We start from the raw sequence: 288,358 nt of genomic DNA, 5'->3' as shown, positions 1-288,358 counted from the left end.
CCGTGCTGTTAACCATGTGAGCTTGCACTTTCTCCCTTCCACAAGGGCTCGGACTTCATCCGGGCTCATGGGAAGCCATTAAAGGCTTTTAAACAAGGGAATAACCCGATAAAATGTGTGTATTAGAAAAATCCCCTCTGATGACTATGCAAGTTGGACAGAGTAAGACAAAACTGGTCTCTTCTGCAAGCCCACCTTTGACTGGCCTTTTCTGTGTGCCAACCTTCACCGAGACAACCTGCATCTCACCTCCAGGGTCCCTGAGCCCGTTCACTGGATGCGAAGCCAAGACAACTGCTTTGCTGTGTGACGTTAAACAGGACCTGACCCTCGCTGGGCCTCCAATTCCTTGCACAAAGGGACTGGCTCACAGGTCCTTAAGAATCTCTCCGTCTCCGACATTTTACTTCCCTCTGATGTTCTCTGAGACCAGCTAAATGTGCCACTTTTAGCCACTTAAAAAAGCCCGAGGAAAGTTGACATCTGCATTTTTTTTTCACACTACCGTGAAGTTCCAAAGCCTCTTCCTCCCAATACAAAAGAGTTATTTTTGGCCACTGTTCAATATAAAGCTTTGTTCTCCCGGCCCCCGGGTGTCATCGCCAGCTTGTCTCTACAGAATCCTCTTCAAGACACCTTTGCCTTCCACAGCCACACACTCCAAGAGGGAAGCTATTTATAAGCCTCTGACAGCGTATAATTGTTGATTGCATCTAGCTGAGGAGTTGTCAACAAGTAGCATTATGCCAGAGATTGGCTCCCGAAATGCCAGCAGAGGTGTCAACTGTCACTCAGTTGAAACAGAGAAAGGTTTGCATTCCACTTAAATGTAGTCTAGGATCTAAACTAGGGGCGAAGAGGGGAGGGTAGTTGTGAACCACATGGGCAACATGGCCGCTGGCCCACGCCCTGGAGTGCTCGGGCAGGACTGGCCCCTCGGTCTTGGTGGAAGGGCGGATACTGATGAGCAGTGGGCACTAGAGCACGGTGCTTACGGATGACGGCTCTAGAGCCAGACTGCCTGGGCTCACAGCCCAGCTCCAGTTCTTATGGGTGATACCACCTTGAGCAAGTCACCCAACATCACTGTATCTCAGTTTCCCCGTGTGGAAAATGGGGATATTGTGGGTTTAAGCGAGTCGTTGTGTGTGAAGTCATAAGAACAGCATCAAGCACATAGTATCTGCTCAACAAAATGTTGTATACTATTATTATTAGGATCTCAGGGGCAGTGAGAGGCCCCACTGGCCTGAAGAAGTAAGCTGACCGTAAGGCAGCGATCCTCAAGGTGTGGCCCCCAACTTTACCAGGGAACTTGTTGGAAATGCAAATTTTCAGACCCCACCCAGACCCACTGAATCAGACTCTGTCAGGGGGCCATAAATCTGGGTTTTACCAAACCTCTGGGTGACGTTGTTGCAGGGTGATGCCTGAGAACCACCGCCATAGGCATCCTTCTAGTCCTCCTAGAACCCTCCTAATTGGTTACTGTCCTACAGTGGATAAAAATGGCAGCTGTGTGACTTAGGCTAAGCCTTTTCCTTCGTCTGGGCCCCACTTTTCTCCACTGTGAAATGGGTGAAAATAAGAGTAGGTGTGAGGAGCCAATGAAATTAGGTATATGACAAGTCTGAATGGCCCATCCCTCCTCTGTTTTGTCTTCCCAGAAGACCTTAGGAAAAAGTCCCTGGGACAAAAGGCAGGCCCCAGCTGATTTGGTTCACTGGCTCCAGAAATATGCAGACCTTTACAGCGAAGAGAAAACCAACAGAGAGGTAAGTCCCTGGGTGCCTCTCAGAGGGCGGCTTCCTCTTCTCCAGACTCCAGTTTCTCGCTGCCACTTGTAAACCTGGGAGCAGAGGGCTTCCTGACCAGATGATGAGGGAAGAGGAGCGCTTCAGAACGACCAGGACTCAAATCCGGGCTCCAGCTGAGTGACATGGGCGATTATTGCACCTCTCTGAGCCTCCCTGGAAAATGAAAATAATCATACCCCCGTTCGAGGTTGTTGAAACAATTAAATGAGGTCTCTTCCCCAAGAGATCCTTCTGACGCACCTACTATGTGCAGGCTCTGCCTGTCCCTGCAGATCCAGCGGTGAGCAGGACAAATGTGTTCCTCCCCTTGTGGAGCCGATGTTCTAATGAAGGAGACAGATATTCAACTTCTAGTTAGAAAGTCAATCATCTTATTACAGTTGTGAGAGATACACGATGACATAAGAGGGACGCACTCTGACGTGTGCCGTTCAGGACAGGTGAGGAAGTAATGTTTGGTCTGAGAGTTCTGGAATTCGGTGGGCAAAACTGCAGAATTTTAAGGCCACCTTGAGAATTATGAGCAATAAGAAGCAATCAAAGATTTTCAGCAGGGGAGTGAAGGGGTCAAATATGAATTTTTAAAAAGAAGCCTTTTATTAAAAAAAAGAAATAGAGGGGCTGGCCCCGTGGCCAAGTGGTTAAGTTCGCGCGCTCCGCTGCAGGCGGCCCAGTGTTTCATTGGTTCGAATCCTGGGCGCGGACATGGCACTGCTCATCAAACCACACTGAGGCGGCGTCCCACATGCCACAACTGGAAGGACCCATAACTAGAATATACAGCTATGTACTTGGGGGATTTGGGGACAAAAAGCAGAAAAGGGAAAAGAAAAATAAAAGAAGATTGGCAACAGTTGTTAGCTCGCGTGCCAATCTTTAAAAAAAAGAGTATCTACTATGTTATTCTGTTTATATGATATTTCAGAAAAGTCAAAACTATGTGGAGAGACAACACATCAGTGGTTGCCAGGGAGTAGGGGGAAGGGGAGGGACACAAGGGAACACTTGAGGGTGACAGAACTGTTTGATATCTTGATTATGATGGTCGATGACGTGTTTGTCAAAATTCACAGAACTTTTTAGTGTTCAGTGAATTTTATTACATATAAATTATACCTTTAAAAAAAACAATACGTTTGCTACAGAGAGGAGACTAGATTGGGCCAGAGGACAATTAGAAGTCCTCTGCAGATAAGAGACAAGAGATGACCGCATCTGTGCCGGCGGGTGGCAGTGAGGATGGAGAAGCAGGCAGATTCGAGAGCTAGTTAGGAGGTGAGTATGGACACCAAGGGCCACACAGCATGAGGCTGACACCTTGCAGGCTCGCTCTCAGTTGCTCTCTCTGTGTCACTTATATGAGCCACAAGTATCCGTAGACAACTTGCAAATCTATGTCTGCAATTCCTGCCAATTAGAGCAGGCTGTGGCCTCGCAGGGTCGCAAGGGGATGGAGACAGGGACGGCCGTCAGGGGAGTGGGCAGAGGCATTACTGGGGACCCAGGGCATCAGAAATTCACAGGAGGACAGCAGGACGGGCTGGAATCAAGACACACCTCAGATATGAACGGGGTCCTGAGAGATGGCTGCAGAAGAACGACCAGCCCCCGTCCATGAATAAGGAGACCAATCTGAGGGTGACAAGCAAACCCGACAAGTCTGTCGTGGGCTGCCATGACCCCTCCCTGTACCTGCTTGTATTTCTCTTCTCATCTGTGCCTTTGAGCCTCGGAGGGGGGCCATGAGTCATGGGTTAAATGTCAGGTCTAATTATCTCCTGGGGTGACATTACCCTGCCTCTCAAACCCTGGACACAGAGAGCGAATCCTGTGCACCAAGACCTGGAATGGGAGTCCTAGCAACTGAGTCACCATCTCGCTTCTGACTCCGTGACTTTGGGTGACTTACTTTCACTCTCTGAGCTTTGATGCCTACATTTGGAAGATGAGCTGGATGATCTCTAAGGACTTATCCAGCTTTAAAAAATAAGTAAATTCTACTTACAAGGTCTAAAATAAAGATAAACCCATCCTAACTCCAAAATGTTTAAAAAGTTTACCAAAAGGAATAGAGCAAATACCAAAAAAAAAAATAGAGCAAATAGGATAAAACAAATAGATTAGGATATTGGGATGAAGGAGACCAGGGATAAGAATATGGGCCTGTACTTTGCTAGAGATTGACCTTATCCTTGACCCTGGAGACTGAATTTATCTCCAAGCTTTCTAGAGGCCAAAGCAAAGAGGCAGTCAGGATTCACAGGATCAGCCCTGTTTGATAGAAATTTCTGTGATGATGGAAATGTTCTGTATCTGCACCATTCTAATATAGTAGCCACTGGTCACATGCAGCTATTGAGGACTTGAAATGTGGCTAGTGTGACTGAGGACTGGAATTTTACATTTTTACTTAGCTTTAATTAATATAAACTGGAATAGCCACACGCAGCAAGTGGCTATTGTGTTGGACAGCGCGGCATTAAACAATTCACAGTTTTCCAGGTGTGTAAATTATAAATATACTGCTCCTCAGTTCCAAATTCACCCCTCATTGCCTGCTCTGTGATAATGAAGGGCCTTGTAAGTATTTCTCCTTTGCCAGCCGGCCCAATGTTAAGTTTTGTCAGTGGAGGCAAAGGAGAGACATTGAAGGAGGAAGGAGGTTTCTCTTCCTGTTTTCACTCCACTGCTCTGTGCAGGCTTCCACAGCTCTGCATAGTTTATGCATCACCAGGCGCTGGTAGTGCATGCAGCTTCTGCAGTTCCCAGCTCCAGCAGCACCCACGGCTGCTCCTGCAGTGCACGTGGCTTCTCCAGCACCTGGCTCCAGTTACACGAGCTGCTCTCCAACACTCAGCTCCTGAAGAGCAGCACCGCCTCCCGCAGTGTGCCGCAGCCATCAGTGCCCAGGGCGAGCACCTTTCCCCAGAATCTCTGCAGGTGGCTTCAGAGTGGAATGCTAGGGCTGGAGCACTTCCCTGCGACAGCCTCCTCTAGCACCCCCTTGGGCAGTTTGACGGCAAATTCTAAGGCATGGCATCTCCATGTGGATGGCTCTGCACTGGAACCTCAGAGGGCAGATTTCCAGTAAATCCTGCTGGTGCGGTACTGCAGAGACTTACCCACTGTCCAATGAACCACAACCACGCTCTCTCTGACAAGGTCTGACACGCCCTGGGGCTGGGGGCCCTTCCTTAGGCACTCTATCTCAGTCCTAAGGGAAAGACCACCCTCATAGCCTTATATCCACTATTCCTGTACTCTTTCGAGTTCTTTGCTTCTTACTAGCTGACACTTTGTAATGCCAATCCTCTCTATAATTACTGATTTTTAAGTTAAACTTTCTCTGTTCAAATTACAGTGTAGTTTTTAGCTCCTGACTGGACCCTGTCTGATACAGAGTAGGCTCAGGAGACAGACCTATAAAAATGGGATGTTGGCATTGGTTTAGTCATGCCCTTGGGCTTTAGTGCAGTAACGAGCTCCTTACTGATGGGAAATGGGATGCTAGTCATCCATGGCATGCAGTGCCAATTAAATAAGCTATCACCTGTGGTCGATTGTGATGAAGAGCCAAGTGAAACCAGTGGCTAGGGAGCCCAATTAGATGCTTCACTTGACTGTTACAGGAATGCAGGAATGATTACTTTAATGATCATAGTGTGGGATATATTGTTTTGAGCAGACTTGAATGCTAAGAGAGAGAAAATGCCAAACTCACTTCAAACCATGGTCTGAGAACCACAGAGGTTAAAAGACTCTTTTATTTGTTATACACACAAAGCTGATATTGCTAAAAATCTAACATAAAACTTAATTGTGTGAGTTGCTGAATTATGATGTCAATTGAATTCACAGCCTAATCAAGTTGTTCATGTGAAACTTGATTGGGAAAGAATGGGATCGTAAAAATTGAAATGTGGACATTGGATTGGACTCAGAGGAACCTGACAATCTTGAACCCCCAAGTCATTCTGAGCCTTCCTTATCAGTGGCAGTAGCTTGCCCTCTGTGGTAATAGGATATTAGCATTTCTTTGCTTGAAAACCCTGTGGTAACCTCATCTGAGGCTAATGCCTGAAAGGGTATGCTCATTCTCCTCAAGACTCACCACGACCACCCCTTGTTGCGACTAAATCCATAACTAGGATCAAATATCAGTATGCTCCATGGAGATAGGTACACATTATGACCTTGGAGGAAATAGCTGAAATACCAAAAGAAATATATCATCAGAAACCTGGGAATATGTGCGAGTGTGGATTTGAAGGGTATTAGACCAAGATGGTGTACTATAACACAAGAATGAACAAATTCATTGATATGGGTAAATTTACTAGGGACTCTAGATTTAATGTGTTCTCTCATGCCCCTGGAGGTGTCTCTAACTACTTACTTGGTGATTGAGTAAAGCTTGGACTGAACAATGACCTACATTTAATGGGATTGAGATGCCAAAGCCTGGATTTATGTGACTAGAATTTTATGGGGGAAGAAATTCAGAGGCCTAAGGAGATCAGAAAGTTTGACTGGATTTACCACATACAACCTGCACACCCATTCACCAACTGTGTTTCATGAGAAGGTCCAGAAGACACTCCCTTCGCTATGGCATGGAGAAATACATTAAGGAGGAGAGCACCCGCATCCTTGAAAGCTCTGTGGTTACTCTCTTTGAATGATAGGTTCAACTATAGGGAATGCCACCATTGATATGGGCTCCCTGATTTCAGTGAAAATGATGGGATCCTGAAGGAGCAGAGAACAAATGGCAGTACTTAACTGCCAAAGACCAAGTGGGCACATCTATCTCAAAGGGCAGCAGGGCTGTACCAGTAATTAGAATGTCTTGGTCCACAGAGATCTTTGGTAATGCTTAAGTGACCACGGAGTCATAAGAGTGAAATAGATGAGCAGCCTAGTAGAACACTGTTTCATTTCTGCAACAGGAAAAATTCTAGGTCCGGTAGCCCAAAATCTGACCTGAGTCTCCACAGTGAAGAGTCATGGCTGTCACCCAATCTCTAAGCCTAAGTCAATTCACACACCAAGAGCCCTTGATTGAAGGGGAAGCAGTGTATCCTTGAAGAATGGCCCTGCACCATTGCCTCAAGTACACACTAAATCTTCCTCTAGGAATTCCCCAAAGGGACCTGCAGCAGTTTGCTAGAGTGAGTATGTTAGGAGGAAAAAGAAATACCCAGGCCTTTCAGAGATTACTAGACACTGGTTCTAAACTGATGGGGACCCAGAATGCCACTGCAGCCCAAAGTAGGGCTTGTAATAGACAGGAGATAGAGTCTCAGTTGAAGTCAGACTCACAGTAGGCCCAGTTCATCCACAAATGCATGCTGTGGGTTATTTTCCCAGTTTCTAAATTTATGATTTAAATAGACATACTTGACAACTTGAACAATCCCCACTTTGGTTCTCTGACCAATAGGATTAGGACCATTATTGTAGGAGAAACTAAGTGGGAGCCCTTGGAATTTCCCCTCCTTACAAAGAAAGTAAGCCAGAAGCAATACGACATCACTGGGGAAATTGCAAAGATTAATGCCACTTTCAAAGACTTGAACAAAGTAGGGATAGTGATACTTATCATATTCGCCATTTAGCTCACTAGTTTCATCTATGCAAAAGTCAGATGAACTTAATCAGGTGGTAATTCCCATTAAAGTTGCTGTTCCAGATGTATTATCTTTACTGGAACAAACCAACATGGCCCCTGGCATTTAGCATGCAGCTATTGAACTTCCTAATGCCTTCCCCCTCTCCTCCATACCAATTCATAAGGACAGTTAGAAGCAGTTTGCTTTTACCGAGCAGGGATAACAGTCTACCTTCGAGTGTTGTCTCAAGAATACATCAATTCTTCTGTTCTCTGCCATAATACAGTCCACAGAGACCTTGGTTATATTGACGTTCCACAAAACAACACACTGGTCTACTACATCGATGACATTTTGCTGATTGGATCTAATGAGCAGGAAGTAGCAAGCACATGAGATGCCTTAGAAAGACATATGTGAACAAAAGATGGGAGATAAAGTGTAAGGGATTCAATGGTCTGGAGCATGTCAGGATAGCTCCTGCAAGGAGAAAGACAGGTTGATATACCGTGCACCACCTGCAATAAAAATAGGCACCATGTTTAGAAGGTCTTCTTTGGATTTTGGAGGCAATGTATATTACATTTAAGCATGCACTCTGATCCATCTAGACAGTTGTCTGTAAGTCGGTTTCAAGTGAAACCAGAGCAAGAGAAGGCTTTACAGCAAGTTTGAACTACAGTGCAAGCAGCCTTTGGTCTTATGGGCTGGCATGTTAAATGATACTTGAAGTGTCTGTGGCAAATAGGGAGGCTCTGAGGAGCCTCTGGAAAGCACCAATAGGAGAATCACAGTACAGACCACTAGGATTTTGGAGCAAATCTATAAGCTCTTCTGCAGATAACTATGCTCCTTTTTAGAAACAGCTTCTGACTTGCTACTGGGCCTGACTAGAGACTAAACACCTAATCATGGGACATGTAACCCTGAGCTTCTCATACATGAACTGGGTGTTGTCTGACTCATGTAAACACAAGGTGAGTGATGTACAATATAAATCTATCATAAAATGGAAATGGTCTTATAAGAGACCAAGCTTGGATGGATCCAGAAGGCACAAGTAAGGTGCATGAGCTGATAGCTCAGACTCCTTTGACATCAACTCCTATTGCATCACCTCCTCTCTCTTAATCAATGCCTTTGGCCTCCTAGGGTGTTCCTTACAGCCAGTTGACTGAGGAAGAAAAAACTTGAATCTGTTTTACATATGAGTATGCACAAAATTTTGTTACCATCTGAATGTGGACAGCTTCAGTACTACATACAGCCCTACTCAGAAGTGACCCTGAAGGGCAATAGTAAAAGAAAATCTGCCCATTGGACAAAACTGCGTTATACATTTGGTTGTCCACTATGTCTGGAGTGAGAGAAAGCCAGTGGTATAGATCTGTGTTGATCCAGGGGTAGCTGCTAATGGTTTGGCTAGATGGTCAGGGACCTGGAAGGAACACAATTGAAAGACTGGTGACAAAGAAGTCTGGAGAAGATGCATATGGACGGACCTTTCAGAATGGCACACACTATAAAGATATTTGTGCCCCATATGAATACCTCCGCAAAGGGTATCCACTGCAGAGGAAGTTCTTAATAATCAGGTAGACCAAATGATGCATTCAGTGAATGTCAGACATCCCCTTTCCCCAGCCACCCCAGTGCATGCTGAATGGGCCCAGGAACAAAGTTGCCATGGAGGTAGAGATGGAGGCTATGCCTGGGATCGACAACACAGATTTCTCGTTAAGGTCGACCTGGCTAAGGCTACTGTTGAGTGCCTAATCTGTCAAGAAAATAGATCAACACTGAGTTCCAAAGACGCCATTCCCGAGAGGAATTAGCCAGCCCCCTGGTAGCAGGTTGACTACACTGGACCTTTTCCATCACGGAGGGGGCAGAGATCCATCCTCACTGGAAAAGATACATATTCTGCATATGGATTTGCCTTTTCTGCCCGTAGTGCTTCTGCCAGAATCATCATCCGTGGGCTCACAGAATGCCTTATCCACCATCACGGTATTCCTTGTAGTACTAATTCTGATCAAGGAATTCATTTCACAGCAAAGGAAGTGCAGAAATGGAATCATGCCTATCGAATTAATTGTTCTTGCCACACACTCATCATCTGGAAGCTGGACTGGACTGACTGGAAGATGGAATAGCTTGCTGAAGACTTGGTTATCGCACCAGTGATGAGACAACATTCTGAAAGGACTAGGTTCTGCCTTACAGGATACAGTATGTACTTTGAATCAGAGACCACTGATTCTGGTTAGGAGAAACCACAGCCAGACTAAATACATGGGTCCAGGAATAAAGGGTAGAAGTGGAAGTGTTTCCTCCCACTATTATACCCAATAACCTACTCACAGAATTTTTGCTTCCCCTCTCAGGAAACTTGAACTCTGCTGAGTTGAAGTTTCTCCAGACTTGAACTTTGGAGGTCTTAGTCCCAAGTTGGGAATACTTCAACCAGAGGACACAAGAATGGTTCCATTGAATTGGAAGCTAAGACTGTCTTATAGATGTGGCTGTTTAAAGCTCCTTATGCCGCTGAACCAGGAAGCAGAAAAGGAGGTTATTCTATAGGATGGAATGATTGACTTTGATTACCAAGAGGAAATTGGATTGCCACTAGAAAATGAGGACAAGAAGAACTATGTCTGCAATGCAGTGGATTCTCTGTGTCACCTCTTAGTGTGTCCATGCCCAACAGTAAATGTTAAGGTAAAACTATAGAAACAAACAAACAAAAAAAGTAGAATAATTGAGGACTCAGATCCTTCGAGAAGGAAAGTTTGGGTCACTCCATCAAATAAAGAATCTTAATTAGCTGAGGTTCTGTCTGAGAGCAAGGGAAATACAGAATGAGTAGTGGAAGAAGGAAGCCACAGATAGCAGCTATGACCTCAGGACCAACTACAGAATCAAGGACTATAGCAGCTCTGCTTATGTTCTGTTTGCGTGTTCTATGTATGTGCTTATTTTTGATTGGAGAGTTCAATCCATTTACGTTTAGAGTGATTATTGAAACGTTGGGGCCTACTGTTGCCATTTTATCACTTGTTTTCCGGTTCTTTTGCATTTTGTCCTGATGGAGAGCTGTTACTTTGTGTTATGGTCCTTCTGCTTATCTCCTTTGTTCTGGATTTTGTAGCCCCTTTCCTTTTTTTGATTTTTCAGGAATGAGGTTCTTCCTGAGCATTTCTTGAAGAGGAGGTTTTGTGGCGATGAACTCCCTTAACTTTTGTTTATCTCGGAAAGTTTTTATTTCTCCATCGTATTTGAAGGATATTTTCGCTGGGTAGAGTATTCTTGCCTGCAGGTTTTTGTCCTTCAGAGTTTTGAATATTTCACTCCAATCTCTTCTAGCCTGTAAGGTCTCTCCTGAGAAATCTGGTGATAGCCTTATGGGGTTTCCTTTGTAAGTTATCTTCTTCTGCCTGGCTGCCCTTAGTATTTTCTCTTTGTCGTTGACTTTTGCTAGTTTCACTACTATATGCCTTGGGGTTGGTCTTCTTGCGTTAATAAAGTTTGGAGAGCTATTGGCTTCTGTCACATGAAGTTCCATCTCTCTTCCCAAGTTTGGAAAGTTCTCAGCTATTATTTCTTTGAACAGGCCTTCTGCTCCCTTCTCCTTCTCTTCTCCCTCTGATATACCTATAATCCTTATGTTGCATCTCCTAATTGAGTCGGATAATTCTCGGAGAGTTTCTTCATTTCTTTTTAGTCTTTGTTCTCTCTCCTCCTCTGTCTGCAGCATTTCTATATTCCTATCCTCCAAATTGCTAATTCTGTCCTCCATATTATCAACCCCACTGTTCAGAGAGTCCAGATTTTTCTTAATCTCCTCCATTGTGTTCTTCATCTCCAGTATTTCTAATTGGTTCTTCTTTATAGTGTCAAGCTCTTTTGTGACATAGCTCCTAACTCATTGAGTTGTCTATCTGAATTCTCTTTTAACTCGTTGAGTTTTTTAATAATGGCAGTTTTGAAATCATCGTGATTTAGGTTATAGATTTCATTGTCTTTGGGATTGTGTATGTGCTTATTTTTATATGCTATTTTCTTCTCCTTACTTTTGCTTTATATCCAAATTTGTGAAGCTTAATTTTACAATTTCATCTTTAGATAACAGAATATTCAGTGGGACTGTGACAAAATTGAAGAATAATTAACATAGCCGGCAGTGGATACAATGACTGTTGGGATGGTGCGTCTCCTCATCTTGAGGAAAAGGTGCAAAGTTCTTCACTTTTAGTAAGGATAGCCATATCTTATTAGATGGAAATTTTAATCTCACTGGGGATTTCTCGGAGACAGTGCAGAACCCATGCCCTGGGGTTATCCCCCTGAGGGTCAAAGGAGGCAGTGTATTTATGCACAAACCCCCGCGATTCAGTGGTGGAAAGCTGCTGGAGAGGGAGTTGTTGATGCTCCAGTACTTCCGGCTGCCAGGCCAACAGCAACAGGAAATCCTTGGACAGAGAAACACAGGTGCAGCTGTTGGAAGTCACTGAGGCCATACAGCAATGCGAGTGAGGCTCCAGAAGTGTCTGCTCCGCTGCGGTTTCCTTCTCTCTAAAATGGGCAGGAGAATTCCTACCTCACATGGCTGCCACTGTGCTGCTGAGACACAAACTCCAGGGGTTACTGTTCATAACGTGGAGGGCCCGAGTTGCTGTGGAAACTGGAGGAGATGATGTAAAGAAAGAACCTGACATATGGTAGGTCCTCAGTATGGGTCCATTCCCTTTCCCTTTTCATTTTAATAATTGCTCCATCATCTTGAGGACTTACTCTGGGCCAGGCACTGTACTTGGTGCTACCCACACCTGCGATCCAGGTATTACCATCTTATACAGAAGAGGAGGTAGAGGCAGAGGATTTAAGTCACTGCCTCCAGGTCACTGAGCACATGAGAACCGTGACTGACTCCAGAGCCCTTGCATAGAGCTGCCGAGGGCTGATTTCTGACATGCTGCCCAGTTGTGCTGAGTTCAGAGAGCAGTTGCCAGATGCTTCAATCAGCGTCTTCCCTTGTCAGACATGACCCAGATCAGCTCTGGGAGGAGCTGCTGCCAGGAACTGGCATGTCTTCTGCTGCTTCTCTTCCTTGTTAATTGGTGTCCCACCAAGACAGCTCAGGTGGGTAGGAGAAAGTCTTCTCTCTACCTGCCTCTGGCTTTAGCCTCTTCCGCCCACGCGTGTCCCAGAGGCACCACATAGCATCACCTTTTGAATGCCTCCTTGGGGGAATTATTTTTGAGCCTAGGCCTCTGGGCTTGCAGAAACAAGTGGCATGGGAAGGCTCTTTGTTCTGTCAGACTAGTTCCTCTAAGCACAAAAGAAACAGACATCCTGCCTACTTTCTATCTTTCTGCCTTGGAAGGCTCCAGCTGCAGCTGCTAAGCTTTTCCTCATCGGGTTCTTAGTCTAGTGGCAGCAGACTGAGCATACACTTAGGGGACCAGCAAAACAGGGCACCAAAAAGTGACAGTTGATAAGTGCAAACCAACACAATAAACAGGAAAAGTGGTTCCTATATTTGGGGCGTGTCTCTGACATCATGGCTTAGCTCACTCAACTCCCTCCCACCCTTTACTGCCTTCTAGAAGTTGGCAAACCCAAGTCTACAGACTGGGTCCTTGAGTTACCTATTTTCCAAAAAATGGATGCACTTCTTGGAAGCTAGAAGCGAGGCGGGGAAGGTATTCCCACTCTCAGCCCCAGCAAGCACGTTCTGGGAGCCTTTGTTTTTTCTTGCAGCTGTGACAGCAGAGATCCGGCGACTGGTGCCCAGCTTTGTTTTGCTGAGAGGAAGGTCGTGGGACATCTGTTTGTTGCCATCCATCGAGGCAGAGGCAGTGTGGCCCTGGAACCCACAGTGGCAGCACAGTTTCCTGATCTATGCATCTCGGCTGAGGTACCTAGTCCTAGAGCCAGCAGTTGGAACAAGGACTTCCTGCATCTGCATCTTCCTGATCCTGGGGGCTCTAGAAGCTCCCTGGGTGGGCCAATCCTGTTGATACATTTTGGGAGACATTCCTGGGAGTTCTACCTGGAACCTGCTCCTCCAGCACATCCAACAATCCTGCAAGCACCTAATCCCCTGTATTAAATCTCTTTCGACTTAACCTGGTCTGAGTGGTTTCTGTTATCTGCAACGGAACCTAATGTACACAGGGTGCTTACGTGCACCACGACTTGTGCTAAGTTCTTTATGTTTAATCTTCACAATGGCCTTCTGAATTCAATATTGTCAGGTACTTGGTAGCAAGCAACAGAACTGACCTTGACCAATTTAAGCAGAAAATGAACTTATTGAAAAGATAGTTAACCCAGTGAATCACTGGGAGGGGGAAGCCTGGAGAACCAGGCTTGGAAATTCTGCAACGGAAAACACAGCCTAAACTGTGCCACTGAACTAGTCTAAGGAGAACACTGCTTCCATGGAATACTGGACCCTGTGGCTTACACCACTGTCCCCAACAGAACTGGTCACAGGACACTACTGCAGGCTTGGTATGCACTCCTGCTCACCAGAAATAGAGTACCATAGTTATTGCTGCCTCTATGACCACAATAAGTTCTCCACCCCTCCATCATCTTTATGTTACTAGCCCCTGATTGGAGGGTAGGACACATCCTATTGGCTGAGCCAGGTGACTTGTTCAAACTTAGCTGACATAAAGCCTAAGATTCAGACACTGGACTTTTCAGCTTCCATTGAGTGAGGCAGTCTCTGCTTCCCTCAAGGTGGGCCCTGCTCCCCTCCCCTCTCTTCCGCTCAACCACACCTCTTCCACCTTCATCCAGTGAGGCCTGTTGGTCCCCATGTGGGTTAAGCATTGCCCTCGCCCATTGGTTCTTTAGAAATAAAATATGTTAGATTTCCTGTTAGCAACTCAGCACCATCCTCACCATCTCATGCTCCTCCCATAGCAAGGACCAGCAGCCTGGAAGACACATTCCTGAGAATTCCTTCCCAGGTTTCTAGGTTGGATCTGCCAATGAAAGGCACTCAGAGAAGATCTGGGAGGCAGAAGGCAGGATTTGCTCCTCTGCACTGGTGGACAGACACGTGGGCTTCAGCAGACAGCCACAAAGGCTTCTGCAGCAGCCTCTAGACATTCCCCACAACCATGGGAGCTCCAGGCCACTGTGGAGCTCCAGGCAACAAGTCCTACTCTAGGAAACACGTACATTGCCTCATTTAATCCTCACAACAACCCTATGAGGAAGAGGCTATTCATAAGCCCATTTTACAGATGAGTAAGTAGGATTCAGAGAAGTTAAAAATTTTTCCTAGGTCACAAGTCTGTGTGATGATGGAGCTCATGTTCACTTTCTCTCACCCCTGGCATCCTGCCCTGCTCACCGCCCCCCTCGTTTATAGAGCAGACAGGGCAGAGGTCAGGAGAGAGGAGAGACCATCAGGAAAGGCTCAAAGTACAAACTATCCTTGGAATGTCAGAAAGTTCTTTTGGAAAATCCTTCCGAGCCTGAGGCACATTCTTCTAAAGAACTTTCTTGATTGGAAAAAGCCCATGCTTTGAGAACAGCCAAAGGTCACTGGGTGCGCCAGCTGCAGAGGAAGGAAGCAGATCAGGTTAGGGGATGCCATCAGAGATCAAGAGCCAGCCGTGGCTCACACAGAGATGAGCCCAAGAGAGCAGTCAATGCTGTCAGGGCCATGGCAGCTTCAGTGGAGGAACCCAGAGGATAAGTGGTCCAAAGTCACTCATTAGCTATGCAACCTTGGGGAAGTCACTTCACCTCTCTGAGACTCAGTCTTCTCATCAACCCTCTCAGGCAGAAAATTATAGTGTGTAGGATTGCTGGCTTTGAAACTAGATACCTGAGTCCCTGGCTCTGCCAGTTTCTGCATGGTTTGGGGCAAGTTCTCCGATTTCTCCATGCCTGTCTCCACATTTGTAAAATGAGGATAGTAGTATCTTTGAATCAAGGTTGTTGGGTGTAGGGCCTGAGCCCTGCTTGCTAAGCAGAAACCCCCAGGCCCATTGCAACCATGTGTCCTTCTAGCTCCCTTCTGGGCAGGCAGCCCAGCTACCGGGATTTGTAGTGATCTGGGCCTGGCCAGCCCGGATCCTCCCTTATCCCACGAGAAGAACATTGCGTCTTACGGGTACACAGAGCCCCTCCATGTGAGCTACTTTTCCTGGGAATGCTGGTCATACCAAGGACAGCCCTTTGGCAAGCATGCAGCCTTCATTCCTCTGCCTACTTAAGCAAGCTTCTTTTAGGGGGCGGTTGCGGGTGTATGCATACTTCCATCCAGCTAGCCGCCACTGGACACTCTCCTGTAAGTAGGACCCAATAAACCCATATGTCTCGTTCGCAGTCTCCAGGTCATTTCTTTGCTCTCTCAGCACGATATCCCACCGCCATAGCCCAGCTGGGCTTGTGGCAGAACATTGGGACAATTAAATGAATTGGCACAGGAAAAGGATTTCAAACTGCACCGAGTATATAGAAAGCACTCAATAACCGTGAGCTACTGTTTTTCTTACCTTAGAGGGAAGAATGAGGATTAAAGGAGACAGTATGTGTGAAAGGATTCACATAAAATTTGCCTTAGATCAGCTCAGAAAATAGTGGTATTTTGGTTATCTAATAATGCATAACAAATCATTCCAAAACATAGCGGCTTAAAATAACAACAATCAATTACTTCCCTCACAAATCTGCAATTTGAGCAGGGCTTAGCAGGGTTGGCTCATCTCTGCTCCATGCAGCATCAGCTGGGGAGGTTTGAGTAGGGCTGGAGGATTCACATCCATGGGGCTCACTCCCATGGGTAGCAAGTTGGTGTTAGCTGATGGCTAAGAGTTCGGCCAGGGCTATGGACCAGTGGTCGCCATTATATCTACATGGCCTCTCCATAGGGCTGCTTGGGCTTCCTCACAGCCTGGTGCTGGGTTCTAAGAGCAAGTGTTCCAAGAGACAGAATGTGGAGCTTCAAGTCTCTTAAGGTCTCGGCTGACAATGGGCACAACTTCATTTCCACTGTATTCTATTAGTCAAGCAGTCACTGAGCCTGCCCAGACTCAAGGGGAGGAACACAGATCCCTCCTCTTGAATGGAAAGAATGTCAGGGATGTGCAACCATCTTTAATCTACTACAGGTAGTTTGCGTTTTCACTCCAGGTACTGGCTCCAGGTACACATACACAGACATAGATGGGTAAGCTCTTCTCCAAACCATGCCCCGACCAAGTAGTAGATGATCAAAGGAGGGAAAAGCGACCCCTTCCAAAATGGATAAATCTTACTCATTATTTAAGACTCAGTAGAAGACAATCTGTGACTCTCTCATCTCCCAAGATCTCTGGGTCAAGTGCCTACTCCACGTCCCCAGTATCTCTGCTCCCCTGTCCCCAGAGCTGGTCAGACAGCCAGAGTTGTCCTAGGGGCTGTAAGACAGAATGGTGACGTACGCAGGCTGTGGAAACTTACGGCGGCTTCCTGAGCTCCCTCAGCCTCAGGTCTCTCATCTGGAAAGTGGGCATGATAAGCTTACATCATAAAGTCATTCTGAGGATTAATTGAGGTCACAAGTGGGTCGGGTGGAAGCAAATTAACAAGCAACAAATCAGACTCATTTTTTTTTTAACATGGCATACTTTTCATCACAGATTTCCTCTTGCTCTCCAGCTCCCCACCCTGGTAAGTCGCGGTAAGTGGGCAGGGGTGAGGAGACTTTTAGTAACCAATTAGAAGGGTGCCTTTCTAAGACACGAAACTGTATATAGATATTATTATCTCAACTATGTAAAAAGATAGAGACTAGAAGGAAATACGCCAAATGTTAACAGTGGTTGATCCTGGAGGATGGGATTATACGTGATTTTTTTCCCCGCTGCTCTTTATAACTTTTGTTGTGGGTGTCCCCACGTCTTATCAGTTTACGTGTTACTTTTACAATAAAGAACTATATAAAATGAATAAATATGTGTTCGCACCCTTCCCGCCCACCCCATATACAGACTCCCACACAAGTGTGACTTTCTGTGGAGTAGGCTGTCCACAACACGATGCTGTGGGCGCTTTGGGCCAGACAATTCTTCCTTGAGCTGAAGGAAACCATGCATTTAGCATCCCTGCCCCTCGCCCACGTAACTGCCAGTAGCCCTCCCCAGTGTCAATGGAGAACGCCCCCGCATTATGCAGAAAAAACGTCATTTTTCAGAGATGCATTTGGGGTGAAGTGTCAGGATGTTTGTAATTTACTTTAAACTACATCAGAAAAAAATAGATAAAACAATTATGGCAAAAAAACATAACTGAGAGATCTAAGTGATGGATATATGTATATTTGTTCAATTATTCTTTTTATTTTTCTGTTTGAAAATTTTCATAATAAAAAAGTAAGGGGAAATGCCCCACTCATTTCCAAATACCCGCTATTGGGTGGTACTACCCCTGGCTGAAAACCTATGCTTTCATTTTGTATCAGCCTCTTTTTCATAAGTGTTGAGTCTGGTTAGCAATTAGAAACCCCTACAGGGGCTGCTTTTTTTTCTTCAAATATTTCCTCCTCAGCTTTCTTTTCCCCAAGATGACATGTGGATATAGGGGAAACGTCCTTCTGGAAACGGGGAGAGGTGGACCTTGTCCTCTTCTTGGGTCCTTGCTGGTTTCACAAGGTAGCCCATGCCTTGCCTGGTCAGTGGTGTCCTGACAGCATGAGCCGCTAAACTCCACAGCCACTGAAACTGGTGATCTGTTCTCACTGGCATTAACTCAATGCCACCACCTCTCTCCTGGGCACCTGAGCACCTCTGAGTCTCAGCTGCATCCCGCACCCAGCCCAGCCTCAGCTGGTTGCCCTACGGCTCCGCAGGCTTACTGTTTCATGCCTCTCAGCAACCTCCCCCATTCCTCACTGGGCACACTAGGGACTTGCGGATCTCCCGCACGCCATGTGCATCCTGAGATGATTTCTAATACAGGTGACAAAACTGAGGTGGCATAAGATGCAATAATGGGGCAGCCCAACCATTCACCCATACCTTACACGTACACGGCATTTTACAGACCTCAGGTTCTCTCCTTTCGATAACAAACCCCTTCTGAGTGCCTACTCTGTGCCAGACACTGTGCTGATGGTCTGGGCCCCCCACCCCACTACATACACACGCCAAGTGTCTGTTGATATGTGACAGGGCAAATATGCATGATGCATCTATACAAGTGAATATCAAACAGATGTTAAAAAGATAAAATGAATTGATGTGACTGATAAGGAAAGATATCCAAGCGTGTTGTTCAATGAAAAGGCAAGTTTCAGTATCACAGGTGAGGCAGGCTATGAGCCCTTTTCCACAAAAAAGATTTATAATAAGGAGAACTGAAAGCAACATACTTTTCTGTCCCTGTGTTAAATAATTACTGGGACCACGGAATAATTTAGCCGCTTGCTCCGGGAAACACCTGCTCTTGGAAGATAAGACAGAATCAACTAAACACTTTACTTATCAGAACAGAAAACTTGCTCGCTAGACTCTCTTCCAGGCCCTCGCCTCTCTGGGCCACCAATCCAAAGCTCTCATGTCATAAATTCTGCCCAGTCCCCACCAGTTACCTGACTTCTACGACTCACCTTAAAACCAGCCAGTGCAGCCTTTAACAGCCTCGAAGTATCCTTCCTCAATGTCTTCACTTTGAGATACTGCCACGTGTCGCTTAAGGATGGGATACGTTCTGAGAAATGTGTTGTTAGGCGATTTCGTCACGTGCAAACATCCTGGAGTGTACTGACACAAACCTAGATGGTATAGCCTGCTGCACACTGGGCTCCATGCTATGGCTTATTGCCCCTACGCTACACACCTGTACAGCATGTTACTGTACTGAATACGCAGACAACTGTAACACAATGGTAACTATTTGTGTATCTAAACATAGAAAAGGCACCGTAAAAATATAGAACAGATACAAAATGGCACACCTGTATGGGGCACTTACCATGAATAGAGTTTGCAGGACTGGAAGTTGCTCTGCGTGAGTCAGTGAGTGAGCGGTGAGTGAACATGAAGGCTAGGACATTAGTGGACGCCGCTGTAGACTTTATAGACGCTGTACGCTAGGCTACACTAAATATCTTTAAAAATATTTTTCTTCCTTCAATAATCAATTAACTTTAGCTTACTGTAACTTTTCTACTTCACAAACTCTTTAATCTTCTTTTAACTTTTTGACTCTTTCATAATAACATAGCTTAAAACACAGGTACATTGTACAGCTATACAAAAATAATTTCTTTCTTTATATCCTTATTCTATAAGCTTTTTTCTATTTTTAATTTTTTAAATTTTTGTTACTTTTTAAACTTTCTTATTAAAAACTAAGACACAAACACATACAGATTAGCCTAGGCCTCCACAGGGTCAGGACCATCAATGTCACTGTCTTCCACCTCCACATCTTGTCCCACTGGAAGGTCTTCAGGGCAATAACATACATGGAGCTGTCATCTCCTATGATAACACTGCCTTCTCCTGGAACACCCCCTAGGGACCTGAAGGTTTGTTACACCAGCATCACTACAAACACATGAGAAATGCATTGCACTGTGACATTATAACAGCTACCACGTCACTAGTTGACAGAAACTTTTCAGCTCCATAATAAACTTATGGGACCGCCATTGTATACACGGTCCCCTGTTGACTGAAATGTCATTATGTGGTGCATGACTATACTACTAAGGCTTTTTCAAGGTGTTTTCCCTTTCTGCAGCAAGTTTAATACACTTAGCTTTGTTTGACAAACAAACTTTCCTATAGGTCTTTTAGGGAATCAGTGATCAATAATTATGATCATTTAATATGTGCTGGGAACTGAGCTGATTGGTTTATACACTAAGCCTTCTCTGTGAGATTTTTAATATCAGTGTTCCCATTTTACAGATGAAGAAACTGAGGATTAGGATTTGAACAACTTGCCAAATATTACACAGGAAATGTGGCAGAGACCACATTCAAACCCAAGAAGTCTGGTTCCAGAGCCTGAGAGTATAACCCTCTAATATTGCCTCTGTTCTGGTTGTTATGACTATATAATAAATTACTCAAAATCCCAGTGGCTCAAAAAAAGCCACATTTATTTTGCTCACAAATCTTCACTGTGGGCAGGGCTTGGTGGACATAAGGGACTCTGCTCAGGGCAGCATCAGCTGAGGTGGCTCCAACTCTGGAAGCTGGAGTCATCCGGAGGCTCATGCTTTCACTTACCTGGCAATTAATGCTGACCGTCAGCTGGAACCTCAGCTGGCAATCAGCCAGAAGACATGCACGCGGCTCCTTCATGTGACCTGGGCTTCCTTATAACCTGGTGGCTGGGTTCCCAGGATAAATCCCAAGAAAAAGAGATTTCCAAGTGAAGCCGTAATGCCTTTTATGACCTAGCCTGGGAAGTCACGCAGCATCACTTCTGCCACGTTCTGTCTGTCAAGGCCATCACAAAGCCCTTCCCAGTTTCCAGAGAGGGGAAATACATTCACCTCATGATGGCGAGTGAAAACGTCAGGGAGATCATGGAAGACCAGTAACATTGCTGGGGTCATTTTCGGAAATACAATCTTCCACAGGTCCACATATTCAATGTGCATGTATATAAAATCTGAAATATTATATAACAAATAGCTATGGCTATTTTTCGGGGCCAATAGGGGTTAATCATATTTTCTATGATGTTTGGATTTTTGTAACAGGTGTGTAAAACACTATGGCAACATTCTTTTTCAAAGACTTAGTGTCCATTCTCAAGAAGTTTATGCTGAAGGTAAGTATGTGACCATTATCTATTTCTTCTCCTATATCCATTTTCTGTCTCTTGCTTCGCTACTTTGCGCTCCAGAAGGCTGACCTCTACAAACTGTATCACCTGGACTCCTTTGCCCTCCGACTTCTGGTAGGTTGATCCAATGGGAGCTGAAGGAAATTAGAGGGTGAGAGAAGAGAGAGGGTGGAGGATCTATTCTCCTCTCCCCATATACCCTTGGTTCTCATAATGGCTATGTTCCCTTATAACCCATTGCATCTGCTGGGCAGCCCCTCCTCCACAGCTACAGGTCTCACTGGGTTCCAGTAACACTTCCTTCATCTCAACTCTTCAGACCCAAGAGTGGTAATGGCTTGCCTCTGTGGCTAGTCCCTGGGGTGCCTCATCATCCCTTATGGGTTCCCTTAATCCCATCTATTCCTCTGTAATTGTCTCATCATTAAACTCTCTTCAATTAAGCCCTTCAAGTGTGCCTTCTGTTCCCTACCAAGTCCCTAACTGATCCTGCAAGGCACTGATGGAGACAAGCATGCAAATAATGACATTACAGTGTGCTGATCACTTTGAGAGGCAAGTATAGAAAAAGAATATCTAGATTTTACTGGAAGAGCCCCGAAGGCTTTCCAAAGAAAGTGAAACTTAAATTGAGACAAAAAAGATGAGTCAATGCTCACCAGTTTGTGAAAAAGAGAACTTTCTAAGCTTATGAGGTTTCCACGGTCAAGGAAATAGACCCAGAAAGGTTAGGTGACTTACCCATGGCCACACAGAGAGTAGCATAGATTTAAGCCTTCTGCTTAATCCATCACACTACAGGGCAAGTTCGTTATATCAGTTGAGATGTTTTTGGCTGCAGTTAACAAGAAAAAAATGACTTTAAGCAGTAAGGAAAGTGTATTATATGATACATTTTATAATCTTGTTATATAACAACAAAAAGACCAAGGTAAGGTAACTCCAGGGTTGCTTAAATTAATTCAGATGTTCCATAAAGTCATCAAGAAGGAGATCCAAATAAATGGAGAAATATACCATGGACTCAACATTGTTGTCAATCCTCTTCCAATTGACTTATAGATTTAATACAATCACAATCAAATTCACATGAAGTTTATGCATGGAAATTATCAAGCTAATTCGAAAATTTATATGGCAATACAAAGGATCTAGAGCAACCTGGGCAACCTTGAAGAAGAACTACACTACCAGATGTCAATGCTCAAAATATGGCTACAGTAATTAAGCCAGGGTGGTACTGATACAAGGATAGACAAATAGACTGATGGAACAGAATTGAGAGTCCAGAAATGAACTGAAACATGTATGTTCATTTGATTTACAAGGGTGCCACTGCAATTCATTGGGCTGGAAAAACTGGATATCGATACAGAAAATCATCTGTAGGAAAAAAATGAATCTTTGCCCCACAACATACATAAAAATTAGTGTGATGTGGATCACAGACCTAAGCGCAAAGTTTCAAAGAATCAGTCTTTCAAGGAAAACACAGGAAATATCTTCATGATCTTGGGGATAAGTAAATATCTCTGAAACTGAGTGCCAAAACCACCATAACAAAAGATTGATAATTTGGACTTCATTAACTATAAGAACTTATGCCCCTCAAAAGACATTATCAAGCAAGTGAAGAAACAATCTACAGACTCGGAGAAGATATTTGCATTTCATATATCTGACAAATGACCTATGTCCAGAACATAAACTTCAATAAATCAGTAAATAAAAGACAAAACTCACTTTTAAAAAGGGAAAAAGACTTGAACAGGCATCTCTTAGAAGAGGAAATGACCAAAAAGCACTTGAAAATGTCATCAGAGAAATGCAAACTAAAACTACCATAGGATACCACTACGCCTCTCACCAGAATGAACACAATTTAAAAGACTGACAATACCAAGTGTTGGTACGAATGTAGAACAGCTGAAAATCTCGCCCACTTTGGGTGGGAGTGAAAGTTGGTGCAACCACTTTAGAAAACCGTTTGGCAGAATCTACTAAAGCTAAATAAATATCTATTTATCCCATGATCTAGGAACTTCACTCCTAGGTACACACACAAGAGAAATGAGGACACATATCCACCCAAAGACAGGTACAAGAATGTCCATAGAAGGTTTTTTCCCATAATAGCCCAAAACTGGAAATAACCCAAATGTCCATCAATAGAAAATGGATAAATAAATTGTGGTACCAATGGGACACTACACAGTGATTTTTTTAAAAGATAAACTATTGATAGATATAAAAATATGAATGAATCTAAAAAAAATATATGCTCCTCAAAAGAAGCCAAACACAAAAGAGCGTGTACCATATGAATCCATTTATATGAAGTTCAAGAACACGTAAAACAATGTATGGAGATAGGAAGTAGAACAGTGGGTACTGGATACTGACTAGGAAGGGGCATGAGAGAGCCCTCTGGAGTGCTAGAAATGTGCTACATCTTGATCTAGTAGTGGCTACATGAGTGCATACATACATAAACATTTGTCAAGCTGTATACTTAAGATCTGTGCACTTTATTGTATGGAAGTTACACTTCCACTTTACAAATGTGCTACCAAGGGGGCCAGCCCTGTGGCCGAGTGGTTAAGATCGTGTGCTCCGCTGCAGGTGCCCCAGTGTTTCATCGGTTCGAATCCTGGGCACAGACACGGTACAGCTCATCAAGCCACGCTGAGGTGGCGTCCCATATGCCACAACTAGAAGGACCCACAACTAAGAATACACAACTAGGTACCAGGGGGCTTTGGGGAGAAAAAGGAAAAAAATAAAATCTTAAAAAAAAAAAGTGCTACCAAGGATTTTCATTCTGCCATCCTCAGTGTGTGGACTTTGCCACCTATAATCACAAGATGGTGGCTGCAATATCTAGGCATCACATATAGTCAAGAATGTGTCTAGGGCAAGAGGAGACTCTCTTTTCCTGCGCTTCTTCGAAAAGTAAAGAAACATTTCGCAGAAATACACACCACACCCCCAGCAGATGCCTCCTCACATCTTATTGGTCACAATTACATCGCATGTCCCAGGCTAAACCAATTACTGGCAAAGGAAATGGGGCTGTCCTGATCAGAGTTTACCTTTCTCCTGGTCATGTGGGAAAGAGAGGAACCCTTGCGGGATCAACAATAAATTCTAAGCTCACAGCAAGGCGTTCCGAACAATGAACTGGGCTCACCCCACAGAGGTTACCCCACAGGGATAAAGCAGCATTTCATCCCTTACAACTTCTTTTTTCTTTTTTTTAAATCTTTTTTTCCAAAATGTATGTGTCCTCATTGTTTTTCTGATTCTGTGATTCATGTTCATTGTAAAAGTTCAACTATCAACTGTGATAAGCACTAGTAAAAGTTTGATCTATAGTCTTCGGAATATATGTCATTTTATGTATTTATATATGTTTATATAGTTTTTTAACCTAAAGAAATAGGAGCACACCATATATGCCAAACACTATCATTTGCCTACACAACAAAACTTCCCATCATTTTCTCTTCGAATGGCCCTACCGTTCCTCAGGCCAAGAGCTTCAGAGAAAATTGCCCCTTCCTTAGCCCCAGGCGATGAGTTATGATTAGTGTGAAAGAGCAATTCCGACCCCTGCTACCCATCAAAAATACCTAGGAAATTAAAAATATACACACAGCCCCAGCCCGCCTCCCCGACAGAGATGCTGCACCAGAAACTGTTGGTGTGTTGTGGGCTCACGCATCGAGACTTTGCAGGTATTGCTTGTATGCAACTGGGGTTGAGACCTACTGATCTCAACTCTTGGTGATATTCTCATTTCCCCTGCCACTGATGCATATAACCAGTTCTTGCCATGAACAACGAAGGGAAAGCCAGAGGAGGTTCTGGGAAAGTTTTCCTCAGTCTCAATGAGGGACCTGCTTACGGTCTCTTCTGCCTCTATACATTGTCAGCAGTGTGCCACTCCTGGGACAATGGCAGTCATCTTGAGACCATGAGGGGAATGAGATCAAGAGCACGAGCCAATGACCTAGAGATGGCAGAGCAGAAATATGGAAAGATCTTGAGTCTTGATGATGTCATCATGCCATCGAATCAGCCAACTCAAAATACTCTATTTCTGAACTTCTTAAGTGAAATAATAAGATTTCATTAATATTTTCACCATTTTGAATTCAATACAGCCAAAGTCCTGCTAACCAGTACAGTATAAAAGTTGTTCATAACCTGCTTTTTTAACTCATTTCAGACATCTCCCACATAATGTCCCTAATCAGTTCCTATAAAACAGATGTTCTTAATGAAAATGCCAAAAGGAAACCTATTCCCATTATGTCAAATAGGAAAAACTGTGTATACATTAGCTCAAAACCCTCAACCAATTTCCTGAAATTTTACTAAAACTCAGTAAAATGTCTATATATAACAAGTTTTTTAAAACTACCATCTTAGGCATATCAGAGTACCATCAGCATCATGGTGGACTGAGCTGTTCCCTCAGTCTCTCCCCTTTAAGCTAGAACTAAAAGGACATTCATTAACCAGCAGAGGATTCCCTGCACAGCACAATAGGACATCTGAGAGATCCACACAACTATACATCTGAAGGAGGGTGGACTGGATCTCTGGGAAGCAGTGGAACTAAGTAAGTACACCCTTCCCCCTCCCTGGCAGCAGTAAGCCAGTTTGAAGATTCTCACACAGCCGCCTTGTGCAACTATAAGAAGAGGTGGGGACAGCCGGCCTGCACGAACACTTTCAGAGTTGCAGCCCAGCTGTGAGACCACCCAACATGCTGTGGTGGCCTTGCCCATGGGAACACCCTACACAGAGTGGCAGTGGCTCAGGTACTGCATAGGTGCCCCTCCTCCCTAGCACAGTGCAGATGAGAAGGCACCCTGCCCACTCAGAAGGTGCCCCTGCCTGCATCGCATAGCAGCCCATGAGACCCACCAAATGGTAGGTCAGCCTCTGGGTAGATGCCCTCCCACCTAGTGGGCAGCAGCTCAGCTGGTCCCCTGCTGAGCACAGAAGCTCCGCCTATGGTGCCTGACACACGGCCCACTGCAGAGGCCCTGCCCACACGAGCACAACCTGCAGAGTGGCTGTGGCCAGCCTGGGAAAACACAGAGTAGCCCTGCTCACACAACTTCCAGCAGACAGGGCAGGATCAGAAAACACAGCTCCTGCTCCCCACAGTGGTGGCATATGGACTCTGTGAACTGATACTACCAAAAATGCACCAGCAATGGATCACTTCATCAAACACCATGAAGACCTATATTAACACTTCAGAGCAGAGGGGAAATCACAAGTCTCTGGAAACCAATCCTGAAGTCACAGAAATTTACAATCTAAATGAGAGAGAATTCAAATTACTTATCATAAAGAAACTCAACAAGTTACAAGAAGACTCATAAAGACAGTTCAAAGAGCTGAGGAATAAAATTAGCAAGCAGAAGGAATGCTTCACCAGAAAAAAAACAACAAACAGAAATTCTGGATATGAAGAACACAATGAAATACAAAATAATCCAGAAACCATAAAAAATAGAGCTGACATTATGGAGGACAGAATTAGTGACTTGGAGGATAGAAATATAGAAATGCTTCAGGTGCAGGAGGAGAGAGAACTAAGATTTTTAAAAAGTGAAGAAATTCTTCAAGAAATATCCAACTCCATTAGGAAAAGCAACATAAGGATTATAGATATTCCAGAGGGAGAAGAGTGGGAGAAAGGAGCAGAGAGCTTGTTCAAAGAAATAATAGCTGAGAACTTCCCAAACCTGGGGAAGAAACTGGACTTAGAAGTACATGAAAGCAATAGAACTCCTAATTACATCAATGCAAAAAGACTTTCTCCCAGGCATATAACAGTAAAACTGGCAAAAGTCAATGACCAAGAAATAACATTAAATGCAGCAAGGCAGAAGACAATAACCTACAAAGGAATCCCCATCAGACTTTCAGTGGATTTCTTTGCAGAAACCTTACAGTCTAGGAGAGAATGGAATGATTTGATCAAAATACTGAAGGACAAAAACTTTCAGCCAAGAATACTCTATCCAGCAAAACTGTCTTTCAGATACAATGGAGAAATAAAAGCTTTCCCAGATTAACAAAAACTGAGGGAGTTCATTGCCACTAGGCCTGCCCTACAAGAACTGCTGAAAGGAGCCCTCGCATCTGAAACTAAAAAGCAAAGGTTTACAAAACCTTGAGCAAGGAGATAAATACACAAATGGAATCAGGAAAGTGCAGCTCTATACCAGAATAGGTCAGTAAACACTTAATTATAACATAAAAGACAAAGGGAAGGAAAGCATCAAAAATAACTATAAACACTTCAAATTAGTCACAAACTCACAACACAGAAAAGAACAATTTGTGAGAATAACTAAGAAGGTGAAGAGGAAGGATGGAACCTCCTTAGGCTAATAGAGATAACAGGCTATCAGAAAGTGGACTAACTCATCTATGAGATCTTTTTTTTTTTGAGGAAGATTAGTCCTGAGTTAACTGCTGCCAATCCTCCTCTTTTTCCTTAGGAAGACTGGCCCTGAGCTAACAACCATGCCCATCTTCCTCTACTTTACATGTGGGACACCTACCACAGTGTGGCTTGCCAAGCAGTGCCATGTCCACACCTGGGATCCGAACCGGCGAACCCCGGGCTGCTGAAGAGGAATGTGCACACTTTGCTGCACCACTGGGCTGGCCCCTATGAGATCTTTTATACAAACCCCATGGTAACCACAAAACAAAAAATCAGAGCAGAGACACAAATAATAAGTAAAGGGAAAACTTAGAAAACCATCACAAAAAACCACCAAACTGAAATGGCAGTCAGAAATACAAGGGAAAAGAAACAATGGAATGTAGAACTACTGGAAAACAGGAGATAAAATGGCAGCAGTAAGCCCTCATATATCAACAATCACTCCAAATGCAAATGGATAGAATTCTCCAATCAAAAGACACAGAGTGGCTGGATACATTAAAAAACAAGACCCAACAATATGCTGCCTCCAGGAAACACATCTCAGCTCTAAAGACAAACACAGGCTCAGAGTGAAGCGATGGAAGATGATAACTTCCAGCAAATGGCAAACAAAAGAAAGCAGATGTTACTGTACTTAGACAAAGCAGGCTTCAAGATAAAAAAGACAATGAGAGACAAAGAGGGGCAGTATACAATGATAAAAGGGACATTCCACCAGGAGGACATAACACTTAATATTTATGCAGCTAACAAAGAAGCTCCAAAGTATATACAGCAGACCTAAAGGGAGACTATTGACAGCAACACAGTAACAGTAGGGGACCTCAACACCCCACTTACATCAGCGGATAGATCATCCAGACAGAAACTCAACAAGGAAACGGTGGCCTTAAACAAAATACTAAACTAGATGGACTTAATAGGTATGTATAGAACATTCCATCCAAAAGCAGCAGAACACACATTCTTCTCAAGTGCACATGGACATTCTCAAAGAGAGACCATATGCTGGAAAACAAGGCAAGCCTCAATAAATTTAAGAAGATTAAAATCAAATCAAGCATCTTTTCTGCCCACAATGCTATGAAACTAGAAGTCAACTACAAGAAAAAGGCTAGGAAAGTCACAAATATGTGGTGACTAAAGAACATGCTACTGAACAACCATTGGATCAATGAAAAAATCAAAAGATACCTGGAGACAAATGAAAATGAAAACACAACATACCAACTCTTACGGGATGCAGAAAAATGCAGTTGTAAAAGGGAAATTTATAGCAATACAGGCCCACCTCAACAAAAAGGAAAAATCTCAGATAAGTAATCTTAAACTACACCTAATAGAACTAGAAAAAGAAGAAAAAACAAAGCCCAAAACCACCAGAAGGAGAGAAATAATAAAACTTAGAGCAGAAATAAATGAAATAGAGACTAAAAAACAATAGACAGGATCAGTGAAACTAAGAGCTGGTTCTTTGAGAAGATAAACAAAATGGGCAAACCCTTAGCCAGATTCACTAATTAAAAAAAGAGAGACGTCTCAAATAAAATAAAATTAGAAGTGGAAGAGGAGAAATTACAATGGATACCACAGAAATACAAAGGATTACAAGAGAATACTATGAAATACTATATGCCAATAAACTGGATAACCTAGAAGAAATGGATAAATTCTTAGAATCATACAACCTCCCAAAACTAAATCAAGAAGAAATAGAGAATCTGAATAGACCAATCATAAGCATAGAGATTGAAACAGTAATCAAAAACCTCCCAAACAACAAAAGTCCAGGACCAGATGGCTTCTATGGGAAATTCTACCAAACATTCAAAGATTTAATACCTATCCTTCTCAAACTATTCCAGAAACTTGAAGAAGATTGAACACTGGCTAACTCATTCTATGAGGCCAATATCACCCTGGTACCAAAACCAGACAAGGACAACACAAAGAAGGAAAATTACAGGCCAATATTGCTGATGAACATAGATGCAAAAACCCTCAATAAAATATTGGCAAATTCAATACAGCAATACATTAAAAGGTTCATATACCATGATCAAGTGGGATTCATACCAGGGACACAGGGATGGTTCAACATCTGCAAATCAATCAATGTGATACACCACATTAACAAAATGAGGACTAAAAATCACATGATCATCTCAATAGATGCAGATAAAACATTTGACAATATCCAGCATCGATTTATGAGAAAAACTCTCAATAAAATGGGTATAGAAGGAAAGTACCTCAACATAATAAAGGCCATATTTGATAAACCCACAGCCAACATCATGCTTAATGGTGAAAAACTGAAAGCCATCCCTCTGAGAACAGGAACAAGGATGCCCACTCTTTCCACTTCTATTCAACATAGTACTGGAGGTTTTGGCCAGAAGAATTAGGCAAGAAAAAGAAATAAAAGGCATCCAAACTGGAAAGGAAGAAACAAAACCCTTGCTGTTTGAAGGTGACAGGATTCTATATAGAAACCCTGAAGAATCCACCAGAAAGCTATTAGAAATAATCAACAGCTACAACAAAGTTGCAGAGTTACAAAATAAACTTACAAAAATCAGTTGCATTTCTATACACTAACAATGAACTAGAAGAAAGAGAAGTCAAGAATACAATCCCATTTATAATCACAACAAAAAGAATAAAAATCTAGGAACAAATTTAACCAAGGTGAAAGACCTATACACTGAAAACTATAAGACATTATTGAAAGAAACTGAAGAAGACATAAAGAAATGGAAAGATATTCCATGCTCATGGATTGGAAGAATAAAAATAGTTAAAATTTCCATATTACTTAAAGCAATCTACAGATTCAATGCAATCCCAATCAGAATCCCAATGACATTCTTCACAGAAATAGAACAAAGAATCCTAAAATTTCTATGGAACAATAAATGACTCCAAACAGTCAGAGCACTCCTGAGAAAAAGGAACAAAGCTGGAGGCATCACAATCCCTGACTTCAAAACATATTACAACATAGTAATCAAAACAGCATGGTCCTGGCTCAAAAGCAGACACTCAGATCAATGAAACAGAACTGAAAGCCCAGAAATCAAACCACACATCTATGGACAGCTAATCTGTAACAAAGGAGCCGTGAACATACAATGAATGAAGGAAAGTTTCTCCAATAAATAGTGTTGCGAAAACTGGACAGCCACATGCCAAAGAAAGAAAGCAGACCACTATCTTACACCATACACAAAAATGAACTGAAAACGGATTAAAGACTTGAATGTAAGACCTGAAACCATAAAACTCCTAGAAGAAAATATAGGCAGTACACTCTTTGACATGGGTCTCAGCAGCATGATTTTGAATACCATGTCTACCAGGCAAGGGAAACAAAAGAAAAAACAAACAAATGGGACTACACCAGACTAAAGAGCTTCTGCAAGGCAAAGGAAATAACAAACAAAGTGAAAAGACAACCCCACCAACTGGGAGAAAATATTTACAAGTCACATATCCAACAAGGGGTTAATCTCCAAAATATATAAAGAACTCACACAATTTAACAACAACCCAATCAAAAAATGGGCAGAGGATATGAACAGACATTTTTCCAAAGAAGATATACAGATGGCCAACAGGCACAAGAAAAGATGTTCAACATCACTAATTATTAGGGAAATGCAAATCAAAACCATAATGAGATATCACCTTACATCCATCAGAATGGCTATTATTAACAATAATACAAAACGATCTATGCACCGTTATGTCATTTCAGCTTTATTCACAATAACCAAGATGTGGAAGCAACTCAAGTGCCCATCAACTGATGAATGGATAAAGAAGACATGGTGTATATATACAATTCAGTATTAGCTGTGAAAAAAGACAAAATCGTCCCATTTGCAACAACGTGGATGGAGCTTGAGGATATCACGTTAAGTGAAATAAGCCAAATAGAGAAAGACAAACACCATATAATTTCATTCATATGTGGAAGATAAACACATGGATAAAGAGAACAGATTAGTGGTTACCAGAGGGGAAGGGGGGGTAGGCAAAAGGGGTAAAGGGGCACATATGTACGGTGATGGATGAAAACAACTATTAAAAATAAATAAATAAAATAAAACTACCATGTTAGGATGTAAGAGGCTTAGCATTACTTCCAGATCATCAACAATTAAATTGATTGTTATAGACATGCTTCGTGTACAAAACAGCCTCTCCTACTGCTCGCAACAGCCAATGTGTATAACCTCTTTGTTATCACTTAGTTGATTTTTTGGTATCTTCTTTTTATTTGATTCACCCAGGTATGCTTATCAGTACATGATATATTTTTATCATTTGGTTTTAGAAAGGGAAAATGAAAACACAACTGTATCAGGATTGTGTTTGGATGGAGTCTGCTCCTTCTGTGAAAGCTTTCCTGGAAGTCTCACCGAGTGACTTCTATCGCACTCATCGGCCAGAACCCCTTGGTACTGGAGGGTCTGGGTCACACGTTGATTTTTCAATGCTTCTACATGTAATTTTGCTCTATCCATTCTATTTTGGATAGAATGCGAAACTTTGTTCCCCCAAGTAATTTTGTTCCAAATGTTCTATTAAGTTTTAGGGATATAAATATAAATGTTTTCCTCTGTAAACATTTGCCCAAAAAGGCATTGCTACTGAGAGATACATATATCCTATCAAGTTTAGGTATTATAAACCAACAGTTAATATTTTCTACTGGGAAAATATTAACCAGAGCAACATTCTGCAGGATATGCCTGAATACTGTGGGGTTTTTCCTTCCATGCGGCTCTATCTCATCTTTGGTAACATTGCATAGTAAGAGTGGCATTGTGTGGATGTCCCATAATTGATGTAAACTGTCTCCTCTGTCAGACATTTAGAATGTTTCCAATTTTTCACAATTATAACCAAAGCTGCACTGAACATCTTTGTACAAACATCGTTACCCATTTGTTCTATTACTTCTTTGAGATAAATCCTTGAAATTAAATTGCTGGTCTGAAGGTTCTCCAAATTTAAAATTTTGATACATATTGCCAAATCGCCCTCCAGAAAGGTTGTACCAACTCCACTACTTCATCTCTGGAGCAATGAACATGCATCACCGTGGCATGCCGGCCCACCTAGACGGAGACGACGATGGATGGCTCCGTTAACGTAGCCTTTGGAAGCAGAGAGCTTCATAATTCAGGCACCAATTACATTTGGAAATGAGATTAGCACATAGAATCTTCCCATTCATCTCTCTGGGAGTTTCAAGGTTCCATGCCTGAGCAGATGAAACAATAAAACAAAACCGGTGAAATGAAGTCAATGCGGACCCAGGATACTTACCTTGATAAATGTTTCCACTTAGGACAAACTTTCAGGGGAGCTTGCTTAGCTCCGACTAGAAGGAGCTTCTACACCACATTCAGTCTCCAGTTTTTCCTCATTCATGACGCTTCTTCCCAGAAACACACACCTTGGTCCCATCAGCCTCCTTCTGAAAACATGTCACGATGCCCCACCCCAAACATGTTCTTGAGAATGATGCCCAACGTCTTAGTAGAACAGTTGCAGTTGTTCACTACGTAATAATAATGCAGCATCAACAATGATATAAAAGTTAGCAGCTACATCATGAGGAGTTATTGTTTAACGGGTACAGAGTTTCAGTTTGGGAATGATGAGAAAGTTCCGAAGATATGGTGGGGATGTTGCACAACAACGTGAATGTACTTACTGACACTGACTTGGACATCTAAGGATAGTTAAAATGATAAATTTTGAGCCAGTCCTGATGGCCTAATGGTTAAAGTTTAGCACGCTCTGCTTTGGTGGCCCGTGTTCAGTTCCCAGGGCTGAACCACACCACTGGTCTGTCAGTAGTCATCCTGTAGTGGCGGCTCACACAGAAGAACTAGAAGGACTTACAACTAGAATATGCAACTAACTTCTGGGGATTTGGGGAGGAAAGAAAAAAAAAGAGGAAGATGGGCAACAGATGTTAGCTCAGGGCAACTCTTTCTCAGCAAAAGCAAAAAGATAAATTATATGTTAGGTATATTTTACTACAATGAAAAAAAGATGTAAAAAAAAAATCAGCACCTTCTGATTTCCAGTCTGGCATGTCAGAAACTTGGAAGTTGTCACTCTTTCTTAACAACAAGTAAAAAGCTGAACAAACTGAAATATCAACAACTCTTCTTAGACCTGTCAGAGAAGTGAGGTCACGGCAAACAACTACCCCCAAAATTGAAGACAGGCAGATACAGAGAATCACAATTTATCGGAGCAGAAACCTCCACAGGAACCAATGTGGGGGTAGGAAAATCCGAACTGTAATGTATGAATGCTGGAGACTCAGTATGGAGAAGACTTAGAGATAAAAACTCTAAGGGAACCCACTCATCGGGAGCCCCCATACTTTGTGAGTTTCATGTCCAGGAGCTCAACCCGGTTCTCACAGTGAATACTGCAATTTCAGTGAATATGGGAGAAAAATCCCTTCATCCTGGGGGCAGAGGAAATATATCACATTTTGAAATATGCCAAAGCACTGCGTTCTTCTTAACGCGGCCTGCCCTCAGGTGAAACTGTTTAACCAGAACCTAACCTATTGGGGTTTTATCAGAGCCTAACTGACCTGCAGGAAGAGAAATATCCAACTCTAGCCCTCTCTAGCCATCCTGTCCCATCTAAGGGAGGGAAAAACTCAAAAGCACTTGTGAAGGTCGCAGTCCAGGGGCACAGGCTCACTGAAAGATTGAGACCCGATCACGAGACATAGAAAGCTTCCGCTCCCCCTACACCTCCCCACCACATCACTGACGGCCTCTTTACCAGAGAAACTTTCATCCAGTCTGACTTTTAACAAAAAATTACAGGGCACACTAAAAGGCAAAAACACTATTTGAAGAGACAGAGAAAACATCAGAACCAGACTCAGATAGAGCAGGGATGTTGGAATTATCAGACTGAGAATTTAAAATAACTATGATTCATATGCTAACAGCTCTAACGGAAAAAGTAGACAACATGCAAGAATAGATGGGTAATGCCAGCGAGAGACGGAAATTCTAAGAAGGAATGAAAAAGAAATATTCGAGTTTAAAAACCCCGTAACAGAAAGGAAATGGTCTCTGTCTCCCATGATGATTCATAACATGAAGAATTCTCCAAATATAGCAAAAGGGTTCAGATGCATGGTGCCCCCCAATAATAATGCCTATTAATGATAACAATTACGTCTATTCTACATATCATGTGTGTTAGGGTTGGACCGACTTAGGCACTTCACACCCTTGTCCTGACAGATGCTCTAGCATCTGGTGCTGAATCACGGGGTCAAGGTGTTGCCTTGACCTCAACTTCCCTTTACCAAGTTCAAATTCAAGTTGATAATATTCAGAGGAGCCTCAGTAAGTACAGCCCTACTAGGTAACCTAAGGACAGAGGCAGAGTCTTAATAATTGCCCTGTCTTTCCCTTTTTTTTCCCAGTCAGCTCACTCTGCCTTCTGCTGAGCTCTGAAGAATAATTCAAAGGCCTGGGCTGATTTACTCCCAAGCACCTATTCAGTCCAGCTCTCAGCCCAATTAACAAGCACTTTATCCTGAGACCGGGCAAGCAGGTGCTGCCGGGATGTTATTACTCAGCTCTCCAGCCAGGCTGTTGGGAGAAGAGGGGCTTTTGCATTGAGACGGCAGACATATCCCTCCAAAGGAGATGAGGAAGGTGTGCAGAGGTCTGGGGAAGCACCACGGGGTCACCCCACCCAGAGGGGAGGTTGGGACTGGGGGAAGACTTCCTGGAAAACCCGATATTTCAGATGAGTCTGGAAGGAAGAGTAGGAATGAACTCTACCGAAAAGGAAAAGGTGCTCCAGTCACAGCACCTGTGTGTGCAGAGTCCCAGAGGGGTGGGAAGGCAAAACATACTCAGGGAATAAGCCCAGGGAGAAAGCTTAGGAATCCAGTCAGTAAGTGGCTCGTCACTTAGTGCATCTCAGACTCCCCCTCCCCTGGAGACTCTGATGGGTTCTACCCCATACTTGAGCCCATATGGACACAGACACAGAAACTGGCACCCCACCACAGGGTGTAGGGATCCCAGGTTAGGAATCCTTTACATAAATCAATCCTTCATTTGCAGATGCCCAAAGAGGCCCAGAGAAGGCCAGAGTGGCCGTCACAGCAAAGCATTGCCTCCGCAGCAAATCTTCTTTGGTCTCTCTCGCTCAGGCTGGAAACTTACCTTGAGGGACTAATGATCTTTATTTCAAAGTGAGGCCAGTAAAGGGTGACTGACAGCTTTGCAAGCACGGAGAGGGCTTGATAAGTGATGTGTTTCACTGTAGGGCTACCGAGAGTCCAGCCAGATTTTTCACAAGAAGCCCAAATGTCATGATAGCGGGTCTTTTCTCTGGCGCAGTGGGTTTCTTCAAAAAGGAAACTCCAATCCACTGCTTGGGGCTGAAGTGTGGAGGTGGGCAGGAGACATTGCTTAATGAGCCTAGATGTTAATATTCGGAGCTCAGCTGGGAAGGAACTGGGGGTGTCATCATTCAGCATGCAGCTTTTTAGTCAACCCCTATGTCTAGTTCAGCCCCCCACCTCGCCCCACCTTTCCCCTGTGCTGGGATGGTGGTCACGAAATCTGCAACCTCCCTGGTCAATTTTTCCAGAGATTAGACCCCCATATCCTCTGAGGGCAGAAGGGCCTGACTTCGTGGGGTCAGAATGCCCAGTGACACAGACTTCCAGTCAATCCTCCTGTGTTGGGGACCCTCCTTCACCTCTACCTCCTGCAATATCGGCTTCTGCCAATTCCTGAGCCTTCTGGGATTCTGGGTAACTTAGCTGTTCCTCAATATAAGCCACTTCTCAGGCAGGATGGTTGACCCTCCTCCACTCTGCCAGATCTTTTGCCACTCCCCAACCCTGTTCCTGTCTTCATTTATTGTGTTCCTACTTAGAGATGTCTCCTGGGCTCATCAAAGGGGGACAGGGCATTCGTGTGTCCTCCTTATCATCTGGAGTAGATTTAATGAGAAGGCAACAGGATGGAACCAAAAGTCAGCCATCCTTGAATATACTTAACCCTCCTGAACTGTACACTTAAGAGGGTTCAGAGGGTAAATTTAACGTGATGTATTTTTTTACCGCAATTAAAAACAAAACTCAGCTATCTTAAAACCAGAAGTCTCCTCACTGAGTTTTCTGTGAATGTTGAAAACCAAACACAACAAGCCATTTCCTTGAAAATCGATTTGCATGTAGAACATGAATATTTTGATTCCTTCTGTACAATTTGTTGAGACAATTACCAGGACTATCTAGAGCGGTGCTTCTCAAAGTGTGGCCTCCAGTCCAGCAGCATCCCCTGGAAATTTGTTAGCAATGCAAATTCTTGAGTCCTGCCCCAGACCCACTGAACCAGAAGTTCTGTAATCTGTTTTAAGAAGCCCTCCAGGACTAAATATCGAGTATCAGCTTTGTGACGGTTGATGCAGAATTAGAGTTTGAGAACCACGCTTGCCTAGAGCACTGTGGGGACAAAAAGAATGAAATCAAGTCTAAGCTGAAAACCAGAGGGAGAGTCTAACTCTGCAACACGGAGAAAAGGTAAAGGAAATCACAAAAGGGGGAGAGAAGATAATTCACTGAGTGCCTACCACGTGCCAGGCACCACACTTACCAGTTTACACTTATTTAATCCTCACAGTGTCCTTGAAAAGAAAGAATATTCCCCCCATTTTACAGATAAGAAAAGTGAGGCTTAGGGAAGGAAAGCAATTCAGCTAGTTACTTACTAGCTAGTTATCCTGAAAGAAGAATTTCAACCAAGGTCCGCCTGACCCCTTATTCCTTCTCTTTATTTTCCACACCTCCCTCTTTTAAAATTATCCTCATCACTGAGACTATCGCTGGTGATGGAAGACAAAGAAAAGAAACCAAGATTTCTCCTCTGCTTGGTAAAATCCTAGTCATCCTCCAAAGCAGGACTCAAAAGTCATCTCTGGGAAGTCTTTCAGAACTGCCTTGCTCAAAGCAAACCTCCCCACAGCCCCTTGCACAGACCTTTCTTGGAGTTCCTCATACACCCTATTGTAGAAGTCCTCCGATCTTTGGCCCCATTATCCCTCAGAAATTACTGACATTCATAGGCAAATGAACAACATTCGTAGGCAAATGAACCTCGACCTAAACCTCAAAACTATGCAAAAATTAACTCAAAACGAATTAAGATTAGATGTAAAATGTGACACTATAAAACTTTTAGAAAAAAAATAGAAGAAAATTTTCAGGACCAGGGCTGGGCAAAGAGTACTTAGACTTGACACCAAACATATAATCCATAAAAGAAAAAAAAATGACAAATTAGATCATTCAAAATGAAAGACTTTTGCTCTGAGAAAGACCCTGTGAAGAGGACAAAAACACTAGGAGAAAATAATTGTAAACCACATATCTGACAAAGGACTGGTACCAACTGTATATAAAGAACCCTCAAAACTCAAGAGTGAAAACAAACAATCCAACTAGAAAATGGGCAAAAGAGATGAACAGACATCGCAGTGAAAAGGATACACAGTTGGAAATGTGGGGACCTGGAATTGGCCACCCCAAGATATGTCTCTTTGGTATCAGGATTATTTGAGGTTGATTGCTTTTGATAAACTGGGACAGGGAAGGAGGCTCTGAGGAATGGAACTTGCCCTTTCTTAGGACACATTTACGTTTGTAAGGTAAATCTCTATCTGTAAAAGGTGCCTCCCTCTCTGTACCAGGAAGAAGAAAGGAGATGACCTTCTGTCCAAAAACTCTTAATCAATACCAAAGGCAAGGACTAAATCTGCATTTTATTGTGCTAGTCTGGTAACCTCCTGTAACTGACTTCCCTCCCCCTCCCAACTTTGGCATTTCTTTAAGGATTAAGCATCTTTCTTTAGGCTAGGAACTGATTGCTGCGCTCACCTGTGACCGCCCAGCTCCAGACAATCGACTTGCTTCCGGCTATGCCCTCTGAGACAGCAGACCACTACCTGCTGTGTCCATCAAGCACTGTGCCGACAGGGCAGTCTTGTGACTATTGTGGGAGGGACATTCCAATCACATGTGAAACACCCCGTTTGGGGGTATATAACCACTCTGGCACCCCACTTCTTCGGTGCCCTTTCTTCCTTCGGGAAGAAAGGCCTCGGGCCATGGTTCCTCATAAAGCTTTGTTTGATTTTCTCTTGCTAGTCTGTCTCATGTGAATTTAATTCGTTCTCCGGCCAGACGAACCCCCATTTGGGGAGAGGAAATGTCTTTCTCCCCTACAGAAATAAGCACATGGAAATATTTTCAACATCATTAGCCATCAGGAAATGCAAATTAAAATCACAACAAGATATCACTATACAACTATCAGAATGGCTAAAATAAAAAACAATGATAACATCAAATGCTGGTGAGGATACTGAGAAACTAGATCACTCATAAATTGCTAGTAGGAATGTAAAATGGTACAGCCACTCAGGAAAAGATACGGTGACTTCCTACAAAATTAAACATGTGGTTACCAGATGACCCAGCAACTGTCCTTTGGGCATTTATCCCAGAGAAGTGAAAACTTCTGTTCACACAAGAACCTGCAGAGGAATGATCACAGCAACTTTATTCATAATAGCCAGAAACCAGAAACAATCCAAATGTCAGCTTCCCCAGGGCAACTGAGGGGAATCCATACCGTGGAACACTACCGGCCACAGAAAGGAACGCACTACTGAGACACAACAATACACAACTTGGATGGATCTCAAGGAATCATGCTGATGAGAAAGCCATCCTCAAAAGGTCGCATAATGTATTATTCCACTTATATAACATTTTTGAAATGACAAAATTATAGAGAGGGAGAACAGGCGTTAGGGAGGGGAGAGAGAAGGAGGTCGCTGTGGCTGTGAAAGGGTAGCATGAGGAATCCCTGGGATGGACTCGCTGTGTATCTTGACTGTGGTGGTAGCCACACAAATCTACACATGTGATAAAAGTTGCATAGAATTAAACATGCACGCACACACACAAGTGCATGTAAAACTGGTGAGATCTGGATAAGATGGGTGATCATATCATTGCCGATTTCCTGGTTGGGATACTGCACGAAAGTTATGCAAGATGTTACCACTGGGGGAAAATTGGGTGAAGGGTATACAGGACTTCTATTGCTTCTTACAACTGCATGTGAACTTACAATAATCTCAGGATGAACCGTTTAAAAAAAGCACTGAGGACCACAAAGAGATTTTGTTGATGTGGGCTATATCAGTGGGTATTTACTATATTTGAAATTAAAATGGAGACATTTTTAAAGTATTTATTTATTAACCTATCTTTAAAACAATAATAAACCCATTACATGTTCATATAAACAAAACATTTTTATGAAAAACAAGCATATTTTCCAAAAAGTAGTGAGAAGAGTGACAATGTCTTACAAGCTTACAAATCTCTTTAATGTCTGGCTTCACAGACAACCGGATGCTCATATCTGCTTCTGCATTAGAATATGCTGTGATATCACAAATCGTGCAGCTTCTGGATAATTCCACTGTACACACAAGAAAAATGGAGGATGAAAGAGGAAAATAATGTCTTGGTGTTAGTATGAAAATAATGCAGATTCCCTCAAATGGTCTCAGGGACCCCCAGGCGTCCCAGGACCCCCCTTTGGAAACTCCCACACTATTGTGATCATTTGTCCACACATCTGCTCTTACACTTAGTGAGGACAGGAGTATCTTTTTCATCTTTGTATTCCAAGCACCTTGTACAGTGCCTGACATAAAGCTGATGCCCAATAAATATTTGATGAACCACTGGAATATTAATGACTTGTTAGCCCTGAGAAACAGACAGAGACGGAGAGAGCGGTCACCCATCTGGCTGACAGTGTACTGCTTCAGACCTTTAGACTTTTAGTTCTGAGTCAGAATAAAGGTCAGAGTGTTCTGGGATAGCTCGGTGCCATGGAACAAACATTGTTCTGAGAGACCAGGAGGCTCCCAGGGCATGAAACATGGGTCTGCAATGACTGAGTGGCCTTTTGAGAAAGGTCTCGCTGTGTCACAATTTCTCACAAGTCTTGACCTTGAGGCCTCTCCACACCATTCAGACCAAGGCTGGGGAGAAAGGGGCTTAGTGGGTTGTGCCGAGACATAATAAATTCTTTTCTCCTGATTTATTATCCTTGTTCTCCTAACTCCCTATGTCATCCTCGAGGCACTCATTAGCTGCCTGCCTCAGTCCACTTGGTCCACAGCTGCTCTGAGAAAACAGTTTCTAGCCACCATTCCAGATTATGAATTGGTTCTCAGTTCTCATCCAAGATATTCATCAAAGCACAATTTAGTGGGGAGAATAGAAAAATGCAGAGACTGACTTAAAATTGCTACTGAAAAATGTTTGTCGGTATCCACTCTGTCTGACACTGAGCCAGACCTGTGGAATATTCCGAGAGGACGATGCTCAGTCCCCACCTAAGGAGCTCCTGGGCTAGTGAGAAAGCGACCTGACTCCGTGCTGGCCGACAAGGACTGTGAAGTGGAAGGAGTACCCTGTGAGGAGAAATCGTCTCTTCTAGGATCAGGGAGAGGAGATGCATTTGATTTTGTCCTTAAAGGAAGGAGACGGCCATTGCCAGGCAGGTGGAGGAACAACCCACCCGAAGGTATCATACTAGGGAAACTGAGAGTCCACTGCGTTCACACAGACCTCAGGTAACAGTGGGCTCAATAAAATGGAAGTTGCTTTCTGTTATCACAGTCCAGGCTTAAGTGGTCTATGGGTCCTATGGTGACTCCAGCATCGGGGACTAAGGCCTCTTCCCTCCTGATGCTCCACCACACCCGAGGCCTGACCCTCATCTGTTTGCATGGTCCAAACCATCACATCCGCATCCCAGCCAGTGGAACTGAGCGAGCAGAAGGGTCGGCACACGCCTTCCTTCTGAGAGCACACTTCAGAAGTTGCACATTTCACTTCTGCTCACGTCCTATTGGCCAGAACATAGTTGCAAGGGAAGCTGGGAAGTGCAATTTAAAAATGAGAGTTTCTATTGCTCTGTAAGAAACTGGGGGACAACTCAAGGTTTCTGCCCCAAGCACAGAGGTGAGAAGTGGAGGGAGGTTTGAGCGGAAGCCCGTAGCAAGGTTTGTCTAGAAGCGGTGGGAGGGCGAAGAACATAGCAGGAAAGGCGGGTTGGGGACACGTAGTGAAAAGGGACCCCTTCTCAAACTGGAGTGCACATCAGCATCACCGAAGGCTTGTCGAAGTCTGATTGCTGAGCCTCACCTCCATAGTGTTTGATTCAGGAGGTCTGGGAGGGGCCCCAAAATGCACATTTCCAACCAGTTCCAGGTGCTGCCGGTGCTGCTGGTCCAGGAACTTTGAGAAATGTGGAGCCACAGAAAGTTTTAAAGAGAAGAGTGAGATGACAAGGTCTGTACTTCAGGAAGCTGATTCTGTTACAGCGAGAGGGAACGAGCCGTACTGAAGCTTCCAGAGCAGCAGAGCTTCTCACCCTCTTGATTCTTAATGTTCCTGAGAAATTCCACTCAAGAAAAACAGGGATGATAAAGAGCTTACAGGGGCTGGCCCGGTGGCGCTGAGCTTAAGTTCGCACGTTCCACTTCAGCAGCCCGGGGTTTGCCGGTTCGGATCCCGGGTGCAGACATAGCACCACTTGGCAAGCCATGCTGTGGTAGGCATCCCACATATAAAAAGTAGAGGAAGATGGTCACGGATTTGAGCTCAGGGCCAGTCTTCCTCAGCAAAAAGAGGAGGATTGGCAGTAGTTAGTTCAGGGCTAATCTTCCTCAAAAAAAAAAAAAAAAGGGAGCCTGCAAAGCAGAGTTCATGGAAGTCCAGTGCTCAAGGGTCACTCCTCACTTCCTGACTGGGCTCACGGCGTCAATCTCAACCTGGACCCACCAGTTCTTTGCCTAGTGTACAGAAGCCTGGATATGGGTGGTGGTGGGCAAGTCCCCTTCCTCCCTGGACCTGGGTTCCTCCGTCAATTACAATAAAGATGACCATTTACCTATCAGGGGTGCCGAGGACTATCAGATGGCACAGACCAAAAAGTTGGACAATATCCCAAGGATCTGGGGACTCACGCACTCGCCTGCACCTCATGGAGAGAAAATTAGCAAAACCCCTGGAAGGCAATTTGACAATCAAACCAGAATTTAAAATGCCCATACCCTTCAACCTAATAGTTCCATTTCCAGATTTGAGCCTACAGACACACTCATGTTTATGTGCAAAAGACAGGTTATTCAGGGGCCGGCCTGGTGGCAGAGCAGTTAAGTGCACACGTTCCACTCTGGCTGCCCAGGGTTCACCGGTTCGGATCCCGGGTGTGGACATGGCACCGCTCAGCAAGCCATGCTGTGGCAGGCGTCCCACATATAAAGTAGAGGAAGATGGGCATGGATGTTAGCTCAGGGCCAGTCTTCCTCAGCAAAAAGAGGAGGATTCATAGCAGTTAGCTCAGGGTTAATCTTCCTAAAAAAAATAAAAATAAAAATAAAGACAGGTTATTCAATGTCCATTGCTTGTACTGGCAAAAGATGGGAAACATCCTAAATATCATGTACAGAAGGCTACTTAAAGAAACAATGATGCATCCAAAAATGGAATAATGGGAAGCCCTTAAAAATAACAAGTTAGGGGGCTGGCCCCGTGGCCAAGTGGTTAAGTTCGCACGCTCCGCTGCAGGTGGCCCAGTGTTTTATTGGTTCGAATCCTGGGCGAGGACATGGCACTGCTCTTCAAACCATGCTGAGGCAGCATCCCACATACCACAACTAGAAGGACCCACAACGAAGAATATACAACTAGGTACCGGGGGACTTTGGGGAGAAAAAGCAAAAAAATAAAATCTTAAAAAAAAAAAATAACAAGTTAGATCTATATGAACCAGCTCAGAATAATCATAGATAAATAGATAGTAGAGAGACAGATAGAGACAGAGAATGAAAGGCAAATGTATGTGTGTGTATCTCTCTCTCTCACATATATACATAGCAAGGGGTGGAACACTGTTGTGATACGCTGCCATTTAAAAAGTAGACATATGTATACATGTATACATGCTTATATATGCAGAGCACATCTCTGGAAGGAGTCAGAGAAACAGGCTGCCTTTCAGGACAGGAATTGGAATGGAGGTACAGGTTGAGAAGGCAGCTTACTTTTCACTGTAACATTTTTTGTTTGATTGATTTTTTCAACCCTGCATGTGCATTACTTATTTAAGTAAATAAACATAGAAGCAGAGCCATGTGCTTTATATGCTTTACTTCACTAAATCTTCAGAATAACCTAGAAGGGACGTACTCTTACTACTCACAAGGCACAGGGAGGTTAAGTCATTTCGGGGGAGGGCTTGGGGATGGAAGGTGCCGTCATTTGTAGGGTTTGCCGATTTCCACGGTGTAAATACTCCCACTACGGCTGGTTTCAAGTTACGGATGTGACGTCACTGAGCAGAGCTGGAGAGAGAGACGTACAATGAGCTCTCATGAGCTCGAGGAACCAGCTCCAGCACACCCCTGCAAGGGACCTCACTCCCAAGGAAGGCACCATTCACGCTTCCCACTTCACACCTGAAAAGGCTGCTTTTCAAGAACAAAACAAATGTAAGCAAACACAACCACTTTAGGACCTGAGAACAGCTTCCAGGGATCTTTACAGATAGATGCTGGGGAGTTTATGTTGTAAACAACCTGCCTTGTTTTACAACGGGTTTGAAACAGAAACCCAGAAATTAAAATTAAGCATCTGGGTTTTATATTTGCAAATTGCTTTGCCATTCTCTTTATGAAATATTACACACAGCTATACAAGCATAAGGCAATAAAAGGATAATAAATTAATCAGTGTTAGCATTCTGTCAACGCAGCCCTGCATTCTTCCCAGGGCCAGCAATCTAAATTAGGATTGTGGGCTAGAAACTTTCCAGTGCTTTAATGGGGTGGGGGTGGGGGTGGGTGTGGGGGGGGGCAAGAGGTTCAGACAGGCTTGGATTCTGGCTGTGTTCCAGCTCTGCCACTTGCTGGGGACCTTGGGCAAGTCACCTCCCCTTCTGAGTCTCAACTTACTTATGTATTAAGTGAGGATAGTGCCCACCACACAGATTTGTGCAGGCAGGCTTGCTGTGTTTAATAGAGGAGGTTAACGTGTGGTATATACCTGGATACAAGACAGGATGTTTTTCCCAAAAAATATCCCTCAGAAGAAAATGAGAGTTGCCTTATATTTCAGTTCTTACAAAGGCTTGCAAAATCTTTCTCAACTACTTCATTTTAAACAACAAAGCACTGTTTGCAGAAGGCCAATTTATAGAAGTCACCTGAAGGAAGTGGTTAAAAAAAGGCAAACAATTTTTGACACAGATGTAGTCACTATACTGGGGGTTGACTTCATACCCCTTATAAAGATGCAAGCCTTATAAAGAGGACTTTCAAAAGTATTACATGAAACATTAGGAGGTTGGGATTGCAAATACAAACCAATAGGACAAATGGAAAAACAATATGGTCCTAAAATTGAGTCAACTGGGACTTCGAGGATAAAATATTTTAGTGACAGCATCATATAAAGGCTCAAAAAGTGCAGGATCACAATTTAGACAGGAGTGAAATTTATGTGATCTAGAAAGTGAGTTGGGCGATTCAGAAATCATCTCCAGTGATGAAAAAGGTACTGAGGTCAAAGGTACACAGGAAGAGATGCAACAAAACCATTCTGTAAAATATGAGAGTGGAAAAAAACCCCCAATATTTCTAAATTAATATCTTATTTATTAATATATATGTTTAAATAACATTAATCTTGAAAGTATGTGATACCTAAAATAACAAATTAAATGTTATACATAGATATTTGATCATTTCATCTGCAGCCTTAAGAACTTATATATTCAAGTTGGTCCCCCAAATATTTTCCGTTTTGCAATCTTCTCATTGTGAAAAATGGGAGGGTCATTTTATATTTGGGACCGCCTAATATTGAGACAACAATGTGCTAGCACTTAAAACTCATAGAGCTCTGTGATTTGTGACGGGTATGGTTATGATTGTAATTCTATTTTTATTATGATTGTTCTACCCCAGGCTGGGCCTTTGATGGGGTTCTCCTAAGCACTTACCTGGATTGGAATTCCCTGATCTTTACAGTACAGAATTACAGTTCTTGGGCAAGTTGTCTAACTTCTCTGTGCCTCAGTTTTCTCATCTGTAAAATAGAGATAACTGTAGTATCTCCCAGGGTTAAGAATTCAATAAATTAGTATATGTAAGAAGTGTTTGGACCAGTGTCTGGGAAGGGCTTCTTAAATGTTAGTTATGATTTTCACCAACAGGAGAACTGTAACTATTTATAACCATGGCAGTTTTCCTCACGGTACCAGATTTTGCCAGCAGGGAACTTGTCTTATTCATCGGGGATCCTCAACTCACACATAGGGCCTAATGCCCAGTAAATATTGGTTGAACCAATAGTAGAGAAAGAAGGGCCATGTATAACGTTCAGGGCCCAGCCAAGCACGTGGTTCCCATTGGCTGAAAGAGGCAACACTTGGAGGGTTGATACCTACGGCACAGTCTCATTTCTCACTGGCCATCCAAAATCTAAAGTCAAATCAGAGTGCAATAGGGCCAGAAAAGACCGCAAACTGGATATTTCTTTCTCATGTCTTCATCAGACCATGAGTTCCTCCACAATAGGAACTGGGTTTTATTCATCTCTATCCCCAATCCAGCAAACAGGAGGAGCTTAATCACTACTCAGAGCAAATGAGCAATCAGGTGCAACCTACATTATTGCACATTATTTTTTAACCGAATTTTATTGTTTTTTCATATCTACAAAATAGCACTCAAAAATTAATACCAAAAATACATACATAAAGAGTTCAAACCTGGAGCCGGCCTTGTGGTGCAGCGGTTGAGTTCACACATTTTGCTTCGGCAACCCGGGGTTTGCTGGTTCGGATCCCGGGTGTGGACATGGCACCACTTGGCAAGCCATGCTGTGGCAGGCGTCCCACATATAAAGTAGAAGAAGATGGGCACAGATATTAGCTCAAGGCCAGTCTTCCTCAGCAAAAAAAGAGGAGGATTGGCAGCAGATGTTAGCTCACGGCTAATCTTCCTCAAAGAAATTTAAAAAATTAAAAAGTTCAAACCTTACAAAAATGTTGAGAGTGAAAGAATTCATCTTGGCATCTAGAGTATTACGTATTCAAAAGTTTCCTTTATGTATGCATAAACTGACACATAAGTACAGAGTATCATGCAATGATTAAAGACCACATGAGCTTTGGAATCAGTGATGTTTGAAACCAAACTCCACCTTCTTAGCGGCATGGCCTTGAGAAAGTCACATAAGCTCTCTGTGCCTCAGTTTCTATAGAAATCGGAGATAACAATGAAACCTATGCTCCAGGCTTATTGGAATAATAAATTAATTGGTGCGTACAGAGCACTTGGGACAGTCCCAAGTACAGAGAAACAACCGATGAAGCTTAGCAATTATGAATACAAATTTAAACAAAATATGAGGTCAGACTATGGATCCTAGTTTACACTTGCTTTTTTTATGTAACGATCTATGTAAGTATTTGTTCTGTACATACAGAGCTGATTCATTACCTTCCAGCGTGTGGCTGTATGTAACTAATGCCTTGCCTCTGGCGCTTGAGTAATTCTAATATTTCACTATTACAAATGACCGCAATAAAAATCTTTGTTGCACATATATTGTTCCACATGTGAATAAGTATTTCTACGGGATAAATCCTAGAAATGGAATTGCTGGTTTAAAGCATATGAATTTTTAAACATGTTAACAAACAATGAGTTATCAAATTACCTTCCTAAAAGGCTGGATCGCTTTACACTGATCAATGAGTGTATTTTGTTGCCTTGTGGTTGTGTACATTTAACCAGATTCCCCAACAATTTATTTTGAACGTCCCAGTAGTCACAGAATTAAAGGCTTTGCCCTGCCAGTTCTGCATTACAGTCCTTCATCTTTCCAAAAATCACAAACAATTCCTAAGAACCTAGCAACCAATTTTCTGCAGCAAATATTCAGATACGTAGCCTGACTAAGAATTTGTATACCATTCCCAGATGGGAGAGGGAGAAGCGTTGGAACTTCTGAGCCTTTTCAGGGGCCGACTGGAAGAACATTTAAAATCAGAACAATTCCTTACGTTTGGGAGACAGGGGGGCTGAACCTGCCTCCATCTTTGTTTTCTGTGGCTCAGACTTTCGTTAAATAGACAAGAGGCCCTCTCTGTGGAGTCTTACCGGGTGCGATGTCTCTTGTGCAGTGCCCCCGGGGTGTGATTTGGGTATTTATTACTTACAGCCCTCAGGTGCTTTTAGGTAATACAAGGACAACAGGTGAACATTAAGGCCGGAAGCTGAACAGCGCCACCAAGCTGATAGGCGCTTCACTGACAGCTAAAGACCACACCCACTTTCATTAATTTTAATTTTAATCGAAGTAACAAATATACATAACGTTTAAGAGTTAGTTATGGGGCTGGCCCGGTGGCGCAGCGGGTAAGATCGCATGTTCCGCCTCTCGGCCACCCGGGGTTCGCTGGTTCGGATCCTGGGTGTGGACATGGCACTGCTTGGCAAGCCATGCTGCGGTAGGCGTCCCACATATAAAGTAGAGGAAGATGGGCATGGATGTTATCTCAGGGCCAGGCTTCCTCAGCAAAAAGAGGAGGACTGGCAGTAGTTAGCTCAGGGCTAATCTTCCTCGGAAAAAAAAAAGTTAGTTACTACTACGAGCTATATACTACTACAAGACTGATAACAAAATCCCCTGTTCCACCCCCAAGTCCTCTCTCACGAGGCGGTAACTAATTTTGTGGTCACCTCGTCAGACCTGATTCCAGTGCCACCTCAAGATTTTTAAATGTTAGACCTTTTCTATTAACTTACAGATACGGAAGATAAGGATTTCGTTTTCCTCTTTTTCTGTCCTCTCTCTACATACACACACACATCCTCTCCAATTTTGCCAAAATAATTATATCATAATTTTTGGTTCAATCAATGTGCTGTTTTTACATTATAATGACAACGTAATATTACTTCCAGCTGAGCCTTGTAGTTTATGATAATTACAATGTTTTTCTTATAAATTGTTTTTGTTTTCTTGCCTTTAATAAACACTCCATGTCTCATTTGCTTAGTTTTCTATGTAATAGCTCCAATCCATCCCCAAATTTGTCGCCAGAACTTCAGTTCTCAACAATTGCCTGGGGTTTGTGTTCAGTCTAGTGGCAATATAGTGTCATGCAGTGGTTCTCAAAGTGTGGTCCCTGGACCAGCAACAGCAACATCAGCATCACCCGGGACCTTGTTAGAAATGCAAATTATCAAGCCCCACCCAAGACTTACTGATTAGCCACTTGGGGTGGGGGGGACAGTCCAACAGTGTGGGCTTTTACCAGCCCTCCAGGGGATGCTGATAGGCACTCAAGCCTGAGAACACTGGTTTGAAGGTTAAGAGCATGAGGACCAAAACCTGAGGCTGCCTAGATTCCAGTCCCAGTTATTCCACTTGTTTCTGATGTAACAGCTGAGTCTCACTGGGTACAATGTCTCTCGTGCAGTGTCTTCCCATTCACAAAATGGGGACAAACTGTCTCTCTCACAGTTACCGTGAGCTGCATGGTGGGAGTCAGCATGACAAGCTGCAGTTTTTCTTGGAGACAGAAATCCAGCTCCTTTATGGGAGGGGAGTTCAACCAGCTGCATAGCCTTCCCCCAGCCCTTCCCAGTGTCTCCCGCTCAGGGTAGCTGCCCCACTGAGACACCCACTTCAAGCTTTTGTCCTTCAGCACCTCCACAGCCCTCTGAAGTCCTCCTCCTACACCCATGTGTCAGCCTCTCTTCCCTTAACTCCCTCCCACCCTCAGCCCCCCACCCCCCAGCTACAACCATCGTCCCACGTGATTCTCTGCTATAGTCCCCAACGAACAGCCCGCACCCTCCCTCCTCATTCCCCACTGTCTCACGCAGCCCACTAGAACAGCCTCAGCCAGTCTCAGGACCCCCTCCCAGCTTCCATCCCTTCCACGCTCCTCCAGTCCACCCAGCCTTCCCCTCCAGGCCAGAATCCCGTTATCCCGTGGAATCAGCCCCAAAGCTGGCTGTCCCTTGGATATTCTCAGCCCCTGAAGTATGGGGACGGAAAGGAGATCACCATTCTGCCTTCTTGCTCTGGGGCAGCTCTTAGAATAGCAACCGACCTGAGGCTCAGCTCTCTCCAGCTACATCACTTACCATGGTGCTTGGTATATTGTACATGCTCAGTAAATCCGAAGTCCTCACCATGGCCCCACGGCATCTCTCTCCTCATTTCCCCTCTCTTCCCTCATTCACTTTGCTCCAGCCACAGTGGTCTCCTGGCATGCTCGCGTCTCAGAGCCTGTGCACCATTCTTCCCTCTGACATGGAACGTTCTTCCAATAGACAAGCATATGGCTGATTCTTTTTTACTTCAATCAGGTCTCTGCTAAATGGTCAACTCCTTAGTAAGGTCTTCCCAAACCACCCATTCTAAAATAGCACCTACCTATCCCTTGCTGTCTCTTTATCTGCTTTATTGTCCTTTGTAAGGACTAATGTTATTTGGAATCACAGAATTCCATTATGTCTCATTTTCTACGCCAGTCCCTCAAAGGCAGGCACCTACTGGAAGGCGCCTAACCCTAAAACCCCAATGCTGCCCTTCCCATTTCCCTTCATTTCTTCTGTCACTAAATATTGAGCTCCAGTCATGTGTCCAGCGCTGTCTGAAGCTGCATGGAAAGGAAGGTAGAGGTGTTTGTCATAAATGTTCACATAAATGCTTACCTTGGGAAGGGCTGAGGCGGTAAGCGGGGGTGAAGAGTCTGGGGTCTCAGTTCAAATGCCAGCTGTGCGACCTCCTCCCTCGGTCTCTTCATCTGTAAAATGGGGCTAATGATAGTACCTACCTCCCAGGATTGGCATGAGAACTCTTCATTAATTCCTGTGCCTGACAGATAGAAAACTTGAAAGAAAGTTTGCTATGACTCATCCTAATCAGAATAGGTTACTTCTGTAACTTAAGAAAAATCAAAATGAAGAAAAAAAATTAGTCAAGCCATCAATAATTTTTCAAGTAGCCTGGCCCTTCTCACAGCATAGAGAAGAGTTTGCACTTCTTGTGGCGCTCCTAGAACTTCAGATCCAATCTCTCTTAAGATTCGGGTGGGGAAACTAGCCGGAAGAGACGCCACTGGACTTGTTCAGCCTACGGGGCCAGGGGTTGCAGGAATGGGGCCAGCCCGGTGCATGCACAATGCAGCCCTGGGTCCTTAGAGGCTCTAAGTAAAGATACAGGTGTTCATGGCTGCAGGGTTTTGTTTTTCCACCTTTTAAATCAACTTGATTGCAGTCTAATTTACATACAATAGAATTCCACCCCCTAGAAAACTCTCTTGTACACCTTGTAGTCAATTCCCACCCCAAAGATAACCACTGATACCATTTCTGCCACCATAGATCAGGATTGCTTGACTTTCTATTAATGGAATCATATAGTATGTACCTTTTCCCTCTTTTTTTTTTTACAGCTTTATTGAGGTAAAGCTGTAAAATTGATATCCATAAACTGTACCTATTCAAGGTATACACTTTGAAGTGTTTTTAATGTATTGCCCCATTGAAACTATCACAAGATAATGTCAAGGTAATTGACATATCCATCACCTCAAAAAGTTTCCCTGTGTACCTTTGTCTTCCTCCCCTCCGTCCTCAGCCCAACTGCTAATGTGCTTTCTGTCACTAGAAATTAGTTTGTATTTTCAAGAATTCTATGTAGAATCATTCAGTATCTACTCTTTTGTGCCTGACTTTTTTCATTCAGCAGAATTATTTTGATTCATTCGTGTTATTGTATCAATACTTCATTGGTTTTTTTCCCCCCTAAGCAGCATTTCATAGTATATGAATACCACAATTTGGTTACCCATTCATTTATTGATGAACATCGGTGTATTTTCCAGCTTGGGACTCTTATGGAAAAAGCCACTTACACATTCTTACCCAAGTGTATTTGTGAACGTAAGTTTTCATTTATCTCAGATAAATACCTAGGCTTGAAATTGTTGGGACATAGGGTAGGTTTATATCTAACTTTATGAGAAACTGCCAGACTTTTTTTCAAAGTGGTTGTACCATTTTACACTCTCACAGACTGGCTGAAGTTTAACATCAATCCTGTTCTTGTCTCACGGCCTCTGTACTTCTTCCTTCTTCCTGAAATGTCTTTCCACTAGTTTCAGCATGGTTGGCTTCGGGTCTCAGCTCAAACGTCCTATTCCAAAGAGACTGTTATAGACTGAATTTTGTCCCTGCCCCCTCCCCCACCCCGACCAAATTCATATGTTGAATTCACAAGCCCCAGTACCTCAGAATGTAACATATTTGGAGATAACACTTTTAAAAAGGAGTTAAATTAAAATGAGGCCATTACGGTGGGGTCCTAATCCAAAATGACTATGCCCTTACAGGAAGAGAAAAAGGCACCCCCACACAGGAAAGGTCTTATGAGAACACAGCCATAACGTGGCCATCTGCAAGCCAAGGAGCGAGGTCTCAGGAGACACCAACCCTGCCGACACTCTGGTTCTGGACTTTTAGCCTCCAGAACCAGGAGAAAATAAATTTCTGTTAAGCCACCCAGCCTGTTATTTTGTTATGGCAGCCCTAGCAGACCAATACAGAGGTCTTCCAATCACCATTTTGCAAACATTACAATAACACTAGTCATAATTGATTCAGGTAAGAATTACCAATGAATGCTAAAACCAGTGAGTGAGTGGGTGAGTCTGGTGAAGAACAGGATAAATAGTCTCAAAATATCTTCCCAAGAGAAAACTTCACAGTTACAAAAGGAAAAACAGTAACTCTTCAGTGGAGTACCTTGGCGACACCACCTTGATCAAATGATCAAAGTGAACATCACAAATATTGAGTCAAACCAACGTTATGTGCCTCCCAGTGTGATACACTGAAAGGCGAGCTTCTTTCAGCAGTATTTCTGCCAAAAAATGCATAACCTGAATCTAATCATGAGAAAATATCAAACAAATTCAAAGTTAGGGACTTCTACGAAGTAACTCGCCAGTGCTCTTCAAAAATGTCAAGGTCATGAAAGACAAAGAAAGGCTGAATAACTGACTGCTTTTCCAGATTGAAGGAAACTAAAGAGACAAGACAACTAAATGCAGCGTGTGATCTCAAAGTGGATCCTTGGGAATAGCTATAAAGGACAATTCTGGGACAATTAGCAAAATTTAAATATGGAAGTCATGTTAAAAGAATCATATCATTGTGAAAAGTTCTGATTTTGAAAACTGTACTGAGTTATGCAAGAGAATGTGCTTAGGAAATATACACAGAAGTATATGGTGATAAAGGGGCATTATGTCTGAAACTTACTCTAAAATTATATAGGAAAAATGAACATCCACATATTATATATAATATATATTTTATATATACGTATGTGTATACACACACACATACACGAGGGAATATAATGCAAATGTAGCAAAATATAACAATTTGTTATACCGGTTGAAAATTATATGAGAATTCTTTACTATTTTTGCAATCTATATGTAAATTTGAAATTTTACACATAAAAAAATGTCTTTCAGTGACCACACTATCAGAAGTGGCCTGTCCCCAATTCCAGGAGCTATGCAGCTCATTACTTATTTCCATCACACTTATTGTCAAAAGTTGTCCTGTGTATTTGTTTATTTAATAATAATACCTAACGTTTATTGTGTGCAAGGCCCTGTTCTGTTCTCAGTGCTTTACTGTATAGCCTGCACCAATTAACCACTTTATACAAGTTTATATTTACATATTTCATTTGGTCCTATCAGCCTTGGGAGAAATGGCCCAGTCTACCCATTTTGGAGCAGAGGAAACTGAGGCTGTGACTGGGGCAACGATTTGCCGATTTGCGAGGAGCAAAGGGCTAACTGGGGGTAGGGTGTGGATTCCAGCCCAGTCCGGGCGGTGCCCAGGCACCAGCTCTGAATCAATCAAACCGACCAATCCCATCAACCAATCAGTATTTATTGGGCGCCTACTGAGTGCAGTTCCTCATCCCGCAGCGCGGGCCAGGAGAGAGGAGTTTGTGGTGCGCAGGAGGCTGCGGAGACCCGGAGGCCGCAGCGGATCGCGGGAATTTGGCGCCTATTTTTTGTGGGTTGGGTGTTCTCGCCAGTGATTGGGTCCCGGCTGCGGCTGCTCGGTCGACCTTGGCAGGACTCGGGCGGCTCGGTACTCGACCGGCCTCCCGGGGGATGGGCCACCAGGAGCCCCCGCTGGCCCAGGTGCCGGCGGGAGGCTCGGCTTATATAAAGACGTTATGTAAAGGGCTCAGCTGGCGCGAACACGTGGAGAGCCGCGGGAGCCTGGACGCCCGGTTCTCCCCCGCGAGCGCCGCTACCACCGCCCCTGAAGCTGCAGCGGGCTCCGTTGCACGCAGGGCCCAGGCCGCCGCCTCTCGCGCTACTCGGTGCGGGAGGCAGCCAAGGCCCGGAACGGACCAACCCCAGCCGAGGACCCCAAGGGGGAGACGGGCCGCCCGGAAGTGGAGGGGCGCCGGCCAGGTAAGCGCGCGGTACGCTGAGTAGAAGCCAGCGCCGAAACTGGGGCTGCCTGCGCCGCCTCGGGCGCTTGGGGAGGGCAGCTGGGCCCCGGCCTGGCGCTCTAGGGGACGCCAAACTTTTAAACCAACCCCCTCCACCCGCAGCCCTCGGGGACTTGGGTCGGTCCGCGGGGCTGCGCTCGGGCTTAATTCAATGGACTGTTTACACCCGGGAGAACACAAGGCGGGGCGCGGGGAGGGGGATCCCCAGGGAGGCCAGGCAGGGAAAAGATTTCCCCAGTCCGAATTGCCCCCGAAGGCGATTTTCATGAATCTCGAAGACTGCTGGTCCTGGTTTTTCATATCCCTACACGATAAATTAACCAAGAAGGCGGGGAGATTTTGCTTTTCTTTCCGGCTCCCCCTCTCAGCAGCGGCCCTTTGGTTTCGTCTTGTCCGCTTTCCCCTCCCCTCCCCTGTGCAGTCTGCAGCAGTGGCTTCCGTCTTAAAGGGGCCGCTGCGGCAGGAGGGGGGAGGTGGGACGCCCTGCGGCTGCGCTCCTGGCCTCCCCGCCTCGGCCTGGTCGTTTAACCGATTCTTTCGGCCGCAGGTCACCATCCAAGGTCCCGCTCCTCCGCGTCCCAGGGCCGGACGGAGGGATGAGGCAGGGGGGGCCCGGGCAGCGCCGTTGCTGCTCCCCCCGCCGCCCGCAGCCATGGAAACGGGGGAGGAGGACGGCGCCCGCAGAGGTACACAAAGCCCCGAGCGGAAAAGGCGAAGCCCAGTGCCGCGGGCGCCCAGCGCGAAGCTGAGGCCGGCGGCGGCCCAAGCTATGGATCCGGTGGCGGCCGAGGGCCCGGGCGAGGCCTGCCTGGCGCGGCGGCGGCCGGAGGGCGGCGGCGGGTCGGCGCGGCCGCGCTACAGCCTGTTGGCGGAGATCGGGCGCGGCAGCTACGGCGTGGTTTACGAGGCGGTTGCCGGGCGCAGTGGGGCCCGGGTGGCGGTCAAGAAGATCCGCTGCGACGCCCCCGAGAACGTGGAGCTGGCGCTGGCCGAATTCTGGGCCTTGACCAGCCTCAAGCGGCGCCACCAGAACGTCGTGCAGTTTGAGGAGTGCGTCCTGCAGCGCAACGGGCTGGCCCAGCGCATGAGCCACGGCAACAAGAGCTCACAGCTTTACCTACGGCTGGTGGAGACCTCGCTCAAAGGTAGGGGCGCCGCGGGCCGCGACCCCTGAGCTGGACCGCTCAGCCCAGACTGGCCCCGGGAGCCCTAGGCCCCGGTCCTGATCCTGTCACCCTGGGCCCAGACACACCCTCCTTCCCGGGGCCGGGCATTCGGGCCCTCCGCTCTTCCCGGGACCTGCATTCAGTCCCCGACGCCAGCGTTAGCTGGTGTTTTCATAACAAGCGCTCATTAAGTGCTAACCATTATCTTAGTAAGTACTTAATAAGTGTAAGCCATTATTATGAAATGTCTAGCACTTTCAAGACGGGTCGGCAGTGGAGGGGGTTGGCTTCAGCGTTGGTGGAAGAACTGCAGGGCCCCCTCACCTTCTAGGGCCTCTTCTGTTTCCCTCCCAAAGCACAGAAAAAGAGAAAACTTTGCTGGACCCACCCACACCCCCTCTCTGTGTGGTTCCAAATATCCTGACACCCTCCAGCTCCACCCTGCAAACTCTGGCTTCCTAGTCTTCCCTTTCCTCTGAGACCTCAGCCCTTCATCCCAGGCAGTCAAGCAAACTGGCAGTTTTCTGGCTAAGTCCTCTGGGGCCTGCAGAAAAATAACCCCCGCAGGTGGGCCTAGAGCTGTCACATAACGACGTCGAACATCTTTTTCTTCCATTTTACATTCTTAATCCTCTGAGGCTGGCTTGGAAGTTGTTTTGCTTTTAGGGAAGATGGGGCTCAAAGAGACAAGGGGACTTTGCAGTCCTGGGAGTTTTAAGTGCATTTAGAGAGAGTGTTCATCCTGAGTGCTCAGTACTCACGTGTCTTGTTGAGACTACAAGGAGCCAGGGATCTGTGGAGAGAAGAGAGGGCCAGTGGGCTGGAAAGGTCTGAGGAGGCTTCTCAGGGGAGAGGTTACTAATCTGAATCCCAGCTATATCCTAGGTGTCTTACAGAAGAGGATTTAGGTAATAACTTTAAAAGTAAATCGTCTTCTCTTCCTATAAATGGAGAAATTAAGGATTAGAGTTGAACAAACGAGTTGCATGTTCATCAGCTTGTAAGGGAAGTTCAGTTGTACTCCTGGTTTCCTTAGAATTTTTCGTAGCTTAAGTGGTATGAACCCAGATCTGTCTTGATCAAGGACTAGATCCTTTGAAACGTGTGGTGGTGTCCCTCCTACCCCATGGGTGGACTAGACCTGACCTTTAAGAATGGGTAGGATTTGGGGTGGGGTGGCACAGGGCATTGGGTTTGGAGCTTTTACCGAACTTCATGATCTCTACAAGCCCACCCCAGGAGAGCTCCCTGTCCCTTTCATGTCAGTTGTTTGACAGTGGGTTGAGGGACGTGATCAGTATCACCTGGGGTCCCTTTTCAAAACAGGCTTCCATTTGTTTTGTCCGTCCCTGCCTCATCCATTCTGAAAAGCCTCCCCTCCCCCAGGGTGAATATATTTGTCTCGAAAAGCCTTTCCAGGTGATTCTTTCAGCTTACCTGGATTCTGCAAGGTCTTCTCTTCCCTTCTCAGGCTGTCTTCTCCGCCGTGCTTAATGAGTGATCTGGACTTCCATATTACGTGACTGCCTTGAGATGTGGGAGTTAGCTTTGCCAGAGGATCCCCTTCTCCCCTCAGTTCATTGATGCCAGTCTTGAAACTTGGTCCTGGGTTTGAAGTCTTTCCTTCCTCACCCTCCTTATAAATACTCTTCAGATTCTCACATGTCGAGTTTGTCAGAACTCCACAGGAAACAGTGGCAGCATCGCATAGTGGTTAAGACCCTGGGCTTTGGGCTTAGACTGACTTTCAGTCATGGCTTGTCCAAACTGACTGCGTGAGACATGGGACAAGTTGTTTAAAACCTATAGGGAGCATTCCTTTATCCATAAGATAAGGGTACCTATGTCATAGGTTTGCTGTGTGGCCTGGGAATGTCACTAAGTGCTCCAGATAAGGAGGAATTCACTGCCTTAGTAAGTTCAGGCTACATTTTTAATTCTCTTCCACCTTCATCCCCTTTGAGAGTCACAGTGTTCTTGTTCAAGTTTCCCAAACTTGTTTGACCATAGAACATATCCTGTTGCGTGTGTTGTCAGCAACACCAGGTTGACAGAAACACTGGTATTTTCTTCCTCCCTTTGTGAACTAAAACTGAGGCCTAGAGAAATGAAATATTTTGCTTTAGGCTACATACTTAGTATGTCCCTTTCAGTTGTTTGGAGTCTTCAAAATATTTGAGCCTCTATTATGGGTTAGGTAATGTTCTGGGCTCTGCAGTAAAGAAAATGCGCATGGTCTTGGTTTATGAAACTGATGTTCACATTTACAAGTCAGGTGTAAATTTAGCAAGCAGTAAATAGGCATCTGTTTTTTGCTATTAATATTAAAGTGGAGAACAAAGACCCACTCCAAGTTAAGTTTTCCTTACTTCAGCTTCCAAAATTTAGCAGTCTTAATCTGCCCTGGGGCACTGGGTACAGCACGCTGATATCATTCAGAAATGTCAGAGCTGGAAGGAATCTTAGAGATAATCTCGTTCAGTTTTATCGTTAAACAGAAAGTCCTTTGCAATCACCTTTTGCATAGTCTCCTGCGATTTAGAATAATTTTGAAATAGACCAAAAATCGTTAATCTGCCTTAGTCTCATCTGAACCAAATTCACATACTTTCACCAAGACCCTATAGTGGTATTTGCATGGGGGTGGGGGTGCAGGACACTCTTTGCCCCAAAGGAACTTAATTTGAAAAGTTTGAAGACCTATAGAAGACCTCAATGCTAATTAAGGGCACGGGTGGAAAAGGCAACTTGGCTCATTAACAAGGGCTTTGTACAGAGTGTTGTAGAGAATTGACGGGAATAAGAATCAGGAGTCAGCCAGCAGTTAGCAGAGAAGGTGGGCTTGAAAGAAGGGGAGCCTTTGAAAGAAGGACCGTGTGCTTGGGTAGAGAAGAGAGACAGTGGAATTTATTTCACACTTGGGCCAAATAGAGAGTATGTGTTTTTTCCCCCTTCAGTATCAACTCTAGTGAATGCTACTCAGAGGGCATTTCTATAGTCTTAGAAGTTATTTGACATGTAAATAATCCAGTATCACAAAGATGAGGGGACTTAATGTAGTTCTTGGTCTCATCCAACTTTGTTTGGGAGACTTCCGTGTCTTCTGTCCTTCCTTTCTCTGAACAAAGACCAGACAGATCCCAGCCAGAGCCTTATGTGGAGAAGAAGCTTCAGAGTCAGTAGCTGTCTTAGGTGACTGATCTGGTCTTCTTTTTCACAGGAAAGGAAACTGAAGCCCAGGAAAGGGATGGCGTTTGCCCCAGATGAGTTAGTGGTAGCATTCAAACCAGCCTCTAGGCTTTTTAAAACCAGGTTAACAATCCTGTAAATTATTTGGTTAATGTCTTAACTTTTAAGTACTTTTCACAAAAAAAGAGGAGATAAGGCATCAACAGTTTGGTTTTATCCTCCTGTTTCCATTGCTGATGGACCCTTTCCTGAATACATCTCAGTTCAAGATTACTGCCACTTGGGAGGCGGCAGGCAAGCCTGAGCTCGTTGTCAAACTCAGAAATTCTGGTGTTCTCACTAATGCACACGGTGATCTTTCTGACAAATAGCAAGTCAGGACCAAAAAAATATCTAGAACAAACTCTCAAGACTCATAAACTGAATATTTAGAAATTTGGAAATGCTGGGAACTTAGCTTACCCCAGCTTGGTAAGACACTAGTTCTGCTTTACCAGTTATTTGATGTTTGCTGTACTCAAGATGCCTTTAATTGGCTTGACATGGGTGGGCATTTCGGCCCTTGGGGGGATATGCTTGTGTGTGTACCCATGCCCAGTGGTGACTGTGAGCCAGGCACTGTATTAGAAGAGGTCATGCCAAGTTTCCTCCATGAGGCATGCAGAAGACACAGCAAGGTCAAGGTCACTCCTGAGTGGTGGGTATCCTAGGAAACAGTAGAGGCTTTCTCTGGGAGTGTGGAGACATAGGGAAGCAAGGAAGGAAGTAGACTTGAGGTAGCTGAGGGGAGGACTTGAGGTAGTGTGGGAAGGGAGTCCAGGATCCTAGCAGTGGACTGGCTGGCCGCCTGCAAACTCCCGCCTGTCTGTTAAGTGCCTAGGGAAAGCTTAGGCTCAGAGCTGGGCCACCCCCTGCCCAGGCCCCTAGAAGGCAACTCTGAATTCTCTAGTGTAGCTTGGGACCTCAGAGTTTAGAGATCCCCTAGGTAAAGGCAGAGCTGGGTGATGATCTGTGGCTCCCCTCACGTAAATAGAAGGCCGCCTTATGGGCCCTGGAAGTTAACAGGATACGGTAGAATGCGGATACTGACCTGGAGTCAGAAGGTCTTAGTCCCACTTTCACCCTCTTAAAAGCTAAAACCTCCTGATTACTCTGTGCCGGCGCTGTTCAAAGGCTTTATACCTATTAACTGGTTCAGTCCTCACAACCGCCGTTTGAGGTCAGTACCGTAATACCCCTATTTTACAGGTGAGTCAACCAAGGCAGTTAGGTGAAGGAGATTACCCAGTGTGAAGCAGCTCAGCAAGAAGCCAAGCCAGGATCCCAGCCCAGGCACTCTCGGTTGAGGCGGCTTTCCTTGACAGCTCGGCTGCGCTCTGAGACAAGTGGCTTAAGTTTCGGCGACTTCTATTTTTCTTGGTTGTTAAATAGGCATAATCGTATTTTACTCAAACTGATGGCTACTCTTTATTTTTAGTTATGTATTAATCAGTACTGTGGCACTGGTGATTTGTTCTGGTGTCTTCTCTGTGTCTCAGCTGCTAGGGACCCTGTACCTCCTTTCTGGTCTGCTGTTGAACGTCTTGGGACAACCACGCAGCCTTCTCTTGCCTGCCTCCCTTCCTTCCGTGTGCATTGGGGGTTTTAGATACCAGCCCCAGGAGATAGAAATAACCCTTAATTGAGAGCTTTGGTTAATTGGGGTTGCATTGGTTAGGGCTTTTTATAGTGTAAACTCTCAGAGCTTAGCTTCCTAATAGAATGTCAGTTTACTTTCAACTCCTGTTTGGCCTTTGGTGGTATCCTTAGGGCTAGGAACCTTCCTTACTGACTTACAAATTTTGGAGGCTTACCTAGTTCTCTTTAATTTACATATTCTGTATGCCCTATGCTAGAACTTTCTCTGTTCTTTCTCTTTTTTAAGCCTCTCCAGCTCACAATTCTAATCTTGATTCATTTCACCCAGTTACTGAGCACCTACTATGTGTGAGGTGCGCTGTGGGGAGCCCAGAGACTTGGTCTCGTTCCACTGTGAGTGGCCAGTCTGTGGAGGAGATGAACACAGCACAACAGATGTTACTTCGCTGCAGCCCGTGAGAGATGCTCAAGGGGGAACAGCTGCCGGGAATGTAGACTAAGTTGGGGGAAGGATAAGAAGCAATCCTGGCAAGAAGTAGGGCCTAGGTATGTGGAGAGAGAAGCGAGCCAGGACAGCCGTGGGTTACTCCCCACTCTGGTTGGCTGGTGGAATCTGCATTTTAACAAGATCCCTGTAATGTTCAAGTACTAAATAGGTCGCCTTGCATAGTGTTTTCATATGCATTCTCTCATTTAATCCTCTCTACTTTAATTTTGTGTTTTTGTAACCTAGTTTTATACTGGAGAAAATCAAGGCAGATAAGGTCGAGTCACGTTCCTGGTGCTGGACCAGTGAGGGTCAAGGTCTAAATTTATGTCTGGGTCCTCTTTCCAATTCCATGTTCTTGACACGCTGCCTTATGACCATGTTGGAGGGCTGCCAGTGGTGTCCAGACAAGTGACACAATTAACATGCAGTAATTGTCTACTCTGGTGTCCAGACACCATGCACGATGCTTCGTATGTCACAATTAAGCCTTGTAACAGCCCAGTAAGATAGGTGTCTCTTCTCAGTTTATGGAAAATGGGGTCTTAAGAAGTTTTCCTCGGAGCACTTAGCCATGTAAGTGAGAGAGTGGAGGTGGTGTTGACCTCAGGTCTGGCTAGCACCACAGCCCTTGTCCTGGTGTTAGACCTGAGGGTTCATATTTGGCCTCTTGGCCTCTGTAGGGCACTGTATCTTGCCTTGGCAGCCACTCTAAGGGGATTCTGTAATGCACAGTGACATTTGACTAATCTTATGAAGTACTTTGAACACACCCTGTGGTGTTGACACTGGACCCAGCCTCTCTATAGTGACACAACACAGCCCAAGGTCATTGAGACTGGGACCTGGGGTTGGTCTATAAGCTCATCTTTCCTTGGGAAGACATTCTGGATGGAGTCTTCAGCTTCTCAGGACTGATCTTCAGCTGAGCCACTTCTTTAAATAAAATATATATGTATATTTTTTTTTTGGTGAGGAAGATTGCCTCTGAGCTAACATCCACCACCAATCCTCCTCTTTTTTGCTGAGGAAGATTCGCCCTGAACTAACATCTGTGCCCATCTTCCTCTGTTTTATGTGTGGGACCTCTGCCACAGCTTAGCTTGATAGGCAGTGCGTAGGTCTGCACCTGGAATCTGAGTCAACGAACCCTGGGCCACCGAAGCGGAGCGCACAAACTGAACCACCTCATAGAGGTCACATAACACATCATAAGTTTAACGTGAAGTGAAAATATAAAATTATATTTAAGAAAAAAAGATTAGGGCTACCAGGGTGGCCCCAAAATAAAATATTTTAGTGTACAACTCTTAACGAATCAAAAACAGGGATGGCTATAGTCATAGCAAATTCAAACTTCAGTTTTCTGGATTCCTTTCTATTTTTCTTAAACAAAAATCTATAATTTTATATTTTCACTTCACGTTAAACTCGTGCTGTATTATGTAATCTCTTTTAGCTTTCTGTTTAAGTAAGTTTTGTTGAAATATAACGTAGCCCTTTAAAGCATTCAAGTGGCAATACCATAATAGACCGTGAACTCTTCCCAGACAGTTGTTTCCAGTATTTCACTTTCACTGTACTGTATGGAATACCAGTTCTAGGTGTTTTTGGTGTTCGATGTTCCTTTTTGTTGCTGTTGGTGGTCGGTGTTTGTGTTTGTTTGGTCTTTTTGATACTCTTCTCATAGAATAAGTTCCTACAGTGGGCTTTTCCTGTCAAATAGATTGAGCATTTTTACGACTTGTGATACATATTGCCCAATTGCTATCATCTCAGCACATTTAAGTCAAAATTGCAATTAGTTCTCTACTGAAAAATTAATATGCACATTGTGTTTGGACTGTAACACTGGGGACTGGAACATTAAACCCCTTGGGGACACACATAAGAGGGTGCCTACAAGGAGCTTGTGTCGAAGTGGAAGGTGAGCATCTAGGTGGTAAGTTCTGCTCTGGGCTCAGCGGCAATAGTAGGGCATCATGATAGGAACCGTGGCTGTGGAGCTCTGAGTGCGGCCCTGACTAGCTGTGAGACCACAGGCAAGTTATTTAATCTTCTGAGCCTCAGTTTCCTCACCTGTGAAAGGGGATGTAATTATCACCTACGTAGACGGGTTTGGAGGAAGAAGATTGGCTAGAGTACTGTTGATTCTAGACCTCCGAGACCTTTCTCCACCGCCTTCTTACCGCCTCCCTGGCCAGTCCTCTCTTCTTGGGGTTTCACAAACTCCCGATGAGTCTCTGGGGCGCTGGTCTGTCTTCATTGCTAACTCCTCATGCCTCCAGTGGGCACTTGTTTCATCGATTCTAAGACTTGCTCTTCACGTGTTAACATCTCTGAAATCAGAACTGAACCTAGTCAGCGTTGTCAATAGCCTGTATGTCATTCTTAAATGTTGTGTCTTAAAATAGATGACTTCTTCGATTCAATAAACAGTATATCTTTCTAAAATATATCAAGAACTTCTAGTCACTTCCCATTTCTTTTTTTTTAAGATTTTATTTTTTCCCTTTTTCTCCCCAAAGCCCCCTGGTACATAGTTGTATATTCTTAGTTGTGGGTCCTTCTAGTTGTGGCATGTGGGGCGCCGCCTCAGTGAGGCTCGATGAATGGTGCCATGTCCGCGCCCAGGATTCGAACCAACGAAACCCTGGGCTGCCGGCAGCGGAGTGCGCGAACTTAACCACTCGGCCACAGAGCCGGCCCCCACTTCCCATTTCTTAGTCTGAGTTCAGATCCTTAGTCTGACAAACACCATTTCTTGTGACTTGACTCCAGCGTCTTCCTCTCTAGCCTCATTTCTGCTTATCTCCTACTACATCTCTTCTGCGATCACCCAGATTACTTGGGTCCCCGTCTGCGAGCTCAAACCCCCTGTGCTGTTGCCCACTCTCTTCGTTCTGGGAGACACAGCTCAGGGGCCACCACTCTGGCAGTGATTCTTAGCCTGCCTTTCTCTCATCCTGACCACCTGTCCCTGCTCCTCAGGCTGAACTGTGCCCTATTCTTGGTTCTCATAACTGTAGTCATTCTGCTTCTAATGACCAGAAACCTTCATAAGGGCAGAGACCACTTGGCATCTCATCTCTGGTGTGTGTCAAGCACTGTGCCCTCGGGAAATGCTTCAGTGGAAGTGAGGAGAGCATGGAGATCCAACTTCTGGAGGAGGCTTGGGATTGGGCCCATAAAATGCTGGGTATCTTGTATCCCTTTCCACGAGATGCCTGCCTTTCCTCTGCCCAGACTGACTTATCCTCGTGCCAGGCCTGCGGCCTCAAGTTTCTGAATAAAGCAGGCCCCACTTTGTCGGACAACTTCAACACTGCTTATTCCTGTGAGTAAGGAGATGCGGGGCACCTGCTTGATTTTTTTGTTTTTTCATTTTCTCTGTCTCCCTGTGAGTTGTGGCATAGAATATGTTTTGAAATACAGAGTTTATTTCATGGTCTCCTGGTTATCAGACTTGAGGGAAAGGTAATAAAACTGTCCTGGAGGTGGGCTTGCCTCTCTTGAATCGGAGTGCCATTTCTTAGCCCCCTGAGAGATCGCACTGTCTGGTGGGAGGACTTGGCCTGGAGGTTCGCATCTACCCAGCTGCTCATGGCAGTGGTCTTGGGCAAGTTACTTACTTTTCCCAGCCTTAGTCTCCTCACCTATAAAACAGTGTCCAGCGGGATGAGATAGCTCACATACTGCACCTTTAAAATAGTGCCTGGAACCCAGTGGGCTCTCTACGTTTATTTGCCTCAAATCCTTATCACCTCCAGATAACACACTCACTGTTTTCTCCCCCTCTGGGAAGCTAAATTTTTAATTCTTACTCATCTCATAGAACTGTCAGATTATACCAAACAAGGGGGTTACAAAACCTAAGTAAATTTTGTTTCTATTGGCCCAAAAAACTGTAAACTTCACGTGAGGATCCTTCTTGCTGCATGTGTCTACTCCAATGATACATCCTGAAACTGGGGAAGTAACCACAGGGTGGCTTCAGTGACCTGCTGGGCCCACTGTGGGGTGGACCTGAGCTAAAGCTCCACTGATCACCTGACCTCGATCACCATAAGGCCCTCCTCTGACAGGTGGACCACAGTGACATTTGGGTTTCCAGGAATTAGTGTCATTTTAGAACCAGTGTTTGGTAAGCCCTGAAAGTTTGACCGCTTTCCCTTCCCCAGTGCACAGTCACCTTGGTAAAGCATAAGATAGAGCCTTAGCTGGTCAGAAGAGGGCAGTTAGCTGGGAAATCAGGCAAGTGTCAGGTGGGTTGGTGTTCAAGCTGGTCCCTAAGGTGCACATTCAGACATGCCTGCAGGGATTGGGGGAGGAGGGTCTCTTTTTAGGTAGAGATCACTTCAAATAAAAGTGGCCCGATCTGGCTAGAACATGGGTTTTGGCTGTTACAGCCTGAGAAGTGTAATGTAATCATCCACGTTCATTTTCTGATTTCAATCTCATCTTTTGCCTAATATGTGAGACCTTTATCCTATGGCCCACAGCACTGGGATTATTGAAATCAGTGACTTCCTGGGATTCAACTGGGGTCCGGTGGGAATGGTGATGTTAGTGATGGGTCAGGATGTGGTTCCCCCAAGTATCTTACAGTCAGCAAAATGTATTTCATGCCTGTGACTTAACAAGACTGAGGCTCAGAGAGATTCGGGGACTTGCCCAAGGTTCTAGCCATCTTTCCATCATGCCTCAGTCTCCCCATGTTTTCCTTTGAACTAAGAAACTATGCAGTAAACCAGTGGGCAAGGCAGAGGTCTAAACCCAGACTCCTTGCCTCTGGTCTCTGCTCCTCCTGTTAACTTCATCCTGGCTTGCTTCTTGACAAGAATGCATTGAGTACCACCTCCTCTCCCTCCATCTTGCAAGGAAAGGACTGGAATTCTCACATGCCTCTTATGTTTTTTTAATGGGCAGCTGGGGATTCCTGTGGGAACATAGATGCTGCACCTTTTCCTGAAGCAATCCCAAGGCCCTGTGTGTGCAAAGAAGTCCTTTCTGTCTCTGGGATGAGTGGCCTCGTTCCCCAGTCAACCATTCTGTCGTGCTCACTGATGCTGTTTCTGACTCTGAGAATGCCTCTTCCTGTCCAGTGCTTTCCTCTCCACAAATAGCCCCTCCTTTCGCATCTCCTGAGCTTAGCTCACTCCCTTGAGCAAGCTCCTCCGGCCCGGGCCCCATCTGTCCCACCCACTCACTAACTCAGGGCACTTTTTCTTTTACCCTTTTTCTCTTTCCCTGGATTCTCATAACCTGGACTCGGATTGTCGTCTGTTTTGCAGACTTGTTTTCCTTTTACTTCAGTTGCCGTAGTTACCAACTTTGTGTATAAAATCATCACCATTCCCCACCCTTTATTTCCCCACTGTTTCAGTGAAAAAGTTTCAGTTTTCGGATGTGGCCTTTGCAGAAGGAATCTGATGGCTTGCGGATCGTTTCCTTTCTGGCTCTCCCACCAGCAAACATTTCTTGCCCTCCTTGTTGAGTCTTTACTCTGGAGTCTAGACTGGTGTGGGTTTCAGATCACCACTTCATTTTTGCAGTGTTTTTAGATAAAGGTTCTCAGCCCAATAGAGCCAGTGACCTAGAAAGAGGATTATGAGGTAGGAAACAACTGATTTTTAAAAAAAAAAAAAAAAACAAAACCCATTTGCCCTAAACTGGGTCTACCTGTATTAGTTTGATTGTGAGTAATAGAAACAAATTATATAATTACAGGGGAAGTGAGATCTGTCAGATCGTGGTCAAAAACCTAAAACTTTTGCCTCATCTGTCTAGACGTCTTCTCTCCTCAACCTAGAACTCCCAAACCATGGCCTTTGGTAGACTGTGTGCCTTGGTAATTTCAGGGCCATTTGGGTTAGCAGGGATCATCCAGGTCACCAGTTCTTCATAATGGAGTAGAGTGAATGACTGGTAAAAGTCAATTACTGGCAGAGGCTGTATGAGCAGCTGCACCCCTCTTTTTTGGTAGAATGGAGATACCATCATGGGGATCAGAGGACTTTTCTTCAAGCCCTGGCTCAGTCATGAGTGATTCACGTGACCACCCAGGGCAGGCCCATCCTCCTCATCAGCAGAATAAGGCATCTGCCTGCTTAGGCTTAGCTTTTGGGACACTTGTAGTCATCAAATGACTTCATGTAAGGGGTCAGTGTGCCATTAATTGTTTTATAAAGAATATTGGGATTTGTTTGGACATGCCAATCATCAGCTTTCCTGGTGATTTTCTGTGGTTCAAAAGGAAACACTTGGAAAGGCAGAGCTGGAATTTCAGGCCCCCACAACTTGGTTTCACCTTACATAGCACTTCAGACCCCAGGGTTCCCACCAGACTTCCTCTTCCTCTCTGGTCCATTTGTTCCTGAGTTGTTTTACCCCTTGCATCTCTCAGCCTGCTTTCTTCTCCCTTCTAATCTGCTGCCTGTCCTACAATTCCTGCCCTTCTGGCTTCTTTCGATCTGGCAAGTGCTACCCACCTTTCTCTGTTCATAAAACTTGACTTTGGTGCAGATGCACAGCTTATGATGCTTGCTGTTTCAGATACTGTTAGCTCCTTGAAACTAAGCTTCATAGAGACAGGCATGTTATGTTCCAAACTTGTGCTAGGCGTATGGTGGGCTAACAGAAAATACTGATGAGTTGGAATGTGCCTCTGGAATAAAATTGTAGTGCCGTTCTAGATGACAAGAACCATTATACCAGTCAGGAAGGAAGGGAGGGAAGGTCATTTACCTGGTGTGGAGTAGCAGCCATTTGACAGTCTTCTCCCATGCTTCCCCTTGTCCCATCAGCAGCCTGGGAGTTAGGGGTGGTGTGGTGCTGCCTATTTGGAGACAGTAGATAATGAAACACAGTGGCTCACCATCAGACAGATTTGAGTGCCTTAACTCTTAAGACTCTGTGAGCCTCAGCTTCTTCATTTTATAAGATGGCTCTATTTCCTCCTACTTCTAAGGTGGTAAATATTAAACTGAATGTCAAGTGCTCATGTGGACACTCCATAAGTGGTGACATGTGGCCGTTTACAGGTGAAGAAGCAGAAGTAGAAACTTGGAAAGGTGAACTAAGTTGCCTCCTGGGTATTCAATAGGTCAGCGGTAAACCAGAGTAACTACCCAGGTGCTTGCCACCAGCCCCTGCAGCCTGTGTCGTACCTTATTTGTTATACCTTGACTCATCCTGTGTGGGTAGAAATGGATGGACTTACTTGTGTAGAGTTGGCTCAGTGCCAGTGGTGCTGGTCCTCTTGGATTGGAGCAGTCATCACCACTGTCACTTACTTTAATACGCTGCATTCCTTTGGCCTAAAAGTGGCATGAGTGTGTCTGTCTCACTCGAGCTCATTCCTGTCTTCCTTTGCTGTAGGAGAAAGGATCCTGGGTTATGCCGAAGAGCCCTGCTATCTCTGGTTTGTCATGGAATTCTGTGAAGGTGGAGACCTGAATCAGTATGTCCTGTCCCGGAGGCCAGACCCAGCAACCAACAAAAGCTTCATGCTACAGCTCACGAGCGCCATTGCCTTCCTGCACAAAAACCACATTGTGCACAGGGACCTAAAGCCAGACAACATCCTCATCACGGAGCGCTCTGGCACCCCTGTCCTTAAGGTGGCAGACTTTGGACTAAGCAAGGTGTGTGCTGGGCTGGCCCCTCGAGGCAAAGAGGGCAATCAAGACAACAAAAATGTGAATGTGAATAAATACTGGCTGTCCTCAGCCTGCGGCTCAGACTTCTACATGGCCCCTGAAGTCTGGGAGGGACACTACACAGCCAAGGCTGACATCTTTGCCCTGGGCATTATCATCTGGGCAATGATAGAAAGAATCACTTTCATTGACTCTGAGACCAAGAAGGAGCTCCTGGGGACCTATATCAAACAAGGGACCGAAATCGTCCCTGTTGGTGAGGCGCTGCTAGAAAACCCAAAGATGGAGTTGCACATCCCCCAGAAACGCAGGACTTCCATGTCTGAGGGGATCAAGCAGCTCTTGAAAGATATGTTAGCTGCTAACCCGCAGGACCGGCCTGATGCCTTTGAACTTGAAACCAGAATGGACCAGGTCACATGTGCTGCTTAACATTCAGGGCAAAGCATCTTGGGTGTTTTTAAACTAGGTGAGTATACTCTTTTTGTTCTGCATACACACTTCCTGGACTGGATTCTTCGTCCCGGGCCCTGGCATGGGCCCTGTGGAGCTGGGGGGAATGCAGAGTTGGAGACAACTAAGTGCTTGTCTTTAAAGATCCCCCGAAGTCTCGATGAGCAGGCATGCGGGATGGCGTAAGTAGGAGTAGGAACAGTAGAGAAGTTTTGAGTGGACATTGCATTTGAGTCGAGTCAAAGTTTTTTAGAAATGCTTTTTCTCATCAATTAGTAAATGTTTACCATAGAAAATGTGCAAAGGAGGTATGGACAATTTTTTTCAGAGAATAAACGCTGTCCCTAATTGTCTCTCTCCTACTCAAACATCCAATTCTATATAGTTTAGGTTATGCTGTAGTTAGGCACAGTTTTGTTTCCTGTTCTTTCAACAGTGATCTGAGCATTTCTCCATGTCATACTTTGAGAGTATGGCTTTCAATAATTGACATTCCATTATATGTGCCATAATGTAACCATCCTCCTACTTTAGGCATCCAGTGGTTTCTCCATTTTAGATACCACAGACAATATGAGTGAATATTATATGGGAGTCTTTGCTTATTTAACAGATTTATTGTGGTCTTTCGTTTGTCAAGTACTGTGCTAGGCTCTGGGATAAGAATGGTAAGCAAAATCAGAAACCTGCCCATCCTCGTGAATTCTGCAGCTTCATCAGGGAGAGAAGCATTAATCAATATTTACCATGGTTGCTTTACAACGAAGGAGAAGAGATATTAAGGGAAATTGACGTTTCACGGGATGGTGCCCAGAGGCAAGAGTAGGGATTTGGGGGTAGTGCGGAACATTCCAGGTAAAGGGACCAGCCTGTGCAAAGGACCTGAAGCCAGAGGGAGCCTAGCACATTTGAGAGACTGCACCAATTTGGGTTAGTGAAGAATGTAGACACATGATCATCGGGGAGGACAGTGACCTGCCAGAGGAGTGGACAGAGCTGAAGTGGAGAATCCCAAAGTGTGGACCAGGAGCAGCAGCAGTAGCTGAGTTAGACCAGTCTGAAGTGTGCACAAAAGAAATAAGATCAGAAATAAGGTGAAACTTGGGGCCCTAGAATTTGACCTTAACTTCATAGGCATTTGGGAGCCGTCTGCAGACAGAGCACAACAAGCAGCGTTAAGAAGTTGAACGTGTGCATGTGCAAGTTAAATTGAACCAGAGCCTGCAGACTGGGAGACCAGTTGGCCCAGTTATTTTATTCACACCAGTAAGGGTTGTTGAACCTGTGAGTAGCGCTGAGGATAGAGGAGTGCCTAGATCTTCAGGACAGAGGATTGGCAAGACAACTGGCCACATGTGGAATCGGAAGAAAGAAAGTGATAGATAGTGGAGATTGATGGCAGTAGACACAAATGCTGGCTAGTCTGTTGGTCAGATTTGAATTCTTTTCCTTAGCAGAAATCCCCAGCCTTGTTTTGTGGGCAAGGGAAAGAAAAGAACATTGACTACCATATATGCTAGGTATTTCCTCATGTACCATTTTGTTTCACCTGCGCAACCCTGCAAGGGGTTAAGTCATTTGCGCAATACCCTAATAATTTAAGGGCAGGAATATCTTAGTCATAGGCCCCCTTCACCCTCCTTTTTTTTTTTTTTTTTTTTTGAGGAAGATTAGCCCTGAGCTAACTACTGCCAGTCCTCTTCTTTTTTCGCTGAGGAAGCCTGGCCTTGAGCTAACATCGTGCCCATCTTCCTCTACTTTATACATGGGATGCCTACCACAGCATGGCGTGCCAAGCGGTGCCATGTCCACACCTGGGATCCGAACTGTCAAACCCTGGGCCGCCATGAAGCGGAACGTGCGAACTTAACCACTGTGCTACCAGGCCAGCCCCCGCCCTCCTTTTTTTTCTTAATATCAATGTGGCAAGCTGGAAATAATGTTACTTGTATGTTTTACTGAAGCCTTGAGATAAGGTGGTGGGAGGTGGTGCTGATCCCAGTGATCACAAGGAAGGAGGCTCGGCAGGAGCGCACAGAGCCCTCCAGGACCTGTGGGGTTCTTAGTCCCGCCTTTTGCCTTCATTACCCTCAGGTTTCTATTCGGAGATGGTTACTACTGAGTTGAGCCTGGTTACATCTGTCGTGTTCTCTGTGAACTTACTTCTGGAATGAGTTACTAGGTTTAATTCTTCCATTCCACGAACATTTATTGAGTACATTCCAGGTGCCAAGCCAGTTTGTCCTACTGCCCAATGAGTAAGAGAATAGAGCTCCCTAAAGGTAGGTGTGGGGTAATACCATGTTAGAGCCCAAAAAGGGTTGGCCAGACAGTGGTTTTTTTTGGGGGAGGGGGGCAAGATTAGCCCTGAGCTAACATCTGCTGCCAATCCTCCTCTTTTTGCTGAGGAAGACTGGCCCTGAGCTAGCATCCATGCCCATCTTCCTCTACTTTATATATGGGACGCCTACCACAGCATGGCTTGCCGAGCGGTGCCATGTCCGCACCTGGGATCCGAACTGGCGAACCCCGGTCCGCAGAGAAGCAGAATGTGCAAACTTAACATCTGCGCCACCAGGCCAGCCTCCAGACAGTGTTTTAATTGTAGTTCATGCTGTCACTTCCCATTTCTGTCTCATCTTTTCCACTTTTAAAAAACATCTTAGAATTCATGTTTGCGCTGGAGTAGGAAGAAGGTTGTCATTGGAAGAGGGACCTGAATGTGGGTTAGGATTATGGGGTTGTCACAACCCGTTGAGATCAAGGCTCTCGTTTGAACATCCACACTTGGATTGGTGCTGTTTTGCAGGGAAAAGTTTCAGCTAAATAGGAGGGATTCCTTCAGGTAGGAGAAATAGGTGACCTTGAGACCAGAAAAGATTAGGAACATTGTCACTGCCAAGTGTCCCAGGCTCTGACAGCCAATAAGGACAGTACTTGGTCAGTTGGTGCCTATCTGACCGTAGCCTCCCCTGCCCTGTTGGAGCTGGGCACATAGGATTGTGGGCCTGGGCCAGGTCTCTGTGCTGGGCATTGTGGTGCCAAAAGCTTCACATGGGTTGTGGTACAAATGAGCTTTGGCTGGCTGGTTCGAGAATCAGAGGCTGGAGTTAGGAAGAACTGTGGGGTCCAAACTTCCCTCCCTCCCACTGAGTTGCATAGATGCAGAAGCAAATTCTATATATTCATTCAGTATGTTGATTAGGAAACTATTGCCAGGGACTATTTCAGGCACAGAAGATACATTCGTGAATAAAACATACAAAAGTTCTTGCAGTTGTGGAGCTTATGTTCTGTTGGAGAGACAGACATAAACAGAAGCAATGTGTTAGAAGTGCTCTAGGAATGTAGAGCAGGATAAGGGAGATCAGAAGGCTGGGAGGTGGGGGAAGAGATCAGGGTGGATCTCCTTGACACAGTGACATTTGAGCAAAGAGGAGTGGAGGGGGTAAGTCATGAGGATCTGGAGAAAGCGTCCCAGACAGAGGGGACAGCCAGTATAAAGGCTTGAAGGCGGGATAGAATGAGTGGGGAGAAGATTGTAGGGAAAGAGGCTGGAAGAGTAATTGACAGACACCTAGAGTAGGCCTTGCATGCCATTGGAAGCATTTTGGCTTTTATTCTTGGGTCAGATGGAAAGCCATTGGTGTGTTCTCAGCTGTGTAGTATCTGATCCTCTGAAAGGATCACTGTGACTGCTGTGTTAACTACAGGGGGGCAAGTGAGGGGATAAGGTGGGAGGCTACTGAACTAGTCCGAGGGAGAGAGAATGAGGGCTTTGAGCAATGGAGCAGGGCAGCTGGTGATTGGGTTTGGGGTTAATTTTGAAGTCAGGCAGCAGGATTTCCTGCTGGATTGAAAGTAAGTTATGAGAAGGGAATTAAGGATGGCTGTGAGGTTTTGGCCTTGGAAGCCATTGGAAGGGTAGAGTTCATCAAATGAGATGGGGAGGACGTTGAGAGGAACAGGTTTGACTGGAAAAAAAAGTTAGGTTTTAGTCATCTGAAAATTTGAAATGCCTGTTTAGAATCCAAGTCCAGAGGTGGAGTAGGTGATGGGAAGCGTGGAGTTCAGGGGCAAGATCTGGTCCCGAGCTACAAATTTAGAGACGGCCAAGGTGCTGGAGTGGGCACAGAGAAGATTTCAAAGGATGACGCAGCTCTGGGCCCTCCAGCATTGAGAATGGGGAGAAAGAGAGGAGCCAGAGAGATAGGGGACCTGGGTATGGTGTCCTGGAAGCCTGGTGACAAAAAGACACCTGGAGGGGGAAGTAATCAGCCACAGCACGTGAGCCAGTAGGTTGAGTGAGAGGAGCACTGAGAATTAACCATTGGAGTTAGCAGGTGGGAAGTCTTTAGTGCTCATAGCAATTTTGGTGGCACATAATGGGGGAAAGCCCTAACTAGAGTGTGTTGGAGAGGGAATGCAAGGAGAAGAATTGGAGACAGTGAGAGAACAGACCAATGATTCTCAAAGTTTTTGGTCTGAAGGCCCCGTTACACTCGTGAAATTGAGGACTCAGAGAGCTTTTGTTTGGGGTGTTATCTGTGGATATTTGTGGTATTAGAAATTGAAGCTGAGAAATGTTTTATATGTTTCTTTCAAGTGAAGAATAATAAATCGGTTGCATGTTAACATAAGTATCATAATTTATGAGAAATAACTTCAAAATAAAAAATATTTAGTGAGTGACATTGTTTTATATTTTTGCAAATCTCTCTAATATCTTCCGTAATAGCTGGACTCTTGTATTTGCTTCTGCTCTGTAACCTGGTGCCATGTCACTCGTCATGTATCTTCTGGAGAACTCCACTATACACTTAGGAGAAAATGAAAATGAAAAAGGCAAGTAATGTCCTAGTGTTATTATGAAGAGTTTAGGCTCCACCAACTCCTGAACTCCATACCACACTTTGAGCACCAATGGTATACATGACTCTTCCTGAGGAATTTTACTATGAAGGTTGCTGAGAAGCAGGGGTAGCTGAAGACCTAGAAAGGAGGGAATTATTCAGAGTTCCAAATGAAGACACAGAACTTGTGTGTCCTGATTCCCAGCCAGCTTTCCTATTAGACCTGAAGTTTGCTATGTTCCAGTTCAGCGGCCCGGGGTTCACAGGTTCAGATCCTGGGCACAGACCTATATACCACTCATCAAGCCATGCTGTGGTAGGAACCCATGTACAAAAAAGAGGAAGACTGGGGCAATGTTCCTCAGGCAAAAAGAGGAAGATTGGCAATGGCTGTTAGCTCAGGGCCAATCTGCCTCACCAAAAAATAAAAATAAATAGGGCTAAATGGTTTTAGTTTTTTGCAACAATAAATGGAAAGGTACTTTGGGTTGGAAATATGGGATTCCTCTGAAAGGAGTGTTGCCTAGTGGACTATCCGGGATTGAGTTCCATTTCTGTGATTTACTGGCTGTGTGACCTCAGGCAAGTTATTTTACCTCTTTGGGTTTTATCATCCATAAAATGGAGTAGTAGATCATAGTTGTCTTATTGAGGTTGTTAGGGGAATCACAAGAGATTGTGAAAGTACCCTATATAAACTGTCTAGATAAAATGTTAAGTGGTAAAATTTTAGATACTTGCTTTGGCTTGAGGTGTCTTGTCTTCCATTCCTCTCTGAAGACAGTGGTCTTTAACCTTGCAACTGAGGATTGCCAAATAATGTGGTTTTTTCCTTTTCAACAAAGCTGTACTCAAGGCAACTCAGTCCAGTTGCTTGTTCCAGAAAAATTATCTGTTTTTAAAGATTACTCGATAATGGAGCCTATCTCTCTTGTCACTTTTAGAAAATGTTTAATAATTCCTAATGGTTTCTACCAGCCAGCCACAAGTCTTACTCAAAGTGGGAAGCTAGCCAAACTGACGTTCCAGGTGCCCCCGCCCACATGTTACCAGGGAGGGTGTTATGAGGGAATCTGCATTCGTGGCCAAGTTTGCTGTCTAATATACAAACCTCGGTTACTAGGGCCTTTTGAAGCCAGGACCCTTGAATGAATGACGTTTATTTGGAGCTGGCAGCTCAAACCTGCTGAAGGAAATCAGATGTTGGTGTGACCTGAGGGGTTGTAGAAAATGTTCTTTGCCCTGTGTGCAATCTTGGTAGCCGCCTAACATCAGAGAAAGAAGTCAGGCCTAATTTTTCTTTTGACTTAATATGTTTATTCTTAGCCTGGAGACCAAAGACGTGGCTCTGGGCTAACGTGCTGGGCCACCTGGGTTGTCCCCTTGACCTGAGCTTCAGATTTTGCTTCTGCTTTATGTGATTTGAGGTTTTTTAACCTGGGGGTCCCCAGACCTCTAGTTGGGCCCCTAATGATCTTCTGGGGATTCACAAGCTTTTTCAGCTCATCTAACAGGTGACAGTGTGTTTGCTCACGTTGAAGCCAGCTCACATCATTTGCTTCCTTTTGGCTGGAATTGTACCCAAACTGTCTTATTATAGATATCAAGTTAATAAAAAATGATACTAAAAGCTAAAAAACAAAAAAGAAATAATTAATGTGGTTTGTTTTAAACAGTAAAGTCTTCAAAACAGAGTCCTTGGGAGGTAAATTAAAAAAGGGTTTTAGGTGAGAAATTGGGAATCCACGACCAGATAGGTCTCCAGGCTTTGAAGGAGAACAGTGCTGAAGGTGACCACAGGTGGTGGTGTTTAATGGTCGTTCCTGGGCTTAAGTGCTGTGTGACCATTATTTCGTTTACTTATTTTCAAGAAACTTCCCAAAGGTCACAGAGCTAATGAGGAGCAGAGGCTAGATTTGAACCCAGCTCTAAGTCCGTGGCTTTAACCAGTGTTGTGTATTGCCTCATTGAATCTTCTATAAAACTCACATGTTTCCATAATTGAGTTCAGACAAGTGAGCCTCAAGTAGATTGGCTTTCCTGCCCTCCTAGCACCGCACATCGAGATGAGTAACATGGACCCAAGGGGCCTGGCATGCTGGTTTCCAGTTGAGACAAAGTCCTGCACCGCATACGACGTTTTGGTCAGTGACAGACTACATGTATGACAGTGGTCCCATAAGATTAATACCATATAGCCTAGGTGTGTAGTAGGCTATACCATCTAGGTTTGTGTAAGTACACTCTATGGTCCCACAACAAAATCACCTAATGACGCATTTCTCAGAACATATGCCCATCGGTAAGCGGCGCACGACCATAGTTTCTTCTACTCTGAAAAAGGTCATTGTGCTGGTAACAGGTAAGTAGCCCCCAGGAAGGCTTCACAGAGGAGGTATAACTGCCAAAGGGACAGGAGGCAGAGGTTTGATGCCTACACCCAAGGCTCATCCCACTTAGTCTGTGGTGGAGCCTTGAACTGCCAAAACAGAGGATAGGAGGAAGGAGATGCCAACCTTACCCTGAAGTAGATGGTTACATCTACTAGAAAGAATGGCGGGTTTATTTATTTAAAGTAGGGATCATTGGGAGGGGAATGTGCCTAGCCGGTGATTAATTCTTTGGTCCAAGCAGATTTAGAACCTCTGGGCCTCTTTGGAGTCCCAGTCTGTAAAATGCAAGTCCCAGCCTTGCCTTACCCTGTCTCGCTAGCTCTTTACGGAGTTGTGCAAGAGTGGAGGGTTGTGAGGGAAGATCAGAGGGTTTGCTTCTCTTTTCCCCAGGAACTTAAAGCTCAGCTTTCACTGTGAAGACCTGGCAGCCCTAGGTACTGGTCTACAAGGAGACAGCCCTCGGGACTTGGTCTGTCTACTGGTGTGTTTGTTTTCTGGGAGTTCCCCCAGGTAGGGAGGGCTGGTGTTTGTAAAGCCAGGCAGCTCCCCGGGGCTGGCTTTTGCCCCGCTGTTGCCATCCCTTGACGACTCCTGCTGGATCAAGGGGAGGAAGCTGGAAGCTGAACTGTCCTTATGTAACGGAACTGGTGGCCCTCAGGGATAATCTGTCCCATGAAGCTCTGCAGGACATCAAAGCATCCATGAGGGGACAGGCCTGCCCCAGGGCTGTTGCTGCTCACACTCTGTTCCTCCCTGGCATCCTTGGCTCCTCCAGCCAGGCAGCATCCCTTTGGGCAAATCAAAATAGCTCTTGTAATCCTCCAGCTGTAAGCAAAGCTGCCTTATGGTTGGGGTCCTTCCAACTCCCATTTCCTCTTACCGCAGGGACACAGACACCCACCAACAATAACAGCCCCTGGTTATAAACACCTGCTTTGAGGGGCCCCCTGACTTATGCAGGGCAGAGGCCCTGCCCTTTTGTCTCCAGCCCTGAATTACCCACTTTACAAATATTATCACGCAGCATCCGCGCAACTGTTCTCTTATCTGCCGTCTTTCTGCAGATTAGGACGCTGACAATCACTTTCCTAAGGTTTTGAGAGTCAGGATTTGAAACAGGGTATCTGACTGGAAATTCCACCGTTCATTTCTGCCTCCTGCAGCCTCTTTAAAAGCAGCTCTGGATGGGTTCATGTTTTGAGGCAGATGGTGGGTCCCCCTCCGAATAGCACCACACAGGTGGCGCCTTAGGATCAGTGTACGGCGCTGCAGATGGGCATCTCAGATCTGAGCACAGGCACACTGCAGCAAGGCCACCATCCGCTCCTTAAGGTGAGATCACTCGTGTGTGGTTTGCTCTTGTGTCACGCTGATCCAGCCTTAAACGTGGGCAGGTGAGGCAAGGCTGGGACAGTGAGGCACCCACATAACCAAGGATCAAGCCACAGTAGGCATTAGCCTCGTAAGCAGGCAGAGGTCAAAATTACCAAAAGGTTGGAAAGTGGGAGCCACCATCGGCAGCCAGGAAAGCACCAGCCCTGAGGGAGTGCTGGCAGAACAGTCTGTGACACCAGTGCCACAACAGGGCTCTGATGTGACCCAAGGGTACCCTGTTGTCTGTGTTCCCCGGTACCCTGCAGAAGCCCATCCCAAGTGAACTTAGCTTGGGCATTTGAGGTTGATGAGAACCCAAAGCAAAATGGCAGGGGTTCCTGGGTTTCTCTCTGACAAGTCTTCCAGCTTGTTTATTTATTCAATCTCAACCACAGCAAAGGATCTCATCATTCGTGCCATCATTGATGTGGCTTCATGTAGCCCTGTGTTGACGAATTCTAGGGCCGAGTAAGATTTGGTGAGCAAGAGCCCTCCTGGCATATGGTGGGCACTTGCCCAGTGGTGGTGTTGATAGTGTAGGCCCCAATGTTGTCCTCTGGGAGCTCACACTTTAACAGTGTGGATGATAAGACAGGGATGCTTAGCTGTAGTGGGCGTGGCTTGGGAGAGATACAGAAAGCTTGCCAGGAGTAGAGGGAAGTTTCCTGGAGGCGGTGGTTCCTTGGGCTGGTTCTCGAAGGTAGGTGTAGGGGTACCTTGTAAGCCAAGTGATAAATGGAGGTCACAACTCAGGGTTTGTCAGGACCTCTCCTTGGCATACTGAGGCTTTGTTGGATACAGGAGACTCAGCTAGCAAGGAGAGGGAATCCTATTTTACTAACAAAATTCCCAACTGGATATGCCTTCTAGACCCAGGACCTTTGGAGAATGCCCAGGGCTCTGTCTTGATAAACTAGGGCAGCAGCCAACAAGCTCCCAGCCTCTTTTCATTTCCACTGGTGAGTCCTCTGTGGCATTACAGAATTAGAGGAAATGGAGACCTCCTCCAGCATTTCTAGCATTCAGAGCATGGCAGGCCTTAAAACTGCCAGCCAAGTTTAAAATAAATCAATACCGTAAAATACTGCAATGAATTTCCCAACTTTAAAGGAATTTCACTTTCAGTTAGAGGTGCCAGGGGAAAGCTATAACTCAGCCTGCATCGTACACAGGTCAGAATTCTGTATTTTGTTTCTTTGTAAAAGAAAGTGATGTCTAGGGACTCAGGAGGAATGGATTAGAGCCACCCAGGCACACTGTAGGGCATAGTGAGGAAGACAGAAATGCCCCTATCTTCTCAGGCTGCAGAAAGGAGCTGGACGTGGGGCCTGGGCAGATAATCTCATGAACGGCAGCCTCTGCTTTCCATGAGTCCAAGGCGAGGGACTGTGGCAGTGATGGGCAGTGGGTTGCCTTTGAGGTGCCATGGTGGATTGTAATATTGCCCATCTGTGCCAGTGGGAAAGTCAGAGATGATGTGAGCCTGTTGACTCATTGTGCATTGATTTCTAGCCTTTTGGAAAAAGGAAGGAAACCCTTAAATATCACTACAGCTCCTTTTGTTTTTTCTTTCTGCTTTTTTCAGACATGTCTAAGACATGTCCTCCCAGAAGGTTCCAGTCTAGGGCAAATCTAAGGCATGGACTGGAAGTGCCGTGCTGTCAGGTCTTGGCAGAACGCATGGGCCTTTCCAGCACAGCCCAGCCTTGTACCCAGCATAAGGAGAACTGGGAGTCACAAGTAAAGTCTCCTTTGTTGTTAGTAACCAGATTGTGTACTTGGATTGGATGACTGCTTGGAAGGAACCCTTGGTTTTTGTGGGGCAGCAGAAATGAGTGTGAGTGTACCACACCCCAGACGACAACAGGGTGACTTTTACCTTTTAAAAAAAAAAAATGGGGGTTTTAAGCCAGTTGCGTAAACTGAAATCCAGATGTCACCACTGCCGTGATCGAGAGATGCTCCTCCCTCTCCTGCTTGAGCATCTCAGGGCTCGGGCACCAACCAGGTGTAGCAACCAGAGCCTTTGGAGAGCACGTCACTCCAGCCTGGTGTTTTGGAAGCCCTGTGGCAGTGGGACAGCTCTCCCTAGGACTCCAGTTTCCCACCTACTCTTAGGATTTCATTGGGTTGGGCAAAAGCTGATGGTGCCATAGGCAGACCTGGATGTGAGTCTTCAGAATCAGCAGCCTAATTTCATGGCCTTGGTAAAGTTTAACCATAGTTAGGAAGATTGCTTTTATTTTATCAGCAGAAGGAACTGAGGATGTCATGAGTAAGAAGTTTTCTACTGAATGCATTGAGATTCTACCCTGTGAACTTGAAGATATTGACAAGCTATTGCCACACTCCTCCCTGCTCCTCCATATTACCTCCCACCTCCCGCCACACACTGTCAGTCACAAACCCTAGCACCATGCTTCTCAAAGTGTGGTCCCCAGACTGGCAGCATCACCTGGGAACTTGTTAGAAATGGATGTTTCTGGTCCCACCTCAGACCTACAGAGTTGGAAATAGGAGAGGGGTGTTCACCAAGCCCTCCGGGTGACGCTGATGCACACGCTGGTTTGAGAACTGCCTTAGTAAAAGGGGGTAACGGTGCAATCCACCACCTTACTGTCTGTCAGACATGCAGCCATCTGCCTTGCCTCTTACCCTTTTGCCCCCCAAAAGCTTGGCTCTAGGCCTGAGAGCTAGGAGGGTCTGCCAGGTTCTAGGCTCTGTCTTCTGTAATTACCTAGCCCCAATGCTAGACAAGACACTTCTCTGTGGGCTGTGGTTTCCTCACCCAGAAAACCGGGTACCTAAAGGACCACTCTCGGCCCCCTCCCCTACACCCTCAGCCCTGGCACGTTCAGTTTTACAGTGGTTGTGGTTCTAGGACCAGGGACTCCTGATTCTTGCTTAGTTTCTTTCTTAGTGCATGTGTCTTCAGGATAAGGTGAGGCCCTGTGCCCGCCTGCTCCTGGGAGGAGGAGGAAGAAAACAGTTGAACTTCTCCATGGGCTCCCCTGGCCCTAGGCAAGTGGACTTCTGAGCCATAATAACAGTGAACATCTTGGGCTGCTCCTGGGTGAGTGCCATCAGCAGAATAACAGGTCCCTGTAAGGTCGTGATGGTAGGAGAAGAGGTCACCCTTAGAGAAGGGGAGTTTGAGAGGCAGTAGGGCACGGGGATTGGGGTAGCTGTGGGTGCACAGGGAGAGCTTAGGACTCTAAGTAGATCTTACACATAGCTTTGAATCTGGACCAGAAAACTTGTTCATTCCACAGGCATGTATTGAGCATGTGCTGTGTGTCAGGCGTAGGCTGTGGTGATGAAGAAGAGCCCCGATCTCATTCCGTCTGAACCTTGGGCATCTGAGCCTGGGAGTCCTCATTTATAAAATGGGCTGCTAATACTTACCCCATAGGATTTTGATGTGGGTTAAATGTAAAATTACTGTAAAGCTAGCATAAGGATGCTAGGCATGCAGTAGGCCCCCACTGCTGTTGGGTTCTGCTGTCCTTTCATACCAGTTCTTGGCCGTGCTCGTAACAGAGCTAGAAGTAGTGTCTCAGGATGTGTGCAAGTTCTTGTGCTCCCCCCACCCCCATCACCACCAATAAAAAGGAAAACCCACCCTCTAGATGGGCCCATTAGTTATTTGATTGCTTGTGTGTGTTCTAGGTACTGGGGTAAGTACTTGCAGTATGTCAGTGAGAAACCAGACATGGTCCCACCCTTGAGGCACTTACACCTCAGTGTGATACGCGTCATAAGGGAAAACTACAGGTACAGTTTCAGGTGTGTATGGATGGAGGAAATAGAAAATAGGGGACCTGCCCAAGGTGATCAGAGAAAGTCTTTGTGAGGAGGTGACTTTGAAACTGAGACGTGAAGGATGAGGCATCTGCCAGGCAGATGGGCAAGGAACCGGCAGGTTTAAGGTGGAGACAGGAGCCCGTCATGCCAAGCTCCGTAGGTCACGGTGAATCACTGCACAGCAGCTTTAACCACCCGATTCACATGGTGACAAGAGAACTCTGGCTCTGTGGCCAGTGGAATTGGAGAGAGGCAGGCATGGAGGTTGGGAGCCCAGTTAGGAAGCTGTAATCTTCCAGGTTAGGGTGGATGGCACAGGGGATGGAGAAGAGTGAATTTGAGGTGAATTTTGGAGGGTGTTAAAGGCTTACAGGTGGACTGAATAAGGTGGGAGTGAAGGAAGGGGTGGCTCAAGGCTGACTATTATCTGTGGCTTGAGTCACTGGGCAGTGGGGCAGAGCCATTTAACAGAGAACGTTGCAGGAGAAGAGGGGTTTGGGGGATGCTGAATACACAGATGTATCTTGGATGTATGGACATAAACGCATCCTCTCTCGTCTATATGGGTGTCTGGTAAGTTGTGAGTGATTGGGTCTTTTGGAGGGTTGCTGAATCCTGAATTTGGGGCTGAACATAGGGCATCTTCAAGGGCATGGAGTGACCTCCTTAGACCTTGGGCTGCCTTTACAGCCTTCATTTGATGGCTGAGTCTTTCTGTGTTTTGTTCTTCCCTTTGTAATCAGCTTCTCATTAGGTGACTGATGAGTCTGGCTCTTCTGTGTCTTTATTTGCATATGCACTCTGCTATAATTATGTCACAACATAGCGTTTTGTTGTTTTGTATTTACTTTTGCTTTTTAGAGCTGAAAACCTGTGCAGTGTCCTGTCACATGGGCAGCCCGGTGGTTCTGCCAAAGAGCATCTTTCTAGCCTAGCATTTCACTCTTTGTTTTTTTAATAGTTATATAACAGCAGGACCATGATTGCTGGCTGTAAAATTGATGTTGAGAGCCACGTTAATTTGTAAGTTGGGAAATACTTTGTGTTTTGATTTAAGGAAAGGAATAGAGGGGAAGAAGGTTGGGGGAGAAGGTCTCTGGTCTCAGTTGCCTTCAGGTTTCTAAGTGTGATACCAGTAGCAAATGGTGGCTCTACTTCCTCAACTTGATGTTGAACTAGCAGGGAAGGGGCTTCACAGTCAGTCCTCAGTTGTCCTTTCACACCGGGGTTGGAACTATTTACAGGGTGTGGTGTGGAGGCTGGCCCCACCTGCGTGTTCACCACATCTCCTTCCCCGGAACCCAGGAAAGCCTGGGTCCTTTGTTGCACTCATTTAGTAGTTGCTTACTGAGCTTTTGCAGCTTGCTGGTGGTCTTGTATTCACTGTATTGTTTCTATATAGGAAAAAGCCTGGTGGAGCCTGGATTCTTTATCACCACAAGACGTGGAGTGGGGGGGCACTTTCTCTCTCTTATCTGAACTCACTGAGCCCGTGCTGTTTGCCAGACTTCATACTCTCCCCCTGCTTATCTTGTTAAATGCTCACGTGTGTCCTGGGTATGGTGTCCTCCCCACTCCACGTGGATGGCAGGTGCCAGCTCGAGGGCTAGAGCTCTGGTGCTCACGTTCTTTTCCATCAAGCTTCTGAAGCTAGGTCACATCAGCGAGTCTATAGTGGCACAGTACTGTCTCACTGCTCCCAGGAGCTCAGAGGAGGGAGTGCTGGCTTTTGTTGAAGAAGTAAGTAATGGTGACCTGTAGGACCTGTGACTTAAGATGGCCCTTGAAGAAAGGAAGGCAGATGAGAGTGTTCTAAGCAGGGGACACACTGTTCACAAAGGCAGAACACTGGGAATTTGTGGAAAGAGCAGATCTTTGGGTTGCTTCACACAGAGGCTAAAGTGGGAGAGCGAAATAGCACAGAGTTGCCAAGAGAGTGAACTTCATCCTGCAAAAAAGATGGGGGGGGTGGAGTGGTGGTGTACAAGGCTATATTTTTGGCAGGTGAGTTGGTCACAGTGAGGGGAGAACTGTCAGCCCCTCAGGAAAGAGGATGTGAGGCTCCTCCTGACGGTACCAGTCTGAGGAAGGTGTTTGCCTGCACAGGCACCTTCCCAAGCTTGCAAAGGGAGAGGGGGAAAATGATGAGGGCACTTAGAAACCCTGGGCCTCCAGTGGTCTCAGGACATTAAGAGACTTGCTTTTGAACTTGATTTGCTGATAAACATAGGTTTAAATCGCATCTCTACCACTTACTAACTCGGTGACTTTGGGGAAGTTGCCCAACTTCTCTGGGCCCCCATTATCCATTAAATGGTGTTCAATGAACGCTGATGCCCACTGTACGCTATTGTGAAGACTAAATGTACAGGAAATGGAAAGTATCCAGTGCAATTCCTAGCACACAGTGAGAGTGCAGTAAATAGTGGCTCTGTGTGTTGCCCTCGTCCTGTTTGTTTTTGCCAAATTCTCATAGGCTAATCATTCGTTTCCACTTCACGTCTCATGAACAATTTACAGTGTCCTCTTTTCCCTAAGAGAGCTCCAAACCCCTTAGCAAGTGCCCCCAGTGAGTTCCCCTCGGCGCACTGGGCTTTGGACTGGTTGCTGTAACCACAGGTCCAGATGGTCTCCTTTTGCCCAGACCACTCTGGGCATGACCTTGTTTGAGCCTTTCCTTTTATAACCACAAATTGTCCTGTCCCCATATGGAAGGGCGACCTCTCCCCTTTAGCTGTAACAGCACCATAGACATCTTCTTCCTGGCAAAGGGCCCATAGGGGGAACAATCTCAGGAGCCAGGCCCCTCCCCCGAGTCCTTTCTCTGTTAATCACAGCAGCCGCAGCTGAACCTCAGTCTCTTTGGGGGCCAATTGAGGTGTTGGCAGCTTGCATTTCAGCCCCACACTTAAAGAGTTGAGGAAGGGGCTTAGTTAGGGTATCCCCATAGCTGACTGCCAATTACCAGGGCTGTTTCTAGAGACAAAAAGTTCCCCTTAGTTTGTCTCGAATGAGTTCCACCAGTACCTGTTTACCAGCTAGGGTGCTTAGGGGAAAGCGCTGACCCCAGTGCCCTAAGGGCCTCCATATGTCACTTTCCAGGCTAGAAAGACCAGTTTTTCTCAGACCCAGGTGGGATGACTCAGGGTGTGGTCACAGGTCATTGCTGGTCACCAGGGAGACCTCGGGAGACCTCCAAATCTGAGTCTTAGGTCTTGCCCAGTGACATTTTTTTTTGTGCGTTTGGCAAACTTAAATACTAGCGGTTTTGGCAGCACCTCCAAGGAATCAGAAGGTTCAAAACAATACCAAGCAAGTCAGCAGAGGTGACAACATGCTCCCTGCTGTAATACAACCAAGGCTCTGTGTCTGAGCTTCCACAGGAGCTGCTCACTGCCGTTTGTAGAGAACTGTTCACCGCCCTGATCGAACTTCAGATTTCCTTGAGATGAAGCTGGCGTCTGGTTCCGTCCACACGCTGTCTTGGCTTTAAGCTCTGCTCATTCCCTTTGTCTCAGGAAGCCGTGCTCCAGGGTACATTGGGCCTGCCAGTCGTTGCTGCCAGAGCGTGTGTCCTCATGGTAAATGGGCAGCGGGTCGAGCTCAGCTGGCCCGGCATAGAGCCCACCTCCTCTCAGTGCCCTTCATCCACTTTAAGGGAGTCTCCGATTCTGCTTGAGAACTGGGGAGAGCGACCTCCACCTCCCATTGTGAGCGTGCACTCTGGTGTGGAGAGCTGAAGTCTGTCCCCACGGCACTCCCCTCACCGCCCGGCCCCAGCTGCGCAGCTCGTACTCCCCTTTGCTATGGGGAGCCCCGCTGAGCAGCCCTGTGCTGCCTTCTAGGTAAGGTTTTTGTCTCGACAGATAAGGGGCCGACACAGGCCCTCGTGGTTTTCAGTATCCCTTGTGTCGTAGACCCTTCTCAGAATCTGAATGTTGGGGATATTCCCCCAGAAAAATGCACATGACTTGCACACACTGTGACACTTCATACATCTTCGGGGGGTTTGTAGAACCTGTGTATCCTTGGAGTTAGAAGAACCCCAGGTTAAGACCCCCTGCCCTGGTCCCAAGCCCCTCGTTGGCACTTGAAGAAACGGTATCCCCAGAGCAGAGTAGGAAGAGCTAGATGAGACCAGAAGCCAGGTTTCCCACTCCTAGAGCCTTTATCGTTTCCCTGCATTTTACTTTAGGGTCTCCTAATAGATTACCAGCTGGCAGTGCGTTCCTACTGTTGAATTAGTGCTGTCACAGCCTGGGTGACAGACAGTGTACCTTTCAGAGAGTTCACAGGTGGTTCCCCTGGACATGCCTAAGTAAATGAAGAGGACATGGAAGATGGGAGGGGTGGCCTCTTAGGCAGAAGGTGGACCACCTGTCTGCACAGGGGCTGGTGCTCAGTTCCTCGTAGGGCAGCCCTGCCCCTGCCGCCTGTTTCCACGATCTGTGTATTTCCATTGTGGGATATGGGAGTCCTCCACCCTACCTAGCACCCCAGCCAGAACTCCACCACCACCTCACAAGCCACTTGTCAGCCAAGGAGAGTTCTTGGGCATTTTTGCCATTTTACAGATGGCTGGGCCTGGAAGGAGGCCACGGTGAGTCTTTAAGATCTGGGGAACTCCACGGAATTGAGGCCAAACCCAAATCTTCCAGTCCTAACTGTCCTTCTCAGTGATTTCTTACTGTGACTGACTTAGACTCGGGGACACACTCGGAAGCCAGGCCGGCTCCGAGTAGCCACACCCGGATTTCAAGCGCCCTCTCCAGATTAAACAGACTGTATTTGCAGCCAGTTGTCTGTCTTCTTCCCCATGAGGTTAGGGCCTGCTGATGGGAAGTTGGTAAGGGAAGGAGGAGTGGAGAGAACTGCCATCGAGACGGGAGCCTCCTGGTCCTGTAACTGATGGGCTGTGTCACGTCAGGAAAAGCCTTCATCCCTGTGGGGCTTATTTCTCCCGCTCCTCTCTAGGGGTAGGGTAGGGGTAGGGGTGGAGGTGGGGAGTGGCACGGTGTAGCTGGGAGAAAAATAGCGCAGGCAAAATCCCGGCTCCTGTCGCCCCAGCGCTGGAGCCTGGGGAAGCGGCCCGGCTTTCTGAGGGGAGAGTGAGCTGCCGTCTCTGCACCGGTCTGGTTGGGATGTTCAGTGGGAGCTCAAGCAAAGGCAGGGATTCTTGTAAACACATTTTTATGTTAAAATCCTCTTGTGTTGAATGAATGGTTCTCAGAAATGTATAAATTAATTTTTTCTTGCCACGTCCTAACTCCCAGTTTCTGTCAGTCACCCAGTATTTGAACTCCTTCTGTGCTTGGTAACCTGAGAGGCTTAAGAGAAGCAGGAGACTGTCCCTGTCCTTAAGAAAACTTGTGGTAGAGGGTAGTAAGAGCGGAGCACACAGCAGGGTTACTGGGGTCTGTGGTCATCCCGTGCCTGCTCCCTGGAGCTCAGAAGAGTCCCTGCAGAGCTGGGTCCTCTGGGAATGCTCCCTGGGAGGAGCGTGTGGAGGGGCCTCGAAGGGTGAGTGCCGTCTGACTGACAGTGAGGCGCAAGTTAGGGGGCCAGGGCAGGTGGCGTGTGCAACCCGACCAGCCGTTGCTGAGGCCCAAAGCAGAAAGGAGGCTGTCACTTGGAGAGAAGACTGACTTGAGGCCAAGTCGTCTTGTCTGGAATTTTCGCCTGAGCCAATGACTATTGTGAGGTTTTTGTGGCTGCTGTTTGTTTGTTGGATGTGATTTAAAGCTGCCATCATGGCTGACTAAGTGCCTCCTGTGTGCCTCGTTGTGCCTGTTACAAATACCGGTAGTCTCTGGACTTCACACCCTACAAGCAGACATTCCCACCTTTTAAGTTGATTAAACTGAGGCTTGGGGGGGCTTGACTTGGTAAAAGTCAGAGCTGCTGATTGGTGGAGCTGGGGTATAAATTTCAGATCTTCCTACTCCATCGCCCATGGCCTTGACAGAGCCCCGACTGTTTGCCATTCTGTAGCATGCACTCTGAGTGATCCTCCCCCTACATTCGAGAGCTGCTCCCGGACTCTACCTTCTTTTGGTCTCCTGGTCAGGGCTCAGAGACCATAAGGGCGGGTGCCCATGGCCTTCCAGATTGTCAGGGCTGCTGTAAAGTGCCTGTTGAGTGTGCTTCAATGATCTCTGGCCTCTTGTTCCCCTTTTCCCTAACACCATGTCCCCCTGTAGACCTGAAGAGTGAAAACATGAGTATCCCGTTTGTCGTCTCTACCCCCATCCTTTGGACCCTGACGACAGGCCCCCCCATATACTGTGCTCTGGGCTGCTCACAGCATGGTTGTCCCTGTTTTTGCCCTACTCTAAGCACCACTGTTGCTAGCTAAGCCTTAGAGCAATGAAGCATCAGAGAGCTTGGCTCCTGGCTGGCTTCAGTCCCTCTGACAGATTGGGATAGACAGTAGTGCTGGGGCCACTGAACACCCCAGAGCTGGCACGTTGTTATCTGAGTCTGAAAAGCCAGCTGCTTTGGTGTATTAAACAAGTGAAGAATGACTCATTTTGGAGCTAATCCTTCTTAGAAGGAGAGGCCTGCACTCTGTGACCCTGAGACTCCCTTCCCCGTGTGCCTCTGCAGCATGGCGTGCTCAAAGTCAGCACCCTGAGCCTTGGGTGGCCATTCTCTAAAACAGGGGTGATTCCTCCTGGTCCGGTGTCTGGACAGAGGAGGCATTGCGTGTCAGGCCTTGCATGGTGTCTGGCATATCAGAGGGATCATGAACTTCAGTGACAATACCACCAGACAGGGCTCCAGGGAGAGTTTAGGTAAGAGTGAGTTGTTGGCTGTCCACCCAATAATACCATGATTTGAATTTTTACTTTGCTTTAGTCTATGAGCATGCCAACAGTTGAGTTTCTTTTCTGTTAAATAGAGGAGAGGCAGAGACAAATTGAGAAACTGGACTTTAGGTTTGAATCCCAGTTAACAATTTACTAGCCATTTAACCTTTTACAACTTGCTGAGTAACCTCCGAGACTAAGACTCCTCATCTGCGGAGAGAACGGTCTTCATGGATAAATGTGTGTGCAGAGCAGAGAGAGTATATGCGAGGACTCGCACTCAGCATCTCGGATGCTTGAGGTTCCTGCTCCCCTTAGCGGTAGGTACAGGAACTCAGGTGCATCCCTGAAGCCTGCAGGCGGGTGCATGAGCCCTCCTCCTGACCAGTGCCAGTGGTCCCCCGGGGCACTGGCCCACCGTTGCAACAGTAACTGTGACACTTCTGTGCAATCCCACCAAAATGGATCCTAGCAGACAGCCAGGTAGTACTTCCAATTTCTAGGTCCCTGGGCTTCACAAACCCACCTTGAGGCCTGAGCAGATGAAAAGATGCTGAGGTTGCTTTTGCCAGGGGTCTCAATGGGGATCAGAGAGCTGCCCTCCCCCTCCACCGCCACCTCCACTGCCGTCATTCTTACATCTCCATGTTGAAAACATAGGACTGAAAGTTCCTGAATTAACTGTGACTCTAGACAAGTTATCTAGTTCAGTCTGTGATACCCTAAGAACCAAAATGACCCTTAACACAACTGACAACAAGCTAGATCGTACCGAGTGCCCCACTCTGTGCTGGGTGCTGGGCTGGGCAGTTTACTTGAATCCTCACTCCTCGCAGCAGACCCCAAAAGAGTGAATGTAGCAGCATCCCCATTTGCTAGTAAGGGAAAGGAGGCTCAGATAATGTAAGTGGATAGTAAGTGGCAGGGCTGGATTTGAACCCAGGACTGTCCACCATAGGCTGCACTGTCTCCTTGACAGAGCACTAGAGTGAAGATGCCAAGTTAAACATAGCTGTGGCTCCCAGACTCTTACATCCTGTGGTTGCCACACTTAACATTTTGAAGGACAGTATAATTTAAAGCAGGGGTGAGGGGGTAGGAGATGGAGATAGGTTTTTTAAAACCATTCCCATCATTTCATCAAAAAAATGAGATTTTGACACCCACAAGGGAGGAAGGCCATACTTTTAGAATAAAGGATAGTCTTTTACTCACCCAGACGTTCCGTGTCTGCAGGTTGAGGAATAGGGGAGTCGGTCCCCAAACCCATCATCGCTTGCTCCCGCTGCAACTCTGAACTCTGCTTAAGCTCTTCTCATCTCTGTAGGAAGGGAGTTTACATTACAGAGTTACACGTTCAAAGCAGGAGCATTGGCGTGAGACAGACCTAGGGTCAAATCCTTCTCTCTGCCACTTATCAGCCGTGCCGATCTTCGCCGAGCTTCAGTGTCCTCGTGTCTAAAGCTGGGGTGACAATAGCGCCCACCTCAGAGGGTTGTTGGGTGAAATGAGGCAGTGGATGTAAAACTTGGTCCATTTTGGGACACAGTGAATGGAAAGCAGTGTGGGAGGGTTGAAAGTGGCCTTACCGGATTGTTCTATATAGCATTCTACTCCATAGGACACGCCTGGCACATGGGAAATGCTTGGTAAGTGACTGCCATCACGATAATAAAGAAATGAGAGGGTCGGATGTGCGGAGGGAACTTGGTCCAAAGACAGAAATAGGAAAGGGAAGGAAGTGCCAGCACCCCTTCCCAGATCACTGACGCCTTTCCCTCCCGAGACCATCTCAAAGGCAGGCGATCAGAACCTCTGGCAGAGCCAGCTGTGACAGCAGCAAATGAAGACTGTCATAGTGGAAAGACTTGGGCCGGTGAAGCTGGAAAACTTTAAATTAAGTGCCGGTTCTACTGCTCAACAGCTCTGTGAGGTGGGGCAAGTTGCTCCGTCTCTCTGGGCCTGTTGTCTTGGTAAAACAAGACAAATCCATCCTCAGAAGAAGGTGACTGAGAAGGTGAAAGATGGCGTGTACTCCAGGCGTTGACTGCAGGTTTATCACACTACTGTTTTCCATTGTGTCCGGCAGCTATGGCTTCGCCCGGTAGGAGGGCTCTGGTCGGAGGTAGGGTTCCGCTGAAAGGGACAAGGCAAGCCCTGCTTGAAGCTGAGCTGGGCAGTCAGGCCGCAGCCTGAGCAGTCAGGGAGCTAAAGTGTGACATCTGCTGGGATGGAGTGCAAGGGCCTATACCACTTCCTGTTCCGGCAAGTGCCTGGGAGGGTCTGCTGCAACTTCAACCCAGAGCTCTGTGGTCCGAGCCATTCCTACTCATGGCTGTAGAAAGGACCCCTGCTCTCTTCCAGTGCAGTTACTGCCATTGCTCCTTGGGGGAGGTGTACCTTCTCTAGTGGGGACCCCTAGAGGAACCCAAAGCCAAGGTCCTCTCCATGGAAGAGAGAGCCCTCTGATTTTCATTGGCCCTGCCCACTAGGGAGAAGCAGACTGAGACCTGCAGGCTGTCCTGAGGCGTCCTACCAGGAGGGCCGCAGCCAGTGCCAAAGCTGGAGCCAGGGTGGAGGAGCCTGTGGGAAATGTCAGCCTCGCTTCCTGGCAAGGGACCCAGTGATTACAGCGGTCCTTAGACGCTGCTGTTTCAGGAGGTCTCGCAGAGTGCTGTGCTATGCTGTTTTTTTGACCTTCTGTAGTCAACACTCTGTTCCACTAGTTTATGATGTAAAAGGGACTTCTGGCTTCTGAATCTCTGCCTCCTTGCCAGCACTGCTCTCCAGTTGCCATGGGCCACCTTCCTGCTGATGGTCATCCTTTTGAGGAGGTTGTCCTCAGCTTGGGTCCCACCAAGGGAGGGAGGAAGGCAGTGTTAAAAAGGTCGTAACTGGTTCCAAAGATTGTCTTAGCAGATCATACATGACCATGCGATTTCCTGGGCTTTTCTTGTCATCTTTCACAAGGACTTAGAGTGTCTTGGATGGTGAGGTTCCCTCCAAACCTTCGCTCCCCCCATCTTCTGGTTGCTCTGCTTCATCTCTGGAAAGCACAGGGAGAAGAGAGTAGGCGTGTTGAATAAAGCTAGATTTGAGATGACTGCTGGATCATTACGGGGCGTGCTTATGATAAGTGGGTTTTTCCAAGGCAAAAACTGGGATACAAGACTCACTAGTGGATTTTTGCTAATTGAAGGCAGGGAAACAGAAGCAGCCAAGGAAAAGGTTGGGGCTGGGAAGTCCAGTATTTTCTTTCCAGATCAAATCCTTTTTTTCCCCAGCATCTTTATCATTCATCTCCACTTTACTCTACATGCGGACACTGGGTCACCCTCACCTGTGCGGTGGAGGAGGGAATCGCAGTCTGACGTCATCTGATGCGTGTGGGAAATTCTCCGTTGTCCGCTGTATGTGGAGCAGCATGCGTCTGGTCTTTTGGCTGCTACCTTTCTTTGGAGTTGCTAGCTTTTCTTATTCCCTAAAGGACACTGTTTTTCCCATTAAAAAGTAAAGCATGACAGTGTGATGGGTACTCAATACAGGCAACCCTTGTTTTATTGCACTTTGCAGATAGTGCGTTTTTTACAAGACCTTCCACCAGCAAAAGCATTACGACTCTCTGAAGGCTCGGATGATGGTTAGCATTTTTTAGCAAAGTATTTTTTAATTAAGGTATGTACATTGTACATTCAGATGTAGTGCTGTTGCACACTTAATAGACTATAGTAGAGTGTAAACATAGTTTTATATGCACTGGGAAACCGAAAAATTTGTGTGACTCACTTAATTGCAATATTTGCCTTATTGCGGTGGTCTGGAACTGAACCCGCAATGCCTCTGAGGTACGCCTGTGTGAAAATACGGTGGAAAAGCAGGGGAAGAAGAAGATGTGCTCACAAGTACAACATTTCGATATACTTCTTGCCAGATTTTCCTATACTTGGAGGTGTTTGTTTTACATAGCTTTGGTCATACTATATGCCACAGAACTTTGTAACCTACTTTTTTCCACTTAACCCAGGGAAGTGCTTCTGCCATAGTGCTGACAGTGCCACACAGCCTTCTCATCTCCTCTGTAATATGTCATTGAGTAGGTACAACATTTGCTTAAATCTCTTACTTTTGGATTTGTGGTTTCTTGCCTCATAATTTAAGTAATACTTCAGTGAGCATCCTTATTCATAAAGTCCTTTTCATATTTCGCATTGTTGGTTAAGCTACATTTCCAGAAGTGGAATTATAAGGTCTATGGGTCTAAACACATTGGAAGCTCTGAAAACACCTTGCCAGGTTGCTCTCCCGAAGGCTTGGTGACACTCGCCACATGGGGTGCGTCCTTGCCATGTACCCTGACCCAGGTAGAAGCAGCGTTGGTGGTGAAGTGGCCGAGGATCACAGCCTGTTTAAATTTGACACAGTTGTAATCTCTGGTTGGGGTCAATGGCCATCAGAGATGGGCTCATGGAGTGTGTCACTTCCTGCTGTGGCTGGCTGCTTTGTAGTCCCCTCAAACCTGAGAAAGGAGCCCCCCGTTTCTCAGAGGAGGAAACTGAGGCTGACAGGTAGCAAATCATCCAGTACTGCTGTACCCTGCTGCCTCTCATGGAGACTAGTGAGGCGTCTCTCCAGGACCTGAGGACAGCGGACCAGTATTGTCAGACTGCACAGGTGGCAAGTAATGGTGGGGAGGGCGCCGGGCTGGGAGGGTACACCTCTCGGGCTACAGAGCGCTCCCAGAGCATTGGAGCCCAGGGGGGATTTCAAGCGCACAGTGCTGGACGTGTTGGCGTCAGTGCTCAGAATGAGAGCCGGCACTTGGAAACTATCAGATGAGTCCGTGTGACAGAGCGTCGCTGCCCTGGGTGCCCGCCCTGCCCAGGGTAGGGCTATACTTAGCTCTGCTCAGACGGCTCAGACTGGGAAAGCCAGGCTGGGGGTGGGGGCTGGCCCAAGGCTAATCTCTGTAGGTTCTTGTATTCTCAACCTCCACTGAGAGGTCCTGAGGCCTGGGACCAAGGCGATTCCCAAATAATAGCTCATAATAATATGGCCAGGCACTGTTCTGAGTTTTACACGTGTTAGTTCACTTGGTACTCATAACAACCCGTGAATGGGTAGAGGTGATGAGACCAAGGAACCAAGGACCTAAATTTGGCCATGGTCAAGTGGCAGACCCTGTGAACTCAGCCACAGATTCTGGCTCCGTGTCTCGTTCCAGGAGAAATCCCAGAATTCTCCCTGGAGAGGCAGGCGTTCCCTGGGGAAGTGAGGTTTAAACGGTGCAGTGTACTGCAGTGTGGGGCCACGCGGGTGACTCTGAGTCTACACTGCCCCTGGCTGTGGGACTCTGGCCCCTCTTAAGGCTTGAGAACCTTGGTTCCCTCATGCAGGTTCCCAGAGGCCTGAGCCTCCCTTTTCTTGTCTCTAAAACGGGATAAATAAACTCAAGAGAGTTGCTGCGAAGTCTCAGTACAGCACGGTTAGTCAGAGAGGGTGGGCGGGAAGTAGGAGGGGACGGGGGCTGCCAGGGCCTGCGGGGATAGACAGCTAGGGTCCTGTGGCATTGTGTGCTCGTAATTCAGAGAAGCCATTAGAGGGATGGGGTTCATGATCGGATTTGTCGTTGGAGCCGTCATGCCTGGGTTCCCCATTATGAAGCTCTGCCCCTCAGTTGATGTGACCTTGGGCATGGCGCTTAACCTGTGGCTCAGTTTCCTTACCTGAAAAAGGAGAATACTGTGTCCACGGCAGGGTGGTTGTGGTAAAGCCTTCTCCCCTGCCCCCAGCACCTCATAGCTCCTGAGTTCGTCTGGGTTGGGTGCTGGCACCTCCTGGGGGTTCTGGAGCTTGGAGGCCCCAGGCCTGCTGACCCCCATGTCCATTCGTTCCCTGCCTTCTGTCTTCCAGGTTGATCCTCGGGACCCACAGTCTCATCATGTCTCGCACACAGGACGGCAGAGGGTACAGGTGGTGGCTTGGTCGGTTGGCGATCTCCCGACAGCTGGATCTCCGGCAATGTGAAGCTTTTGGGTTTTCCTCCTCCTTTTAGTTTCACTTAATTTTTTTAATTTTCTTTTCTTTTTTGTCTTTTTCTTTTCTTTTCTTTTTTTAATTTAAACGATTAAGACTTCAGAAGAGCAGGAAGCTATGCTGTGGACAGGCACCAATTTCTTTAAAGAAATTCAACATGGACAAAGCATACGTATAAGTTTCCTTTCTAATTTTTATAAGGGGTTTGGGAGCTATTTTGTTTTTGTCCTTTATATTTCCCTGTTGTCTTTCTTGTACCCATCTCTCAGCTCTGCGTATCACACCTCACTTCCCCAGAGAAGGCCTGCCTCTCCGGGGAGAATTTTGGGATTTCTCCTGGGATGGGGGCATTAAGACAGAAGGAGGCATTGGGCCACCTCCCCACCAGATGCAGGAACGGCCGGACTCTGGCGGCTGCTCCTGTCTAGCCCTGGGGCCTTGGAAATGATCAGAGGCAAAGAACACCTGGAAGAAGAAGGCCAGGGTTTGGCCAGGAGAACTTGAGAAAGAAGGTTTAACCTGTGGGCTTGTTTTCTTTGCGTCGTCGGAAGCCCCGGGCCACACCAGGCCTTATAGTGGGGGGACTCCATTCCCTCTTCTGCCCTTTCTGACCGGGAGCTCTGAGGAGGGACAGAAGGTGACCATCTCCCACTTCCTGGCAGTTGAGCGGCCAGCGCCCCAGTTCTGCAAGCCCACCTTTCCAGAGGAAGTTCCCCAGGAAAAAACTGTCGTGCCAAACCTCTGCCCGGGACACAGCGGGGTCTTCCTCGGGCATTTGTCACTCCTGTGAGGTCAGCACCCACCACCTACTGCCTCCTGGATTGCCTTCCTCCCAGATGTGTTCACCAAATGTCCAGGTTATCACAGAGACTGCCGATGTCCCTGAGATCCAGTTGTGACCATTGCCATAAGAACAGGGTGCCCTGAACTGGCCGCCACTGTCATCTCCTGGCAGTGAAGGGTGTGCCCTGTATGCTGGGCGCCATGGTGTCACATATGGTGACAGTGTCAGGCACCATCTCCCTCACTCCCAGGGACTTACTGTTAGGTGCCTACCCTCCATGTAAATGTGTCTGGTGGGAAAAGAGTGGACCTGCAGAGAGGTGACCAGGTGGACACCCCGCAGCCGCTAGGTGTCCATCTGGGGCCTGGCCACTTTAAAGCTTCCCCACGTGACTCCTTCGACCTCACCGCCAGTGTGGATCTAAGCACCTCTGTGTAACCGTGCTGACACTCCTTACTGATGCTCTTGCAGCCGCCGCCCTCGCAGGCTTCTGAACCTGTCTGTTCTGTCCCCTTGCAAGGAGGGTGGGAGGCGCTATTCCTGTGTTGTCCCTCTCACCAGGAAACAACTTTGGCTTCTCCAAAGGCTTTTCACCCGATTATGGCCGAGCAGGAAAGGGTCTTTGGGGAAGGAGAAAGGAATTCCTCTTTTGTGTTTAATTTTGTTTTTTGTTTTCTCTAAGCCAGCATAGGTTCAATAGGGGAGATAGTTGGGGGGCAGTTAAGTTGATGTGTGACCAAGGGGGACTTCCCCCTAAAAGCAGCAGTCCTTTGGCGCTGGCAGTTTGGGAGAGACCAGCACGGCATCAGACCAGACTCGGCAATATGTTCACTCACGTTGTTTTCCCAACCCCTCAAATACTAAGGCTACTCTTCCTCCTGGGCAGACGATTGGCTGTGGTTGGCAGATCCGGCAGGGCTGCAGGTGGTACCCAGGCCCCTCCCTTCCTTGGCTGAAATCCTTGGTGATCGCCTGTCTCTCGGCTCTTCTCTGACTTCCCAGGCGACCTCCTGAGTGTAGCCTGAGCCGCAGCTGGAGGCTTGGTTGAGCGGCATCCCCTCATTGCAGTGTGCCCTCCTTCTCGGCCCCACCACCCTGCTTCCCTGGGGGCGGCTGTCTCTGTACAGGAGCAGATGGGAAAAACAGTCCCCGGACTCGGCACCCCCAGCTCTCCCTGGCTCCAGCCCATGCTCTAAAGTCCCTAGTGAGGGCTCAAGCCTGACAAGTCATTCACCTTTTGCTTAATCTTTTTTCTGCCCTCCCTGGTCTCAGCTCTGTCTAAACAAGGTCTTGGAGCTGTAGTGCTCCCCTTTATTTTTCTTGGCACCAGAGTACCCCCTGTGGGTCACAGGATGCCCATACCTTTCGGGTGAACAGGCAACCAGCTTCCATGCACCCTTATCTGCAGGACTCCCAGCCATCCTTGCTTGTTGATGGGACCTCCTTCCCTAGGTCATGAGGGCCAGCTCGTTAGCCCCCAAGTGCCTCCTGTCCCTCTGCTGCTCTCTCCACTCAGTCCGCCTCAGGCACCCGGCCTGTTAGGTGGGAGTCAGCCTGGAGTGAGCGCTGCCTCTGTCCAGTCAGTGGCCCAGCCTTGGGGTCTGGCTCGGGGAGCTCCTGTCACCTTTCTTAGCCATTTTCCACCTCTTCCCACCGTGGGTCCCCTTCCTCACCTCTTCCTGCCGTTTCACCCTCTCCACCTGGGTCTTGGGCCTGGCAGCAACCCTGTGGTGCGTCATCTGAGTGCCACCAAGTTTGTTAGGCCTGTCCAAGTTCTAGGAGTTTCCAAACCTTAAAATAGCAGTCAGTTATTCTCTTCTCTCTGGATCTGTGAAAAGGATAGCCTCTTGGAGGGAGGTTCCGGGCCTCAGCCCCATGGGTCTGAGCTCGGTTTCCCTTCAGGGAGAAGAATCAGCAAGACAGATCTTAGTGCCTTACTCCATTGCCCTCCCCTCACCAGGCCACCTGGCTCAGTAGGAAGTACGCAGCTTTCTCCCTGTCTGGGTCCATCTGTCACTTAAACTCTGTTCCCACTCACAGATAGTCTATGGGCAGGATTACTCCCCCACATGACCTCCCGACCCCTTCCTGCGGGCTGTGTCCAGGCACATGTCTCCCCGCCCACCACCAGGGCACTCACTAGCAGCTTTAGCCGAGGACAGGAGAACTGTGCTTCAGACAGGTGCGCGTCTCTGCGTCTCACTACCCAGCAGGTCCCCTGCTTCTTACCTCTAGCCAGGAGGATGCCACAGTCTGTTCACTCAAGATGCTCCATCTGACCCCCTTCTGGGCACTGGGGACTAAGGTCTCAGGCCTTAGTCTCATCTCATCCCAGAGGCATTGGGACAGGAGAATAGGAACTCTTTCCTCCCACCCGGACATGGTTTGCCCACCTTGGCTGCCTTTCTGAGGGAGTGTATTCAATGTTTACTTAAGAAGTACCCTGTTTACAGCTGGAGGAGAAGTGTGCCCAACAGTGGGTGGAGCTCTGACTCTCTGGACATGTATGGCCTCATGTATGGCACGGCCAGTGGTGGTCCCAGAGCAAATGAAGGCAGAGACGCCAGGGGCAGGGGTGCGCGCCCTGGACTTCCCTGCCCCCTGGCCCTGCGGTGCTAAGACCACTCACCACCTTTCTCACAGCCCTCGTCCCCCTGGACGTTCCCACCTCTGTCATTCCCTTCCTCCAAGGTTCTCAGCTCCTGAACATATCACTTGTCTCCTAGAAAGCCAGCGTTTGGAGCAATAAGATGATTATTTTTGCTTGAGTCTTTTTCTAAGAAAAGGAAAAGAGCTGGCATTATGGGAATCTTCTTTCTTTTTATGCTGTTGGCTGTTTACCTTCTTAGAAGACAGATCTTAATAGGATGGATGCCTGGGTTTCAGCCTTGGGGTATCTTTTGGAAGCTTGGGAAAGCAAGAGTTGGGCTTTCACCCCCTAAGGAGGGGACCCTCTCTGCCCTCTCCTTGCTCCATGCCAAGGCTGCCTGAGCTCCCAGCCCTGCCTGCCAGGTACACCTCCCACCTTTGATCCTGCTCATGCACCCCACACACAGACATCTGGGGGCACCGGTGGCTCTGATTCTAAGTGGGGCTCTTGGGTTATTGCTCCCCAATGACTCTTTTCCCCTTCCTGGGCCTTATGGCAGCCCCCAGGCAGAGATGGCTACCAGAGTCTCCTAGGAACTGGCAACTTGACAACAGCCAAGCTTGCACTCAGCTCTTCAGGCCACCAGGCCCAGAGGGAGTGCCATGGCCATTCTCGCACACCAGGCTGAGGCACAGCGTTCGGGACAACACAAGCCCATCTCTGATCCTGCCTGCCTAGGTCTAGGGGCAGGGTCTCCTGTCTGGAGAGGCCCTCGGGGACACCAGGAGGTGTGCCAGGAAGGTGGGCTGATGTGAGCGTCTGCAGCCCTCACCAAGAGACGAATCCACTGCCGCGAGTTCCCCGGAGCTCCCCTAGGATTGCAGGGGTTGACAGAAAGGAGACCCCAGCTTCTTATTGCATGAGAGGCCACAGGACGAAAGGGGTTTATTTAGGGACACTTTAAAGAAATCTTTTGTGCCCCAGGGGCCTCTCTGCATCAGAGCAGGAGAGTATGTTGCAACGATTTAACATTCGTGTGGGGCCAACTTGGGTGTGAGGGAGGTTTTAACCGAGGCACAAAGTTAGTTTCAAATACTAGTTAATAAATCTATTTTTCTTTATTTTCTTTTTTTGCACAGAAGCTGGTAATCTAGGACCTACGTGTGAACAACTTTATATGAATATTTTTTGTACTTGGTTTACTTGGGTTGGTATGATACATTATATTTAAGTTCCTTGAACACTGTGGATCCCCCTAATGTGTATGGATGACTGAGGCTTTGTAAATTAAGGGACGTTTGTGTGAATAAAGTTATTTTATGGGGTCAAAGAAGCCATATGTGATTTGAAAACGAGTGCATTGTGATTTTGTTGCCACCATTGAGAGGTAGAAGCCAGCCTGGCCACAGCTCCGGTCCCAGTGGGTGAGCACAGGAGAGAAGAGGACAGGACACTCAGCTGGAGGAGAAAACTGCCTGGGGGCTTCGACTGAACCTCCCAGGCCGCACCTGGGAGCAGGCACTCGGGAAGCGAGGAGCCTGCCCTCCTGGAGCGGGAATCCACTCCAAGCCAGGTCTGCCCTTCACGGGGGCCAGGGCCTGGACCAACACACAGCCCCTCCTCCAGACATCAGACACAGCCTGTGCTTCTGCAAGTTCTGCCCTCAGGATTGTTAATGTAGAGATGAGAGGGGTCTCCAAACCAGAGCAGCGAGGGGAGGGGGACGTTCTTGAAAAGCCCAGCAGGGAGGTGGGTTCTCAAGAGCAGGGCAGAACAACTCTGGCTGAGGGGGTAGCAGCATGTCCAGAGAGCAGAGGGCTCTGATCAGGCCAGGCCATAGAGGGCGGGAGAAAGAGGCTACAGCCCTTCTCCCACTGCGTGGCCAGCAAAAGTCGCATCTGAGGACTGGCGTTTATTGAGGGCCAGGGACCCTGTTACCTCCACTGGCCTGCACAGTAGCTATGGTGCGTGCCCCTGTGCTGATGAGGAAACAAGTCCAGAGGAATGCAGCCTGCTGGGCGAGTGCTCGGTGCACAGAACAGGAACTTCAGCCCCTTGCTGAGGCAACGTCCCTTCCTACGTAAAATGGAGGTGATGATAGCTGCCTTCAGAGCGATTGAGGGTTAAGAAAAAGAACCTAGGATTGGGCCCAGTGCTTAGTAGGCTCTCAGCAAATGATTCTGTCGTTGCCCTTTCCCAAAGAGACAGTTTGGAGATGCTGTCCGAGGCTGTGGGACGCTGGGCGCTGGCTCTCCCGGCTCTGCGCAGCCTCGGGAAAGCCCACCCGCCTGCGAGGGTTGGTGTTTCTCATGGGACCCACCACTCTGGCTTTTCCTGAGGAGACCTGGTGCACCCAGGAGTAATAAAACGACAGGAGGACAGGGTCAGGACTTTGGAATGTGTATTAGAGGAGAAGATAAGACAGGCTTCCTGCCTGATGTGAGCAGAAGCGAGCTGCGTTCCAGGCCTGGCCTTTGGCATCCAGTGGCAGCTGGCGATGAAGCTTCTTGCAAAGGATGTTTCTGTACTTAGCCTGGAAAATAGCCTGGAGCTTGGAGAAGGGCAACCCACAAGTTTGTTTTTTTAATAACTTTGTTGAGATAATTCACTCTCTTGAAGTATACAAGTCAGTGGGTTTTATATTCAGAGTTGTGCAACCATCACCACTATGTAATTCCAGAACATTTTTATCACCTCAACAAAGAAACCAACACCCATTAGCAGTCACTTCTCATCTCTTCCCAAACATGTACTCCCAGCCCTCGGCAACCACTAATCTACCTTTTGTCTCCATGGATCTGCCTATTCTGGACCTTCCCTGTAAATGGCATCACACAGTGTGGGGCCCTTTGTCTGGCTTTCTTCCCTTCACGTTTTCAAGGCTCATCCGTGTCGTAGCATGAATCAGTGCTTCCTTCCTTCTTACTGCCGAATAGTACTCCATTGTATGGAATGCCACATTTTACTTCTCCATTCATCAGTTGATGGACATTTGGATTGTTTCCGTTTTTTGGCTATTATGAATAGTGCTACGTGAACCTTCATGTATACAAGTTTTTGCATGGACCTGTGTTTTTAATTCCCTTGAACACATATCTAGCAGTAGAGTTGCTGGGTCATATGGTAAGCAGAATTTTTTGAGGATCTGCCAAATTGTTTCCCAAAGAGGCTGTACCATTTTGCTTTGCCACCAGTGGTGTGTGAGGGTTCCACTCCCTCCACATCCTCACCAATACTTGCTAATATCTTCTTTATCACCGTCACCTTCACGGGCACTCCAGATGTCTACACCGTTGTATTATTAATGGCGGGTAAGGGGAGAACAGCAAACATACTCTAGATTCAGATTCAGTCCCTGATCCATCAAGTGTTAGGTGCCTGGGAGAGTTCAGAGAACAGACTGGCTCTCTTTACTGGCTCCTTGACCTTGTGGCAGATCACCTTTCTAACTTCATTTTCTCATCTGCAAAGTAATAAATGTCTATAGGGTGGTTGGCAGGACTACCGATGCTTCATGCAAAGTACATGGTGGGCCCTCCTTCAGAGCGTTTCCTTCTCTCCCTGGGTCCTGGGCACTGGAGTATTAGGGCAGGGTTCAGAGATGAAAGGGTTCCCAGGAGCTCAAGGTTTGGACTTGGCTGTGGGTGGTGAGGAACCTGGGACCTGTCACTGTAACTAACACAGGGTGTGTTGAGCGCCAGTCTACGCAGAGGAGAGAGGTGTGTCGCCCAAGCCTTGGGGGAAGGATCTGGCATGCCCAGAGTAGGCCCGGGTCCACTCCAGTGGAACGAAAAGTTAGACTTTGGGCGCTGCTGACCTTCCGGAACCTCCAGACCTGCTCGTGCCTGTCTTTCCAGTTGAGCGTCTGGCTTAGTCCGTTGGTAAGTCCCCACTCCCAGCTCGGTGCTGGTGGACCAGACAGGCCCTGCTGGCCAGGAGCCCCAGGTCCAGACAAGGAAGGACTCAGAGAAGACAGCTGCGTCATAGTGGCGTGCCGTGCCTGAGAGACGGAAGACTCAGGGGCTGTGGAGCGAGGACATAGGGACTTGCTGGAGGAGGTGAGGCTTGAGGGCAGCGCTCCTCCAACCTGCTGGCTGACCGGAGCCCCTGGCCCTCTCCAGCCGTGCTGCGGCCCCTCAGCCTGCCACACCCTGACCGACTGCAGCAGGCATGGCACCCTCACCCTTTGTTAGCCCTTCAACTTGGGGACTCAGCGTCTCCCTGCCTCCCAGGAGGTCTTTGCCTCATCATATCCCACCCTGAGGATTCAAAAGAGGGCCTGTGTCATTGAGACTCCCCCCCCCCCCCCGCCCCGATCTAGCCCCCACACAAGAGATTTCCTTTCAAATCGTCAGGTCATGGTGCAAAATCCTCTATCAGCTTCCTTTGCTCTTAGGGTATTACCCAGGCCCTCTCCTTGGTCTGTGAGGCCCTTCACCTTCCTGCTTACTCCTCAGACCCACTTGCTGCCCTGCACCCCTCCTCAGGCTCTGCTCTCTAGCCACCTTGGCCTTATTGCTGTCCTTCAAGCACACACAGGGCATTGCTATCTCAGGGCCTTTGCACTTAACGGTTCCCGCTGCCTGGAATGTATTATATATCATTGCTTCGTAGGGGTCTCTGCCATACAACTGAGAGATCTCTCCTGGCCCCCTTATTTAAAGAAACACCTCATCACCATCGCCATCTCTTTAACATGCTTCATTTTTCTTTATAGCACTTATTAGCAGAAAGTTTTATATATTACATACACATATATAATACCTATACATGTATGTAATACCATACATATATATAATACCTATATATATATATATACACACACACACACACACACAGAGAATCTTTCTATATCCTTAAACAATGCCTGACATGGCCCACAGTAGACATTCAATACATGTTTATTAAGTAGACAGATGTTATATCTGTCTACTTAATAAACACAAGAGGAACACAGCTCCAGTGGAATGAACATGCTCAGGAGCCCACAGAGTGGGAGGCAGCCCAGAACATGAACCCAGGGCTTCTCTGCCCACCCCCCACCCCGCCTGGCCTGCAACTGAGTTTTATTCACAGTCTACTTCATTCTCACCAACCCCTGAGAAATAGGAATGGAATCGGCCGCTTGAGAAGGAATCACCAGATGGGGATGATGGTGCTGTTGGGGTTTGATTTCTTTCGTCTGGAATAGGGATCAGCGAACTTTTTCTGTCAAGGGCCAAAAAGTAAATACTTTAAGCTTTACAGGCCATGGACCCCTATTGCAGCTGGTCAGCTCTGCCATTGTAACACACAAGCAGCCATAGACAATAAGTAAGCAAGTGAGTGTGGCTGTGTGCCGATAAAACTTTATTTATGGACACTGAAATTTGGATTTCATATAATTTGCAGCAGAGTGTCACAAAATATTATTTTTCTTCAACCATTTAAAAAAGTAAAAACCACACACCCGAAGTAGTATAGGGCTTGCTTCTATGAGCTGGGCCTGTGGTGGAGAGCACGGCCCACAACTGATGGGTCCCATTCAGGGTGTGTCCCTGTGTCACAGGTTAGGTATGTAAGGGTGAATGAGAGGTTATGTTGGTGGTGGGACAAGACCCAGGCCCAGAGGGTCTGCTGCGTCTCGAGCTGGGCTCTTGGCTGCAGCTCTGGGTTTGCAGTGTAGGGAGAGGGACATCGCCCACCATCTGACGTATGTTCATGGATCCAGAAGCAGCAGAGTATGAAAAAACACTTGGAACAGGAGTCAAGAAACCTGAATCCAGATCCAGCATGGCCTCCTACCAGCTATGTGGGATGTGGCCAATTCTGTCCTCTCTGGGCCGAATAGCATGGTGGATTCTGGAATCAGACGGAAAGGCCTGGATTACTGCTTACCACTTGCAGTCTTGTGACCATGGCATGTTACTCTCTCAGCCTGTTTTCTCACCTATAAAGTGGCAACAGTTCCAGCGCCGACTTCATGGATTTTTCTGAGAATTAATGAGATAGCGCATATATAATCCATAGCACCATGCCTGGCATGCAGACAATCATCTGAAAATGGTATCTGTTGAAAATACTTTTTAAAGGGGAAAAACAGCCTTCGAGATGCTCCTCAAAAAAAAGGGGCTCACATTCAAATACTGTGAAGGAAGGTTGTGTATTTCCTTCCCCTCCTGGAGTGTCCCGATGCGTGCTAAAGGCTCTGAGACGTCCTGTCATGAGTCCAGTTTCCCAAGCTTCTCGAATAGTCGATATGTCTACTTTGGATGCCTATTCACATCTCCTGATACTAATGTTCTGCTTTGGGAGATGCTAGACAAGATCGTCTTTGCAGCGATCAGATCCTAATTCCCTGTCAGGGGACTTTAGCCACCCCATCCTGTTTCGCAGGGGGCTGGAACCCCTTCGCTCTTGCAAAAGCCTCCAGTAATTGTCTCTGCTTAGTCTACTGGGTCCTTGAGGACGATCAGAATATGAGGAATTTAATAACCACGGTCTGGGTCCTCTGCCAAAATGCTGTAGGGCCCCAGCCCAGACAACTCGAGTGTGGTGAGAACGCAGAGAGCAGTTCCCCAGCCAGCAGGCGAAGCCACTGCCAAAACCCTCGCATTCCTGGTTCCCACGTTGGCAGAGCCCGGCCGCCCTCCAGCTAGTGTTTACCCAGCGCAGTGAGCAGTTAGCCTTCTCTGCTGGGAAGCACCTGTAGGTTGGTGGTCACGCACGCCCGCCCTGCCATGAGACAGCCAGGGTTCACATCAAGTGTCTCTACCTCTTTAGGACTCAGTTTCCTCGTGTGTAAAATGGGGATAATAACAGCAGCTCTGTCTGTGAGGATCCGGGGTGGCTGCCTAAACGAGACCCCAAAGAACAGCAGCTGGAACGAGAGAGGAGGTGGTTTCTCTCTCACAGAAAGGAGGCGTGAGGCGGCCACCCAGGGCTGTCGTGCTGGTTACAGGAAGTCATTGGATCCCATCTCCTTCTGTCCTTCTACTCCAACGTCTTCAGCGAGTGGCTTCCGTCTGCAAGGTCACCTCCCAGTCCAGGATGGCTGCTGGAGCTTCAGGCACGTTCTCCTCCCAGGCCACAACGGAGAGAGAGGAAGAGAGCCTGCCCCCCTTTTGTGGAACCGTCCCTGGCGTCCCACGCCACCCTTCCACTTACACGTCACCAGCTAGAGATTTTCGCACGGCCGCCTCTGGTGCCAAGGAAGCTGGGGAACAAAGGAGCCAGTGGACCTCTTCCTACGGTTGAGGGGAGCCTAGGTGTTGGGCAGGCCAGTAGCCACTCTGCCCCGTAAATGTGCCTCTAGCTCATTCTAACAAAGGTTAGGTATTAGTATTAATAACAGCTCTGCAGACATGGGTTCAAAAAGAAAAGAAATAACCAAATGAACCAGAGGGGATCCAGGGTGCCTTCTTCAGAGCTGGGACAATGGCCACCTGTGTGGTAACCAGGGGACCATCTGATGCTGGGAGAGTTGTAGGCTTGGGTTCCTGTCTGTGGTGTGTCATTTGTTCAATAAACATGTATTGAGTGCTGGCTGTGTGTCAGCACTCTTCTGGCTGGGGATGCAGACAAGATGGGTGCAGAAGCAGTTATTTTGTGGTGATTAAGAGAGTGGCATCTGAAATACAGTGCCCAGGTTAGAGTCCCAGGTCTGCCACTTCCTCTGTGATCCCGGGCAGTTTACTTAACCTCTCTGGGCTTCGTTGTCTTTGTCTCTAAGATGGAGAGGATGATAAACACCATCACAGAATTATTCTGAGGGTTAAATGAATTAATACAAATAAAGTGTTTAAACATTGAAAAAAAATCCCTCTGATCTTATCCATGGACCCATGGGGCTCCTCACTACCTACTTGCTTCTTCCTGCCCGCCTCGAGCATTCATTGAGCGCCTTCTCTGCTGGGTGCTGGAGATTCAAGGATGAAATACACCTGGACCTGATTCCCTCATCACGGGGATGCTTCCTGAGCCCCCGCTGTGTGCCCAGCTCCATGTCACGAGCTGACTGTGCTGAAGGAGACGAGGTCAAGGTGTGGAGTCAGGTGTGGGACACACAGAGGACATCTCCTGAGGACTTTGGTCCAGGCAAGATGGACCCAAGAGGCAAGAGACTTGGGGTCTGGTCTCAGCTCTGTTGGTGGGATGCAGCCTGTGGATGTCTCTATCTCCTAATTCTAGACAGGCAGCCGGGCCAGGCCTGTGGATGGGGCCTGGGGAGGAGGCCACCCAGTGCCAGCACAGAAGAGTCGTCCTTTATTTTCCTGAGTCATCAGATGAGCAGTAATCTGGGAACAAAAGACGATTAGCCGTGGATGCCTGCAGAGCCCAGACAGTTGCCCTCGCCCCAGCGCCCAGCCGGTTCTCTGCCTTCAGGGCCCCACACTCGCTTCCCAGGGCTGTCCCATTTGACTTCTTCCCCACCCTGCCCTGTTCTTGAGACCCTCACACCCCGTCCCCAGCCAGCTTGGAGAGTGGTTAAATAGTAAGTTCTGCCCACCCATTATTAATTGATTGCCCCTCAGTTCCCAGTGCTCCTTCAATCTGTGCTCTGTGAGGAGCAGCAGAATTCCTTTAAGCATGTCTCCTTTAAAGTGAGCATGATTTTAAGTTCTCAGGAGAGCACCGTGGAGGGACATTGCTGGAGGAAAAGGCTTCCTGCACTTTCTAGTTCAGGGTAGGGGCTCTGCGGTAGAGTTCTACCCCAGCCGCGGGCTCAGAACACAATCTGTCTGCGAGCCTGCAGCCTCAGCCCAGGGATAACCTTTCTACAGCCCTCTTGAAACCAAAGTCCCTCATGGCCTGCACACAGTCGCCTGTGGCCTGGAGAGGCTCACCTGCCCGGCAGTACTCCCTCTGCAAGCCCACATGTGGCCCGGGGAGTCTGAAGGTCCCCTGCCCCGCCGCGCCCAGACTCCCACTGCCCATGGCGCTCACCGTTTGCTGAAGGCCTGCTGCCCACACATGTACGCTCTGGAGGTTGCCTGGTGCTTTTGCCCAGAAGCGCCAGACCAGCCTGGCTAAACCGTCAAACTTCTCTGCCACCTGGTGCCTGAACTACACCTTTTCCAACAAGGTCTAAACCCCTTCCAAGCATGTCCCTCTTCGGGCATTTATGACAAGACTACGGCTCACATCGTACTTAATGATAAAGACTGAATTCTTTCCCCCTGAGATCAGGAACAAGAAAGAATGTCCACTCTTACCATTCAACACCGTACTGGAGTTTCTAGCCAGTACAAAGAGGCAAGAGATAAAACCAAAGAAATAAAAGGCATGAGATTAGAAAGAAGTAAAACTGACATGATTCTCTATATGGAAAGTCCAATGGAATCTACAAAAAAGCTACGAGAATTAATTGAGTTTCACAAGGTTCCAGGACACAAGATCAATATACAACAATCAATTGTATTTCTCGATGCTAGCAATGAATAATCAGGAATTGAAAAAGAAAAAAAAATACCATTTACAATATCATCAAAAAATATGAACTACTCAGGGATAAATCTGGCAAAAGCTGTGAAAGACTTGTATGGTGAAAACTACAAAGCGTTGCTGAGAGAAATTAAAGAAAACCCGAATAAATGAGGAGATACGTCAATCCTCGTTATCTGTGGACTCCGCATTTGTGAATTCACATACTCACTAAAATTTATTTGTAACCCCAAAATCAATAATGGCAGTGCCGCTGCAACTATTCGCAGACGTGCACAGGGCAGCAAAAACTTTGAGGAGCCCAATGCGTACATCCCTGGCTGAGGTCAAACCGGGCACCACGCTCTCTCCTTGTTTCAGCTCTTGTACTAGAGGCAGGTGTCCTTCTTGCAGTCTATTTAGTGCCACATTTTTTCACATCTGTATTTTTGTTGATTTTTACGTGGCTCTCAAACACAGTCCTGAAGTGCTGTGTGGAGTTCCTAAATGCAAGAAGTCTGTAGTGGGCCTTATGGAGAAAATACATGTGTTAGGTGAGCTTCATTCAGGCTTGAGTTATAATACTGTTGGCCAAGAGTTTAGTGTTAATGGATCAGTAATAGATATCACATAAGGTGACTTGAAATTGAAACACATAAAACAAGGTTACATATTGATCAGTTGGTGAAAGCGTTGGGCCTCGAGGCTCCTAGGAGCCCAGCCCTCTGTTTCCCCCAGAAACAGCGGTTCAGTGTTGGCTAATTCAGTGTTCTTGGAGCCCTTATAGACCATGACTGCCACGACTAATGAGAATCGACTGTGCTTTGTTCATGGGTCAGAAAACTCAATCTTGTTAAGATGGCGAGTCTCCCCAAAGACAACGCAGTGGAGACAGGATAGCCTTTTTAAAAATGGTGCTGGAACAACTCGGTAAACATATGAAAGAAAAAAAGAATTTCAATTTCTGCCTCACACTGTACACAAAATTAATTCAAAATGGATCATAAACCTAAATGTACAACCTAAAACAATAAAACTTCTAGAAGAAAACATAGGAGCAAACCTTCGTAGCCTAGGATTAGGCAACTATCTCTTAGACATGCCACCAAAAGCACAACCCATACAAGAACAAACGGATAGGTTGAACTACATCAAAATGTAAAAGGTCTGTGCTTCAAGGGACATTTAAGAGAACGAAAGATAAAACATAGACTGGGAGAAAACCTTTACAAAGCCTATGTTTAAATAAAGAACTTGTATCCAGAATATTTAAAGAACTCTCAAAACTGAATAATAAGAAAACAAAGAACCCAATAAAAAAAAATGGCTAGAGATTTGAACAGATATGTCACCAGAGAAGATAAACATATGGCAAATAGCACATGAAATGATGCTCAACATCATTTGTCATTAAGAAAAATTAAATGTGAAAAATATTCAATTTAAATTAAAAAATTAAATTAAAACCCCAGTGAGCTATTGCTATGCACCTAATAGAATGGCTAAAATTTAAAAGATTGACCATGACAATGAAGGCAAGTATGTGGAAGAAATGGAATTCGTATCTGCTGATGGAAGGAATGGAAAATGGCATAACCACCTTGGACACACTTTGACGGTTTCTTAAAAATCATGTGATTTTATACCTCCCTTGTGATCTAGCCATTCTACTCCTAGATGCTTACCCAAGAAATAAAGAGATGTATGTCCATTCAAAGACTTATGAATGCTCATAGCAGCTTTATTTGTAATAGCCCCAAACTGGAAACAACCCAAATGTCCATCAGCATATCAACACGTGGATAAGCAAATTGTGATATATCCGTCCAATAGAATGCTACTCAGCAACAAAGAGGGATGAACTCCTGGGGCAAACCCAGGGTGCAGTGGTCAAGTTCATACGCTCTGCTTCAGCAGCCCGAGGTTCACAGGTTCAGATCCCAGGAATGGACCTAGGACCGCTTGTCGAGCCATGCTGTGGCAGCATCCCACATAAAATAGAGGAAGACTGACACAGATGTTAGCTCAGCAACAATCTTCCTCAAGCAAAAAGAGGGAGATTAGCAACAGATGTTAGCTCAGGGCCAATCTTCCTCACACACACAAAAAAGAGGGATGAACTGTTGATATACACAGTAACATGGATGAATCTTAAGATAATTATGTTGAGTGAAAGGAACTAGACATAAAAGAGTACAAAAGTGATTCTATTTCTGTAAAGCTCTAGAAAACACCAACTATAGTAACTGAAAGCAGATCCATCCGTGGTTGCCTGGGGTGACGAAGGGCTCTGGGGGAGGACGACAGAAGCACACGAGGAGACTTTGGGGCCATGGACACGGTCACTATCTTGAATACTGTGATGGTTTCGTGGGTGTATACATGCATCCAAACTTAATACACTGGACACTTTAAATATGTGCAATTTATTCTATGTCAACTACGCCTCAATAAAATTGTTTTTTAAAAAAAAAAAATAAGAGGACGTAAGAGTCAGCTCGAAGGGACTCCCACAGCCTAAACCGGGAACCATTTGAACATCAAAAACAGCCATGATGATAACAGATGTTTAACACATTGACTAGTAATTAACAGAAGAATCCATAAGTGTGTGGTAATACTGCAAAAAGAGGGAGAGGTGAAAGAGGAAAACTTTTCTTTACAGAAGAATGTAGAAAGAATAATAGAATTACACAAATCTCCATTTTGCAGGCACCAGTGCAATAATGGATTCAGGCAAAATATCAGTAGCTGCTAAAATCACTGTGTGATAATTTGTGGGGGAACAGGATATTCACACAGTCTCAAACATCATAATTCATTACACAGATGAATTATTGTTTACAAAGAGAAGGATTAGCTTTACAACTGAGAGATCTGTCAGAACCACTTTAATCAAATGATCACATTTAGCATCACTGGTGGTGGGACGAACTGGCATGGGGCCCTACTTACATAATGCACTGGGGAGGATGCGACCTCACCTCTGCAGTGTTATTGCCCAGAATGTTCCACCCAAATCTAACCACGAGGAAACAATCACATCCACCCAAATGGAGAGACAGTCAACAAGACAACTGAGCTGTCTCTAAAAAAGGTCAATGTCATGAAAGAAAAAGAAGTGCCGTGGGTGGTACAGTGGGCACTCTTCATTCTGGAACAGACACTAAAGGAATGCAGCAATCAAATTAAGTGTCCAATCCTGGATGGAACCTAGACGGAAAAAAGTCAAAATAAAACAGCTATAAAGGACATCACCAAGACGTTTGGGGAACTTGGGAATATGGGCTATATGATGGGAGACTGTATGCTGAGTGTATTCTAACATTGTTATGGTGATTGTATCATAACAACAGCAAGCATTTTGGTTATCTTGGTGTTTGGTGTTTTTGTTGTGTAGAGGAATGCCCTTGTTTTGGGGCGATGCCTGGGTACCTGCTGAAGTATTTAGGAGTGAAATGGTATGATAGCTATACCTATACTGCTAGACTTCCCTCTCTCTCCTCTCCATGGAGACAGTGAAAGCGGGGGAGGGAGGAAAAGGGAGAAGAGAGCACGTATGTGGTGAAATGCAAACAGTCAAGGCATTCATTATACGGTTCTTTTAATTTTTTTGTTGGTATGAAAATACTCCAGCTAAAAGTTGGAAGAGGGGGCTGGCCCAGTGGCATAGTGGTCAGTTCAGTGCGCTCTGCTTTGGTGGCCTGGGTTTGTGGGTTCGGATCCTCAGCCATGCCCTGGCGGCAACCCATGTACAAAATAGAGGAAGGTTGGCACAGATGTTAGCTAAGGGATAATCTTCCTCAGCAAGAAAACAAAACAAAGTTGGAGGAGAACGGGTAGAGTTAGCTGGCCCAGAGAGGTCTTTCCAGCTGGGAGGGTGGGCTCAGACTTTGACCACCAGGCAATCCCTGGGCCTCTCCCGACCTACCACCCCTGGCACCTCTTTCTTCTCCCAGAAGCCGTAGCCCTGCCCCATCTGGCCTGGGCCACTGTCCTCTCTGCCGGCTCCTCCTCCTGCCTCTTCCCTCTTAGAGCCCCCTGGAGTGGAGCTCAAAATAAAGCAGAGCTGGGTTGCCAGGCGAGGAAGAAAATATTGAGAATTTAGTACAATGGCAGCCTGCAGATGTCCTATGGAGCCCCTGCCACGGCTTCAAGAGCACAGGCCACCAGCTCTGTTTGTAGATGACAAACACAGTGTGTGCTTCCAGGGTCAGGTTCGCCCCACACCTGCTCGCCAAAACCCCAAGGGGCTTCCATCTCATTGCGGATAACAGCTGTAGTCCTGCCGTGGCATCCAGACCCTGCATCTGTCACTCTCCCCTCCTCGACTCATCTACTCTCCTTCTCACCTCACCATGCTGTTCCAGCCCAGCACTTTTGTGGTCTTTTGAGGACACACATCCTGGCCACACACTCCTGCCTCGGGGCTTTTGCAATCGATCACTCTCCTGAAATGTCCTGATAGCCACTCGGCTCACTCCCTCTCCTCTTGTCTTCCTTGCTGGCCTCATTTTTTCCTCCAGAGCACACACCACCCTCTCACCTACCATCTCTTTGTCCTGTTTATTGTCCATCGCTCCCACCAGGGTGCCAGCTCCCCCAGGGTGGTCATCTTTGTTCACTGCTCTATTCCCAGCACCTGCAGCATCGGAAGTGCTCAGTAAAGATTTCTTTTTTTTTTTAATTTTGTTGAGGTCACAATGGTTTACAACATTGTGTAAATTTCAGGTGTACATCATTATATTTCAGTTTCTGTGTAGACTGCATTGTGTTCATCACCAGTGGTCTAGTTTCCATCCGTCACCATATATATGTGCCCCTTTACCCCTTTTGCCCTCCGCCGACTCTCTTCCCCTCTGTTAACCACCAATCTGTTCTCCTTATCCATGTGTTTGTTTGTTTATCTTCCACATATGAGTGAAATCATGTGGTGTTTGTCTTAGTCTGTCTGACTTATTTCTCTTAACATAATACCCTCAAGGTCCATCCACATTGTTGCTAATAGCACGATTTCATCTTTTTTATGGCTGAGTAGTATTCCATTGTGTACATATACCACATCTTCTTTATCCATGCATCCATTGCACACTTTGGTTGCTTCCAAGTCTTGGCTGTTGTGAATAATGCTGCAATGAACATAGGGGTCCAATATCTTTTCAAATTAGTGTTTTCATATTCTTCATATAAATACCCAGAAGTGGAACCACTGGATCATATGGTAGCTCTATTTTTAATTCTTTGAGAAATCACCATACTGTTTTCCATAGTGGCTGCACCAGTTTGCATTCCCACGCAGTGTATGAGGGTTCCCTTTTCTCCACATCCTCTCTGACACTTGTTATTTCTTGTCTTGTTAATTATAGCCATTCTGATGGATGTAAGGTGATATCTCATTGTGGTTTTGATTTGCATTTCCCTGATGATTAGTGATGTTGAACATCTTTTCATGTGCCTGTTGGCCATCTGTATGTCTTCTTTGGAAAAACGTCTGTTCAGATCCTCTGCCCATTTTTCAATAAAGATTCCTTGAGTGACCAACTCCAGAGCCAGGTTTCTGCTCTCCTCTGGACAGTAGTGTGCGTGTGCATGTGCACACATGTGCGAATATGTGCGTGTGTGTGCTGGGCAGGCCGGGAATGTGAGCCAGCTGGGTCGTCCTCCTGAGACTCATTTCCTGGGGTGTAGACAGAGTTCGCAGAGGGCTGGGTGCATGCCACTGTCAGCATTGACATATTACATAATCTGGCAGCGGGCGGGGGCAAGAGGGGCAGGCAGGGCCTTTATTCTGCGTTTGCCCAGAGAAGCTTCCCCAGGCCACATCCCGAGCTGCCAAGCCTTCAGCTTTGTGCTCTCTAATCGCCCCGACAGGGCCCAGTGCCCATTCACCCTGTCCACTGGCTCTGAAAGGAACCTGCATGGATGCTCGGGGCCTGGGAGGAGCACAGGTGCTGGTGTGTCCGGACGCTGTTGCCTGAGGCCTCAGCCCTGCCTGGGCATTGGTGACGCTGGGAGGCTGAGCTCACTTGTCCCCCTGCCCACACATGCCCTGGGCTCCAGGTGCTTACTTGGAACTCTGCCTATCTGCCCGCTGACTTTCCTGCGCTCGGACTCATGGCCTGAGCTGCCTTGAGGGGCACAACCCAGCACCTCAGGCATCCTCTTAGCCACAGAGTGACCAGGGCAGGTCATGGGGTTCTGCCAGCCTCAGCATCCTCCTGTGTCTGCCAGGGAGTCCTAGTGGTAACTGACCACACACGGTTATGGGTTGTAACGCACATCAGAGGCCCAGCTCCCTCTCAGAGGTCAGCAAGAGAGAGCTGCTGTTATGGTTCCAGTCATGGAGGGTCTACTCTGAGCCAGGCTGCAGCCAACGGCTGGGGATCCAGAGTCACCCATGCAATCTGCTTCTTCCTTCTTGGCACTTAGAGCCCAGTGCAGGGAGACAGACATCAATAAAAGTATGCAGCAGGCGGTGAGTGCTTCAAAGGGGAGAAATCAGGGCAATGGGACAGAGAGGGTCGGGCGCCAGGGTGCTTCCCCGCAGAGTGACATTTGAGGAGGGGCCTGGCTGAAGTGAGGGGTAAGCTGGGCAGATGGCTGAAGAGGGGGAGCAGGAGGTACGAAGGCCCTGAGTGGAGGATCTGGGTGGGTTGGAGGCCAGGGTGGCCGCAGCAGAGTAAGCGAGGGGAGGAGATGAGGTTGGAGCATCAGACCACGCAGGGCACTGCAGGCCACTGCCAGGTCTTTGGTGTCTCCTCTGAATGGTAGGAGGAGACTTCGGAGGGTTTGAGCTGAGTGATAGGATCTAGATGCCATTTTCAGAAGGTCCCTCAGCTTCTATGTTGGGCGTAGATTTGGGGTGTGGGGTAGTTAGAGAAGCGGGGGGCGAGGGGTGTGGGGAGGCCAGCACCGTAACCCTGGGAGAGGCGGCCGTGCTGGGCCTGGTGGAGGTGGAGGTGGGAGAGGGAGCCAGAGTCTCCTCTGAGATTCTGAAGGCAGAGCCACCAGGATTGGCTGACATTGGACTTGGCAGAGGGGACCAGCTACAATAATGACAACTAGTGACTCCTAACCCTTTCTCAGGGTCCTGCCCTTACATACAGGAGACATCTCTAATGACCAGCACCCTGAAAGCAGCACATTACTGTCCTCATTGTAAATATGGGGACGGGGCACAGTGAGAGGGGGTCACTTGAACCTGGTTCAGCCTAGGCATGGACACAGAGGGCTGTCACTACCTTTCTCAGAGAAATTTCCTTCTCAGGGTGGTGGGGTCCCAGGCCAGGGCTCACCATCTGCCTCTCAAACTCTTCCTTCTACCAGAAGGACACAGCCAGACACCACTTCCCCATCACATGACGGGGCTTGTGAAATTGCCACACCTTCAGCCGTCTGTGCCGCAGCCACCTGCCCGGGGCCTCAGCCCTGCATCCAAACTTGCCCATGACTCCACTCGTCCATCCAAGGGCACCTCAAGGTCAACAGGTTGAAAGTGGAGCTGACCTCACTCCACATCCTCCCTCCTTCACACTGTTCCTCGCAACTCTGGGGCAAGGCCACCACATGCCTCCCTCAGCGCTTAGCAGATATTAGCTGGCTGGCTCCTCGCATCTGCCCTACGAGGCAGCACCATGGATAGTCCCACTGTGCAGATGAGAAAACCAAGGCACAGAGAAGAGAAGTGTTGCCTAAAGTCAGCTGGCTGCTGGGCGGCAGGGCTGGGGTTGAACCCAGGCTGCCCCCTACTGCAGAGCCCACCCTGGGCTGCCCCCCATCAGGACTAGGAGGAGGCTCAGGCCCCAGGAACACAGGCTCACCCCCCACCTGGCCTTCCCACAAAGTACCGCCGACTCTGGTGAGGAGCTTCTATCCTGCCCATTTTACAGATGAGAAAACCGAGGTCAAGAGCTGCTGAGTCATTAGCCAATTTGGCACCACTAGCCAGCGGCAGAACAAGGGCTGGACTTGCGTCTGTCTGACATGGAGCTCATGCAGACCTCGAGGAAGATAGTTTCTTCAATGAGCCTGTTCTACGTGACCATTAAGTGGAAGGGGAAGGGGGAGAGGGGCAGGATCCCCCGTGTTCGCTGCCCAGCCTGGGGGAGTCTCGAGAAAGCAAATCCGAGGCTTACTATACACTTTGGGGTTTTCTTCTGGGTGGAAAGAGCAGTTCATTATCTAGGTGGCCGCTGCGTTCCGCCGCCTGAAACGTCGATAGCCGAGGTAATTGGGGGCCTCTGTCTGACCGCTGGGTCCCTGGGAAGATTTTTCAGGTAGATTTCAGCCGGGAGCGCTCACTTCTACTTTGAATGTAAAATGCATGTGTGAAGCGCTTTCTCTGAAGTGGGAATAGGTAATTGATTTTTTAAAGAAGGCGACCTTTCTGGGCTCTGGAAACCGCTTTCAGGCTCCTTTCTTATTTTTCTGGGCACAAAGGCAATTATCCCAGGTCAGCACTCCACACAGGAAATGGGACTCGCTAATTTTGCACAACAAATGTTTCAGTGTCACTCTACAAGGATTATTGTATCAGCTTGTTTCACATCAGACAGAAAACCAGGCCCTGCCTTAAACAGGGGCCTGAGGTGAGAGATTCCAGAGGGTGGGGAAGATCCCCACTCTGCCTCTAGCCACCGTGCGCTGTGTGAGAGGCTCTTGCCCTCTCTGTGCCTTAGTTTTCTCGTCTGGACAATAGCCATCACCCCAGCAGCCACCTCTAATAATCCCCGCGGGTGGTAAATGGTGAAAATGGCCACACATTATCCCTTCCCTCCATCCATGCCCTTTGGTGGCCCCCCCCTCACCTTGACTCGGGGCCCAGCCGTGCGACTTGCTGTGGTCAATGGGACCCAGGCAGAGGCTTGCAAAGCACGTGCTGTTTGGGACTTTGAGACCACCACGTGAATGAGCCGAGCTGGCCCACCAGAGGACGGGAGTCCGCGTGAGACAGAGATGGGCCATCCCAGCAGAGACGGCCAGACAGCACGCGAGGCCGTGCTAGACCTTCCAGCCCCAGATGGGCTAGTCCAGAAGAAGAGCTTCCCAGTAGACCCATAGAATTGTGAGAAATAATTGCTTGTTGGAATCCACAGATTTTGGGGGGTGCTTTGTTCCACAGCAGCAGCTAGCTGATCCATCCCCTCTTCATCTGGTTCTCCATTAGGTTCTTTGGTACTCGCGTAAAAGGAGGATTTATTGGGAGATTATCAGGGATCAGAGAATTGACGTAAAGGCTAGAGAGCCAGGCTGGGGGTCAGGCAGGAATCAAACCGGCGGGTACGTGATTGTCGGGGCCCTGCCCGTGGACGGAGCGACTCCACCAGTCCTCCCAACCTCAAGTCACTCCGCGCAGGAGTTAAAGTCCCGGGCGGCTGATGAGGCCACATGTCCGGGCTCGGTTGTGTGGTTGCAGTAAGAAGCAGGGCCAGAGGGAAAGACCCCACAGGGCAGTGATAAAGCAGGAAGCCTCCGGGCCAGCCTACCTCAGTCCCACTCCCCTTCGGCTGCGGACGAGCAAGCTCCTCTTCACGCTTCTGCAGACGGGCCGGGAGCCGCATCTCTACGTCCCTGGGTAACTGCGAAGATGAAATGAAGCGGTGTGTGTAAGGCTGAGAACAGGACCTGGCATTCAGGAAGCACCCAGTAAACGTTCCTTGGTATTATTATTATTAATTATTATTATTATTATATTCTGTAGTGGGAGGGGAGAGCTACAGAAATTATCTAGAGGGATCTGTCATATTGCTAAGGCTCCACGCAATGTGGGAAAGGTGATCTCCTTAAAGGAAATCACGGCATTGTTAGGAAGGGGAGGATGGCGGCTGGCCTGACCAAATTTGATAAACGTCCCCACTGCGGGTGCTATGAGCACTCAGCTTCGTCATTCCTGTCACTGAGCCGAGTGCTGTTCAGGAGGACAGAGACACCTCCACCATGGACCTAGTCCCTGCCCCCGGGGCTGACCTTCTAGCTGGGGGGAGGCTGGCACTGAATAAGTGAGTCGGTGAGTGACATGAGGACTTCTGAGAGCAACAGGTGCCAGGACGAGTGGGAGAGAGGGACGAGGCGCTGCTCAGGCCGCGTGATGGGATGAAGGGAGGCCCTCGTGGTACTGGCCTAGAGGGAGTGAGTTACCGTCCTATTAGCTGCTGCTCAGCGCACGCGAGGTCCCAATGTACTCCTCCGTGTTGTCTCTCTCCCCTCCCCCTGGAAGCCCCAGGTGGGGATGTGGAGCCCGGGCTTCTAGGCCTTGCTGGGCTCTTTGGGCAAGCCCCTTCCCCTGGGTGAGCCTCAGTTTTCATGTTGATGTAATTAAGATGCTGAAGGGTCGGCAATCTTTCCAAAACATCCTAGCCTTCCTTTGTTCCTCGTAAGACACAAATAAAATGGACGAAAATGGAGGAGGAGTAACAGAGTCCCACTTGTGAGCTCAGCTTTTCTGTCACCTCCCCTCCGAGGCCCCTGAGACACTTCTGCAGACACCTAAGGCCCCAAGGAGTCCCACCTGCAAACACAAGTGTACATAAACGATGTCTTGGAATGGACAGATGTGGCTAGAATACTGGCCTTGCCTCTTTCTCACTGTGTGATCTCAGGTTAGTCAATTGACCTCTCTGAACCATATGCATCATCTCTCCAGTGGAGATGGGAATGAGGAGATCAATCTGGGTTCTAGAGCCCACGCTCCACCACTGACTTGCTCTGTGTCTTGGCAACTCCCTTCCCTTTGCTGAGCCCCAAACGTGATGACGGATCGGGATCTTTCATTCTAGCCTCTCCTGGGGCTGCCTCTCGAGGGGCATGACAACTTATGGAGTCCCCAAAGTACAGCCTGTCCCCTCCTCCCTCCCAGGCTCAAAGAAATCTAGGAGGCCACTGGCAGCCCCCACAGCCCAGAAATAGCAGGCCAGCTGGTGGGCGGCTGACCCTGAGGCCCAGGGCCTGAGCTGAGGCCTGTTGCCTGGCAACAGACAGCATCCCACCCTGTGGGTGGCCAAGGGTTCCGGTGGTGGCCCACGTCACCAGCCCAGCCGAGATCTGCCTGGGCGCTGCGAGGGCAGGTGGAGAGTCCTTGGAGGCCTGGGAGCAAAGCTCCGTCTGCAGGGGATTTTCATGTGGTTGTCCCCACCGCCAGCCTCCAGCATCTCCTAGACGTGCCCAGGTCCTTCTGGGTCGTTATTACTATCTTTAATCCTCACGAGAACTCAGCACACAGCCATCATCATTCCCCCTCTGCACAGGTAAGGAAACTGAGACTTGGCCCGGCCAAGGGTCTTGCCAGAGTCAGGTGGTCAGCAGACAGCCCCTCAACTGTGGCCTGAAGAGAGGAAGGTGCGGAGGGGCCTGAGGACTTGGTGGGTTTCGGGGCAGGTTTTGGGGGAGAGGTAGAAGTGGGGAGGTAAAGAGAGAATCGTCTGTGGGCCTCATGCTTCCCAAGTCCTGGTGATATAAGGTCCAGGGAGCAACCGTGGCGGAGGCGGCTATCCCCGGAAGAGAAGTGGTCAACGTCCTGAGCTGCGCAGGGTGGGACGGGCATGCACGGCATCTGGGCCACGCCTGCAGGAGGCAGTCCCTTCAGTGGACACACTCAGGATCTTGGACCTGAAGCATTGAGCCTCTGGGTCCATTTCTACGGAATCCGCAGCCTACTGATCCATTTCTTCAGACCCCACCTCATCCTTCCTTGGCCAATCCAGCTTGGCTCTTTAGGGAGTGCTTCGGGGTCTGGGACAAAGACCCCTGGCCTATGCATTGCACAAACCTCAGGCTCCAGCTTCCATGTGTCTGCTCGCTGTCTGTGCGACCCTTCACAAGGGAGTTGGCACTTCTGTGTGTTACGAGGATTTCTCCTGAGGACACTTCATAATGGGTATCCTTATTTTTATTCCACAGTTGAAGACAAAGACTCAGAGAGGTTCAGCAACTGTGTCAAGCCCACACAGCTGGTAAGGGCAGGGCTGGGATTCAAGGTTATTATTCCAGTTATCTCTTGCTGCACAACACACTACCCCACGACGTCATGACCTAAAATAGCGACACTTATTGCGTGCGTGAATGTGCAATTTGGGCAGGCCTGGTGGAGACAGCTCAGCTCGACTCCAGCTGGCGTCAGCAGGGTTGGCTCAGAGGCTGGGCCTGGAATCTTCTGAAGGCTTCTTCACTCGTGTGCTGTGTGGCTGGTGCTGGCTGCTGGCTGAGTCTCCAGTGGGGCAGCTTGCCATGGGGCCTGGGCTTCCTCACGACATGGCGCCTGGGCTCCCAGAGCCGGAGTCCTGAGAGGGTCTGTCTCCCTCATGTCCCGCTGCCTGGAAGGACTGAATGAGTGAAGAATAAAGCTCCAGGAGGAGGGAGGAGCCTGGTGCTGACGGCCCCCATATAGGGTCCAAGCAGAATGTTGTCTCTGAAGCCTGGGTAGGCCTGGAGGGCAGCTGCTCCCAGAACCTCTCTCCGAAAGGAAGAGGCAGGAGGAGGGGCCAGCCCACCAAGGTCTCAGCTGGTCCAGTGGGCCAGGGCGCTGAGACAGAGGCCCCAGGCAGAAGCAGGCCTTTAAAACGCAAAACTGCCCCTGACACAGCTGCTCCCACTTAGAAGCCTTGCCCCATTCAGGCCAGGAGCCCAGGAGCGCCCGTGCTTCCTCCTCTCGCCCCACGCCCCACGCCCCACAGTCGAAAATTTATGAGTCCATCTCCTTCCCGCAGCTCCACATCACGCCCGGGCCCGGCTACCGTCAGCTCTTGCCTGGACCATTGCCGCAGCCTCACTGTCTCCCTGCTCAACTCCAAGTCATTCTCTGCTCAGCAGAGGAGAGTTCCTAAAACTGCAAACCGAACAGCACATCACGCCCTGTTTAGAGTCGGAGGACTTCCTATCCTTGGACTCAAACTCACTCTCAAACTCCTGCCCGCGTCCACGCAAGCCCCTTGCCCTCTTCACTCCCTCTGCAGGAACGAGGAAATGACCTCCCACATCTTTGAGTGGCGGGTTCCTTCCTCGTCCTTCTGGCCTCAGCCCCAGCGCCACCTCCTTGGAGAGATGCTCTCTGACTACCTGGTCTGAATAAGTCTTGACCCCAGCCTGAGGTCGTCTTGATCACCCTGTGACATCACTGTATTTGTTGGCTGGCTTTTTTCTTTGTCTCCCCTCTCCTCAGCCCTGGTTCATGAAAGCAGGGACCACATCCATCTGGCTCTGTGTCCTAAGAATCGAGAGCAGGGCTTGGCACAGAGTGGCCACTTAACGAACGCTTGTGAATAAGTGAGAGGGTCGAATGAATAAGTGCACCCATAGACTCTCACTCCGGACACTCCAGCACATGCTCCGACCCTCTCCCACACTTGCAAACACTCACACTCATCCACACCTGGCTCACACCTTCAGACACTCCCAGACGCATCCTGCCAAGAATCTCTGCCATGCTCAGGAGCCTGTAACCAGTGACGCTGCCGCCCCCTCCTGGAAAGATTGGGGAAGTGCAGCCAGGGTCTGGCCCTGGGAAGTCAAACCAAGCGCGGGAGAGAAGCGGGAAATGCATGACTCAGGCGAGTTGCTCCCCGATTCCCCTTTCTAAGCCAAATTCAGGGTCATTGTCACAGGCCTGCAGGGTAGATGTGTAATCAATGTTTGTACCCTCAGAGGTTTGGAATAGCATGTGAAAGGCTTCGAATGCCAGGGTGAAGCCTGGATTTTGTCCTGTAGTTCACAGGGAGCCATCGTGAGTTTTTGAGAAAGAGAAGGACAGGATCAGAACTGTGCTTTGGAAAGATAAACCAGACCGTGTGCATTCGTTTGTTTATTTGTTCATTCATTCATTCCTCTAACAGTCTCAGAATCCGGCAGTGAGCAGACAGAGGTGCCATTGGCCTTCATGGAGCATGGTCTGGGGTAGCATGTACAGCAGTGGAGGTTCGGACACAGAGGGGGCGTCACTCCTCTCCTAGGCATGGTGAGTCCTGGGGTGAGGTGAGCTCATATAAAAGCCCAGCTCCTGCCCAGGTGAGCCCTGTAGGCGGTGCAGAGGTGAGAGTCTGCTCAGCACCCGAGCAGGTGCAGACCTGGGGCGGGCCAAGTGTGGTGCTCTCCCACCCCCTCCAGCTTGCCTGCCTCAGGAGCCACATCTGTAGATTTTTTTTTCCAGTCCAATCAAATAGATGCAAATTGCATGCAAATGTATGCAAGAGGTCCTAATTCAAGGTGTGTTAAATGTATTATGATCTGCCTGCTGCAATTATTGTCAAACGCAGCACTGAAGATGTGACCGACATGAAATAGTGGACTGATTTTAGTATCAGACAGCATAATCACTTCAGGGACAAGCTGAGGCAGAGCCCAGGGACCTAGACACGCTGTACGGGGAGATGCCCATGTGGGTAGGTGTTTGTGGAAGATTCACAGCACTCAGGAGGCAAGAAAAGAGGACGGGACAAACTCCATCCCCAGCCAGGGCTGGAGCTTCCGTCCTTCCTTCGAAGGAACGTGGACGAGGGGTTAGAAGTCCTGGTCCCACTCCCTGCCTGGGCTGCTTGGCAGCTCTGTAACTTCCAGCCTGTCACTTCCCCATTCTGTTTTCTCACCTGTGCAGTGGGGACAGTGACAGGGAAGCATGAAGGAGACTATGGCAGGTGTCTTAGGTTAGGGTCCCCAGGAGGTGAGCCTGAGACGAGGATTCCTGTGAAAGTAAAGAAAGGATTCCATATACTATAGTATAACATAACCTGACATAGTCTACTTACTGTGAAGCATCCCCAGGAGGGCTGGTAGAGGATGGGAGACCAGGACATGGAAGGGACAGAAGCCAAGCAAGGGTGTGTCATCTCAAAGTCCCGCTTTGGCTGGATCCTGCAGCTGTGCTTGGGAGACAGTGCAGGTCACGTCTCGGAGTCGTCCCGCTGTGGGGCAAGGGAGCTGGGTGTTTATACTCCTGTACTCACCAGTGACTGGAGGACGTGAGTTCCCCTCAGGAGGTCATGCACTTCCAGCTCCCTGTAAACGCTGGCCCGGCGCCAGCCTCTGAGAGACATGGGTGCTGGCTGCCCGCGGTGGAAGCATCTGCTCCAGGAAGGGAGGTGCTCTGTAAACTGTAAGTGCTGCGCCAGGCGTGGGAGGGTCCTCACCTGTGCTCTTCTTTGAGCTCACTGATCACCCTCAGGCAAGTCATCTCACCTCTCTGGAGACCCACTTTGTTGGAAGAAAGAGACTTCTGAGGAAATGAAAGCACCGATACCCACGGGTTGTCACGAGGGTAGGAGCAGTTGGGAAATGGTGTCTATCTGGTGGGGAGTCTGGGGATCAGCTGCCTCACACACTGCTGGCGGGAGTGTCAAGTGCTCTAACCGCTACGGAGGGCCAACGCGGTGGTATCTGTCAAAGTTGCAAATCCACGAATCCTTCAACCCAGCAGTTTTATTTCTAGGATGTTGTCTTACATTTATACACGCACACACATGAAACAATCAGTTTATCTGTGGCAGCACTGTTTGTAATCGCAAAGACATTAAAATAACCTAGTTGCTGAATTATGTACACACATGTAATGGAATATTCTGCAACCAAAACAAAAAGGGAACCAGGAAGTGCTCTCTATACTGTTATTGGATGATCCCCAAGCCCTATAGTTACATTATAAAAAGCAAGATAAAGAAAAAATCAGGATAAAGGACAGTGTGTATATTTGACAAACTCTTATATAGCCAGGTATAGTCATGCACCGCATAACAATGTTTCAGTCAACAATGGACCGGGTGTACGACAGCGGTCCCATAAGTTTAGTACCATAGAGCCTATGTGTGTAGTAAGCTGTACCATCTAGGTTTGTGTAAGGACACTCTCTGATGTTCGCACAGTGATGAAGTCACCTAACGACACGTTTCTCAGAATGTGTCCCCGTCGTTAAGTGACACGCAACCGTATTGTCTTATATGCTTTCTAAATATGAATTCACTTGGTCTTCTTAGCAATCCTATGAGATAGGTGTTCTTATTATGTCCACTTTGCAGATGAGAAAAGTGAGGCACAGAGAGGTTAAGTAACTTGACCAAGGTCATGAAACAAGAAAATGGCAGAGCCGGGGTTTGAGGGGTGGATGGGCTGGAGACTGCGCTTTTTATCACTACGCTGTATTTCCTCTCCGTAGCTGGAGATTACTCCTAACTAAAAACTATTTTCCTGGCCAGTGATTGGTCTGAGAAGGCCACATGCTGCACTTCTGGCCAATGGGGTGTGAGGGGATGTCTGCGGGGCACTTCTAGGAAAGATTTTCTCATTGATTCAAAGAGATGCCCAGAAACAGTCTCCTCTCTTCCCAATGTTTTCGTGATGAAGCTGACAGTGGAGGCAGCCACCTAGTGACTGGGAGCGGCCAGGCCTGAAGACAGACTCGTGCTCTGAGGATGGAGGACTGGAAAGACAGACGGAACCTGGGTCCTTATAATGCCCTCGAGCCGCTGAGATAACCAGCCCTGGGCCCTCCTGTGCTGTGAGATAAGCATCTTTACTGCTTCGGGCAGTGGTTCTCAAAGTTGAACGGGCATTAACATCACCTGCTAAAACACAGCTGTCTGGACCCCACACCTAAAGTTTCTGATTCAGTAGGCAAAGCCAAGAATTTGCATGTCTAACAAGTTTCCAGTGATGCTGTCTGGCCTGGCAACCACACTTTGAGAACTACTGTTTAAAGCATTTTGAGTTAAGGTTTTTGGTCCATGAAGCCAAAAGCATCTTGAGGCATCCTGTGACCTGGAGCTGCGTGCCTCCCAAATCCTCTGGAGTAGGGGAAGCCAGAGGTCACAGGTCGGAGAGGCAACACAGGGCGGTGGAATGAGCACCAGAACGGGAGTCAAGAACCCAGGATGCTCCAGCCCTTCCTTGTGACCTTGAGCAACGGATTTCTTCCCTGCGGGCTCTGTTTCTCCATCCATCAAATGGGAAGGAGGTTGGACGAGATCACAGCTAACTTTCCTTCTGGCTTTGACACTGTGTTCCAGAATTCACCAGAACGGAATGGTCTGCCCTTGGGGACTCCTCCGGTGGTGTGGAGCCAGGCCCCTTCATTGTGCCATCAGCTCCTCTCTTGTGCCCGGGGGGAGGCTGCAGGCTCCTGCAGCATTAGGCGTGGGGAGGCAGAGTCAGATGCCACAGTCATTTTGAACACATTAAAGTTCCAGGCAGAAAGCTCTTTTGGAGCCTGAGTTTGAGCTGGGAAAAGAGAGGCCGGAGCCAAGCCTCTCCCCATGGGGATTTCGTCTCCCCCAGCTGGAGCTGGGGTGAGTCATAGCCGGCATCCGAGGGCGAGATGCCCAGGCCCGTGGGAGCCTCTCCCCAGGGGTTCTCACTTTGAAGGTGTTGGGTAAACACAGACTTTGGCCCGATTTCTCCCTCCATATCCAATCAGTCACTGAGAACTGGCTTCCACCTCCTCAGTGTCACTCCAGTCTGCCAGGTTGTCCCTGTCTCTCTGCCCTGGATTCTTGGAATCAGCTCTGACTGGGCTCGCAGCCTCCGGTCTTGCCCCCTGCGCCCTCCTGCCCCACAATTAACACCTGATACGGCCTCTGGAAAAACCTACACTCCTGAGCAGGGAACACCCACATGGCCTTTCACAGTCTGGCCCCCGCCACCTTCTCTGGCATCCCTGTGCTTTCTACGCTCCAGCTGGAAGAAAATACTACAGTTTCCAGAATGTTCCGGGCCCTCTTTCACCTCTGAGGCTTTGCACATGCTGTGTCCCCTGCCTGGAACATAACGCTTTGCATCCTCCCTCCCTCCAGGCAGCCTCTCATGTCTCAGCGTGGATCCCACACCAGTAAGTACCCGATACATGATTTGCTGGGCCTGGCGCAAAATGAAAATGTAGGCCCTTGTTCAAAATGTATTCGGAATTTCAAGATGGCAACAATGAAGCATTAAGCCAAGTTTGGGGCCCCTCTAAGCTAGAGTGCTGTGTGATTCACTGCATAGGTTGCCTGCCCATGAAGCGAACCTTGCTCCTGGCTGTCACCCCAGGGTCCCCTCTGTGCCCCACAGCCCTCTGTGTGTCCCAGTTATGACCCCCCGCAGTGATTGTCTGTTGTTCTCCTCCTACTAGGGTATGAGCATCAGGGGGCAGGACTTGCATCTGTCTTGTTTCTGGAACGTTCCGGATGCCTGGCACAGAACTTGGCAGAGTAGGCGCTCCTTAAAGATCTGTTGAACTGTCATTCAGCGCATAAACAATCTGTTCAACACATATTTTTGCACAGCCTCTGCTGTGCCAGGCACGAAGCTAGGCGCTGGGGCAACATTCCCTGAACCAAACAAAAAGCCTTGCTCTTGGAGCGTTTAGGTTCTCGCAAGGGAAAGCCACACTGTCCTAGGTTGGTTCTGGCAGAAACAGACCCTGAGGCTGGGATCTGAGCGCTGACAGGACGCACCGGTAGGGAGAAGCGGAAGTGAGACAGAAAAGCGAGAGAAGCCACACAAGGAAGTGAAACAGCGGGTGACCGCTGTGGGCACCGGGCTCAGCTCCGAGGAGTTCTGGGGGACGGTGTCCCACCTGAGAGCGAGGAAGATGGGGGTACTGATCCATCGCCTCCCATTCTTCTGCCGCTCAGGGCTGCTCCTGGCCTGGCCCACCTGCAGGCTGAGCTGCTCCTGCCCCCAGATGCGGGTCTTCAGGCAGCGTCTCGGGTGCCTGCAGCGAGCAGCCACGGGCAGGGCAGAGAGAGAGCCGGAGAGCAGCGAGGGCTACGGGCGAGCCACATATGCAGTAAACAAGAACCACGAAGAATAAGTAAAACGTGTCCCAGGTGAGAGGGCTACGTGGAGCAGAGTAAGGGAGTTGGGGGCATGTGGGGAGGGGCTGCAGAGCCCTCTTGATGTGGAACTGAACCTCTCTCACCTTCAGCCCGTCCTCGGCCCTTGGCCCTCCTTTCCCCACCCTCCCTCCTCGGTCCCACACTATAGTGTTTTTCTTTTAATTTGGACCATATATTAGTTTCATAGGCACCGATGGCATGAGAGATGAGGACCCAAATTGCCAGAGACTTTTAATTCGGCTTCTGACAATCCCTGCCCTGGCCTGCTGATCTTCTGGAGAGCCCGTCTACCCCTCCCGCTGGGCCTGACAGCCTAGAGCAGTTTCAGTCGCTCCCCAGGGAGCAGCTCCCATCTTCTGGGAGGAGCTGCTGATGAAAAGAGGCAGGAGGAGGCCCTGGCCCGTCTCCAGCGCCTGATGTCCCCACAGGCTGCAGAGGGAGGGTGACTAAGGCCTGTGGCATCAGCGGGGCAGCAGTCAGCTTCTGCAGGGAGCAAACCCTGACAGCAAAGACTGGCTGCCCCTGTGAAGCACCTTTGTCTTGATTTTGCCTGGATTTGCCACCCTCGGCAGCAACAGGACTCTGAGGCCAGTGCCAGGCCAGGGTTCTAGTTTGCTGCTGGCAGGGCTGGGTCCCCAATTCTCTTTTGAGCCAGCACCTGGCCCCCTCGCACTGCACCCCACAGTAATTCACAAAACGAGACGTAGGAGCTCTCGTGGGGCGAGAACATAGCTCACTCACGGATTCTTTTCGGAGGTGTCTCACATCCTTGATCTCATTGCCCCCAAAGCTATCTATGGATTTGGCAGGAGAAGTGTTGCTATGCCTCTTTTAGAAAGAAGGCAGTGGACATTGAGGCAGGTTAAGACAAGGCGATGAGCTGGTCCAGAACCCACATTCCCTGAGCTCTAATTCAGTGCCTTCTCCATCATACCACGCTGTGTCCACCTTCCAGGAGCCCTCTAGTGGGGAGGAGATCTTGCGGGAGCATCTTTTTTCTTTTTTAACTTTTTATTGAGATTATGATAGTTTACAACCTTGTGAAATTTCAGTTGTACATTATTGTCAGTCATGTTGTAGGTACACCACTTCACCCTTTGTGCCCTCCCCCCACCCCCCCTTTCCCCTGGTAACCACTAATCTGTTCTCTTTGTCTATATGTTAACTTCCACCTATGAGTGGAGTCATACAGAGTTCGTCTTTCTCTATCTGGCTTATTTTACTTAACATAATACCCTCAAGGTCCATCCATGTTGTTGTGAATGGGACAATTTTATCCTTTTTACGGCTGAGGAGTATTCCAATGTGTATATATATATATATATATACACCATTTCTTCTTTATCCAATCATCATTCAGTGGGCACTTAGGTTGCTTCCATGTCTTGGCTATTGTAAATAATGCTGCAGTGAACATAGGGATGCATGGGACTTTTGGAATTGCTGATTTCAAGTTCTTTGGATAGATACCCAGTAGTGGGATAGCTGGGTCATATGGTATTTCTATTTTTAATTTTTTGAGAAATCTCCAAACTGTTTTCCATAGAGGCTGCACCAGTTTGCATTCCCACCAGCAGTGTATGAGGGTTCCTTTTTTGGAGAAGCATTTTTTTAAACTTTTTTTTAAAAATTGAGATAGAACACAGATTAAAAAACAAACAGGGGGCTGGCCCCATGGCCGAGTGGTTAAGTTCGTGTGCTCCACTTCAGTGGCCCAGAGTTTTGCTGGTTCGGATCCTGGGCGCAGACCTAGCACCGCTTATCAAGCCATGCTGAGGCGGCGTCCCACACAGTAGAACTAGAAGGATCTACAACTAGAATATACAACTATGTGCTGGGGCTTTGGGGAGAAGAAGAAGAAAAAAGGTTGGCAACAGATGTTAGCTCAGGGCCAATCTTTAAAAGAAAATAAACACAAATCATAAGCACACACCTCAGTGAATTTCACAAAATGAACACACCGTATATCCAATATCCAGTCAACAAACAACGTTTCCCCAGAAGCTCTAAAGTTTGGTGTCACCAGCCAGTCACCACCTGTGGGGAAACATTGCTACTTTCAGTTTGGCTTTTAGTCACATCTTTACCCTTAGAGCAAGAATTTCCATTCTTAGGGGAAAAAACCCAGCAGTCTCCAGGTGGACATCATTTAACGTTAAGAGATTGGGGTTCTAGTCTTGGCTTGGTTCCAAACTCACTGTGTGACTTCCGGCGTGTCCCTTCTCTCCCCTGGGCCTCAGTTTCCCCACCTGAAAAGCTTAGTGGTTTCCTCAGGCTTTTCTGTTTGGAACTGGAGCTGCAAGCCTGCTCCATGGACCTGAAGTTGTCAGCAGCCCTGGTCTGAGGTTCTCTAGGGGATGCCAGCTCTCTGCATCAGCTGGCGGCCAAGCCACATTCCGTACCGAGTCTGAGTAACCGGCCCGTGTGACCCTGTGGGGTTCGGGCTCAACGTATGTATGTCCCCCTTGGTAGTTGCTAAGAAAAGTCCACAATGGGAGTGGGTTATGTTGAGAATGAGAACTTGCAATGCCTTTTCAGGATAGGCCAATTGCCAATAATTGCCGATACCCGCTAACTTTTACTGAGCACTCACTGTATCCAGGAGCTCTGCTAAGGGCATTACACACATCTCTCATTTCGTCTCCAACAGTCCAGGGAATAGATATTATTCTTACCTCTACTATGTAAGCTAGGGATCCCTTTGGCTACAGGTAAAAGATTCCCTTTTTTAAAAAAAATTTAATTACATCGTATGATGAAATCTGAAGGAAGGCAGATCTCCATTCTTGCAGCAGCTCAAGGTGTCATCTGTGACTACACTTCTTCTGTCTTTCTGTCCAACCATCCTTGTCTGTTCTGGTCAGTTGCAAATGCCCCATCAAGAGATGGAGTCTGTTTTCCCGCCTCCCAAATCGAGGCTGGTCTTGCGACTGTCTTTGATCAACAGGATGCAGTGGAAGTGAGGGTGCAAGAGTCCTGAGTCTAGGCCACCAGAGGCCTTGAGCTTTCATTCTTGTCCTCTCGAAATGCTGCTGCCATGTGAACGAGCCTGGGCTAACGGCCACCTTGTGCAGAGAGAGACTCAGCCATCCCAGTAGGCCCTCGGCGTAAAGATGACCCAGGCAATAACCTTGCTGAGCCCAGCTCAAATTTCTGACCCACAGCATCCTGAGCAAATAAACGATTGTGAAATTTTAAGCCACTACATTTTGGGATGTTTTGCTAGTCAGCAAAACCTAACTGATACAGCTGTGCCGGTTTTTCGTCCTTGGGTTTGTCGTCTGTCTCATGGTCTCATGGTTACAAAACAGCCGTGTAGCTTCATAAAACTGAAGTCAGGGTAGGAAAAAAGGATGGATCAAAAAGAGACTGTTTTTTTCTTTTTTCTGGGACAAAAATCTTACTCAATAGCCTTCATGCTTCGCTGGCAATTCATTAGAACTTGGTCTTAAGCTCACTCCTCACCAGTCATTTGCAAAGGGACACAGCACCATAGTAAATATTGCCACCCGTGAGGTTTCAGGGCCTGCCCTCAGGGAGCTCACAGTCTCCGTGAAGCAAACTGACAATACAAGGCAGCTAGCAAATGCCAGGTGAGGTGCCCAGATGGGCAAGTCTGCAGGAGCTCAGAGGAGAGGGGGATGCATGAGGGTCTGAGTAATCCAGGAAGGCTCCCTGGACGAGGCAGCTCTAGGGTCTGCACCTGAAAGATGTATTGGTCAGTCTCAGAGAACAGAATTACTCTTGCTAATTTATACAGAAAGGACACTATACCAGAGGACTAAGTGGCTTACAGAATTGTCAAAAGAGTTGAAGAAACAGCCACTAGGCTCACCTTGCAGAAGTGACTCCCAAAACCACACAGCAGAACTGGGCTACTAAGTGAGTTCCTGTCCCTTACAATGAGGAAGCTGCCCCCTAGAAGGAGAAACAGCAGCGCTGCTTGCCGGCTCCACCACTTTGCCTTGCTGTGACCCACACAGCACAGCGAGGGCCTGCGTCCTGCTCCATCCCCACTAAACTAACCTCTACATCCGAGTCTTGCACAAGTGCGTCTGATCGGTCAAAAGAAATTACATCCACACCCCCAGCTGCACAGGCGTCTGAGAAACGTGTTTCTAGTTTTCCGTTCGCTGCAGAGATCGCACGCTGCAAGGAGGTGCAACCAGAGATGGTTAGAGTTCGCGGAGAAACCACGTGGGCCTGTAGGATGCTTTGTGGAGGGTTTGTGATAACAAATTCAACATCTTCGATAGCTACAGTGCTGCTCATAATTTCTGTTTCGTCCTGTGTCAGTTCTGCTGTTTTGTTCTTTCCATCTGAGCTGCTGAATTTGTTTGCTAGGCTACATGGTAATCAAGCCAGTCCACTGGGTCCACTACGCATGCGTGAACTTTGTCCTCAGAGCTGGGAGATGCTGGATGCTTTTCACAGGTTTGGACCAGAGCTAGGTCAGCTGCCTAGATGATGATGCGGGACGGAGGGGTAAGGGGACACATCAGAGGCCTCTCTGTGGCCAGGCCAGCTCCTTAGGAGAGAACAAAAGCTCTTGCGTCTGTCCATCCACAGCTGCAGAAATTAAAATGTCTGATGTGTTGGGGGCCTTAGTGTTTCTTGAGTACAGAGGGTGCCTTTGGGGATGCCTGGCATAACTCTCCCTGGGAACTAGTCAATCACCCAAACCATAGGGTAGGACCCAGGCTGTCATGTTCAAGCAACGTGACCAGCCCGCCCCCTGCTGTGGATTGGATCAAGGTAGACTGCTGACCTGACTGAACCAGTCTGTTTCACAAGAATATAGATTTGGCACCAAGAGTTTAGTGTGGGCTGACCTCTTGAATGGAGGAGCTATAAAACACGACGGCTCTTGGTGGCCGTGGCAGAGAAGGAAGAGTATGACAGTGATGCAGTGAGTGACACGGAGAGAAAGTCTCCCAAAGGCCTTCGAGTCCCAAATCTGTGCTCTACCTTTGTCCCTGGAGCTCCAGGAGAAACATCTGGATCCTGTAATTCTTTCCCCTTAGCTTACTTTGGAGGAGGTGGGGTCTCTGTTATTTGCACCCAAGAATCCTAACTATTTACGGGATTCTCTAAGACTGGGAGTTGGGACTTAAAGTCATTTGGGTCCCCAAACCACGGTCCTCATCTTCTTTAATTCAGCCGAGTAGAACAAAGTGCAAATGAGGATCATGGCAGAGAGAGGAGGACAGCTATTTGTTGAGGCCCTACTATGTGCTGGGTGCATTCACATCTGTTATCCTATTAATTGTATCATCATCACTGTTCAGATCAGCCAGAAAGGATGCAGAACAAGGGCTGTATTCCAGGAACTTGACCTTACAGAGTCGTGGGTGTTGGTTACGTTTACCCGTCCGTGGTTGTTGCTCCTGTGTCTGGTGTTGGCCCTGAAGTGAGCAGGCCAGGCAGTTGGAAAGGAAAGACGATTGTGAAGTAGGTAAAAACGAGGAAAACTAGGATCCAAAAGGGTGAGCTGGAACCTATTTCACTCCCTCACCAACCCCGAGCCTCCGACAGGGACGCTGCAGGTGACTGGTGGCAGAAGAAGCTGCACAGGGGCCTGGCCCAGGGTCAGGGGGACCGCGGGAGGAGCCTCAGCCGGAGCAGAGGGGCTGTGGCTGCAACAGCAGGTGAGCCGGCCCAGGCGGCCCGGGCACGGGAGCTGTGCCCACCTCTCCACGCAGACACCCGGCGGCTTCGCTTCCACCTTCCAGCTCTCACACGCGTTCCTCTCGTGGCTGACACCAACCTAGAACCACAAAGGAAGTGGGTTTGCCAGCATACAAAGCCTCCACGTTACTCCATGCCACAACCCGACCATGATGGCTTTCCTTACTGTTTCAGGGAGAGGAAACTGAGGCTCTGGCTGAAACGACCAAGCTCAGGCGAGGAGAAGGAACTGAGTCAAGAACCTGGTCGTCTGTCCCAAAGCCACTGAGGCATCACATGTGGAGAATGCTCACAGTCGGGTCTCCACGGGGAGGACCTTGTCATGCCCGCCTCACCGAGTTCCTGGAAAATCCAGTGAGGCGATGAACGTGGGAGCCCTGTGGAGTCAAGTTTCATATATATTTACATGCAAATATACAAATTAATGTGCTTATTTATGCATGCTCAGTGCACGTAAGCAAAAAGAAGATGAAAACTCTCTGCAGTCTCACCCTGAGTACGGATGCACACGAAGGAGACGGTGACAACGGGTGGCCTGGGAAGCCGCTGGGATTGTCTGAGCTTTCCCCAAGGATCCGTGAAGACAATGTTGTGAGCGACGTGGACCCTGCCAGCCACTCATTTCTGAAGGTGGTCAGAATGAAATGGCTTCAATCCAGTGGATCCTGGTCCAGCCGTCCCCCACCCCCTCCCAAGCCCAGACTCAAGAGTTAACTGAGATCTTCACCACTGCACAACTAAAGCTGGGCATGCGATCAAGTAAACTCGTGTTCACATTTGGCATTGGGGTTTCTCTGGTGGGGAGAAGGAGTGGGGAACCCTCCTCGTCTGGAGACATTCCTGGATAAGCCGCTGGGGTGGAAGGTGAGGGCCCGGCTGGTGGCAGGGTCAGGGCACCAAAGAGAACGAGCCAGCCCGCTCTGCTGACGATTGTGGTTTCCTCCAGGGAGAGAGAAGGCAGGCGGGAGAAGAGAGCAGAGGAGGGAAGGGGGTGAGCTGTGTAGAGATGTTGGGCCTGGACCGCACGGGGCAAAGGACCCGAGGAGAGCCTGGCGCTGGCAGGCCGGACGGATTTTGAGAACAGGGCTGGAGAAGGCGCTGTGGTGTTGCTTAGGGAATATCGCCCTGCGCAGCTCCTCCCCGTGACACCACGCTTCCTTAAAGTCGGCCATTTCCCAGAAGCGTGGCGTGCATTGGCTTTCTTTTCTTTGGTGGGGGATGGTGGTGCTGATGGAGAGGACAGAACGGCGTGGGGAGTTTTCAGGGGACCCACAGTGGAACAGAGAGACCACTTGAGGAAACAGGAGTCCACAGCTGGAATCGACATTGAGGGTATCAGCTGTACTCCTAGCCACCCTGGAAGTTCACAATACCTTATGGAAATCTTTCACAGGGTTGGAGCCAAGAGTTCTGGCCGATCTTATTTAGATCTCGAGAGGCGGGGAGGCCCCAGCTAAGGTAGGGGTTGGATAAAAACATAGCAGATTGCAACTCCAAGCACCATCTCCAAAATACAATTGCAGCAGCGTCTGACGAAGGTTGAGGTAGACATGCCCAGGAAGACCGTGTGCCCAGACCCATGGCATGCATCATAATTGGCCTAAGCCCATCTCAACAGTCCTGTTCTCCACTTTCCCAGCTAAGGGTGGCCTTGTGACCCAGTTCTGGCTAATGAGACCTAAGCCAAAGTCGGCTGAGTTGGGCATAGGGTGGGGTTGGAGGTTCTGAAATCTTTTGTTTTCTCCTCCTGCCTTGAACACAGACATGATGGCTGGTGTGATGGCAGCCACCTTGTTACCATGAGGGAAAGGTCAAGGAACTCATGGAGGCATGTGTCCTGATACAGGTGAGCTGCTGAACCAAGACCAGCAGACACCTATCTCTAGTATTATTATGTTAGAAAAATTAACTTCTATCAGTCTATTGCCACTATAGTAATGTTTTCTGTTTCTTGTACTAAACACATCTCTCACTGGTGCAGAGGTGGATGAAGGAAACCACTCTCCAAATGACTTGGTTTTACTCATGTTTGAGAATTAAAGACAAATTCAGAGGACAATTTGATCCGATGCCTGGAACCAACAGGCTCAGCTCCAGCCCCGGTAGAGAACAGAAAAGAACTGCCAGATTTCATTACGGAAGGCACAGAACAGGCCTCCAGTGAAGCATCAAAGTTAATAGTGTAGCTCAAGCTCATCTGCTGGCAAAGCCGAGGCAGCAAAATGAAGCCAGTGACGGATGCTGCCGTATCAGCGGACGGCTCACTGAGGTTTTAGCGCCTTAATCACCAACAGCTTTAAGATCCCACTGGAGAAACGGTTGATCAAACAGGAGAACGGAGAAGGGGCACGCCCCCTCCAGCTCGCAGGAACAGGAGCAGGCATTCACAGGCAAGAAAAATCAGCCGAGAGTAGGGAACTGTTGTCCCTGGTTTATATAGGAGGACACAGACAGGATGAGAGTTTTAAAGGGCTTTGTTTGTATTTTAATTAATTGACTCATTCATCACACACTTATTAAGTACCTCCTGCGTGCCAGGTCCCATGCCTGGTGTCAGTAAGATACTCTGAGTGTGGTGGGGACAATAAACCATGGACACAGATAATTACAACATAAACCAAAGGGACGTTGGGAGCCGTGATGGGGGAGCAAAATGTGCTAGAATCTCGGGGAGTGACGTAACTCTGACTCTGCGTTTCCAGCGGATGGAGGAGGTGATTCCACTCGGCTGCACAGTTATTGCTGGGGCACACATGACATGAGTGTATATAATAAAAGGAGAGGAGGGAGAGAAAGGGGCTCAGCCCTGAGGCATGGACCCTGTTCCTGATTGGTCCCAGCAACTGGAAAGTACTAATGAGCACATGCATTCGTCCCCTGCGGTGGTTTGAGAGGCTCTAGGCTGGGCACCTTTGGAATGTGGCTGGAGGGGTCATTGCCATTATTCAGAAGAGGACTGAGACTCATAAAGGAGAAGCGTTGCCCACGGCCTCCCAGCTAGAGAGTGCTAAGTCAGGATTTGAGGCCAGGTATGCCTGAATCCAAGTCCACACTGAATCCACACCACCACACTGACTCCTTCTACCCATCAGAACATCTTCGGAAAATCCAACTGAAACCGACTTAAACAGAAAAGGAACCATGTAACCAAAGAGTCTAGATGTACATTCAGGTAAGGGTTGATCCAGCAGCTCAAATGATGTCACCAAAGGCCTACTTTATGTGAGGAAGATTGGCCTTGTGCTAACATCTGTTGCCAATCTTCCTCTTTTTGCTTGAGGAAGATTGTCCCTGAGCTAACATCTGTGCCAGTCTTCTTCTATTTTATGTGGGATGCCACCACAGAGTAGCTTGACGAGTGGTGCTAGGTCCATGCCCGGGATCCAAACCTGTGATCCCCAGGCTGCAGAAGTAGAGGGTGGGAACTGAACCACTTCCCATGGGGCCAGCCCCACGGCCTACTTTCTTTTGATCTCACAATGCTGTGTTGTTTAGCTTCTTTCTCTGGCTCCGTGTTTGCCCCAGCACAGAATAGGCCTGCGTCCTCCTGTGTACACAATGGCCCCGTTGTCCTAGACTTCACATCGTCTATGTAGCATTCTGCCATTGACTAACAGTAGCAGGGGGAAGGCATGCCATGGTAGCCCTCGTAGAAAGCAGAGGAAAACAGCGCCACCTTTCCAGAAATCTTGCCAAACGTTGTCTCACAGCTCATTGGCTCTGGTGGGTCATGCGTCCATCCCTGATGTATCAGGGTGGGTCCCCTGAGGATGACGTTTATACACAGAAAAGACTCTTTTGGATTACTTTAAATTTTAAATTTAATGTTAAATATATGAATTTTAGAATTAAAAACCTAGTTCTTTAAAGTTTTTTTTCTTCTTCTCCCCAAAGCCCCTCCATGCATAGTTATATGTTCTGGTTGTAGGTCCTTCTGGCTCTCCTCTGTGGGACGCCGCCTCAGCACAGCCTGATGAGCGGTGCCATGTCTGCACCCAGGATCCGAACTTGGGAAACCCTGGGCCACCGAAGCAGAGCGCAAACTGAACCACTCAGCCTGGGGCTGGCCCCAGTTCTTTAAACTTTTAAGTTCAGTTTACAAATCCTTACTCTACCTCTAGATCTAGCAAACTTTCATAATCAAGTTTTAGGATCCTTTGCCATTAACTTAAAAATTTTAAACTGCATTATTAAATTTAATAAAGTTGATTTTACTTTTAGGTACTTTAATGATGTGTCTAATAAATAAAGGCTTTTAAATACCGAAGCAATGCCTGCAGATGGCGACTCTGAAGACCTTACGTGTTTCAAATCAATTTACAAACAATATAATCACTTAGACTTTTAAGGTAAAATTGTAAGTTTAAATCAATTATTCAATTACACTTTTTAATTGGAATCATAAATTAATCTCTTAGATACTCCAATATACCAAATAATCTTAAACATTGCAGGTACTTTTTATTTTATTTTATTTTATCTTTTTATTTTGAGGAAGATTAGCCCTGAGCTAACATCTGCTGCCAATCCTCCTCTTTTTGCTGAGGAAGACTGTCCCTGAGTTAACATCCATGCCCATCTTCCTCTACTTTATATGTGAGATGCATGCCACAGCATGGCTTGACAAGTGTTGCCATGTCTGCACCCAGGATCCAAACCGGTGAATCCTGGGCCGCCAAGAAGTGGAACGTGTGCACTTAACCACTGCGCCACTGGGCCAGCCCCATGCAAGTACTTTAAAAATAACAAATATACACAAATTATTTCTAAACAAAATGCACAAAAAAATATTCAAATTGTGGGTATGACTTACCTCGTCATTTCTATTAACAATGCCAACACTTCTTGCAGTTAAAAGACTCTTCCCCATGGAGGAAACATGGTCTTCTAAGCAAGAAGGTCCCCGTCTCAGAGCAAAGAGTGCAGGCGGACCCACAGAAGAGTGGGCTGGGGCCAAACCTGAGCCGCTGGTAGGACGTGCTGAAACCTACTTAGAGTTGCCATACTAGAGATTCCATGATTTCTAGAGAGGTTGTGGCAGAGTGATAATGACAGGGGGAAGGGGAGGGCTTCAGCCACATAGGATATATTGGACCATTGTAATGACTTTGGCTCTGAGTAAGAAGGGAAACCCTTAGAAGGTTTTGAGTAGAGAAGTGGTAGTCTCCTTATTTTAAGGGTGGATGTGAGATCCAGTTATTGCCAGGGAGTTGTGAGAAGAAGTCTGCCTGAGGGCTTCTGGGAAAGATTTCTTTGGTCTTAAAAAGAAACATGAGGAAGAATTCACCCTACCCCACACACCCCTTTTGATTTTCTTCTGGACATTGTCCCATGAAGATGTGGTGCCTGGAGCCATGGCAATCGTCTTGTGATGATGAGGAAGCTAGCTGAAAACAATCTGACACTAAACATGGAAAAGATGCAATTTTTTAAACAACTTTATTGAGATATAATTCACATACCATAAGTTGGCCCTTTTAAATTCAATGGTTTTAAATATATTCACAGAGTTGTGCAACCATCCCCCAAACAATTGTGGAAATTTTTCGTCACCGCAAATACAATATCTTTACCCATTAGCCATCACTCTTCATTTCCCCTCAACTTCCCCAACCCTAGGCAACCATTAAATTACTTTCTGTCTCTCTAGATTTGCCTATTTGGGACACTTTATATAAATGGGATCATACCGCATGGGGTCTTTTGTGGCTGGCTTCTTTTATTCAGCATGTTTTCAAGGCTCTTGCTTGTTGGAGCCTGTATCCATATTTCATTCCTTTTTATCGCTGGACTACATTTCTTTCTATAGATGTACCATTTTTTTTTCATCCATTCATCAGTTGGTGGACATTTGGGTTGTTTCCACTTTTTGGGTTTTATGAATAATGCTGCTATGAGCATTTTTTGTATACACATGTATTTTAATTTCTCTTGGGTGTATGCCTACAAGTCTGGCATTGCTGGGTCATATGGCAACTTTGTGTTTAAGCTTTTGAGGACCTGCCAGACTGGTTTTGCAAAGTGACTGCACGTTTTACCTTCCCACCAATGTACCAATGTACAATGTCCAAGGGTAACAATTTCACCACATCCTTGCCAATGCTTGCTATTGTCTGTCTTTTGCATTACAGCTATCCTAATGGTGGGAAATGGTGTCTCAAGCTTTTGATTTGTATTTTCCTAGTGGTGAATGATGTTGAGCATCTTTTCATGTGATTGTGGCCATTTGTAATTTTTCTTTGGAGACATTCTATTCATTCATATCCTTTGCCCATTTTTAAATTGGGTTATTTGTCTTTTATTGTTGAGTAGTAAGAGTTCTTTATGTATTCTGGATACTTGTCACTTTTCAGATATGCGATTTGCAAATAATTTCTCTCATTCCCTGTGTTATCTTTTCCACTTTCTGGATGGTGTCCTTTGCAGGACAAAAGTTGCTAATTTTAAGGAAGCCCAATTTATCTATTTTTTCCTTTATCACTTACATTTTTGGAATCATGTATAAGAAGTCCTCGCCTAACTTTAGGTCATGAAAATTTACTTGTATTTCTTTTTTCTGAAAGTTTTATACTTTTAGCACACACATTTAGGTCTGTGATCCATTTCAAGTTAATTTTGGTGGATGATGTGAGGTAGGGGTCCAACTTCACTCTTTTGCCTGAGGCTGGCCAGTTGTCTCAGCACCATGTGTTGAAAAGCCTATTCTTTCCCCCATTGCGTTGCCTTGGGACCAGTGTTGAAAATCAATTGACAATAAAAGTAAGGGTTTATTTCTGAACCCTCAGCTTTATTCCATTGATCTGTCTACCCTATGCCAGTACTACGCTGTCTTGATTATTATAGCTTTGTAGTAAGTTTTGAAATCAAGGAGGGCGAGGTCTCCACTTTGTTCTTCTTTTTCAAGATTGTTTTGGCTATTTGGGGCCCCGTGAGATTCCATATGAATTTTAGGATCATTTTGTCAATTTCTGGAAGACAGATAACTTGGACTAGATAGGGATTGCATTGAATCTGTAGATCGGTTTGAGGATTACTGCCTTCTTAACAATATTGAGTCTTTAATTCATCAATATCAGACGTTGTTCCATTTATTTAGGATTTTAGAGCAAAAGCCTTGTACTGATTTTGTTAAATTTATTTCTAAATATTTCCCCCTTTTGATGCTGTTGTAAATGCAACTGTTTTATTAATTTCATTTCATACTGTTCATTGCTAGTGTATAGAAATACAATGGATTTTTATACCTGGTATCCTGCAAACTTGCTGAACTCATTCATTTATTTGAATAGATTTTAATGGTTTCCTTTGTACAAAATTATGTCGTGTGCAAATAGAAATAGTTTTACTTCTTCCTTTCCATCTGAATGCCTTTATTTCTTTTCTCTTGCCTAATTGCTCTAATTACAACCTCCAGAATAGAAGTGGTGAATAGAAACGTTGAGAATGGAATCCATTTCTTGTTCTTGACCTTAGGAGGAAAGTGTTCAGCCTTTCAGCATGACGTATGATGTTAGGTGTGGATTTTTCATAGATTCCTTTTTTCAGGTTGAGGAAATTCCCTGTTCTCTAGTTCGTTGACTTTTATAATACAAAACGGCATTGAATTTTGTCAAATGCTTTCCTGCCTCTGTTGAGATAATTTATGCGGTTTTTGTTTTTCATTCTACTAATATTGTATATTAGTCAAGGTTCTCCAGAGAAACAGACCCAATAGGACAGGCATAGATGTAGATATACATACAGATAGAGATATAAAAGGAGGCTTATTAGGAGGAATTGACTCACATGATTGTGGAGGCTGAGAAGTCCTATGACCTGCCATCTGCAAGCTGGAGTCCCAAAAAAGCCAGTAGCATAACTCAGTCCTAATGTGAAGGCCTCGGAACCAGAAGAGCTGACGGCGTAAATCCCAGACTGAGGACCTGAGGAGATGAGATGAGATGGGCGGAGCCTTCCTTCCTCTGTCTTTTGCTCTCTTCAGGCCCTCGATGGACTGAACGATGTCCACCACGTTGGAGGGCAATCTGGTTTACCAAGTCCACTGATTAGAATGCCAATCTCATTTGGGAGCACACTCATAGATGCACCCAGAAATAACGTGGAGTCTCAACGCCTGTGGCCAGTCAAGTTGACACAAAATTAACCATCCCATATTGTGTATTAATTGATTTTTAGATGTTAAACCAAGCTCACATTCCTGGGATAAATCCCACTTGGTTGTGGTTCATTATACTTTTTATTTGTTGCTGGATTTGGTTTGCAGGATGTTTTTTCAGGATTATTGCTCCTATATTTATGAGGGACATTGATCTGTAGTTTTCTTTCATCTTTTTCCTGGTCTTAGTATTAGGGTGATATCGGCCTCATGGAATTAACTGGGAAGTGTTCTCTCCTGTTCTACTTTCTGGAAGAGTTTGTAAGAGATTGGTGTTAATTCTTTTAACATTTGGTGGAAATCACTGATGAAGTCATATGGGTCTGGTCTTCTATTTGTGAGAAGTTTTTTAAAATTTTTATTTGTTTATTTATTTATTTATTTATTTATTTTTGAGGAAGATTAGCCCTGAGCTAACATCCGTGCCCTTCTTCCTGTATTTTATGTGTGGAATGCCTGCCACTGCATGGCCTGACAAGTGGTGCATATGTCCATGCCCGGGATTCGAAACTGCAAACCCCGGGCCACCAAAGTGGAGTGTGCGAACTTATTGCTGTGCCACCGGGCCGGTCCCTATTTGTGAGAAGTTTTTGATTACCAATTCAATATCTTTACTTGTTATAGATCTATTCAGATTTTCCTTTTTTTTTTTCTTTTGAGACAGTTTTGGTAGCTTGTGTCTTTCTAGGAATCTGTGCATTTTATATAGTTTACTTAATTTGTTGGCATACAATTGTTAATCATATTCCCTTATGATATATCTTAATCTTGTAAGATTGGTAGCGATGGTTCTCTTTCATTCTTGATTTTAATAATTTGAATCTTTTCTCTTTTTTCTTGGTCAGTGTTGCTAAAGGTTTTCAATTTGGTTGATCTTTCAAAGAAGTAGTTTTTGTTTGTTGATTTTCTCTATTGTTTTTATAGTCTCTAGTTCATTAATTTCCACTCTAATATTTACTATTTCCTCCATTTTGCTTTCTTCTGATTTAATTTGCTCTTCTTTTTCCAGTTTAAAGAGTTAAAGTAGAATGTGAGGCTATTGACTTGAGACATTTCTTCCTTTTGAATATACATACGTCTACAAGCACTGCTTTAGCTGCATCCCATAAGTTTTGTTTTTTTGTGTTTTGGTTTTATTAATGTCAAAGTATTCTCAATTTCCCCTGTGGTTTCTATGTTGTTTCATTTTCACATATTCAAGTAATTCCCAAATATTCATTTTTTATTGATTTCTAATTTCATTCCACTGTAGTTGGACAACATACTTTGTATGTTTTTAATCCTCTTAAATTTATTCAGGCTTTTTTATGGCCTGACATATGGGCTATCCTGGAGGACGTTCTACATGCATCTGAGAAGAATGTGTGTTCTGCTCTTGTTGGATGGAGAGTCCTATAGACGTGTCTTAGGTATAATTGGTGTATAGCGTTGTTCAAGTCTTCAGTTTCCTTGTTGATCTTCCATCTAATCACTCTATCAATTATTGAAAGTAGGTTATTGAACTGTCCAACTATTACTATTGAATTGTTTATTTCTCTCTAATTCCATCAGTTTCTGCTTCACGTATTTTACGGCTGTGTTGTTAGGTGCACATATGTTTATAATCGTTATATGTACACAGTGGAATGACCATTTTATCATATAAATGTCCTTCTTTTCCTCTAGTAACAATTTTTTTCTAAAGTCTATTTTGCCTCTTATTTTTACAGCCACTCCAACCCTCTTTTGGTTGCTGTTTGCATGATGGAGCTTTTCCCATCCTTTTAGTTTGAACCTGTTGGTGTCTTTGAATCTGAATGTGTCTCTTGTAGTCATCATGGAGTTGTTTCATGGAGTTAGCATTTTGGTTTTTTTGTTCATTCTTCCAGTCTCCACCTTTTATTTGGAGTATTTAATCCATTTACATTTAATGTAATTGCTGATGAGGTAGGCTTTACTTCTGCCATTTTGCTTTGTTTTCTGTATTTCTTACGTCTTTTGGTTCCTCTATTCCTCCACTACTGCCTCCTTTTGTTATAGCTAAATGTTTTCTAATGTACTGTTTTAATTCCTTTGTCTTTTACTATATTTTTAAAGTTATTTTCTTAGAGATTTCCCTGCAGATTACAATTAACATCTTAAATTATAACAATCTACTTCAGATTCATATCAACTTAATTAAATTAATACATAAATGCTTTGTTCCTTTATAGCTTCATTTCCTCCCTCTCTTTTGTGCTATTATTGTCATACAAATTACATTTTTATATGTTGTAAGTCCATTAAAAGAGTATTATTATTATTGCTTGATGTAAGTGTCTTTTAAATCAGGTAGGAGAAAAAAGTTACAAACAAAATATCCATTTATACTATCTTTTATATTTACCTATGTATTGGTCATTTTTATTTTTTCACACGAATTCAAGTTACTTGCTAACGTCATTTCATTTCAGAATGAAGAACTCCCTTTAGTATCTGTTGCAGGGAAGATCTGCTAACAATACACTTCTCAATTTTTGTTTATGTGGGAATGTCTTAACTTTTTAATTGAACTATAGTTTTACTTAATATTGAATTGTGGTTTTTTGGCACTTTGAATATGTCATCCTACTGCCCTCTGGCCTTCATACTTTCTGATGAGAAATCAGCTGTTATTTTCAAAGATCCTGTGTATGTAATTAGTTGCTTTTTTCTTGATACTTTCAAAATTCTCTCTTTGTCTTCAGCTTTCAACAGTTTGATTATGATGTGTCTAACGTAGATCTCTTTGAGTTTATTCAACTTGGAATTCACTGAGCTTCTTGCATGTTTAGATTAATGGTTTCCAACAAATTTGGAAAGTTTTTGCCCACTATTTCTTCAAATATTCTTTTTTTCCTTTTTGTCCCTTTCTCTCTCACCTCTCCTTCTGGGACTCCCCTTAATTGTGTATTGGTAAGCTTGATGGTATCTCATGGGTCTCTGTGGCTCTTTTTATTTTTCTTCCTTCTTTTTTTCTGATTGTTCTTTATTGTATAATCTCTATCAATCTATCTTCAAATTCACTAATTCTTTTTTCTGCCAGCACAAGTCTACTGTTGAGTCCTGCTAGTGAATTCTTTAATTTCTGTTATTGTACTTCTCAACTCTGGAATTTCTATTTGACTTTATTTGTAATTCTTATCTTTTTGTTGACGTCCTCTACTCAATGAGACATTGTCATTATACTTTCCTTTAGTTATTTTTTTAAGTGAAACCAAACTTATTTATTTAGAGCTATTACTTAAATTACTATTTTAAAAACAAGTTTTTAATATTGTATTTTTAATATCCTATATATCTGTGATTTTGTTTCATTGCTTATAAGGAGACTTTGCTCTTATGAGTGTTTGCTGCATACAAAAAAAAATGTGGGCAACAGTGAAAGAAAGTTGTCTTGTTTTTGAATGGGCCTTGTATTTCCTAGATGCTTTGGCTTAGAATCCAACAGCCAAAGTAGGAAAACTCAGAAATTTTGATTATCTAAATATTTAGCCACATGAGGTGCTTTCCACATTTTGAGATTTGGGAGCAAACCTTTTGCTTAAGGCAGCAAAATGCTCTTGGTGGATTTATCTATGTATTTTTAATGATGATTACATCCAATGTACTCACTGTAGTAAGATTAACAAGAGTGGGCATGCATTTAGTGAAATGCACATTTTCGTTTTGTGGTTCATGCCTTTAACTGATACTGGCATGGAGAACACAACCAGCACACCTCATTCAGCTGGAATTACTCATACCACTAGAAATTATCTCTATTGCCGATGTTAACTTTCCAGATAGCTAAGTCTTACTCATCACTGATGAAAATCAATCTAAAATATATTATGTTTTCTTGTCTTATGAGACAACACTGAACATATTTAGACTCTAAAAAAATCAGAACTGTTGCTAGGAACATCCATTTATGAAATGTGCTATAGTATGGAGAAGGTATACAGCCATTGAAGGCTGTTGGCCTATTCTCTCAGCAGCTCAACCTCTTCATGCTCTTGTGCACAGTATTAAGAACTGATTCTCCTCTGTTAGGCTCTCAGCTTCACGTCTAACTTCTGCTAGTGTGCCTTAGCCCTTGTCCTTTAGTTCTTTAGTTATGGATTCTTTTAGTTCTTTGAATATATTTATTTTGACCTCTTTGAAGTCTTTGTCTGCTAAGTCTGGCATCTGGGCCCTCTCAAAGGCAGCTTCTGTTACCTGCTTCTCCTCTCGATTGGCCATACCTTTTGTTTCTTTGCATGTATCTAATTTTTTTGAAAACTGGAAATTTTAGATAAATATTGGAGCAACTCTAGATAGATTCCCCACCCTCCCCCAGACTTCTTGTTGTTTGCTAGTTTATTTGGTTAGTGACTTTGACTATTTCAGTAAAATCTACTTCTCCCACAGGGTGCAGCCTCTAATGTTGCCTCTTAGAGAGCACGGCCTCCGGCATGAGCACAGTCACCCTCAGATGCCAATGTATTTGGCAGGGCTCTCTTAGACTGTCTTTCATTCTCTCTCTGTTAAGCTGTCTGCCTCTCTCGGTATCACACCTGGCTGTTAGCCCCCATTAATTGACGACTGATTGCTCTATTGTTTTTGATAATGCCCCGGGGCATAAATTTCTCCATAGTCTGCTCCAATAAAATTTGGACTTCTTTGCAGGGATAGTCTTTAAGGCCAGTCTTCAAGGGTTGTTCTCATCCCAGGAGGACTATTCTAGCTGCCTCTTTTCATGATTCTCTCTGTTAAACTACTAGATGGTCTAGGGTTTAGCTTTTTGCTTTCAAGGAGCTACCAACCTCCTTATAATTGCTTACATCAAAGTCTTCATTGTTTTTGATTGCACGCTCAGGCCTGAAATTCCCCCCTATTCTGTTCCCAATAAAGTCAGTTTTGGGGGGGAAAGCATCAAGGTTTTCTGTTCTTCAGGCTTCCCTTCTTCCCCTTGGGCAAAAGCTTTGTACCACTCCTCTAGTAGCCTGCTCTTCTTGCAGTAACATCCCTGCTGCTGTACAAGTAGGGTGCTGGGGTCATGGCCTCTGGTCCTCTTGACTTGCCTCTCCTGGTATGGAACCTCCACCTTATGACTGAGCTGGAGTCAGGCAATCAGGGTCCCAGTATTCTCAGCCTGCCATGACTCGGGTAGAGCCTCTGTTCTGTGAGTGGGGGCTGGATAGAGGAAAGTAGTCCCAGACCTCTCAGCCACTCTTGCCTGGAATTAGCCTCTGCAGCCTGGAGCTAGGTGGGACGAGAATTTCTGGTGGCTTGCAGTATTCTAGGTCTAAGCATGGATCTGGAGAAAGAGGGAGTCCCATGTTCTTATCTGCACCCACGTGGGGCAGAGCTTCATCCTCCTGAGCTGGGAGAGCATGGGGGGAACAAACCACGGCTCAAATGGCATAGAGTTTTGCTCTTCCTACTTCCCATGAAATGTTTCTTCACTTGCTGCACGTCCATGAGACAATTTCAAGGGACTTTTTAAAGTTTTTTAAAAAATAATTTTACCAGTTATGGTTGTTTCCCTGGGGAGGTGGTCTGCAGAGCTCCTCATGCCAACATTCTGGAAGTTGCTTCAAAGATGGAATTGGATCTTTGCCTTAGCCAATCCTGGACATTCCATGCCTACTAACTTCTTTGACTTCTTGTTATAGAGGTTAAAAAAAAAATCCTTATTATGATATGTTTCTATTACTTGTAGCCAATAGCATCCAGATTGATCCTAAACTTAATGAAGACTGAGCCAAGGCCAGCAGAACTTTTTCCATCTATAAACGTGACATCAGGTAAGACCTAGCTTGAAAGGTACTCAAGCACAACACCTAACAATTTTGTGTTATTTTTCCTGCTTACTGGCATATCTCTTCCACGAGACTCTGCTCTCTTTACGTCAGGATCCTTGGAAATGTTCTCGTTTATTTCACTATTGCCTCTCCAGCCCTGGGCCTGGTGCTTAGCACATACATATGGAAAATTAGCAATGAATGAATGGCTTATGTCAAGGTACCTTAATTACTTTAGGACCATTCACTCTGTAGTCTGTCCCCACAAACTTCCTAGATCTATTTTGGAATTTTGCACCAAGAATTGACCTACCCAGCCAGTCCTATTTGTCTTGGCTGCTGAGATATCTGATAATGTAGGGGTCAGACAGGGTTTGAATTATGTTTCCATCACTTTACCTAACAACCTTGGCTTCTCTGTACTGCAGTTTTTTATCAGTTTGTTGGGGATAACAATACCAATACCAGTCAACATTAAATTTTACAAAAATAATAACTAACATTGTTGAATGCATCTTGTGAGTTAGACACTGTTCTAAATTCTTTCCGTGTATCAACTAATTCACTCCTCACAACAACCCTTTGAGGTGAGCACTACTGTTATCCCCTACCTTACACATGAGAAAACTGTGGTAGAGAGATTCATTTCCCCAAGGATACACAGTGGTAAAGCTGGGATTTGAACCTGGGCACTCCAGCTCAGAGTTCTTACCCACCACTTCTAATATAAGTACAAGGCACTTTGAGTTCAATATATATTCAAATTGGTTTGCCAGAGAAATTATCACTGGATAATGCCACCCTAGCACCTCTCCTTGCTGCACATTTATATTTTGTTTCTGTGACTATTTTGTAGTATTTAGACAGTAAGCTCCAGGATTTCCAGGGTGCTGCTCATCTGTGCTAATCACCGTCTGGCTAATGCCTGCTTTCTAGCCGGGGGGAACATTTAATATACTTTGGAATATTGACAAATGAATGAATGATTAATAAGTGCTTCTACCTAGACTGTAGCCCCAGGCCTCATTCTCGGCCCAAGGGCGAGAATCCCAAAGTTGTGTCTGCCGCCGCCCCATGCGATTGCTTACTTCAGCCACGTAGATCAGGAAGACCTCATTCATTTCATTCGTTCAACAACGATTCGGTTCCTTTCACGTGCTTGGTATTGTTCTAGCAGCCCGGATTTTAGCGGTGGACAAAACGGTGTCTGCTTTCACGGAGCTTACATTCTGGTGGAGAGGGGTGGTGTAGAATAAACAGATAAAAGTGTTGAATAACGTCAGGTGGAAGAAAACCAAAACCAAGCATGGAGTGGGGATGGGTGGCCACTTTCGCCAGAGTGGCCAGGGTGGCTTCTCTGATGCGGTGGCGCTGGAGCAGAGACTTGTACAAAGGGACAAAGCAAACCCCGCAAGGGCCTGGGGAACCGCCTTTTAGGCAGAGAGAAGAGCCGGTGCCACTGTCCCGAGCGAGGAGCGGGCTCAGCACATGCGCAGAAGGGCGGGATGACCACGCGGCTGGAGCAGTGCGTCAGGGGACCCGGTAGAGGACCAGGGCGGAGCGCTGCGGGTTACACCCCAACTCCCGAGGGCCAGGAAGAGGGACATGCGACCGTGGTCTCTGCACTTAATGTGTTTGAGGTTCTGCTGGAAGCCTGCACTTTGAGACAATGGAGCTGGAAATGAGGCTGTTAAAGAGGCCACTTGTGCCCACTCAGCAACACCCTCGGAGGGGTCAAGCAGGCCCACGCCGTCACACTCACTGAGGATGTCTCTCTGCAGAAGTGCTTCTGGCCTCAGAATCATTGTTTTCAAAACTGAAGCACTTTTGGGCTCCAGCCTTCCGCTCCTCCCTCCCTTCTGCCAACTAGTGATTACGCGTGTGGGATGAACTGAGACGCCAACCAGGAAACTAAGACGCCCAGAAACCTCAAGGCCAAGAGGACGTGGAGGAGCCTGAACTGGGGGCTGCAGGGCATCGACACCCACCCCCTCGAGATGACCTAGCTCAGTGGTCCTCACACCTGAGCGAGCCTTAGTGTCACCTGGAGCATGTGTTGAAACACAGAGGACTGAGCCCTGCCCCAGAGAGTTTCTGATCAGCAGAAACTCTCAGGCCCTATCTATGACTATCATCTCCGCCTGCTCCGTGGGGTTGACTTTGGCTCATGGGACTCCTAACTCGTGTGTCTGACCACTCTGTCCACAGCCAGCATCCGGGGTAGCACCAGTCACTCCTTCCCGGGCTCCTTCAGCATGTTGCGAGAGCCTGTTTAGCATGGTGGTCCAGAGGCCTGGTTCCAGATGTCCAGAACCTGGTCTGGCCATGAGAAGTTCTGTCACGTTGACCAAATTATGTCCCCTCTCTAGGCCTCAGTTTCCTCATTTATAATATGTCAGCGATGTCTTCGCCAACCTGGATTTGCATGGCTCCCTTTCCTCCTTCATCACATATTATAGTAATATAGTATAATATAATGTAGTGCTTTATGACATAGCGCTGTGCGGTGGAGATGACGATGGCTCCCTCCTCCTGGATTTGCTAGGAGGAGCAGGGAGTTAGTCTGCCCTCAGAACAGCGCCCGGGACAGAGGAGATGCTGAGTTCCTCTCGGCTCGAGTTGTTCTGGGCCATTCGGGTGAACCCTCAGGTCTGTTACAGCCTCCTTATTTGTACCCAAGGTGGACTGGACAGCCCATAACAGAGTCACCTTGGTACTTGTTAAAGAGAAGAATTTCCGCCCCACTCAGGCCTCTGGGATCATAATGGGGGTGGGGGCGGACTCCAGATTTCTCATTTTTTACTAGTGTCTCTGGGTGAATTTTCCCCTGGGAGAGTCTGAGGCTTGAGTGCAAGCGCTTGAGCTGGCCGACCCCGGGTCTGGATCCACCTGAGGCACTCAGTTACTGAGTGGCCTTGAGCAGGGCGCTTGTCTAGGACCCCCGGGAACCTCAGGTGTTAAAGCATCCAAGGGGTGCAGACCCCCAGCTGCCGTGCCCAGCGCAGGGAGCCTCACCCTGGTGCTCGTGTGCCGGGAGGGCTCCACAACTTGGCTGGGGCCTCCAGGCTGCTCTGCCTCCTCCAGAAGACCAAGCTCCCCACACCCCTGACACCAGACCAGGCACCTTGTCGGCACAGTCAGAACGGGCCTCAGATTCACCCAGGTGAAGGACTCGCTCCTCCCTGGGCTCCGTCTGTTAGTGTGGCCTCTTCTTTCTCTGCCTTCCGATGCTGCAGCGTTATCAGCATCCTGTGTGTGAGACCCCACGTGAGGAGCCTGATGGGGCAGCAGAGCTGGGTTAGTGGAGGAAACAGAACTACACGGAAATGTTACATGTACCCTCCCGTTATAAGCGCCTTCTTCAGAAAAGCATGCTTTCTTCATGTTTGGACTCTAGTTAATCTTTTAAAGTTATTTGTAGAGTGGTGGCTGCCTGGCACGAACACTCGACTCACAGCTGGAGCTCCAGCAATGGTGCTGAGGGGTCTCATTTGAGCCTGGAATGGTGACTAGCATCCTAGTTTTATCGTTGGATGAAGTGGCCTGTCCATGCATGCCCAGCCAGATACTGGCATGGCCTAGATCAGAACGCGGATGTTGAGGTCACTTCTCCGATGATCCAGCCAGGAGAAGGGCCCAGGGAGGGGCCTGGCACCGGGAACACCAAGAGCGGGAATTCACCGGAGAATGAGATGGTTTCGGTCAGAGGGACTTGCCTTAGACAGGCTCTGGCGCCTGGCTAAGTCACGTGACCTCTCAGGCTCTGCTTTCCCATCTCTAAAATGGGAGGAGGAGGTTTTAGCTACTTAGCAGGTCGTTCACATTAGGTAGGACCACGTGTACAAAGCACTTGGCCCACAGCAGGGCCTAGCAAATGTTGGTGTCCCCCTTGTCACCCACCCCAAAGGATGGAGGGTGGCCTCCGTGCCTCACACTCCTGCATCCTGGCCCCGCCCAGCCTCTGCTGGCTTTGGCGGCATGATGAATGCATTCTCCGCACTGTACTGAAGACTGACGTGAATCAAAGAGCACAAAACAGCTCCTTTGTTCCCCAGATTTTGCAAGAGAGAGACATCTTAAATTCTCAGTTGCGGTCTCCCTGGCACACCCTGACTGGTTTCCCGGAGAACAAACGACAAAGCTGATTGCCACTTCACAGAGGGGAGGCGGAAAGGGAAAATAGGACGCACACTTTGTTAAGGCTTTTCAAATGTCAGTGCCTTAGCATCAGGGAGCTGCAAGCTAGGGGCCCTATTGGGATTCTGCTTCCGGGAGATTTCATGCCTTCATTTTGCTCGTTTAAATTCTGCCTTTCAGCCTGCTCTGCCTCTATTGATCTGCTTCAGTCTGATATTCCTAAACTGAGTAGCTCTAATTGGCTCAGAAGGATGGCTGCAAGGTAAACACTCTCCACGGCTGGCACCCTTTGGGGACTGTCTATGGGGGCGCTGGACTTTAACCAAGGAGAGCATGGAAAGGGCACAGCTTCGGAGACAGACAGGCACGTGTCATCCTCTGCATGACCTTGGGCAATACTGGGCCCCTCTGAGCCTCAGTTTCCCTGCTCACAAAATGGAGATGATGTTTGTGACTGCCTAAGGTCACTGTGGGGATAAGCAGGGTCAGATGTGGTGGCACAATGACGCAGAAATTTTTGACAATGAGCCACTGTATTCTCGCAAAAAATTTTACTGAGCCAAAGAAAATGTATGAGCACTGAGATGCCAGGTAGCACGATGGCTCTGTGAGCAACACAGTGCTGGTGACATCTGTTGTCAGATTTCAGAGATTCATTGCTTCCTCCAGGTCCTTACAAATCCAGCCCTTGTTCCTGCGGTCTGTGGTCTAAATTGAGAAAATAAAATATGAACACAATGTCTGGAAAATGACTTTGCATTTCGGCACTTATGTTAGAAGACGGGTTCAATTCTCCAGCTTTAAGTGTTGGTGTTTCTGTCAGTTATAACGAATAAACGCGCGGAGGTGAAACTGATCAACCGTTTCATTGCTTTTCAGAAACGGAGAGATGAACGGCTTCCCTAAGTCAGCGCGTCACTGCGTTTAATTTGATGATGTTGTTTAGAAACTCTATGTACTGTTTTCCGGGCCAAAACGTATCAACCATTGATGAGGAGAAAATCAAAAGACAAATGACCAATTCCCAGTAAAGGGGGAAATTATCATGGTGATTGATTACAAGCATAGACTCCATGCCCGGGGAGGGGCCGGGGCTCCTGCACAGTCAGAACAGTGAGGAGAAAAGCCTGTAGCGCTCAGGTGCTGAGCAGGGAGCCAGAAGCCTTGGAGTGGAGACCTGCCTCTGCTGCCCGGGTAACCTGACCTTGGGCAGGTCGCTCCCCTCAGTGGGCGCATCCCTTCATCCTCCACAGGATGACAGTCATTCCCATTCAGCCTTCTCCCTGGGTTGTGGTGAGGGTTCACGAGCGAAGCCTGCCAGGACTGGCACTTTATACCTCAGCTTTCACTTCATCTTCACAAAACCCAGTGAGGTTTGTCACTTGCCCAAGGTCACAGAGCTAAGAAGAGAAGCCAGGATTAGAACTCTAGTCTGTGCGCTGTCACTGTGAACTGTAAAGAAACGAAACAAGAGCTATTATAAATATCATGGCTGTCAGGACCTCTAGAAGGTTGCAGCAAAAATAGAAAAACACTCACTCAGTCATTAACAAATATTTATTGTATAGTATGAGCCAGGCAGTGTTCTAGGCACCAAGATTATGGTGGCGTATGAGCATAACAGGGAGACATACAATAAGCAGGTAAATAAAACAATTTTAGATGATGGTCATTGCTGTGAAGAAAGTAGAATGTGGATTTGCAGCGATGGGAGGCGAGGGGTAGCAAATTTAAATTGGGGTCGGGGAAGACGTCTCTGAGGAAGGGACTTCTGAGTAGAAAGTATGGAGGGCTATCTGGGGAGGTCAAGGTACAGGGGTCAGGAACAGCAAAGCCCCAAGAAGGGACCAAGCTTGGCATGTTGAGGTTCAGGAGGGAGCAGAGTGGCTGGAACTTGGTGAGAAAGTGCTGGAAGATGAGAGCAGAGATGGGGCAGGCCCCGTTGTGAGGCTTTGTAGCGAAGAAGGACGAGGGGACTAGATTATCTGTTAAGTGAGATGGGAGAGTTCATGATTTAATTCGTGTAAACATTCTAATTTAATTGCTTTATCGTTGAACAGATAATAGGGTCATCTGATTCAAAATTCAGGAGTACCGAAAGGTAAACTATCTCCCTCCCCTGCTTCCCCCACCTGCCCAGATCCTCTCCCTGGAAGCCATTTAGGTACTAGTTTCTTGTGTTTGCTTCCATTGCCGTAAGATATTACACATAAAGACAGTCAAACACACACACTCCCCATCCCTTTTTCTTTTACAGACGGTGGCATAACATTCACACCTTGCTTGTTTCCCTTCCCATCCTGGAGATCCTTCGTATCAGCACTGGTAGGGCGTTCTCATTATCATTTTTTGGGTATGTCTGCATAGGGTTCCACTGCGTGGGTGTACCGTATTTATTTAACCAGTTCCCTACTGATAGTCACTTAAGTTATTTCTCTGGAGGGTTTTAAGGGGAAGTAACATTCTGATTTATATTTTAGAGAGAGCCCTCTGGCTACTGGATGGAGGATGGCTCCTCGGAGCTTGACAGTGGAGGCAGCAGCCCAGCCCTGCCCAGTTAGGGAGGGCTGCTGTTCTCCAGGAAAGAGAAGATAATGGTTTGGGACAGGGTGGCAGCAGTGAGGGCATGAGAAATGCGGGCATGTGGGATATTGACGAGATAGAACCAACAATACTAGTTGATGCCTTAAATGTGGGGGGTAAGTAAAATGGGGTCGGGACAGCTTTTGAGCCGCAGCAATTGGGGCGATGGTGAGACTCCCTTAATTTCTCAACAGCATTTCCCGTCTGACTTCTGCAAACAGAGCAGGTGGTAAAGGCAGGAGAACTGGCAGTAAAAGATGGGTCCTCTGCATGAGACTCTTCCTTATGTGGCAAAAACTGAAAAAACATATTATAAGCACTACATGTGATGGAACACATTTGGAATTTTCCACCTTCCATGTCTGAAAGGAATCAATCCCAAGGAATTCCCTCCCATCTCGCCAGCTGCTCTTTCTCAGTCTCCTCTGCAGGGCTCCCTCCGCCTGGCGTCTGACGGCCAGCATTCCTCAGGGACCAGCCCTGAGCTCCTGCTCCTCCCTGCCCACATCGTCTCCCTGGAGCATCTCGTTCTGCCCTGTGGTTTTTAATGCACCTATATGCTGAGTCACAGATTCCTGTCTCCAACTCTGGCCTCTTCCCTGAGTTCTCCCTGGGGACTTGGATACCCAGCTGCTTACTAACATCGTCACCTGCATGTTTAATAGACATCTCACACTTAACATGTTCCAAACAGAACCCTTGACCCTCTATTCACAATCCTGTCTTCCCACGTGTCCAATATGTCTGCCATATATCGGTAAATGGCTACTCCATTCACCATCCACCCAGGTGCATGAACTATAATCCTAGGAGTTATATTAGATCACCCAGCTTCTCTTCAAGCCTTGTTGGTTCTAACTAGAAGTTTCATCTCAAGTCCATCCACTTCTCTTCATCCCCATCATCCACACCTCTCACCTCCATCATCTTTCACTGGATAATCCTACACCGGTACCTGCTTATCTACGCTCTCTGCCTCCATTCTTGTCTTCCTGGAGCCTCTCTCCACACATCAACCAAGTGGGTCTTTTCAAAGGTAAGTCAGCTCACGCCACTCCCCTGTTGAAAACTTTAATGTGTTCCCATCACAGCTCAAATAATATCGATTATTATTCCCTTCCCGTGGCTCCTGCCTACCTTCCAATCCTATTGACACCTCCTTCCCAGGCTCTCTCTGCTCCAGCCATAGTGCCCTCCCTTTTCTTTCCTGAACACCTGGGACCAGCTGGTTTGCCCTCACTGTCCCTCTGCCTGGAACACTCTTCTCTTGGTGCCCCACGTAGCTGGCTCCTCTCACCTTCATGTACGCCTACCTTGAAAGTTGCCGCTTCCGCTTGATCTAAAGCCCCTCCCCCCTCATCCTGTGCCGCCTACATCAGTGGGAGTGGGACCACTTAACAGTTTGCCAACTCTGAAAGAATGCTGTGGGAAACTCTCAAGCAACTGGCACCAGATTTCCAGTCTGTCACCTCGCTGTGTTAGTGCTGCTTATGGACGAGTGCTCTGGGCAGCTGTGCAGATAACCCACCCCTTTGATCTGCTCAGCCTGCCACACAGTACAATAAATGTCACGATAAATGTCAGCCAGTATCACTGTGCTTCCTGCACCAACGCTAGCACAGAGGGTTTCAATAAAGAGTGTCCTATTGCTTCATTAACTTTTTCTAATTCAATGCCATGTTGATCGTTAATGCATTTTTGCTCAAGAGTTCTACGAATTTTGTTTTGATAAACAAAATAATTTCTCAAAAATGTACGCAACCATTTTGGCAATGTGCAATCTTCATTTCTCCACTTGGTAACAGCACTTAGCATTTAGTTTAAGCTTCTTTCCAGAACCTCCATCTCCAGCAGAAGTAGTTAAAAATCTGAAAACCAATATTTTGATGTATTATGAAAGGATACTATTAAATTCTTTTATGAAATTCAAGTTTTATAAAACAGAGCCTCTTCAGTGTGGAAGAACTACACAGAATCACACTAAAGGACTTTAAATATTTTTATTTCAAAGACTGCCACGTATCACACTGCTGCACAGTCACCCTGGACACAATTTCCTTCAAGGACACCACTTCATTTCAGTACAGCCACTTCAACTGCTCAGTCAATGGCCAGAGAGGGCCAGGAGCTTCAGGAAGCCGGTGGGAAGCCTTCGTCAAGATCATCAAAGTCCGTCGTCCTCCTTTCTCAACTAAGAAAACCAATACCCGGTCGTGTTGGTGCCTCCTTTCTCAGAACAGTCATGTTCTCTGAATCATACACAGTGGATCTTTTATACACAAAATTGTATTCTGATTGCATAAACAGACTGTTCTAATGAAACACCATCCACTCCATTTGTAGAGTAGTGTATCTGGATAGTTAGAAAAAAATTGGTGTTCTCTCCAGTAGGGCACATCGGGAGAGCAAAATGATCCATTGGGGTGGGAGAAGAAGAGAATGTTAGGATTTGTATTTATGGCTATGTTCATCTTAAAATAAGATAGACATCAAGCTTTGTTAGCATTTGCTCTGTGGTTTGACCCAGAAGGCCAGCCTCAGTCATGTGTCCTGGACAGTAGGCATGAGAATCCCAGCCTGGGGGGCTGTGGCTGTGCCAGTCCTTCACTGGCCTTCAGCATATCGCCATGTACCGCGGTTTCCCTGCTGTAGGATATCACCAACAGGGCTCATTTGGCAGAACTCAGATCTTTAAATGGTAGAATTTTTACAGTACTTTAAAGGTTGGCTGCACATGCTTCCAGATTTCTTCCCTAAGCATCTACTAACAAATGGTTCTATTAAAAAACAAAAACAGGTTCATAATCGACCTGTATCTTTTCTTCCACTTCACCATCCTGTTTGGGCATCTTTCTTGTCAGTGTATGTAGAGCTGCCTCATTTTTCCTGTCTTATTCTTTTGAATATTTGCATTGAATAGCCTTCCTCCTTTATTACATGGTTAATTTGTTCCCAAAAAAGTTTGTAGGGGAATTTTCATAAGCAGAAAGGATACTTACTATGTAAAATGATGGCGTACAATTACTGCAAGAGTTTATAATCAAAACACATACATGATTTTCAAAGTTATGAAATTGAAAAAAACCCACAGTGACAGAGACAAAGGAAACAATGCAAGTGATGCCTGAGATTGCCACTGCTATAAAGTAGCACACTTAACTACCACCGGCACCGACTAGGCCACTGGGGAGAGGACAGCCTGGTGGCGGCTCCTGAAGCACAGTATTGGTCCCTGTAAATGCAGTGAAATTCCTCCAAGCCAAAGAGAGGAGATTAAATGAACCTCCTCATGAAGTCAAAATCCTGAACTTGCATGGGCATATCTTGGGCTAAGACTCTTTTCTACAATAAGGATGCACCACCACGATTGATTTCCCAACTGCCCTATTATTTAGACATTTGGGTCTGTATTAGTCCCATAGAGCCGGCACAACAAAATACCACAGACTCAGGGGCTTAAACAACAGAAATATATTTTCTCACAGCTCTAGAAGCTAGAAGTCCAAGATAGGGTCGTGGGCAGGTTTGGTTTCTCCTGAGGCCTCTCTCTCGGGCTTGACAGATGGCTGCCTTCTCGCTGTGTCCTTGCATGACCTTTTCTTGGGATCCCTGGTGTCTCTTCCTCTTCTTTTTTTTTTTTAAGATTGGCACCTGAGCTAACATCTGTTGTCAATCTTCCTTTCTTCTTCTTCTTCTCCTCCCCGAAGCCTCTCAGTACATAGGTGTATATTCTAGTTGTAGGTCCTTCTAGCTCCTCTATGTGGGACGCCACCTCAGCATGGCTTGATGAGCAGTGCTAGGTCCGCATCCAAGATCCGAACCGGAGAAACCCTGGGCCGCCGAAGCAGAGTGTGCGAACTTAACCACGGGGCCGGCCCCTTCTTATAAAGACCAGTCATTCTGGATTAGGGCCGACCCAGATTACTTCATTTACCCTTAATTACCTCCTTAAAGACCCTGTCTCCAAACACAGTCACATTCTAAGGTACTGGGAATTAGGACTTCAATATATGAGTGGGGGGGCACACGATTCCGTCCATATTTCTCACAATATAGTCCCTCACTTCACACAGCCCTCCATTCATGCCCATCTGATTCCATCCTCAGCACTTGCTCCACTGAATACGTCCCTCCTCAGATACCACGTGGCCCAATTACCATCATCGCTTCCTTGAACAACTGCAGCAGTCTCCTTCTAATTGGTTTCATGGCATTTATTCTCCCCTGCCCCCATCCACTCTCCACACAGACATGGTAAAAATGTATTTCTAATCTAATCAGACCACTCCTTTTCTTGATGCTCTTCCCTGGCTTGTTGCTTTTAAGTTAAAATATAAACTTCTTAGCGTGGTGGACATGGCCTTGCAGAACCCAACTTCCGTCTACTGCCTTCATTCCCCCAGCGCCCTCCCTCAGTCCACTTTATGCCAGCCTCTCTGGCCTGCGTTCATGCCCTCAGAAGGGCCTATTCTCACTGCAGGGCTTGGGTTGTTCCCTCTGCCAGGAAAGACATTCCAACTCATCCTTCACATCTAGGATTACGAGTCACCGTCAAAGAGGGCAGGGACCTCATGAAACTTGTTTATCCCTGCATTCCCAGCTCCCAGCCCAGTTTCTGGCATGGAGCAGGCACAAATAAATATTTCCTGAATGAATAAACACCTTGTATTCGGCTGTTCCCTTCATCTGGAAGGCCTTTTTCATTCTCGTCCAACTGGCAAATTGAGGCCAGCCAGCTTCTCTCTCTCTCTGATTAGACCATGAATTCCTTCACAGCAGGGTCTGTGTTCCCAGTACCTAGTAAGGACATGGTGGCACATGGTCAGCCCGCCCAGTAAAACAGAACATCTGTACTTTGCTGTGTATCCAGGTCCTACATCTTTGCCTTACTCATTGGTTCTTGAGTCAAGAAGTAGATAAAAATTATCAACCTTCTTTCCGATTCACAATGACTATCACTGGTAGAAACAAATAGTACAAAATAAAACTGACAACAGTTAAGAAGGCACCTCCTAAAGTTATTTTTAAAAAAACTTTCAGAAAACTCATATCTTGAGGATAACGTTGAAAATTACAAAAACTGGGAAAATCAGATCTGGTTCAAATAACCAATCAAACTAAAATAGATTGCCCAGCTTAAATTTGTTATTAAAAATTTATGGAGGGGTGCCAGCCGGGTGGCGCAGCGTTTGAGTGCACACGTTCCGCTTCGGAGGCCCAGGGTGCCGCGGTTCGGATCCCGGGTGTGGACATGGCACCGGTTGGCAAGCCATGCTGTGGTAGGCGTCCCACATGTAAAGTAGAGGAAGATGGGCACGGATGTGAGCTCAGGGCCAGTCTTCCTCAGCAAAAAGAGGAGGATTGGCAGATGTTACCTCAGGGCTAATCTTCCTCCAAAAAAAAAATTATTAAATTCCAGTTTTGATGGGGAGGTAAATTTGCTAGTGTCTTTGGAGAGCCATTTGGTCATATCCAAGGAAATTAAAATTGCATTTGGCTTTTGACACAGCAATTTTACTTTTGGAAATTTATTCCACGGAGAAAATTCCACATGTACACAGAGGTATATACAGGGATCTTACTACAGCATTGTTTGTAGGAACAAAAGATTGGATCAAAGTTAATGTCCTCTAGCAGGAGACTGGTCACATTTATTATGGCACATCCATGCTACCCAAACTAAGCGGCCTCGAAAACGTCAGGCGGTCCTGCAGCGACAGGGATCAGCCACCCCTGTGCACCCTCACCCCGCGAGGAGAAGCCAAGAGGGTGAAGTCACCAGGGGCCCCAGGAAGCTGTCCAACGCCGGGAAAAGCCCTCCACCCCGACAGTCCTAAGAATCTTGGTAGGCCCCTAGTGTAACTCTTTCGTCCCCATTTACTATCCACAGTCGGGGGCTGGTGGGAAGTGGAGAGCGGACCCCTTGCCACTAGTGATCGGACCTCCTCCGAGGTCCGCATCACCATGGCAACCGGGGGCTACCGGGCACTGATGGCGGGAAAACGAGGACGAGACCCGAACGGCTGCGGCGCCGAGGCCCCTTGGAATTCGGAGAGTCCAGAGGCAGTCTCTGAGTCCCCCAGGCCTCGTTACTCTTGCTGCTGGGTGGTGCAACCCGGCGGCGAGGGCGGCAAGGAGCTTCCCGCGACTCCTGGGAGACCGAAACGCCTAGGCCAGGGTCGAGCAAGGACCCACGCGGCCTCCTTTTCCGCGCGCTTCCCGGAGTCCGGGCGCGCGCCTGCAACCACGCGCCCGGCCCTTCCGGCGCGCCTCCGCATCGCCACGGCAACCGGGGGCGCTGGGCCAGCTCTCCCGACTCTGGGCGCGCGCCTGTGGCGCGGCAATCGGGTCCCTCCCGGCGCGTCTCCCCGGGCCCGCGTCACCATGGCAACCGTAGGTTGGGCGACACGGGCCTGGCGCCGCGTCCAGGGGAGGCAGCTGGGCTAAGCCCTGGCGTCCCAGGGAAAGGGACGAAGGGAGTGCAGGACGGAGGTGTGGAAAGGGAAGTAAGGGCGGAGGGAAGAATGCAGAAAGTGCAGGGCAGTCGACTTGGGTTTTCTCCTGGGTGGGGCGGGGACTGGGGGACTTTGTGGCGGCCTGGGTGTGGTGGTCGTGCTGCAAGTGGACCAGGGCCCGGCGGCCGTGCGCCTTCAACTCCAGGCAGGGCTCTCCCCGGGGAGGGTCGAGATGGGCGGGGGACTGGGCTCCAGGTGTAGCGGGCAGCAGGGGGCAGTGGCGACTCGCAGTGCGCGGAAGATGCCGGCACGGAAACCTCCCAGCTGGGGCGATCTGGAGAGGCGGAGGGCCTTCCTCACGCTCAGATCTGACCCCGGCGTGGCCCTAGCTGAGGATTCCGCCGTGACGCTGCATGGGCTCTGCCCAGTGCCCGGTCCCCTCGCTCCCAGGCTGTATCAGCTCACCCTGCACGTAGCGACTTCGCTAGTGATTACAAGCACGGGCTCTGAGCTCAGTGGGCTTGGACAAGTCGCCCTCCTCGACCCGCGCTACCTTCATCTGAAAGTGATGATAATGATTGATTGTAATTATCTTAGGGATGCTTTGAATGTTAAGCGAGATAATGGGACTTGTCCAGTTTCTAGACTCAGTTTCTGGCACATGGCAAGTGCTCAATAAATGCTAGTTGCTATGAGGCCACCTTGGGCCAGTTACCTAATTTCTCTGTGCTAAACCTTACCTCACTGAAAAATGGAGATGGAACTAGTACGCTCCTAACCGTTGTGAGCATTATGAGCTAATATTTGTAAAGTCCCTAGAATGGTGCCAGGCACACAGCAAGTGCTATATGAATGCTCTCCATCATTACCCTAATTCTATTGTTACCTCTGTTACCAGCTGTTTGCCCGCAGGTGCTTGTGAATTGGAGGACTGCTTTTGTCCTGCTACCACAAGGACGTTTAGCCTCTGGCTAGATTACAGATTTGTTTGCCCACATTTCTCCTTTTCCCTTTCGAAGTTTTTCAGCCTTTCACCGAGTTAGAAGTGGCAGTATGGTGTCCTAAAAGATCACTGGGCTGTGAGTCTGCTGGATTTGGGTATTTGTTATGCTGCTGGTTCTTTGTGTGACCTTGGGCAGATCAGTTACAGTTTCCTCCTCTATCTTTAGGGCTCTTTCAACAGAGTGCCTGTTACTATTTGTTTGTGTATGGCTAGCCTTTCCTAGTGTGGAAATTGATAAAAGAAACCTTAACTAAATTGGAGTCGGGAAGGCCTGTAGGGGGAGCTCTCAGGCCCTGTCATCCATCATCAATTACAACAAACAGGAAGAGAGGGAAGCTTGCACCTTCATGGGAAGTAAAACTACTTTACTACTGAAGGAAGACTTTTCTCCCCACCCAGCAACAGCCCAGCCAACGAGAAGACATTGCGAGCCTGAGCTGTGACTTTCCCCCAGAGAACTTCCCTTTAGAACAGCCCCTCAGCCCCCACTCCCGTCCATACGCCCCCTTTTTCTCTCTAAAGGCAGCTCCCCTCCTTTGTTTTCTGGTTTCACCTATGGTTTGCCATAGCATGCACACCCTGAATTGTCATTGTTTTAGCTATTCTCTCATAAGCTCATTTTGAGATAAAATAACAGGCAAAATTGCTTTTTAAGTTGACAGTAGTAATATATTCAGTAAAAATTAGTTAGCACCTTCTGTGTCAGGGAGTCTCCAGAATAGTAAGAAAGTGGCAAGTGCTATGAGGAAGTTACGGATGAGATGCCATGGGGATTCTGCAAAGGGGAGTAAATTTCTCAATTTATACTTTGTATTTCTACTAGGTAGAAATGCTGAGAAGTTTGGAGGTAAAATGAGGATGTTCCATCCCTCCACACAATAAAAAGTCTGGGAAGATGTATTCCTGCCCGTCAGTCTAATCCAGCCGCTGCGACAATTCCCAGACTTGGACTCCCCGGCTGACCTCCTCCACCAGCTGGAGCAGGAGCATCTGCTAAGGGTAGTTTTCTCCTCCTTTTGTTTTCAGAAACCCTTCCTTAACTTCCTTAAGTAGAAGGGGAGGCCTCTGCGTACCCTCCTTACGTGTTAATCCACTAGGTTAGAGAGTAAGCGTGTTTCATGAGGTCGTAGGGAATTGGCTTTGAAAGTCAGAGGGCATTTGAGCTCCCCACCCACCCCGGGGTGTGCCGTTGGGTAAGTCTCTGAGCCTCAGTTTCCTCATCTTTGAAACAAGGCTAGTAACACCTAGGGCGGTCGTGATGATTATATGAGATATGGCACTTAAAGGACCCAGCAATACCTGGTGGAGAACAAGTGCTCAAAAATGTTAGCGGCTCTATCGACACCATCATCATTGTTATTACATTGTTAGCTTCCAAAAGACAGGGTAATCTTTTGTAGCCTGTTCCTCTCTTTGTTGCCTAGGACATAGTAGGGACCCAGCAGATGTTTGTTGAATGAACGAGCAAATCCACCCAGGAAGCTCTAGTAACAGTCAATTTCACAATGCCCTGACTAATAGCAGCTAACATTTATTGAACACTGTTCCAGAAACTGTATGACGTCCCATTGCCTTGTTTAACACACAAGTTCATTGACCTTGTCTGGCCTTCTGATTTGACTCCTGCAGCATTGGTGTCGTTGATTGCAGACGGTGACGTCTGCTGCAGATTTCTGTATTATTTCTGTGACGCCAACAGCAGCATCATTTCTGTAGCATAGCCACTGCTGAGATAGGAGTCTTGTGTCATGCTGACGTCAGGCCCTGTGTCTTCATCTCCCCAGGGATCAGCTGGCTTCCTTGATGCAGTTTCCTCATCTCTTATTAGTGGATTGCTTGACGTTACACTCCTGAGACAGCAGGGCTCAATGCGAGTTTATGGCTGCAGCCTCGCAGCTTGCCAGGGCCCCATTTATCCTGGGATAACGTCCCGTGGCATCCCTTCCTCCTTCTGCCTCTCTGTGGCTGCTTTCAGAGCAGAGCAGCAGCTCCAGGGGAGGGCAGACCAAGGAAGGTCTTTTCAGTTCTTCTGCCCCCTCCCTGTGTGTGACTTTGGGTTAGAGAAGCCTTTAGGAATCATCTAATCCAATGCTTTTTATGCCGTTCTGTGGGGTTTTTAGGGTTCAAAGGAGCCCCTCCCCCAATGAGGAGCTGCTTTTGGGTGAGAAGAACTGCCTGAACAGGCAGAGCCTGGGGCGTCCTATCTCTGGTTCAACCAGTGTGAGCTCTGTGACATCTTTGGGACCTTGAGGAACAAGTTTCTTTTTATTCTTCAGTAGAAACTTTGACAGCAAGACAGCACAATGTTAGGCAGAGGCTTTGAGCAAGATCTCTATGCATTTATTTGTTCATCCAGCACATTCCCAGACACTATACTAGGGTGTTGGGGATAGAGCAGTGAACAAGAAGCTCCTGCCACCACGTAGCTTATATTCTAGTTGGAGGAGACAGACAGGAAAATATATACCATGTAGTGCCTCTCCAAGGAGGTGACACGTGAGCAGAGACCTGGAGGACGTGAAGGTCGTTCAGTGGCAGGAGGACGTTCCCAGCAGAGGGAATGGCCGTGTAGAGTCTCTGAGGCAGGAGGCCAGAGCAGCTGGAGAGGAGGCGATGGTGGAGCCAGTGGAAGGAGGAGAGAGGTGTGGGGTCTAGATTACTAGGAGGTTAGAGACGGTGGAAAGGACTTTAAATTTTTGTTCTGTGGGAGATGGGAAGACATTGGAGGAGTGAGAGCAGAGAAGTGATACGACCTGATTGACAGGACCTGTATTCACATTTGTCATTTTGATTGTGTGAATTATCGTGTTGTTCCAATGTTATACTAGGTGTCGAAGGCAATGACTAGACAAGGCCCCGATCATATTAGCTAGGAAGGCGAAAGTGATCCAGAAGGCACTGTAATAAATGACATATAAGATAGGGAAGGAAATAAGAGGTACCCCACCGTGTCGGAGAAAAACCAAGGGAGCACCCCATTGGTCATGAATGCAACCGTGAGTTGATAATGACCAAAAGAGGGGACTGTGAACAGATCGTTAGGACCCCTCTCCCTGGTCTAACAGGCAAAGCAAGCAAGCAAGCTTTAAGTCAGTGCAATAAACTCCGTGCTGTGCTGTGAAGCAGCTGTTCTGTGGAGCAGCCGTGCAGGCCACCTTGAGCCTGTGTCAAGTGACCTGGCAACTGCACACCTCGTGACTGAAGACGCCAGCTGGACAGATCCACAGCAGGAAGAGATAAAGAGGGACCTCGCTCTCACATTTCCCAGCTGCATTTCTTAGAGACGGAGGGACTAATTAACGATCCTGGTCCTTCCTCCCTCCACACCTAGCTAACATCAGCATCTCGGAACTTGTTTGATGTTTAACCAAGAAATTCTTGTTTGTGTTACCCTCAATGTATAATCTAGAGAAAAGTCCAGATGTGCTCTATCCTTTTTTTAAAAATCTAGTTGTAGGTTTTTTTCTCTTCCTCTTCCCTGCACGTGCACTGTTTGATGAGAGAGATGTAAGCTGCGCTTAAACTCGCAGCACTCGGAGCAGTTCCATCAGAGTGCTCTGCTCAGCTGTTTTCCTGGGTTCGAACGCCTCACCCTGATTATTGAGTAAACTCCTTCACTGGTATCACCCGACTCTTTATTTCAGCCAACAGACCATTGTGGCTACTGGGTAGAGAATGGATTTTAGGGACCAGCGTGGAAGCTGGAAGCGGAGGCCACTTAGGAGGCCGTGGAAGGAGTCCAGGTGTGAGGTGACGACAGCATGGACCGCGGCAGTGGAATGAAAAGATGAGAGGCACTCAGGTCTGAAGGTAGAGTTCAAAAGGTCTGCTAAGGAATTCCACGTTGGGTGGGAGAGAAAGAGGACCATGAATGACTCCAAGGCTCGGGGCCTGAGCCCTAGGTGAAAGGCGCCGTTTCCCGAGCTGGCGGAGGTGGGAGGGGTGGCAGCAGACATCTGTCACCGTTTGCCAGTTCCACTGCGGAGGAGGAACTGCCACGTGGGGACGGTAGAGGTTTGAGACTGGAGGGGTGTTTTAGCTGAGGTTTTCCCATCATAGTGATTTGTCCCAGGTCCCACAAGCTGGATCTAGATCAACTGATCCCCAGTGCCAAGGCCTCCTAGTATCTATTAGTGTCAACAAAATTTCATTTCTGTTGACCCCCGCTTCGGGTTCAGGCAGCGGTGACCAGAGGTGCTGGGCTGCCAGTGGTGCGTTTTGATGCTCGACGGCTCAGTGCTGTGACGAGAGCTTATGTCATGCAGATCAGCAAGGGGGCCAGCCTTTTCTTTTCCTCAGTGGCACGCTTGGCGGAGAATTAGACAGACTGGGATACATTTGGAAGAGGAAGGTCAGAATGGCCGAGCACTGAAGACCACACTCTGAACAGAGGCAGCCTAGAGCTGGGACGCTGACCTGGAGAAGCCCAACGGGACTGGAGCGTTTCCTCTGACGACTCAGGCCCGTGTGAGGGAACCTGCCTCCTGCTACTGCATGTTTGCTGGTTTCGATTCCATGTAATTTGTAGTTCTCATATAATTAAGTATTAACTTTCAGCTCTCGATGGCCGTGGCTACTTCCCTTGGCGGGGGAGGCGTGTGACCTGGAGATGAGGTAAGCATTCCTGGTCACCACACTTTTGCCAGCATCTAACTGATATGCGTTCCCCAGCCTGAAAATTTTGAAACAAATGGAAATAAAGATTTGTGTAACGTTTTATAACCTATTTTTTCACTTTAAAATGTATTATGAACATTTTTCTGTCATTAACTATTCTTTTAAAATAGGACTTTAATCATTGTGGTTGATTTTGCTTAGGGGGTCTGAAGTTTTAAAATGGGTCTTTTGGGTCTTGACCTTGAGGGAGATGAGATTGTTCCCGTAGGGGCCTGAAATAGTGAGGCCTCGCCGAAGCTGGAGAGGAGTTGAGCCGAGGGAAAAGAGAGTGGGCTGTGGCCTAGAAAGCTGGTGCCGGGGTGTGGGCTGCACGCTTGTTGGCTGGGAGCCAGAGCTCTGTCCTTTGGGAGCTTCACTGTTCCATCACTTAGGAACCTGGACAGGTAACAGAATACCACGGAAAGTGCCTTAAAAAAAGCAGAGATCTTTTTCACAACAGGTCTGAATTGGGGAGTTGTCGGCATTGGTTCAGCTGCTAAATCTTGCTCTGGCAGCTCGGGCTGGGGTATCCTTTCTCTCCCCTCTTCCTTGGTAGGTTGGATTTTGTTCTCATGGCCTCATAAGTCTGCCCTGGCTCTTGGCATCCAACCTTCATTCAAAACAGGAAGAAACCGGAAAGGAGCAATGCCAACTGGGTCTGTCACTTTTTTTTTTTTTTGAGGAAGATTAGCTCTGAGCTAACATCTGCTGCCAATCCTCCTCTTTTTGCTGAGGAAGACTGGCCCTGAGCTAACATCCGTGCCCATCTTCCTCTACTTTCTATGTGGGACGCCTGCCACAGCATGGCTTGATGAGTGGTGCCATGTCCGAACCCCGGATCCTAACTGGTGAACCCTGGGTCACAGAAGCGGAATGTGTGAACTTAACCGCTACGCCACCGGGCTGGCCCCTGGGTCTGTCTCTTTTTATCAGAAAAGCAAAAGCTTTCTCAGAACCCCATCCTCATCCCCACCCCAGCAGTCTTCCGCTTGGCCAAAACTGTCTCACACGACTGCCCCGAGATGAAAGAGAGGCTGGGAAGTGAGTGTTGAGCATTGCAACCTTTCTTGTAAAGGCAGACAAGGGAGAAAGGGGTGGGGCAGCGCTGGCCAATGGAACTGGAATGTGAGCCATGTATGTAATTTGAAATGTTCGAGTAGCCACATTTTTTTTAAAAAACCCCAGGTGAAGTAAATGTTTAAAATATGTGTTATTTAATGCAATATATCCAAAAATCACTTCAGCATGTAGTCAATATAAAAATTATTAATGAGATATTTTGGACTTTTTTTTTATATGAAGGCTTCGAAGCCTGATGTCTATTTGACACAGACAGCACATCTCTCTTTGAACCAGTCACATGTCAAGGGCTCAGTAGCCGCATGTGACTAGTGACTAATGTATTAGACAGCACAGGTGGAGACTTGTTGAGTGAGCAAACCAACAGTGTCTTGCCAAAACTATTTTGTAGCTACTGGTTTTTTCTGTAATTGTTTTCCTTTTTCATTCTTCTAGTTGAACTTAGAAAATGCCACCTTGTCTCAGCCTGCTGAAGAGAAAGAAGTAAAGAGGATTTGGGTTTGTGTTATGACTAAAGTAATAAAGATGGGGAACTGGAACCTTCTAGGGCCAGACAAGAGGGGAGCAGTGGAATTCAAACTTTGAGAACCTGGCATGGCACTGTGGATGGATGAGAGGAAAGGGACGTGAGAGGTAGGCTGCTTGCTGTAGTGACAAAGAGTAAAGTTCTTGTCAAAATCAAACTATATTTTTTTCTGATTACAGAAGTAAAAATGTTATGAACTGTAAGGAAAACAAAATTTCCAAAAATAAAAGGTATTATAATGCTAGAGATAGTCCCTGCTAACAGTTTATTTTATTTTACTAATTTTTGTCCTTATGAATACATACATTTGTTGTTGTTGTGAGTGGTGTCAAGTCAATTCCAACTCCTAGTGACCCTGTGTATAGCAGAACAGAGCCCTGCCCAGTCTTTTTTGGCCATCCTCTCACCTGCCAGCGCTGTATTAGACAATGCTCCTCTGCTATTCATAGGGTTTTCATGGCCAATTTGTTCGGAAGTAAGTGGCCAGGTCCTTCTTCCTAGTCTGTCTCAGTCTGGAAACTCTGCTGAAACCTGTCCACCATGGGTGACCCTGGTGGTATGTGAAATACCAGGGGCATAGCTTTCAGCGTCAAAGGAACGCGCAGCCCCCACAGTATGACAACCGACAGATGGCTAGTGTGGTTCCCTGGCCGGGAAACAAACCTGGGCTGCAGCGGTGAGAGCGCCAAATGGTAACCACTGGACCACAGGGCGGGCTGTATACAGACATACTTAGACACGTATATATTTTGAAACAAATTGAAATAAAGATTTGCATAACATTTTTTTCTTTTTTTATTGAGTTAAAATACACATAACATAAAATTTACCATCTTAACCATTTTTAAGTGTGCAGTTGAGTGGCATTGTGTAACGTTTTATAACCTTTTTTCCACTTTAAAATATATTATAATGAACCTTTTTCTGTGTCATTAAATAGTCTCTTTTTTTTGTTAAGTAAAATTAGCCCTGCCAATCCTCCTGTTTGCTGAGGAAGACTGGCCCTGAGCTAACATTGTGCCCATCTTCCTCTACTTTATATGTGGGGCTCCTGCCACAGCATGGCTTGACAAGCAGTGCCATGTCCGCGCTGGGATCCGAGCTGGTGAACCCTGGGCCGGCGAAGCGGAATGTGCGAACTTAACTGCTGAGCCACTGGGCCAATTCCTAAATAGTCTCTTAAAATAGGATTTTTAATAACAGTGATGGTATAGTATTCTGTCGTGTGGATCTCCTAGAGTTTAATGTAACCAGTTCTCTCTTGGACATTTAGGTTGTCATCAAGGTTTGCCTGTTGTACACAGTGTTGCTATAAACCTCTGCATATCTCAGCGCACATTTCTGATTTGCTGGCTGAGGGGTTATGAATATTTTAAGGGAATTCATGCACGTTGTCATCTTCTTGAGACTTTGTACTAACTGGGACTGCTACAACACTGAAGGAGAGTGCTCGTTTTATAAGGAGGAGCTTTCTAACTGGGTTGCCAAAGAAAGAATGGGAGGCAGTGAGCTCTCCGTCATGAGGACTATTGGAGCGTGGGCTACAGTCATGGTCCCAACTCTTTTTTCCTAATACTGATCATCAATTATGACGGCCTCTAAAAAGAGTGTGCCCCTCTCTGTTGGCCCCTAGGTGGACATCGCAGAGCTAGATTGTTTGGAGGAGGGGATATTATAGAAAGAAATACTGCACTGGGGCCAGGACTGGGGTAATGACCTTTAAGGTTTCTTCCAACCTTAATGATCTATGTATGATGCTTATATTTTTCTGACCAGTTGTCCACGTGAAGTTTCTAAGCTGATTTTGAAATGTGCTTGTCTATGCTCTCAGGAGGCTGGCACAGGGTGGTTTCCTCAAGGGCTTTTCCCAAGGTATGAGTCCTTTTGAGGTAGAAGAGATTCTCCCAGAGGATGGGAAGTGTGTCCTAAAATCAGCGTCGCGTTGTTCAACTCTTATAGATCCCGCTGATCTTCTGTCTAACATTCTGTTAGTTGCTGGGGGCAGGGGGCGTTAAAGCCCCCAAATGTAACTGTGAATTTGTCTATTTCTGCTTTCAGCTCTCTCAGTCTTTGCTGCTTGTATTTGACACCCTGTTGTTTGGTGCCTACACATTTAGGATTGTTATATCTTGGTGGATTGATTCTTTTCTCAGTATGTAATGTCCTTCTTCGCCTCTAGTAATTTTCTTTGCTCTGAAGTCTACCTTATCAGATATTACTATAGCTACTCCTGCTTTTTAAATTTCTACTGTTTGCCTGGTGTATCTATTTACATCCTACCTATGGTTCGAACCACTTATGCTTTGAGTTTGAAGTGATTCTTGTAAGCGGCAAAAATTTTTATCATGTTTTCTTTTTTTTAATCCACTTTGCCAATTTCTGTCTTTTGATTGATGTATTTAGACCACTTACATGTAAGGTAATTATTGATATGTTAGAGCTTAGAGCCATTTTATTATTCATTTTCTATTTGGTTCCTCTGAGTCTTATTCCCCTGTTTCTCCTTTCTTGACTTCCTCTGAGTTTCTTGAATATTTTTTAGGGTTTCATCTTGATTTATTTATAATGTGTTTGAGTGTATCTCTTTGTGTAGTTTTCTTAGTGGTTGTTGGCATTACACCATCCATATGTGACTTTACCACTTCGAGTGAAGTGTGGAAACCTTACTTTCATTTAGGTCCCTCTACTTTTCCTCCTTTTAAATATTATTTACATGAGTGTCAGATAGTGTTTTATTTTTGTTTCAATCATCAAATATGATTTGTAAAACTCATGAGGAGAATAGTCTATTGTACATACCCATATTTCTGTTTTTTTCCGTCATTCCTTCTTCCTAAAGCGCCAAGATTCCTTCTTTTGTGATTTCCTTTCTGTTTGAAGAACTTCCTTTGGCCCGTCTTTAAGGGTAGGCCTACTGGTATCAAATTCTTTTAGCTTTCCTTTGCCTGAGAGTGGCTTTATTTCCCCTTTATTTATGAAGGATAATTTTGCTGGACATAGAATTCACAGTTGGCAGTTCTTTTCTTTTAGCACTTGAAAAATGTCACGCCACTTCCAGCTGGCCTCCAGGGTTTCAGATGAGAAATTGAGTGTTCAGGAAACACTCAAATTGGTATTCCCTGTCTGTAATATATCCTGCCTTCCTGGCAGCTTACAAAATTTTTTTGTCTTTAGGTTTTGGAAGTTTAATTATTGTGTATCTTAACATGGATTTCTTTAGCTTTATTCTCTTTGGAGTTTGCTCAACTTCTGGAATCTGTAGGTTTGTGTCTGTAAGTTTTGGAAAGTTTTCAGCCATTATTTTTTTAAAGATTTAAAGATTTTATTTTATTTTCCTTTTTCTCCCCAAAGCCCCCCAGTGCATAGTTGTATATTCTTAGTTGTGGGTCCTTCTAGTTGTGGCATGTGGGACGCCACCTCAGCGTGGCTTGACGGTACCATGTCCGCACCCAGGATTCGAACCGCCTGCAGCGGAGCATGCGAACTTACCACTCGGCCACGGGGCCGGCCCCTCAGCCATTATGTTTTGAATACTCTTTTAGCTTCCTCTCCTTCTTCTCTTCTTCTGGGGCTCCAATGATGAACGTTGGCTTTTTTTTTGTTATTATCCCACAAGCCCCTGAGGCACTGTTCATTTTTTTTTTTTCAGTCTGTTTTCTCTCTTTTGTTCACAGTGGTCAAACTCTAGTGGTCTGTCGTCAGGTTCACTGATTCTATCCTGTCATCTCCTCTCTAACAGTGAGAGCACCTGCTGAGATTTTTTATTTCTGTGACTGCATTTTTCACTTCTAAAATTTTCATTGACTGTTTTTTATAATTTCTGTTTCTTGTTGAGATTTCCTAGTTTTTCATTTGTTTCAAGAGAATTTGTAATTGATTGTTCTGGCATTTTTGTGACAACAGCTTTAAAGTCCTCGTCAGATAATTCTGGCGTCTAATTCATCGTGACTGGCATGAGTTGACTGATTGTCCTTTCCCATTCAGTTTGTGATTTCCTTGGTCCTTGGCGTAATGGGTAAGTTTTTACTGTTCCTGGACGTGTTGTCTGATTGTCAGGCTCCTTGGGGTCCTATTTAAATTTTTCATTTTAGTAGACTTTGCTGTGTTTAGGTTTAGCACGCAGGCACTGGCCTACTTTGCTGGGCTGTGGTTTCAATGACAGTTTAATTTTCAGCCTTTGCAATGTTATTTGGGCCTGTTTGGTTATCTGGTGCTGCTGGGGCTCCCATAGGCCCCTGTTGGTGCTGCCTGTCGCAGGGGAAGGGGTTTCCCCAGACTGGGGCTGCTGGGTGTCTCTTAGTTGGGTAGGGGAGTCTCAGGCCCATGGGGACAAACAGGCTTGTTAGGCCAGGCACTTGCTGAGGCAGGATCTCTCTTGTTGCTGTCACCTGGCTATCCCTGTCTCTGGGTGGGGGAATGGAGTTTCAGGCCCATGGGGACAAAGAGGCTCGTTAGGCCAGACACTTGCTGAGGCAGGATCTCTTTTGTCACTGTCACCTGGCTACCCCTGTCTCTGGGTGGGGGAATGGAGTTTCAGGCCCATGGGGACAAAGAGGCTTCCTGGGCCAGGCTTCTCGTGGTGTCAGAGCCCCTCTTGCCAGCACCACCCCCCAGCCCAGTGTCTCTGGTGGGGATGAGCGTCCCAGGCTCTGCAGACAAGGAGAGCATTTCCCTCGGCTGTACTTTTTTTCACCAGCGGGGCTCCCAGTCTGCTCCGCTTGCCGGGACTGCCAGGCCCCTCCAGTGCCGGAGGGATTCTCGTTCACTCCAGGGCAGGAATGAGCCTACCTGGGCTGCCTTTTTGTTGCCGGGTTTGGGGCCCAGGTTGCCTTCCGTGTGGCGGGGGCACATACAGCAAGAACTCTTCAGTTGCTTTTGGTAAGAGCACCCTGGGCTCCTCTCCACCTTCTGCCCTTTCGCCCTGTGAGCAGTAAGTGCTTGTTGAGCGGCCCTTACAGTTGACTCCATGCCGTGCCTGGCACTTTCACTGTCTCGGAAATGCTCTGAAGTTATACCCCTGTATAGTGACTTGGGAGCCAAGCCCTGCTAGTCTTTTCAGAAACACGGCTGACAGTCATGTCGTGTTCAATCAAAACCCTGTATTTGATGGCGAGGCTGGTCCCACTTAGCAAGTACCAGGAAAACAGAAAAAAGAAAAAAGGACTTGAAAGCTCATCCTCATTGTTCCATAGGTTCACAAAAGTTCTGGGCTGCCCTCTGAGTAGAATTGCCTCTTCCCCCCTGGTGTGAATGTTTCACAAGAGCCAGGAGGTTCAGCATCCTCTGAGTTCGTAGGGAAACAAATATGAGTATAACAGACAACATCTTGGTAATTTCCTGCCATCATTTTTGGCATACTTTTATCTCAAAAAAAAGTCTACTTGTTTATTGTCAACACAGAGCCTCCTTCCTTTAAAATGCTTACTTGTCAGTGTAGCTTTGGGTTTTGATTTTGTTAAAGAAAAGGCTGTGACATAATACGCGTCCTCTGCCCAGCGTGGCTTTCCTTGTCTGCCTGTGTGAAGCCTATCTTCCTTCAGGTCCAACTGTTTACTGCTCCTGTGAAGCCTTCCCAACCGCTCCTGCCCTACTCGGAAGTCCTCACTGTAGCATCTGAGCCATGCAATTCCATACTGTGTTGCTCTCTCTCCTGCAAGGGCATTGAACTCCCGTTCTCCCGCTTACTGTATTATTAAATCCTGTGTAGAATAAAATCCAAAATCTTTTCATGCTCTTTAAGGGCCTACATGATCCTACTACCCTGCAATCTCCTCCCTCTGCCTAAACCCCCTTGCCCTTCCTGATCCTTGACATGACACACACACACACACACACACACACACACACACACACACACACACTCTGTTGTCCCCAGTGTCTGGAACTGTGCCTGGTGCAAAAGCACTCAATGAATATCTATTGAATAATTAATGAATGGATTCAAATAAAGTTTACTATCTTGCCATCAAAAATGTAGTCTGTGTTTATTTTAAAACTTTAGGAAATATAAAAAAGTAGGAAAATCTTACCTAATTCCACCTTTGAGAAGCAAAATATAATTTACACTCTTTTTAAGAAAATGTCTCTTCCTAGTCCTTTTATGATTTATGGTATATTGGTTGGTTTGTTTTATATGGTTATAGTCATAATATATTTTTGTGTAGAATTTGATCTTTTTATGTCTGTATGCTTTGCTTTTTCTAACTTTTATGTGTATTTATTTATACTGCTGCTTATTCCAAAAAGGATTGGAGGCGCTGTGATATGTGTAAGGACGGTATTTCTTTCTGTTGCCTGCAGCATGCCAGCCTGCACCTTACTCCTACCAAGTGCTCATGGAGTGAAGGAGCGAGGCTGGGGAGACTTGCTTTCCAGCAAAGGGTGGATGCGTGGTGGTATCTGACTCTAGGAAGTAGCCGGTACCTACCAGCTGTGCCCATGGCATAGTGCCTTTAAAACCAAGTTCTGTCTCTGATCGTTTGTATGGACCCATCTGTGTTTGTCTCTCTTTTCCAAGAAGAGCATGTCTGAAGGCCTGGTCACAAGGAGTGGCCTCCCTGTAGATCAGATTATCATTCCATCCTGCAGATGTATATCACCAAAGGTGCTGTTTGCATGCGAAGAATGCTAAGCCCCAGCCCAGCAGCTGGGAGTATCTGTACCTCCTTGCCTCCCAACCCTTAGAGGCACATGCTCCTGACGCAGCCAAAACTGCCATAACCCTCCACCCTGCCAAGCTCCAGGATGCTTGGGCTGGGAGGTTGCAAAAAGGGTGACATGCGTAAGTTTCTCAGAAGCTAGGACCCTACACTGGTGCTTGTAGTTACTGGCATAAGTAGGTACACCACACTCCCTCCTGCTACAGGATCACTACACAAGTCTCTACACACACACATACACACCCCTACCTGCCCCAACCTCCTTCCCCATCAGATCTCAGCTCTGATGTTGCCTCCTCAAGGAAGCCTTCCCCGCACCCTGGATTTCATCATGTGACCTGTTAAACAAAGCACTGCATATCCTTCCTTTCTTGCACTCATCAGAGTTTATAGCTGTGCATGTCTTTGTATGTCCTTATCCCCCCATTAGACTGGAAGCTCAATGAGGGTAAGACCACGCCTACTTTTATTCAGTGTGTCTCTGGTGCTGAGCACCATGCCTAGAACATGATAGTGCTCAATAAATGTTTTTGAATGAATGAATAATGACATTTGGGTCGAGGCAGTAAAGAGTTCAGATTAAGAGAGTGAGCTTTGCAGCCAGATCTAGAGTCCAAACCAGTTTTGTGACCTTGGATTGTGACATAACCTCTCTGTGTCACTATTTCCCTCTCTGTAGAATGGAACCGATAATACCAGCCATCTCGGATGGTTGTTGTGAAGATCCAATGAGGGACTCCGTGTAAAGACTTCGAGCAAAGCCAGACTCATGTCCTCAACATATGTTAGCTCTTATCATGACTACCATTGTCTACTCTTTTGGCCAATAGAAATATTGCTGTGATGAATATGCTTCTATATAATCCTTGATACACTTTTTATGAGTATTGCAATAGGAGAGATTCCTAGAAATTGAATTGTTGCATCAGAGTGTTGATTTATTTGTAATTAATTTTTGTGTATAGAGCAAGGGAGGCATCTAATTCTGCACGTTTCCAAGCAGAGAGTTGTGGGAAACCAACGCCCCTGTTAGTTTCTGGGTCAGCAGAAATTAGACAACTCGACATCCAGACATGGAGTCGCTGAGGGCGTGCATTCACTTAACTCAGGTGAAGGATATCTTGATGGAGTTTTCACAGCTCCCTGTGGCCCACCTTATCCCTCTGAGGCTCTCCTAGGATTGCAGAGATTAGCATTAGGCGGATCTTCTGCATCTCCTCTGCTTGAGCTTTTATTCCCAATACTGTGAGAGGTCATGTCTTTAATACAATAGCTCCCGACCCCACCCTACACAACAATTTACCTAGTCTGTAATAGCCCATCTACACTTGATGTCGGGATGTCTGAGTTCTTGTTATCAGATTAGCTCTGTCATAGACGTAGTACATTCCCATTTAGCATAAGTGCTCTCCATGCAATGGAAAGCTTTCCGGGCTGGCGCCTCCCCAGCAGCAGGCCAGGCCACGACCTCTCACACTAGCCAGTTGCCCAACACCACTTACCAATTTCTACTAAAATATGGGGGTCTATTTCTGGAGTCTCTTCTGTTCCTCTAATTCCAGAGTAGATGTTCCTTCAATCCACCCTGTTGTTCTTGTTTCTCCAAAAAATTCTTGGTGGTAGTCTCATCCAAGAAAACTCGAGAATCAAGTTGTGCACATTGTGCCCCTAACCTCTGAAAAGTACCTGTGTGCACACGTTCACACATGCCCACACATACACACGTCCTTACACACACGTGCTTCGACTGGAGCTGTCGCTGGAATTATATGGAACCTATGGAATCATTTGGAGGGGAGTGACTTTTTTCAATACTGTCTTCTCATCCTGAAGCATGGAATATTGTTCCTCTTATTCAGGAGGATGTGTTCCTTTTGTGTTCCTCAGTAATATTTTAGAGTTCCTGTATGTAGGCCCCACACCTTTTGTACTCCTTGTTGCCGCTATCAGCAGGGCTTTCTTTAATATATTTTTTCAGTTGGTTATTTTTGGATATGGAAACATCTTCTACTTTTGCTCTCATGATGAGAGGGAACTGAGAACTTTCCAGACACACGGCTAAGCTGATTTTCACTCCTACCTTTCAGGCAGAGTGCCAAATCAAAGGCTGTAAAGAACTCCCAGGCAAAGATTAGAATAACGCAGGAGCTGTTCACAGGGCGTGAGGTCCACGATTGGCCATTAGCATCTCTCCTCGGTTTGGTTGCTGTACAGCATTGAATACAGGTCATTTGAATTGAATAGTTATAAGCATTATTCCTGAGCAGTCTCAACTGGCTTGCAGGGTAATGTGAAGGAGCCAAGGGGAAGTGATACTGAAATACCTTTTAGATGACCCAATTTTATCTGCCTGTGAAGGTTTGGTTTTTCTTAGAATGCCTGCCCTATCAGTTTTGCAACGATGATAAGGTTAGCCTACGGCTTCCGCAGTTACTCAAACTATCTTTTGACCTTCAGGGTTGTTTCCTGTTTTTTAGGGTTTTTTTTGTGAGGAAGATTGCCCCTAAACTAACATCTCTTGCCAATCTTCCTGTTTTTGCTTGAGGAAGATTGTGGCTGAGCTAACATCTGTGCCAGTCTCCCTCTATTTTGTATGTGGGACACGGCCACAGCGTCACTTGATGAGTGTTGCTAGCTCCACACCCAGGATCCGAGCTTGTGAACCCCAGGCTACCCAAGTGGAGCGTGAGAACTTAACCATTACGCCACTGCGCCAACTGCTTGACCTTCAGTTTTTAGTCTTTATTATCAAGATAAGATCTTGTACTGCTCCTTATTTATTTTTTTATAATTTAATCATTTTATTGAGATATCATTGAAATACCATACAATCCACCCAGTCGAAGTGTAAAATTCAATGGTTTTTCAGTATATTCACAGAGTTGAGCAACCATCACCACAATCAATTTTAGCACATTTTCATCACTAAGAAGAACTCTTGTGCCTACTAGCAGTCAATCCCATTTCCCTGCAATCCTCCGCAGCCCTAGGCAACCACTAACCTATTTTCTGTCTCTATAGATTTGCCTACTCTGTGCATCTTATAGAAAAGGCATCACACAATATATGGTCTTTCATGACCGGCTTCTTTCACTTAGCATAATGTGTTCAAAGTTCATCCAAATTTTAGCATCTAACAGTACTTCATTCCTTTTTATTGCCGAATAAAGTCCCACTGTATGGATACGCCACATTTTATTTATCCATTCATGAGTTCATGGACGTCCAGGTTATTTCTATTTTTTGGTTATTATGAATTATGCTGCTATGAACACCCATGTACAAGTTGTTGTGTGGACCGAGGTTTTCATTTCTCTTGGGTATATGCTAGGAGTGCAATTGCTGGATTATATAGATGATAACTCCATGTTTAACCTTTTGGGGAACTGTCGAACTGTTTTCCAAAGCAACTGCCCCATGGTACGTTCCCACCAGGATCATATGAGGGCTCCAATTTCTCCAACCTCACCAAAACTTGTTATTATCTGTCTTTTTGATTATAGCCCTCCTATAATGGTGAGTGTGAGGTGGTATCTCATTGTGGTTGTTTTGTTTTTTTAAACAATATCCTTTTTAAAGAGTTTATTTTTCCTTTTTCTCCCAAAGCCCCCCAGTACATAGTTGTGTATTTTTAGTTGTGGGTCCTTTTAGTTGTGGCATGTGGGACGCCACCTCACCTTGGCTTGATGAGCACTGCCACACCCACACCCAGGATCTGAACTAACAAAACCCTGGGCTGCCGAAGCAGGGCATGTGAACCTACCTACTCGGCCATTGTTATTCTGGCAGAAGAAATGAGACTTGAATAGAACCTCAGGAGAAAAGAAGCATCTAGAATGCATGTAGCTCATCACCAAAAAAGAAAAGTGGTTATTTAAACATCTCAATCAACCATATATCCTTGTTACAAGTATTTCAAAACTCAGAATTAAATTACGACATGAACTTTTTCCTAGAAGCCCTTATTAATTATTAACTCTTAGTGTCTTGTATGTGTCCTATCTGACATGAAAATGCTGTCTATAGCCTGGAAAGTTCTCTATGAACACGTGTTAATTGATAAGATGGAAGTGTTAAGAGTAGATGGGTGAGGAGGAAGTACTGGGAGTATACTTAAGATAAAGATTGCTAAACTTAGGGAAGAAACGCCTATAGGACTCAGATGTCTTAGAGAATAATCTACAGGGGGAAAAAAGAGAAAATAAATAGGGAGTTAATCAAGGATGAGAGAAAAATGGGAGAAACAGTCAATACTTCCATCAGTGGGGGCCTGTAAGACCCGAGTTTAGGGAGAATTGGAGAAAGCCTGTGCTGTGACATGTAATAGAGCGATGGCAGCTGCCTTTTACTCCATGCCTGCTACGTGAAAGGCACGAGGCCAAGTGTGTCACAGGATTATTATGTTGACTCCTTCCAGGACCTCTCCCCATTTTACAGTGAAGAAAACGGGGCCCAGAGGGGTTATGTAACTTGTCCAAAGTTCATAGGTGGAATCTGAAACCAAGGCTTTCTGAATCTTAACCGCTCAGAACTCTGGCTGTTTCTTCAAGGTGATGGACTATAGAGGGAATATTCCACTGTGCGTAGAAATAGAATTTGGGTGGAACTAGGAAGAAAATAGAAATTTCTTAATAAACTGCCAAGAGAAAGACCCAGATGAGGCAAGGCTAGACTCCGATAACTATATCAAAGAATTCAGACTAAGGATTCTCTAAAATAAAAAAAAGAAGACTAACTCTTGCAACAACTGAAACGGTCTTTATAATTGTATGGGAAGATCAGTTAACTGCTCTCACGTGTAAGTATGTGGAGATTGTGTGAGCAGCCCCCCTTGCTGAGCCCTTTGTCACCCCGTAAGCTCTCCCCTCCATAGTTGAGTAGGGTTGTTACTTTCAAGACTAGTGAAGTTCTGTTTTCCTGGGAGGAGTAAGGAGTATTCTGGAAAGAATAAGAAGAAAAAGACTATGTGGCCAATGGCAAAGCTCTAGGAGAAAACCAGTCCGTCCAATGATGAGGAATTGATAGTAAAGGGCTTGCCACGCCATTTTTTTACCCCAGCCCGTGGCAGCAAGGAAAATCATGACCTGTAGCGCAAAAAGGCCATCACCCCTAGCCCCACCCCACCCCTCACCATTTCTCAGAGATGCATGGCTTAGCACTTGGCGACACTGGCAGTTTTGAGAGCAGAGTCAGTCTGAGGAACCACTGCTTGTCCTAACAGCTCCTCTCTGAGACACACCCTTATGACGGAGACCCCTGGGGCCAGGGCCTGGCCAGGAGAAGGAGCAGATGCTTCAGCTGGGCAGCTTGGGGATTATAACGATCAAAAGCCCTTGGTGCATCCGTCTTCACTCATCACGTGTTAATTGGGGCTACTTTGACTTCTGGCCTGGGTGGAAGATTCGTCCTGCGCCTCCTTTAAGAGGCTTTGTGACATCAGCCTTTGTTTCCTCTGTTGGGATTTGTCTCAGGAGAATCCCAAACCATTCCATTATGGAGCAATCGCAGAGCCGCAGACCAACCGTCAGACGAGTAAGCACCTAGAGATCACGCAGTCAGCACTGAGCATGCTGTCAGAGCTCTGTCAAGGAGCAGCTGGCTTTAGGCGCACCACGAAGCTGGTGAGACACCGTCATGAGACAGGTGCAGCTGTCGGAGCACACCTTACTCCCACCACACCTTTTTTCTGGGAAGCTCTATGTTTCTTTAATTTTAATTTTTTTTATTTTTGGTGTATGTGTGAGGAAGATTGGCATTGAGCTAACATCTGTGCCAGTCTTCCTCTATTTCGTATGTGGGATGCTGCCACAGCATGGCTTGATGAGCCGTGTGCAGGTCCATGTCCAGGATCCGAACCCACAAACTCCAGACCGCCAAAGAGGAGTGCGCAAACTTAACCACTGTGCCACCAGGCCAGCCCCTCCAGGGTTTTTTTAGACAAATGCTTAATGTTTTATCTTCGTTTGGAACTGTGATAGAGAGAGGGTGGAGGGTGGTGAGGAGGACAGAGGGGCCATGCAGATGTAGGTTCTGAGCATCTCTCCCACCCCACCTTCATCTGAGGGTTCCTGTGACCACCCTCAGGTTCCCTAATTTCCTAGAAGGACTCAGAGGACACAGCATATAGTTTACTCATGGCTAAGATTTATTACAGGGAAAGGATTCAAAGCTGAATCAATGAAGGGAAAACGTACATGGGATGAGTTCCAGAGGAAACCGGGAGCCAGCTTCTGAGAGCACTCTCTCAGCAGAGGCACACAGGATGTGCTTAATTCCTCCAGCAACAAATTGTGACAACACATGTCAGATGTTGTCGACCAGGGAACTCATGGGAGACTCACTGCCCAAGGTTTTTACTGGGGGCTGGTCACATAGACACCCCCTGCCTAGCATGTACCCAAGTTCCAGACTTCCAGAAGGAAAACAGGTGTTCAGCATAAACTATGTTGTTGGCATGAACAGTGAGCCCCCTTTATCACCCAGGGAGAGTTTCACATCAGTTCAGGGAACTGCTTGCCAGTCAAGTTCCCAGACGTCCGTCAGCCAGGGGCCAACCTCGCACAGCAGGCCTTTCGAAGGATAAGCCATCTCAGGCCTGCTGTGTTCGTTTCTGCATGGAAAGGAAATCACATTTCATTCTTTATTCAGTCAGAACTCAGTGTTGCCATCAATAAGGTGCAGTCCTAGACTCACGTTTCTAATCGGCCATCTCTAAGATACCACAAACCCAGTGGGTCCGAAACCGAGCTCATTGTCCCCCACATTCTGTCTCTGTCTCTTGTGTACATTCTATTAGTGAGCAGCTCCTCCATCTTTCCTCTCCCCAAGGTTATTCTTAACTTCCGCCTCTGTTCTACCTTTCACGACTCACTGGTTGCCAAGTCCTGTAGTTTCTAGAGCTTAAATCTCTCTCAGACTTCTCATCCCCACAGCCACCTCCTCTGCTGACCTTCTGTCCTCTTCCTCTGGGGCAGTCGCTTTTTACTAGGTCTTTCTCTATAACCCCACCCATCCACTTTTTTTTTCCCCACCCGCCATCCATGATGGACTGCTGCCAGACTTCTTTTCAGTTTTCCTTTTTCTTAAAAACCATTTTTTTCACTTTTTGTTCTGAAGCAGTTTAAGACTCATTAAACTAATGTTTTTATTTGCAACAATAATGCAGCCACATGGTAAAAATTCAAATAGGACCAAAGAGTATGCAATGAAAAGTTAAGTTCTCTCTCCTCCTACCCCCGCTGCCCTTCCACAGAGGCGCACGTGTTGATACTTTGTTGGAAACCCTTCCAGAAGTGTCCCCCGCCTGTACAAGCATGTGTAAGGAGGGATGTCCCTGAAATACACTTGCTTTCCACACTGCCACACGGATGGGAATACGCCACATACACGGGGCCACACTCTACTCTTTTCTTGTAATATGTTACCTCCGGGAGCTTTCCTTATCTGAACATGCTGATCTCATATTTTTTTTTTGAAGCACCAGAGTATTCTATTGTGCGAGTGCAATTTATTTAACCGGTTCTCTCTTGATGGACGTTTAAGTTATTTCTAGGATCTTGCTATGCTGAAGAGTTATCTTTGAAAACGCAGGTCTGACCTGCCCTTCCCTGGCTCAGGCATCTTAAATGACTCCAATTGTTTACAGCTACGCCTCCGGCTGGAAGCCAGGGATGGAAACAGATGTGCCTGGAGTTCTGTGTAGAAAAATGATAATTGAGCTGGTAAGTGATTAAAATTTTTTGTATGAAAACAACTCAATTGTATTATGGTGTAGAATATAGAATTCTCGTGAGTTTTTCAGATGGTAGTAGAAGTCAAAAGAATTCATCAAGCCACACTCCCAGACTTCTCTAAAAGCTCATGTTGTCCTTTCTGGCCTAAAGGACATTAGTGGGAAGGTCTGGGGACCCAAGTCCACAGGATAGAGCCCCAACTTCCTGGCGCAGGTGTGGGAGTTCTCGTAGCTTCTGATTCCGGCGGAATCCATCTGTCTACCCTTACCGTCCGCTTCTCCCCATGTATTCTGTGTCTCACATTCACAGAACTACGTGCTCTCCCCTAGTTCCTTTGCCCAGAAGCTTTCTGTCCTTCTCATCCAATATACTGCCCATCCCGAGAGAAGCAGTTCAGCACAGCCTCTGAAGCCAGGCCACCTGGATTTAAATCCTGCCTGTGCCACATTTTTAGCTATGTGATCTTGGGCAAGCTCCTTAACCTCTCTGAGCCTCACTGACCTCATTTGTAAAATGCAGGTACTAAAGGTGCTTGGTAAGATTGTACTGAGGTTTAAGTGGGTTAATATACGTAAAGCGCTTAGAACAGTACTTGGTACATGCTAAGTGCTATATAAAGGTATTGTTATTAATGTTATTATTATTTTTATTATTCAAGGTCCAGTTTCCATGATTCCCCCACATCTCTTCTCCCTAGGTATTTGCACATTATTCCGTACCTTCTTTCTCTTCCCTTTAGAGAGTGTTCTCATGGAGAAAGGGGACCTGCCTCTTTATCTTTAAATCCCCAGTGTTTAATACATAACGGATAATCCATGGACGTTGCTTAGATGGTCACTGAATGAGATAGTGATTATAACAATAATGGTCTGAATTCTAGTACCTGTCATCATTTCCTTGTCCTGTCCATTTGTTGACGCAGTAACTGATGATGGGTTTTTTTCACATCCTCAGTAGGGTTTGCAGTGAAAACATCCCTCTAGAAACCGTTTCTATTAAACCAGTGTTTCTCGAGCTGTGTTCGTACTTACAGTTATTCTCCTAAAACCAGTACCATGGACAAATAAATCTGAGAAATTCTAGGTCACACAAAACCAACCAGACTCTCTTTACTATAGCACTTCTCAGAGCCTTACTAAGCTAGTTCACGTCCAGGAGGGGGTGGGCGGAATGCGACATAAAGTTAGCAAATTTCTTAACTTTTTTTAACCAGAGGACATTTTTCTCAGAATGTTATCAACATCTAGTGGGACTAGTTCTTTGGAATGACGCTGATGAAAAACTGCACCAACTCAACCTCATCCTCTCCTAGAGCTACCTGGCCTGGGGCTTGGGCGTGCTGCCATTATGTCACCAAGTAATTGCCCTCTGTGGTCCCAGGCCTGGAGAGGTCTGTACTTCTGTCCGAAAACTCTTATCCAAGAACATCTGTGGCAGCTCATTTATCCATTCAGTAAAGATTATTGAGTTTCTGCTGTATGCACTCACCTTGGAGAAAATGGGATGCTTAACGGCAAGCAAGGAACTAGGATTCAGAACAGAGACCTTATGGATGTGGAGACAGTGGGGCCCTCTGCTGGCTGCCCAGGGAACTGGGACAGAGTTGGTTTCTCTGCTCCAGACCTCTCCGTGGATAGGTGGATAGGTGAGTAGCTTGAGGTCTCCAGAGTGGTAATTTAAAAAAAATTTTGAGTTCAAACAGCCAGCTGGAGGCAGCCTGGAAGCAGTATTTTCCCACTGCATCACGCTGCCTCTGAAGCTCAAGTTTCTGAGCCAGAGAAACACAGACACACAGTATAAGCAAGGAAGAATTTATTTCATGGAGCAGCCTGGGGTCCTTGAACTTGTTCAGGGACATCATAGGTTAGATATCTTTCCCACTTGCGCTCTCCTATCGATGATCCCAGATCATGTTTATTTACATAAATATCTGTCTTCTGGTTGCTTCCATCTTTGACCACTCTTGGTGAAGATGTGTGTGGCCTGAGATGCGCCGCAGTCAAAGCAGGGCGCACTTTAGAAGCCAGAGGGCTGTAGCTGTGGTTTGCCAGCCTGGCAATTGCTGATGGGAGGAAAGCAGGACAGCGAGAGTGGTGCCTCCAGACTGTGAGTGAGTTTGCGGTCCTGTGGTTCCTGAAGCTCCGTGTGAATACTAAGCCAACAGGAATGTAACACACACACACTGCAGATTAGAGTGATACAGGCCACCCACTCTCGCTCGAGGCTTCTCACAGCCGCCCAGCCTGCTCACCCGGGGCCCAAGGCACGCTCCCCGGGGCACCAGGTGTTAATGTCAAGGAACCGACGTCCACTCCCCAGGAACGGTGCTGCTCAGTGTCCTCGACAAAGTCTCTCTGCTTTCTGAATGAAGTCCATGCACCCACCGCGCGCCCCCCTGGTTCGTCACCCGCGCCAGCCCGCCTTTCCCAACTTCTCTTCTGATCTCCCTCTATCCTCGCTCCTGCTCTGCCGAGAACATGCCCTGTGCTTCCCCCATCCTGGAGCGTTTGCCTGCAACTTTCTTCCCTCTGCCTCTGCCTGCTGAGATCCTACGACTTTTCCACGGCCTGTGAAACAGTCAGGTCGGGGGGCAGCTGCATGGAAGAGAAGTTCGGCTACACTGGCTGAACCAAGTAGGGGTAAAATCGTGCCGCACAACAAGAAGCTCTGGGGCAGGCAGGCGAGGGGTGGGACGACAGCTCCACCCTGGGTTCCTTCCAGGAACCAGGCTCTTTCCATCTTCCCTACGCCACCTGCCTTGGTGATAGCTGCTGGAGTCTCAGCATTACCCACGTTCCAGCCAGGAAGAAAGAGGCAGAAGCTGTCCTGAAAGAAACCTGCTCAAGTCTCATTGGCCAGAAAGGGGTCACCTACCCACCCCCAACTGCGAGGGCGTCGCGGAAGGCTTTTAGCTTTCTAGCCTCTATGGGCCGGCTAGAAGGGAGTTGGAATGAGTGTCTAATGATTCAACCTGTTTTAAATATTGCCTCCTCCCTGAAGCCTTTTCCAAGCCTCTGAAACTTCCTTAGCTTTCATGGAACACGTGCAGACCTGTTTTAGAGCGCTCACGTTGTTCCCTGCCTTATACACCTGTCTTACCTTTCCTTCAGGATTATAAGCTTCTCAAGCATGACGAATGAGTCCTTCACATCCTGTTTCCATTGTAGCTCCTTTAGGATTGATGTGTGATTTCAGCTCCATTCTCGTGTGTCCTTCCTCCGTCTCTCCTTTTCCTCAAATGCACCCATTAGACCTTCCATCAGCGTGTGTTGATTTCAACTGAGTTGAATTAAAAGGGAGAACCATGGTGTGGTTACTGGAAGCCTGTTGGATTTAGGTGTTGGGTTTGGTGTTGGGTTGGCAGGCCTGAATCTGATGCCCGGTTTCACTGTATGACTTTGTATGAGTCGAAGGGCCTTTTTGCACCTGTTTCCTCATCTGCAAAATTAGGAGATTGAATTAGATGGTCTCAAAGTTTTCTTCCAGCTTTAAGAACCTAAAGCTTCTGATGGGTGGCACTGATTAACTGCCCTAGGGCCTACATGGAGGTAGAGCCCATTCAGGCCCAGTGGGAGCCAATGGAACAGGGAACTGAGAAGTCCAGCACTTCTTACTCAGGGCACAGCGTATGGGCCCAGGCCAAGCTCAGAGGGGCAGGAAGGTGAGGAGCAGAAATTGAAAAGAGACTGGGCCAGAGCAGCATGGCTAGGAAGCTGGGGATGAGAGGTTAGTCCTGCTGTCAGCAGGCAAGAGCAATCTGGGGAGGTCATGTTTCAGGAAACAGACAACCTCCGATCCACAAATCTTGAAGCCTCACCTCCTGACGACAAGAGAAGGGCTCTCACGAAGACCTCCTTTAGATGCAGGGGAGCAGAGCCCACATCCGGCATTGTATGTCAGCTGGAACGGGTCACCAGTGCATCTATCTAAAATTCCTCCATGGGATAAGGAAGCAAGACTTCCGGCTTGAAGACCCAGGTCTGCCCTTGTGTTTCTCTGAACAAGTTAAATGTCCTCTGTGAGTTTCAGATTCCTACCTGTAGAAGATAGGCCCTGGCGTCTATCACTAATGTTTCAATTTGTAGTACTGGAACAAAAACAGATTAAAAGCTGGAACAGCTTCCTAAGGCATCAAGTCCTCCTCTTGGCCAGAAATACTTCATGATTTGTGGGGTCCCTGAAGCATCTCTGAAGACTCCTGTGGCCGCAGGGAAAATCACTAGACTCGGTGACCTTGGGCTCCCTCCCTGCTCAGCTGCTCGATGACCCTGTGCCTTTTCTGATTATGGTTACAGCTTTTTCTTTTTTTTCACGTTTTCTATCTACCATAGTTTGACCCCAAGTACCGGCATCTTTTACAAGAGATAATTGAGTTAAGAAGGTCTCATCATGGCTTGTGATTTCAAGCTGACGTGTTTCACCTCTCACAATGCTTCTTTCTGACCGTTCTTCATTCTCTTTATTGAAGTTTTCATTTGCCCTTCCCCACCCCACAGTCTCCTTTCTCCTGACCGCAGACACTCATTCACGAGATGGGATGACAAAACAGGCTGTCCCCAGCCCTCGTCTCCAGGTTCAATGAGTCACAGGCAGGCAGCGAAGCTGAGGCTGAAAAGAAACCTCACACCTGGATGAGGCTGCTGATTCTGCTCGATGCCACACCTCAGCGGTGGAAGATGCTGACTCTAGTGTTTTATTCATGTGGTCTCTTGGGGGAAAAACCTTTTGAGGTTGGTTTCACAAGTGACCTGCTGGACTGGTTTCTCTAGAGTTGTCCAGCCCAAAATTTGTGATTCTTCCTTCTCTTCTTTCAACTTATTAATAATAATAATGATGACAACAACAATGATATTCCACTGTCATTTATACGGTGTCTGTTAGGTTCCAGGCCTGGACTAGACGCTCCACATCCATCGTCTTTAATTCTCATTACTTTAGAAAGTAGGTATTATTGTCCCCATTTTGCAGATGAGTAAATCTCATGGGAATTAAGTCCTCTGCTCCAAGTTGCCCCGCTAGTAAAAAGCAGAGTCTGGATTCTAACCCGAGTCTGTCTGACTCCAGTACTCACGTTCTTTCTACCGCCCCGTAAAGAGATGGTGTGCCTTTTTTGGGTGTTAGGAGTTTGTGCCCATTTTGATAAGTAGAGTAAAAAGGAAGAGAGCAGAGAAAAAGCTACTGATAATGTTAAAACTATTACAAAGTTACTTGGAAATGAAGTGAGAAAAAAGCATAAAGCAAATCTTATTTCTGGGGCGAAACCACAGATCAACGTAGGTGCAAACATATCCGTTATCTCATTTAATCCTCCTGACAGCCCCATGAGGCAGGGGTTGTCACAACCAGAACCTTTTGCTGACAACGGATCAATGAATTGTCGCTTGAACACCTACTGTGTGCCAGGTTATTCTTGGGATCTGGGTGGGATACAGAGATGACTGAAACAGGGGTTACATGCAATCTTTATTTTGTTTTATTTTCATTTTTTTCCCACAACGAATTTATTATGAGAAAAGATTATCTTCCCCCATCCAAAAAATGACAAGAAAAAAAGTTAGACCATGCCCGTTTAGAGAGATCAAAGTCTAGGAGAAGAGACAGACGTGCACAGTGAACCAACATCCGTGGCAGATCATGGTAAATTTTGTCCAAGAATACACACGGAAGGGACAGTTTTGACCCTGGGAGCAGGAGCCCTTTCGATGCTCTGTGAATTAGCAGCAAGAATAATCCTCATCCAGCCTGCCTCACAGGGTGGTTGTGAAAGTTCGACAGATGGACAAAAGCTCTCAAATCCTGCACATCCTGTAAAGGGTTGTTATTCCTGCTCAGGTTTGCCGGTAGAGTTGGGAGCCTTAGCCATTCTGTTCCCCGGGGCGGTTGTGCTGGGTCTGGGGTCATCTGAGGACTGTCCTCTCAACAGTGTTGTGAGCCCTGGAGCTCATGTTGGGTGTGGCAGCCCCAGTAGCCACTGAGTTCAGTCCTCTTGCTGTGCTCATTCTCGCCCTCATTCCCTTTCTCTCCATCCTCTTGGATTGTGCTCCCTTCTTCGCTCCTAGAAATCTCTTTAATCCTCCTTGTCCTTTTTCCAGACTGTGGTGGTGTCCCCAAGACCAGCCCAGGACGCAGCACACAGCTGCGCTCACAGCTATGATTTATTACCGTGGAAGGAGGCAGCGCCAGATCAGCCAAGGGAAAAGGTGCGGGGAGCAGAGGCCGGGGGAGACCAGGCCCAGGCTTTCAGGCTGCTAACTGACTCTCACGCAGGGTGTACTTCATTCCTGCAGTAACCAACTGTGACTACACATGTGAAATGTTGCCCACCATGGAAGCTCACCTGAGCCTCGGGGTCCACGATTATGTCGGGGGTCCACCACCTAGGTACCCTCCGCCTAGCACGCACCAAAATCCTGGACTGCCAGAAGGAAAGCGGATGTTCAGCAGAAACCACGTTGTTTGTATGAGCAGCTCAGCATGGTGAGCCACTCTTCATTTTGGTAATGGTGAGAACACTCCCCAAATCCGTGTTCCCAAATCACAGCCAAGGGCTACACCTGCGAGCAGGTCTTTCTAAAAATGGCGGTCTTGGGCCTGCTACGTTCGCTCATCTGCACAGTCCACCCCCTGGGCTCTTGGCCAAGGCATCTTTACAGCAAAATTGTCATGTCCAGGAGCCCATGCAGCAGAGTGAGACAGCCCAGCAGTCTTGATCTCAGACAGGCCCCTTAGGGGTGCTCGACGGAGCCACTTAAAACAAAGCCCAGTCACCACACCAGGTGGCTTTCTCCTTATGTGTTGGTGTGAGCCTTTGTTACCAGCCCGAGGCATTGCTGACATACAGCACAGCTTGGACCGTAAGTCGAAGCTGACCTGAAGGCTTTCCAGGACTGAGGCGGTGACAGGAGGAACACACAGAAAGAACGCAGCCCAGAGGCATGCGTCGTACCCCTGGAAACAAAGAGCTGACAATCACTGGGGCACGCCAAGCAGGACATGCATTAGTCAGGCAGCACCAGTCAACAGGGAGCCCAGTGTGGTCTCCCACCACGGGAACTCCCACCACTGGCTTCCAGCTCCAGCCAATTAATTCCATTCAGCCCTCGGATTCAGAGGGACTGCCTGAGGCCGTCAGTGACAAACGGTTTGCTTGTCGGTGACACCAGCTCGTCTGCTCAGGAGTGTGGATGTGTCTGGAGGTGTTCTGCGTGCGAAGTGGGGGAGCAGGGCCCCCTGCTGACCGGTAGCCATGGGCTGTCAGTGTGATCAGAGAGGCTCAGCCGTCAGTTTGAGTCGAAAGCTTTCCCGAAGCTTGGAAAGGCAGTTCAGGGAGCATTCCTTCAGGAAGAGGGGAAGCTTCGAGGGGCTGTCATGAAAAACAGCATTTGTGCTCCCCTGCGCCTCCCTAGGTGCCAGGGTTTTTGTTTTTTCTCTCTTGTCTCCAACTCTGTGTGTCCCATTTAGCAATCATAATGTTGCATTTTTAAAAACCTCTTACCATCATCCAAACCTTTCACCTGGAACGGTTGCACGCGAGAGAAACAAAAGCATTCTCACAGAAAAACGTTTTTATACAACTGAACCAGAAAGATCATCCTGTTCAGACGTTAGAATGAAATCCTGAGTTTTCAACAGCTTTCAAAATGGGTTTCCTGAACCTCCCATCCCTTTCATCCTGATCTTTTATCCAGCGAGCTGCCTCTTCTGGAGCGTGCTGTGTTTAATAATCAAAGTGCTCGCAAGCGTGTGCACCAGAAGACGGGGCAGGAGTCAGGCGCTGGTGCAGCGCAGCCAGCTGCAGCCGACCCAGGAATCTGAGTGGAACAAGCAACGGCCGTGAGGCGGCTCTTGAGAGGCGGTCAAGAGTGTAATCTGTCCGGAGAGGGCGAAGGGGTCACAAGCCAGGGAGGTGCCCTCCCCCACCTTGCAGCTTTCCGCAGTAGCCTAAGTTAAAAGGCAATCAGTCTGTCTGATGCATTTCAGATGGTCCCATCAGGGCCAAAGCCCTTCCCTGTGGACATTTGTATGTGACCCTGATGGTTCAGCCAGCGTCTTACCTTCTCATAGTTCAGGCCCCCAAAGGGGTGCCCTATATCTACATGGGCCCCTGAGTTGAGGCCCTCTTCTTTGGGCCAGTGCCAGCTTTAGTTCAGCACAGCTGGGGCTGAGGCTGAGGCTGAAACAGCCGCCAGCAGGTAGAATCAGGTTTCAGCTCTGAGTCAGGTCCAGGCAATTCGGATCAGGGAATTCATGACTCCGAAAAAAGCCTTGGCAGCACAAAGGGCTGGCTTCCCAGCCCCAGGGACGACCGGCAGGTCTTTCCTAAGCTCTTTCTGTCTTGTCATTCTTAGAGTCTAAGTCGACACACTCAAAAAATATGCACAGCAGGCAAGAAAAACATCAGCCTGTAAGGGTCGGCTTTTACAAGATGTGATATGATTTATAAGAGGTCATTAGCTGCTAAAAATCTTTAAAAACTCCAAAGTGTATTTTCAGCTGGTGAGTGCCTCTCCTTTGGTGTCAGTTTCCTTTTCCCAGAGGCTCCAATAGGTAAAAATCATAGTAAACATCATCAGAATGGAGACTTACTGTTGTAATATCCAAAGAGTTTAAATCCTAATTTGCTCATTAGTGGCAAAAAAGGAGGGAAGTCGGGTCTCACTAATACTGTTTTTTTGTGGGGGTTTTTTTGCAGTTTCCCCAATTGGGATGATCTTTCTAGCATTTATGAAATTACAAGCCTATAACACTTTTCCTCAATGTTTACCATACATCCAGATACCATAGCCACAAAATACAAAGCCATTTTTAAAACTACCCCCTCTCCTTTTGTTTCTCATTGTGAATTTACTCAAATCCCAAGCAGGAAATTCGGCATGTGCAGGGTTAACATCACAGCAGCTGGGAGAGCTTGGCTGGAATGCCAGGGGGAGGTGGCACAAAGACATGGTGGCACGAAGACATGGTGGCATCGCCCCTTCTGTTTGTTTTTCCCTCTGGTTTAAAGTTTCGCTCTGTCAAAATTGACAACAGTGAATCCTTTTTAAAATGGCGTCGGAGCTGCATTTCCAGAGAAATTGCTTTGCTGTCTTGAAACTGGGGCTGGGCCAAACCTTTGGGATGGGCCAAAACAGCGACTGTTTTACAAACAATTATCTGAGAAGTCAGCAGGAGAACGGACATCCTGATCACGAAGCTGAGGACTGCGGACTCTCTGAAGGTAGAATCAATAGTCAGTCAGGGTTTAGCCAAGACTAGCTTCTGCCTCCAACTCCAATTAAAATTCTTTGTGATACAACCTCCCTTCTTTGCCTTTAAAAGCCCCGGACTTTTATTCCCTAGCAGGACACTATTTGGGTTTCTACCTGAATCTGTGCTCCCCAAATTGCAATTCTTTGATCCCGAAATAAACGCCTCTCCGCCTCTCCTTTTGGCTCTTTATTTTTAGGTTAACATAATGGTGCCAGAAAGCGGGACCTGAAATGATCTCACTTTCGTGGACTGGCATCCCCTGGAAATGGTTGGGCAGCAACTCCCCCCTTGCGTTCAGCCGCTTCCACGGACAGCCAGCTCCTCCGATAGTGGGACCTCTCGGGCTCGGACCTCCTTCCCTTTGGTTGAGGTCAGTGCCTCTCTTTGGGATCAGTATGGCAGCTTTTGCCATAGCAGGAGAGGGGCCAGCAGGGGATTCCCTCGTTACTGCACCCACATGGCTCTTGCTGCGGGAGGATTGCCTCCACTGAGCGCTCCCAATTCGGAGGGGTTTCCCTAGGTAGAAATTCTGCTTAGACAAACTTTGTTGTGGGTTAATATGCACATGAGGTAAACACTATTGCTAAGGGACATCTTGGAAACCAAAGCTGCCAAATTGGTGGGCGTGGGTCGAGCATTTAAGAGCGCTTAGGGTACCCACCACCTCAAAAAGTCTGCCAGGATGGGATAAGCCGGTCATAGAACAGGTTAGATTGACATTAGGTCACCCACTAACCCCAAGAAAACTTCCCTACAACAAAGTACACTGTAAAAACACCACTTGGTCTCAACCCCATGGCACACACATCCCTCTTAGGTATCAGTTTGGCTCCAAGAGACCCAGGGCTTAGCTAACCCTGTTAACGTGCATATAAAGAAAACCCTATTGTCATTCAAGGTCGCGCTTTTCTCTACCGTGGGATTTTCGTTATCTGCTTCCCTAGGATTTCCTCCCTCAGGAACTCCAGCTGGTTTTATGTTTAAGAATTCCAGTCCTGTAAATTCTTGACCCAGTGGACCCATAATACAAAAGATGATTTAAAGTTACAGTGGCCACTTTGGGGCTCTTTAGAGCTTCCAAAACTTGTCTTTTTACATAACCAGCTTGGAAGCTGCGTATTTAAAATCAGGCTGGCAGGATGGAGCACAGTTTTCAATTGGCGTACAGACAAGAGGAATCTCAAACCGCTGCCAGCCTGAGGAGTTATGCTGACCATTAGAAGGAACGTTCCAATTGGATAAGATCATTTAAGAAACGCACTTAAAAGCCAAGGCTTTAAAATTCCAAAATAGCTTCATTGAAAGATTTGTTGCAAAAAGCTATTAAAAAATTAAGATATAAGAGGTACCTCAAAGAAAAGACTACACAAAAGTTGGTTAAGTTAGTGCCTATACGGACACCCTCATATCTACCTTCGAGGAAGGGCCCCATATGGGCCCCTCCCAGAGTTAATGAGACTGAGAGATTTTCTGGTAAACTGCTATGTTATTTCCTTAAACAGCCAAGGGGAAACTAAAGTTAAAAATTAATAGAGTTGTTTAATACTACCAGAAATATTTACTATTTTCCCCACCTGAAATCTAACAAGATAGTTGAAAGGATTTCGTAACATGATCAGAAATTTGGCCCAACTGGAAGCTGATAGTCAGAGCCTGATGGGAATTTTTTTTCTAGGCTTTTCCCCACAAAGGGAAAGAAACAAATTAGGGAAAATGTAATTGGATGGGTATGTCAGGCCTTGATGAGCAGCTAACCTCCTCTGTTTGTCTCAAAAGGCTTGTAACCTCTCTGGGAATTGTTATCTAGACAATCTCCAGTTACTAAGACTAAAGGAGAAAAAAGGGGAAAGAAGCTTTTGGAGATGCAGACTACTACAGAAGCACCCTTAGACAAAAATCTAAAGAAAATTTTAAAAAGTGGAGACTAGAAAATCTTTGTTTTGCATCGGTCTGTGTGTGTCTGTGTGTCTATGTGTGTGCTATAAACATGAGATATTTTTCTACCTCCAGGTGGTATTGCCAAACTTAAGAGCCCTGTTTAATTGGCTTTAAGGTCAAACACTTGTAAGATTTGGGCATTTTAAAGTTCTCAGAAGTATAACAGAAAGTAACCCAAATGTTTTTCAAGTTCACAAGATATGGACTAATCTTTGGTAAACAGAAGCTTATTGAAGTTTGTTGGTTTGATTGAAATAGGTATGTCCTCAGAGTTATCAGCACTGGATACGATGCAGGCATGCAGCCTTTATTCTACCCGGGTTTATCAGTCAAACAAACTTATGACATCTTTGTTACAAAATGTCAGCTATAAGAATAATAACTTACAATGATGGCTGATTTTGTCTAATGTCTCATGAAGTTTTTGTAGGCAATCTAAACATAATTATTGGGAACAAACAAACTAAACAGATTTAAGTAAGATAAAAAGGTTTTAGGTGAACGTTTTAACAATAATTATGTGTTATGGAATATGTACTTAGAACAACTTCAAAACCTTTTTGGCAACTTGAAATAGAGTTTTGCAAAATTAAGTTGAATGGTGGAAACTGATCGAGTGTCTAGATCATTTCCAAATAAGATAAAACATTAGACATTCATTACTAAACATAGCTTTACCTACTTTTGGCTTCTTATTTCAGAAAAAAAGAAAAACCCTAAAAGATGTTTGGGTTTATTAATAAATGTGTTTTGTGCTGAGAAATTTTCTATGAGAAAACACATGTTTCTAGAAAGTATTTATAAATCTGCCCATCTACAGAGTGCTAATGTAAAAGGCAGTTTATAATTGTTTACTTCTTAGTTTTCACTAAAAATTAAGGTTTCTAAGGGTTAAGAATTCTAATTAATACATGTTATTCAAGGTACTAAAAATTAATAAGGGAAACATCTCTATACGAGGAAAGTAAGACGTATGTTTTCAGTTAACAAAGGTGTGAGAAATGGAGATACATTCTTTGTGAAAGAGAAGGAAAATAATTTCTCCTAAGGAGAGGCCAGAAAGGAGGGAAGGCATGGACAAATTCTGAATGTAAAAAAGAAAGTCATAAAAGGTTTGTGGGGGCTGGCCCCTTGGCACAGTGGTTAAGTTCCCACCTTCCACTTCGGTGGCCTGGGGTTTGCCAGTTCAGATCCCAGGTGTGGACCTATGCACTGCTTGTCAAGCCATGCTGTGGCAGGTGTCTCACATATAAAGTAGAGGAAGATGGGCACAAATGTTATCTCAGGGCCAGTCTTCCTCAGCAGAAAAGAGGAGGATTGGTGACCGACGTTAGCTTGGGGCTAAGCTTCCTCAAAAAAGAAAAAAAAAGGTTTGTGGAAGAAGAACCCTGAGAAAAGAGTTTTGTGCATGGTCAAGTCAGGTAAGATTGAAATGAATTTAATTAAATAAGTGTTTTAATATTAAAAGTAAGCTGGTGCAAAATTAGCATTTGGTTTCCTCTCTTTTAAAAGGATAGTTTTTTTGGACTTTTAGTCTGGTCTTGATAAAGAAATTATGAAAGGTTTCCCTCTACCTTTGAGAAAGTCTACCTAAAAGGCAGGGATTCTATGTTTGTCAAAATAATTTCCTATGTTCAAAAAAGCTGAGGCCTTGGGGCTGGCCTGGTGGCATAGTGGTTAAGTTTGGGTGCTCTGCTTCAGCAGCCTGGGGTTCTCCGGTTCGGATCCAGGCACGAACCTATGCACCACTTATCAAGCCATGCTGTGGGAGACATCCTACATATAAAAATAGAGGAAGATGGGCACAGATGTCAGTTCAGTACCAATCTTCCTGAAAAAAAAAAAAAAAAAAGAATATACTGAGGCCTCTCTATTAAGAGAACTAAGGTTTGTTTTTTGGGTTTTTTTCCCAACTGTTTAACTCTCTGTGTTTGCATTTAACATCTTTTGTTGTCACTTTGTTTAAATGGATAAACAAGTGTTATTCACAGTAACCTGTGATCCTATTTGACCAACTGTTTTATATCGCATGGCTGAATGTTATTAATATGTGTTCTAAAAATTACATGAAATTCCTAAAAATCTGCTATGTTCTGGTAAAATATCAGTCATAATTCTAGTTATTATTTTAAAATGTTTGTCACAGAAATAACCACATTTCCTTGTCAGTTGCATTGTAATCAGGTCTTTAACTATACCACTTTAAGTCTTTTGTCATTTGTAAATAGTTATTGTTTTTCTCTGATGCTTTTGCAAATACGTTTCATCTTCAGAGATGTTCACGGAAAGGAACCTGACGCTTACTCTGGAATACAGGTTTCTGATAAACTTTCAGATCATAGAACTAAACTCGGTAAGAAATTACAGAACTCTCACAGAGAGACTGATGACTTCATAAAGCCGCTAAGAAAAGATCAAGAGCAAATATTAATTACGTGGGACTACGTGAACCGAGGATGATGCTCTAATGTTTTGTTTTTCCAGATTTAAAGAAATCTTTTCTCCTAAGCTATCAACAATTTGGTAAGATACACCTTTGTGAACAAAGATGAAACGTTTACTTTTTCTTCCTACCTGAGCCCCCCAGAATTCAGAAACTCCCAGTGAGTATTATTGTTTTCATTTAATCAGGCCAAGTTTAAACAAATTAGTTTTACTGTGATTATCTTTGGTAAAAAAATGAGGGTAATTGTAGAGAGAAAAATTATGTTTGCACCTTTGTAGATATGAGGCTCTAGTCCCGTTAATTGTCTTTGAGGTTATGTTGTCTATGTGCAGACTGGACTGCCCCAGCCTCAGGTATTGTCTTTGGTCTCACTGACTGTTAGCAGTACCCTCTTTGGAAAACATGAGCGGGGCTGGCCCCGTGGCCGAGCGGTTAAGTTCGCGCGCTCCGCTGCAGGCGGCCCAGTGTTTCGTTGGTTCGAATCCTGGGCGCGGACATGGCACTGCTCATCAAACCACGCTGAGGCAGCATCCCACATGCCACAACTAGAAGGACCCACAAGGAGGAATATACAACTATGTACCGGGGAGCTTTGGGGAGAAAAAGGAAAAAATAAAATAAAATCTTTAAAAAAAAAAAAAGAAAACATGAGCTGACTCCACATGAGACAGTCACCATCAGATCAGTGTCTATTTGACACAGCCTTCCTCTGACCCCCTGCTGGCTTATGCGCGTATGACCCGCTACTTTAGGTCTCTAACGTCTTATGCTCTAGCCCTTCATCAACAGGTCAAAGAAGCTTCCCTGCACCCCAACTTAAAAGATCCTGTGGGTCACAGTCTAGAGGCTGATGACTGGGTATCCTGGAAGCATCATCAGAGGAAGACACCCCTGAGCCCCACTGGAAAGGACCTTACCAAGTGCTCCTAACCACTGGCATTGCTGCAGAACTAGAAGGCATTGAACCTTGCAGATCCATCTCCCGGCTGAAGAAGGCTCTGCCTGACATCTGGTCTTGTACGAATGCTGGAGGCCTCCAGATCAAATCGACTGGGGAGAGAGGCAACTGACGCCTGAGGCAGACAGCTTCCCCCGATGGCCAGACCAGGCCTGTGCTGTCACTTGCTGTTGTTTCTTACCTTATTTTCTCCCTCTCTTTCTTGAAATGACAATACTCTTATTTGCATCTCCCAATCTATTACCAAAGGGAGAACTTTTCCTAACCATTGGGTTTGTCATCAGAAGCCTCGTTCTGTACATGAATCTTTAGTACATTTAATGACCAATCTCTCTGCCATTCCTCCCCTAAATCCTTGTGCTAAGTGTCTAGAGCTCCTCGTCGAAACAATAAAATCTTTGGTTTAGTTGACTTCATTATAATAACTCTATGATTTGTGCTCCCTTAGAGGATATTTTCACTTGTATAGAAAGACCTATGGGGAACACACTGTTTCAATCCCTGTCAAACTGGGGGTCGTTATGCAGTTGGATTTTTGGTTGCACCTATTTGGTTATCGGATCGATCGGAAACTCAGCAGTAGGCATCACCTTTGAATCTACTTCACAAACTAAAATGTGAAACTAGTTGCACACATGGTCAAGGGTGTTCAATGCCTGGTAGCATCAACCCCAGCAAAGCTACCAGATTTGGAAAAATACTTTTTCCTTTGGTAGGCACTGCCATGAACAGATAATATGATGAGAAATTTATGTAAAACCCTGGGGAATATCGTTAAATCTATGACTAAAGCAATAGCTGCCCAAGAAAAGTCTTTGCATCCCCTTTGGAGTGTATTAGATAACAGAATCGCTCTTGATTGCCTCTTAGCTGAACAAGCTGGGGTTGTTCTGTGATAAACACCTCTTGTTGGACTCGGGTAAACACCCCTGGTGAAGCAAAAACTGAACTAGACAAAATGTGAGCACTGGCCAAACGGTTCAATGCAATGTCCACTGACCCCCATGGCTCTTTGATCTCTTTAGCTGGCTGCCGGCAGGAATGGCCTCCTGGTTCAGGTCTTTTCTCCAACTTGGACATAGCATTTTGCTTATTATCATGGGAGTTCTCGCTGTTGTAAAACTTTGTCTCTTCTGCATGTCCTGATGTCATATAAACACCACCTGGAATGCTCAGCACTTTGGAATGATTGCTAAGGCTTAGGAGCCTTCACCTGAGAAACTTTGACGACCTACCAACAATATTTGCCCTTAAAGGAACTTGACAGTAAGGTTTTCCTCTGCCCTGGCACTCTTGCTGCTCAAACGTGGCCTAAGGAAACCACTTTCCCTCCCACATGGGACATGACATACCAAGAGTGAACCTTCCTGACAACGAGGGACCCACGATGCTTTGATGGTTGATCAGCAATGCTTTCCAATAGTTGATCAGCAATGCTTTCAAATGGTTGATCAGTGATGCTTTCAAAGAAAACCCTCAGTCAAAAGTGGGAAATGTCAAAATTGACAAGAGCGGAGCCATTTTAAAATGGAGTCAGAGCTGCCTTTCTAGAGAAACTGCTTTGCTGTCTTAATCCTTGGACTGGGCCAAACCTTTGGGTTGGGGCAAAACAGCAATTGTACAAGCAACTGTTTGAGCAATCAGCAGGAGAACAGACATCCTGATCACAAAGACTAAGGATGGTGGACTTTCTGAAGATAGAATCAATAGTCAATCAATGTTTAGCCGAGACTAGCTTCTGTCTCCAACTCCAGTTAAAATTCTTGATGATACAACCTCCCTTCTTTGCCTTTAAAAGCCTCTGACTTTTACTCCCTAATGGGACTCTGTCTGGGTTTCTTCCTGTATCTGTGCTCCCCAAATTGCAATTTTCTGATCCCAAAATAAACGCCTCTCTGCCTCTCCTTTTGGCTCTTTATTCCTAGGTTAACCGCTCCTGGGAACTAACTTTTCCCTCCCACTTGGAGGAAAGAACAATGCAAATTTCAATCTCTTCGGCCCACCTGAAGCTCACTTTTTGGAATAGTTGGGCCCTTTTTCCTCTTATCCAGAGGAGAGAACAAAACCAAAGGCATCACCCAGGCTGGACTTTTCCCCCCTCACTTTAGCCAGCACTGCAAAAAGCAGCGGGGGAGCCTTCAAGCTGATTCTTCCGGAGTTGACGCTTTCATTGTCAGTTTCCACGGGCAACTTTTCCCTTCACAACGGGCGGCAGCTCAGCTGCTGATTTATTCCAGCCGTGTCTCCACAGCCATCCTGACTCCTAACGTTCATCATCTCCCGCCCCTCCATCCTTCCTTTTCCCACACAGTGCTTTCATTGTATTTCAGAGTCAGGGTCACTTCTGATGCTCTGAGTCGGGGCTCCCCAGGACCACCCCAGGTTCAGTGATTCACTAGCAGGGCTGACAGGATGCAGCGGATCGTTGTACTCACAGCTGCGATTTATTACAGTGAAAGGCTACAAAGCAAAATCAGGGAAGGGACAAGGTGCAGGGAGCAAAATCCTGAGGAGAGCACGTTCAAGCTTCCGAGTCCTCCCAGGGGAGTTAATTCCTCCAGCTGCGAACTGTGACAGCAGGTGCGGGATGTTGTCTGCCCAGGAAGCTTACCTAAGCCCAGAAGCCCAAGGTTTTTATTGGAGGCCAGTCCATAGGCACCCTCTGCACTGCATGTACCAAATTTCCAGACTCCTAGAGGAAAGCATAAACCACATGGTTTGTACAAACAGTTTAGCAGAGTGGGCCACTCTCTTCATTTAGGGAATGGTGGGAACCCTCCCAAAATCTAAGTTCCCGTATAGTAATGTGAATAAGAATAAATACATTAAATTGTGGAATGTCCTGAATTCATATTTTGAGGAGCTCATTCAAGGCCCAGCCTCTGGATACAGGACAATCCCACTGATTTATTCAGTGAGCCCTATATTTTAACTTTTTAAAGTAGCCTTACATTTAACTTTTTAAACTCTTTATTCAAATGAAACCCAGTCAAGACACAGAGGAGAGGCACTGTGGGTGCCTGGGCATGGGGGTGTCCACCCTGTTCCCTCTTACTCCTGAGGTTCCACGAAGCACAAGTGAAATCCACTGATTCAGGACGACATTATTTATCCTTCAGATGATGAAGCCAAGGCCCAGCTAAGGTCTTGCAGTCTTAGAAATAGAACCTATTGATTTGGAGTCTCAGCTCATTTCGTTATTGTTACTATTATTTTCAGTAAATTCTACTAAGTGCCTCTTGCAGAAAATGGATTAAAGCCATCATTCCTAGTAATGTCTCCAAATAAACTCACTCATTCTCAAGACCGATAAAAAAATCAGTAAACAAATGGTCCGGCCTTGGAACGTTCTCCAAAGTATGCCATGCTGTGCATCTCATCACAGACCATCAGCCTGTCCCTTAGGGTCCAGCATAAGCAGCGCATTCTCCTTCAGGCCCTGACTTCTCTTCTGCTCTTGTGGGAGTTTGTGCTTTTCCTGCATGACAGCATCCTGGCTGGCCTGGGCTGAGGTGGTGCCTATGCTTACTTGACTTTGAAGGCAGGGACCTTAGCCCATTTGCCTCCTGGGCAGTACTTAGCTGAGCACCTTACAGGCCCAGCTAATGTTCACCGGCTTACAGGAACTGGGTGGGGTTCACCAAGGCCACTGTGTTAACTGGCAAGGAGGGGCTGGCGTCTTAGCCAGTGCTGAGAAGTTGCCTTGAAAAACATCTCTTTACTTCCTCCTTCATTTCACAGCCTGGAAGCTGTCCATAAACTGATAAAGAGGCAAATGCTGACTCGCTATCTTCTAAGTGTCTCATGTGTTTTTCTTGCCTCCAATAAATTTTTCTGGTTGTGAGTTAGATCCGCTCCCCATAGCTGGAGATTCTAGTCTTGCTGTGAAATGGATGCTTTGACTAATGCAGTTTTTTGCTGTATCCTACCTGATGTTAAAATATTTGTGATTTGCTTTCAAGCCCAATTAGCAATAATGGGGTATTAGATTTGGAGCAGACATTAGAAGCCAGTGAGCACACTTTCCTGCCCAGATCTCCTCTCTGACACCTGGATGGTTAGCCATCTTCCCTTCTCTTTGTCCACTCTGGACAGGGAGCTGACTTGCTTTGGGTTCAGCACATTCCAGTGTTAGATAAACTCCAGCTTTGGAGAAATCTTCCTTCTATGAAGCTGCTGATGGCCTCTGATGCCGCTGCCCCCTGGGTCTTGACTCCATCCTCTGGGGTACATGAGGTACACCTCATCTCTCACATCGTCCTTCTTTGAGTTTCGAGTGTGCAGTTTTCAACCAGCCAATTTCATTTTAACATAGAACATTCATGAAGGATCCTGTGCATTTTGCCGGGGCACATAGAGTGGTGTTAGTGGATAAATGCAGTGTGGCACGTTCAGTTCAACCTAATTGTACATTGTCATGTTTAAAGGAAATCATTTTAAAGAGAATATCCTATGACTCCATTTATATGAAATTCTAGAAAAGACAAAAGGATAGTGAAGTTCTGAAAGCAGATTAGTGGTGGCCGGGGGTAGGGAGCGGGGATTGGCTGTAGCGAACAAGGGAACCCTCTGGGGTAAGGAAAATATTCTAGATCATCATTGTGGTGGCGAGTATACTACTGTACATTTTTCAAAACTCATCAAATTCTACACTTAAAATTGAATTTTATTGTGTGAATTGTAACGCAATAAATACGACGTTATCTCTGAAAAAAGAGAGGGAACTACAACATCCCCTTCTCTATCCTCCATCAGAAATTATTTTCTACCATCTGAAATGTAGATATGCAGCCAAAGCAGGTTCTGATCTGCTTTTTTTTAATGTAAATTTTATTGAAGTATAATATACATCCAGAAAAGTGCATAATCATTAGTGTACAGCTCAGCGAATTGTCACAAAGTGAACACATCCATGTAAACACCACCTAGATGAAGAAAAAAATTAGGGGCTGGCCCCGTGGCCGAGTGGTTAAGTTCGCGCGCTCCGCTGCAGGCGGCCCAGTGTTTCGTTGGTTCAAATCCTGGGCGCGGACATGGCACTGCTCATCAAACCACACTGAGGCAGCGTCCCACATGCCACAACTAGAAGGACCCACAACAAAGAATATACAACTATGTTCTGGGTGGGCTTTGGGGAGAAAAAGGAAAAAAATTAAATCTTAAAAAAAAAAAGAAAAAAATTACCAGAATCTCAAAAGCCCCACTTGTAGACCCTTTCAGTCATTAGTCCATCTCCCCAAGGGTAACCGCTATTGTGACTTCTAACACCATGATTTGTTTTGCTTGTTCTTGAACCTCATATGAATGGAATCATGTAGCATGTTTTTTTTTTTTTTTTTGAGGAAGATTAGCCCTGAGCTGACATCTGCTGCTAATCCCCTTCTTTTTGCTGAGGAAGACTGGCCCTGAGCTATAACATCCGTGCCCATCTTCCTCTACTTCGTATGTGGGACGCCTACCACAACATGGCTTGCCAAGCGGTGCCATGTCTGCACCTGAGATCTGCACCGGTAAACCCCGGGCCACCAAAGTGGAACATGCAAACTTAACCACTGTACCACCCGGCCGGCCCCAACACGTTCTCTTTTTTATCTGGCTTCTTTTGTTCATCATGATATATGTGAGATCCATCCACGATGTTGTGCATAGTTTGTTCATTTTTATTGTCCTATATTATTCTAGTTTTGTAATTTTGTTTATCCATTCTTTTTTTTTTTGAGGAAAATTAGCCCTGAGCTAAGCTAACATCTGCTGCCAACCCTCCTCTTTTTGCTAAGGAAGACTGACCCCGAGCTAACATCTGCCCGTCTTCCTCTATTTTATATGTGGGACACCTGCCACAGCATGGCTTGACAAGCAGTGCATAGGCCCACAACCGGGATCCGAACTAGTGAACACTGGGCACTGAAGCAGAACATGTGAACGTAACCACTGTGCCACTGGGCCGGCGGCCCCTGTTTATCCATTCTGATGTTGATGGAAATCTGGGTTGTTTCCAGTCTTTGGCTATTATGAAGTGTTGCTGTGAACATTCTAGTAAAGTCATGCACTGCACTAAGGTGTTTCGGTCAGGTGTCGGCCCAGTGGCGCAGCAGTTAAGTGCACACATTCCACTTTGGCAGCCCGGGGTTCACCGGTTCGGATCCAGGGTGCGGACATGGCACTGCTTGGCAAGCCATGCTGAGGTAGGCGTCCCACATATAGAGTGGAGGAAGATGGCCACGGATGTTAGCTCAGGGCCAGTCTTCCTCAGCAAAAAGAGGAGGATTGGCAGCAGAGGTCAGCTCAGGGTTAATCTTCCTCAAAAAAAAAAAAAATGATGTTTTGGTCAAGGACAGACTGCATATAGGACAGCGGTCCCACAAGGTTAGTACCATATAGCCTAGGTGCGTAGGAGGCTATACCATGCAGGTTTGTGTAAGTACTGTAGGGAAGGAAGAAATTTTCCCCTACCCTTCTACGTTCTTCTGGCTGGTCTAGGAATTAAGTTGACATAGACAGATTAACAGGAGAAAAACAAACAAGTTTAATAACATATACGTGGGAAAAACCCTGGGAAACTGAGTAACTTGCCAAAATGGCCAAAGCCCTCACCTTAATACCATCCTTAGCTAAAGACAAAAGAAGATGTTGGGGGTGGGGAGAGTCAGGGACTTCAAAGAAAAGGAAAGCAATTCCCAGGTAGCTGAAAAGAAGCAAACGTTTGGAAAACCGGTGTTTGTTTGGCTACACGGAAACAAGAACACAAAGGGGGGCCCAACAAACAGGCTTTTCTAGGCTCCTCCCTGTCTACCACCTACTTCATGTTATGCTAAGGTGATAGCGTGGTTCCTGAGACAGGGTTTTTTAATCTGAATTTTTTTAGGCAACTAAGAGAGAGGTAACAAGAAAAACTTTCTGTCTTTTGTTTCTTAAAATTAATCAGACTAAAATAATCCTCATGTTAAAGAGACACATTTTGGGGCAGGGAATTTTGTTCCCCTTTAGGACATTGTATGATGCTCAACCAACAACAAAATTGCCTAGCGACACATTTCTCAGAATGTATCCTCATCGTTAAGCGATGTGTGACTGTACTTGTCTCTTGGTGAACATAGGTAGGTAACCCTGTTGAGTATACATCTGGGAGTGGAATCGCTGAGTCATTGGGTATGCATATGTTCATTTTACTAGACGCTGCCAAACATTATTCCAGAATAGTTCTGTTTTACACACCCACAAGCAGAGTGTAAGAGTTTCAGTTGCTGCCCATCCTTGTTAACATTTGTTATTGTCTATTCTTTTCATTTTAGCCATTCTGGTGGGTGGAAGTGGTATTACATTAGAGTTTTAATTTGTATTTCCTCATGACTCATGAAATTGAGCACCTTTTTTATGCTTATTTGTCATTTGGATAGCCTCTTTTATGAAAGGCTTGTTCAAGTCTTTCTCCCACTTTTCTGTTGGGTTTTCTGCCTTTTTGATCTGCTTTTAAAATAGTAATTTTCTCCAACATGGTAATGTAGTAGTGACTTTTATAACAAACTTTTCAGGTACAAATCTACAGCTTCTTTATTGTTGCTTTTTAAATTTTTTTTTTAATATTTTATTTTTTCTTCTTTCTCCCCAAAGCCCCCCAGTACATAGTTGTGTATTTTTAGTTGTGGGTCCTTCTAGTTGTGGCATGTGGGATGCTGCCTCAGCATGGCTTGATGAGTGGGACCATGTCCGTGCCCGGGATCCGAAACGGCGAGACCCCGGGCCACCAAAGTGGAACGTGCAAACTTAACCACTCAGCCATGGGGCTGGCCCCTTTTATTGCTTTTTTTAAAGAAAAATGTATTGAAGTCCTAGGAGATGATGAAATGTTAATCCTAGAATGAACCTAACACCCCAATTATAAAATCTATTTTGAAGACTTTTGTGGGACCCATACTGTGTCTCCAGCCTTGTGTTGGTTTGTGCCGATAACGAGGACAAAAGGTAAGGAAAGAGGCCCTGGGCACCCAGCTGAAGTCCATCTTATAAACCAAGAGGAGAAACTGAGGCCCAGAGAGATGACTGTCTGAGGTCACCCAGCACAGCAGTCCTCTTACTAAAGTATCTAAAACAGCAGGAGAGACCCGGAAGGCACTTCACTGGAGCCCAAAGAGTTTTCCTGAGTCAAGCTAACCCAGCCTTACTCTACAGTCAGCGAGAAAGTCTTTGCTCATCAAAATTCTACTCTTCCTTCAAGGTCCAGCTCAGATGTGGTCTCTCTGCGAATCTTTGTGGTCTCTTGCTGATCTTTCCAGCCAGACTCAATCTTTCCCGTGATCTCGGTCCTGGTTGGATGGTAGCATTTACCCAGTTCTCTCTTGAACTATCTGTAGATCTGTCTTGCTTCCTGTGCGAGGTGGTGGGCTCCTGGGGAGGCAGGCTTGGCTTGTTTCTTTTTGTTGGGGATGATAAGGAAGAGGTTTGCATGAATCAGTTGCTCAGTACAAGTCTGAATGGAATTGCATCGCCTCTAAGGAGAAAGGACCCCAGGGACTGTATGTTCCATGAAGCAATTGGCGGGCACATTCATGTGGAATTGATAGGTATCTTTATTTAGGAGGAGTGACTCTTGCACTTTTGAGAATAGGATCATGGGCCCCAGGGTCATCCAGAATGGACTTTCCTTGGTAGGACGCCCAGGGGTGTGAGAGCTGCGCCGCAGGTCCCTGCCAGTCTGGCCTTGGTGGCTAACCTCTCCCCTGCTCCTGCACCAGCCAGAGGTCTCATGTAGAATCCAGAGCTGCTGCGAGGGCAGGATCGTAGAAGGGAGTCTTGGAACTCAAGTTACGCAAAGGCAGGCAAGCGAAGGTTAACTGGGAGAGTAAGGACACCGGGGCGAGGGCAGGCTAAACCCCCTCCTGCCTCCTTCTTCTTCCTGTTTCTTGCCCAAGGACCCCAGGTCCCTGGTTGGCAGCCCCAGCAGCATGACAGTAGCTGCAAGGGTGTGTGCAAGCATCTTTCTTCAGCTTCCCTTGCAGTCTAAGCTGCCCTGCCCACTCTCCACCCCCACCCTCCCAGTGCTCAGGGTGACTGCACAGTGGCGAGACAGGGTGTGGGGAAACTTGTCATGTCATCACTCAGGCATGGCTCAGCCTTGGAGTCCCCAGGACTGCCATGTGCCAACATCCAGGATTTGTGCATCGTATGCCTATTAAGGGAGCAGGCCTGGCCTCAGCAGGAATTTCTTTGGAATTGAGGGGATAAAATCTTTTCTAACAGCCTGATCAATGGTCCCTGCAACAGACATAGAAGGTCTGGGGAGATGCTGTGGACAGCGTCCTTCCTGATTCCTGATTCTTAGAGGGAGAGGAGGTGAGCCAGGGAAGGGAGGAAGGAAGAGCACTCACAGACTCCTAGAATTTGGGGTTTTTGTTTGTTTTTTAACTCATTAGGGCCATATAATCAAATTAATGAAAGGAAACAAAGAACCAGAGAAGCCAAGTAATTGGTTAGAGGCAAAACTTGGACTAGAACCCAGAACATGAGACATGAAAACTGGAAAGGCAACGGGGCTGGGGAAAAACTGGTTCTTGTTCGCTGCTGTGTGTCTGTCGGACGCTGTCCAGGCTGCACCTGTGTTTCCTCATTTACTCCGTGTGACAATCCTGTTAAATCAATATCACATCATTTTACACATCCACTCACATTTCAAAAAAAAATGAAGTGCCTACGATACTGCCCCGCACAGTCCTTGGCAGTGGGGCTGCAAGAAGGATGGGGACAGAGAGGGTCTCTGCCTATGGCGCTTGGGGAGGATGATCAGGGAAAGGAGCAGTTACGAAGCATTTTGTGGTTATGAAGGAGTTCAGAGTGCTATGGGAGCACTGAGAGGGGTCCCAACTCAGAATTGGGGAGTCAGGGACGGCTTCCTAAGGATCCGAAAGGACCTGCAGTGACCGGACACAAGATATGAGGATGGAGATGGGTGAGTCCAGAAGAAGAGAAACGAAGCGAGAGACGTAGGCAGACACCAGCCCCTGGTGGGCCTGGTAAGAAGTTTGGACTTATCCTAAGATCGATGGAAAGGTTTTAAGGGATGGGATGATGGCATCAGATGTCTCTGTCCTTCAGTGAGGAGGGTCCCCCGGAGGGGTTGGGACTAGAAGCGGGGAGATCAGCTGGGGGACCACAGCATGACCCACAGCAGCAAGAAGAGTAACCTGAACTAGGATAGTGTCGGGGGGACGGAGAGAAATGGGTGAATCAAAGAATCAACTTAGGAATCACCAGACTCGATGACCGATGGTCTGTGAGGGGTGGGGAGCTGGAGGAATCCGGCGTGACTCTCAAGTTTTGTCCTGGGCAGCAGTGTCATGGCAGTGCTGCCATCTACTCAGTTCCCAGATGGGAGATTGAAGCTCGCAGAAGTAGCTCGTCCAAGGTCCAACGGCTCTCAATGGTAGAGCTGGGACTCAAACCCATCCTGCTTGACATCTTCCTAATTCCAGTGATTTTGGGATCCTCCTGTTCATGATTGTCTGCACAACAGCCACCAACAGCTTTGGCCAAAGCACACGGGTGGTGTAGCTTCTGCAGACTTATTTTGAGCCTTTGGTGTTAACTTGAAAGAAATGTTAAGAACCTCACCACCCAACCACCTGGTGCAGAGAGCTATTCACTATCCCCAAACGAAGCCTGGCTTAATGGAAGAAGCACTAACTTGGGTTAGGAGACCTGGGGTCAAGTCCTGCTCCGGCCACATCACATACCTTCTCTGGGCCTCAGGTTCCCAACCTGAGAATTAAGGGGACTAATTCTCAGTTGACCTCTAACAGCCATTTCAGCAGCAACTTCTAAGATTCGACATGCCTTGGGGGCTGGCAATGAACTTAAGCATGTATGGTCATTAGCTAGAGGCTTCTGGGGACCATTTAGTTTGACTTTCTAAATGATGTGTTATTCGCCTCTAAAGGCTCCCAGCTGTGGCCCATGTAAGCTGGGGCGTGCACAGGCCTCCTGGCATGTTGATCAAATGGGAATCTGCCGCATGAGCTGCCGAGAAGTGTCTTGAACATTCTCTAATGACCCCAGTGTGAAATAAGGATTGAGAACCACTGTCTTGAGGACACGGGGAAATCACCCACGTGTTCGTCAGCCGCAGGAGGCTGGTGGGAAGGACTGGTGGCTTCCACAGAAGAAAATCACCGTGCAAAGAGTCAGGCATTCCAGAGCAGGCAGGGAAGTGAACGCGTGGCTGAGAGTTAATCCTGACTCAGTCTCTAAAATGTGTTCCTGGTGCCACAGAAAAAGGAGAGGTAGGGAAATGAGGTAAGAGTTCCAGGCTCTCCCCCCGTAGCTCCTCTCTCTTCATCCCCTCAAAGCATCTTCCCATCTCTCTGCTCCTCAAGCTTCAGCACGAGTATTGTTGCTCTCATCAGGACCAGAGAGGAAGATGACTTGCCACAAGTCCCATGAGAGAGGAAGACAGAAAATACTCTGGGTGGTTCTGAATAAAGCGAGATTATGTCCAGTCAAGGGATAGGGGAAGACTGTGTGAAAGCGGTACTTCATGAGATAGAAGTCCTCTGCTCTTAATAATGACTTAAATTTCATCAGTAAGAATCTGTCAACAAACACATCTGTGTACCCACTCTGGCGGGCGCCGTACCTCCAGGAGATGCAAACAGGAAAGATACAGACTTTGACCTTTACCCTCCAGATCAGAGGAAGTGATGGGCAAGAAAACATGCAGGCATGGTGCACTGTGAGAGGCTCTGGGAGCCCAGAGAAGGAGGGCCATTAAAGCTCAGGCCAGGCAGTCCAGGAAGGCTTCCCAGAGGAGTTGGCCCTTGAGCTGAGTTTTGAATTATCCAGGTAGAAAGGTGCGTGTGGATGTGGAAGGGAGGTAGTGATGCCATTACAGTGTTTTATAAAATCCAAGGCCCTTATCCATCCATTATGTCATTTGGTGTTGCTGTGATGCTGGTTGGGAAGTTCATAGATTGATATTTCCATTTGGACCTCCAGACCCAGGACTAGGACGGAAGGCTATTCTCATCATTACAGAAGGAGGATCAGAGACTCTCATTCGACAAACACAGTGTTTATTGAAGGAATCTTCCTGTGTTGCTGTTATGTCTAGCCGTTATCTCACTAAGTCTCTCTAGTAGCTTGTGAAATGGATGGAGTTTTCTGTATTTTATAAAGGAGGAGGCCGAGGCTTCGAGAGATCGACTTCTCCATCGACACTCATGCACTTCATGGCTAAGCAGGGACTTGGCATCTTTAGGTACTTCCTGGATTAAGATGAAGAATATAGGGCCTGGGTCGGGGGCGGGGTGAGGAAAGGCTGGTGGCGCAGCGGCTAAGTTTGCACGTTCCACTTCGGTGGCCTGAGTTCGCTGGTTCAGATCCCGGGTGCGAACATGGCACTGCTTTGCATGCCATGCTGTGGTAAGCATCCCACATATAACGTAGAGGAAGATGGGCATGTATGTTAGCTCAGGGCCAGTCTTCCTCAGCAAAAAAAAAAAAAAAAAAAAAAGGATTGGCAGCAGATGTTAGCTCAGGGCTAATCTTGCTAAAAAAAAAAAAAGATGAAGAATATATTAATAAATAGTCCTACAGTGGGGCTTTCTTTTACCGCATCCGCCTGCTATATGCAGACTCAAGGGAGGGCTGAAGATGATGATGATGATGATGGACCTCACCCACTCCCTGTTTCATCTCAGTTTGGCTGTAACGACCCAGCAACACTCATGACAATGAGATTGTTTTCATTTGCTATGGATAATTATAACCATGCTGCCCTAGCAAGCTTCTCTAACTCAACCCTAACTTAGAAGATGTCACAGCAGAGTGAATGACGTCCAGGGTTTAAGCATAGCGCCCACTTGATCTTTTCAGCTGGATTTCAAGTGGTGAGCCGGAGAGGTGGGTACTGAACTTTGCCGGAGCTCCCTAAGCTCTCCAGGCAGTGCTGGTTGATTCTAAAGATGCAGTGGCTCCCAGGGGTAGGGATGTGTCTGTTCAAGGTGATTTATTTCCAGGGAAGCGCAGCAGAATGTGGAGACTTACGGAGGATGCATCCTGGTTCAGAATAATGTTCTGCAAACTGGCTTTGAGAAAAACTAGATGGTTTTACACTTTTCCTTGTAACTAAAGTAGACGTTGGTCCAGTACAAGGAGAGGAACCACGGCTGTGAATGCACAGGAAAACTGCCAGGAGAGTGGTGGAGAGGGGAGGAAGGCTTTAATGTTTTTAAAATTAAGTTATAATTTACATACAGTACAATTCACCCTCTTCAGTATACAATTCTCCAAGTTTTGACAAATGCATAGAGCCGTGGAACCGCCACCACATGCGGGTCTAGAACCGCTCCGTCAGCCCCCAATTTTCTCTTTTCCCTTTGCAGCCAGCCCCTCCCAGCTCAGCCCCTGACAACCACTGGTCCGTTTTCTGTCCCTGTAGTTTTGCCTTTTCTATGTCTCATGATGGAATCACATAGATGTGGCTTTTGAGAGACTTTTCACCGTATACTTTTTGTGCCTCTTTGTAATTTTGTACCATGTGTATATATTAAAAACAGTACCTATTTTTTGAAAGTAAAAATCATGCTTCTAAATAATCCATGAGGTAAAAAGAAAACCCAGTGAAAATTGTAAAATATTTAGAGCTGATTAATAAAATAGTATTGATGAAATAGGTTTTGATACTATCACGCCCAATGGAAGATGCAACAAAAGCGATACTTGGAGGAAAATTTGTAAGCTTAAGTGCATTTATGAGAAAACAAAGATGTTTTTTAAGAACCTAAGGTGTTTTATTTTAAAAGCCAGAGAAAGAAAAAAAAGTAAACCCAAAGAAACTAGGATTATAAATAATCAAGATATTATTGAATAATTAATAAATAAAGAAGAAAAATAAATAGTAATAAAAATACGTATGATTTGTATATTGATGGACAAACCAACTTAGCGTGGTGCAATGAACACTGACATAAGACCTTTGAGCCTCAGTTTCCCCAGATGGAGAAAATAATACCACCTCTCCTCAACAGTGGGTAAGACTTCTGCCAATAAGGATGTGGCCGTGATAGCACTTCCTTTTCTGTGTGCGTGGGTATACACGATAATTATAGTGGGGACTAGGGTGTGCCATTAGGGAGGTTTCTCTTCAAGATACGACACATGTATCCCCTTAACTGGATTTCTCTTTTCTCTACCACTTTACATCTTTCCTTTCCTCCTGCACTGTTGATCTGCACTAGACAGACAGCACAGAAAAGGAACTGGGGCCACGGAGACTTTGTCAGGCCAGTGGGAGCTCACGCACTGGATTCTGGGGTGCCCTGAGACAAGAGCTAAGGCCCTGAATTAGGAGACCAAGATTCTAACACTTTCTAGCTGTGTGATCATGAACAAGCCTCTTAGCCTCTTTGAGTTTTACGTCTTTATCTGTCTAACGGGATCATAAAAATGCCCATATTACAGAGCTGTTAAGAGAATCAAATGAGATGATGTATCTGAAAGTATTTTATAAATCGCAAAGAGCTATGAAAATGTCAGTTAGCATGGTAATTATTTTTATTAAAACTTGTTCACTGAGACTATGTTCTAAAAATACTTCCCCGGTTCTCAGGGTGACTTCTGTGCCTGTGGCAGTGGGGGTTGAATGGTGGCCCTTCTGATCGCATCCCGGGTTGGTTGGCCAGCTGCCCAGCCAGCTACCAAAACCTCTCGGATTTCCAAGCTTTACAGGCATGTGGTTAAGGACAGGGAAATTGAAACTTTAGGGAAAGGATTAAGTAGAGAAAAGAGGGGGGAGTATTTCTTTTTCGTTGCAAAGAAAGTTAGTTTCCTTTACCTTTGTTTCCTAGGTTCTTGGCTAGCCTGAAGAATTTTTATTGAAAGCTTAACAATTCGTATATGATTCTTTTTCTAAAATGTCTGTACACTAGATTACAGTGCTGTTCAATAGAACTATAATGCAAGCCACAAATACAAGCCATAAATAGAATTTAAAATTTTCCGGTAGCCGCATTAAAAAAGAAACAAATGTGGTGGATTTTAATTTTTTTTTGAACCCGGTATATCCAAACTGTCAGCGTTTGAACATGTAGTCAATATAAGAAATTAGTAATGAGACATTTTACAATATTTTTTCACACCGATTCTTCAAAATTTGAGACTCACTTCTAGCCATCTCAATTTGAACCCATCACATTTCAAGTGCCCAGTAGTCACTCATATGGCTGTGGCTGTCACACTGGACAGTAGGGGACTAGAGATTAGGCTTTGCTTCCAAAGAGTAGAAAACATGGCACGAATCTAAGTAGCTTCTTGCAGAGCATAGTGGGGGGAGAGAAAGGAGGACCAGATTTGGGTTCATTTGGTCATTCGTTCATCAAGTATTTATTGAGTATCTACTTTATGCCGAGCGCTGTGGTCTCAGCTCTGCAGCCAACTCATTCGATGACTTTGGGCAAGTCACTTCCCTCCTCAGGGCCTCAGGCTCCCTGTTCCACCTTTGGGAAAATCCAGATACCCATATGGGAAGGAGAGAAATGTTTACACCAGCTGGAGGAAAATGCATCTGGGGGGCTGGCCTGGTGGCGTAGTGGTTAAGTTTGCACTCCACTTGGGGGCCCCAGGGTTTGCCAGTTTGGATCCGGGGAGCAGATCTACATACTGCTCATCAAGCCATACTGTGGCAGGCATCCTACATACAAAATAGAGGAACATTGGCACAGATGTTAGCTCAGTGACAATCTTCCTCAAGCAAAAAGAGGAAGACTGGCAACAGATGTGAGCTCAGGGCCAGTCTTCCTCACCAAAAAAGGAAAGAAAATGCATCCAGAAATCATTAGCTTTCTGGTGGAGTTTTAAGAGGGAGTCAGAGGGCTGGCCCTGTGGCTGAGTGGTTACGTTAGTGCACTCCGCTTTGGAGGCCCAGGGTTTCGCTGGTTTGGATCCTGGGCATGGGCATGGTACTGCTCATCAAGCCATGCTGAGGCAGCGTCCCACACAGCAGAACTAGAAGGACCCACAACTGGAATATACAACTACGTACTGGGGGGCTTTAGGGAGAAGAAGAAAGAAAAACAAAAGATTGGCAACAGATGTTAGCACAGGGCCAATCTTTAAAATAAATAAATAAATAAAAGGGAGTCAATACCAATCACTTTCATTGATTGTGTTGACGGAGCTCTCGCAATCCTTTTGTTATTAGTTTCAAAAGTGGATCAACCCCATAGGATTTTACTGGAGGAGCTAATCACACAAGTCTTATGCCTGGAAACGGCGCTTTGTCGTGCTGGTGGTGTCACCAAGGACCCTGATTTCTTTATCAGTGTCTTATTGACCACCTTTTTAGGGAGGGCCTAAAGGAGTACCAATAAAACAAGTCATAAATTCCTTGGTGACACCAAGTGCTCTATAAATGCTAAGTGGTCATTTCCATCTATCGGTAGATTTGACTCCAGGAAGACGTCTAGGAGGTGTTGCAAGGAATGGTGCTAGGACTGTTTCGGCAACATCATTAAGACTTTGAAACAGTCTCATTCATCAACTTGTAGGTGACCATGGCTTAGGCAGGACTGAGGCTTAAACAGGAAGAGGAAATCGAGCTTCACCTCCCGGGAACAGGGTGGCATTAGCCATCCAGCTCGGCCATCAGGTGAAAGCAGATTTCAACTTCTGCGTTGGGAGAATGATTCAACACAAGTATTTAGAAACAGATAGAATGACCTAGAAAATAGAACTGTTGGAAACATTAAGTAGATAAGGATCAGAAAATCAGATGCCGTCGCTTGTGGTTGCAGCCCAAGCCAGCAGTGGGAATCAGGAAGCCTGGAGACAGGCAGACATCACAAATGGTAACGCAAGATCAGGGGTAAGCGTGGAAAAATAATCCTGGACGTTAGTATGTGGCCTTATAACTTTGCAAAGCGCTTTCACAACACTGTCTCATTGGAGTGTGGTAACAGCTCTGTGTGGTAAGCAGGCCGTGTATTACAATCCTCGCTCTACAGATAAAGAGACAGAGGCTTATAGGCAATGGGGCAAAGGTGTCTGTAAGAGGAATGGGTTTTTGTTTAGCATCACTTCATCTTCCTGCCTTCCTAAGCTTCCCCAGAACAGAAAAGTGGCCTGATGCCTTGTACCACAATGTGCAGAGCTTCTTAGAAGAGCGTGTGTCTAGAGAGGTCCTAGCAGTTACGCAGACCCGCAGGGAACTGACGAGAGCTCGAGCGTAGAAGGAGGCTGGCCTCCACTCTCTCATCAACGCACAGACTCTTCCCTGTGGACAGAATGGAAGGAAAGGAAAAGAGCTGTTCTCAGCTGGGATATTTCCAGTGGCATCAGCCTCAAAAGAAGTGGCATCATTGCTAAGAGACACTTCCCTAGAACTGGACACAATGGGCTTCATTAGACAGGAAAAAATATTCTAAATCCTGTCTTATACACAACGATCCCTTGTCTTCACAATGCACCTTATAACTTAGGAAACTCCTTTAGCTGTCTCTCAGTGACTCCACGCACACAGCATTTCACAAGTGGAGAACCTCTTGTACACAGTGATTTGTCGAGTGAACAAATGAATCAACGAGTCTCCATTTCATAGATGAGAAAACTGAGGTCCAAAGAGGTCCAGTGGTTTGTCCCAGTGAGGGAACCATAATTGAAACCCCTGTTTTCTGAGTTCAAGTCTGGTTGTGTTCCTGTATGAGCTCTCCCTGGAGAGCTGGTTTCTGAACACACACCGTGGACTATCCCTGAGGGAAACAGTCCTGCTTTCCGTGAAGTGAGGATTTGGGGGTATCTCAGGTCTCTCTGATCATTCCTAATCACTTACATTTCTGTAAATTCAATCATTATTCACTCTCTCTGGAGGAGTTGTAAAGAGACCAAATTGGCATTCTGCTTCCCAAAGAGCCCAAGGCAGAGTGAAGATGGCAGTAAATAGTAGTCAAATTTCTAATCATCTCATCAGGAAACCAAAGCAGAAAGATGAATTCGTGAGCCATCAATCACAAGGGTAAAATAATGCCAACTTGGCAAAGGGAGTGGAAAAAATATATCCACACATGTACTCCCTAAAGCACCCCAAGCAGCACCTGGTACTGAAATCCTGGTTTCTGGCACAGATTTCTCAACAGAGAAGACAGTGCTTATTTATTCCCAGGGAATTTCATGGCTGAAGAGCGAAATCTTAGAAGTTTAGAACCCCAGGTATTTATTACTAAGCCCCAAAGGAGGAAGGACAGTTTCAACGGTGAGGAAAAGGATGTGGTTTCTACAAATCCAGAGGTGTTTGGAGAGATGTACAAATTGTTTCTTTCAGGAAAGATTCAGGCACTACTGGAAAACCTCTACCGAGAAGGGCAACCATCCTCTTATCAGGAATTTTCCAGAATTCAAGTCTCCAAATTGAGAGGAACCTTAAATTGACCATCTCATATAACCCCATTGACCCTGGCCCATCTGCCAACTGTCTCCAAAACATTTCTGTCACGGTCATCAAGCCTCCATTTGTCCTTCTGTGGTGGACAAAGGCACCAGCCCTTGCAGCACTGTCCCTCTTTATCTGAGTTCAGGAAAGGGTTGCCCCTAGGTTGAACCCAAACCTGCCACCCAGGTACTTCTACATTGCAGCCCATTGCACACAAAGCTAATCCCTCTTCAATGTGACGGCCCGTCAGCTGCCGCAGACTGTAATCCACATGCTTCTGTCCCATGCCACTAAGCATCTCCAAGCTAGATCTCTTGAGTCAGAGGGTGGTCCCTCAAAACATTCCAGGAAGAATTGGGTTTCCAGACCCGTTATCATCACAGCCATCCGCCTGGCCAAATTTCAGCATTGAAAGCTGGACTCCAGAGACTGTCTGACCTGCAGAGGGCACTTCCTCTAGGATGGTTACTTGACACCTACCTCTGACCTCAGAAAAATGCCCACTAAGTAGGGACGGAGCGCAGGATGGGAGGGTGGCCTCTGATCTCAGGGCTGGGAGCTTTAGCAATGGTTGGGTCCGCAGCCTAGGACTGTTCCGGGTTGTCCAGGCAACAGGCAGCACCATGTCAATACCTGAGTACTGTAGTACTAGGGCCTGGCCCTGGGCCACGCTTGTGGCTGTGGGCCCAGCAGGAGGCGAGGATCCCTCAGGGCCAGGCCAACTCTGCCTTCCTGCAGCTTAGGCGGCAGCCCTATCAGGCCCACTCTTGCCCCAGCAAGTTAGTTGTAATCTATACTGTGCCAGCAGCACGGCCTGCCCATCCTGGGCCTTGAGTCTCTCGAACACAGGTTTTAGAACCTCAAGAGAGAAAATGTGCCCAGCAAATGGCCAGGGGCATTTGGCCAGGGGTAGAGCAGGGGCACTGAGAGGCAGCTGGGTGTCAGCCATGCTCTGACCTTTGACATGAAACTCCCTCCCATGGAGCATCCACAGCACTTCAGACCTAAAGGAAGCATCACAAAGCCACTTCCTGCTTCAAGCACCCAGTCCTGGTCTTTTCTAGGATCCAGCGTGCGGGCTCCATTGCAGGAGGGCACTGGATACGAGCACTTCCCATCCTCCCCCCATTGCTCGCAGCTGGAATGCAAGCTCAAAAACTCCAATAGCTTAAGTATCACATTGGACCTAAAATGTGAGCCATCGGATCGAGTGGGCACCCCACGCTGAGGCTCAAGGACTGTGAGATCTCGGCGTCCAGGCCTCCCCGTCCCCATGTGTAGTGTGGTTTGGATTAGTCAGTCACCAAGATCTCTTCCAGCTCTGACTTTCTGTGATCGCTCTGCCGTCAGACACCCCAGGAATCAGCTGAGCTTACACTGCAGAGTGATTTCAGCCACTGTTAGCAGAAATAAGAAGGAATCTATACATCCCATTACTGGGTATCTATCCTAAGAACCTGAAATCAGAAATCCCAAGAGTCCCTTGCGCCCCTATGTTCATCGCAGCATTATTTACAATAGCCAAGACGTGGAACCAACCTACATGCCCAGAAACTGATGATTGGATAAAGAAGATATGGTATATATACACAATGGAATACTACTCAGCCATAAAAAAAGACAAAATTGGCCCATTCACAGCAACGTGGATGGACCTTGAGGGTATTATGTTAAGCGAAATAAGCCAGTCAGAGAAAGACGAACTCTATATGACTCCACTCATAGGTGGAAGTTAACATATTGACAAGGAGATCTGACCGGTGGTTACCAGGGAAAAGGGGGGTGGGGGGAGGGCACAAAGGGGGAAGTGGTGTACCCACAACATGACTAACAATAATGTACAACTGAAATCTCACAAGGTTGTAATCTATCATAACATTAATAAAAAAAAAAAAGAAGAAGAAGGAATCTATATTTCTGCCAATTGCTTCTCTTACTGTCGAGAGAAGGGAGGGTTTTGAGGATGCGAGTGGAGATGGAGTCCTAAACCATCCTTGCTGTTTATGATGGATGTGTAGGGGAGGGGGCAGGCGCTCCGGGACCTCAGGACACCTGCTGGTAGGTAGCAGGGGTAGAATCCTTTGACCTCAGTCTCCGAGGCAGCCCTCCCAGCCCCGCAAGCCTGGTTCAAGGGCAGTCCCGCGTGCCACCACAGGTTCCTCAACACCATTGCCGCACTGCCACGCGGCTGCCTCTCCACTGTGTCTTGTTTACGCCAGCGCCCAGCATGTGGTGGTACTTATCTCGTTCCTCATCACTGATGAAATGGGCAGAGTCTCTCTACTGAGACGGGAAGGCAGGACAGGAGAGAGAGGTTGCGATGTGTTTGGATTTACTCTGCAGCAGCTTGTCATATTCCTTGGGCAAGTCTCCTACCTTCATTTTTTTTTTTGGCTTTTTGGCTTTTTGGTGAGGAAGATTGGCCCTGAGCTAACATCTGTTGGCAATCTTCCTCTTGTTTTTTTTTTCTCCCCAAAGCCCCAGTACATAGTTGTCTACCCTAGTTCTAAATCATTCCAGTTCTTCTGTGTGGGACGCCGCCACAGCGTGTCTTGATGAGTGGTGTGTAGGTCTGTGGCCAGGATCCAAACCGGCGAAAGCTGGGCAGCCAAAGCGGAGTGCACGAACTTAACCACTTGGCCATGGGGTCGGCCCCCTACCTTCCTTTTGGTACTTAAAATAAAGGAGTCTGATTAGGTGAATATTTTCCAAATTATTCTGTAAAATTCTGGTTTCTCAGATATTTTACAGGAGAATATACAGTCTCCGTGGGTAGTTTGGATGATGTAGCACGCTACAGGTCCCTCTTGGACAGTCACACATGTGTTAAATATTAAAGGCTCTGAGAAGTCCTGCTGCAAAGGCATCTATTTGATTTCACTTAAGCCAACTTTCTCTAAAATCTTCCGGCCTCCTCCTCCCGCTGTCTGAGGAACCAGTGTCGTGAAGTACAGAGCCTGGGAAATCTTGATGATTTCCCAAGCCTGGTATAGTGAAAAGACCATGGACTCTGGGGTCAGACAGACCTGGGTTCAAATCTTGGCTTTGCCTGTTAGGAGCTGTGTGGCCTTAAGTAAGTTAACTTGTCTTTCCAGGCTTGCTCTCCTCATCTGTGAAATGAGTGTGATAACACCTAATCTTAAGGCTGGAGGTTGAGTATTATTATTATTATTACTATTATTATTGTTTAAAGATTTTATTTTTCCATGTTCTTCCAAAGTCCCCTGGTACATAGTTGTGTATTTTTAGTTGTGGGTCCTTCTAGTTGTGGCATGTGGGACGCCGCCTCAGCATGGCCTGATGAGCAGTGCCATGTCCGCGCCCAGGATTTGAAGTGACAAAACCCTGGGCCTCCGAAGCAGAGTGCACAAACTTAACCACTTGGCCACGGGCCCGACCCCGGTTGTTGAGAGCATTAAATGAGATAACAGCTATCAACCGTCTAGTACACATAGTACACATAGTGTGTGTCTAGTACACGTAGTAGGCCTGTACCAAGTATCAGTTCCTTTGACCCACTACTTCTGACATTCTTCTGCCACCTCCCACCCCCATGCCCCCCAGAATCAGAGCCAGCCACCGGCAGGGCAGACAACGTAGCAGAGGGGTGTGCCGAGTCTGTGTCCTCACATGACCCTGAATGTGTTCTCTCAGCTTCACAGAAGGACCACACCCCAGCAGAACCCAGGTGAAGGGGCCGAGAGGGAGGCAGAAGAGAATCCTGCCCTTCTTTGCCAAGTGGCGTGTCCTCTCTGTGCTAGGCAACTAGATGCTGGTGATGAAAACAGAAGATGAGAGAATGCTTTCAAACTGTTCCAGAATAAATGCCCATTGTCATAAACCTGCCACCTAAAGTCAAAGACACTTCTCAGGCTTCAATTCGAGGGCAAAGCCTAGACCTGTGTGCCTGGACAGGAAGCTGAAACAAAGGCGGTGGTCCGAGTGACGGCAAACAGAAAGGGCAGGGCTCAGGAGGGCTTCCGGGAGCTCTGCCACCAGCACAGCCATTACGGCATCTGCCCTTGGAGCAAAGCCACCACTTGACAAAACACAAATCAACATCAGATTGGTGCCAGACATGGGGCTTGGTTGTCGTGGAGGAAACCAGGAGCCTGCGAGGGAGGCAAGAAGAGACAGCGGGGCTTGGCTCCTCGTAGGAACTGAACGAGCTGGTCGGGTCGTTGCGTCGGAATCCCCGTGGACTGATCTGGTTTTTGTACAGCTCTTTTCTTCCTCCCGTCCCACGGTAGGGCCGTGTGAGGAGAAAGGACATGGGCCTGAGAGACATCGTGGCCTCCAGTCTTACTCTGCCTTCCTAGTTTCATGACCTGGAGCAAGAGCCCCTCTGAACATTGGTTTCCTCATGTGTAGGCTAAGGACAACCATCTTTGTCCATAGAGTGCTTGCAAAGACAGAATGGGCTAATCTACATGTATCCCGAAGTGTGGTACACATAACTCTGATATGGGGACAAGGATTTTTTAATTTTAAGAGTTACGCTTATTTAAATATGCATTAGAAAAATGATTAACACAGCAAACCTTGTTATGGATATTATTGATTGGTACAAGGCTAAAGTAGGTATGTGTGTTGAAGGGAAAAAAGAAAAGAGGGTTGATTTCAAGACAAATACTAAGGAAATAATGCCAGAGCTGGTGTGTAGATATGCTGTGTGAATGACTGAAGTGGGGGATGCTCTGCACAGAACCCAATGCGGTGGCCGGCATAGGGCATACTCTGAAGGGCATCTCTCCTTCCTTCTCTTCCACTCTCAAGAGAGGAAGGAGAGCAGGAAAGGAAGGGAGGAATGAGGGAGGCAGCAAATCCCCTTACTATGTACCTCCCTAACTGGTAGGTCTGCCTCAGCCCTCCTCTTCGCTTTCCACTTTCCCTCGGTGTACGAATTGCCTCCTCACCTGTTCCGTCCCAGGCGTGCTTCTTAGTTCTCCCGTGAGGACCTGACTTTTGCCGTTAGTCTTCTGATATAATCAGGCATCAGGAGCTCTAAGCACCGCTACCAAATCCTTCTGCAACACGGTCCAATACGTCTTCCAGAGCATTCCAGGACATAGACATTTTAATGGACATGAGAGAGAAAGAAACAGAGACAGAGAGACAGAGAGTCAGAGACAGCGAGACAGAGAGTACGAGAGTTACTTATGGGAGGAGAGAAGAACAGGACTCAGGCGTGGAGGGTTGTGGGGACAGTAGAGTCGTATCGTGACTCTTGAGTCTGGGACAGTCTCGAGTGTCTTCCTGTTTCTTAGTTGGGCTTTTTTTTTTTCTGTCTCTCTCTCGAGGAAGCGAAAATCTAAAGAGGGCAAGTGACTTGCCCAAGGAAACAGTAAGTTCCTAAGCCTGGATATCTCAATTCTGGGTCCTATTTCTTTGCTTTCTGTCCTAATGGGGAATCGGGGTACAGTCCTAGGGGAACCGAAGCCATTCTCCTTAAAACTAGTCTCTGCTGCTAAAAACAAAACAGAAACAAAACGCATGGACTAAATATCTCCAAAATCCAGACTCTCAGGTCAGGGCCCAGCCCTTACCGTGACGCAGGTGAGTGGCCCCAGCGGAAGAATCACCTTCCTGGAGCAGAACTGTCATCGCACGAGAGGGGGCAGAAGGGGAGAGGGATATGACTCAAATGTCACAGGCGCTCGCTGTTCCTACTGAAATGTAGTAGACTTTCTTAAATAAGTGTTTTTCCATTTGCTGTATGGCTTTAGAACAATTTCCGGAGACTTTAAATGGTCTTTTATAATTCTCTACTAGTTAAATGGTTGTTTCGTTGGGGGAGTCCATTGAGTTCCCCACTTCACTGTTCACACAGTCACATCTCACATTGTGACTTTTTTCTCCCCTTATTTCAAGGCTTTGTTTGCTTTCTATGTTTTTTTTTTTTCTTGAAAAGACAATACATGACCACTCCACACCTATTAGAATGGCCAAAATCCAGAGCACTGACAACACCAAGTGCTGGCGAGATTGTGGAGCAAAAACTCTCACTCATTGCTGGTGGAAGCGCAAAACAAATAGCTGCTTTGGAAGACAGTTTGAAAGTTTCTCACAAAACTAAACACACTCTTACCATGCGATCCAGAAATCAGACTCCTTGGTATTTACCCAAAGGGGTTAAAACCTTAAGTCCACACAAAAACCCACACACAGACGTTTACAGCAGCTTTCTTCATAATTGCCAAAACCTTGGAAGCAACCAAGATGTCCTTCAGTAGGTGGATGGATAAATAAACTGTGGTACATCCAGACCATGGAATATTATTCAGCACTAAAAAGAAATGAGAGCCAGCCTGGTGGCGCAGTGGTTAAGTGCAAACATTCTGCTTCGGCGGCCTGGGCTCACTGGTTGGGATCCCAGGTGTGGACATGGCACTGCTTGGCAAGCCGTGCTGTGGCAGGCATCCCATATATAAAGTAGAGAAGATGGGCATAGATGTTAGCTCAGGGCCAGTCTTCCTCAGCAAAGAGGGGAGAACTGGCAGCAGATGTTAGCTCAGGGCTAATCTTCCTCAAAAAAAAAAAAAAGAAATGAGTTATCAAGACCTGGAGGAACTTTAAGTGCATGTTACTAAGTGGAAGAAGCCAATCTGAAAAGGCTACAGACTATAGGATTCCTACTACATGACATTCTGGAAAAGGCAAAGCTATGGGGACCATAAGAGGATCCGTGGTTGCCAGGGTTTGGAGAAGGAGAGATGAGTAGGCAGGGCACCTGGGATTTTTAGGGAAGGACAAATACTCTGTGAGATACCATAACACATGTCGATATACGTCTGTCCAAGTCCATGGAACGTACAACACCAAGACTGAACCCGGATGCAAACCATGGACTTCGGGAGACTACGATGTGTCAGCGTAGCTTCATCAGTTGTAGCAAATGTGCCCTCTGGGAGGATGTTGGTAATGAGGAGGCTATGCATGTGTGGGGGCAGAGGACATATGGGAAATCTCTGTACCTTCCCCTCCATTTTGCTGTGAGCTTAAAACTATTCTAAAAAGATAAAGATTTAATAATAATAATTAAGAAAAAACAATACATGTATGACAGACACTGCTAATTGCCAAGCCCATATCCATTCTTTCCATTCTTACTAACAGAACCCCAATTTTGCATGGGATGGTAGTATGTCCAGTAAGAAAATTCTATTTCCCAGCCTCTCTTAGTCGCCTAATTCTGAGCAACGAGATGTAAGCAGAAGCTGCTGAGGCAGACTTCCAGAAAATTTCTTTAAAGGGGTCAGAATCAGCAGGCAATGCTCTTTGCCCTCTACCTCTACACCTGAAGCACAGAGGTCATGCCTGGTGGTACAGCAGCTGTCTGTGAGCTTGTGACCTGACGGCGGGCCACAGTCTCAGGATGGTGGGACAGAGAGCTGGAAGGAGCCTGGGTCCCTAATAACATGGAACCAGCTCTAGACAGCCTGCCCTAGACTTTTCATTTAGTAAGAAAAATAAAACCGCTTGATTGCTCAAGTCGCCGTTCCTTGGGTCTCTGGTACACACAGTGAATAGAAATTCCTAACTTAATACATATTCAGTAAAAAAAAAAAAAAAAATCAATGGGTATACAGTGAAAAGTCTGTCTCTTTGTGTCCTTAACCATCAGGCTCATAGGTCCTTTCCCCAGAGAAAAATCACTTTTGGCTGCTCCTTTTAAATTTTTCCAGATATTGTCTAAGTACATACAGGTGCATGTAAGCATAATTGTGCATCTATTTTTTTAAGGCTCTTTTGATGATAATTTACATCTAGAATCCTAACATTTAGGAGTTGGGGGGTGTGAAACACGTGAAGGTGATTTTGTTCAGAGATTCTCAGCGAGGGTCAGAGTGGTGGGCGTGGCCGCGCTGGTTGACAGTCACTGAGACTGATGGGAGGTGTTTTTGACGAGTGTGAGTAGAGCATGTGATGGTGTAGGGTCTGAAGAAAAGGTTGAGACCTACTGATTTAGACCGAGCTCCTCGTTTCCCAAGGTCCCGGAGTGAGTGAGTGACAGAGCCAGGACTAGAACCTCAGTCTCCAGCTATCTAATTTAGTGCTCCAATTTCACCCAGACTAATCAGTGAGGACAGACTCAGAGCCTGAGGAAGTCCTCCTAGGCACTTTGCTGCAGGGCAGAAGATGAACAGAGGCCAAGTATGCGGGGCCTGTTGGTAGCAGATAGTGGCTAGAAAATTCTTTATTTGGTCCTGCGCTGTAATTGATTTGAAATTCCATTTCCTTTCATGTTCCCTGTGCACAAGTCCTATGACTATTGCCACATCTCTAAGAGCATTTGGACTTTCCAGATCTTTACATTCCAGAGAGGTGAACAGAGCCTTTCCCAGAACTTCCTCCTTTCCTGTTGTCCTGACTCCTCCCAGAGAGAGGGTTCTAGTATGATATGCAAGTCACTCTTCTAATTTAAGGTTATTGCTTCCTTGCTGTGAAGGCCCATGTTATGCCAGGACAAGCCTTGGCCTTCTGCATTTTATATGGATCAATAAAATGGATGCATGAAACTAAGATCTAAATCTGTTGCATGGGAAATTTCTACTTGTCCTTGAGAATTAAAGAAACTTTAGTCTTGGATAAACTTGGCGAAGCCCAAAATTGCCAGTCAGATCCAGCCAAGAGCCAATACTCAAATTATAAAATAATTCCCTAATGCGTCATCTGGTGCTGGCTCCATTTTTATTTGCCTCAATCAGTATGTAACAAGATCAAATCAAAATGGAAAGTGCACCCTTTGGCTCATTCACAGCTGCCTCGTTTGAGAAGATATTGACGAGCTTGATAGTTAGGGCGTGATGGGTAGGGGGACGCGGCAAGTGAGAAGAGTTGATCACGTCTGATCAAGCCTCTTCAAGGTGCTGCTCCCCTGCCTTTTCTCTGCTGAAAATGCCCTTTCCTCCAATTTTTGTTTGTTTATACCTACCTTTGAAGGCCTGGATCAAATGCTCTCTCTTCCGTAAATCTCTTCTGGAGTCCTTATTCCATTTTGATTGCTGACCTCTCACAGAAGGTGAACCTACAAGGCCCTGTGGTGTATCTTAGACACGTGTATTCTCTCTAGTCTCCTCTGTGAGACTGTCCACTCTTTAAAGGCAGGAATTCTATTTTATTAATACTTTTTTAGAAAAAAGAAAACATTTCTTTCTTGTTACATAATTTACGTGTATTCCTTATAGACACCTGACAATGTGGCAAAGCAAAATCAGGGAACACAAACCATTTGTATTTTATTGTACAACATTCTAGGCTTTTAAAATTCCTACCTTTGCTATAAGGATATATCAAAATTGGATCATCCCATACATAAAGTTTTAAAGTCTGCTTTTATACGACTATGTCATTAACATCTTTCTGTGATGATACGGTCATTTCTTAAAAATGGAAATATGTTGTCTGATTATAAAATATGTGCTGATTGTAAAAAATTGAGAAAGCATAGAATTGAGAGATTATATTTTCATCACACCACATAGACCACTTTTTACGTTCTAGAATGTAGTCCTTTATATACTACATACTAGATTTTTTTCTGTGAGAGCGAGGATGTGTATATGTGTCACTTTCACATATATTTATTTAAATATGTTCATTCATGCATACAATTTTGTTTTTGACTATGTTGTGAACATCTTTCAACGTCAAATCCCTAAGATCAACATTTTTCATATCTACATAGATAATGTGTGGATCTGCCACAATTTAATAAATTTCTTGTTACTGAACAATGACATTTTTTCCAAAATACTTCCTTTTATTAACCAATGTTATGGATCGTCCTTTTATACGCATTTGTATACATTCAGGTTTACAGGTTTTGGTACAAATTGCCCTCCATAAAAAGTACTCGTTTTTTCATTTCTCAAAATGTCTAAAGAGAGCCTTGCACATGGTGGACGTGATGAATGTTGGGTGGGTGAAGGAATGGAATCCAGAAGAAATTCTTTACCCCTCCCTCTAATCTTTCTTCTTTTCTTTACAGACTTGTGGATGATCTATTCATTCTTCAGGCACCATGGGAAGGGCTCAGATTACAGGCAGATCTTGTGTAAACTAACCATTCAGTTCTCTTATCACTTTGATGGCTGGGAAATGAATCCTGAGAGGGTGCCCTTGCTCTGAGTCTGCCGGTGGGTGAGCCGCGGGGCAGGGGTGAGCCGCAGGGCGGGGGCAGAGGGGGCTCCCTGAGGCTGTCAGACTCCCAGCCCAGCCTCTGCCTTCCCCCACTTACCACATTCCCGGGACAGCCCTTCTTCCCTTCCCAAACCTTTAGGTTTCTTCCTAAATCAGATCTATATTCTGGCAGCTTAAGCTATGTCAGATGGCAAATATTATGCACAACATTGTACTTACGGTTACCACAGAGCATCCGCCACACATGATCTTGGACCTACTCTTTTCTGATACTCATTTATTATCAGTGCCTAACATGAAGTGGAGAAGAAGGAGCAAGATATTTGGAATCCAAAGTTTTAGATTTGAGTCTGGCTTCTGCTGAAACACACCACCTACCTGGACATCCATTTTCTCCCTGGCAAGATGGCAGTGCTCTAAAACCTGCTTCCTGGGAACCGGGTAAGGACCAGGGGAGATGGTGAATGTGAAGGCACATTTTGTGATAATTGTACAAATGTGTAATGATGTTAATAATATTTCCTGCTATAGATAACACTGAAAAAATATTTCCCTAATCTTGTATGCCCGACCCCTTCAGCTTTGCTAGGATGGGTTTCTCAATTGAAAACCAGGAAGGGACTAAAACGGAGTGTTGGGAAGAGCAGAGTACGGAGCTGGAAAGCCTGCAATCTAGTTCCAGGTGATTTGGGCCTCAGTGTTCTCATGGGTAAGGGGAACAAGTTGGACAGAAGGACCCCTGAACACTTCCGGCTCTGAGAAGCAGGTCAGTTACTCTGTGACCTTAGGCAAGTCATTTCTCGGAAGGCCTTGGTTTCCTCATCTATAAAATGAAGGGTTTGGGGTGATGACCTCTCTGGTCTTCTCCTTTCTGGGCATTTACACAACCGTGGTGGCCTGCCTTGACTTCCCTGTCCTCTAGCGTGCTCTTGGTGCCAGCGTTCTGACGCAAACTCGGCCTTCCGGGCTGTGGCCTTGGAGCCCACAGGTGGGCAGCTGTGGTTTCTTCTCCTCCCCCTGGTTTTTCCACTGCATGCTCACAAATGGTTGAGTGACAGCTTGGCGGAACAAACCAAGGCTTCCATCAAGAGGCCCGGAACACATGGTGAGCGGGGACTGCCCCTCATCTGCCTTCCCCTGCCCCGGGATTATGCGTCCTCATTCTGTTTCAGGGTGGAACTAGCCTCTCTGGCCCTTTCCCACTGTCCTCAGGCGCTGTGCGTTCCAGATGAACTCATCTGCAATCTTGTCCCGGGACAGGCTGCGTGCTCTCCTCCACTCTTTCTCCTCCTGCCTGGAAGGTTCTGTGATCTTTTCCTTTGGGGCATACCTGAAACACCTCCTCCTCAATAAATAACTCATCTTTATCTCCACGATCAGTTCAACGCTCCTTCTGAACTCTTTCCACAAGTGGTATGCACCTCTTCTTAGTTCTTATCAGTTTCTGTCCTTTAAGAAAAGTATCATTGTGCCCTATCTTCTGGAAGGCTGGGCGTCTCCTGGTGCTGACCACCCGCCCTTACAACCGGGCATATGATGACACGAGTGCTGACATGAGCTATGAGGGACTTGTGCATGTCTACTCTTTCTTCAAAGTTTTGCTTTGTTTTATTTCTTCGTTTGGGTGGGAGTGGAAAATTTGGCATAAATACGTTGAAGTCAAGGCTTTGCTGTTAGTCCTTGAGGGCCCTGCCTTCCTGTTCTCTCTGAGTTACTAACACCACCATTGCCAGCGTCAGTAACAAAGTCTCCTGAACGAAAGACCCAGAAAGACCCAGGTTCACTGACCTGGAGGATTCGTCAGGGACAGAGTGGCATAGATGGGGCCTCTGTGATCGGGTCAACCCCGGCTCAGGTCTTGATGTTGCTACTTGTTAGTTACGTAACATTCTCGTGTTACTTAGCTTCTCTAAGCCTCTGGTCTCTTAACTATAAATTGGAGTCGTAATCTCTCCCTTGTAGGGTTGTCATGAGGCTTAAAAGTTAGCTGATGTGAAACTCTTAACACAGAGCCTGGCACCAGGAAATGGTGGCCAGCCATGCAGATTTGCATAGTCCTCTCCCAAAGGAATGTCACTAAGAGATTTAGACTGTCTTCTTAGGTGCCTGTTGAGTGACAGGGCGTTGTTCGAGAGGCTCAGAGGTGGGGAAGTCAGTGCATCTTGTCTTCCATGAAGGGCTTTTACGGATGTTCTCTCATGATTCCAAAGAATGGTCTAGAGGGCAAGTAGTGCAGTCTCGTTATACCCATTTTTCAGAGGAGAAACCTTAGGCTCAGGGAAGTTAAGTGATTTGCTCAAGGTCCGTCTGATTATAAAAATACGTGCTCACAGAAGTGAGAATGTGGCTCTGAGACTGAACCCTGGGTTTGCTTGTCTCATTGCAAAGCCGCTTCCCACAACACACTGGACTGATCAGGAGGAGGGGAGACTCGCTCTGGGCATTGGTCATGATGAGACCTGGATACAGGAGGCATAGGGAAGGTGTTCCAGGCGGGGGCATTTTATAAATAGGTGTAGAGCCAGCAACAATCAGACTGGGTTCAGGGAAACATGATTAGACATGTTTTACTGAGTAGCAGAGTTCATGCAGGAGTGGTAGAAAATAATGGAGTCAAGGTTGAACATACACTGAGGGGGCCTTGAATGCCAGACTAAGAACTTTGGGCTGTAATAGGCCATGGGGAGCCACTGAAGACCTCAGAGGAGGGGAGTAGCATGATCTCACCATCAAGAATGGTTGAAGAGAGCCGGCCGGGTGGTGCAGCCACTAAGTGCGCATGTTCACTTCAGCGGTCCGGGGTTCGCCGGTTTGGATCCTGGGTGCAGACATGGCACGGCTCAGCAAGCCATGCTGTGGTAGGCATCCCACGTATAAAGCAGAGGAAGATGGGCACAGATGTTAGCTCAGGGCCAGTCTTCCTCAGCAAAAAGAGGAGGATTGGCAGCAGATGTTAGCTCAGGGCTAATCTTCCTCAAAAAAAAAAAACAAAGAATGGTTGAAGAAACCAAGGTTTAACCTAGAAAAGAGGAGACTTGTTGGGAAGGAGGAGATGTTTGCCAGACTAGGGAGAACATGATCTTGTTGGATGACAGAAGCCCCAGACTTGTTTCACGTAGGCCCAGAGAGAGGTCGGGGGAGGAGCAGAGACGATCAGTGGGCAGAAGCTCGAGAGAGACAAATTCTCAGTTCAAATGAGGAAGAACTTTCTGGTCCTTTCAATGAACTTTAACCCCAGTTTACTGAGAGTCCGTCACAGGCCATGGGCAGTGGCGCCCTGGGGATGGAGCAGTGACCCGTACGGAAGAAAGTCCTGCCCTCCTGGAGCTCCTGTGAAATGGAAGAAGATGGGCCTTAAACAGAGTTTTCAAGACACACACGTGAGGAAAAGGGATTCTTGTGCTGGGAGAAAGCCTGGGTCTGTGACTTCTCGTGAGATTCTGTGCCTCTCCACGCGTTGTGAAATCTTCAGCAACCCTAAATCCCTTAATTATAGGGAAGAAAAGGCAAATGATCAACTAGTGTCTCGTTGTTTAAAACGCACATATTTGCATGTTCCATCTTAACTGGAGTCGGAGCTGCAGAGCGTGGCCAGGCAGGAATTTCGTCCTGCGTGCAGCCGGGTGACTCCACCTATGAATTGAAAATCATTTAGCTGAAATTGTGACATAGCATGCAAATTATGGCCCGCCTGCAGGTTGGGGCTGTGGCAGTGGCTGCGGGGGCCGTGGAGCAGTCCTCCGGCAGCTAATGCAAAGTTGACTCAGGGCAGACTCCCGTCGGAGCGGTGGAGGCGGGCTGCTGGGCAGTTAGCAGGCTACAGCGCCGCTGGCTGGAGCAGCAGAGAGGGACAGAGAGAAGCTGGCCCTGACGTGTGTACAACACCACCCTCCACAGAAGAGTGTCACAGCCACAATTCCACGGTTCTGAGCCTCTCCGCAGGAGGTGCGTGGGCAGGCTGGCAAGGAAACGGAGGCTCAGAGAAGTGAAAGAGCTCCCCAACGTGACACCGTGGGCAAGCCACGGAGCCCAGCTTTCAGTTGGGGTCTTCTGAATCCAACTTGGGCATGTTTCCACCACACGACTTTGGGGTCAAGATTGATCAGCTACAGATCCTTCCAGGGGAAGACCAAATGGTCAGTGGTCAGGCACCGCTGTCCGCACTTGTGGGTCCCATTGCAAAATCTGCAACACTCGGGACCATGGGATTCTTTAAGGACAATAAGAATACTAAGGGGCTGGCCCAGTGGCACAGTGGTTAAGTGTGCACATTCCCCTTTGGCGGCCTGGAGTTCACCGGTTCGGATCCCGGTTGTGGACAAGGCACCGCTTGGCAAGCCATGCTGTGGCAGGCGTCCTGCATACAAAGTGGAGGAAGATGGGCACGGGTGTTAGCTCAGGGCCAGCCTTCCTCAGCAAAAAGAGGAGGATTGGCGGCAGATGTTAGCTCAGGGCTAATCTTCGTCAAAGAAAATAAATAAATAAATAAAATTTTGTTTTAAAAAAAGAAAACTAACAATATCAGTGCTAATTTATTACTCCAGGCTGTGCCAGAGGCTGGGCTCAGCACTTTACATTCATTGTCCCCTTTAATTCTCACAGCAGTTTTACCTCAGTGTTACAGAAGGGGAAATGGGGGCTCTGAGAGGTGACGTGACTTGGTGGAGCCAGAATTCGGACCCATGTCTGTGTGACCTCAGGATTCTTCTCCAAGGGCATCACTGCCTCCCTGTCACCTCTGCAGGTTGCCTTACTGGGTCATTCAAAGGAATGCCCAGGGTCCAATTTTCCTTGGCTCCCAGGCCAACAACAACAGCAGTAATAATAATAAATAAAAACCCTTCATTTCTGTAAACACGCTTCGGAGCATGCGGATCACTTTCTCATCCATTCATCCCATTCAATTCACATAGCTCTTGGGGTTTCTGGCAGGACTGACTGAGCATAAGGCGGGTCCTGCCCAGGGTCATAGCTAGTGCCATGGCAGAGGCCAGGACCCACACTCGAACCTCCTACTCAGGGTCCAGCACCCCTTGCCATACCTTTCTCCACCCTCTGCTCTCTTCTTGGTCATCTGCCAGAACCAACAGTGGCCACATTCTCCTGGCACGGATGCAGAGCCTGGGAAAGGCTGAGATGCCACCTCATTTAGGCAGCGGACCTCCAGATTAAGCAAACAGACTTGGAAGTAAGTCGCTCACATGTGGGTGCGAATCTCCTGGTTGCATAGATGCGGATTAACTCATTTCTCCCCCAGTAGGATAACAAAAATAATATGTCATAGGATCGATCTGAAGATGAGAAAAGGCAATATATGTGAAGTGTTTAGCCAGTGCCTGCCCATGGCGAGCAGGAAATTGATGGTGGTTATTATTTCCATCTTTACGATGACTGATTCATTTATTCAAAAATCTATGTGCTCCCGCCGTGTGGCGAGCCCATGCGAGGATCTGAGAGTATGTGAATAACATGCAGTCTGTGCCCTCGGAGAGCTCAGTCTGGGGATGGGGCAGACACAAACAGACCACTCCAGGGCAGTGAGATACACGTGGTGACAGAGGTCCTAGAGTGTGCAGAACGCTGTGGGGGCCCAGAGGAGGAGAGGACATTGATCCTCTTTTCCAACCACGTCTATTCAGTCCCACCTTTCTCAAAATCCAGCGTTCCCGCCTTCTTCCTAAAGACCTACCCTTGTTGTCATGGTGCCAGGTCTTCATTCCCACTCCAGTTCTGGGGGAAGCCTTGAGAACTTTCTTCTCCGTTACGAATCCTTGAAGCATTATCTTTTTTTTTTTTTTAACTCTCTTATCTATCACAGGAAACCTGTGTTCTTGTAAATAACCACAATAGGATCTTTTGAAAACTATATCCCCTTGAAAACAACAAAAAAGCAAGCAAAAATATAGACTGTCAGAATGCCCCAGACTCCCTTTTTCTCCCGATGGAGAAGCTGGGTGCAGGAGAAGTTATGGCTCACCCTCCAGCCTTAGACAGCACATGGCGGAACCTGGATGAAACCGTGTCGTGACCGCAAGTTCAGTGGCTGTCCTGCCGCCTCATTAAAAAGAACAGTTCCCCACCCCCGCCCAACCTGGGATCAAACTGACGTTCAGCTCCTGATGATATCTCGGTTTAATCCAGGACGGCACACATCCATGCGCTTTCCACCTGCATCGCCTTGGGTGACTATTCCCACCACTTGGTACTCTGAGAAGGGTGGGCGTGATTCCCTCAGTCACAGACAGGGCTTCAGGGTTTAATGATGGCCCAGAGCCCAGCCAGCATCTGAACTCAGTGCTTCCAATCCCCAATCAACTGCTCTTTCTGCTACACTGCAACCCTGAACAGCCGCACTGTGCTGAGCATCTCACACTCCTTGTGCAGGTGGAAAACACCCATATGGTGTCTAGCGAGAAAGGGCTAAGCAATTTTCTGCTTCTGGGTTTGGTGGAGACATTTCTTTGACCAGAGGACTTCTCACACCAGTTCTGGACAAGATGCTTCAAAAAAAGCGTGACATCACTTCCTAAACCCTACAATCCAGGAAGTTGTTTATCTTTGAAAAAGATCATAAAAGTGAACTCTTTGCATGTCTTTCTTATCTCCCCTCTTCTCCCCAAACTGGTCTTGCCCAACAGGATGACCTTCCACTGGGTGACAAGTATGTCTATGTCGTAAGTGAAACGTTTACAGGCACTACAGGAATGACCTGGTGCCTCGCCCACCTCATTAGAATCCTAATTGGGGTGTGTCGGAGAGGCTTCTATATATGGTACAGCCATCCCCGGCAGCCCGTCTCCTCACTGACCGTGCCATTCCCAGACGAGCCGGAGAAGAGGCAGAGGAAGGAGAAACATGAGTGGTGAGTGCGTGGCATCTTCTCTACAGGTCCTTGCTGGAAGCCTGTGCTTCTCCTGAACCTCCGCAGAGACCAGAGCGTCCAGCTCCAGACAGTTGCCTTGGGGGCTCTGATGGCTGGATCTTAGTATTTTAGGGTTCTATTCTTTCTCAGTGGTTACCTAGTCCCTCAGCTTGGTCCCAGGTATACATGTTTGGAATGTAGTCCTGCATAATGGGCAGGGCATTCAACCCAGCTGGAGGTCACATCTGCTTAGACAGACGGATGAGCTTTGCCCTGTCAAGCCGGCTGGCACCTGCTCCCCGTGTTTCTCAATGCGGTTTTACCCAACTGTCAGTAACATAGGCAAAGAGAAGCACATCTCAGAGCTATAAGGGAGCGAGAGAGTGACAGCATGTGAGTTGATTTAAAAGAAACCATCCTCAGCACTGGAATGCTCCCAAGTAAACTCACGTCCGGAAGTACCGGCAGCCTCTTTGAAAGTGACCTGATGAGCTGAAACCTCCCAGTGGCAGAAGGAGCCGGTGCACCAAAGACCGTCTCTACGAGCAGCACCAGGGAAGGGGGGTGGACGAGAACAAGAAGTGCAGGTTTTCTTGCTCTGCGGTCACCCTCGAGGATCTGGGCTCTTGTTAGACAGCACCCCTGCTAAGCAGCATGCTAATTATTGCCTGTCATGGGGTGCTCAGCCTGGTGGGTTGACAGCGACGCCAAACCCAAACAAGGCATGAGTCAAACCTGTAAAATATTGTGAATGGCGGTTAGGACCGCGAGAAGGTTTGCCAAAGAAATCCCTGAGCCTGATGCAAAAGGCAAATGCCGGTTACTCCTGAAATCACAAAGATCAGGACAGGGTGGCTGCAAAAATAGGTCCCCTTCCCTGTCCCCCGCTTCCTCCTGGGAACGTACAGCATTGCTGGGTCGCCAAAAGAGGAGCTCTGGATCCCGTAGGCTTTAGCAAGAGGGGATGTCAGCTGTCACCCAGGCCATCTCCCTCCCTCCAGGAGGAGGAGGAAGCTGAGGCCCAGGAGGGGGTAGACACTTGCCAGGGTCACACAGAGTGTTGGTAGGAGAGCCCGGGCTGGGTTCCAGAAGCAACATTTCCACCGTGTCCTGCTACCAGAGTGGAGTTCATAAAAAAGTGCGTGTGACATCTGGGACCCAGGAAAGCTATACTGAGACTGGTTTCTCATTTGAACTCTGTTACCAACTGCTTACATGTCCCCTGCTGCCACGGAGCCTCAGGTTCCAACTGCAAGACGAAAGGCTTGAAATCAGTAGGTTTTAGGCTCCTTCCAGTACTGACTGCTCTCTCTCCATGAGAGGAAACCAGGGACAGAGAGCCGTGGGCCCGGCATGTGCTCACCCCTGGGAGCATGCGCACTCACGTGGCTCTGAGGCCCTGCAGGGGGCCTGTGAATAGCCCGCCCACTGTAAGCCCCTCTTGACATCCCAAGGGGCCCGCTGTGTCAGTGCCTGTGACTCATGGAGACACTGAGCTCTTAGAACCCAATGCCTAAATCAACCGGGTGTTCTAAGGTCACAGCAGAATGTGGACAATGGCTGGATGGGAGAAAATCAATTTTTAAAAGAGGCATGGGAGAGACAGGCAAATACCTTCATTCCTTTAAATTTGTCACACACATAGTTCCTAGCTCAGCAACCACTCAGCCAGGTGGTGCTCAGTAAGTGCTTGCTGAATGAATGAATGTACCTGTTGGATGCGTAGGGAAAGGAGTCACGGTAGGTGCAAGGGGAACAGATGGATGAGCTGTAGTCTCTGTCCTCAGTGAGCTCACAGCCTGATAGAGCTTGGTGACACCAGTTCAGAGGCAAGTGGCCTGCAAGGTGGACTGTCACTCAGCTGCATCCAGTTACAGACCAAGTGTTCTGGCTGCCAAGAGGAGAAGGAGATTCATCCGGGCCAGGGCTGAGATAAAGAAGACCCTGGGAAGCAGATGGCATTGGTCATGGACGATGAGTCAGTCTTGGTCAGGAGCAGTTTTGTGGGGTGAGGAGTGTTTTGGGCAGAGGGAACAGGAAAATAAATGGAGGTGGGTTGGCAGCTGTGACCCAGGGGACCAGCAGAGTCCTCACATTGAGAGGACTCTGTGTCCAGCTCTTAATTTAAGGTTCTTGTTAGAATTGGTGGGGGTTCAGTTCTTCCGTCTCCTGGTGGAGAGGGCAGGTGAGCTGTGGGTGGGGATGATGGTGGGGAAGCCCTGGCAGTGTTTTGCACCAGTACTGTGGCATCCTCTGCCTACTGCCCACCGAGGCCTGAGCCTGAGTGGACAGGAATACAGGCTGTGAACACAGACAGCAGGCCCTCTGTGGACGGAAAGCATTGTTCCCCATGCCCAAAGCCACTCGGAGACCCTGGGTCAGAGGCAGAGTCCTCAGGGGACAAGCCTGAACCGCAGCCTCTGCCTGCAGGAGGCCAGAACCTCTGTTCTGAAGACCAACGCTCTGTCCCGCTAAGGCGGGAAGCTTCCTTGCCAACTGCTTTACTGGGCAGGGCTCTGGTCTCGGCTCCAGGGACCTACTCCTCTGGCCTCACTCTCCAATCTGCAGAGGCCCTGTGTCATTCTGGGCTGTGGGCCTGCCACAAAATGTTTTTCCTTGGTGCTGGGACACCGGTGGCTCTTTCTCCTGCAGAAGCAGTCAGGAATTCCTCCGGGGTTCCCACCTCCTCCTCGTCTGTAAATCTTCCAGGAGCATCTGGGCTCTCCTCCCACTGGGCAATGGCTTCGTGTTTCAGCCACCTGGACAGGAGCAATAGCTACGCTCTCTCTGAAAGCGGATCAGCCCTCTGGGCTCAGAGGCTCATGGCTCCAGCTGCTCAACGTTTGAAATAAGGATGAGCTGCCTCTTCTCTGCTCCAGTCCCACCCGCTTTCTCTCACCTGCAGCAGCAGCTGCTCCCTGTTTATCAGATAGACTTGCCAGCGGCGGCCTCCCGCCTGGAAGGAGGGCTGCCAGAGTTTCAGCCTTTGCTATCTAGGATTATACACAGAGGTAGACTAGCTGAAGGGTTACGAGTGCACATCTGACACGCTCTGGCTTGAGTCTCAGCTCTCTCCCTACCAGCCGAGTGATCTGGGGCAGGCTATTGAACTTGCGTGACTCAGTTTCCCCACCTCTAAAATGGTGATATCTACCTCCTAGGTGCTCAGTCCACATAGCTTCTTGTTCCTTTGGAACTTCTATGAGCCTGTTTTCCCCTTGCCTTGGCGGTCTAAAGAAAAACCCTCTGAGATGAAGTCTGCTTTCTAATCAAGGATGATGCCCAGGGGAACCTCTCCCACTAGAAGCCTGCCCGCCCCCTTGCCTGCGCCCTTCACATTCCCAGGTGCCCCAATGTGCTGTGCTCATTCACCTCAAGTGGCTTCTCACCCTGCCTCCTCCCTGCTGGGCTGTGCTCCTCTGACTGGCAGTCATTCTCCTCCCCAGGGCCCACATGCCGGCCTGGGGTGTGAGCTGAAGGAGGAAATTCTTTTCCCTATCACTTGGGAGTGGAGGGAAGGAGGCCCCAGGGATTTTGGTAGGGGCGGAGAGATGAGTTGAGAAGGGGTCTGCACTCCCTAGCGACCTGATCTTCCTCCCTTGTCAGAAGGAGGCAGTGATTTTCCCCGGGGCCTCCCTCCCAGAGCTGCCATGTGGCTCAGGTGAGAAAATTAGCATGAAAGAGCTCGGGTGAGTGTAAAATGATATATAGGCCTAAAGTAATGATTCTCAGTCCTGGCTGCATATTAGAATCACCAGAATTCTAAAAAGAAATACCAATGCTGTCCCTAACCCAGAGATTCTAATTTAATTGTCTAGGATGGGGTTCAGGCCAAAATAACACTCTCCAGGCGATCCTCACATGCAGCAAGGGGCGTGGACTGGTCTGAGAGGTTCCAAACTCTTTGGAAATGAAGGGGGCCGGGGTCCTTCCTTCCACTCCTCTCCCTCTGACCACGTGATAGGAGGCAGGCAGTAGGCTATGGGTGGCCCTTTCTCTCTGGGGCTTCCTGGAACTGTGCCCAGTCACTGCCACCACAACCACCTTGGCTGGCTGCGGGATGGCAGCTTGGAGTCATGTGTGGTCAGGCAAAACTGGCTTCCAGGCTGGGCTTGGGTCCAGGCTCTGCCTGAGCGTGTAATATTTGGCAAGTGACATCACCTGACTAGACTTCCAAATCCTTCATCTGTGAAATGGGAATAGCAGCCTCGTAGGGTTTTTATAACTAATAAAGGACATACGTAGGAAAAATGCTTGGCACAGAGCCTGGCATGTCAGAGACCCTCAATGGCAGCTGGTAAAAAGAAGCTCACACCCCCCTCTATCCTGTGTCACTGTTGCCATTATGTGTGGGATCCCAAGGCATTTGTCCCCACCCCACCCCACTTCTGGGGACCCAGGTGCTAGTGATGGGTACTTGTTGGATCCAGATAACAAGCCCATGAGGGAGGATGTTCAGGCCTCACCATCCCCTTCTACAGCTGGGGAAAGTACAATCCAGAAACGCTGAGGCCTTGCCCGAGGCCTCTCAGCTTTCCAGACCATCAGTCTAGTCCAGGTTCATTCGCTTCATCCCAGGGAGCCTCACCAGCCCCTCTCTCGGCCAGACCCCTGGCTTCCCCCCGCCTGCGTGCCAAGAAATTGTACCACACGTGCTGCCAAGGGACTGTGAATGTCTGAATGTGGGGAAGAGAGAAAGGGAAAGGCACAGGTGAGAGAGAGAGAGAGAGAGGGAGAGCCAAGAGGACAGCACCTGTGTTCCTGGAGCCCGTGAGGGGGATGTTCCCTGTGCCCAGAGGGGAGGGAGGGGACGCTGGGAATGACTTACAGTCCCTCAGTGACCAGGATCGAAGACCCAGCTTCTGGGCCAAGCTCTGCTTCTAAACTACTCGTAACCTCAGCAGATGGCTCCCTTTCTCCAGGCCTCCACCTTCTTTTCCGTAATATGGGAATATTGGCGGGCATCATTGTTTTTCATGCTGCTGGCTGTCACCCATGAGCAGGTTGCAAAATCGATTTAGTGGCTTATAACCAGCAATTTTTTAAAAGTGAAGTAGAAGACAAAATATCAATACGTTGTGCATAGCAAGGGTTAGCATCGTTTTGTGAAACGTTGCATCAGCTGGCGATCCGTGTGTGTAAACATTGTGTAAAATAGATTTCTTAATGTGGTTTCTATCAAAAAAGCTTGCAGACCGTTGGTGAGATGATTTTTAGTACGTCTATCAGCCCTAATTATATAGTATATATAGTATATCTATCAGCCTGTCTTTGTCTAGAGAAGAGACGTAGGGCCTAGAGCCCGAGCAGGTGGGAGAGCAGCAGCCACTGGAGTGTCAGTTATGCCTGGCTGGGCCGCCTGCCAGCAGCTCTATGCTGTGGTCCTCGTGGGAATAGGAGGCGAAAACCCCAGTCACATACCCGCAACCAAGTCACACTCACCTGCCTGCTACAGGTGACTCGATTGTAGAGCCAGGTGGACTGAGATGGCAGCTGAGTGGCCCCCTCTCCCAGTCGGAATCTGTTCTGTGCTTCCCATGTTACCCCTGCCAAAGGTGGACCACAGAATAAGTTGGGGGAGGGGCTTACATTATCAGGTATATATAATTAGGCTTGGCTGCGAATGACAGCCCAAATAACAATGGCTTAGAGAAATAAGCAAGACAGAGTTCACTTCTTCCTGCCACCATGGTCTTGCTGCAGGCGGTTTGGAGTGAGTAGAGCAGCAACACCAGGCGCAGGGGCCCCGGCTCTGTGCAGCCCCCACACTGCCGTCCCTGGGGCACGCTTGGTCTAAGCTGGCCACCAGCGCTCTGTCCACATCACACCCACGGGCGGGCAACAGGATGGAAGAAGAGGGAAGTGAACAGGCTGAGGGCATTTGCCAACTGTTTTGAAAAAGTGGTTTCCTCAAGAGAACTGAAAACAGGTGTTCAGACAGATACTTACATGAGAACGTTCACAGCAGCACTATCACCAGAGCCAAAGGGTGGAAACAGCCCGATGGTCCCTCAGCTGATGAAGGGATAAACAAGACGTGGCATATTCACACAACAGAATATTATTCAGCCATAAAAAGGTGTGAACTACTGAGAAATGCTGCCACACAGATGAACCTTGAAAACGTTATTCTAAGTGAAAGAAACCAGACCAAGGCCACATATTTGTGTGATTCCATTTATATGAATTTGCCAGATTTCAAATATCAGAAAGTGGATTTGTGGTTGCCAGAAGCTGGAGTTGGGGGGAACGGGGAGTGACTGCTAACGGGTGGGGGGGGTTCTTTGCGGGATGATGAAAAAGTTCTGAAACTAGATGGTGGTGATGGTTGCATAGCATTGTGAATGTACTAAATGCCACTGAATTGTACACTTTAAAGTGGTTAAAATGGCGAAGTTTAAGTTCTGTGAATTTTTCCTCAATTTAAAAAAGAAAAAGAAGTTTCCTGGAAATTAACACATATAGCTTCCTCCTACAAGTCATTGGCCAGAACTCATTCATATGACCCCCGCGCTCGGGAGCCTGGGAAATGTAGTGCCCATTAATATGGGGCCTTTTACTATCCAGAAAGAAGGAGCGAGTGAATATTGGGATGACATTTAGCACATCTGCCACCTTAAGGTTGCTGGTGGCATTGATACTCTCAGTGAAAAAAAAAAAATTGGAGAAATTGCCCCAGGCCTGACACTGGAGTTTAGCGGTAACTCAGGGAAGTGGCATGGAATTTTGAACAGGGCACTGGAATGAGGGTCCAGAGATGTCCCACTGTGGGCAGATCACCTCTCAGGGCCTCCATGTCCTCACATCCAGAGTAAGGGTGGGGAGTACATGATCTGTCTCCAAGGTTTCTTTTCCCTCTGATGTTTTTTAAGTGTCCAAGTTGAAGAGTCAATTGTAGGGGCCATGCCACGCCCCTTGCATCCCTTCCCTTCATCCAGGGTAGCACAGAGAACAGCCCTGAGGTGCTTAGATAGCCATGAAGTTGTAAGAGAAGAACCTTGGACGGTTGTGTACCTTCCCCACCCCCTGCCCTTTCTCTTCCAGAACACACTCCGGCAGAGGCGCTGTGACTACTGCTACGTCAAGGGGTGGCGGGTGCAGGGAACAAAGGAATCAAGATAACCCACAGACAGGATCCTCCCATCCTTGATTTGGGGGCTGGCAGAGCCAATCCCAGGGTGCAGGGGCCGGACAATGACTGAGGGCGGCAGCCAGGGGAAGGAGAAAGGCTTCAGAAACCACGCCGGAGGCTTTATGAGCCTGCTCTCAACGTGCCCCTCCCACTCCGGGATTCCGAGGCAGGCTGCTCCCCTTTCATCTGCCTCCCATGTAGAATACCCTTTTGGAACACGTTTTTCCCTTCCAGGTGCTCACTCTCTCCTCTGTATCAGGATACAAATGCCGGGGGGAGGACAATGCCTAGTGAGGGCCCCTCACCACCTGGGTAGCTTCTGGACTGAAGGTCTTGCGTGGGTCTCCCTCCTGGGTGGAGAATTGGGGACCATGGCAACAGAGGACAGCCAGAAAGACCTGGGTTAGAATCCTGGCTCTGCCAATTACTCAGATAAGATGTTTGTCTCTCTGAGCATCAGCTTCCAGGTCCTGTCAGGCTTCCGTCGAAGATATATATCAAGTGCTGTGTATACTGTTAATAGCAGTTGACGTACAGTAGACTGATGACAGACATGAGTCCTGCTTTTCCTCACCCTCCAGCTCAGAGAAGCCTTGCATATCCCACAAGCACATGATGGGGAACAAGCCTCCTTCTGGCCGGGCTCACGCTCACCGGGGCTCACAGGAGAGGCAGAAATGACCATCACGGTCACTGTGCTTGTCTCACCCACTGCTAAAGCCCTTTGAGGGTTAAAACTACTCTTCATACATTTTCATACCCGCTCCACTGTTCCTAACGTAGTGTCCTACAGATAGTAGGTACTCTCTATATACTTATTGAGTGGATGTCCCGTATTCACCTTTCCTTATGGGCTAATTTTGAGCTATTGTCAGGATGGTCATTGGATGACATTTGTTTTTTGTTTGTTCATTTGGTTCCCTCATTCATTTGTTTATCTCTTTGTCCTAATACAGTCAAGCAATGTGCTAGGCTTCAGAATATACAGATCAAGATGGCACATTCAGATGGAGAGAGACCCATATAAATAAGAGTTGTGCCTAGCGCCGGGATGAGCCACCACCCTCCCATTATACTGTGGCCTCACTGCACAGGCAGAGGCTAGTTTGGTTTGCAGAGGAATGGGTGATGGAACATCTCAAACGTAACTCGCAGGAATAAAATTTCTCAAAAGGTTTATATAGGCTAAACCTCACACATCATGGTATCTCGCATGAGCCTTTCTCAGTTTAGCTCCATCACCTCCACCATCATGACAGAAGAAGTGTGAGGGGGTGGATTTCGAGGTGCGTGTCCTCAGGGTCTTATCCAGAGAGCTCATGAACTTTTGACCTGCTCCTATATGCTACTCTTGCCAGTGAGCTTTTGAAGTCCCTTCCAGAAAAGTGCTTGCCCAATCTCTCAGCCTAGAAATGCTGCTCAGAGTCATGTGATCCTCCCCAGCATCAGGGGTCCAGGCCAAGACCCGGGCATTGCACGTGTAGAGAAACTCAAGAAGACACAAGGAAATGTTTGCTGGATGTTGGAGTGGTTAGAGGCACTGACATCTGGGGAGACGCAAAAGGGAAAGCAAGCAGGCCAGACCAGGGTGGTGGATTTGAGAGAAGGACCTTCTCCCATTTCAGTGTGAACCCCCAACCACAAAGTGATGATGCTAAAAATGGATGGAATGTGCGTGCTCTGGTTACACAGTTCTCCTGGCAAGTTGGGTGAAGGTGTACTGAGCACATGGACTGTTCCTTGAGGGCTGAGTGACAGTTGGCCAGGCGGAGGGGACAGATATTCTCAGCAGTGTGAATAGTATGTGCAGAGGCTCAGCCACCTGAAAGGGCGGCCTGGGAAGAGGTTGTGAGGTGCTTGCTATGTCAGTCAAGGTCTTTGGATTTTAATGCGATTCTTCCTAGAAGTTTGGCTCTGGCCCAAGGATCCCTGCCCAAAAGCTGTCCCTTTGGTAACTTACACCTTTCCCCAGGCCACCATTCCAGGACCTCAGGCTCTCTTTTCTGTCTTACAGCTTTAGAACCCCAGAGTATCAACTGGCAGATGACCTCCAACCGGCGGGCACACAACACACACAATTTCTACGACCAGGAGCTCATCTTGCGGAGAGGCCAAGCCTTCAATTTCTTATTGAGCTTGAACCGAAATCTCAGCTCTGGAGAAAGGCTGGGGTTCATAGCCTCCACAGGTACCGGCTTCCCGCCCCTACACACACACCTGAGACGCCCTTGGAGCTGTGCATCCAAGGGCTGGTGGTGGTGACCTTGGGGGCACTGGGCTCTGGGCTCTAGCCCAGCTCTGCCATTGACTCGGTATGATTTTGGGCAAGTTTCTGCCTATCTCTGAGCTCAAGAGTCCAAGTCTCCAAATCAAGAGGGACTTGGGCTACATGGTCTCTCCACTTGCTTCCAGCACTGTAATGGGGCTTCATTGGACGACATCCCCCAAAGGGCCCCTGTGGTTGTATCTGATCTCTCCCCACAGTCTGGCCAGGGCTACTTGGGTTCCATTGTCCTCTGTCTTCTTTTGCAGGGCCTAACGCCTCAGAGTCGGCCAAGACAAAGGCTGTATTTCCACTCTCCAACAGCGGAAGTGGCGGCGGCTGGAGTGCACAGCTCGTGTCCAGTCAGGACAAAGTTCTGACCATCTCCATCCTCACTCCTGCCAATGCGCCCATAGGATTGTATACCCTGAACCTACAGATCTTCTCCCATGGCAAAGAGTTCACTCTGAAACTTGGGACTTTCATACTGCTCTTTAACCCCTGGTTGCAAGGTAAGCACCAAACCGTCCATATTTCCAGCCATCAGGTAAGCAGTGCCCGTGGAAAGGAGATGAGGGGAATGATTCTCATGGGCTCAGGTTTGATTATGGGAAGTTTGTGGGATATGGAAAGAGCATAGAAGCTAGAAGTCAGAAGCTATGGGTTCGAGTCCCGGCTCTGCCACATAACCCGTGGCAGTCACTGTGAGCTGAGTCTGAGCAGTCACTCTACCTCTCTGAGCCTCAAATTCCTCACCATTAAATGGGCATCTTGCTGTTTCCTCTGGGGCTATTGCAGGGATCTCATGAGCTTTTACAAACTGCATAGGATGGTGTAATTATAAGGGACAATGACTGCAGTACAACTCTGCAACGTGGAGGTAGCTTCCTGCTTGAAGGAGCAAGTGTCTCATTCTGGGGTCTCATTTTCAGACCCTCCAGTTATCCCAGCTTCTCTCTCAAGCTCGTAGTTCTCACAATATGAGTTGGAGGCATTATAGACGAAGGCTTCTTTCTTTAGTGAAGTTTAGGGGAAGGGTTGCAGGTGTGGCTTGCTCCAGCCCCCAGGCCAGTACTCAGGAGTGGGAGGAGGACTGGTTTCTACAGTCCTCTGTAGGATTCTCGTCCCTGATATCTGATTTTTGTGTCAAACAGCGGATAGTGTCTTTATGAGTAACCGAGCTGAGAGGGAGGAGTACGTTCAGGAAGATGCCGGCATCATCTATGTGGGGAGCGCAAATCGAATTGGCATGATGGGCTGGAACTTTGGACAGGTAAAAAGGTCATAAGGAGGCTGGGGTAACGTCTCTATGACCCAAGAATCTCAGCAGCTGTCCCCACAGATAGGTGGAAGTTCCCAAATCTGTCCATTTGCCTGCCCTTCTATTCATTCATTCATTCAGAAAGACATTTATTGACCACCTACTGTGTGCCGGGCCATGGACTGCACACTAAGGACACAGGAGATGGATAAGACAGATTTCCTGTCTTTGAGGGGGTCATAATCTAATGGACAAACAGGTGAATAACCACATTGATGCAGTGAAGTGTTATTGGTGCCCCGATGCACAAATGAGGGTAAGGCCCAGGAGAGACCCCTGGCCCCCAGGAGGGACAATAACAGAGTTTGTTATTCATTCCCCATAAGAATGTGATGGAACTTTCTTGGTGTGTGCGTTTGGCCTTTCAAAACCGTACCCTCTTGGTCCTTCCTTACTGTGACCTCCCCCCCCATTTGAGTTCCCAGGTTTGTTCAGCCTAGAAAATGTTCAAGAATTCCCTGCGCTTTTTCCTTTTGCCAGCAGACAAACGAAAGTATAAGAATGAGATACCTCGGATGGGCTGCCCTGGATGTCCGGGAGGGGCTGCGTAGGCGCAGGCTCTGCCCGTCTCCAGACCCCATTCTGCAGTCAACCAGAGCAAGTCTGCTCTATATATTATATGTTGGCTTTCCATTTCAAATTTCATTGGAAGGAAGAAAAAAGAAAAAAAAAAGGGTAGGAACATAGAGTGTGTCCAGGAGTGGAAAGGAGGCTATTTTTGATGGCATGGTCTGGGCGAGCCTCTCTCAGGCAGGAACTTTTGATCAGAAACCTGAAGAAGACAAGGGAGCCAGATGGATATCTCGGGGAAAAGCATTGGAGGCAGAAGGAACAGCACATGCAAAGGCTCTCAGGCAAGAGAGAGCTGGGCCTTCTTTGTCTGAGAAGCAATAGCTAAAAACAAGTCTTATTTTGTGAAAATAGCTTCAAATACCTCTTTTAGCGAGATATTTTGTCTTTATGATTACCTCCCCAGGAGTCTAAGTAACATGCTTAAGGTCACAGTCAGAGCTGGATGGAAACTGTGAGACAAGCTTGGCCCAGGCCCTTGTTATACAGATGGAGAAACTGAGGCCCAGACAAGCTAAGGGATTTGCTCGCAAGTTCACAACTGTGAGGGAGTCCTATGCACGTTAGAGGCCTCAGCACAGGGCCTCCCGTGTAGCAGGAGCTCTGGGGTAGTCTGCAGGGTGGAAGGTGGGTAAGAGGGTCATTCCTCGGGAGCTCTCAGTTCTGGAGCCCACGGAGCAAAGGCGCCAGGGCCGTTCCCGCGTTCTCAGTGGTGTAGCTCCCTTCATCAGCCGACACCGCTTGTCCTTTCTTTCCTTCTAACGGATGATCCCATTTTGAGCAGTTTGAAGAAGACATTCTGAACATTTCCCTCGCGGTCCTGGATCACAGTCTGAATTTCCGCCGTGACCCTGCTACTGACGTGGCCCGCAGGAGCGACCCTAAATACGTCGGCCGGGTGCTGAGCGCAATGGTGAGTGGTAGGACAAGCATAACAACCAGTAGTCACCATGTATCAAACCCAACTGTGGGTTAGGCCCCCACGCTGTTCCCATGTGTCATCTGGTGGCTCTTACGGTCCCCATTTTACACACGTGGGGCCTGAGGCTCCTCCAACTTAAAGGGCTCGCCTGAGACACACAGCGAGCGAACAGCAGAGGCAGACCTGGCCCCAGGCCTCCCTGGCTCCAAGCCCTTTCCACTGGAAACTGAGGCCTTTCTCAGATGACGAGGGGACCTGTCCTTTTGGTGGCTGCCAGGGCCAGGAGGATGCAAAGCTGACACTTTGCTCCATCACTGGGCCTCCTAGGAAAGGGGGTGAGTTCCCCAGTGAGGCCGAAGTGTCAACCTCCTTGCTTGATCCATCCCCTCCACAGCAGGGAGTGAGAATGTCAGACTGGGCAGGCCGTGGGCCAGCGCTCTCAGGACCGAGACGGGGGCCTGAAGCCCAGGGAGCCGAGTGAGTCAAAGTCAAAGCAGAGCAAGGCCTCGAACTGCCTGCCCAGGGCCTCCACGTGAGCGACCTGCCCCACCCCCAACACACACACACACACACACACACACACACACAGTTACACACGCGGATCCTGGAGGAATCTATCACTCCACCCTCAGTGTGTAGAGAACATCTCCATCAGAAAGTATCCAAACACAGGATCCACCTGCTCAAAAGTAACAAATAAAAAGCTAAATATCAGAGAGTTTAACTTTAACTCTCTGAAATTAAATAATTACCTGGAAGTGTCTTTGAGTTTTCTTTTTCTTTCTTTCTCTTTTTTTTTGGGGGGGCGGGGGTTATGGACTAGGCATTTTTTAGTCTCTTTACTTTTTTTCCTTTTTTTTTGGTGAGGAAGATTGTCGCTGAGCTAACATCTGTGCCAATCTTCTCTATTTTATGTGGGACGCCACCACAGCATGGCTTGACAAGTGGTGCTAAGTCCACGCCTGGGATCCAAACATGCAAACCTTGGGCCACTGAAGCAGAGCATGTGAACTTAACCACTATGCCACCAGGCCGGCCCCGGTCTCTTTACTTTTGAGTTGGAGAATATCCAAGCTAATGAGCTAGTTACATGGTTAGAAATTCCAACAATCTTTTGACCACATGATAAATATCTGAGAGTAATCAGAGAGGGCTTCCTGGAGGAGCAGTCTTAAACCGAGCCTTGCAGAAAAGGAGTGGGGAGGCCCTGAAGAGATGGGTGGCAGGAGCCAGGGCAGCTGGGGAAGAGTGAGGAGAGGAAGTGGGGCCTGGGCCGAACCGTGAAAACCAAAGAGGCCCGGGAACGGAGGGGTGAAACCAAGGCCAAGGTTAAGGCAAGCTGGCATTCAGGGCGATTTACGAGCTGAGCCTCCGCGGCCCAGGAGCGGGTGGGTGAGGCCAGGCGGCTTCAGCAGCAGCTGACTCACCGTCTCCCTCCGGACAAACCACTTTATCTCCACGCCGGTTTCCTCCCTGCTGCTCTCTCCAGACCTGGTTGGGCCAGGCCCTGAGCTAATTAGGGCCTGTGCAGGACTTTGAAATGTCCCCTTCCAGCCAGAGATGACCCTGCCGATTGCCACTTCGGTGGCTGGAGCACCTGTGACTCAGGAGCCCCCCCTCTTTGGAGAGGGAACGGGACTCACAGGCTCAGGGAGCCCTGGGAACCCCGGCCCAGCCCCTCACTGTGTGGTTGGGGTAAATGCAGCTCCAAGTTTCATAAACTCTGAACACTTGGCTGCTGGAAGACAGACGACAGCCTGTGTGTTTCTGACTTTCCCTGTACTGGGATATGAAGAACTAAGGCCCAGAGAGGGGCATTGACTTGCCCGCAGTCACCGAGCTGACAAGCGTCAAGGCTGGGCGTGTCATCAGGTTTCTCCTTCCTTCTTTCCCTTTTAACTTTATATTATGGCAAAGTTCAGACCTTCGCCAAAGGAAAAGGAAAAGGAACTCCTCTGTACCCATCACCAGCTTCAGGGCTTCCCCACTCAAGGCCGGTCTTGTTTCATCTCTGATCCCCTCCTTCACAGGTTATTTGATAAATCCCAGACCTTATAGCATCTCATCCACAAATATTTGAATATGTGTCTCTAAAAGACAATGTGACCCAGGTCCCTTGATTTCTAGTCCAGTGCTCTTTTCACACTGCATTGTGGTTGCATTATTTATATAAGAATCAGGCCTTAAGTCGAATGAATGAATGAACAAATGAAAGCAACATTCCATCTTTATTCTTTCCAAGAAGAAAGTAGTTGCTAAAGTTCTTAAGTGATCTTTTTATTTATTTATTTTTTTAAATTTGACCTGTATTTTATCTTTTCTTTTTTGCTGGATAAGATTCTCTCTGAGCTAACGTCTGTTGCCAATCTTCCTCTTTTTTTCCCCCCAAAGCCCAAGTACATAGTTGTATATTCTAGCTATGGGTCCTTCTAGTTCTTCTTTGTGAGCTGCCGCCACAGCACAGCTACTAACAGACAAGTGACGTGGTTCTGCACCCAGGAACCAAACCCAGGCCACCAAAGTGGAGTGTGCTGAACTTTAACCACTAGACCATCAGGGCTGGTTCTACGTGATCCTTTTAGAAGAACAGTTCACCAAAAGAGAGTTTCAAATCATGGACCCGCTTGTCCATGACAAGTGTGACAGCCCAGGAGTTCTGGCAAGAAAGTGTCTGCAGGCTGGTTTTCTGACCATGCCGTGCCACTGACAAGCCATGAAGCCTGTTTTCCATGTGAGCCTGCTGCACTGGAGTGATGTTTGGGTTAGGGGCAATCAAACATGGCCTGTTAAGTAAGTGCTTTCAAATTCTTAAAGTGCTTGATACCCCTAGGGGATCATCATTACAATTATCGACCTCCAATCACCAAGAAAGATGCAGAAAATGTATCCGACGGCTCCCTGGCTTCCTTCCTCATCTCCCCACTTTGTGCCCTGAACACTGCACGTCGCTCTCTGTGCTGATTCATTGGAGGGTTTTTCCTGCCCAGATCAATGGCAATGACGACAACGGTGTGATTTCTGGGAACTGGAGCGGCGACTACAGTGGGGGCCGGGACCCAAGGAACTGGAACGGCAGTGTGGAGATCCTCAAGGCGTGGAAAAGCTCTGGCTTCAGACCAGTCCGATTTGGCCAGTGCTGGGTCTTTGCTGGGACCTTCAACACAGGTACTCCGGGTTGCCGTGCCTTGGCTGGGTCGGCGGGCAGCCGTGGGGTACCCCGAGGTCCCGGCCTCACTGCAGCTCCTCAGGCTGCCCCTTGACTTGCAGTGCTGCGGTCTCTGGGGATTCCTGCCCGCGTGATCACCAACTTCAACTCAGCTCACGACACAGACGGAAACCTCAGCGTGGATGTGTACTACGACCCCATGGGCAATCCCTTGGACAAAGGCCGGGACAGTGTATGGTGAGTCTCTGACCCCTTCTGAGCAGCTTCTTGCTCTCCCCAGCCCCTGGGCCTCAGTTCCAAACGGGAGTTGGGAGGCAGGTAACATGTCAACACAAGGCTTAGCATGGAGATTCTGACAATGCTCATTACACATCTAGCGAGACCCAAAACAATGCTTCTCGTGGTTCTGCACAGTCTGATGATCCCCTCTATCTTGCTGCCAGATGAAGGGTCTGACGGCATTGAAAGATATGATTCCTGGGCTCTGTGAAACCGCCCTGAATTTATAGGCTCCATTAGATGCTATGCTACTTTAGAAGATAAACCTTGAAACTATTGATTTTCCAGTAATAAATACAAATTTATCTTATTTCAGGCAACCCATATGACTCACGTGATTTCTTAAAGAAAAGCAACACAGTTTCTCTTACACGTATATACAATTTTATGTATCTTGGTTGATAGAATAAAATGTTCGTTTATTCTGCATTCCAACAGAAAATAAGAAGCTTTATATGTAATTGGGCATATATATTTCTAACCATAACTATGCCATGTGCACGTGTATTTACACACACACGTATATATATGAAATGTATAATAGATGCCAACTGGAAATAGGTTATATGAAACTTATAGACACGTCTATAACTTCATATAGCAGTATATACACATAAAATAGATATTGTTACAGCTATTTAAGGTTATAGCATATGCCAAATTATTACCAGATGGCAACTGAAAATGATTAGGTCTTCATCTGTATATACACATAAATATCTACGTGTCTATGTATATGGATTACTACACACATATGTCAATAACCCATCGTTTTAGTCCATTTCAGAGGATACACACACACACATAATCAGAAGCATATATACGGCTAGATAACCTGATAGCGGATGCCATCTTATTTCCAGATTTTTGACTTTGAGATAGTCCATATAAAATATTCTTTATGACTTATTATTCCCAGAAAAAGTAGGTCCAACTTTTCTGAAATGTGCTTAGTGTAACTAATGGAATAAAGTCAAAGGAAAATAAAAATTACCGAAAACAGCTGTTAAAACAAATAAACAACCACCCTGTGCCAACAACTGAGTGACATAAGCGTCTCCTCCCCTCTGAAGGAGAGTGAGGCCACGTAATTCACCCGAGGTCTCATGGATTCCAGGCTTTAATGGGGTAGAGAAAGCTTAGTTCAGAATGCTCTTTCTTGATCTGTACATATACAACTTTCTCTCTAATGACATTGCTACTTATAGCAAAGTTTCGTCTTCCAGCTTGTCATAAGTGAGTATCTTTCCTTCTTGTGGGTTTTTCTTTTGTTGTTGTTGGATCCAAAATCCCACTGCGGCCTGTTCTGATGGTTGGAGCAGTGCCATTCCTGGCCTCGATTTCCTTCACAAAAGGAGATGGCTGGTCCAACAAGATGACTGATTGGGGCAGGGGGGTCCCTTCTGGCATAACCCTTCTGTGATTATCCTGCACCTCAGCAGCTGCAGAGAGACCAGAAGGCTTGAGACTCGGTCCCTCTACCAAGAGCATTTATGGTGCTGTTGTGGGAGTGGGGAAGCTGTTAGCAGAGGCTGATGAATGACACTGGGTGGTGTGCGGTGCGCCCGTGAGTGATTCAGACAGTAAGCACTGTGGGAACTCAGGGAGGGAGTGGTCAAAGGCTTTCTGGGAGCAGGAAGGTGGGGCTTTTAAGCTGAATTTGGAATTAGAACCCAGATCTCTGGGTTACTGGTTCACGCCACCACCTCATATTAGCTTCATAATTCATTCCCAATATAATCACCCTGGGGCAAGACTGGGCCCATGGAGACGTTCCAAAGTGTCTCTACTGTCATTTCTTTTGGCCTCATTGGAGGGCGTCAGGCCCAAAAGCTCTGATCTTTTGCTAGGAGCCTCATCGCTCCTCACCCTCCCACGCCTACCAGCCTTCTCTAAACCTCCTCAGCAAACAGTGGGGGCTGACGGTCCCTCCCTGCCCCACGCCCTGCTGGCTGTGGGTAGGGAACCAGCCCCGGATGGCATGTGGACAGAGAGCCCTGAGTCCCAGTAGCAGCCTCACTTCCACTTTGCTCTGGGACTTGTGTAAGCCACCTCGTCATTCTGGTCCCAAGTTTCCCCATGAGTGAAATATAAGGGCTGGGCTAGGACGAGATGTTCACTTGAGTGTCTTACCAGCTTTAATTTTTCGATTCTCTGCAGCTTCAGCTCACTCCACTTTTTGTATGAAGCTACTGATCCCAAGGGAGCCATCTCGTTCTTTCTACAGAGATCCCACCCAGGGGGACAAGCTAAACCCCAGTCATTTTCTGCCTGGAGTGAAATTATTAACCTATTTTTATAAAGACAGAAACCTTTAATCTGAATCTTTGTATGTTGCAAATGTTGAAAGCTTTTAGAACTTTGTTCAGATTTGCCTAAAGTAAAAGAATGTAAGGATCAAGTGAGAGGGTAAGCATCTGATAGTGCTTAATAATAACAGCAACTCCTAATAATTTCTTGGACAACCGTTGTGTGCCAGGTACTGTTCTAAGTGCTTACGTGTACGCATCAGAAATGATGAGGTGGGCGCTGTTATGATCACCCCCATTTTATAGTTGAGGAAGCTGCCACAGAGCCATTCCCCAAGGGCACGTAACCAGAAAATGGTGGTGCTGGGATTTGAACCCAGGCAGCTTTGTAAACTGTAAAGCACCAGAGAGATGCCGACAGTGTTATTATTATTCCCGACTGATCTTAACCTGGAGAAATCTGACAGCTCTTACCTTGAGATTTTCCTGGTTGGCTGGACCCCAGTCAGGGCTCTGGTTGTGCTGGGTGCTATCCAACCCACTCAGAGGGAGAAGCTGGGTTCTTCGGTTCCCACTTAGGCAGCAAATGCCACTTCCCTAGAAGAGTAAACATGGTCTCAGGGGCTCAGTGACGAGAAACGGCTTGCCCAAAGTCAAACTGAATCGGCGTCCAAGCTGGCAGTGGAACACAGGACCCTCCCAAGTCAGAGAACGGCAGGACTGGGAGCGACCCCAGAGAGGGACCTGCTCGTTTCATCAATGAGAAAACAAAGACCCAAAGAGAGTAAGGGTAAACAGCTGGAGACATTTAGAAGCTCTAAATAAGTGTATGACTTTACATAAGTTCCTTAACTTTTCTGTGCCTCAGTTTCCCATCTGTAAAATGAAGGGCTAGATCCGGGGACTTCAGCAATTTCTTCCAGGCCTTTCTTTTAATCACGTTGACAGCAGTGGGGTGCATTTTCTCCTAAGCCATTCTGCTCATGCCAGTGGTTTGGCTTAAGAGGCGCAAGGCTCTGGGATAGTCACTTCCTGAGAGTCAGGATGCTTCTCGGGGAGCTTGGTTTGGGATGCCTCTTTTATATGGTTCCCTTCTGGGCCCCTATAAAGACGGTCTCTGGAGCGTGCTCAGCGCATTTGGAACAGTTTGGCCAAGGTTCTCTTTACTGGACGTTTCTGGCTTGCTTTCTTAATTCATTTGACTTGACTCTCCAATTTCTAGAGTCACAGACCTGACTCTACTTATAGCCTTTGTAGAGCTCCAAGGCGGAAGGCACATGGCGTTTGCCCAACCCCGTGGCCCCGGGAGGTGGAGTCAGCCAGTTCTGGAGAAGAGCTGTTGGCACCCACACCTTGGCTCAAGCGCCTGGCTCCTAAAGCAATCTCTCCACGGTTATCAGCATCCACTAATACTTAGCCAGTCCCCAACATACCGAGAGCAGCTCATTCAGACCCCAGCAAAGAAACCAAGGCTGCAAGCGTGCCCCAGGCCCCAGAACAATTCGATCCAGCCAACATGATTAAGTATGCGCTGTATGCCAGACCTGCACCGGGCACTGGGCACCGAGGGGAGTGAGATGCAGGGAACCAGGTTAGAGGAGGTCACAGCTGCATGAGAAGATTGGCGACCATGGAGTAGAAGAAGTCAGATAAGTGAATTATGGGCAAGATGCAGAGGTGTGGTTGGCATCCTCTCAGCAAGTCAAGAAAAGGTTTTTTTGGAGGAGGCAGGATCTGAACTGCATCTGGAAAGACAAAAAGGCCTATTTACCACCAAAAGGGGGAGGGATTTGGGGTCGCTTTCTAGACAGGGTCTCCTGATGTGGTGAATTTTAAAGATAAACATAACTCAGTTGCCGTCTCCAGGGCGGTGGTTTATAAACTTCAAAGGCTGAATTAGAATTGATTTGGGTGGAAGGAGGTAGGAGGGGCAGGAATCTGCATCTCTAATACATGCCTCAGGTAATTCTGATACCTACAGCCTGTCTTTTTCCCCAACTCCCACTCCTGAAACCCTCAAGACAGGAACAGAACCCAAGGCCGGATGTAGGAGAGAGTGTGGCACACAACCAGAAACAAACCAGGATTTCCATGATGGTGGCCTTGGGCGTTTGAAAGGCCCATAGCTTCCAAATAGGTATGAGTAAGGCGCTGGCTTCTGAATGAGGGAGGAACCAGGATGTGTTTGTTATCTGCATTATCTTAACTTCCCACCTTGCAAACAGGGATTAAAACACAGCTACTTACCAATTTTTTTTGCCAACCCATCCTTCCCCTTGGGTTCTCTGCCAGGAACACAACGAACGTGAAATTTGGTGTTCTTCTGCTTTCTCATCCCTCTCTTGTGCCTTTCAGCCTTCTAGGGTCACCTTCCCACACTCCTGCTTTTTCTTTGGTGAATCCTAACCGATTTCACAGGCCCTTTCAGAAAGACATCTTGTGGATCTTCCTGGAGACAATTTTTATAAGTTTTTTTCATAATTACAGGAAATTTCAGAACATATGAAGAAGTAAAGGTCATCTGTAATCTTACTGTTCGCCTACTCTTAATATTTGATCATTTTCTATCCAATCTGGTCTCTGTGCGCTGTTGTTGATTATAGAATTGGCATTATGCATTTTACAGGGCAGGAGGACAAGAGAGAGTATATGACAGGTACATCTGACTTTTTCCCGCACCTGGAAACCAACCCCTTTAAAACTTCAACCACAGTTTTAAATCATGTGATTTTGACTAAACACTCTATCATGAGCATTTCCCCCAAGTCATGAAATACTCTTCAGAAATAAGATTTTGAATGTATCATACTCCATTGAATGGTTAAACCACTATCTCTTTCCCTACTGGTTACTCTTCCCTATCCGCTCTTTTCCTCCTATACACAACACCGTAATGAGCATCCTTGAATGTAATCTTGGGCACATCTGTGCTCCATCCCACAAAAGCGACTCCTAGGAATGGTGTATCCTGGGTTAAAGGGAATGAACATTTTAAAGGCTCATGACACCTATTGCTGTTGTGTTTCAGAAGGATTACGATGACCTAGGTTTCGTTACAGGAATGAATAAGAGTATTCTTTCTTCCCACTCGTATGATTGGTTGGTATTATTTTTAATTATCTGTTTGTTCACCTCTTATGGCCTTCTCCCTTTCTGTCTTGATTTGGAGCTTACTTTTCACATCTCCCCTTGCTCCCTGAAGGATGTCACAGGGTCACGTTGTACCTGATAAGTGCTTAAGGGGCACTTCCAGCTCCTTTGACACCTGGATAGTGTAGAACTCCCCCACACCCACTTAGCCTATCAGATCCCCACAGGGAACCGCTTCCAACACATAAAATGAAAACAATCTCTTCCTGATTATAAAATAATAAAAAATAAATAAATAAAGAGAGCCATTAGTAATATAACTACCCAAAGAAAAACACTAATAGCATTTTGAAATAGATCCTTCCAGATATTTTGTTCTGTTTATATTCACACGCGTTAGATGTATGTGCATTGAGTTTTAATTTCCCAAATGGGATCAAGTTAAACAGTCTATTTTATCATTTTTATATCTTTCTATGTCAATAAATAAAAATTTAGAGAGACAGTACCGTTTGGTAGTTAAAAGCATGCACCCTGCAGCCCTTCTGCCTGGGTTCAAGTCCCACTCTGATAATTTCCTTGCTGTGAGACCTTGAACAAGTTACTTAACTTCTCTGTGTCTCAGTTTCCAGAATTACTGAATGGGGATAATAATTATTCTATCTTAGGAGAGTGTTGTGAGGATTAAATGAGTTAATATATGTAAGGCAGTTAGAATACTTAACTTTCTAAGTTGACTTTTACTGTCTTAGCTGATGTTGTGTAAATAATATATATTTTAAATATTCATTTATTCCGTGATTAAAGAATTACAAAAGTGATGAGTAATTCTCATTATAGAAAGTGTAAACTTTACAGAAATAATGTAAAAATTCAGTATGCACCCAAATTTATCCATATATACAATATATACACCACACTGTTATCTAAACTGTGGTTATCTAAGATACCAACTGTTACTGATTTTTTATGGATAGTTTTCTAAATCGAAACAGGTTCATCGCATTTGTATACATTTTTATAAACTTATACATATAGATATGTACCTACACACTATTTTGTAACTTGCTTTTCTTATTTGATGATATATTTTAAACATATTTCTACGTAAGTGCTAGGTTGGTTTCGCTCATTCTTTTGGACAGGTGTGTGATGTGCTGTCACATGGCTCTGCCACAATTTATCCAACTGTCCCTTATTGATGCACTTTTCCTCCATCATTTTTGCTATTGCCAACAATTTTCTATGTTGGTACATCTCCATGCACTCACATGAGTTTTTTCCTCTCTTTTTTTTTTTTTTAAAGATTGGCACCTGGGCTAACAGCTGTTGCCAATCTTTTTTTTTTTTCTGCTTTATCTCCCCAAACTCCCCCTGTACACAGTTGTATATCTTAGTTGCATTTCCTTCTAGTTGTGGGATGTGGGACGCCGCCTCAACATGGCCTGATGAGCGGTGCCATGTCTGCGCCCAGGATCCGAGCCCTGGGCCGCCGCTGCAGAGCGCGTGAACTTAACCACTCGGCCATGGAGCCAGCCCCTCTCTCTTTTTTTTTTGAGGAAGATTAGCCCTGAGCTAACTGCTGCCGATTCTCCTCTTTTTGCTGAGGAAGACTGGCCCTGAGCTAACAGCCATGCCCATCTTCCTCTACTTTATATGTGGGATGCCTACCACAGCATGGTGTGCCAAGTGGTACCATGTCCGCACCTGGGATTCAAACTGGCAAACCCCAGGCCACCAAAGTGGAATGTGTGAACTTAACCACTGTGCCACTGGGCCTGCCCCCAACATGAGTTTTTTAATAGGAGAAATTTCTAGAAGTGGAATTACTGGCTCAGTGGGTATGTAGATTTTTAAAGGTTTTTCATGCTCACTGCCAAATTGCCCTCCACAATGTCATACCAATTTAAACTCCCACCAGCGCTGTATGACAGTGCTTGTTTTTCCACACCTGGAAATGAGCATCGTCCAACAATGTGGATCATCCTATGCTTTCATCTTTGTCAGTTTAATAGGTGTAACAGTATCTCTTTGTCATTTTAATTTTCTTTTAATGGTAGTAAGGTTGAAACGATTTTCATATGGTCAGTGATCATTTGTATTTCTTACAGAAATTGCTGGCTCATTGTCCTTTATTGACATGTTTGACTTTTTCTTTTGTGTTTTTTTCTTATTGATTTGTAAGTTCCTTATGATATTAATTATAGTAAATCTCTGTCTAGTGCATATGTTGCATAGATTTTCTCTACTTTATTGATTTTTTCCAATCTTTTGTCTCTCTCCTTTAGACTGGACAATTTCTACTGATCTATCTTCAAATTTACAAACTCTTTCCTCTGTCATCTGTATTCTGGTAGTAAGCCCATCCACAGAATTGTTTAATTTCACCTATTGGTCTTTTTTCCAGTTAAAAATTACCATCTGGTTCCTTTTTTATATTTTCTATTTCTTTTCTAAGAGTTCCTCTCTTTCCATTCATTATGAGCATATTTTCCTTTATTTCATTGAGCATAGTTATAACACTTGCTTTAAAGTCCTTATCCAATAATTCCGACATCTGGATTATCTTAGTGTCAGTCCCTGTTGATTGTTTTTTCCCTTGAAGATGTCACATTTTTCTGGTTCTTTGTGTGTTGAGTCACTTGGGACTGTATCCTGGACGTTGGCTATGTCTGGATTCTGTTATTTTGCCTCAGCAGTCTACCTGAGAAAGACTCAAACTGCAAACTCTGCCTCACCAGTGGCGGGCAGCAGCTCCAGTCCCCGTTCAGGTCTTCCATCTTTAGCTGAGGCTTGTAGTCTGCCTCATACATGCATGGTTCAGAGGTTGCCCAGAAGCTTGGGTGAAGTTTATATACAAATTCGGGGTCCCCTTTCTCTGACTCTTTCCTCTCCAGGACTTCTCCCTCACTCTCTAGCAACCCTGGTTGACCCAGACTCTGTTTCTTGGCTCTTCTGGTCAGAAAGATGTGGGCTGTCTGTTAGGGTTGTTAATGCCCTAACCCTGATTCCAACTGTGGCCTGTCCTCAGGGCAAAGTCAGCAGAAGTGCAACTTGTCCCATGCTGTTCCCGTGCTCCAAGTTTTGACTCCCTTGCAAATCCTCCTTCTTTGTTCACTCTTAGACAGTTCTCTTTTGTATTTTTTCAGTTGATTGTCATCTGCAGAAGGGCCCATCTGTTGTGTGCCTACTCCTCCATATTGGAAACAGAAGTACAGTTTGTTTGCTTGTTTGGTATATGCAAGTTTAATATTTTTACCTGGTCAAATTTATCAGTCTTCCTTTAGGGCTTCTGAAGTTAGCACTCTGTTTAAAACTATCTTCTCCACATCTTGAGTATTAAACATTTTTTCAAGTTGGATAGACTTCTGTTGGACTTACATTTTCTTCTAGGTGGACTGAAAATTGCCAAAGCCAGTGTTAGTATAGTTGCAGTGGGAGTGAAGGTGAGGAGAGAAGATGGCAGAATCAAGGGACAGAATGAATAAGACTTTGGCTAGTTGGCTGTCCCTGGTAAGGGAGGGGAGCCATGACTTGGACATACAGATTGGGAGACAAGGGGATGCCATTGACGAAGAACATTTTAGGACTGGAATCTGTCATTCTTCAATCCAGACCTCAGCCCAGAGGCTTTGTGGCTCTCAGACCTGTGGCTCTTGCTGCAGCCACATTCATTTTCAGCCCAGAGGAAATACAGAAGTGTACGCCAAGAGGACACACAAGAGAAAGCTGTGTGGGTCTGCCTGCTGGGTCTCTGGCTCTAACCTAGATCTGTTCTGCTCCTCAGAAAGGCAGGAGAACATGGTGGTTGAGGACCTAGGCTTTGGAGTTAGGCATGCCAAACTTTGACTCTGCCATTGTCAGCTGCTTAACCTCTCTGTGCCTCAGTTTCCCCGTTTATGAGAAGGGCATAAAAATAGCGCCCATTTCATAGTGCTGTGAGGATTTAAGTGAGGCAATGCTCGCCAAGCTTTAGCAGAGCAGCTGGCACAGAGTAAACTTATTGGATGAGTATTAGGGCATTGCACTGTCAGATCCCAGATATGGGATTTTGCCACCTGCCTGCTGTGTGGCCTCAGGTAAGCTCTGCAGCCTGTGCTTCTGTCTGCAGGAATTTCCATGTCTGGAATGAAGCCTGGTTTGTGCGGACTGACCTGGGCCCCTCGTACAATGGATGGCAGGTTCTGGATGCCACCCCCCAAGAGAGGAGCCAAGGTAACTCTCCCAGCCCCCTGATGGCCCCCTTCTCTGGACCAGGCTCTAAGTCATGGCCTCCCAATTCTTCACAGTAATGGACAGCGGCACAGCAAGGTCGTGCAAGTCCTCTCCATCTCTGGAAGGCACCACGGGATTAAAACAAAAATATTTCCAAAGTAGATTTCCCCTCCTATTTTGCTTGGCTCAGGCTGCTATTCAAATGGGTGCCTTGCCTGCGCCCACACGGCTGCCGTTGCTGTTGCAGAGGCCCTGGCACGTGCCAGGCAGCAAAGGAAAGAAGCCGTCCTCTGCCAACAGCGATTTCCCTGCACCGCCCTAGGAGCGTATCCCTTTCAGCACAGAAACCTCCTGGTCCCCCCATCACCTTGGGATTTAGTCCAAATTCCCCGGCTCAGCTCGGCCCCCAGCACCTCTCTTACCTGCACGCGTGTCCTTCTGCCTGGCTGAGTGCTCCTTTGCACAGGCTGGCCTCGTCCCTGTTGCTGGGCTCCCAGGGCTCTGCTCCCACCTCTGACCTCTCCTCCCTCCTCCCCCAGCTCTGCAGGACCCTGCCCTCTTCCCTCCTGTGACATCTAGAGCATGTCCTGTCTGTTTCCTTCATTTTTGGTTGTTTCTTTCAACTTAAAAAAATTAATTATAAAGTCATATGTGCGCATGGGTAAAAAAATTTTCAAACCGTTCCAAAAGGACTTAGAATGAAAGTTCAGTCTCACCCACTCCCGTAACTGCAGGCTGTTCACCAGAGGCAATGAGCGGTACTAGACTGGGGACATTTGGGATGGGGGGACGTTCCAGATAGTTTCTAGGTCATTGTTTTTCAGACTTTTTGCTGCAACCCATTAATGATTATAAAATCAAGTTAGTGGGTTGTGACCATCATTTTGAGAAACGAAATAGCATGACATGGAAAGGGGTGGGGGAAGGAAAGGAAAAGGGAAGAAAATATCAGAAAACACTATAAGAATAAGTATTGTCCTGTGAAACTTGTGTTTCAGGATCATATATGTGCCACGATATAAAATCTATTTATTTCTAGAGGTCATGGTAAAAGAAAGTTGGAAGACACAGTTCCAGGCATATAAAAGTGTGTGTGTGTGTGTGTCTGTGCGTGTGTCTGTGTATCTTTTTTGCTTATTTGTTTTGTTAACACAAATGGAATAACACTCTTCTTTCTATTATGCTGCCCCTTCCTTTTTTCAGCTGGGCACTTCAGGAATGAAACTGTATCTGTATATTTATGTCTGTGTCTGTATCTCTGTCTATCCATCCATCCATCTGTTCATCCATCTACCTACCCACCTGCCCATCCATCCATTCATCCACCCATCTATCTATCGCTCTATCTATCAGAGGTACCTATGCTGAGAGCTACAGAGGGAGGTGATGTTCAGGGCTTTGGAGCTCAGAGGAGCAAGAAACCCCTGTGGGCTGGGTGTTTGGGAAAGTCTTCCAGGAATAGGGGGCAATGATTCAGGAAGGATGGTTTGCAAGGGTAGAAAAGAAGCAGCCCTGAGCTCAAGAAAGCAAGACTTTCCTCTTTAGGAACCAGGAATTCCGCACTCACAGAATACAGGGTTGGGCTGGCCTTCTGTGGAGGTGGAGTCTGACCAGGGTGTCCTTGCAGAGGATAGCAATAACCCAGGACGGTTTCTGCTGAGTGCCAAATGCGGGGGCAGACTGTCGGGGCTGAAGGAGTTTGGCGGGGTAGAGTCAGGGGAGTTGAGCGGTTGTGGGCGACCCCCAGAGGAGCAGGCCCAGGGATGGGCTGTTTCAGTCCTGCCTGGCTTTGGTATGCATCCAACCCTGCACCCTGGCCACCAGGGGTGTTCCAGTGCGGCCCGGCTTCCGTTTTTGGTGTCCGAGAGGGCGACGTGGACAAGGACTTCGACATGCCCTTCGTCTTCGCGGAGGTTAATGCCGACCGCATCACCTGGATCTACGATGCCTACACCGGCACCCAGAAGCAGAATTCCTCGGACTCTCGCAGCGTCGGCAAGTACATCAGCACCAAAGCGGTGGGCAGCAGCTCTCGCGTGGACGTCACCGAGAAGTACAAGTACCCAGAAGGTAGGAGGGGCGCTGACGGGCGGTGCCACCCACGGCTTGATCGTGGAAAGACAGCTTTGAGGGTGGAGAAGGGAAAATTCCTCCCGTTCCTGACGCATTCTCAGCCAGTTCTGCCTGAATGGCAGGACCGCTCCCCAGGCACCTAACACCCAACTTCCCAGACTATTTCCAGTGGGGACAGAACCATCGCAGGCAGACGCGGTGCTGGTGGAAGTTTGGGGCAGGGCACAGGCAACTGGCAGTCCAGCTCATCTCCAGCTGTGTCCCTTTGCCAGTTGCACAACTGGGGTGACAGCACTGTGACTGAACATTACGGGGAGAAACGGCCCCCATGAGAGGCCCCAAGGACTTTAGGAGAAATGTCTCAGTCAGTCCACTCCCCTAGCCTCCAAAAAATACAAGCAGGAAACACTATCTGAACAAAGAAATAGACACAGTCCCCGCGGACATGGGCCTGTGCCTGTGCGCATCAGAGGCCTGCGAGGAGCCAGATGAGGTGGGACTATGTCGTGAGGAGAACCCCGAGTCCCTGGAATCCTAAGCATCCTCGTGAATGCTGGTCCTCCTGGAGTCACCTGGCGGGCTGGTTGCTGCAAGGCCACCTTTAACCCAAATTACTTTTGTTGTGCTATTTCGGAAGTTGCTTTTAGACTCAGCAACCTCTCTCTCTGAGGATCCTCGGTGGTGATGGAGGTTCTACACTGGAAGGTGATGTTCATTTTCAGAAATAGCCAAAGTAAATTAATGCTTGTTCTGGCAGGTCACAGTCACTCCTTCATGGGGTCAACATTTCACTCATTTTTTTTTTTTTTTGAGGAAGATTAGCCCTGACTAATATCTACCGCCAATCCTCCTCTTTTTGCTGAGGAAGACTGGCCCTGAGCTAACATCCATGCCCATCTTCCTCTACTTTATATGTGGGACGCCTACCACAGCATGGCATGCCATGCCAAGCAGTGCCATGTCCACACCCGGGATCTGAACCAGCAAACCCCAGGCTGCCGAAGTAGAACGTGCGAACTTAATCACTGTGCCACTGGGCTGGCCCCTCACTCATTTTTGAAAGAGTTGTTTCAGTTGATCCTCACAGTTGGTTCTGAGGGGGTCAAGAAAAGTGCTCTCATAAAGGTGCCCTCAGTCCCCGCTGAAGCAAACCCTGAATCTCTGGGCACCTGCTGACTTTGGTGTTGGCTGCATTTTACAAAAGAGGAAAGCTGAGCGCAGGAGACAGGGTCTGACTCCACGTCCAGGTGGGTGACCCCTCTGAGTAGTGGTATCTGTGGACATTTCGAGGCATCTCTCTAGGGTAATGAGATTGGCGGCCTCAATTTGGCCCCCATCTGCCTGTGCAGGATGTTGCCGCCGTTGGGGTCAGATGGCCCTTCTCTCAGTCAGTAGACACGTGCTGAGACCCTCCTCCAGGAGTCTGCTCCATGCCGGGCTCTGGAGAGGCAGTGAAGAGCACTGCCCATGGGGCCCGTGTCCCACAGTGCTCACAGGCTGGGGGGAAGGCAGATGTAGGTCAAGTATTTTCCACTTGTCATGATGTAGAGACAAGTGTTGGGGCCAGGGAACAGATAACCCAGGGCAGGAGGTGAGCACCAGTCCTCCCACTGATAACTGGGTGACCTTAGGAAGCATTCTTGGCATCTCTGATCCCTCGGCTCCTCATCTGTAAAGTCAGAATAGCAGTGCTGACTTCAGTAGGATTTTTTTTAAAGATTTTATTTTTCCTTTTTCTCCCAAAGCCCCCCGGTACATAGTTGTATATTTTTAGTTGTGGGCCCTTCTAGTTGTGGCATATGGGACACCACATCAGCTTGACTTGACAAGCAGTTCCATGTCCGCGCCCAGGATTCGAACTGGCGAAACCCTCAGCCGCCAAAGTGCAGCGCGTGACCTTAACCACTCGGCCACAGGGCCAGCCCCTTCAGTAGGATTTACATGAGCTCGTGTGCATAAAGCACCAAGGCCAGGGCCTCGTACATAGTGAGGACTCAATAAATAGCGGTGATTTTTATCAGCTTGAACATCTGCAGCCTCATTGGAATAATGACCTCCCAAGGTGACTTTTGAAATGCCCTGCTTACATGGCTGTATGATTCTGCGGGCTTCCCTACCTTACTGTCACCCCTTGATTCTGCTTCTCGGGGCTCTGGCTGTCCCACCCAAACCTCCTAGCGATGGAGAGTGGCCAAGCTGTGGGCAGGCTGGGGGCATCCCCATAGGATTCCCAACACCGCCCAAGCCTCTGCGTGACAGCAGGTGATCACCCTGCCTCTGCTGGCCAGTTCTCCTTATCTAATGATGCCAGCTTGTCCCTGAGGGCCCCAGGGAGAAAAAGCTCATAAAATGGGTTGCTAAGCATTTGTGCAATAGCAACATCAAGGAAGAAAACAGCAGGAAGCTTCGTTGTGAGTAAGCCCAGGCAGGTGACCTATATAGGTATCTAGGCTCTGAGCCTCGTGTGCAAACACGCCTGCTTCGAGCTCCTGGGCCCAGAAGGCTCAGCTCGCTGCACAGACATCAGCCGTGGGTGTGGACTTACAGGTTGGCAAGAGAATGGGAAGGCACCAGAAGGAACCCAGCCCACCGGGAGCTATCAGCTTGGGTAATCTGGCTGCCTGCCTCGTTTTCAATAGGGTGTGTGGGAGGAGGCTTGGATGGTGGGTCTAGACACCTGGCAACTGGCCTCCTGTGTGCCTCTAATCCCCAGATTAGACAGACGCTTGGACCAGTTGCTTCTCCTCTTAGGGCCTTAATTCTAACATGATGAGCCTGGATGAGTTGGACTCTGAGGTCTCCGCCATTTGTTACACGTAACTTATGGGAAAGGCCTGGCTGAGTTGTAAAGTCCGTAGACTTTATAGACTGTAGGGCCGGCCCGGTGGCGCAGGGGTTAAGTGCGCACGTTGTGCTTCAGCGGCCCAGGGTTCGCCGGTTCGGATCCCGGGTGCGGACATGGCACCGCTTGGCAGGCGTCCCACGTATAGAGGAAGATGGGCACAGATGTTAGCTCAGGGCCAGTCTTCCTCAGCAAAAAGAGGAGGATTGGCAGCAGTTAGCTCAGGGCTGATCTTCCTCAAAAAAATAAATAAATAAAATAAAAATTAAAAAATATAGACTGTAAAGTGTTAAAGGCTTACAGTGAGTCACCTGGTGTTTTAGAAATTTCACAGGTTGGTTGGGGAAGGTGGGGGCCGTAAGCAGGGTCTGCAGATTTAAACATGGCAGTTCTTCTTTGTGTGCCTCTGTCTGTGTTCCTGGAAGGCCAGCACCTTCTCCCTGACAGGGGGTCTGTCTACGGGTCACCGCGGGGATCCCCACGTGGACTGTGTGGTCAACGTGGCTCAGAGACTTAGAGTTGGTTACTCAGCTCCTGGTGCCCAAGAGCCATGATCTCCAGGGCACATCGGAGCCACTCCCCAGGGGCTGTTTGTCCCATCGCATTCAGTAGCACGCAAAAGCTCAGTCGGAGTCAGAAAACCCATCCTTTGTGTTTCTTTTTTTTTTTCCTTTTAAAGATTGGCACCTGAGGTAACAACCGTTGCCAATCTTTTTTTTTTTTTCCTCTTTCTTCCCCCCCAACCCCCCCCCCCCCCCCCGTACATAGTTGTACATCTTAGCTGTGGGTCCTTCCAGTTGTGGCATGTGGGATACCGCCTCAACATGACCTGACAAGCAGCGCCATGTCCATGCCCAGGATCCGAACCCTGGGCCACCGCAGCGGAGCGCGCAAACTTAACCACTCGGCCACAGGGTCGGCCCCTCCTTTGTGTTTCTAAAACCTGAACTGTCTCAACAATTTAAACTTGTCATAACTTGGAACCATACCAACCATGCGAAGTTCTCGTCAACTGACGCAGACAACGGTGCCACTTCGTCCCTCAAAGCGCTTTTGGAAACAAGGCAGAACAACACAGTAAAGCAATTTGAAGAAAGTTTTTAATGAAGTCAATGCTACATCATAAACTTGTTTCAGGTTTTTTTGCTTATGAACTCTTTCTAACCTTTTTCAGCTCAATTTTTATTTATTTTAAAATTAACTGTTCTTTAAGTCTCACAGGAGACTTTTTATCAGAAAAAAAAAAGAAATCTAACCTAATTAGTCTAAGCAAAATATCGAGCCGTATGGTCTAATTTTATGCGGGTCCTGATGAGGCTTGCCCTGCAGCTCCTTGGCAATTTAGAGCTGATGGAGAAGCACCAGAGACCAATTGGTCCGTGAGCCTTGTGTTAGGGAGGATGAAAGAGAGTCCTGGAGAGGTCGGACCTTGCTCAGATCAGAATCGTTTTGCGAGCAGCAGCGGAAGCCTTAGTCCTAGGCTGCCCTTCCAGGCGGGGCGCTGCCCTTTGTCCAGGTTGCCACCGCATCCCTGAGATGCTTCTCTCTTTTCTCGTCACACAGGTTCCAGCCAGGAAAGACAAGTGTTTGGAAAGGCTTTGGGAAAACTTAAACCCCATGCCTCGTTTGGCGCAACATCTGCGGGAAGCGTCGAAAGTGAGGAACAGACGCCCAGCATCTCTGGGACATTCAAGGTCGCTGGCATCCTGGAAGTAGGCAGAGAAGTCAACCTGGCCCTGTTGCTCAAAAACCTGACGGACGACGTGAAGACGGTGTCTGTGAACATGACGGCCTGGACCATCGTCTACAATGGCACGCTCGTACACGAGGTGTGGAAGGACTCCGTCACGATATCCCTGGATCCCAAAGAAGGTAACTCATCCTGGAGGCTGTTGGGGTGCCGCGCATCTGGGTAGCTGATATCCCGGGGCTGGAGAGTTCCTATTGGAACTGACTCAGCTGACTAGGGAGCAGCACATGGCCTCTGTGGTTAAACCTTGGGCTTTGAAGTTTTGAAAGTTGCTGTCATGGTGTACAGCACAAGTCAGGGCGGTGCCAACCAAAATCCTTTGACACCCTGGGGGAGGAAGGAGGGAAGCTTTGGCAGTTAATAGACACATGCAATCTCCCTTATGGATATATTCCACTCCACACAGTGTGCAGAGTTCTTCCTTATGTATGACCTCAGTTGACCTTCTTTTTTTTTTTAATTTTATTTTTCTTTTTCTCCCCAAAGCCCCCCGGTACACAGCTGTGTATTTTTAGTTGTGGATCCTTCTAGTTGTGGCATATGGGACACCGCCTCAGCATGGCTTGATGAGCGGTGCCATGTCCTCACCCAGGATCCAAACCGGCGAAACCCTGGGCCACCGAGGCAGAGTGTGCGAACTTAACCACTCAGCCACAGGGCCAGCCCTCAGTTGACCTTCTTAAAAAAACAGATTTCAGTATTCCCATTTTACTGAGGCAGAAACTGAGACTTGGAGAGATTGTGACTTGCTTAAAAATTAAGTGCTGGGGCCAGCCCAGTGGTGTAGTGGTTAAGTTTACACACTCTGCTTTGGTGACCCCCAGGTTCGTAGGTTCTGATCCTGGGTACTGACCTACACAGTGCTCACCAAACCGTGCTGTGGTGGCCATGTTGTATGGTCGCACATACAAACTAGAGGAAGACTGGCATAGATGTTAGCTCAGGGCAATCTTCCTCACCAAAAACCAACAAACAAAAACATTGAATGTCATAGCCAGTAAGGGGCAGTGCCGGGGTCTCAGTCCTAAGTGTCCTGATTCTAAATCCAGTGCCACCCCCCTTCTTCAAGGTTGTATTGCTGCCACCCCTCCCATATGCCACCCTCCACCCCCCCCCACCCCACCCCACAATGAATCAATTTTCAGGTCTGACCCTGGAAGGGCTGCAATATACTCCAAGGTCTTGAACCCTTGCCCAATGTTCCCCTCCACCTGCCAGGGGGTCAGTGGAGTCTCCTGGCTCCTGACGACAGGGATGGGTTTTCTTGGAGGTTGGAGAATTTGGGAGGATCAGTGACTCCTTGCTCGTGGGTAGCACAGACGGGAAGGGAGCAAGGTGGAGCGGAGAAAGGCTGGTGCTGTGGAAGGGTTAGAATGCAGGTGTGCCCACATTGGCAAAATCCTTCCAGCTGTTATGAAAAGTTTGGACTTAAAAGCAGAGTAACAAGGGCAGGGTGGCTATTTGCTTCACAGAGGGAACTAATAAGTGTTTAATTACACAGCCCGTCTTGAAAGAACTCTGTCTGCAGAGAGACTGAGATTGCTGCACCTGTCAGAAGGCAGCACCCCCTAGCAACCTGTCTTCGGGCAGAATTTTGGCAGAGATCTTCCCCATACCGGAAGCAACTGCCTGGCTCTGACTTACCTTCAAAACTCAAGGGAAGAGCTATTTTTATAGGCCAAAAGTAATTCATGTGAGGGAAATCGCTTAAAAAATAACGTACTTCTGGGGCTGGCCCGTGGCCGAGTGGTTAAGTTCGCGCGCTCCGCTGCAGGCGGCCCAGTGTTTCGTTAGTTCGAATCCTGGGCGCGGACATGGCACTGCTCGTCAGACCACGCTGAGGCAGCGTCCCACATGCCACAACTAGAAGAACCCACAACGAAGAATACACAACTATGTACCGGGGGGCTTTGGGGAGAAAAAGGAAAAAATAAAATCTTTAAAAAAAAAAAATAACGTACTTCTGCAGCAGGGTGAAATAGGAAGAGGGGAAGAGGCAGGTGAAGTGATCCTGGAGGCCAACACTGTCACCTACTTTCTGGGGGACCCTGTTGAGTACCCTTCCCTTTCTGAGCCTCCACATTCACTGTCTGAGTGGGTCAGACCAACTGATGTAAGGGCCGGTCGTCTCCACATTTGCGGCAGCCTGGCAAACTCCTCCAGCACTGAAAGCAGAGGCAGCATCCCCCTCACAGTCTTACCGCGAAGAATACATGACCCTGGGTGCTGGGCAGCCCCCGCAAGCTGCCAGGCATGGCCGCATGAGGGAGAGGAGGCCGTGCCCTGGACCACAGAGGAGAGAGAGGGCCCTGTGGCCTGCGGCATCCCAGATGGGCCTTGAAGCTTGGGGAGGAGCCAGAGAGGTGGAGAGAAGCTGGGGAAGGCATTTCCCTCTGAGGGAAGCGTGTGCGTGGAAGCGTGGAGGTGACAACATGCCTGTTTTGTCAGAGGAACCCTGAGAGGTGCAGAGGTTTTTATAAGGAGGAGGCGAGTGGGGCTCAGTGACGCAGGGCCAGGTTGAAGGGTCTGGACTTTATTCAGCGAGGCATCACGGGAGATCTTTGAAGTGACATGGAAGAGGAGTGACGTGATTTGAGGGAAAGAAGCTACTTGTAAAGCCTTGTCTGACTGGTGCATGTGGATGGCTTAGAAACAGGAGACATCAGAGGTGCGAGGTGGTTGGGATGCTTTTGCAATAGAAGCTCAGGCTATTGGATGACCTGGGAGGATCCTAAGCACTTAGTCAGCCAAGCCTGGCTTCCCTTCCTAGTCATGATTGTGTTGTTGTTGTTATTGTTATCATCGTTAGGCAATCAGCGAACATTGAGACGCTTCCCTGCCTCTTAGAAGGAAACTTGCTCTCTGACACTCTCCAGGATGGGGAGGAAGCATCAGCCCCTACAGGCCCATGCTCCCAAGTCTGACCAGCCAGCCAGAGTCCTGGTCTCTCTCTCTCTCTGGCCCTTGCTCTGCAGCCTGCCCAGAACAGGCGCATGTTTCCCACAGGGCCTGGCCCAGGGAGGGCTCAGGCAGGCCCTGGGCTACAGATATTCCCGGCCAGCTCACACTGCTTTGGCTTGGCATCAGCTCTTAAGGTTTCAGAAGCCAACCCCACTCCCTCTCACTCTGCTCCCCTGGCTTCTCCTGCCAGAGAAACGGCATCCCGTGAAGATCTCATATGCTCAGTATGAGAAGTACCTGAAGGCGGACAACATGATCCGGACCACAGCCGTGTGCCAGGTCACCGACGAGCCCGAGGTGGTGGTGGAGAGGGACGTCATCCTGGACAACCCCACCCTGACCCTGGAGGTAAAGGGGTGGTGAAAGGGTGCCTCCCCAGCCAGCCCAACCCGTGCAGGCCCTGCCGACCCCCTGAGCCACAGTCGCAGATCAGAGGGAATGCCCTTTCCTGCTGAGAGGGGCAGAGAACGGAGCCCAGCTCAGGTCCAGCCTCTGCCAAATGGATGGGACAAGAGTTCTGGCTCAGACCAGTGTCCTTGCTTCCTGTCTGGTGAGATGAACAGGCACACTGCCCAGAGGCTTCTTTGGTTCTGGTTCCAGACCCCCTGGGGACATCAGCTCTGGAGCCGCTGGAGGGACTCTTCAGCTCACTGCCCGTCTCACTCAGCTCTGAGCATCTGCTGTGTTCTGGGCTGTGCCAGGCTCAGGAATCACAGGGGACCCGAGGGGTGGGTCCTGCCTTCAGGGAGCCCATGACCCAGGCCCCAGACAAGTTTGTGGAGCAAATCAGAAATGGGCAAAACTCACATGCATCTCTCCACTCTCTAGACCCCAGGGTTACAGAATTGTGGACCCTTAGGAGCCTAGTCTCCTGCTCCCATACCCTTCTGTTTCACGCATGAGTAAACTGAGGCCCAGAGAGGAGAAAGGAACAGCCAGTTACTGCCAGAGTCAGAGCTAGTCCTCAGGCCCTGGGACTCCCAGCCCAGGGCCCTTTCCAGGGCATCTGGGCAGGTCGGTAGCCAGTAATGCCATCTTCGCAGTGGTTGAGAATGAGGATGGTTCTGTCTCTGCTTCGAGAGCTTGCTTTTGGCTGCAGACTCTGCTCCCAGGAGCCCTGACATGTGAGGACTTGCAGGCCTGCAGGAGGCACCTGGGGCGCCTGCATCCCCCCGTCAGCTCCAGGGCCAGGAGTACTTGTGCTGACTCCAAGCCTGTCCCTGTCCCCCAGCCCAGGGTGGAGGCTGCTACAGCCACGCAGCACCACTCTGAGGGGTGAAAGGCTGGCAGGCCAGGACAGGCAGATGGATGGGCAGAGGACCACAGGGTCCCACAGAGAGCCTCCTGGGTCAGGCTCCTCCTGCATCTGCTGTATCTGCCATCGGCCCCAGCTGTCTAGATAGCAGATTACGTTTTTCTGCCCAGTCATAATGCCACCAGCCCCAGATTTCTAGAGAAGCCAGATAGTTGTCCCTCCCTCCCTAAGCTGCAGGCGTTCCTGACCTCAGACAGGGCGCAGGGGGACCCAGGGCACCTGCTCCTGTGTGGGCAGCCTGCGATTGAGCCCTTTCACTGCCCTGGCTGATCTGGACTGTGCTTCAGGGCGGGGGGTGGTCCCCACCTCAGGGGCTAGGGAGCCAGTGACCAGATGGCCAGTCTGGAGGAAAGCAGAGGGACAGTGGCTCAGACCTTGGGCCTGTAACCTTGCATCCAGGCCCCACCATTTATCAGCAGTGACACTGACTAAGTCCCTGAGTCTCTGAGTCTCAGTTGCTCCAACTCTGTTACGGAGATAATAAAATATTTCCCTTGTAGGGTGTCACTTCCTCAGGGAAGTCTTTCCTGACCCCCCTCCCAGTGAGGCCTGGTCCCCGGTTGCACACCCTCAGGGCCTGTGTCCTCTTACTTCACAGCATTTGTTCTAGATGAAATTATACCTTTGTGTGTGCAATTGTTTGGCTGCGGTCTCATAGCAGATGGTAAATTCCACGAGGGGAGGTGCCCCCCTGTTCTGGGCCCGTCACCGTCTCCCTGGTACAATATCTTAGAAGCTAATCAGCGTTTGTAAAACAGAAACAGGCCTGGAACAGAGCGACTTGGCTCCAAGCTTGCGTTCTTCCCCTGCCCACGAGGGTTTTCATTGTCCTTCCATGCTTATCCCCTGCATGTTGAAGCCTCTCCTGCTTCCCAGGGCGTTTCCAAGAACCGTGCCCCATCTCTGTGCATGTGATGGACAGCCGAGTGCTGATTCCCGGTCCTGAGGCTGGGAAGGGATGCTAGGTAGCAGCCAGCTCGGTTATGAAAACATTCTGTATTTCAATGATCAGTGTTTAAACGAAGGTAGTTTTTCCCCATTGTACTCCCTTATCCAACGTCCTCAAACCTTATAGCTTTATCTCTCAGTCAACACTTTGCTCTGCATCTTTGCGATTTCCATATCAAGTCAGTTTTGTCTTTAAAGAGACCGTAATAACTTTAGAAAGGAAATCAGCATACACACAGGCTAGAAATGTGCCATTGAGAGCGTTCTTATTTAATCTTTTTAAAAGACATCCAATCTTTCTTCTTTTGGGCATCTTTGTGTGAATTTCCTCCTAACACATTCTGTCCTCTCCATCAGCCTCGGAGAATCAAGACATTCTTGTGTTGATTGAATGAATCAATGCAGAGCTCATTCAGAGCAGGGCACGTATTTTTAAACTCATGAGAGTGATCTTTATGAAAAGATAATAATTTGGGTAAAATCCCATTATCTCATCTGGCACTGATTGGCGGTTAGCACTGAGGACCTCAGACTGTAGAATCAGACCAGGAAATGAGAACTTTGTTCCAAAGGGTGATGATGTCCTCCACGTTGGCCCATGAAAAATGACAATCAGACACAGGGTCTGGTGGCCCTTACCCGCTGCCTTGGATGCAGGTACAGATTTGAGGCAATAGGACAGGGTGGTAAGCAGCAATAAAGAAAGAAAAACAAATACATGGAAATCTCAAATCGAATATCAGTGTGAAAAATATGGCACTGTTTCTGTAGCCTTGTCGCATCCCGGGGGCATAGAATTATGCTTCCCCCTTCCGGTTATGTCATACCCTTACAGGAGTTCCGTGGGAGAAATTATGTACAGATCACGGTCTCTAAAATGTTTCAGTTATGCACAGATTATTATTGCAGGCCTAGCAAGAAGACCAAAGGCTCTGGAACCAAGGAGGCCCTGGGTATTCAATCCATCTGAACCGCAGCTTTATTACTGTCAAATGGTTGCTGTGAGGATCAGGGGCAAGAGAAAGAAAAAGCAGCACCTATAGTGACCCTCAAAAGAAGAAGAAAAGGAATCCACCAGCCATATGATTTCAGTTTGCATTTCCAAAATGCTTTCTTGCCATCCCATCCCTGGTCTCTTTGGGTCCCTCCCAGCCCAGGGAGGAAGGCAGGAGGGATGCTTAGCCCATTTATCAGATGAGGAAGTTGAGGCCCAGAGGGGTGATACATCTGCCCACTCATGGCTGCTCTTGGCCAACCACAGGTTTTTGTTTTGGGAGCAGGTTGTTTTCTGACTGGAAACCTGGGCTTCTCCAGCCCCTGATCAAGAACAGTGTGGTGCTGGAGCCCTGTCCAGACCACAACGTGCATGTAGGGAAACTTTGGGCTCCGGAAGTTTAGGACATCACTGGACTGGGGTGTCATCAGAGGAGACTGGCCTGAATTGATGTCCTGTGCAGAGGAGAGGGTCTGAGCAGGCTCAGGCCTCCCAGGGAGGGGGCCTCCAGCCTTGAAGGGAAGAAACAGGACCAGTGAGTGGGAGGTTCGAGGAAAGTACTGGGATTAAGTTCAGAACGAAACATTTCCCAACTCTCAGAGCAACCCCCAGTGGAGGTGGGCTGTCCTGGGAAGTGGGGGCTGCCCTTCCCTGATGAGCTGGGGAAAGGGCCTCTGCGCCAGCAGGGCAGTTAAAGTGCTGTCAGCCACTAGGATGTGCCGCCTCTCCCTCTGAGCCTGGGCGTCCTGTCTGGAGCATGGGGATGATAGCAGTTCCCTAGGAACCCCTGCCTGGATGTCCCTGGCACTTAGGACTAAATAAATGGTCCTCCGTTCTCAGTGATATCTTCCGCATCACCAAGTTGCCCACCTGGCTGCCTTGCTCTCACAGAGCGGCAGGTGAGACAGCAGCTCGGGACCCTGACTCGTCAACCCCTCTCCCCGCAGGTGCTGGATGAGGTCCGGGTGCAGAAGCCCGTGCACGTGCAGATGCTGTTCTCTAACCCCCTGGACGAGCCGGTGAAGAACTGCGTGCTGATGGTGGAGGGGAGCGGCCTGCTGCTGGGGAGCCTCAAGATTGAGTGAGTCTCAGGCCTGAGGAGCCAGTGGGAATGGCAAGAGGGGGGCAGAGGGGGCATCCCCAGATCCCCCCCGGGCAAGGCAGACAGAGTTCCTCCAGCCTCGAAACTCAACAATCTGCATGTAGGGGTACACATTTGCATTTGGTTTTGGGTTCACCAAAGCTGAACTCCTGGGAAGGTCAGGACACCAAAGCTTGGAGCTGGTCCTCAGGGCTTAGCCTGTTTGGAAGATCAGGGGACCCCCACCTTCCCCTGCTGAGGGATAACCCAGGGCTGGAGGGGCCTCATAACCCAAAGTGGCAGCTAGAGGGAGCTGAGGGAGCAGTAACCTTGTCCAGCCCCCACCAGAGCAGGACTGAGGCCTCAGAAGGCCTGTCCAGCCTGAGCTCCGTGAATCTTACCATCTACTGTGTCCTTCCCCATCAGCGTGCCAGCTCTGCGCCCCAAGGAGCGGTCCCGGGTACGTTTTGAGATCCTGCCCACCCGGAGTGGCACCAAGCAGCTGCTTGCTGACTTCTCCTGCGACAAGTTCCCGGCAATCAAGGCCATGCTGTCCATCGACGTGGCTGAGTGAAGGGCTCATGCGGCCCCCATACAAACTTGGGTAACACAGAGCAGGCAGGGCTCACCTGTGGAGTGAGCCCCCTGCCCATGCTGTCCAGCCTGGGAAACCCACTCCGTCCCCCAAGGCGGCCTGGACGTGGACCTCCAGCCTCCAGCACACAACCCCCCTCACTCTCAGGCTGGGCTGGCTTCACCCTGGCCCGTGACTTGATCACTTTTGCACATTCCCTGGCTGTTTCTCCCCGAGGCTGCCTGCTCTGTGAGCCCCATGGCCCCCCCCCCCCCCCCCCCGCCCCAGCCCTCACGCCCATCAATGCTGCAGGACAGAGTGGCACCTGACCCAGCGACCCTCCGAATGGATGCTCAGGGAGAAGACGGTCTGGACTGTTTGCTGATCCCCAGCCTGCAGTTGGGACATTCGTGCTACTCCCTCAGGCCACTGTGGAGGGGAGGGGATGGTTAGCCATCTGTCATGGCACTCGCATCCTTATACGCAAAATAAATGTTAAAAAGTGCAATCGCGTAGCACCAACTTTCCAAGACTTCTGCTTTGCCTGTGGTGGTGGAGGAGGAGAGAGAGGGGCTGGAGCCATGTCCTTCTGGAGACGAGATGACCTTGGGGAGGCCTTGTTCTGCGTGATGTGATGTCCAAAGGAAGTGGGCTTGTTCTGTGTGGCTCCAGTTGCAAAACTAGGGAGATGTTTCAAGTTTAGGAAAACTTTCCAATGTGATGTCCCAAACTAGCTCAGCCTGCCTTGGGAGGGAGCTGCTTGTTATAGGCAGGCTTGGAACCCTCTCTGTGCCACCCAGCACTCTCTATTTGGGCTTTTCTACAGGCGTAGGAGTGAGAGGGGACTTCCAAGTCTTCATGGAGCCCATTTGCAGAGCAGGTGCCGGTGGCAGCCGGCCTTTGCTTACGCTGGGCTCTTCCCTCCTTGTGCCACGCTCTCCTCTTGCAGCCAGGAGAGAACGTGCCGCTTCCAGTAGCCACAGCAGTACCCATTAACGGGAACCTTCTCTGCCTTCACATGCTCTGATGGCTCCTTCGTCTTTGCCCCTTAAAATAACCCCAAGCAGATCCCATAGCTCTCCTATCAGCTGTGCTGATGAATCCCATTTTGGTAATCATGCCTCACTGTCAAAACGTAAGGGACCAATCCAGTCAAAACAGAAGCTTCAACCGCCGGCTCAAAGCTTCTCTGCTGTGCTCAGCTTGGGTCCTAACTCTCCTTGTCTCCCTTCCTCTCCTGCCACCTGTGACTTGACCCTCAGGGTTGCAGCAGGGAGAGAGGGAGTTAGGAGGAAAACGACAAAGGTCTATTTCACTGGTGCTGAAGGAGCACGGCCACAGAAGCCCTCTGTGTGGCTGGTGTGTAAATGCACGCATTCTGCACTCCATCTTCCTTGATGTGGGCAACATGCCCTTCGGTTTTGACCACAGGAGGTTCACCCGACTCCTTCTAACTGTGCTGGAAGTAGTGGTCCTTTCATGATGACTTGAGCCCAGTTCCCTTTCGTGGGGTCCGCTGGCCCATGGGAAGCTCACACCTCCTTGCTCCAGCAAACAACAGGAAAGCAGGCTGCTCCTAGCTGGCCTCTCTCCTCCTCCTGCATCTCAAGCTGCTCCAGCCTCAGCTTCCCACCTCCAGAATTCCCCTGGGGCAGCCAGCACCAGACCTGTGTCCACACGGACTCCCCATGTCAAGGAACTCTCACCAGGCCCGGCTCTGGTGTCTGAACGAGCAGGGCCACCCAGTCTCTGCAGGACAGCAGGCCTGCAGCCGTGGAGTGAGAAGCTTGTCTCTCCCCCTGCGAGCTTTGCCACTCTCTCCAAGTCTTCTTGGGGCCTTGCCCCTTGACCCAGCCTGGAGACGGGGTATTCCATTCCTCCTCAGAGACTCTGCACCAGTCCCCAGCGAAGAGGGTTAGGGTGAAATAGACTGCTGCTCTGGTTTCTATAGAAATAAAGAAATTTGGAGATTTCCATTTCCTCCCATCCACGTGAGGCCTGCCCTGGACCTTAACTCCCTCCAGCATCAGCCTCGGCAAGCAAGCATTTCTTGCATTCCTACTATGTGCCAGGCTTTGTGCTGTGCTGAGCGCAGGGTCCAGAGAGGTTAAAAACCAACAACAGCATGATCCTTGCCTTTGGATTTCCACCCTCGAGGGAGACTCCTAAGATGCGACATTGAAAATCCCTGTGGAATTTCTAACCACCCCCAGGCACCTGCGTCCCATGAGAGCTGTATCTAACAACAGCATTCCAGCCCACTTGGGTTCTAAAGAATTTTAGCAAAAAAGTGAAAGAACAGCAGGCAGAGGCCACAACACCACGTTTATTGCTGGTAGGACTGAAGCTGGAGGTTGTAGAGTTAAACCCCAGAGTGAGGCGGCTTTGCTGTGTTGGTTGGTGCACATGCTCAGCTGCCGTAGCAGGAAATCCAAAATGCCAGGGTCCGAAACAAAATGGGCCTTTATTTCCCTCTTGTGTAAGAGCCAAGGGAGGCAGTTCAGGGACTCAGACTCCTTTGTCTTATGACTCTGTCATCCTCCACGTGTCGCTTCCACCCAGTGGCTGTTCCAGTTTAAGGCAAAATGCCCACAGTCCATCCAGGAGGGAGATAGATGGGCACCTCTTTCCCACTAAGGGAACAATCCAACAGTTGAAAGTTGAAATTGTAGCTCTCACTTCTGCTCATATCCCGTTGGCCAGAACTTAGTGACGTGGCCACTAAGGGCCGCATCTACAACAGAGTTTGGGAAGTGTGGTCACTAACTGAGGGGGCATAGACCCAGCCAATAGTCAGGATTTCTACTACTAAAGAGAGAAAGGGAATAGATATTGAGGGAACCAGCAGTCTCCTGATTCTTCAAGACATGGGCCACACTGGACTACGGTGGTGTTCTCTTCCTTGGGGCAGAAAACCCAAAGGAGCCTAGAGGACCCTTGAGCCAAGAGGAGCAGAGGAGCTAAGTCACCCGTACCAATTATTCTTCCCAAATTAATCCATCAGGTCAGCCGCACCACCTGCCCAAGGGCAGAGAGATCTGGGGACGTGCCCAGAGGAAAATTGCTCAATGTAGAAACCCAAAGTCAGGGCCGGCCCGGTGGCACAGCAGTTGAGTTCGTGCGGTCCACTTCGGCAGCCTGGGGTTCGCCAGTTCGGATGCACCTATGCACCACTCATCAAACCATGCTATGGCAGGCGTCCCACATATAAAGTAGAGGAAGATGGGCACAGATGTTAGCTCAGGGCCAATCTTCCCCCAAAAAAGAAAAAAAAAACAAGGAATCCAAAGTGGGAAAGGCCTTTTCCCAGAACAGATCTCTGCAGCCTTAATTTGCTCTTTGCTCCTTCCATTTCTAGACCTGGCTGCAGGATGACCTCTGGAGCCCGAAGCATGCTCTTCTGAAAATATCCTCACTGGGCGGAACTCTGCCCTTTGAAACTGGATTTAGTGTTTGGAACCAGGCAGAAGATACCTGGGAGGGGCTCAAAATGAGAATCATTTGGGGCAAAAAATAGAATGTATCTGTTAAGTCCTTAGGAATGTCAAGTTGGAGTTAAAAGTCCGAGAGATTCATTGGAGGGTGATGGCTATGAAAACAAAAGTGGGACAGGAGTACAAGGTAAGCCTTCAGACCGTGACGCAGGTCTGCCATCTGTGAAAGAAGAGGCAGAAGGAAGGAGGGTTGAGTAGGAAGAGCTGTGTTGCAGCTCTGAGAAGACCGGGAGCTGCAGTGCAAAGGTTTCCCATATAGGAGTCGCCCTGGGGCAGACGGCAGACATGGCCGTGCTCAATCATGGCCAAGGCTTCCGTGGAAGATCACAGCCTCAGCTAGAAAGCGAGGGCAGACCCCGGAGGCGCTGCGCTCTGTGTGCAGCTGATCAGCAAGTTCCTTATCGAAGGGAGCTCTGAGCAGCACACCGCCACGGCTGACACACCGACGCTGGAGGCAGTTCTGACTGGTTGGTGGACTCCTCGAGGACAGAGACCAGACCTGCTTCACTTCTGCATTCTTTATCCAGGCAAAGGGTCCTTACCCAGGGCACACGGACGGTCTGATGGATGAATGAGTGTGTGTGTTCAAGTGTGCCTGTGACTCCTGTGAAAGAAACAATCTGATTCCTAGGAACCCCTTCTCTTACTTGTTTTAATTGTCAGTCTTACGGAGTCCCACCCCGACACGTTTGAGGAGATAATGCAATTCAGTTTACAGTTAATCCCTGCCTCTTGAGAATGCTCACTACCTGTCCTTCCCCGAGCCAAGCACTTATTTGCAGTATCTGATTTAATGCTCCCAACAAACCTATGGGATAGACACTAACATCCCCCACGTCACCACTGAGGGCGCTAAGGCTTACAGATATTGCTCATTCACGCAAGATCGCAGAGCCATGAAGTGGAGGAACTGGAGACCACTGTCCTCTGGACCTCTCTCCACCTTCAGAGCCGAAGCCATTCCGCTAACACGTCAGACGCTTTTGGTGGCCTACAGTCATTTCTTCTTCTTCCTTCTAATTGAATCCTGGTTTCATCTAGGCTTCAAAACCAGTTGGTCTAAACCCATCACAACAATCTTCTTCCCTTTTGCCAGTGATTACCCTGGAGGGGGACGTGTAACCCAGTTCTAACTGATGGGATGGAAGGGAGGTTTTTTGACAGACTTTTGGGAAAGATTTTCCTTCCTAATAAAAAAAAAAGAAACTTAGGGAGGAGAAGCCCTGCCCGCTTTGAACTACTTTTAACAATTTCTTGCAAGGCAGATCTACTGGCAACAAATTCCCTCAGTTTTTCTTTGCCTGGGAAAGTCTCTATTTTTCTCCTTCACTTTTGAAGGATGATTTCACAGCGTACAGAATTCTAGTTTGACGGTTTTTTTCTCTTAACCCTTGAAATATTTCCCTCCACTCTCTTCTTGTTTGCGTGATTTCTGAGGAGAAATCAGAAGTAATTCTTATCATTGCTCCTTTATAGATAAGGCTTTTTTTTTCCCTCTGGTATTTTTCAGGATTTTTTCTCTCTCTTTGATTTTCTGTAGTTTGAAAATGGTATGCGTAGGTACAGTTTTTTGGGTTTTTTTTTTTTTTTTTTGGCGTTTATCCTGTTTGATGTTCTCTGAGTTACCTGCACCTCTGGCTTGGGGTCTGACATTAATTTGGGGAAATTCTCAGTCATTATTATTTCAAATATTTCTTCTATTCCTTTCTCTTTTTCTTCTCCTTATGGTATTCTCATAATATGTGTACGTTATATCTTTTGTAGTTGCCCCACAGTTCTTGCATATTCTGTTCTGCTTTTTTTTCCCCCAGTCTTTTTTCTCTTTGCTTTTCAGTTTTGGAGGTTTCTATTGAGATATTTCAAGCTCAGAGATTCTCTCCTCAGTCATATCCAGTCTACTAATAAGCTCATCAAAGGCACTCTTTGTTTCTCTGAAAGTGTCTTGGGGGCCAGCCTAGTGGAGCACCACACATTACTCTTCAGCGGCCCGGGGTTCACCGGTTCGGATCCCGGGTGCGGACATGGCACCGCTTGGCAAGCCATGCTGTGGTAGGCGTCCCACATATAAAGTAGAGGAAGATGGGCATGGATGTTAGCTCAGGGCCAGTCTTCCTCAGCAAAAAGAGGAGGATTGGCATCAGATGTTAGCTCAGGGCTAATCTTCCTGGAAAAAAAAAAGTGTTTTTGATCTTCTGCATTTCTTTTGTGTTTTTTCTTAGGATTTCCATGTCTCTGCTTACATTACCCATCTGCTCTTGCATGCTGTGTGCTTTATCCATTAGAGCCCTTAGCATATTAATCATAGTTGTTTTAAATTTCTGGTCTGATGATTTCAACATTCCTGCCTTATCTGAGTCTGGTTTTGATGCTTGTTCTTTCTCTTTAAACTGTGTCTTTTTGCCTTTTAGTATGTCTTGTGATTTTTTCTTGATAGCCAGATGTGATACACTGGGTAAAATGAGCTGCCATAAGGAAGCTTTAGTAATGTGGTGGTAAGGTAAGGGGGAGCGGAAGCATTCTCTAGTCCTGCGATTAGGTCTGTCTTCAGCGAGCCCCTGCCTCTGACTCTGAACTTTACACGTGCGTCTCAGTGCCTCCTCGTCCTCCGCAGGAGACAGGATGGCTGGAGTGTGCTGGAGTTGTGCATGTCCTCCCTCCCACCTGGAAGGCTAGAGAGGCTGACGTTGGGTGTTTCCCTTCCTCCAGGTCAGTTAGGCTCTGACAAAACCGCAGCAGATTAGGCTCTGGTTAAGCAGTTTCTCCTGAAGGCAACCTTGTTAAGAAGAGCAGAATGCTCTGGCCTGTTTCAAGATAGTTGTTTTTCCTCTCCTCCTGCCTGAAGCATGAGAGAATTTCTCTTTGATTTTCACTGGGAGAACCTGATAGGGCCCCTGGAGGTAAAACTCCCAGAAGTGTTGCGGCTTCCCTATGATTGGGTCCCCCTGGAGTTTTTTACTCTGACTTGTGCACCCTGAACCTCCAGTAGTGCATCAATCACAGTCCAGGTGTCCCTACCCCAGCACTGGTTCCCACTGAGTTTCTGCTCCCAGAAGCTGTGATTCTCTGTATTCACTGGTCAGTCTCGCCAATTTGGGAGGCAGCAGTTTGCACTCTGACCTCACTTCTCTTACAGATCTAAGAAGAGCTGTTGGTTTTTCAGTTCAACTTTTTACTTGTTCTTGGGATGGAATCCCAAGCTCCGTACATGCCAGACAGGAAGCCAGAAGTCTGTTCTAAGCACTTTACAGGTGTTTATTTAATTCTTCCAACAATCCTTTGAGGAAAGAACTGATATATATATATATGAGGAAGATTGTCCCTGAGCTAACATCTGTGCCCATATTCGTCTACTTTATGTGGGACGCCGCCACAGCATGGCTTGATGAGTGGAGCTACGTCTGCGCCCAGGATCTGAACCTGCACATCCCAGGCTGCGAAGCGGAATGTGTGAACTTAACCACTACACCACCCGGCTGGCCCTAGAAAGGACAAATCTGATCTTCATTTCACAGATGAGGGAACTGAGGCTTAGAGAGTTAATTAGTCACAGGAGAGTTAGTAAATGGCAGCCCTGGATCCCAGGTGGACTGGCTCCAGGGCCTAGCCTCTATGTTATACAGTGCTGCCTACACAAATTCCAAACAAGTGTCCAGTGATAAATGCCATCACAGGTTGACAAAGAGAAAGGGAGGTAAACGATGCAGAAACTCGAGGACGCATGTCTCTGTCAGGGCACGCAGCCCTGGAGAGGAATTCTCAGATGCCTCCTCCCAGCCTGCTTTCCTGCAACAGCTTAGTTATTGGCTCTCTCATTCCCGTACCGAGTGCCACCAGCAGGGGACCTAAGAGTCCCTCTTTCCACAGCAGCCTCTCCATTGGCCCTGGTTCTAGCTCGAGGCCGCTCCTCCTCCCAACCTTGGTCACACCTACCTGGGAAGGTAGCCTCAAACGCCTGGATTCAGTCAGCATCTCCTGGAGCCTGCCCAGTAGCAGGGGCTCCTCCTGCCATTATGTCATTTCTCCCCCCAACAACCTTCGAAGGCAGACATTATTTACCCTCCTTGTACCGATGAAGAAACAAAGGCTTAGAGCAAGTTCTCTCCATTCTTTGCTCTCATTCAAGTCTTCACAGACCTTTGTGATCTCCTTCAGTACTTTATTGCAGTCATTTCTTTATCTGTCAATGGTTGACAACTTGTAGGGTAGAAACATAGGCAAATGTACATACAAATGATTTATTGGTATCACATTATAATACATGACATGTTCAGTGACATTACATGATAAGTTCAACGTGTCTGAATTATTGCACAGCATAATTTATTGTGCTGTGCAAAACTGCGATGAAATTGGAGTGTTAACGCAGCGATTCCATTAATCCTGCACACTGCCTCAAATGATCTGTCTCTGATTTTCACTGAATAAACCGGTACCCTTAGCGTGCCTCAGAAGATATAATCAAGGGACATCAGTATGGAACAAAATAAAATAATATTACTTATGTATTCCAACTTTATGGCCACTTTGTAGTAAATTAGATGTCTCTCCTGTAAAATAAGAAATTTTAAATATATAGACACATTTATTAAGATATTTTATGCAAATATATTCATGGTATAAAAATTCCCTAAACATATAAGCATACAAGAAAATGAAAAAATAGTTCTTCTTCCTCACTCCTCTTCCACTGCTCTCCCCAGAGGACTCACGAGCTGTCACTTTGGAACGTGCCCTTCCCAGTGCTCCTAAGCCCTTGAGAAGTGACAGTAGGGTGCCTCCTGCTGTTCCATGGTGGGAATTACAGGCTTTTGTAAAATCATGTGACGGCCAGTGCTTCAGAGTGCACCCAGCCTTCTATTTAAACCTGAAATGCCCGTGGAGACTGGGGGCATCACTCTACACAAAGATTTTGGTATTTTCATATATGACATTGGCCATCCAGCTCACCTGATCCTGGAAGATGTGACTTGCCAGGGTCACCACGCCATTAAATTGCACAGCCAAGATTTCGCTGAATCAGAGATGACTAATGAGCCCCTATTATGACCAGGTTCTAGGGATTCAGCACAGATGATCTGTGCTTTCTGGGAGTTTTTTGTCATGAGGAGGCAGAGGTAGGGGGGTGGACGTGGGAAGATGGATAATAAATGAGTAATCAAATAAATACAAAGTATAAATTCAAGTAATGATTAGTGCACTGATGAATAAGATTCAGGATGGGGGTCTGTGTTGGGGAGGGAGGGGTAGGCAGACCCTCCGACAGAGGGTTGTGGGTAGCACCCTAACATGAACGAGGAGGGAGAGTCATGTGAAGACCCAAAGGAGTTCCAGAAACAGCCAGGCCAAGGCCCGAGGCAGGAGTGTGCCAGGTGTGTACACAGAACATAAAGGCAGCGATGCTCCTGAGTGGTGGGGCGAGAGTAATTGAATTAAGATAGAGAGGTGGGGGAGGGAGAACAGACTCCCTAGGGCCGTGTAGGCCACTGTAAGGACTTGAGCTTCTATCCTGAATGCGATGGGGAGCCCCGGAGGGTTTCAAGCAAAGAAGCGACAGGATCTGACTTGTGTTTTTTTCTTTTTTGAGGAAGACTGGCCCTGAGCTAACATCCGTGCCCATCTTCCTCCATTTTATATGTGGGATGCCTGCCACAGCATGGCTTGACAAGCAATGCTAGGTCCACGCTGGGGATCAAAACCGACAAACCCCAGGCTGCCAGAGTACAGCGCGCAAACTTAACCACTATGTCATCGGTCCAGCCCCTGACTTGTGTTTTAAAAGAAACCCTTTGGCTGTTGCACGGAGCCCAGCGAGGAGGCTAGTGAACCCACCCAGGTAAGAGGTGATAGTGGCTCGGACCAGGGTGGTAGCAACGGATGGGGTGAGAAGAAGGGAGAAGGCAGAACCCACCGGAAGACTGGAGGGATTGGATGTGGGATGTGAAGAAAGGAGGCAGGCAACTGACGCCAACACCCGCCAGCCTGAGCAATCTGCTGATTCCAGATCTCACAGAGCACAGCTCTTTTGTTCCTGCACCAGGTGACCCCTGGGGGAATGTCAAGTGGGGAGCTCTTAACCTCCCTCTCCAGGCTCACTCCGACCCCCTAGCCACTGTGCTGGGACCCTGACCTAAGCCCAGGGAGCATCTTCTTTGGTCGAGTCCCAGGTGCTTAGGGCTCCACACCAGTCCTGCAAGGAGGAGGAGTTTTCAGAGGAAAAGGAAGACTTGTGGTCCAGCTGGGAGGCCGGGGCAATCAGGGAGGACTTCTCAGATGAGTTGGCCTTGAAGGATGTTAGGACTTCCTCATGTTCAGGCAGGGGGCCTCGCACCCTGGCGTAGGGAGACATGAGGAGGGGCAATGTGTTGCCAAACCTGAGAGACAGGAGGCTTTAGAGGCAGGTGGATGAGGACTGGGGAAAGCCGGACACTGACTGACCAGAGTTAATTTCGGTTTACCGGGGCGGAACAGGGGGAGGGGCCCTGTGGCAGATAAGATTTTCCAAAAATGGCCGTAGTAATAGTTCTGATTCCATCTGCTCTTCCAGACTCAATCAAACGGTGGAGTCTAATGTCCTCCTTTCCCAAAGGTTGTCCTCTGAGTCTGTCTTGATGAACAGAAGGCAGCAGAAGCGATGCTACATGACTTCTGATAAATCATGAAGGACCACATGGCTTCCGCCAGCTCTATCTCTCAGGACACTCACCTTTGGAACCCAGCCTCTGTTTTGTGAGGATGCCCAGGCCACACGGAGAGGCCTCATGTAGGTGTAGCCGGAAGCCCAGCTGAGATTCCCGCCACCAGCCAGAATCAACCGCCAGCCAGGGGAGTAAATGAGCCTTCAGGAGGCTTCAGCCCCAGGCGTTGAGTTATCCTCGGCCCTCAAGTCTTCGAGCTGAGGCCCTGGACGTCGTGGCACAGCGGCAAGCCGTCCTCACCATGCCCTGTCTGAAATCGTCTCTCATAAGAACAATAAATGGATGTTTTACACCACTAAGTTTGGGGATAGTTTGTTATGCATCAATGGTAACTGGAACAAAGTCCAACACGTGTCAGCCTGGTGAATAATTTCCCAGCGTCATTTATGTCTCCCTATTATTTCCAGGGTTATCAATGTCTAAGTAGGCATTATGCACAGGCATTAAAGCCAATTGCATAGACTTTTATCTGAATATTATTTTATTGTTGTTCCCCACTGGGCTTGGCTGGTGCCTGTTTGTTGGGGAGGCCGGCACCCTCCCCACACAGGGCAGGGACAACTCTTGTGACTCTGTTTGAGAATAGAATTTTCTCATCATCATGCTCTCTCACGGCCAATGATGTGTCTGCTCATGATGAATGAAGAGAACTGGGAGACTCCAGGTGACTCTGGAGGAAGGAATGTGACCTGAGGTAAGGGGCTTCTCTGGCCATCTGGTGACTCCCAGAGCCTTATCCCAAAACAAGCCTCTTTAACCCTCCATGCATCCATCAGTCATCTGGGCATCCATTAGTCATCTGGGCATCCATCAGTCAATCACAAGTATCTTGAACACCTGCCATGTGTCAGGCATTGCACTGCACACATGAGAACACAATGGTCCATGGCCTCATGGAGTTTACACCCTAATAGGGAGCCAGACAGAAGCAGGTAAACAAATAAAATACTGATAGCTTGTGCTAAGTGTGATGAAGGAAAGACACAGGCGTTGTCCTGGGGAAAAACAGGCTACCTTCCCCTCGGCCAGAGAAGGTCTCCCTGAGGAGTTGCCTTTCAGCTGAGACCTGAAGGAGCCAAGCATGGTAGACCTTCTGCAAACAATGGAAACTGACTCCGGCTGAATCAAGGAGAGGGAAATATTGAAAGGACATCAAGGAATTCACAGACTAAGCAGAAAATTTGGAGGACCAGGCTTAGAAAGTGGGCAGGAGCAAAGGGTGGCCACGCAGCCAGCATCACAGTAAAATTTCATCACAAAACCCCTCAAGTGAGAACATTGGTGCTTGATCTGAGAATAATATGGCAATCCATTTTGGCCTCTAGGGCCATCAACATTGTCCTCCAGAATGGGGTTCTCATTGTTCCCATTTCTTCTTCCCACTGGCTCCCAATTTAAAATTCTAGGTGAGAACACATGCTTGGCTGTGCTTAAGTCACATGACTGTACTCTTGTTGCAGCAAAGTCTGGGAGCTTTGGACAAGATGTCTGGATCTGCAGCAGCCATCTGGCAATTACAAAGCAACAAGCATGAAGAAGAAAAGCAGAACAGAAAACTTGAAAGAACTAGGCCCTTGATGGCACCACTGAGCTGCTACACCAGTCTTAAGACTGTCTAATTCTAGGCGTTTTATTAAATAAAGTTCTTTAGAATTTATGGGGCTGGCCCGGTGGCTGAGTGGTTAAGTTCGCGCACTCTGCTTCGGCGGCCCAGGATTTCACCAGTTCGGATCCTGGGCGCGGACATGGCACCACTCACAAGGCCATGTTGAGGCAGCATCCCACATGCCACAACTAGAAGGATCCACAACTAAAATACACAACTATGTACTGGGGGGATTTGAGGAGAAAAATCAGGAAAAGAAAAGATTGGCAACAGTTGTTGGCTCAGGTGCCAATCTTAAAACAAAAATAAAGAATTTAAGCCACTATTGTCAGAGATTCTATTACTTGCAGCAAAAGCATTTTTAATCGTTCTAAAAGGAAAGAGACACATGCTCAAGTAATTTTCATCTAAAGCGACTACTGTGCTCTACTTGGTGGAGTGGGGAGGGCAGTAAGGTTTCTCAAACTTTTATGCAAATCAGGATCAACAAGGGGTGCTTGTTAAAATGCAGATTCCCACAGCCCATCCCCCAAACTTGCTGGCTCAATATCACGAGGCGTAAGCATCTTTGTGGCATCCAGATGCACCTGATGGAGGCAGCCCATTGAACACACTTGATCAATTCTGCCAACACGGGCGCCCTGGTTTAGAGGAGCATGGGAACAGGCAAACCCAAGTCTGCTCAATTTTCTTACTCCTCTTCTCTGAGTCTCACTTCTCATCTGCGAAACTCAATGTGATAATGCATGTCAAGTGGCTAACAGTGCCTGGACACAGAAACAATATAAATAATATTATTTAGTGCACCAGACTGCCTAGGGATCCTGGCTCTGCCTCTGAACCAACTGTATGACTTTGGACCAATTCCTACTCTCTGTGCCTCAGTTTCCTCATTTGTACAATGCAGTCAATGGCACCCACCTCACAGAGTTGTGATGATCAGTGAGTTAACCATGTTGAGTGCTCAGAACAGTGTCTGGCAGAGAGTAAGTGTTCAGTAAAGGTCAGCTTTAACTACTATTGCCAGGGTCAAGCACTGGTCAAAGCACTGTCTTAGTCAGAGAGGCTCCCCACCACCACCCCACGGCACCGGGTGTGAGAGTACCAGGGAGGACCCCATCATCCTGCATGGAGGTCGTTGGGAGGACTTTTGAAGGAGGCAAGAATTGATTTCCCCTTTGGTCAGAAGTGGTCTAATCAGGGCTGAGTCCGTGGCGCTGGGGAGAGACGGAGGCTGAGGCTCAGCTCAGAGCTCTGAGGGTCTGCCTGGAGCAGAGCTGAGGCCTCTTCTCTGGGAAATCACAGGGACAGAGACTGAGAGCCGTGGCCTGCGTGTTAAGGAAAGAACGAAGGATGCTGAGGGCTGGGGACAGCCTGCTGCAATCTTAAAGACAACCCACAGAGGGAGACGTAGACCAGAATCAGCCTCCAGAATACGGCAACTAGCAAACGCCAAGCTTGGGCAACTAGATGATTTCAAAGTGTGGTCAAGATTGAGAAACGAGCAGCTGGGGAGCGTGTTCTGACTGCATGTATTAATCCAGCATGGGAGGGGGACAGAGAGGGAGGTGGAACATAAATGTGTATCTAACACTCCAAATTCCTTTAGCCTCATCTGTCACCTGTCCCAGTCACTACTGCAGGAACTGACTCTGGCATCCGACAGTACTTTCCCTTGTACCTCCACTGTAACTTTCATCCCCTGCCCATGACTTTCCTTCAGATGCTAAGGACCCAGCTCAGCATCCACTGAGCTGTATACTTAAAAATAGTTAAAATGGTAAATTTTATGTTATGTATATTTTACCACAATTTTTAAAAATAAATAATTTTTTAAAAAACAGTATGAAACAATAACTGTAAAACTATGTTGATGTGTTCATAATGTATAAAGATGTAATTTGTACGACAATAATTACACACAGGATTGGGGAAGAAATGGAGTTATATTAAAGTTTCTGTATACAATTCACATTAAGTTAATATTAATCCAAACTAGATTGTTTTAAGTTAAGATGCTAATTGTAACCCTAGGGCAATCACTAAGAAAATAACTTAAAAATTACAGTGAAAGAAACAAGGAAATTAAAATGGTATAGTAGAAAATACCCACTTAACACAAGAGAAGTCAGTAATAGAGGAACAAAGACATAAGACAGAAAACAAACAGCAAAGTGGCAGGTGTAAGTCCTATCATAATGGTAATGACATTAAATGTAAATGGGTTAAACTCCAGTTAAAAGGCAGAGGTTGGCAGAATGAATACTAAAGAAAAAAATAACACCAAATTATACACTATCTACAAGAGACACTTTCGATTCAAAGACACAAATATGTTGCAAGTTAAAGGATGGAAAAATATACACCATGCAAACATAGTCAAAAGAGAGCTGGAGTGGCTATACTAATATTAAACAAAATAGACTTTAAGACAAAAATTCTTACTAGAGACAAAATAATGCATGTTCCTGGGGCAGGATCTCCCTAGAAAAAGCCCAGAAATATACATGCTTACCTTCACTCCAGAAGGGCCTCAAGAACGCTGATGTTTAAGAACCATTGGTGAATGTAGTCGGCCCTCGGAGCATTTAATTTAACCCATACTTCATTTTAAGTGTTTGAATTCATTGCTGACATTTAAAAATCAGGAAACTGACATGACGTTCAAACTTGCTGCTTCTCTGGAAAAGTCTGGCCACCCTGGGTCTGCATTTCTGCCTGATAAACATCGGCTCCAGCTGATGCCAGCTTCCTTTTTAGATGGGTCTGTTGGCCAGTTCTCCATAGTTCCCACTTGGAAGAGACTTGGAGTGTGGCCAGGCCAACGCTTCCCTCCACCTTACTGTCCAATCTCACTTCATAGATGGTGAAACAGACCTAGCAAGGCAAGAGGCTTGCCAAGGGCCACACGGGGAGGCTCAGGCAGGAGCAGTTGTATGGCTCCTAGTCACCACCCCCCTCCACAGCACTAGCTTGTCTTACCAATAGAAGCAGAAATGCTGCCTTTGAATTCTTAACCCCAAGTCGTGCTAATGGGGGCCCTCCTTCACCCTTCCCTCTTGCCTGGGATCTGCAGGTACTTTTCCCCCTATCAAAACCATTTCAGGAGAGCCCAACAATCACAGTAACCTTGAGAGTTGTATGGATGACAGCAACTCAGGGAAGGTACTCTCAGGGGCACCTGCACCTTAACAGAGATCCAGTGTGAGTTGAATGAGTGATTAAGATTCGAATGCTGGAATTTCAGGCACCTGCCAGGGAATTGGGGCGATACATTCAGATGTATATTGGGGAGGGAGGCACATGGTGAATCTTCCCACTAGAGCTGAAATTGAAATCAGACTATAAAGAGACGTGTCTTTCAAATGATTCCAGCTGCAAAACTCTTTCTTCAAATCAAACAACTAATGAGATTTTAATATATATATAAAGTAATCAGGGAAGTTCTGTGATTTGGTGGAAATGGGAGCTAGAGGCTGGGTTCACTCCACTTTCTCTTGTAGTAGACACTTGTGATGGACTGTGCCTTCCTCCCAGCACAGTAGGGTAGAGAGCCCCAGGCACCTGTGTCAGGGTCCCATAGCAAATGCATGCCGTGGCATGTCTCTGCTCTGCTTCCAGATAAGCTTCAGAAGGCTGCTCAGCCATGCGCAGGCACGTTCCAGAAGTGTGGGGGAGTTAACACCTCTGGAAGTGACTCACCAGAGTGGAGACTGGAATCAGCCCTACCATCCTTTGGAGAGAGAGTTCTAAGGAATGTTCCACACAGTTCTTCAGAGGGCCCAGCAGGGTTAAGACCCAGTTGCCCATAGTAATTGTCTTAGTCTCTTCAGGTTGCTATAACCAAGTACCAAAGACTGAACGACTTAGAAACAACAGAAATCCTTTTCTCACAGTTCTGGAGGCTGGAAGTCTGAGGTCAAGGTGCCAGTATGGTCAGGTTCTGGTAAGGGCTCTCTTCCAGGTTGCGGACTACTGACTTCATGTCATGTCATGTCCTCACATGGCAGAGTGAGGAAGCTCTCTTGGGTCTTTTTTATAAAGGCACTAATCCCTTTCATAAGTGCTCCACCCTCATGACCTAATCACCTCCCAGTGGGCACCTCCTAATGCTATCATATTGGGGGCTCAGATTTCAAGTGGTGAATTTTGGGTGGGACACAAACATTCAGTCTACTGCAGTAATGCACTTATTAACCCTCACTTTATTGAGTTCCTTCCTTCCACGTCACTGTTAATGCTCCTTCACGTCTGGCTCCTTGGATCACCGCCCAGATCTGTGGGCACCCAAGGCCTTGCCTCAAGTTCTGCTTTCAGGGGAATCCCAACTAAGACGGCCCTCATCATTGCCCCCAACACGCCTCCCCAGACACCTGCCAGGGCTCCTCCGTGTGGTGACAACCACTGCCCTAAACTTCTCTGGACTCCGGGCTTCTTGACTACTGTGGCCTTGCCCCTTCGCCTCCAAGATGCCATCTGGACTCAGGAGAAAGTAGTTAAAAGGAAAAGATCAATATAATTGACTTCATACAACATTTAAGATTCTTTATGTAGAAGAGCACAATAAACAGCCTTGGTGCCTGGAAACAGGAGTTGAGAGACGGGAGAAGTAGCGGGGAGAGAGCCCCAGACTTCCGGCTGGGGTTAGAGGAGGGGAAGTGACGCCATCAGAGCAACTTGGAGGAGACGAAAAGATTGCTTTTGGCCGTGTGCTTTCGGTCCTGAGGGCTATCCTGGTGGAGTTTCCAGTCAACGTTGGTTATCGGTCTCTGGAATTCAGGAGAGAGATTTGAAAGACATCAAACTGTAAGTGATGTTCAAAGTCACGGGAATGGGTGAGATCGCTCAAGGTGAATGTTTAGAGCAGAAAAAAGCTTAAGAATCACTCTTTTAAAACAACCATGGTGGGGCCGGCCCTGTGGCTAAGTGGTTAAGTTCACACGCTCCACTTCAGTGGCCCAAGGTTTCGCTGGTTTGAATCCTGGGCACAGACCTGGCACCGCTCATCAAGCCAGGCTGAGGCAGCGTCCCACATGCCACAACCAGAAGGACCTACAACTAGAATATACAACTATGTAGTGGGGGTGCTTTGGGGAGAAAAAAGAACATTGGCAACAGATGTTAGCTCAGGTGCCAATCTCTAACAAACAAACAAAATAAAATAAAACAACCATGGTGATTTCTGAAGGGTGGGGTTTTAGCGGTAGTGGAATGAAGGGACTTTTAGTTTAGTTTTTTACACTTTTTTCGGGTTTATTATTACAAATATTATTTGTATTTATTTTTTATGTTTTGTATTTGTATTTCTTTGTACTTTATTAGTATGAATAATTCAACTTTTTATTACAAATAAAATTGTGCGATATTTAACACATACATTGGGGTGATTTGATGCACATACAAATCATGAAACGATCCCCCCATGTACTTAGTGAAGACATTCATCACCACATATTTCCCTCTCCTTTGTTGGTGAGAACATTTAAGTTCTACCCTCTCAGCAAATCTCCATTATACAATACGTCATCAACTACAGTCGCCATGTTTTACATTAGATCCTCGGACCTTATTCATCCTATAGCTCAAAGAGTGTGCCCCTGACCAACCTCTCCCTCTTTCCCCACCTCCCGGCCTCAGGCAGCCACCATTCTCTCTGTTCTATGAGTCTGACTTTTTTTAATACACTTTTGATTGGTTGTTTTATCATATTTGTCTGTAGTAGTTGAGGGTAAGAGAAGAGAACCAAAGACAGGGTCATGGAGACCCCATGCTGTGCCTGCTGGCTGCTCCTCCTGACACCCTCTCAGCGCCTGTTGGAGGGGCCAGCTCCCAACACGTGCCCCAGCCCAGGGGGCAGGCTCATCCCATCCTCTGGACGTTAAGGATACCAGGCCTGCCCAGCATCCCAGACGTCGCATGCCATTGGCTGTGCTCAAGGGAGCCAAAGAGGGTTTATTTGTTCTCTATAGTCACCCCCTGAGCATTGCCAAGTGCGCCTGGGCTGTTTCGGAGGGCAGTTGCCCTGGTTGGGCATCAGCCTGCCCTCCTGCTGAAGAATGCCACCTATAAAACTCAGGACGAGACGCCAACCCACCAAAGGCTCCGGCCACCAGAAACTCCCAAAGGCTGGGAGGAAAGGCCTCACCTGTGGTCCTGGTGGGGAGCCAGGGCCAGAACACAGAGATGGAAGAGATCGGGGCAAAGTGGGAGTGGGGTCGACACAACTCCCCATCTCCCCATCCTGCCACAACCAACGCAAGCATGGTCCTTGGCCAAAATACCCCATCTCTGAGCGTCAGTTCCTCACATCTGTAAAATGGAAAAAATTATACACATATTTCAGCCTCTTGGAGCAAAAAAAAACAAAAATTGAAATTTTTTGTCAATTGTTATGTGCTGAACACACTACCAAGGAATTGTTATTATCACTCTGACTGTTGTC

At 47.2% G+C, this 288,358-nt stretch overlaps 2 protein-coding genes across 9 annotated transcripts; both read left to right on the top strand.

Moving 5' to 3' along the window:
- Positions 1-54,006: 54,006 nt before the first annotated feature.
- STK35 (serine/threonine kinase 35) lies at positions 54,007-180,351 on the top strand. 8 transcript variants are annotated; one of them, XR_006891021.1, is made up of 6 exons: positions 54,073-54,460; positions 55,049-55,646; positions 68,362-69,111; positions 145,455-145,539; positions 160,538-160,713; positions 163,359-165,025. XR_006891021.1 is itself a non-coding variant. In XM_046678286.1 (4 exons), the coding sequence occupies exons 1-3, from the start codon at positions 54,152-54,154 to the stop codon at positions 69,072-69,074; spliced, it is 1,620 nt and encodes a 539-aa protein (XP_046534242.1). In that variant the 5' UTR covers positions 54,007-54,151; the 3' UTR covers positions 69,075-69,111; positions 94,239-99,089. The 8 variants fall into 8 exon arrangements, 1 of the variants encoding a protein (XP_046534242.1); XR_006891020.1 differs by lacking the exons at positions 160,538-160,713; positions 163,359-165,025 and adding exons at positions 151,931-151,998; positions 152,451-154,989; XR_006891023.1 differs by lacking the exons at positions 160,538-160,713; positions 163,359-165,025 and adding an exon at positions 180,281-180,351.
- A 49,940-nt stretch (positions 180,352-230,291) lies between these two features.
- TGM3 (transglutaminase 3) lies at positions 230,292-270,644 on the top strand. Its single transcript, XM_046678592.1, has 13 exons — positions 230,292-230,376; positions 239,523-239,696; positions 240,041-240,283; positions 240,926-241,044; positions 242,447-242,575; positions 245,572-245,749; positions 245,852-245,987; positions 255,480-255,583; positions 257,408-257,653; positions 262,062-262,370; positions 265,400-265,557; positions 269,414-269,547; positions 269,974-270,644. The coding sequence occupies exons 1-13, from the start codon at positions 230,370-230,372 to the stop codon at positions 270,119-270,121; spliced, it is 2,085 nt and encodes a 694-aa protein (XP_046534548.1). The 5' UTR covers positions 230,292-230,369; the 3' UTR covers positions 270,122-270,644.
- The last annotated feature ends 17,714 nt before the right edge of the window (positions 270,645-288,358 follow it).

The sequence above is a fragment of the Equus quagga genome, chromosome 12 (genome assembly GCF_021613505.1).
Source record: "Equus quagga isolate Etosha38 chromosome 12, UCLA_HA_Equagga_1.0, whole genome shotgun sequence".
Lineage (NCBI taxonomy): Eukaryota > Metazoa > Chordata > Mammalia > Perissodactyla > Equidae > Equus > Equus quagga.
Note: the sequence above shows the minus strand (reverse complement) of the source record. Positions and strands in the feature narration are given on the sequence as shown.

What these genes read in the sequence shown, in the direction of transcription:
- STK35 (XM_046678286.1), top strand. Translation starts at nt 54,152, where the DNA reads ATGGGCCACCAGGAGCCCCCGCTGGCCCAGGTGCCGGCGGGAGGCTCG. An exon ending in AGTGGAGGGGCGCCGGCCAG is followed by an intron (nt 54,461 to 55,048) that starts GTAAGCGCGCGG and finishes TTTCGGCCGCAG; the next exon opens with GTCACCATCCAAGGTCCCGC. An exon ending in GGTGGAGACCTCGCTCAAAG is followed by an intron (nt 55,647 to 68,361) that starts GTAGGGGCGCCG and finishes CCTTTGCTGTAG; the next exon opens with GAGAAAGGATCCTGGGTTAT.
- TGM3 (XM_046678592.1), top strand. An exon ending in GAAGTACAAGTACCCAGAAG is followed by an intron (nt 257,654 to 262,061) that starts GTAGGAGGGGCG and finishes CTCGTCACACAG; the next exon opens with GTTCCAGCCAGGAAAGACAA. An exon ending in ACCCCACCCTGACCCTGGAG is followed by an intron (nt 265,558 to 269,413) that starts GTAAAGGGGTGG and finishes CTCTCCCCGCAG; the next exon opens with GTGCTGGATGAGGTCCGGGT.